Raw genomic sequence first — 288358 nt, 5'->3', positions numbered from 1 at the left:
CATTCTTCAGGTATCTTTTCGCTCACTTGTATTCTGTTGAATATGTTGGTCAAAAACTCCACAACCACCTCTCTGAATTTTCTTCCATACCTCCACATGTATGTCATCAGGACCAACTGCCTTTCCATTTTTGATCCTTTGTCGCGCCTTTCTAACTTCCCCCTCATGAATCATTGCCACTTCCTGGTCCTTCACAGTTGCCCCTTCTACGGTTCCTTCTGTCTCATTTTCTTCATTCATCAACTTGTCAAAATACGTTTTCCAGCTATTAGGGACACTACTGGCACCAGTCAACACATTTCCATCTCTATCCTTCTGTCTGGTCAACCTGTAGAGATCTTTTTCTTCCTCTTTTGTGTCCAACCTGGTGTACAGGTCGTCATATGCCTCTTGTTTAGCCTTCACCACCTCTTCCTTTGCGCTACGTTGAGTTGTGTATTCCTTTCGCCTCTCCTCAGTCCTCTCAGTGTGCAGAATGCATGCAGAATTTGTCTTTCATCTCGGTCACATCCTACCTGTGGGGGAAAGCCGCTAATTAAATTATACATAAGATCCTCAATTTTAAATTTTAGCCTCATCATTTGATCTGATAGGCTTTTCACCTCGAAGACAGTCTTTGCTCTTCCTTTAAAATCACCTCTACTCCATTTCACTTCCCATCTACTCCATGGTAAAGTAATTTAAATCCTGCTCCTAAACTACTAGCCTTGCTACCTTTCCATCTGCTCTCTTAGATGCAGAATATATCAACCTTTCTCCTCATCATCATGTCAACCAATTCCTTTTCCTGTCATAGTCCCAACATTCAAAGTCCCTCCACTCGGGTGTAGGTTCTGTGCATTTCTTTTCTCCTGGTGACGAAACCGTTTTCCTCCTTGTCAGGTTCACCAATCAGACATTCATTAAACAGGACAAAAAAGGAAGCAAAGACACCAGTTCAAGTCTCGCGAGGAGAGAGGAGAGGAACTGTCTCGTACAATTCACCACTGCACTCTCTGATTATCCTCTCCTCAGCACCTCTATTTATTTAGTTTTAAGACGCCCCTTATTTACATGGATGTTACAAAAAGGAGACAACAAGCAAAACAGTTTGAAACAAGGTGTACATGTTTGTTCATGTGCGTGTGCATTTCTTTAACAGGCAGCAGTTCTAACAGTTCTGATGATTAGATGTTTGTGCTCTTGCTATCTCCTGCTCGGAGGCTGCCACGTTATCTTGGGCAGAGCAAAGCATTTCTTTATTGGAAGCAAATGTATGATAATTATGATCACAATTATTCCTACATTTCCCCCCTGTTTATCCTACATTTGCTACCACGTTTTCTAGAGCAGAGCAAAGCATTCTTCATTGGAGCAGAGCAAAGCATTTCTTCATTGCAGGCAGAAACAGTAACTGAATTGGAGCAGAGCAAAGCATTTCTTCATTCCAGGCAGAAACAGTCAGTGAATTGGAGCAGAACAAGGCATTTCTTCATTGCAGGCAGAGCAGTAACTGAATACCATTTACAATTATTTCTACATTATCCTCCTGTTTATCCTACATTTGCTCAAATCCTTAAATCATCTAATAGATCACCCTTTCAGCTTACACTCGGAGGAAAATATAGGACTAATTACTTGTAATCTTCTGGATCAGAGAACAGGTCTGGAAGAGAAGTCATAACGTCATCATCATGGTCAACAATATCACTGTAATTACTCTCTTGTGCCAAAAGTGGATATATTTCTGCCAATTTTGTCGGGGCCATAGCAGTGGTTATAAGTTGGTTAAGTGATGCCTTTATGCAGGGAATACAACAACATCCACACAAGAATAGCTGCAAACAGCAATAGAAACTAGGACAGGGAACACCAAATTTTTAGATTTGCCAATTTTTTTTTTTTTTTCCCACCACTCAGACCAGGCTGATGTGTTTACACCAGAGTGCTCCTTCATCTTGTGGTTCAGGGTGCGGAGGCCTTGAATGGCCCTTGTGAGTGACCCATCAGGTGCTGTGATATTTGGAATAAACAACACTGGTCACCGAGCATTGACCAGTCGCCACCCTTCTCGGCCAGGAGCATGTCCACCGCTATGCGGTTCTGGAACGTCATGAGTGAGGTTGCAGCTGGTCGTTCCCTTATGGAAATAAAGCCTTCTTCCGTATAATTACCTAGTTTCTGTACATTGTAATGTATGTAGTTGATTCTGTCAACGTTTTTATTCAAAGTTATCCATAACAAGATGGATTCCCATCCTGCAGCAATCTTGTTAACCAACTTAGTGCAGTGATGCAGTGTAGTGCAGGGATGTCAAACTCATTTCTCTTGCGGGCCACGTTGTAGTTCGGGTTTCCCTCAGAGGGACATTTTGAGTAGTCTGGCGCTGCCCGAAGTTACCTGAGATTGGCTCCAGCTCTCTCTCCGAATAAATGCAGAAGGGTTGCATCAGGAAAGGCATCCAGCGTAAAAAAATCCAAAAGACAGTTACTGACGCACCACCATGACAATGGCACAAAAATGCCTTTACACATCAATGCTGATAAAATTCCCAATTTGTTTCTCGTCCTATCAAATTGATGCATGTGAAATTTCCTAGTGACACGCCATTAGAAAACAGTTTTTTTGTTTTTCAAGAGAAGTTCGTGGATACACAGAATCCCCCAACTTTTTTTTTTTTTTTTTTGCATTCGTTATCAATTAATAGCATTGGTATTATCTCTGAATCTGTGCTAACAACACAATCTTTTGGACAGGTTTTTTGTATGTAGTTATCCAATTTGTTTTTTTATTTTATTTTATCTATTTTTTTGGGGGTGGGACCTTGAGTGGTTCCCACACGTACCACTCGAACAAAAAAATGAAAATAACGGGTAGCGTTTTCATCCAACACCCAAGAGCAAAATTTAACTGATTAGTCACCATTATGACAGCAGTCTCACTCACATGTGTAACCGGACTACAGCGACCTTGGCAGTGGGAATGCGAACAGCTATCTTACAAGTGGCCAATAAAAACAAATTAGTTTTGTTTGTGTTAACAATGGCTTTCCTACAATCAACAAATGAACTCAAGTACCCCTTTTTGCAATTTTTAAGCTGTTTGGCGTTGTTAATAACTCCTGAAAGGGATCCACTTGTGTGGTTGTTTTTTTTTCCCTTCATCATTCATCTATTTGTCATTGTGTGGAAAATATTGGTAATTTTTACGGTCTCCCAAACTGTTTTGAATGGAATGAGACCCTTACATGCTTGTAATGTATGTATAGTTAGACTAAATCTATCATTGTGTCCAAATTGCCCCTACGTGTGATCGTGAGTGCAGCTGTTTGTCTCCATGTGACCTGCAATTGGCTGGCAACCAGGTCACGGTGTACCTTGCCTCCTGCCCGTTGACAGCTGGGATAGGCTCCAGCCCTCCCCGCGACCCTTGTGAGGATAAGCGGCTATGAAAATGGATGGAGGGATGAATGGATGTGTATCTTGAGGAAACTGACCACGTTTTGGATGCACATTCCCTTGTGGATTATGTCGCACGCAGATCAAACAAGCCCTACAAAAAAAGTTTTTTGCATCCAAATTAAATCCATGGATCATGTAATCCCTTTGCACCAGGGTTCCCATTCCCCCTGTTGAGACCTGATATTTCCCATGGCTCAAGATTGCCGCCCACTTAAAAAATGTTTTTGGTAGAATTTTTTTTTTGTATCTGTGCTGACATAATTCCCATTTTGTAATGTAGTACCTTATTTTTTCCACATTTTTAGTTCTACTGGTAAGCTTTGTTGTTGCATTTTGTTTAACACATCATTTCAAAGTATGTCTTCATTTGTTAGATGGTCATCTTATCCCATAAAGGTTTTGCTGCTTTATTTTGCGGTTTTATCTGTAAATCCATTTCCTAAGGATTCTTTGTCTGTCTTTGATGTGTGTACTGCACATTTACATATGGCTATTTCTTTTGGTAATTGAACTGCTATGAGCAAATTTTGTAGGAGCTCTGCATGTGTCACTGTGTTCCCTGGAGTTGTCGCTATTCCTCTATTTTTCCAGTATTGTCTGTGTAGATTGTGATACCACCGTGAATACAGCAGCATCTGGACTCAGATTGTTTAAGACTGTCCAATAAGATATTTTCTGTACAGTTCAGTCATCCCAATCCAAATCTGATTCTTTTTCTGTCCAATCAGGAACATTTTGTACTACCAAAACAAATTGTCCCAAACTCTTCCACTCCCGTTGTAATGACGTGTGTGGTGGTGTCCATTGCTTCTGTAGTGCATTTAGTTTGTCAGTCAGTCTTGTTCCTGCCACCACGACTGATATACCATCTGAGTGCAGATAATCATGATTTTGTCTGGTGGGGGCTGTTATAAGTTTACTGTATCTCATACTACATAGTCACGTGCAATGAGTCACTTCCTACGTCATTTTGTGGTTGTTCAATCACGTCTTGAGCTGTTTGCAGCAAGAAATCTCCTGTTCTTGTGGGAGGTTTGTTTGGAATATCTAAGATGTAATAATAATGTGCTGGATTCCTATTTTGTAAGATATTTAACTGTCCTCCCAGTAATTCCTTTTTTTTCTTTTTACTTCTATTTTTCCTGCCAGAGAGGGAATTAAGCCCAGTCCTAGTTTCAGCAAGCCATCTCTTCCCCAAAAACGTATGGGGCAAATTAAAATGTTGCATTTGGGAGCATTAGTTGTGACATTTTTGATGGGGAGATGGGTGCTCTCTTCCTCATCTGTGGCCACAATTATCAAATGTTTCGCATAAAGCTCCATAAATTTCTCTTTCCTCTGTCAGAAAGGTGTCATTTTTCTTTTTATTTTGTAGCACTCTTTCTGCGTGTTAGTGCTTGGTTAACGTAATGTTATAGGCTGCTAGTCGGTTTCTCAATCCATTGTTTTGTGGGATTATTTGAATTTGCATGAAGAGCATTTTTTAATTGCCCTTGATTCACACTCCCTGGAGTGTGATCTTCAGGAATGCCACTGTTTGCTTTAAAACATTCAGTCATTCCAATTCTATATTCTTCAAATAGTTCATTTATTTTATTTTGCTCTTCCAAAGGCAGAACAATTTGCTTTTTTTCTAAATCTAGCAGAGGTGCTAGAACTCCCTGCTGCTGTGAGACCGCAGTACGTGATGAACACTATCGAGCTGGGGCGCATTACTGCGCACACGCGGCTGAGTGACACATTCTCAGCTGGGTTCTTCAGAGCCGCCCCCGTCAACGAAGCCCGACGCACAGCCTTCGCAGAAGCTGTGACCGCTGTACATGGCGCCTCAGCCCGTGTGGTTGATTTTCAGCGCCGTGGTGGCATATAATGGAGCCGAGGCGTGCTGCTTTTAGAGGGTTGTTCACAGCCACTGCAGTACACGATGAACACTATCGAGCCGGGGCGGAATACTACACGCACGAGGCTGAGTGAGACCATGGCTTGGTTCTTCAGATTCACCGCCATCCGACGTGCGCATCGACATATTTCATACCCGGATCTTTTGTTACGTTATGAGAGACCGATTATGTGGGCCGGCCCAGACTATTATTTTCTTTAGTAGCTGAATACACGCCTACCGGTGATTTGGAACCCACGAAGCTCTCGTCCTCTACACCCGTGCAATCCATTTTTCACAACAAATCGGGTCCCTTTTAAACTCATGAAGGGTAATTCCATTCTACCGAGTGTTCAAGCAATGTCCAGCAATGCAATGAGCCGGCATTTTGGCTAACACGAACGAACAACGAGCTACCTTCCCGGAGGTAAAACTAATGGAAACAAACGAGTCCACTCGAGAGGATTTTCATGGCGGGAGTTACAAAAAGCTGTATACGTCAAAATCACATTTTATGGTGGGAAAAAAAAAACGCATGGCTGGCATATTGGCTGACGTTTTTTAATTAATAAACTAAAAATCATCCATTTCATGACACTTGACGTTGAAGATTTATTGCATTATATATTGAGATAGTATCTAACATTGCCATCCGTTTTGAATCCAAATTGAACATATACAAGCCAATACACTTTGTTAACAAAACAATTAGGAATGAAACTTATGTGATTTAAATCATCATGTTTTGAATAAACGATGACAGATTTATGTATTCAACATCAAAAAATCAATTTAAAACATAAATGAGTGTCTGTATTCACAATGAATTACCTGGACTCCAACATAAGTAATTAAAACACTTGGGAAGTTTGTGCAGATTATGCTATGACGTCCATAAAATATCAGTATTTGAAAACCATAAAAGCAATGTGTGTTAAATGAGTTATTTTCCCCTCCCTCAATTAACCTGTATGCACCATCTCATGTCCATATATGATCCAAAAGTCGTGTTAAGTAAGAAGAAGTGGTGCTTGAAGACATAACTCAATGACCGAACAAAGAAAATTTATATTGAAATGCTCAAGAGATGGCCGCACTAAACCGAGCACTAACTCAAATGAGGGTAGCGTCAAATGAGGCGCGACAAGTCAGTAAAACAAACACACACTACATTTGCACAGGGTGAAGTGCGAACATGAACTAACATTCACAATGAAACATGGAATGAGCTGTAACTGTCCAGGATTGTAGCTCGGCATGCCGGGAAAGCTTTTCTTCTCCTCTTCAATTTTCAAATGTTGTTGAGAAACATTTTGTATTACTGCGACTGCCACCTACTGGAAATGTGATCTCTTGGTGTAAAGTACTGTAAATAATAAAATGAAGAGCAGTTTCTCATTCTCAAACTTTTTTTCCTTTCGGCTTGTCCCATTAGGGGTCGCCACAGCGTGTCATCTTTTTCCATCTAAGCCTATCTCATGCATCCTCTCTAACACCCACTGTCCTTATGTCCTCCGTCACAACATCCATCAACCTTTTCTTTGGTCTTCCTCTCGCTCTCATACCTGGGAGCTCCATCCTCAGCCCCCTTCCACAAATATACTCACTCTCTTGCCTTTGAACATGTCCAAACCATCTAAGTCTCCGCTCTCTAACCATGTCTCCAAAAACATCCAACTTTGACTGTCCCTCTAATGAGCTCATTTCTAATCGTATCCAACCTGTTCACTCCAAGCGAGAACCTCAGCATCTTCGTTTCTGCTTCCTCCAACTCTGGTTCCTGTTGTTTCTTCAGTGCTACCATCTCTAATCCGCACATCATGGCCGGCCTCACCACTGTTTAATAAACTTTGTCCTTCATCCTAGGGGAGACTCTTCTGTCACGTAGAACACCAGACAGCTTCTGCAACTGTTCCATGCCACTTGGACCTGTTTCTTCACTTCCTTACCACACTCTCCATTGCTCTGTATTGTTGACCCCTAGTATTTGAAGTCGTCCACCCTCGCTCTCTTTTCTCCCTGGAACTTCACCCTTCCTCCTCCGCCCCTCACATTCATGCACATATATTCTGTTTTAGTTTGGCTAATGTTTATTCCTCTCCTTTCCAGTGCATGCCTCCATCTTTCTAATTGTTCCTCCGCCTGCTCCCTGCTTTCACTGCAGATCACAATATCATCTGCGAACATCATGGTCCAAGGGGATTCCAGTCTAACCTCGTATGTCAGCTTCTCCATTACGACCGCAATCAGGAAGGCGCTCAGCGTGGATCCCTGATGCAGTCCCTCCTCCACCTTAAATTCTTGTGACACACCAGTGGCCCATCTCACCGCTGTTCTGCTGCCCTCATACATGTCCTGTCCTATTCTAACATATTTCTCCGCCACACCAGACTTGCACATGCAGTACCATAGTTCCTCTCTTGGTACTCTGTCATAGGTTTTCTCTCGGTCTCCAAAGATACAATGGAGCTCCTTCTGACCTTCTCTTTACTTTTCCACGAGCATCCTCAAGGCAAATAGTGAGTACATCTGTGGTACTCTTTCTCGGCATGAAACCATACTGTTGCTCACAGATACTTACTTCTGTCCTGAGTCTAGCCTCCACGACTGTTTCCCATAACTTAATTGTGTGGCTCATCTTTATTCCTCTGTAGTTTCCACAGTTCTGAACATCGCCTTTGTTCTTAAAAATGGGGACTAGCACACTTTTCCTCCATTCTTCTGGCATCTTCTCTCCCGCTAATATTCTATTGAATGAGTTGGTCAAGAACTCCACAGCCACCTCACCAAATTGCTTCCATACCTCCACTGGGATGTCATCGGGACCAACTGTCTTTCCATTTTTCATTCTGTTCAGTGCCTTTCTAACTTCTCCCTTACTAATAGAAGCCACTTGCTGGTCATTCGCGCTTGTCTGTTCGACTCGACCTTCTCTCCCATTTTCTTCATTCATGAACTTCTCAAAGTACTCTTTCCATCTACTTAGTACACTACAGGCACCAGTCAACATATATTTCCATCGCTATCCTTAATCACCTTTACTAGCTGCACATCCTTCTCATCTCTATCCCTCTGTCTGGCCAACCTGTAGAAATCCTTTTCTCTTTCTTTCGTATCCAACCTGGAGTATGTGTCGTCACATGCCTCGTTTGCCTTCGCCACCTCTACCTTTGACCTACGACGCATCTCAATGTATTCTTTACGCCTCTCCTGAGTCCTCTCTGTGTCCCACTTCTTCTTCGCTAATCTCTTACCTTGGATGACTTCTTGTATTTTTGGGTTCCACCACCAAGTTTCCTCCCCTTTCCTATCAGAAGACACCCCTAGTACTCTCCTGCCTGCCTCTCTGAATACCTTGGCAATAGTATTCCAGTCTTCTGGGAGCTCTTCCTGTCCATCTTGAGCCTGTCTCACCTCTTTCTGGAAGGGCATACAACATTCTTCCTTTCTCAACTTCCACCACCTGATTCTCTGCTCTTCGTTTGCCTTCTTAGTCTTCCTCCCCACTACCAGAGTTATCCTACACACCACCATCCTATGCTGTCGAGCTACACTCTCCTCCACCACAACCTTACAGTCGGAAACTTCCTTCAGATTACACCGTCTGCACAAAATATAATTAGCTGCGTGCTTCTACCTCCGCTCTTTTAAGTCTCTCTGTGTTCCACTCTCTTCTGGAAATAAGTGTTCACCACTTCCAATTCCATCTTTTTTTTGCGTAGTCCATCACCATCGGACCCTCAAAGTTCCTTTGCTGAATGCCGTACTTACCCATCAGTTCTTTATCGCTCCTGTTTCCTTCACCCACATGTTGATTGAAATCTGCACCAATCACAACTCTCTCACTCTTTGTCTCTCCCTCTTTCTCTCTCTCTCTCTCTTTCTCTCTCTCTCTGGGATGCTCAAGACTACTTCTTCGTCTACTTCCAGAATTTCTCTTTCAACTCGAGGTCACATCCTACCTGTGGGGTATAGCCGCTAATCACATTATACACAATACCCTCAATTTCAAATTTCAGCTTCGTCACTCGATCTGATACTCTTTTCACCTCCAAGACATTCTTAGCCAGCTCTTCTTTTTAAATAACCCCTACTCCATTTCTCTTCCAATTTCCTCCATAATAAAATAATTTAAACCCTGCACCTAAACTCCCAGCCTTACTCCCTTTCCACTTGTTCGCTTGGATGCACAATATATCAATCTTACTCCTAATCATCATGTCAAGTAACTCCTGAGCTTTTCCTGTCATAGTCCCAACATTCAAAGTCCCTACATACAGCTGTAAGTTTTGTGCATTCCTTTTCTTCTTCTTCCGTCTAAGCTGCTTTCCTCCTCTTTTTTGTCTTCCACCACATTATCTGAATTTCTACCTACGACTTGTAGATCAACATTTCCGGGTGCCTGTGTAGGAAGCCTGGTCCACGATCTAACTGTTGTAGAATTCGTAAGATGAATGCTCATATATGTTTGGCACAGTTTTAGGCCAGATGCCCTTCCCAATGCAACCCTCTGCATTTATCCGGACTTGGGACCGGCTGACAGGTAGCACGATAATGTGCTGCCCAACTGGCTGCAGAAAATCAAAAAGAAGCAATCAAATAAAGTCAGCACAAAAGATACACAATTTACATACTACCTACTCTATGTTAAAGTTAAGGTCAAATGAAAGCAATCACAGTAAACAGTCAGCACATAAGGTACACAAATCACATACTACCTGTGTTAATATAAAGGATCTGGCGATATTTAGATTCCCATCAAAACATTTTTAAGAACAATTTTGTGTTTTTGCAATCTTACAATGAAAATGTCAACAAGCAAAAAAATACATTGCTAACAAAACCAACCCAACTATGAACTATAAATTTGAAAGGTGGCTTCCAAATTTGTTTCATTTTTTTTAATCCACAATGATGCCATTTCATTATCCAAGCCGCTTATTCTCACAAGGGTTACGGGAAAGCTAGAGCCTATCCCAGCCCGCTTAGGGCGGAAGGCGGACTACACCCTGAACTGGTCGCCAGTGAGGTCCAGGTTTCAATCCCGGGCTTGCCTGTGTGGAGTTTGCATGTTCCCCCCGTGCTGCGTGGGTTTTCTCCGGGCACTCCAGTTTCCTCCCACATCCAAAAACATGCAACATTAATTGGACACTCTAAATTGCCACTCGGTGTGATTGTGAGTGCCACTGTTTGTCTGTATGTGCCCTGCAATTGGCTGGTAATCAGTTCAGGGTGTACCCTGCCTCCTGCCCGTTGAGAGCTGGGAAAGGCTCCAGCACTCCTGCGACCCTTGTGAGGATAAACGGTGAAGAAAATGGATGGATGTCTGTACAACAATCAATAATAATAATCAAGTTCTCCCACTTAGACATCACAGAGGGATCTGAAATTTTCATCGTAGGTGCATGTCCACTGTGGGAGAGATAATCCAAACGGAAAAATCCAGGAATCACAATGGATGATTTATTTGTTTGATACAGCTGCAAATAAGTATTTAAGCACCTCAGAAAACCAATGTTATTATTTGGTACAGTACACTTTGTTTGCAATTACAGAGGTCAAATGCTTCCTGTAGTTGTTCACCACACTGCAGGAGGGATTTTGGCCTACTCCTCCACACAAATCTTTTCTAGATCTGACAGGTTTCTGAACTGTCGCGAAGAAACAGAGTTTTTGCTCCCTTCAAAGATTTTCTATTGGGTTTAGGTCTGAAGACTGGCTAGGCCACGCCAGAACCTTGATATGCTTCTTACGGAGCCACTCCTTGGTTTTCCTGGCTGTGTGCTTTGGGTTATTGTCATGTTGAAAGACCCAGCCACGACCCATCTTCAATGCTCTGACTGAGGGAAAGAGGTTGTTCCCCAAAATCTCACAATACATGGCCGCGGTCATCCTCTTCTTCATACAGTGCAGTCGTCCTATCCCACGTGCAGAAAAACACCCTGAAAGCATCATACTACCACCCCCATGATTCACAGTAGGGGTGGTGTTTTTGGGATTGAACTCATCATTCGCCTTCCTCCAAACACAGTTTGTGGAATGATGACCAAAAAGTTCCATTTTGGTCTCATCTGACCACAAAACCTTCTCCCATAAGTACTCTGCATCATCCAAATGGTCATTGGCAAACTTAAGACGGGCCTTGACATGTGCTGGTTTAAACAGGGAACCTTCCGTTGCATGCATGATTTCAAACCATGACGTCTGAGTGTATTACCAACAGTCACCTTGGAAACGGTGGTACCAGCTCTCTTCAGGTAATTGACCAATTCCAGTCGTGTAGTCCTGGGCTGATTCCTCACCTTTCTAATGATCATTGAGACCCCACGAGGTGATATCTCTCATGGGGCTCTCGTCTGATTGAGATTGACCGTCATGTTTAGCTTCTTCCATTTTCTTATGGTAGCGCCAACAGTGGACCTTTCTTCACCAAGCTGCTTGGCAATTTCTCTGTAGCCCTTTCCAGCCGTGTGGAGTTGTACAATTTTGTCTCTGGTGTGCTTGGACAGCTCTTGGACTTGGCCATGTTACAATTTTGAGTCTTCCTGATTGTATGCGGTGGACAGGTGTCTTTCTGCAGCTACGATCTCACACAGGTGCATCTGATTCAGGATAATACATGGAGTGGAGGGTGACTTTTAAAGGCGGGCTAAGAGGTCTTTGAAAGTCAGAATTCTAGCTGATAGACAGGTGTTCAAATACTTATTTGCGGCTGTATCACACAATATAAATCATCCAAAAATCATATATTGGGATTTCTGGATTTTTCTTTTTAGATTATCTCTCTCACAATGGACATGCAACTACGATAAAAATTTCTAACCCTTTCATGATTTCTAAGTGGGAGAATTTGCAATATAGCACGGTGTTCAAATACTTCTTTTCTTCACTGTAAAACTGTGGTCGTCCACCATATGGTGTCACACTGCCAGAGTCTGTTCCATCAAGAATCTGCCCAAAGCCTGCTGTCCATAATCACAGTCTATCCACCAGTCTGAAAGTTCAAATCCATATACCTGGGGCTCAGAACAGCTCCAAAATGCGTACTCCCAGAAAAAATAAATATATATATAATATATCTGTCAGTATCTTGCAGCAAACCAAACCTATCTAAACAATTTTCAAATGGATATTGAATAAAACAACACATGGGGACCAATCCTGTCCCCGGGTTTGGATCACACTGGTGGCAGAATTTTTTAACAGTTGTGGAGTTGCTAAAAAAAATATGTGAATTGGCCCATCCCCCCATGGAAAGCATCCCCTTCCCCATGTCCCAAATGGATGGAGAGATGACACCTGTGGATGTCACTGCTGTAGACCCACTCAATGAAGTAATTTAGTAAAGGCATCTGTGCATTGAAGAGGACTTGATGCAAACAATACACAAAATTCACACTGGGTAAATATCAAGTAAAATGGTCTCCGTTTCTATTGCCTCGCCCTTAAGTACCTCCCCCGTAATACTGGTAATTGAGCTTTGTCGACCATCGGTGCCGTGGCCCTTCCCCCTTCAGAAATGCATTTGGCTGACAGGTACATGGGCCCTCTGTAGAGGTTGGAGGAAATGTGGTTTGGCACAGGAATAGCAACCCAGGAAGCCATACATATACATATATACAGCAATCCCTTGTTTTTTGCAGTTAATTGGGACCAGAACCACCTGTGAAACATGAAAAACCGTGAAGTAGCAAGGGATTTAGTTTATGTAGGTACCAAAATGTTGAAAATATGTAAACAGTATCTGTAATTTGCATATTTGAGACAAAAAGAGGTATTTAGTTAAATCTTTCATCATAAAACCTTATAAATATAATATATACATACTACATACATTTTCTTTGTCCTGGAGCCTATCCCATCTGTCAACTGGCAGGAGGCAGGGTACACCCTGAACTGGTTGACAGCCAATCGCAGGGCACATCGAGACAAACAGCTGAACTCACAATCACACCTTGGGGCACTTTAGAGTCTCCAATTAATGTTGCGTGTTTTTGCGATGTGGGAGGAAATTGGAGTGCCCGGAGAAAACCCACCCAGGCATGGGGAAAACATGCTAACTCCTCAATGATTGGGCCGGATTGAACCACGGCCCTAAGCACTGTGAGGCCAACGCTTTACAGCTGTGCCACCATGTCACATAATATATACAGTATTATAAATTTATAATGTAAATTACATTTTAATTAAATTATTATATTAGTTTATGATATGGTTTGGTAAACCAGGGGTTGTGGGTTCGTATCCCACTGGGGCCTCCACTCCCTGAGAAGGGATGCGTCAGGAAGGGCATCCGGCGTAAAAAAATTGTGCCAAACATATAAGTGCGTTCATCTGAGATGACACGCTATGGCGACCCCGAAAGGGACAAGCCGAAAGTAACCTCCATTGTGACAAAACGCTCCCATTTAAGCTGGCAGATATGTGAAGCAGCCCCAGAGCACCACCGCCAGATAAGCGCATTGTGAATCCTATTCGTGACACCACATGAAGTCTATTTTGCCCAAAGTTTGGGCTAATTGTTTTATCAAGATGTCATGATCCTGCTGCTCCAACCCGGGCTGTGGGGGTGCCCGCGCGGTCGCGCTAATTGGGAGGCACACACCTGCGCCTCATGTGGGCTGATTATCACCTGTGTATATATATATATGACCCCGATGACGACTGGTCCTCCGCCAGATCGCTGAGCTTCATGCCCCGTTCGAGTACTCCCGTATCCCTGATCGTCAACCCGTGTGTACCAACCTCCGCCTGTTCTCCGACCGACCACGTAATCCTGACTCCTTTGATGCTCTTGCCTGCCTTGATCGATCTCCCGTGTACCGACTCCTGCATGCCCGCTGACCTGCTCTCTACGCCCGACGTCTCAACTACCGCTGCTGCACCTGACTGCCTGCCCGATCCCCGACCATTTAATACTAAACCTTTTTCCCCGAATTACCTTGCATTTTCTGTGTCCTCCTGCATTTGGGTCCTACCTCCATTCCGATGGGTCGTGACAGAACGATCTGGCCAAAACAGGACCCAGCGGGAAAGACGCCGGGACCGACGCAAGGTAGACCAACTGCCGGAAGACCAAGCCTGTCCAATCCGGGTAGGCTCCATGACGTCCTCCGCTTCTGTGTCATACGGTCCGCCGGCGAGCTTTGATTACGTCCCGACAACGACCCGTCCAGCACTGCATATTCTTTTGGACTCTGATTTTTCGGACTATGATGAGGACCTTCATTTGTATGACCAGCTGCCTGAGTACGACTCAGATTATTTCGATTACGAAACTCTTCGCCCAATCTTCAATCCCGGTCAGTTTGTTTCACCTCCCCACGTTTCCAGCACCTGAGCGTCTTTGCCCGGTAGGTCCGAGTACACCAACACGTTTGTGGGAACCCGCTTGGCCATCTACACAGGACCTCCGCATGGCGGCCAGAAGAGACGCCGTCCTCATCCTCCCACTCCTCGCCGGCAACGGTGAAACCGGCAGACCCGCAGCTGGTGGCGAAGCTTCCAGCCCAGAGGGTGTACCAGCCGCCAAATCACGAGGTGTTCTGCCATGAAGTGCGAGCAGAGATAGAGCACCAGAGCGGCGAATTGGTGGCTCTCACGGCCCAGGTTTCAGCAAGGATTGAAGAACCAGCCAAGCTACGCTGACGTCGCGACTACTACTGACTCGCTGCTGACGCAGATTCACGCTGCAGTGGGAACTGATCCGCCAGCTCGCCAAGCGCACGTTGCAGTGGGAACGGGTCCGCCACCTCGAAATGCCCACCTTGCAGTTTCAACGGAGTCGTTGCTGACTTTTGCTCACGCAGCAGGCAGGAGTCGGTACGCGGGAGATCGATCAAGGAAGGCAGAAGTGTCAAAGGAGTCAGGCTTATGGGGTCAGTCGGAGAACAGGCGGAGGTCGGTACACATGGGTTGACGATCAGGGATATGTAAATACTCGAACGGGGCATGAAGCTCAACGATCTGGCGGAGGACCAGTCGTCATCGGGGTCCTATATATACACTGTATAATCAGCCTGCATGAGGCGCAGGTGTGTGCCTCCGAATTAGTGCGACCGCGCGGGCACCTGTACAGCCCGGGCTGCAGCGGCAGGATCATGACAGATGTTGTCTTGCATGTGCCCATTCACATTTACCACCCTTTGCAGACTATCTTGGTGATGTTTTGTATCACTTTCAAGGGGAGCGATGGCAACACTAAAATCATCTTGAGGAGTGTGTCGGGGCAGGGGTCTAATGAGGGCATAATTACCCCGGCCATCAGTTGGGGCACCCCTCGCCTTCTCAATCAGACGGGTTAAAAGAGAACGAATACAAGGAGGTGTAGTTTTGGGGTATTTTTGAACGATTTCCGAGATCAAAATACCAAGAACAACTATCACACCAATAATAAGAATGCCATAGATTCCCTGCTCTCCCTCTCGTGGTCCGAAAAGCAATCGTACCATCTGTAGGAATCATGGTTAATAAAACAACAAACAAGTAAATAAAAGTGCAATTAAGAGTCTGTAGTAGGCCGAAGCATTGAATAATCAAACCACTTAGATCCTTTTCCCTCCAAGCGGATGGCTTTGGAGGTACGAGCAGTCATCTTGTGGGGGCCAGACCAACGGGTTCTGACCAATTACGAGAGAGTCGTTTAAGGTAGACAGATGACCACTCAGGAAGATCAAGTGCAGGAGGTGGTGTTGGAAGAGTGTCCTGGATCTGTGAAGGGAAATTAGAAGCAAAAGAATGCCGTTGTGTCCAAAACTGTTTATGAGAAAACTTGGGAAACACAGCCTTCCTCCAGCGGTTGGAGTGAGGAGGAAGGGCCAGGCATCAGACGACCTGTAAGAAGTTCATAAGGAGAGAAACCAGTAGGGCGAGACACAGTTTGTCTCACAGACGTTCGAGCAAGGGGAGAGCCTGAACCCAATTCATGCCGGAAGAAGTACATATTGTAGCCAGTTTTTCCTTCAACGTGCGATTCGTACGTTCAACTGAACCTTGACTGGCGAGGTGATAAACAAAACCAAACTTGTGAGCTCAGTGTGTTGGTGTGAAATGTGCACCATTGTCCGAGCGGATGAGAGCGGAGAAACCGTGCGTTGGAATCCAATGGTTCACCAAAGCTTCCATTACCGACATGGCGTCTTCGCCAGCGCAGGAGTAGGCTTCAGGCCATCCGGAAAAGGTGTAAACAAAAACAAGAAGGTAGCGTTTTCCTTGAACAGGAGTGATCATGTCTGTCAAAGCCATGACCAGTTCCGCACCGGGCCAGGTGGGTGCGTCAAATGAACCTGCCAACGGTCTAAGTGTGGGGCGAACATTTTGTAGCTGGCAAATATTCCAGTCACGAGGAGGCCCCGTAGCTCAGTGGTTAGAGCACTGGTTTGGTAAACCAGAGGTTGTGGGTTCGTATCCCACTGGGGCCTCCACTCACTGAGAAGGGTTGTGGCAGGAAGGGCATCCGGTGTAAAAATTGTGCCAAACATATAAATGCGTTCATCTGAGATGACACGCTGTGGCGACCCCGAAAGGGACAAGCCAAAAGAAACACACAAATATTCCAGTAACGACAGTGGGCATGACACAAGTCAGACATTTTAGGATGCCACCACATGCGGTTTGGTTAGCATGGCTCTGGGGCCAATATGAGCCTTGTTCAGGAGAGGCGTTGTGCTGTATTTTAACCAATTCACTATGAGACAGAGGTTCGGGCAGGTCAGGAGAGGATTTGTCAGATAATTGGACAAGCATCTGTGGGACATAGCCCGCAGCCTGCTTGGCAGCCAAGTCGGCAGCATTATTGCCGAGGCCTGTGGTTGAAGTAGATTTGGAGTGGCCAGGGACCTTGACGATAGCCACTGCCGAAGGTTTGGCCAAGACTTTGTCTAATCGTGCAATAGGGGTACCTTTAGCTGTTTTAAAATCACTCCGTTTCCATGCAGACAGGTCCAACACAGCAGCCGAGACAGCGTAAGATGAGTCAGAATAGACAGTGACAGATTGTCCGACCGTCAGTTCCAGTGCGAGACAGAGTGTGAGCACTTCCGCTGCCTGGGCTGAGGGAGCAGATATTAGTACGGAAGAGGAAACAGTTAACAATTCACCTGAGGGCTGCTGCTCCACTACACAGCCAAAGAGCCATTCGGGTTACGGTAACAGCAACAATCAGTGAACAGGGCCCTGCCGTTAGTCAAAGGTTGGACAGAGAGTTCAGCAGTTTAGTTAGCGACAAACACGACTCTGCTGTTGGGGCTGCCAACAGGAGGTCATCAACATACATCAGGGGTTTACATCCGTCTGGGAGTTCTAGATCCTAGAGCAATGATTTCAAACACTGATTAAAGATTCCAGGTGAATTTTTGAAGCCTTCTGGCAACCTGGTGTATTGCAAATTGTGTCCCTGATATTTTAGTGCAAACAAGTGTCTACACTCTGGTGCGAGTGGGACACAGAAGTGTGCATTTGCCAAATCAATCGCTGTGAAGTATTTCAAATCAGATGTGATGATAGACAACATTCTGTGGTGGTCTGGTACAGGTAACAATGGTATGGTTGTTACATCATTAACGGCTCTCAAATCACGTGCCAGACGATAAGTGTTACCATCTGCTTTTAAAACTGGCCTGAGTGGTGTACACCATGAGGAGGTGGATGTTTCCAAGACTCCAGAATTCCACAGGCCAGTGAGAGTGTCCTCCATCCCCTGGTTAGCAGCCGCCGGCCAAGAATATTGAGGTCTGTAAACATGAGATCCTGGAAAAACAGTGATTTTAATGTCTGGTGTCTTAGTACAATGTCCAGCATCAAAGGGTCCAGAGGACCAAACTGATTTAAGCAGTTTGTTTAACATTGACTCGCCGTTGTCATGGTCAGAGTAGTCACGTCCGTGTTCTCAAGTTAGGGTCTCGTGTTCTAGCGACCCCTTTCGGCTTGTCCCTTTCTTGTCGGAGGTGCGTCAGGAACAATGATGCAGTATGCATCTGTAGATTTGGAGATTTGTACGTTAGGGAGTGGTGTGTCCTCCCAGTCAGTCATTTGAGTCAGTTGTTTCACCATAGGTCCCAGCTGCCGTGCCGAGTGTCCCGGAGACAGAGCGAGTGAAATCTGGGGTACTGACTCTTCCTGCATTTTGAACCATGTCATTTGATCTGGTGTAAGAGAGCAGGATGTCGCTACACCCTCTCTTGCTGCGTATATATGTGTGGATGTAATGTCCCAACCATTACCTTGTATGCATGCAAAGTTTTCCATTTATACTAGATCGTGGTTGAGGTCGTAAAATTGTGTGCAATGGTATGGCTCTCGTGAAGGCAGGTAAGCCCTAAGAGTGTTTAATCAGGGCTGCCACAACAGAAATTGATGTATTAGACCAGGTGAGCAATGTGTGTGGTTCAAGTCGGGCCCAATAAATGTCCACAGTTGGAGTTGGTTCACTCTCAGATGTCATAAGCCATTGTCCAGAGTGGCAGACGTTGTCAGCTGCCGGCATTATAAACGAATGGTGGAAGGTCTGTCAAGATTGTCGGTCGGGGTTGAGTCCATTGCAGGGCCTGTTGAGTCCCTGAGAAGCCCATCAATTGGTCAGTGTGTTGTGACAATAAAGTGTCCGGGAGCGAGATGTTGAGTGAGGAGTGTGTTGCCCCTGTGTCAACGAGAGTGTTCAGATTCACCCCGCAACAGAGATGGGGATCATGGCACCTGCCTCGCCGGACCCTTGGCTCCTAGTGGTACTGTCCGACCTGCTGCTGTCCATCCTGTTGCCAGGGTGGGCCGCTGCCGTTTCTGCCTCTGCCTTGGCTACCTCGGTTGTTGGACCAGCCACCACGCCCTTGCTTAAGGTGGAGCAGCTGTAAGGCAATCTTTAATCCAGTGATCGGGAGAACCACAGCCAAAACATTCTTGATCATGTTGATGTTGTTGCACTCTCCCCCGGCCCCCTCCACGCCTTGCTGCGTATCCACCCCAGCTATTACCCTAGAACCCACCTGGATGTCTAGGTGGTTGTGCCTGCCAAAAAATTACATCTGGTGTCGTTTTGGGCCTTTAGGTCCTGTGCTACTTGTAATTTAATAAATTGTTATTGGAGTTTAGTAATTTCATTATTACCCTGTTGTTGGCTTGAATAAATTTAGAGGTGATGGACTAAGTGCCGTCTAAATCTAGGCTCATCTCCGGACAGGAGGTCAGGGTCAGCTTTAAGAGTGGTCTGTACTAGTTCCGGGAGACCTGCCAGGATCGCAGTCCTGAACATAGCCTCTTCCTAACCAGACTTTCCAGTTGTGATGTCCAGTCGATTCAGTCCAAACTTTAGTAAGCTTCGTCAAGTGCTCAAGTGGGTCGTTTAACATAGGGGAAAGAAGTGGGTGCGGCTGGAACAGGAGTGGGGAACCTCTCTCTGAGTGTGCTCTTAATATGGTTCCGTTGGGTACATTCAGCATACCTGCAGTTGTCTCAATTTCTTGTTGTTCAATACTAGTGCATGATCTAGATGCTGCTTGTCTCCAGTATCCCATGCAGAGTGTATACCCCTTTAAAGTTTCCACAAAACTAGACAGCAATGCATTACCACCAGAAGAGAGATGAGACAAGTTAGCAGTAAGTATATTGTATCAACATATCTTATGTCATATACATCTACAGTATCAACATCTTTAAGATTAAACAGCTTGTATATTGGGCCTGCAGGAGCTTCTCTCATAGGCGTCATTGTAAAGCAAAGCAAAGCAAATTTATTTGTATTCCGCATCTCATACACGTGTTTTTGGGATGTGGGAGAAAACGCATGCAAGCACAGGGAGAACAAGCAAACTCCACACAGGCAGGTCTGGGATTGAACCCGGGACCTCAGAACTGTGAGGCCAACGCTTTACCAGCTGCACCACCGTGCTGCCATAATATAATATATAATAATAATAATGATATAACAGTCATCGTGTTATTTCAGATGCAAGAGAGGACGCTTTACATCAAATCAACAACACTCTGTGTGTGTGTGTGTGTGTGTGTGTGTGTGTGTGTGTGTGTGGTGTGTGTGTGTGTGTGTGGTGTGTGTGTGGTGTACTTACGTGTGATCCAGGGCTCATGCGTGGGTGTTTGATGTGCCTCCTTCCTCATTTTTGCAGGCCTTCACTCGCATCCACATATCAAATACAACTTTTCTCAGCTCCATCTTCTTTTCCTCATGGGCTCCTTGATGCCCTCAACGTCACATGCCATCTTACCAGCTGTCTCGGGTTGTTTCCTGGTCACGTTCCAACGTCCATCTCCCCCGCATAGGGCGAAGAGAGTTGTGGATACAGGGGCGCGCTCGGCGCTGGTCCGGTAACTGTACCATCTTCTTTACTTACTTTGCCTTCATTCGACTTACCATTACCCTTTTTTCACTTACTTTACCTTCATGCAACTTACCGTTACCCTTTTTTCTTCAACGTTGCCGTCACTGTCACCGTCATTAAATGCGCAGTGCGCATTTATCTGTTCACCTCTTTAAATTCCATTAGCCCTTATTTAATCTGTCTCAAACATCCGTCTTTTACGTTTATATTGATATTTACATAGTCTCTGTCAATGTCCTCTAACTTCGTCAGTTTGTCTGAATTGCGAATTTTACCCGAGTTGTGCTTTTGCCATTATTTTAATGCGCGCTTCCTTTCTTTATCTTGTTTCTTTTTGTCAACATTAAGCATCATTTGCTGCTCAATTTCAATGTACATTTCATATTAAATTGGATTATATTTAGCACATTCATGATCAAATTTACCATCCATGATTATTTAATTTAGTGGTCACTCTTCTTCGACTAAACCCAACCCAATTCCTATCGCGCAACAAATTAGCCTTGTGACGTCCCAGGCTCAAACCGACGGCAAACCCTCTGTTTTTAAGGGATCACATCCTCCTTAGGTGTAACTGGTAAACCTCACAGTGCAATTGTACATCTACAATATACGTCATCTACGACGGGATTTACAACTTCTCTATCTCTTATTCTCTTTATCTCATATTCTCTTATTCTCAATAACTCATGTGAGGCATGAACAATCTGATACCAATGACTTCTCAAATTTAAGCAGTTCAATATGCAGAATTTGACAGTAAACAGGCTTCTGTTTATCTTTGGTTTTGGTCGCGACCTGGAGAAGTCAGAAGTACAGATGACCACCCTCGACTTGTCCGTATAACACTCCTGTGTTTCTCATATGTCTTAATCTCATCTGTCGACGGCCAACGCTCGTCTACCTCCCTCGATTTACGGTCGGGGTCACCAAATTGTAGGGATTTGCAAGTTTGGACCCTACGCGTGTTCATGAGTCGAGGAAGATATGACCAATCATTTGAAAAAAGTTAACAGTAAATGGATGTATTACAAAGGAATGTACAGTACAGACGTCCAGGTGTTATCGAGGTATCTGCCACACACAAGACGTGTGTCTTCTGGCAGGATAGCCAAAGAAGAAGACAAAAGCTGCTCGGTAACACAAGGTTTTTATATGTTTGGGTCCATGGTAAAAGTGGCTGCCCCCCCAACCACCGCAGTCTGGTCCTGGGCCGGGATGGTAACTTTCCGCTCCTTATCTGGTGTCGTTCGTCTCTACGGCAACGCCTGGGAGAGGAGGATGGCACCAGCCGGTTTTCTGCGTACAAAGATCAAGGACAACCACCGGCTCCACAACACATTCTTGTCTGATTAGCAAATGGACAACACTTTATCCATTGATTAAATGTATAATGTCATATTTAAGCAAATCATGAAAGTGCAATAAAAGTAAAAGTCTTCACTAGCGAGTGATTCTATTTAAGACCATGACATTTGTGAGCGTCATCATATGGTAGCTTTCAAGCACACCGAAACAACTACTAGAATACATGCTAACTGTAATGAGCATTAATTGGATTTGTTACACAATTTGTCGCTAAAGACCATTATCCGAATGAGAAAGTTTGAGCTATTTTCATTCAATGCGCATGCCAGTTTTGCAAAGATACCGTGTTAAACTTTCCTACGACTGTAATCTGACTGTGGTCGAGAGATGCAGGGGAGACGTCTTCTCCAGTCAGAGGGCATCCTCCTCAGGGTTAACTCCCTTGTTGCACAGCTGAGCCGGGTGGCGGGAACAATAATGCTACTCTTACCCAGTCGCCGTCGTGCTTTTTTTCCCCCCATTCTCTCCCTTCCGCTGCACACATGTGCGCAGTCTCATCTCACTCATCCATCGATGAACATGCACACTAACACACTGAGCTTGTTTTCACAATACCCAGAACAACCGTAATAAAGTTAAGCAAACCGCAGGTGCAAATACTGTAATAAATTCAAGCATTACATGCTCACAACTACTTCAATTAACTCAAGCAAAGCACGTGCGCATATATAAGAAGTAGACAAGTGCCACCGGGATTTGAATTTGAATAGAATTTGAAATGTTACGTGCATTTGAATTTGAAATTCTAAGTGGATTTGAATTTGAAATTCTAAGTGGATTTGAATTTGAAATACCAAGTGGATTTGAATTTGAAATAGGATTTGAATTTGAAATTTAAAATTCAATAATTCACTGTCTGAAATTCAGTTTCGTTGTTAAAATTCTGTTTTTTTTTTAAGAAGACGGGGTTACTTTAGGTTACAGATATTAGCAAAGGATTTCAGAACCCAGCAGCCAGCCAATCCTGTTACGCTTTCTAAGTCACGTGACATCTCTGTGACGGTCATGGGGGAGACAAAGCTTCACAGCACCCAGCCAATCAAGTTACGCTTTGTTAGTCAGGTGACACGACCCCAAGTGGCATCTCTGCCAAGCATCAGTTGTCCACCATATTGGGAGGTTCAACTAAGTCTAGGTGTAATGAATCTGTTTTTATATTGTTTTGTCACTGCTTCTTCCCTTCTGCCAAGTGTGAACATGTTGACACCCAGCTTGCTGTCAAAAGGAATCGTTACAAGGAGAAACTTGCTCTGGTTGATGGAGTTGACCCTTACGAGTTACCCAAACAGGAATGGGAAACAGATGCTACATACTGTAACTTACCTCGACATTGTGAACTATTTTATCTTCACTCCAATTGTTTATTCCATGGATGACCTGAAAGCTGACAAGAGCATGGATGCATACAATCAGTTTGTGTGTGGCTTGGTTCGCGACGTGGGAGCTGTTGTCAAAAATGGATACCAACTAGTTAGTAGAAAGGTCAGTGTTTACATTTCATATGATATATATTTCATGACATTGTGACTTTGCTCAGTTTAATGTAGACATTCCCACTACAGCTTTTTTAGCAAATCCAATTATTTAATTCATGTACATTTAAATGTATTTAATGTTTGTGAGGCCAGGAGTAATTTAATGATCATTTGCGACTTATAATTTGACAGTTAAGTAACGCCATGGAGGAAAGAGTTTTCTTTGTTTCCATCTCTTTGTACTACGTATATTTTCAAAATCATATTTGAAATAGACATTTTTCAATAAAATATAAATTTCTCCATCTTATATTCATTCATTTGCTACAATAATGACAGGTGAAAATATTCAGTAATATTAATTACAAGTGTGTGATACTTAATACATGTATACATGCATGTATGATAAAAACTCCATTATTGTCTTTACAGGTTCTGCATTCCCAACCGTTGTGAGAAAAGCCCCTTTGGCCTTGGGTGATCGCTGAACAAAGTGGCAAAATTGTTGCTGCACATCGGAACTCCAAGGCTGGCCTGGGAGAAGCTTGTTCACACGTTGCAGCGATTGTTTTGGGTTGAAACCAATATCAGGATACAGGACTCAAAGACTGTCACGCAAGAGAAAGCATACTGGAAGCTGCCACCACCTTTAAAGGATGTGGAGTATCGTCCAATTTGTGAAATTGACTTGATTTCAGCAAAGACAAAGACACCAACTGCATAGTGCCCTTGAAGCTGGTGCCAATTTGGATGCCATTCACCATTTTCAGACCCAGATCAATTCATTTCCAAGTTCTTGGCAACAATAGCATCCTATGTCTCACCAATCCGTAGTCCTCCTCAAAAATTGTCAATACAAAATTTAATTTAGTTTGCTCTCTCTGCCTTGTTATAACAGCTGGAATCCTGAAGAATGACTTGTTTACATCAGACCCTGCTCTGTTGGAGCACCCAACCACATCGCAGAAGTTAACCATACCTGGAGGTTGGTTGGTCTGTGCAAGTTTGAAAAAATAATGGAGTCACTGGTGCGTGGGGACACGGCCTCCGGTATACTTGTTTGTTTTCCAATATGGCGGACAATTAATGCGCATGCTCGGTGATGTTGGTCGCAAGCCCTCTATTTGCCCGCCACTTCACGTCACGTGACTAAGAAAGCGAAACAGGATTGGCTGGCTGCTTGGTGTTGGGTTCTGAAATCCTTTGCTAATGTCTCTAACCTAATGTAACACCGTCTTCTTCACAACGAAAATGAATTTTAACAACAAGTTGAATTTTAACAACGAAGTTGAATTTCAGACAGCGAATTATTGAATTTAACATTTCAAATTCAAATCCACATTACGTTTCAATATCATTTTAATTTCAAATCCTATTCAAATTCAAATCCCGGTGGCACTTGTCTACTTCCATAGCATGTACATTTAAAAAAACTCTGATATGCTTTTGTGCTTTCACGAGTGCCGCAAGTCCGCCGAGAGCTGCGGGTTGTTTAAGGGTAAAGATAGCTTAAGTGACAAAGGCAAAAAAAAGGAAGTCTAAGATCTATTTGTTTTCATGGAAATGTCATATTATATAAGTAATAGGAGAAAATAATATACGGTGAAGAAAATAAGGATTTGAACACCCTGCTATATGGCAATTTCTCCCACTTAGAAATCATGGAGGTGTCTGAAATTTTCAACGTGGGTGCATGTCCACTGTGAGAGAGATAATCTTAAAAATCCAGAAATCGCAACGTATGATTTTTTTTTTAACAATTTATGTGTGATCCAGCTGCAGATAAGTATTTGAACACCTGTCTATCAGCTAGAATTCTGATCCTCAAAGACCTGTTAGTCCGCCTTTAAAAGTCCACCTCCACTCCATGTATTATCCTGAATCAGATGCACCTGTGTGAGGTCAAGACACATATCCACCCCATACAATCAGTAAGACTCAAACTTGTAACATGGCCAAGACCAAAAAGCTGTCCAAAGACACCAGAGACAAAATTGTACAACTCCACATGGCTGGAAAGGGCTAGAGAGAAATTGCCAAGCAGCTTGGTGAAAAAAGATCCACTGTTGGTGCGATCATTAGAAAATGGAAGAAGCTAAACATGATTGAAAATGCATGGCAGGGAAGGTTGCCCTGCTTAAACCAGCACATGTTAAGGCCCATCTTAAGTTTGCCAATGACCATTTGGATGATGCAGAGGAGTCATGGGAGAATATTTTGTGGTCAGATGAGACCAAAATGGTACTTTTTGGTCATAATTCCACTAACCATGTTTGGAGGAAGATGAATGAAGAGTTCCATCCCAAGAACACCATCTCTACTGTGAAGCATGGGTGTGGTATCATCATCTTTTGGGGGTATTTTTCTGCACATGGGACAGTACGACTGCACTGTATTAAGGAGAGTATGACCACAGCCATGTATTGTGAGATTTTGGGGAACAACCTCTTTCCCTCAAAAATGTAATTTGCATCTTCCAAAAACTTTGAGAATCATGAAACTTGATTTTAGACTAATTCTTCTTTTCCTTTCAGCTTATCCCATCAGGGGTCACCACAGCGGGTCATCTTAGAAACACGCCTATTTGTTTGGCGCAGTTTTACGCCAGATGCCCTTCCTGACGCAACCCCTCCTCAGTTTGTCGGGAGAGAAGATTACAGCACCTGTGTCAGGTTCACCAATCAGACATTCATTAAACAGGACAAAAAATGAAGCAAAGACACCAGTTCAAGTCTCGAGAGGAGAGGAATTGTCTCGTACAATTCACCACTGCACTCTCTGATTATCCTCTCTTCAGCACCTCTATTTATTTAGTTTTAAGACGCCCCTTATTTGCATGGATGTTACAAAAAGGAGACAGCAAGCAAAACAGTTGGAAACAAAGTGTACATGTTTGTTCATGTTCATGTGTGTGTGCATGTGTGGAAGATTGCTGAATACATGTGTCGTCATCATTTCTTTAACAGGCAGCAGGTGCTCCTGGTTCTAACATTTCTGATGATTAGACGTTTTTGTTCTTGCTATCTCCTCCTAGGAGGCTGCCACGTTATCTAGAGCAGAGCAAAGAATTTCTTTATTGGAAGCAGATGTATGATAATTATGATCACAATTATTCCTACAACCTGGTATTCCCAGGCTGTCTCCCATCTAAGTACTCACCAGGACCAAACGCACTTAGCTTCCGAGATCTGACGAGATCGGGCGTTCTCAGGGTAGCATGGCCGTAAGCTTTCCATCTATTTAGCACACGACTCGCACCAGTAAACACATTTCTGTCTCTATCCTTAATCACCCTTACCTGGGACAATAATTAGCCAGAAGATTGGGGTCTTTACCTGGTTTTAGTAATAACTTAATTGAATTCTGTATTCATGTTGCTCTACTAATGTGACCTTTATCATTTATCTCCTTGACTGTTTTGCAAAAAAGAAGTGCAAGTCTTCTTCTTCTTCTTTTCCTTTCGGCTTGTCCCCTTAGGGCTCGCCACAGCGTGACATCTTTTTCCATGTAAGCCATCTTCCTGTATAACACCAACTGCCCTCATGTCTTCCCTCACAACATCCATCAACCTTCTCTTTGGTCTTCCTCTCCCTCTTTTGCCTGGCAGCTCCATCCTCAGCACCCTTCTTCCAATATACTCACGCTCTCGCCTCTGGACATGTCAAAACCATTGAAATCTGCTCTCTCGAACCTTGTCTCCAAAACATCCAACTTTGGCTGTCCCTCTAATGAGCTCATTTCTAATCCTGCTCACTCCTAGAGAGAACATCTTCATTTCTGCTATCTCCAGTTCTGCTTCCTATTGTCTCTTCATTGCGACTGTGCTAGTATTCTGTTGAACAAGTTGGCCAACCTGTAGAGATCCTTTTCTCCTTCTTTTGTGGCGAACCTGGTGTACATGTCGTCATATGCCTCTTGTTTAGCCTTCGCCACCTCTACCTTTACACTATGTCGGATAGAAATGTATTCCTTTCGCCTCTCCTCAGTCCTCTCAGTGTCCCACATCTTCACTAATCTCTTTCCTTGTATGGCTTCTTGTATTTGGGGTTCCATCACCAAGTCTCTTTCTCTTTCCTTCCAAAAGACATACCATATACTGTCCTGCCTGTCTCTCTGATCACCTTGCCTGGAGTCGTACAGTCTTCTGGGAGATCCTCCTGTCCATTGAGAACCTGTCTCACCTCTTTCCGAAAGGCCACACAACATTCTGCCTTTCTCAGCTTCCACCACATGATTCTCTGCTCTATCTTTGTCTTCTTAATCTTCCTACCCACCACCAGAGTCATCCTCCACACCAGCATCCGATGCTGTCGAGCTACACTCTCCCCTACCACTACCTTCAGTGACCTGCTTCAGATTACTTCGTTTGAACAAAATATAATCCACCTGTGTGCTTCTACCTCTGCTCTTGTAGGATACTCTATGTTCCTGCCTCTTCTGGATGTGTCCACTACAGCCATTTCCATCCTTTTTGCCAAGTCCACTACCGTCTGTCTCTCAAAGTTCCTCTTCCTGGATGCCATACTTAACCATCACTTCTTTGTCACCCCTGTTTCCTTCACCAACATGGCCATTACAATTTACACCAATCACAACTCTCTCTGTATGGGATGCTCAGAAGTACTCCATCTAGTTCCTTCCAGAATTTCTCTTTCAACTCTAAGTCACATCCGACTTGTGGGGCATATCCGCCAATCACATGATACATAACACACTCAATTGCAGATTTCAGACTCGTCACTCGATTTGATATTCTTTTCACTTCCAAGACATTCTGAGCCACCTCTTCCTTTAAAATAACCCCACCTCCATTTCTCTTCCCATGTACTCCATGGTAAAATCATTTAAACCCTGCTCCTAAACTTCTTGCCTTACTACCTTTTCACCTGGTCTCTTGGATGCACAATATATCAACCTTTCTCCTTATCATCATGTCAACCAATTCCTGACCTTTTCCTGTCTTTGTCCCAACATTCAAAGTCCCTACACCCAGTTGTAGGCTCTGTGCATTCCTCTTCTTCTTCTGCCGATGAATCTGGTTACTCCTCTTTGTCTTCGACCCACAGCCGCTGAATTTCCACCGATGCCCTGCAGGTTAACGGTGCCGGGGATGGGCGTTGTTAACCTGTGCCACGACCGATCTGGTATGGTATTCTTTAGATCAATGCTCATATTTGTTTGCCGCAGTTTTATGCTGGATACCCTTCTTGACGTAACCCTCTGCATTTATCCAGGCTTGGGACCGGACTATCGATTGCACTGGCTTGTCCTCCCATAGGGCTGTATTAATCAGCAGTACAAACATCCATCCATCCATCCATCCATCCATTTTCTTTGCTGCTTATCCTCACGAGGGTTGCGGGAAGTGCTGCAGCCTATCCCAGCGGCAATTTAGAGTGTCCAATTAATGTTGCATGTTTTTGGGATGTGGGAGGAAACCGGAGTGCCCGGAGGAAACCCACGCAGGCACGGGGAGAACATGCAAACTGATTGAACATCTAATCATGAGGCCAACGCTTTACCAGCTGATCCACCATGCCACCCGCACTACAATCAAAAACATAGTTTTCTTTAAACAAATAATAACTTATTAGTCACCTTTTCCACATGATAATAAATCAATTATAGGGTTACAACATATTGTTAATGGTTTTTTTTTTTAACTTTGTGACCACCATTAAAATCTGTAAAAATATTATCTTCTGGTCTTACAAAGTTGAGTCCGATCCAGTGCCGGCGTTCACGAAAAAACAATGGTATCCGATCGGATACAACTATTGAAGATAGTTATTCTGTAATTGAAGGTAAAAATTTTGAAAAATAAAATTCCACAAGGATATCCAGGCTGGGGAGTCAAGATCTATGATGATGGGATCGTCTTGTGGTGGCCATGCCACAAGGTCACAGCATCTTGTTCCTGTTAGGTACATCTGACCGTGTATTTGTTGATAGTTTGCATGACTTTTCTTGAGGATGAGGTTGTCATTTTGTACTTATGAAATTACACCAGAATAAGAACAAAAGACAATGTTAAATTAGCATTAAATTGCATATTTGTAAGTTTAACCACTCACCAAGCAAGAAGGTTTCAAGTGTCTTTGCTGCATCCATTATTTTCATCTGTACTGCTGAATATGCACACTTGACCTTGATCAATTTAGGCACTTGGTCCTGGGCCTCCGGTGCTTGCCAGAATATCTTGCCTTGATGGGGGCCGAGGACAATTCCACTTGGAGACACCACAAAAAACCCCGACTTGTGAAGCCAGATACCTTAATAATGAAAGGGAACTTGATATTTTTGATGCAAATATGGAAAAAATGTGACGCAGGAGTTTCACATCCAGCACCACCTAGTTGATCCTGGTAGAGTCGCAGGGCATCAGCTTCAGGGTGATCCCCCATGCCAATTCTTCGACTAATTCCAAATTGTACTGTGACATTAGTTTCTTCTTCAATAACACAGACAAACTACCGTTGGGAGAAAGCAAGAAATTGTACATTGTGATACACGATATGTTGTTCTTTTAGGATATGTTGATGACAATTTACCGGCTTTTTCGTGGTGCTGTTGGTACTCTGCCAAAATTGGAAGCTGTGATACATAGCCTTCTTATCACCAACCACATGGAATTTGTCCTCTATCCAGAAGTAGCTTCTGCAGTCTGTTGTATGACTGGAGGAGAGACAACCACTGCCATTGTCTGCTTTAAATAGACATGATGATGATGAGTAGATCCTCAACTATAGCAGCAGGAGCTTACTTCAGACCTGTAAATGAGGAAAAATATGCAAGTTTGATATTATAAATATCTACATGAAATTGTCAGTCAATATTACAGCTGGTGGATTTTTTTCAGATACATTTCTATTCATACTTATATATAATGAAATATGTGTACCAATAAATTTGAACAACTTAGATCATTTTTGATCTGGAAAGGCACGATCCGTGTCATCAAATTGTCTCCCAAGTGTTCTATTCATGCATGATTTATATTGTGTTAAAATATGTACACCAAAAAAAAGACTTTAATAATATATATGTAACATATCATTAAAGATCATTCAAAATTAGTTTTCTTTCCTCAGAGTAATTTGTTGCCTTTGTACCAGTAGTTAGGCATGCTTGGTGGGAGCAAGTCATCTATAGTTTGTATGTCTTTCTTCATTGGCTTTGAATGCTTCAGCCATGCACATTTTCACATCTGTTTTGCTCTTACATTTGTACCTATTAGCATGTTTCAAATCACAAAAGTACATTACATGTGTTTATATCACATATGTAGACACACGTTTTTAATGAAAAATATATATGTGGTGCAACTTTTATATTAGTAATTAATGATTGGTAATTTCTCAGTCATTGTTCGATTTATGAAAAATCTCACCCACCCATACAACAAAGCTGCTGCCTCATGTGAATTCTGCAAAACACATTCACAAGAGGTGGTTACGCTGTATCCATCACTAAAATTGATCTGAAAATAAAAACTCTTCTGTATTGTATGATTATGAGTGAGATATATGAAGCATTCAGTGACAACAATAAGGTTGTGTAGGATATGTGTGTGTGTCAGAGAGAGAAAAGGTGTGTAAATCCCCTTTTCCATGTGCATTGTTTGTGATGCTTTAAACTGGCATCAGAAATCAGCTTTTGTTTGGAATTATTTTTACACTATTACAATTTGGGGAGGGTAGATAGGTCCGAGGGGTGGTTGCAGCTTGCCGAGCACCTACCTTTACTTTGTCCGATTTATCACACATTGATGCCTGAACAACGGCTGAGACATCGTCCTCTTCACTTACAAAATGGAGAACATGCTCACTCTGCGACCGAATTCTCAGATTTTCATAGTAGTTTTGGTTGATCAGCCGTGTAGTTAGCCCAGTACTGTATGGAAATTGCCATTTCATCATTGTTCACAGCTGCAATGCTCGCGGATCCATGTGTTTATAACCGAAAGTGGATTTTTCAAAATGCCGGCAGTGAGAATTATGCTCCCTATTTTCCTACGCTCCTATCCTCAAACCTGTTATTCCCTTTCTTTGCCTCTTTTTCAGGACGGGAAGTGTGAAACTCCACCACGGGAAAGGATCCATAAGATACTAATCCACAATCACTCATGCCCCGTTACAGAGTGAACCTCAGTACTATGGTTTTCCTGTTTATCCTGCAGGGAGCAGCAGTGTTTCTCTTCTCTGGCTGGTACATCCAGCTAAATCCTTGTGACTCCACCCCCTCCAATGGGAAAGTCCATGTCCTGCTGCTGTCGTCATGGCGATCAGGATCATCATTTGTTGGTCAGGTTTTCAGTCAACATCCGTCTGTCTTCTATCTCATGGAGCCTGCCTGGCATATTTGGACCAAACTGAAAAACTCTGGGGCACATGCGCTGCGAATGGCTGTAAGGGATCTAATGCGCAGTGTGTTCCATTGTGATTTCTCAGTGACGGATGCCTACCTTCCAGAGCACAATAACATGTCCTCTTTGTTCATGTGGAGTCACAGTCGAGCTTTGTGCTCACCGCCAGCTTGTTCTCTCACACCACGTGGGGATTTCAGCAATCAAACTCAATGCTTGCAAATGTGTGATACCCTGGACCAACAGGGTGTGCAGGAGGCCTGCAGTTCTTACAGTCATGTACTGTTAAAATCAGTACGAATTTTTGAACTGGAATCCCTCTACCCTCTCTTTGAGGATCCAAGCCTTGACCTCCGTATCATTCATCTGGTTCGGGATCCACGGGCTGTGGTGCACTCAAGAGACCAGTCTGCCAAAGCTTTTGTTAGCGATAATGCTGTTGTATTGGAGCAGAGAAATATACCATCACCTGAGGTCCAAACCCAAGTCATGCAGGAGATATGCCGGAGCCATGTGCGCATTAGTGAAAGGGCCCTACAGAAACCCCCACCATTTCTAAAAGGCCGATATAAAATGGTCCGCTATGAGGATGTAGCCCTAAATCCACAACGGGAAATAAGTGCCATGTATGAATTTGTAGGTCTGAACATGACACATCAGCTAGAGGAATGGATTTATAAGCTCACGCATGGAAAAGGCAAAGCTTCCAGAAAAGAGGCCTTTAAAATCACTTCAAGAAATGCTGTGGATGTCTCCCAGGCTTGGCGAACCATGCTTCCACACAATAAGGTCAAGCACATTCAGGAAGTGTGTAAGGGGGCAATGTCACTGCTTGGGTACATGAACGTGAACAGTGATAAAGAACAGAAGACACTTGATATCAATCTACTGGTGCCACGTGAACCATACCAGTTCAGCTGGTTACCAACCAGAACAGACCGTCCCGGGAAAGGTTAAAAAAATGGAGAGTAAAAGAGACTATACTGGACTGTAGTTGTTCTATGCAGTCTTTATAAGATGTGTAGATATGCAAGTGAGGTAACACTGCTGTGATATCTAAGAGCACAACAGTAGATTGGGACAACTGTGACTTTGCTACAGGTTGTCAGTGGTCAGTGGATTAAATTATGCATTTTCTTTGATTTTTATCAAAAGAAATATTGATTAGCTGGATTCACCACTGTACATTTTTCCTGAAGAAATTTACAAAAGATCATTTCATAAATGTCTAGGTAAGCACAAAAGCTGTCATGATTTTATTTTTGATTTATGTGAACCGAATTGGTGACAAACGGCAGCCTTTGCGGAGTCCAACCCTCACTAGAAATGACTCTGACCTCCTGCCGGCAATGCGGACCAAACTCTTGACACCAGTCATAAAGGGACCGAATGGCCTGTAGCTTCATTCTGCTTGGCCAGCTGGCACCCATTAGCTGCCTCAGAAGTCCCACAGGCCAAAAATTCCCGATTGGACTCCTTACTCAGCTTGATGGCCTCCCTCACCATTGTAGTCCACCAAAAGGTCCAGAGATTGCCACCGCGAGATCCACAAACTACCTTACGGCGAGTGCTGTGGTCTGCTGCCTCAGCAATTGAGGCGCAGAACATGGTCCACTCGGACTCAATGTCCCCGCTTCCCCATAACATGAGCAAAGTAGAAACTCTGACGGGATTCTGAAATCTTGAGAAAAACAGTACCCACAGTGGATGGTAATCCAAAAAGTTAATCTGAAACCCTAGTGAAAATATATTCCAATGTTTAAATTTCACCTTTATCACATTTAATGTATTACAAAAAAACATTCAAACATATTCAAACATGATTTTATTTAAACTAATTGTGAATGTATGTGAACACACACGTACACACACACAAAACATGCTTGTGAGTTTCTTGGTGAGAGAACTGTGGCAACACTTGCTTCTTTGTGAGTGTGCTCACTTTGTTTTACTATTTTCGTGGTGTTTTAATAAATGGGTGAAAAGTGTGTTGGGAAATGTGGTATTCCTTTTCTATTCCAAAGTCATTATATAAATGCAGTGGAACCTTGGAATTCAAACATAATTTGAAGAGTTCAAGAGCAAAAGCCGACAAGTGCCATTCAGACATTCTGTATATTGAACGATGCATACTGGTACACACTTCGCAGTGCCACTTACCCACTCTACATATTTATTAATTTGCAAAAGCCGACAACTCCAAAGCAAATATAATCTGAAAAGTAGCTTTAGACTCTGAAAATAAACATTCCAAGACTTTAAAGTCAAGTCTGACATAAAATGCATGTGTGCATCATGATTTTAAATAGATTTGGAAAAATACATTATTTTTTTTCTTTATGACTGCTTGCAGAAATTCGTATTGACAAATTAAATTTAGATGAGGTATAAATGATGCTCTCTTAAAGTCCTGCTATACCAGGGTACATAAGAGAATAACGAACAAACACTGAAATTAGTGCTTGAGAGAGGCAGACCAAAGCACCAGATCTGCTCACAGGGTGGTAGTCGGAATCTCAGCTGGGAAGCAGAGCTTGATGTCCAGGTCTGCCAGCAGCTTCCAGTCTCGTGCACTGCCAAGCTGTCCGCTGTCTGGTTGCTTGTTGGTGTGGCTGGTTTGACTCTTCCCATCCTAAACAAACAACCCTGTTTGCCAGTTGGCTGACATGGGTGGAAGGGCATCCGCTGGTTCCCCAGAACACCAGCAAGACACTTCAGCACTTGGTTGGCAGTTATGGGGAGAACATGGAAACTCCAGACAGGCGGGGACCGGGATTTGAACCCAAGTCCGCAGAACTGCGAAGCAGACATTCTAACCAATCGGCCACCATTCCGCTTGTTCGAAATATTGAAGTTGTAAAGGTGAAGCTCTTTGTGTAATCACAAAACATATGTGAAGCTAAGGTTTCAGAAAAATGTGGTTATATGCTCGTTTTGATTCGAATGACAATGTATTCCTTCTCAATTTCAGCACTGAAATAAACCATTAATATGGAGACATAAATTTACAGTGGACTTAACTGTGCTTTTCATGGATAACTGAAGGGAATGAAACCCTTTAAAGATAAAGAAAAAACTGAAGTCTTTCTGATCATTCAGAGTTCATGAAATTGCTCTCAAAATTGAACAGCAGCTCTGTATCGCTGCCAATGTACTGAGATGGAGCTCTTGGGTCAGCTGCATCTCTTTAAGATATCAGTTGTCCATCAGTCATCGGGATGCTGTGTGTCAAACAACAATCCTTGTGGTCATTACAAGGAAGCCCACTGTTATCCCATTCAATGTCAGGAAAATTCATTCCCTGCAAAAAATACACAGAATTCTTGATTGCAGTATGTAACAGCAGGCACAATTTCGAATAGTACTTGTAGCTTCTAATGAAATTGCTATACATGAACTAAAGGATTCTTCAATATTTATCCATCTATCCATCTTCTGACCCGCTTATTCTCACAAGGGTGGCGGGGAGAACATGCAAAACTCCAGAGAGATGGGGGCCGGGATTTGAACCCCAGTCCTCAGAACTGTGAGGCCAAGGCACTACAGCTGCACCACAGTGCTACCCTTCAATATTTAATATGTATAAAATTGAAAATCTTTAGGCAGGTTAAATTTTGCGTGATATCACCCCAAGGTTTTCATTTTTAACTTAATTAAACATTGTTAAAATAACAACATATTGCCATCCAGCATTTACTTGTTCAAACAGTGTTCCAACTGTCTGTACAACAGTGGCCTCTTTCGAAATGAATTTCCATAGAGCTACCACCTGTTTTGTACCCTTACGTGTCAAGAGAATGTTACGAACATAGTCCTTTTGCCATTCTGGACCATTTATGTACCTTTTCTAACCAGAAACAGAATCTGGAGGTTAAATTTTAAACCCTGTAGGGTATCATTCCAAATTTTGTACCTTGGCTATCATAATCGGACCCTTATTTTTTACATCGTACCAGGTACCAGCTACGGCCACATCATGGGGTCAAACGCGATCAAACTAATAAAAAACATGTTCCTGAGGTGGGCAACGCTCACACTGGACCCACCCTGTCACATCTTCCAGCCAACTTCCTAAACTTTTAAGTGTGTAGCGATCCCTGGCATTACTGGATCACATGAACTGAACAAGTCTAGCCTTTCTGCTCATTCTTTATTTATCACTCGGGCCATTCTCACAAGACAAGTCAGCTTTTGTATCCTATTTCACCTACACTGCCCTTTTCTGGGTGGCACAGTGGCGCAAATAGTTTGAGCAATAGCCACACAGTTCTGAGGACTGGGATTCAAATCCCGGCCTAAACGTGCTTGGGTGGGTTTTCTCAGGACACTGCAGTTTCCTCCCACATCCCAAAAACATGCATTAATTGGAGGCTCTAAATTGCTCTTAGGTGTGATTGTGGGTGAGACTGTTGTCTGTCTCCATGTGCCCTGCAATTGGCTGGCAACCAGTTCCGGGTATACCCCGCCTCACTCAATGAAAAATGTTTCTCTGCTCGCATCAAGCCTTGTCACTGTCACACCGCTGAAAGCCACAACCCCACCGTGATTGGTGGGTTCGCCAGCTTCGCACACAACACTGTAAAGTGCCACTCATACAAAACTTCAGGGCCGCATTATCATTAAACTTTCATAGTAAAGCTGGGGCCGCAAAATATCATCGAGGGGGCCCCAAATAGACCGTGGACCGCCAGTTTGAGACCCCCGATGTATATTATCTTCTAATTCAGTTTTTTCTGTAAGCCATCACTGGGTTTCACATTGAGGAGCATGTTTTGTATGTCTTTTAGAACTGTTAAATCAGTAGGAGGGTTGTGTCAATATGTGTGTGCCATATTCTCCTGTTGCTGCTTCCTTGACGATTTTATCAACAAATGCCTTTCCCAGGGAGACAGCATCTTGTTTCTTTTTTTCTCCTTTTTCATTTTTTTTTTCAAGTTTTTTTCTTACGGCTCTCTTCCTACATCTCACTTTCTCTAGCCTGTTCTAACCTGTTGTAGCTGTAGTTTCTTCATCAGGTTTTAATATATCCACTGATTTCATTACGTCAGCTGTCTCTCCTGCCTTTCTCTTTCTTGCCTGTGCTAATCAAGCACTTGCCATCCCAAGATGTAAGTCTTCATCTTGGCTTTTCTTCTTTTGTTCCATGCAACACTTGCCGTCAAGCTGTCAACCAATCTGCTGCATCTTTCAACTATTAACTGGCCATTCAAGGCATGTTCTTCTTCTTATTATTTTCATTTTTTTTTTTAAGAAACATCGTGCTGCCCAGTAAACATTGTTCCATAATGTTTACATCCCCTCTAGGGCAGACTTACTGTTCCCTTTCTCCATTATGCTTTTCTACGTTTGTCCCGTACAGACTACTTGTCCTTTTTGGGTCCAAAGTCCTAATCCACTACCTTGTGGACTTCACCGGAACACAGACTTCTGTTAGCATTATTAGGTTTCCATCCATGACCTATGATTCCACAAGTACCTAATGGCATTCCCTCTCACATTCACTCACTCACACATTTATGGATCCTTATAAATACCCTCTTTAAAGGTGGAGTAACCTTAAACCTCCTTGTGGCGGAGTAACCTTGAAACCTCCTTCTGGTGTGTTTTATTGAAAGGATCGGTGCTGGTCGGCGCTCAGGAGACAAAGACGACACTCAACAAAAGACCAACGTTCCCAAATGCTATTTAGCCTAAATAACTGGCATATTTATTTCGACCTAATGCAAGTTCTCAAAATACAGTTGACATTGCGTGAGATCATCATATGAGCCTCTTACCTATGACGAGAAGGTGGAGAGCCAACACCCAGGCAGAGCTCCGCTCGTCAACCAGCTGGGCGTTTGTACGCAACCCGCAGCAGACTCTACCTGTTTGTACTCTGCATCTCTCTGTTATACTTTTCAGTTGCGTGCGAGAGGAAGGGCGGGTGGCCTACCCGTCCGCCCTGGCGCCGCAACGTTTGTTTCCTGATTTACTATTGACACTTAAGAGTGTCCTTCAGGCTCTGAAAAACATCTTACGCAGCCATAACTGTCAAGACATCCCACAACAATGTTCTTCTTTGGTATGCGAACAAGATAGTGAAACGGTCAAAACGTCTTGACCAAAAAACAAGTTAGTGAAAAACAACTTATATAACCATGGTTGCACAATACATTCGGGTATTCAACGGTTATGGGAAGCATCACTAATTAACACTCCTCTCATTCTACTCTTGAGGCTTCACATATTAGTTGATATACCCGTCAAACGTTGATGGTAACACTATTCCATTTCCTGTGTGATTCATGATGTCATGAAAGAACATGGACCATAATTCCCGCAACGTTAGGTTTCTGTAAATATATTGATGTGATAAACATCCTTGCCATCTAGCATAAATGTATACATGAGTGGGGTGAGGCACCAACTTAAAAGTGTAGTTCTCGACACCAAAGTGTCCATTACTTTTCTCAAGGCATACAATCATCTCATGCGTTGCATAATCACCCACTCCACTTCAGCTCGGATATGTCTTACGTAGATACACGTTAGCAGATTACATAGTGATATCAATACTATTACAATAACCAACAGAATCGAGGGGGCACCAAAGTCCTCCTAGCAGTGACTGACATCCCTGAAAAGATGTCCCACCAGTGATGGGCTGAGGACTGTTGTACTATTTTAGCAGCATGTTGTACCCGTCCGCTGGCTACTAATGTGGACACCATGAGCTCGGCGATGTTAGACGTATGTGACTGTATAATTTTCTGAACTTCAGTGGGTTGTTCCAATGCGCATTTGAAACGCTCCAGTGAGAGGTTCCAGGGATTCTTTAGTACATCCCATTGTACTTGTGTCAGCCGATTAGACAGAGTAATTCGTCAAACGATACGTCTGGTTTCCCCAATGCCATAGGTGCACATTATATAAGCAACCAACGAAAGGAACCGATGGTACTTGTGAATGATTTTGCATTGTTGCCACACATAGAGCATGTGGTCCGATTTGCCACAACATCTCCCTTCGTGGCTCCCTAGTCCAATCACAAAGTACAGCCTCTGAGTCGGTTAAACATGTAATGTACACGCCATTCCTCTGTCTGTTTCGTCACACATTTTCATCTCATAAGTCGTATTTGTTCCCACATCCATCCACTCTCCATCCAAATGTAGAAACCAAAATCCTGTGGTAGTAATCACTGGTAATACTTGATACTTACATATCGTTTTAACACTAGACACATTGTACTGAGTCCAATACCCAGCACAATATGTACTGTTGCATTTTGTTCGCTCCGAGTGTAACTGTAACCAAAGTTTGCTACTAATATTCCAAACCCGTCTCCATTCGTGATAATTTCCCGTTGTCATTATTCTCTGGAATCGCTTTTTGAGCTTCCGCATGTATCATTTGCAATGCATTGGTTGTCCAATTTCCTATATGTGATAGATTCTTTAACGCATCATACGTTTCATTCCATAATTTTAACTCCCATGTAAATGCCTTTTTCCAAACACCTGTGTTTTCCAATTGCCCTATCATAGCTTTTGGAAGCCATACCCCTACCTGATGTATAGCCTCTGATGCATGTTGCCCTGTGTTAGATAACATTGTTCTGGTTACTTCATCATCTGAAGCATTAGCTACACCATACAGTGTTCCCGTTCCCCCTAAGAGAGTATCATACCAAGCTCTACGTCTTCGTGTACACTGTGGTATATCGGGGAATTTTATTTCCCAGTACAGTCGGGTTTTAACCCTGGCTTGTGCCATGTGTGTACAGGTATCTAATACTGGTGCTATGTGTGTTCTTGTAGCATTAGGTTTCCCAGGTAACACCCATACTATATACAAAAATGTGTTCTGTCCCGAGATTTCAGTGCTGTTTAAAAAAAAACAGGGTTTCTTCTACGGTAATCGTCCACCTCGTCCCGTTGTGCTCATTGCAGGTCCTGGTCGTCCTGTTGTAGTGGCACATGGGGACTACTGAAGTGACGGTTAATTTGCATCCTTGTTCCACCACCGGGATGTCCTTTCCTGCAAGGCACCTTCTGCACTTCCACATCTGACAGTTGCTGGTGACGTTTACCAAGTCGCAAGCTTGGTAAGCTGGACAGGTGTAGTCTCCTTGAGTACGGTCCTGGGTACTGCTTTTCCATCTTATGTGGAACCGCTGGATCTGCTCGAATTTGTCACCCTCCGTCATTGCGCAGCAGAGTTGGACTATGGCACCAAGGACAAGGATACACGTGACCCAGCAGACGACATTGCCACCTCTTGGGCCCTCGGTCTTCCCTGGTCCGGCCATGGCGCCTCTCCGATGATGGTCTTACAATCAGCAAATACCACCACGGCATCTGTATTACGACAAATAGTGCATACTCCAAACATATGATTAGTTCTCTCTTGTATAACATTTTGACACCGGTACATTTACCCATTTTTCTTCTCCAGGATATAAGACGCTCACAGTAACATCTTGCCCTTGAGCTAAAATTTCTGCTGCTCGGGGAGGACCGTCTGGCTGTTTTACCCAAACTTTTGCCCCTGCCAAATCAGTGGAGCCAAATCCTCCCTCCCCTCAGGTGGTTATCACTACAGGTTTAGGTATTTCTTTTACCTTGGTTACAAGGCAAGGCTTCACTATTGAGCAATTTTGTCCCCTCTTTCCAATGTAAGGGGCTGTTCTGCTAATAATTTGCATTCCACTCCAATTTCTCCTTGATAGTCCGCATCAATTACTCCGGCTTGAATTGTTAACCCTTTTAGTGATAACCCACTTCGTGGTAGAATGTGTCCATATGTCCCTGGTGGACACTGGAGCCCCGTTCCTGTTTTTACTATTTGGATTTCGTTGGGAACCAGAGTGATGTTTGTCAGGATTTTCAAATCCAATCCCACTGAGCCTGGAGTAGCTCGTACAGGAATTTCAGCTTGAGGATCAATTTTCCACATTTTAATTTCCCCATTGGAATTTTGTACTGGTTCCCCCATTATCATTCGTATTAGGGGCGTTATTCCCACCCCAAGCGGTCTATTATTAATCTGATTCACCGCCTCGGGTATGCACCATTTGTCCAGCGTTCTGTTTCGAGATAGCTTTTTTCATGTTTCCTTAAGAATTCCGTTCATTCGCTCTATTAACCCAGCAGCCTGTGGATAATAGGGAATGTGATAGATCCATTCTACATGGTGAGTCTTTACCCACTCTTTCACCACATTTCCTGTGAAATGCGTTCCATTATCCGTCTGTATTTGAACTGGTGTTCCATAATACCTCTGTATTACTTCTAAACATCGTATTGTGCTTCGTTGTTTTGCTGTTTTACAGGGATGAACTACCAGAACCCCTGAGAATTTGTCTACTGCGGTGCAGGCCTGAGACTGTGGCAGTGGTCCAACAAAATCCATCTGACTGGTCTGTCCAGAGGTTTTACCCCTGTGTAGCTGTCCTGCCACATGCTGAGGAACACCTCGCCTCTGATGTTGACATTCTTCACATTCTGCAATAGCGGTTCTGACATCGTCGTACTTCAGATCTATGCCCCTGTCTCGAGCCCACTGGAGAGTTCCTTGTACTCCCCAATGTCCTGCTTTAACATGAGCCCATCTAGCTAACCCTGGGCTAGACTCTCTTACTTCCGTCATGATTTTTGTCCTAGTTGTGGGTTGAATGCACCGGCCTTTCCATCGCCGTTTACCAGCAATGTATTGGCACGACCCATCAGTGAACCAAGCACTCTCTTTTTCCTCCTTATCTAGGTCGTCCCATCGTTTTCCCGCCGTTACTGGAGACTCTTCGAGAGGATGTACCTCGAACGGCGTCTCTCCATCCTCCGGAGCATCTGCAACTTGTTCATGCAACATAGAGACTCCTTTTTCCCCTATTTTAATTCGCTCAGACATACCATTTCCATTTGATAATACTAGCTTCCTGTGCGGATCCTATTCTACGTGTCGTCGGGTTACCTTTAACCCATGTCAAAATCGGTATATGTGTTCTTATTAATACCTCATGGCCCACCGTTTGAGCCTCAGTTTCAACCAATGCCCAATAGCATGCTAATAGCTGCTTTTCAAAAGGTGTGTACCTTAGGCCTGCTTCTGGGAGCTTTCTCGACCAGAATCCCAAGGGTTTACGAATCCTATCTTGCTTTTGCCACAAACTCCAGTTAGCGTATTCATTTAACGCCAACACCTGCAATCCTACCGGTCCCGATTTCATTTTTCCCTGTGACTCTGCTTGCTGTATCGCTTCCTTCGCCATATCAAATGATCGCTGTTGTTCTTCTCCCCAACTAAAGTCCTCCTTTTTCCTAGTGCATTTGTAGAGAGGTTGAAGTATCTGTCCCAAATGAGGAATATGACCCGATATATTTCCTAGCATCTGCCTTGGTGTGTGGAACTGGAAAGTTAGCAATTTTAGCCTTAGCTTTTTCTGCCACTTCCCTTTCCGCTTTGTTCCAGATGATTCCTAGAAATTTCACCGTTTGCGAAGGTCCTTGGAACTTTGCAGGGTTAATTTCCCATCCGAACCCTTTCATGTGCTGTATTAGCTGTCCTAGAGCTTCCTTCACCTCTTCCTCACTCGTTCCTTGCACTAGTATGTCATCGATATAATGTGATATCATTATTTTCTTGGGAACTTTTAGCTTTTCCAGGTGCTCTGCTACCACCCGGTGGCAGATTGTGGGACGATGTAAATAACCCTGTGGTAGTCTGGTAAACGTGTATTGGCGCCCTTCCCAGGTAAACGCAAATTGATTCATCCTATCCTTAGGAATAGGAATAGTGAAAAATGCGTTAGCCAAATCTATGACCCCATACCACGTTCCAGGATGATGTTGCACTCGTTCTATAATTGTCACTGCGTCGGGCACCACGACAGTCAATGCAGGTGTGTGTTTATTCAATCCTCCGTTGTCTACTGTCATCCTCCAAGAGTTATCTGATAACGGATTGTTCCAGTTTGTCGTCACTGTTTTCAATACACCAGCTTCTAAATGTTCTTTAATGGTCGCCGAAATTTCTCCCTGTCCTCCAGGTATCCGGTATTGCTTTTGACTAACTACCTGTGTAACTTGTGGTATCGGAAAAGGTGGCATTTTTACTTTACACACCAATATTGTATGTATTTTCAGTGAATTTACTCCGAATTCAAATCTCCCGGCTGTCAAATAAAGTATCATTCCGGCTAATATGTCCATGCCCACTATTTACTCTGGGATAGGGGTTATGATCACCATATATGATTTATAGGCAAATATTTCCTATTTTCAACGGTAAGTTTACATGTTTTACATAAATCACTTTTCCTCCTAGACCTGTTAATGGTACTAGGGATTTCCATAAATTATTGAGGCCTCCGCCCCGGTATCTACTAACGCTGTTACTGTTTGAACTGATTTATCCCAATAAATTTCCATCCTCACATGAGGTCTAATATCACTGATAGACCATCGTTGAGCAGGTTGTTAACGAGCTACCAGGGCTTGGCCTTCATCCTATTCATCATCATGATGGCGTTGTTTATTTTTGCCTTTCTTCCCCTTCTTCCGTCGCTGCACTGCTGCTACCTGCCTCACTTCCTCCTCCTCGCTTGATGAAGTCCCCTGTGTGGGAGGTGCAATAGGAGTGGTAGGAGGGACAATGGGAGGGGGCGGTTCAAGCTACCTGTGGATGCTATGGAAAATTTATAAATCTTTAGGATTAGGGTTAGTGGTATAAGTGCAGCTTGTCAGCTGCCAACTTTGACGGATGCCCATTACGCGGGAAAGACGCCCAACACAAGTTTGTCAGCTGTTGGAAAATCTACTCCCCATGCAGGGCAGAGGCAAAAGATTAGCCAGGAATGGTTTTTAAATTCAAGTGGCTCAAATTGAGGGACTCATTTTTTTTCTGCCAATGGTGTATTGACAGTGGGAGAAAAAATGTTCTGACACGCTGAAAATCATCAGTGGCGCTGAAGTTGGATGACTTTGTGAAGCATCAGCAGACAATTGATCCAAGTTTGCTGCAACTGCAAAGACATAGTTGATGTAGAAAGTGGTTTCAGCAGGCATAGCATTGTAAAGACGTCCTTAAGAAACTCTCAAAACAGAAAGTGTAAATGAACTGTTAATCGTTAAAATTGAAGACCCTGAAGAATTGTTTGATTTTGATACAAGTTTTTGTAAATGGGTGAGCAGTAAAAAGAGGTGAAACTTTATGGTAGGAATCATGCAAAAACTTTGTGTTGAAAAGTGATGTATTTTCTACAGTCAGGAGTATAGAAGAGGATTGAGAAACTTTTTTTTATGACACATCTCGTCATTCTTAATGTTTATTAGATTCAGTTCCCAATAGAAATATAATTCCTTGTATCACATTTACGTCTGAAAGTTATTTGTATGCATGTAACCTGAAGAACAAGAAAAAGTATTAGTCATGTTAGTAGACCACAGTTTGACCGACATGTGATTGGCTATTTTTTGGCTATGATTATAGAAAAGTGGCTAATGAAAATTTATTTTGGTTAAAAAAAAAATGGCTAATGATGAAAAAAGGCTAGCCAGGGCCCTCAGTCATGCCAAAAACGCATGTTCAGAGCTTCTTTGCGTGCGGCGAGGGCATTTATGTTGAAAGTCATCAACATGAGCCATGTCAAAGGAATTTCAGTTACACTGAAAACATTTTTGGGATATAACACAGGTAATGTTTTAGTATCTAACTATCATAAGTATGAGATTGTGATTGACTTTACTTGATTTACTTTGACATGATCTAAGTTCTAACGTTAGACTAGTCTGTCCATATATGTAAATGCAAATGGTCAATTTCCCCATGGTACGTTATCATGAAATTGAAAACTTTTCTCCTCTACATGCTTTAGGAAGTTATAGATCATCTAGCCTAGCTTTCATCAATGGATTGACAACAGATGCCGCCATAAATTATGCTAGATTATAACAATACATCACGATTCCCGACAGGAATGTTTGTTACAATGTACCGCTAGCTTGTTGCCACTAATGCCGATTATGTTGAACTAAACTTTCATGTTTGTGTAAAGGAACTGATAACTGTGTATCTCCTCCTCTGATACTGTATCCGGGGTTGCCTGTGTAGAGCCTCTCTAGTATAAAATACTTCGACGAGGTACCCACCTGAGTTCTTTTCTTACTCCAAAGTACGAAACTAAGAAAGTAACTCAATGTTATTTACTGTAAATGTCTACATTTTTATATTATTATATTCATTACAATTTTACTCTTTACTTGTGCATTTAATTCTCTATCAAAAGACTCTGAAATAATATTTCCCCTTATGACTTAATATTATCCGAATTTAAATAATCAAGCTACCAAATAAACTCACCATTATTTTAACTATCTGGCAGATAGTCAAATAATAAACCAGGTTATGTAACAAAAAGTGTGAACCTTTAATAACAAAATAAAGGATGGAAAAATCAAACATGTATGCACAACAGTCAATTTAACAGGTACACAATGCACACATGCGCACGCCCCAAACAAATAAGAATATAGCCGGCAAGCAAACAAAATTCAAACCCCAATGTCACTGCGGTGCTTCCCAAGGCAGGAGTGAAGAAAGGTGAAGGTGGTTTTTCCTCTGTCCAGCGTCCTCACAGTCCTCGTCCCTTTTTCTTCCTTGAAATCCAAACAAAGCCTTGCTACCCGCATTAGCTCGACGCTAGCGCCCTTGTCCTCTCCTTCGTGGTCCAGTTCAGAGGCCTGGCTAGCTACCGTTAGCTCGTTGCTAGCACCCAAGCCAAGTCACATGCATGCACCTCGCCCCTGTGGTAGCAGCTAACTCCACCACATTACAGTGTGGTTTGAGTAGTCCACTCAAACGACACACTATCCCAGTTGAACTTTCCACAGTCCTTGTCAAACACGTCGATCAACTTTTGATCACTTTCTTTGTCCTTTCGTTGCCCTCCAACCACCACTCTTACCTTCCACTCCGTCTCCCTTTTTTTCTCTTTTTCGTGTCTCCTCAACACGTCACTTCCTGTCCTTCTTAAACAATGGTTTCAACAATAAAATGGGGAACAGACGTATTTCTTTTTCACAAATGAATCAAACACATTTAAATACAAATCCCTGCAAAAGAAAATACAGTCAGCCTACACACTAACAGATATTTCACCACATGGCATAAAGAAAACCTATAACGTAATTGCTACTCAATTATACTGAAATTTTACCTGTACCAACTTTTAACCGGGTTACACCTGGTTGTATACATTGGGATGACACCAGTGAATGGGTACCCCCTTATCCTCCACAAGTCAAACAGCAACCTGAGCAATCAAGTAACGATGAAGGGCTTTTTTTTTTTTTTTTTACAAAGACTTTTGTGCAGCGTGTGTCTCACACCAGCACGGCTGTCTGTCTTTTGATGTTGTCTGTTCAGCACCACCCATTTCTTTGGCAAAAAAAACCTGCGGCAAAATGGCAGGATGTAGGCCTGTTTGTTTGTGCACGCAGAAAGCTATTTAGTGCATGCACATGCACACGCACTTGGTGCTCCTTTAATCTCACACTAAAATCGACCTTGATCCAATCTCAGTTGTTTCACACACATACTTCTACGGACATTTCTCCTCTGCTCGAGCAAGTCCCATCAATACTGCGGGCTTCCAGTAAGTATGATGTTGGACTAACTAAGAACTCTACACTAGTTCAGATTGAGCCTAAATCTTCTTATCGCCCTGTACAGGATCAATATCCACTGCGCGCAGATGCTGTTGAGGGTGTTTGAAACATTGCTCAAAACTGGAATAATTGTACAATGTGATAATTCTCCAGTTCAAACACCAATATTTCCAGTGGAAGAAAATCAGACCTCAAGGTCAGCTGACTAAATTACTTTTTTTTTTTTTCAAGATTTGCAAGCTTTTGATGCTGCATTAAATGCTCTGGCTCCTTGTGTGCCAAACCCTGATACCATTTTGAGGTAAATTCTATAAATTTGGATGGACTACAATTCGGCAGAAAAACACATTGTAGTTAGCATTCGTAGTCCGGCGGTGCAGTAGAAAAATAAAATGGGATTCTAAAAGCTAAATTGAGTAAATGTTTTGAGGACATGAAATTAAATTGGATCAACTGTCTGCCAATTGTTTCGATGTATATGAGAATGTATCCATCCAAGCCACAATCTGCCCCCATTTGAGGTCCTGTTTGCAGGCCCTCAGAATGTTGGACCGCATCCTCCACAGTTGTGGATGGACACACAGCTTTGCGAGGACAACGTGATCAGGTATTACACATCTTTGACTAACCTGCTCTCTGTCAAGAAACAAGTTCATGCAGCATTACCGAAGGTGACAGGTGAACCCTTGCCTGAAATCAAACCCAGTGACTTCGTGCTGATAAGAAAATTCCGGCGGAAACCGTGGAGGCATCAGTGCTGGCTGGGCCCTTTTCAAGTTCCCCTTGTGACAACACAAGTTTGCTGAAAGGGCTATGTGAGTTCATGTGTATTGAATACAACAATCTTATGTCAGGGGCTTGGCCATGCCACTGCCCTGAGCGAGGCTGCCTCCAGCAGGAGCTCTCACCTGCACCTCATTGTCTTTAATTATTCGATGTATTTAAGGCTTGTGTGTTGTGTACTACTGGCCAGTTCAATGTATGGGACTGCATGAGTCTGCGTGAGTATATGAGCTTCTTGTATTATATTTGCCTTGCCCCAGCGTTCCTGTGCCACCATAGCCAAGTATAGTTAAGTCTTGTTTTTGCCTAGTAGTTATCGGACGCTGTTTTCATGTTTTTGGACCTTGCCTTTCGCCATGCCTTTGTTGGACTGCCTTCCAGTGTATGACCTCTGACTGGAAGAAAACCACCCTTGAAATCATGTCACTGCCTCGAAGTTCTGCATTTGGGACCCCCCACTCGTCCCATGATCATGAGAGAACAAACTGGCCAGCACAGGACCCAGCGGACTTTTTTCCAGTAAATGTTGCTCTTCGAGCGCAGTGGTACAGAGAACTTACTATCCTCTGTCTTCACCTTAGAGAGCAGCAGGGTGCTTTAGCTTCACAGTTTGCGGTTCTTCTTGACCTGGCCCAGTAGAGGGGATTAACCGACCGACCCCACCTCTTGTTTTTGTTCTGGGAACCCCTGGCATGTGGCATTTAACACTCGCTCATGTTTCGTTGGCACCCAATCCGTGGTCGCCAACCTTCGTTCTGCTCTCCAGTGACGGTGTTCAACCAATGGCCACTTCCTGCTCATGTCTCAGCGATGCTCAACCCTCCAGCAGCGGCACTGACATTACGTTTGCCGCCTCCCACTTCTATTTCGGCATTCACCATGTGCTGTTGTTCCGGTACGTGTCGTCCACAATGTGGTCATGTCTCATCACCCGTGGCGTCTACCACCACGTGCCACATCCAGCCAGTGCCATCCATTACACTCTCATGTCTCGTCAGTGCCTGACACCGAGTCACCTCTCGCTGTTCCTCTTTGGATCATGCTTTTTCGTTGGGACCCTCTTCACAGACCTCCACCTGAGTGGCTCCACAGGGAACCTGGTGCTTGAGGTCTTAGCCGATCTCCTGAACTCCTCAGCCAAGCTCCTTGATTTGGGTGGCCTCGACGGTCACTACACAGACTGGGGCGGGTGTTTGGCGGTGGAATGAGACAGCCCTTCGGGGTATCTTCTCCAACGGTCTCTCAGAAAGAAGCTAGCTTGCTGTCCAAACGAGCCTTCCTCTCTCAAGGCTCTAGTAGCCCTCACTATATGCTTGTAAAACAGGCAATGAGAGAGAGCCCATGAGAGGTGACTCATCTCGCGAAAAGACTCTCCAGTTCAGAGCATCACGCCGTCCGCTGCGCACCTGCCTTCTGCACAGCATTTCGAACTTTCTTCACTCTTCGTTGCATCCGATGAACTCGTGCAAATTGGTAAAACACGATTAGATCCACAATAACACCACCATCGTGTCAACCATTGTGCATCTTCTGTAGTCAATCCAGTCGTTTTATTACTTTGTGCCCTCTGACCTAAAAACAATTCCAGAAAATCAGGGTTAGCCAAACTTCCATTGGCCCAAGCTCTCCATCCCACATGACCGTTCCTGCTTGCATCATACCATCTTCTCGAAACACACCCATTCCTGGCCTAATTATTTCCCCTGTAACCCATCAAACAGTGCCCATCATGCTTGTCGCAAGCAATCAGCGCGAAACCATATTCCTCTTTGTCTTTCCCCTGACCTGAGAATTTTTTTATATTTTTATATATATATATATATATTTTATATTCCCTGGCTCCAAATTCACAACCCCGTCATAGAGTGGACTCATTTGTCTATCACTGGATGGACTCCTCATTGTCATTCCCAATAGATGCTCTCTGTTCTTACACCCTCCAAAGACGCACTATCTACTTCCGCCCCTTTAGAACGCTCACAAATTCCAGAAGAATATCTATCATGAACTCTCTTCATTGTTCATCAAGGATTTAGCAATCCCTACCCCCACACCCCCACCATCCATATGACTGTGCCATTGACCTGCTTGGAGCTCCACTTCCCACCAGCCAACTCTTCAATCTGCCCTCCCCAGGGATTACATCCATGATTTATACGTCCCTTCTCGTCTAAGACACCACTTTCCGCTGACACATTGACTACCATGGACTTAAATGATATGACTGTCAAAATAAATCTCCACTTTCCCTCATTTGAACCAATCGGTGACTCCCAAATCTTCACCAAACTGGACCTCTGTATCGCGTACCGCCTAATCCATATCCGAGAGGGTGACGAATGGAAGACCACTTTCAAGACTCCTCTCAGACAGTAACAGGTCGTTGCTCTTTGGGTTAACAAAAGCTCCCACTGTTTTCCAAACATTCATTAACAATATCCTCCAGGACGTACTCAACTGGTTTGTATTCATGTACCTCAAGGATATCCTCATTTTCTGCTGCTCCCCCGTAAAACACCGTGTTTTTGGACACCAAGTCCTCCAGCCTCCCTCCACCCTCCTCAAAAACTCTCTTTATGTTGAACCACACAAGTGTGAGTTCCACCTTTCCTCTGTAAATTTGCTCAGTTACATCATTCTGAAAGGACAATTACAACCAGACACCACAAAAATCCAAGCTGTAATGAAACAACCACAACTCTGAAAGAACTGTAACATTTCCTCGGATATTCAAATTTCTACTGTCAATTCATCATCTCAACTATACTATACTATACTCACTAGCCTCATGTCCACCAGATTCCTCTTTCAGTGGCCTCTTTCGTCAGCCTCTCAAACATTTGAAGCTCAAATCTTAGTTCTCCGATTATACCATTCTGCGGCACCCTGACGTCTCTCTCCAATTTGTGATGAAGGTTGACACTTCGAACACCAGAGCTGAACCTGCGCTCTCACAGCAAGATCCCACAACCTGGAATTTCAACCCCTTGTACTTCTTTTCCTGTTGCTTATCCCCAGCAAAAAGAAACTACATGGGAATCAGGAATTACTAGCCATAGTATGGGCTCTACAGAAGTGGAGGCACTGGCTGGAGGGAACTGTGCAGCTGTTCAAAAACCTTGTTTAAGCCCATTTCACCAAACACCTCAATCCATGACAAGTTTGATGGGCCTGCTTCCTCACCAGGTTCAATTTCATTCTCTCCTTCCCTGCCGGTTCTCATAACACTAAAGCTGATCCTCTTTCCCATATCCACTCACCACTCTCAAGTTCGTCAGAACCCAAACCCATTCTTCTACCCACCTGCTTCATAGAAACTGGCAAATAGAAGATCGAGCAGGTGGTAAAGGAGGCCCAAAAAAAAAAAATCCAACCTGATCCTGGGATTGGACCTTTTGACCACCTGTTTGTACCAGACTCGGCACGACCCAATGTCCTGCAATGAGCCCACAAATCGAAAATTAACCCTGGCAACATCCATATGACGCACTTCACCCAAAAGCACTTCTTTTAGCTCAGTCTCATCAAAGATATCAAAGATTTCATTAAAACCTGCTCAGTCTGCGCACCTAGCTATAGCTGACCTGCTATGAGCAGTGCCGATTTCAACACGCCCATGGTCTCACATCACCGTGGACTTCATCACCAGGCTTCCCTCCTCTGAAGGTATCACTGTAACAGTAATTGATCGCTTTTCTAAATGTGACCAATGTGTTCCCCTCCCAAACTCCCATTTGATTTCAGGCAGGAGGGGATAGTTGATTGTTGCAGGAAACAGAGATTTTTGTGAAAACACTGGTCAGCTGATCAGCACCTTCCCAGGCACTCCATCTGGGCCGGCAGCCTTCCTGATGTTTACAATCCTCAGCAAAATCTCACTTTGTCTTCCTGAAGCCTCAGTGACCTGCTGATGGGAGATGGTTGCAGTGAGTCTGAATCTGATCCATTAGTCTCAAACCGGGAAAAGAAACTGTTTAGTTTCTCTGCTGGCGAGGCGTCCATTTTGGCACACATCTGGTTATTTTTGTGGCAGTTTGTTATGTGTTGTAACCCCTCCCAGATTTTATTTTGAATTTGACACGGGAAAAATGAATATCTGTGTATTCCTGGTGGTTCTGATGTTCAAATAATTACCAAACAGTGCTTGAAAAACAGTGGCGCATATCAGAGAGCGGATTCTCATGCCTTGTTTGTCTTAGTAGGGGAATGTATGTGGGGATGAGAGAAAATAAAGATGGGGGGGTAGCCCTATATGCATGTTTAATGTTGGAGTATAAATGATCCCGGGTTTTATCCCCTCTGCAGGGACACTTCACATACTGGACGAATTTGGGGAGAACAGTCTTTAAACATGCTTGACTGAAGTCACCAGCAACAATCTTTCTGGGTGGGCAAGCTGCTGTTTTTTCACAGTTGCAAGCAGACAGCTAAGTAAAGTGCTAACTTTAGCATCCAGCGAGATGCAATGGCAAGTCTTGAAAGAATTTTGCAAGCCAGGATGCTTTGCGCCATTCCCAGCTTGCTTTGAGGCACTTAATGCCATAAAGCATGCTTGGAGGATGTAAATTGTGTTTAAAGTGCATGTTTTTTGTCAATTATTTCTTGTGTCATATTTTAATTTGTTTTATTTGCTAGTTATTCTGTTATGTTTGCTGTGGTGTGCATGTAAATGTAAAATTGTGATTGTTCCCCAACTGCCTTTGGAGCGCATCATATGGTAGCTGACATACATGATGAAACACGTGGTATCATATATGCTAAAAATGTAACTGGTGTGTTCAGATGTACTTCAGTGGTCTATTCCAGCAGTTGGTGACCTTTAACATTCAAAGAGCCATTTCAACCTGGTTTCCACTGAAAAGACAACACTGGGAGCCCCAGAAGTGTATTTTCCCCTTGGATCTAGGCAGCAATCAGAGGGAGGACTCTCAAAGACTGAAGTTTGGGCTAAATGAGGTGTTACAGCTGCAAGCTACAGGTCAGATCAAGCATTGCATTTTAGAGCGCCTCTCAACTCTTGCTCTCTACTGAAAAAAAAAATCCTCCTTCCCTCCGTGGGCGTTGACAGGAAGTCCCCCTCTCATTTTCCCCCCAGGAAACCCTCCCTTCTCCCCCTTACCTATGACCTGTCCCCCTCTTTTTGGCCCAGGAAAGTCTGTGTCCATTGAATAATTGGGTGCAATAAACCAATAAATGCAAAACATCAATAAATTATAACCAGGATCCCTGGTGATAATCCTGGTGGTCACCCGTGAGGTGGATCTTAGAGTAAATGTACATCAGTTATCCCATACTTACTCTTATACTCTTATAGTATTGCAAAGCATTATTTAGCGGTATAACATTGTTTGAATTATGTAATTTGAAGTTCTCTGTGAAGAGAGCTGTTACAGATGCTGGATAGGAACTGTGCCCTGATCACAAGAGAGCGGCTGGGGCATCACGCGGTTGTCTGTAAGGGGGCTTGGCACTAAGGAGGGATGCATCTGCATTGTTGTCTGTGTGCACCTCGATCCCTAAGAGAAGCAACAGCTGTGTGTAACTAGGGACCACCTTATGGAAGTAAAAAGAAAGACCTCATCAGAGTGTGCTTCAGAGTGGTAGTAGATTGTAACTGTCCATTCTCCTTGCGAGTAAAATGTCTCCTGTCATCTTTTCTTGTCTGTTCTTTATTAAATGTTCTAGGTAAAGTGAACCTGAGATTAACTTGCTCCTTCGATCCGGATGCCAAAGTAACAGGATTCCAGCAGATGTGGTGGATTCCAGAATGATTGTGGCCACGGCAGGCTCCCTAGAGTGAGCCTCAGATCCTTTTTCAGGGCTCAAGCTCGGCCCGCCAGCTGGGATCTGAAGGTTTGTGGCATTCTGAAGGAGGAAAGACAACAGTGGTGAGTTGAAATTTCCTTTGGGGAAAAGCGAATAATTGGAGATCATGGAAGATCATTGGGCATTTAAAGGGTATGTAAAGTCTTCAATGCACCTTTTGCTGATATTATACAGCGCTGAATTTGAATGCTGAATTTAAATCTGAAATCTCTTATGAAGGAAATATTTTTATTTTTCGATTAACGGCAAAAATTGATCGCACATTGCTGGATTCATTGGAAATACACGAGCATACAGCGGAAAATCCCGTGAAGGGATGTGACGTCAGAAGTTGAGATAAACATGGCTCCTGTTCGACTCCAACGTGAGAACGGTGATGAATTTTTCCGATAATTCGAGTGATGAACATGATTCTGTAGGGTCCCAACAAGACAGTGAATAATATGAGCGTTATAAAGGCGTTAAACTTTATCAATTTGAGCCAGTTAGAGAGAGCACACACTCAAATGCAAATGTTCAAATGCAGAAATGCAAATAGCTGGTGATGAAGACGTCAACCCAGCAGTCAGACCCAGCGAGGAGAACATGCTCGTTTTGGAAACACTGACTTGTAAGCGTTTGTGAAGTTTTTTTTTTTTTTTTTTTTTATTCAGCCATAAACTGATAAATAAAAATAGTTTCACTATTCTGAATTAATATATTAAGTTTTCAGTCTTGTTTTAAAATCATGCAAATGCCATGTATTTAGTCTAAGTTGCTAGATTTTCACAATTAAGAATGTAACTGAAAAAAAAATCAGTTTAAAATGTCACATTAATTTGAGAACCAATAACTGGTTATAACTTGCTTCACCATAAATATAATTTCACGTGTTAAACTGATGCCATAACCAGACAGTACCCAGACCCGTTCATCCCCATTTTAATTTAGAGTTTTTAATTTTCCCAAGATATCATGAGTAAAACCGCTAAACTTTATACTGAAAGATGTAAACCAGTATTTTGGGGTTTTGTTTGGGAACTAAATGGTTAAGAAATAGAAATGTAAATGGGGTGGATGGTTCTGTGTACTGGACTGATATGGGTCTTTGAGCTGTAGAAGTTTGTGAATGTGAACAGATTTTTTTTTATCAGATCCACAGGTGTGTAAATGCTGCACACCCATGGAAACAACAGAGTTGTTCCCATGAGAGTCAACATATTCACCAGAAAATGGCAGATTATGCAGACCATCTGCTGCAGTGCAACCAGGACTTATTGCCAGCTGTCTGAACCCATGAGTACTTGAGGTTGCCGATCTCCAGTTCAGGCAACAGTATCATCAGTGACTGGATTTTAGCTATTGTTAAAAATTATTAATATCAATATTTCTCCAGGTGGCACAGTGGATCAGCTACAAAGCGTTGGCCTCGCAGTTCTGAGGTCTTGGGTTCAATCCCGGACCCACCTGTGTGGAGTTTGGATGTTCTCCCTGTGCCTGGGTGGGTTTTCACCGGGCACTCTGGTTTCCTCCGACATCCCAAAAAAAACATGCAACAATAATTGGACACTTTAAATTGACCCTAGGAGTGATTGTGACTGTGGCTGTTTGTCTCTATGTACCCTGCGATTGGATGGCGACCAGTTCAGGGTGTACCTTGCCTCCTGCCCGTTGACAGCTGGGATAGGCTCTAGCACTCCCACGACCCGATTCTCGTGAGGATAAGCGGCTTGGAAAATGGGTGGGCATGGGTACTTTGTTTAAAAAAAAAACTAAAATACATTAAAGTAAAAAATATAGGATCCTTCACTTACTATGAGAGTAGGGAGGCTGGGATGTAGAAAATGAAGGGAGGCTGCAGTCAGTTATTGCTAAGTAAGCAAGTGCAGGGAGCCGATGCTAGTGGTAAATTCCTCCTCGGCTTCCTCTCCTTACTGCTCTTTCAAAGTTGGGAAAATATGCCATACCATCTTCCCTTAATGAACATGAGGCTGATATTTTGCCTACGTTGATTCGGATCCTTGATCCATAATGTAAGTAATCTTTCCATCTTGGCAACGATCGAACAACGTTGCATCAGTTTTTTTTTTTCTTCACAAAAAAAAAGCTGCTTAATGATCACTGTATCCCTCATTGGGGTGAAACCCTTCACGTGCGCTAAAATACAGGCTTTATCCTAAATGATAATCGCCACGGTCACCTGACTGAAGCCCAAGTCTTTATTTCCGTCATGTCCATTGGTATGAATCCTTTCTCCGATTTTATTTAATTTTTTTCAGTCATTACTTTTCTTCGTCTGGACCAGCATTGCTAAAAAAAAACAAACAAACCCAGCTTTCTTCTTTTGGGCCATAATGTGTAAAAAGGTGGGCAAAAAGGGTAAGTAAACTCCCAGTGCACAAACAATATGCATGAGCAAAGCAGAAACACAATGGTGCTGGGGCCATAATGACGGACACGACTCGGGCATTGTAAAATCGAAATGTTTTAGGTCGAGACCATCTTAACCCGAAAACTCCCTGTATTTTCTTATTTTCAGGTCGATATTGCTTATAGACAGCTTGTCAGATGGTGTTGGGGAATTGTAGGCAGAAAAAAATGTGCCACTTCCATCCTGTAGTCTGTCTAAGAGTTGTGGCCAATGGCCAAGATTAAAAATGTCATGATCCTGCCGCTTCAACACGAGCTGTGCGGGTGCCCGCGCGGCTGCGCGAATTGGAGGCACACACCTGCGCCTCATGCGGGCTGATCATCCCCCGTATATATAGGACCCGGTGACGACTGGTCCTCGGCCAGTTCGTTGAGCTTTATGTCCCGTTCCAGCACTCTCGTACCCCTGATTGAACCTGTGTGTACCGACCTTCGTCCGTTCTCCGACCAACCCCGTAAGCCTGACTCCTTCGATACTTCTGCCTGCGCTGATTGTTCTCCCGTGTACCGACTCCTGCCTGTCCGCTCATCTGCTCTCTCGCCCGACGTCACAACTACCGACTGCCGGCTCGATCCCCGACCTCTGCATACAATAAACGTGTCCCTTCTTGTACTACCTTGCGTCTTCCGAGTTCCTGCATTTGGGTCCTACTCTCGTTTCCGATGGGACGTGACAAAAAAGCATTTACATGGTCTGCGGCTCGATCCCCGACCTCTGCATACAATAAACGTGTCCCTTCTTGTACTACCTTGCGTCTTCCGAGTTCCTGCATTTGGGTCCTACTCTCGTTTCCGATGGGACGTGACAAAAAAGCATTTACATGGTCTGCATCGTGAATTTTTTTGTTTTGTCTTTGTATAAATGTTGATGTATATGTTTACAATGTAAACATACACCACAGAACTAAAATCACGTTTTTATTGAACTATATGCTTATATTGTGTATAAATATGTTTCTTTCATAACATTTTCACTGAATGCTTATTTGGTCTTTCAATATGAGCATCCTGAGATTGAAATACATGTTGCAGTATCCTCTCTGAGGCCCTGTAGCTCAGTGGTTTAGAGCACTGGTTTGGTAAACCAGGGGTTGTGGGTTCGTATCCCACTGGGGCCTCCACTCCCTGAGAAGGGTTGCGTCAGGAAGGGCATCCGGCGTAAAAATTGTGCCAAACATATATATGCGTTCATCTGAGATGACACGCTGTGGCGACCCCGAAAGGGACAAGCCGAAAGAAACTTACTTACTTACTTGCAGTATCCTCTCTGGTGTCCGAAAGAGATGTTCCTTTCTCATGAACAGGCACTACATCAGATGTCAACCTTTTGTGCAACATCTGTAATTAATATAGAAAATAAGGTTCAAAGTTTATAAAATGAGAAAAAAATTTATTGATAAAGCACAGGTTTATTTAAATTTATTTCATGGTGCACAAATGATTTTGATAAATTGATAACAGGTCTCCTGTGAGTGACTAGTATGTAATCCTGCTCATTTTAATGCTGTGTAGTATTTTATTAAAATTAAAAACCCTAATAAATGAATAAATAAGCAAATAAAAGGTTTGTGGGCGTCACGGGGGCGCAGCTAGAAAGTGTTGGCCTCACAGTTCTGAGGTCCCGGGTTCAATCCCAGACTCGCCTGTGTGGACTTTGCATGTTTTCCCCGTGCCTACATGGGGCTGTTTGTCTCTATGTGCCCTGCGATTGGCTGGCAACAGGCTCAGTACCCCGCCTCTTGCCTGTTAACAGCTGGGATAGGCATGGCACTCCCACGACCTTTGCGAAGATAACCAGAAAATGGATGGATTAATAGATGGCTGGATAAAAGGTTTGTATCCATCTATTTTCTTAGCCGCTTTTCGTTACAAGGATCGTGGGAGTCCTGGAGCCTATCCCAGCTGTCAACGGTACACCCTGAACTGGTTGCCAGCCAATCACAGGGCACATTGAGACAAACAGCTGCACTCACAATCGCACCTAGGAGAAATTTAGAGTGTCCAATTAATGTTGCATGTTTTCAGGATGTGGGAAGAAACCGAAGTGCCCGGAGAAGACCCATGTTGGCATGGGGGGAACATGCAAACTCCATACAGGTGGGCCTGTGAGGCCAACATTTTCCACCCTGCCTCCATTTGTACCCAATATTATTCTGTTTGTTTGCCAAGAACGACTTGTGCTGCTTTCATTTAATCATGTCAACAGTGTTAAAAGTTTTCAGGAAATAAAAGATGATCAACATACCTCCGTCTTTTAGCAAAAGCTCTTTGCAGCTTTTGTACTTTTGGTAGGGGGACTGAGCTTGATCGAACCACGACCAGGTTCAGCAGCTGATCCAAGTTCGCATTTGGTCCCTTTAGCAACACCAATCTGTTCAGTTGTCGGAATTGGCTGTATGGTAGGCACTGATCCAGGTTTAACATTTTTTTTTTACATTTAAAACCCATCTCAGACATGAGTCCACTAGTAAAATAGTGCGGGGTGAAATATTCACTACATAAGACAGACTCCGGACTGGGTTTGGAAAAATGATCTCTCTTAGTCTACACAAACCTGACCCACCATCTTCTGAGGCTTGAGACTTTGGGAAAATAATATAAATTCTGACCTGAATAATTCGACTTGCTGCAAAACTGAACCACACACATCTTCACCATTTTTACGGATTGTTTTTAGCTTACAATCACTGAGGAATTCTCAAAATGAATGTGGTTTTCTTCGGCGTCAACAAGCAATGCTATGACTAAAAGCAAACCCCACAACAGCAGGTTTCCTAGCTGTGATGTCAGAGGTAAGCCACAGAAAAGGTGTTTTTCAAACTTGGCCAAAGTTTGTGGACTTCATTCATAAATACTTATATTTTGGGGGGAAAACGAACAAGATATGCATTTTATGGTATAGTTGAACATATATTTTCGTCTAGATGAGATAACTTGCGGTTGAAAATTGACGTTAGATACACTTTTAAAACCCTGTGAATACTACTTTATGACAGCTAATTGAGGGTCGGCAGAGTCTTGTGTGCACTTCTTCTTTTCCTTTCAGCTTGTCCCATTAGGGGTCACCATAGCGTGTTGTCTTTTTCTAACTAAGTCTATCTTGTGTATCTTCCTTCCTTCCTCTCTCCCTCATAACATCCCTTAACCTTTTCTTTCATCTTCCTCTCGCTCTTTTGCCTGGCAGGTCCATCGTCAGCACCCTTTTACTAATATACTCACTCTCTCACCTCTGTACATGTCCAAACCATCAAAGTCTGTTCTCTCGAACCTTGTCTCCAAAACATCCAACGTAGGCTGTCCCTTTAATGAGCTAATTTCTAATCCTATCCAACCTGCTCACTCCGAGCAAGAGCCTCAACATCTTCATTTCTGCCACCTCCAGTTCTGCTTCCTCTAGTTTCTTCAGTGCCACTGTCTCTAATCCGTACATCATGGCCGGCCTCACCACTGTTTTATAAACATTGGCCTTCATCCTAGCAGAGACTCTTCTGTCACATAGTAACGCACCAGAGACCTTCCGCCACCTGTTCCAACCTGCTTGGACCCGTTTCTTCACTTCTTTACCAAACTCACCATTGCTCTGGATTGTTGACCCCAAATATTTGAAGTCGTCCACCCTCGCTATCTATTCTCTCTGTAGCCTCACACTTCCCCCTCCACTCCTCTCATTCACGCACATATATTCTATTTTATTTTGGCTAATCTTTATTCCTCTCCTTTCCAGTGCATTCCTCCATCTTAAGTTTCGTGAAAGGACGACGGAGTCTGAGAAATTCCGTAAACGAAAAGGATGGCGGAGTCCTGTGTACACTTAAATTCAGTGAAATTATGACGGAATCCTATATGTACTTAAGTTTCGTACCAAAACGCTGTTATAAAACAGATGTGTGAATGAAGGAGGAGTGAATGGGCTTGAAGACACTTGTATAATACAGCCATATAAAAGATCCAGAAGTGAGTGAATTTTCAGTGGATACTGTTGGAAGGAGGGCCTCTTGGGGTCCATCTATGTCCAATTCCAGGTTCAGTCAATAACTTGACTCCAGAGGCGTGAAATATGACAAACACTTCGTATGTGTATGTGTGTGTAAAATCAGATCAAATGTTTGCCAATGCCAATCAACCAATTGGGAAATACCAGTCAAAACCTGCTTCTTTATTGGGTATTGTGGAACATAAATTGGGTCGGGTGTCATTTGAAACGCGACTGGAGTCACATTGCAGAGGCCCATTTCAGTGGGATCGGTAGACCAAAAAGTATCAGGCGTATCCAGCCAATGCCAGTGGAGCCAAATCACTGTCAATTGTTTCTCAACCATGGTGTCTATCCAATAGGCAATGCTCTAAAATAGAAAATGGGTGAAATACGTTAGTTTGAATCCAATATGCATCGAGCAATCTGGCATCTGGCTGAATGTGCGGGAGACACCATCAAAGAAATATGCGGGTGGCATGATGGCATGATGGGGTCGGGGGGGTCAGCCATCATGTACCATTTTAATTGTTCATCACTCAATTAAGTTTTGAATGCCACTCCAGGTTTTCCCACAAATAAATTGCCTAACCCAAACATCGCCATCAATGTTTTGAAATTAATTTGCATAAACCGCGTCGCCCTGGCTCTCATAGTATAGAGTGCAGTGCATACAATCACAAACCATGTCATAAGCGTGAAGGTGTCGAATCCATGGCAACCATAATGTACAGAATTGTTCTGCCTCTTTCCATCCTTCAGATTCAATGTCCACATGTGTCCAATAGATGTCAGCAGAGGCGAGGGCAACAACGGCAGATGTCGGGTTTCTTGAATCGATTGTAGAAATTAGGTATCAGAATACTCATTTTTCGTAGAGCAGTGGAAGGTGTTTCCATCTGGAAACTAGAAAAAGTTCATCAGGGCTGCATTTGATAATTGAGACAGTCTTGATGAGGCGATCCCTCACCATTGAATTGACTGGGCAGCTGGGGGCATACACAAAAGAATGCATGAGAGTCTGCGAATAACATTGAGTGGTAATGGGCGTGGTGCGAGGCAGGATAATTTCTTGACCCTTGAATCCAATAAGTGGAATTCCATCAGCCGTGAGGGAACATCCAGGAGGCAGCGCTATGATGGTGGAGTGTCTCGCTACAGTGTCGACCATAAAAAGGTGTAGCAGTTCCTCCCACTGTTAGGCTGATCATTGGTTCCTGCAAGCCGTGGCCATTGGACTCATTGCGTGTATTGGCTGGCAGGTGGTGGCAAATACAGTTGGCTTAGTGGCTGCATGAATTGGCCAGCAGGGGGCGCCAGCTCCATGGGTCGGGGAGCGTGTGGTTGCTACGCGTGGAGCTCCAAGTGGAGCTTGCTGACGATGGCCACCATGGCCCCGCCCACCATACTGTCCCCTGGCCCTTCCTCTGTCAGTGTTGAGGGAGCTGCGGTGCACTGCAGTCACGAGCCCAATGTCCCCTTTTTCCACAGTTGAAGCACGCTCCCCTGGAGCGGGGTCGGTCTTCGCAAGTGGCTTGCCATTCAATGTAGCGCTGCTGTTCGTCAGTGGCGTTGCAAGAACAGAAATAGACACCCTGCGCAGTGACAGGGCCGGATTGATGCACATGACACTCGTCACTATTAGGTGTGTGAGGAGTTTGAAATTGGACCTCGGAATCATTTTTTTTTGTAAAGTTTGCAATTGTAATATTGATTCATGGGATTCAGCATTTTTACGTTATTCTACTTTTGTGTCAATTTCTTTGGAGTGTTTCCTCAAATAAAATTTCTAATGAGTCAGCCATCTATCATGTGTGGCGCTAGGGAGGTTGGCATTATTCTCCATCGCCTGAGTGATAGTTTTGTGTACCCCCTTTAAAAAAAATAAATAAATCGAGAAAATAGTGCGGTGTCAGTGGGCTGGTGCTCGGTTCACTGAGCTAACTCAACCAAAGCATGGTCAATAAGTGAATCAGCATTCTCATGAGATTGTGGAGCAAAGACCAGGTCGGACAGTACAATCTGAGGGTTAGGAAACAATACATCCAAAGCACCCACTATTTTATCAACGTCAGCGACCGTGAGTGCATTACCGTCAAGGAGGCTGCCGACAGTGGAGCGAGACATCAAGACGTCGAGCTCAGGAAGGGGAGTCGCTTGCGTCATCAGCATTTTCAAATCACCCGCAGTCAAAAAATTTGTATAACACTGAACAGCCCTCAGCCAATTTGCCCCTCCACTTTGCATCTGAGGGAGTTCCAGTAACAACATTCTTAAATCGGATGGAGTGAATGATTTGTGAGTAATAAATCATGAACAGTGTCTTGCATGTGATTAGTTGAGGTGGTGACACCAGCCCCGAGAGCCACAGCAACATTATTGTGTGATGAGTCTGTGGCTGCTCGCGATTGGGGAAGTGTGTCTCTTGTTTCGTCCCAATCACACAGCAGAGCCTGAACACGGTCATTACGGGACACTTCAAATTGGATGCATTTTGCAACATTTTGTTACATTTGGAATACAGCAATTCCGCTGCGGTAGAATAAGGTGGCAGAATGTGTGTGACGGGTGGCTTGGGTTCTCCCAACACAGACAGAGACATTTGCTTTCTTGCAACCTTCACTGAATTTCCTCTTCCAACATACTTGACACCTTTTTCAATTACTCTCTCCTCCCTCTCGGGGACAACCTGTTTTTGTTTTTTTTTTTCGTTTTAACATCACTCTTAAGTTTCTCCTTTTTCACCACACAACACTTTTCCTCTTCTTTCATCAACATGACCAATGACGCTGCAGACATCAAGGTCGAAAGCCAGTCATGCACACAACATTCCTTGACCCACTCATAGAACTCTTTTTTCTTACTTTCTCTCTCAAGCTCAGGAAGGCCTTGCACACATAATTTGCATGCATTTTTTTACTTAGTCACCAAGTGGAATTTTCTGATCATCATCTGGGATGACGCGTAAATCAAACCCTCCTTTTTCTTGGTCAAATTCCCCATCCATTCTGTAATTTCAGTGATCAATAGGTTGCGTAGAGTCGATTACTTTAATTGTTGTACTATTATTTTATTTATATTATTTATTAATATTATTTTATTATTGATATATCTTATTTATATTATTATTGTATAATGGATCCAAATCTCTTTTTTACAAAACACCGGTACTCGAACTTGTGCGTTTTTCGTAACTACTTCACACCATAACGTGAAGAATTTTAAGACATCTAAGATTCTTCTGAAGAACAATATTGCCTTTTACACTGCAAAATTAGGAATGACTATTTCTATCATTCTCTAATTGAACGAAACCAACCCTATTTGCAGTATAATGTATCCAGTGAGATTTGTCTCTGTCCCTGACAGTTAACTGTTTTGTTTCTCTCTGTCCCCGACAGGTTAGTGTTTCTTGTTTCTCTCTCTGTCCCCGACAGTTTACGCCTCACACATTAAGTAGTTGTTGGTTCGAGGAAATTGTGGTATCTCAGATTTCCTAAGGGAACGATACCGCTTCTTAACACAAAACAGGACTTATTGATTCTAAAACTTACTACACGAGCGAATCCGCCTTCTCTTTGTGCTAATTACAACACTTAATGTATTGGTTATTTCTGTTTCTCTTTGTCACCACAATTACTTATGCGCTTTTATTTTCTTTACTTTCTGGCCATAACATCACATTTCACAGCCTCTTATTCAATTTCAAACAATAGGAAGTGAAACCTTACCACACACTAGCCGACAGACAGAAATTAGATTGAGAAGATAAATGTCTTCACACCTTGTCAATTATGGCATGAATCACATCAGGGTCACCAAATGTTGGAAGGAGGGCCTTTTGGGGTCCTTCCACATGTTCGTCCAATTCCAGGTTCGGTCAATAACAGGATTCAAGAGGCGTGAAATATGACAACCACTTCTAAGTTTAATGAACAGAGCGTTTTGTGACACACAAAGTGACACAGACAAAGGCTATGGTCTGCCACCAAGTGTGTGTGTGTGTGTAAAAGCAGAACAAAGCTTATATATGCAATGTTGGAACGCTGCCATTGGCGGACAAGTCTCAAAACAGGATCTAACAGATTTCACTAGACACCCAAGGCTGTTGAGTCTGGTGAAAAACACCTCCGTTGTGGCTAGTCACTCAAGGCAGGTCCCTGCTAAAAAAACAACTCCGTTTGGCTAGTTACACAAAGACGGACCCTGCTGGAAAAATTTAAGGCAGTTAACCGGGTGTCAGCACAGGTTGCTGTCCTAACATAACCTTTTCAATACAAAAAGTAATTTTCGCCACCTTTCCTTGGAAAAGGAGTTAAAAGGAGAAATACCACTTGAAACATTTTCACTCTACCGGTGAAACATTGAAATCAGAAAGTGACTTGGATCATGGATGAATGAGATAAAATGAGCAAAGGAAATGGTAAAGAAACACCCAAAGACACATTGCAATGTAAGAATTGGCGGTTTGTTGAAAAAAAAGGATCGAAACAAAATTAAACATTTAAACAAATGGATAACTGAATATAATTATGGTAGTCACCTGAACAAACAAGAATAATTGTGTTACAAGAATCAAATATACATACAACTAAATGTGAGCCTAAAAATCTAAAAAGTCAAGGCCATGAAGACAGTTTTGGTTGAGATTATCTGAAAATAGAAAAAAGAGGAAAAAAGAAGAAGAAAAAAAAGAAAAAGAGGGGGTAGATTTGAAAGTACAATTGTAAGTGGTCCACGGTGCTTCTGAATTTGGCAATTTGATATATGTGACATATGTGACAGTGTAATTTAGAGCCCACGGTATAAACACAACGCACCACAGTTTTTTTACCCTTAAAGCCCAACGTCTCACATGTGTCCACCTGACAGTGACTGCTGGTGGTGATTCCCCTATCCACGTTCTAGGGGGGCCCTCTTCCAAAACTGGAAGTTAATCAGTAAATTATTCCAAATGTGATGTTTTTGTGTTCCTTTGATGTTTATTAATTAATTTCGTTAGTACAGCCATGAATCCATTTTCTTTGCTGCTTATCCTCACGAGGGTCAGAGAGAGTGCTGGAGCCTATCCCATCTCTCAACAGGCAGGAGGCGGGGTACACCCTGAACTGGTTGCCAGCCAATCACAGGGCACATGGAGACAACCAGCCGTACTTGCATTCACACCCAGGGTAATATAGAATGGAGAGAAGGAGAAAGAACTATTAATCTTTCATAGAAAGAGGATGATGAAACAGGACCAGTATCAAAAAGAAGAGAGAGAGTTGTGAAAAAAGTTCAGGAGAAGGTGCAACTGCCCCCCTCGATCCTGAATTACTACTGTCTCCACATTATGAGGCAACACCACCCATAATGACTAGATCAGATGGAACTCACTTGAAATTGTCAAAAAGACTGGGAGGACTACCATCTCCCCCACCAACTGCTCCACAAATGAACAACTCATCACTACCTCAAGGCGCCAACCCTGACAAACGAAATGGCACTGACCCAACTATTTTAGTCTACAAGGATCTAGACTATGGATGACACCAAAAAAGGGAGTAGAAGGACTAACATGACATAAAGCATACATGAACCGGTTTGTTGAGGAAATAGAGGATTTAAGGAAATCATTTAATTTTGAGGAAGACTCCCCAAAATTCACATGTACAATAAACCCTCGATTGTGAAGTAATTATTATTATTATTACATATATTTTGGACATTAATTGAAAATAAGAATTGAAAATAAAGAACATATTTGAAATCCAAGCAAAATCTGGATATGAGCCAGCTTTCAGAGCCAAACGTGGAAGAAACATCCTTGACCTGCCCCTTGCCCCTGACGTCTCTGGTGCTTAGCATTACAGACCATTCGTTCCAGACTTGTTCTGCACCAAAACTGAGAAAACGCACCCAAATTAGTCCTTCTTTAACCTCCCGTGGGGTCAACCTGACAGGATAAAGCTGTGGCTGTCACAATTGAGGCTTATTCATCAGCGGGGAAATTTGAGTTATAGCCTCTCGTGCTGGTACAGTAAAGCAACAACATACGTTATGAGGCCCAGCTGTTCAATCCCGGACTTCATTGTGTGGAGTTTGCATGTTCTACCCATGTCTGCGTGTGTGTAAACTTGCTTCCTGCCCGTTGACAGCTGGGATAGGCTCCAGCATTCCTGCGACTATTGTGCGGCTAAGAAAATGGTTGGATGGATATATACATGCAAGCAGACAACACTTCTCAGTTACTATTTTCGGCAATGCATGCATGCAAACCCCCTTCTCCCCCCATCCCCGCCGCTGGTCGAACGCGAGAAACGCAGTGGTTGAAAATTACAATTTGGGGAAGGAAAAAAAAAGTGTGGCCACGCCTGCTTGTATAATCTCTACATTGAAACCAACTCCTCACAAAGCATCAAATCTTCACGGTCCATATAATGGGACTGTTATTGTTCGTTGTCAGCACCACGCCCCACCCAACACGTCGACTTCCGCATGTGTGTATTCTGGCTCAAACGCTTGAACATTGTTATTTTTTTGTTTGCTTAATGGCGGGAGTAGTAATAGCTCGGAGCATTGACTCGCTGTTATACTTGCTTTGTTGGCTCTGAGAACAAAACACTTCCTGGTTACTGTTTACGGCGATCTGCGCGTGCACATCCCACCCCGCCACCAGTTGTTTGCGAGACGCTGACGGCTTGAAAAGTACAATTTGGGGGGAAAAAAGTCTGGCCAAGCTTGCTGTACAATCTCTATATCGAAACCAACTCCTCAGAAAAGCATCAATTCTCCGCGGTCCATATAATAGGACTGTTATTGTTCGTCGTTAGTGCCTAACCCTAACCCCCTCTATAACATGTAAAGGGTTGTATGTGTGTATTCAGGCTCAAGTGCACAAGCTTGAACATTGTACATCATGCTATTTTTGTTTTGTTTGTAATTATTTTTCACAAAAATTGTCCACAAAATGCCAGATAGTGGACGTTCTGTGTTTGGTGAAACGTATCAGTGAGCAATGGGGGGTCAGAACAGGAATCACTGCAGGCGTGGCAAATGCTGATTGTCTGTCAGTTTTCCAGCCTGGCTTATTGGAAATTCTGATCGAGAGAGGAATTTCGATAATACTTTTCCAATTTAGATGTTTCTCGGTGAACTCTGCGGATAACTTTGGCTTTAAACGAAACACTGAACCCTCATCTACTAACTTTTATTGTGTGATCCCATTCCTAATAGTCTCAACAAAGTCTTCCTTTAAATGGCGCATTCAGTCCAACAAGTGTGGATGGCTGCCAGGGGTCCAGATTGGCATAATATTAGAGGACCATGGAATCCAAGAGATGAAAATGGGATTCTGCCCCATGACAGTCTCAAATTGGGACACGGGTTTCAAGGATTAATTAACATCACAACCCAGCGTTTCAGACAGAGAGCAAATTACACTGAAATAGGAAGCAAAAAACAAAAGGATGACGGGCCTTTTGAGGAATACAGAGTGAGAATCTTTCCAATACCTGGACATGGGGGATAAGACTAAAAAATACACTTAATGGATTTTTAAAATGTATTTTTACGTTCTTTTACCAATAACTCTGCCTTGATTGTAAATATTTTTATCTGAGTTACTTTACCTCATATTTAAGATGTTCTTCTATTTTATTCCATTTATTCTATTTTATTCATGCAAACACCTTGAGGAGAAGCGTTCGTTATTTCGTTGTACATACAATAATATAATGACAATAAAGGCTTTTGATTTTGATTCAATTTTTATTTGATCTGATTTAATTTTGATTTAATTAGATTTTGATTTGTCATGCTGCTTCTCACACATGTCCATAGACGCTTTATCATTATATTGTTCTATTGGCGTCTTGTGTATAAAAATTGGTACAGCTGCACATAGATATTTTTTTGTTTTGTCTTTCTCTGTCTCTCTCACTAATATAATGGAGGGACTTTCCATTTGGACATCAGTGAGGGGTGACAAATGGTAAGACTTGTACCTTTTTCTCTCTTTACAAATACTTTTTTTTCTTTTTGTAATAAAAACCCACATAGACAAGATTGCTTCCTGACTTGTAGAAAAAAGATTTTGCCCAAACGCTGTAAAAAAAATACAGTGATGTCTGAGGAATAAACCTTGGAGTAAGACAGTAAAAAGAGAGTAAAAAGAAAACAAAGCAAGCTAGACTTTTTCCATCAATATTTATTCCGAATATAAAAAAACATACAAACAATTCCCAGGCTGTGAAGTACAATCACTGTCAAATATCCATTATAAAGAGCATATTGTATAAAGATTCAACTATATTGTTTAACTAAATTTTAAAAATCCAAAACTGTGTTTTAATTAAATTATCAATATTTCACTAGATGCCAAGTCGCCAATAACATGATAAAATTAATAATGTATTTTTTGCCAAATATGATTGTCAATGAAGCAAAACAATCTATGCTCTAAACAAAAGGAAATATGTGGTTCAATACAAACAGAAATCACATTATAAACATCCATCCGTTTTCTTACCCACTTATCCTCACAAGGGTCATGGGAGTGCTTGAGCCTATCCCAGCTGTCAACGGGCAGGAGGCAGGGTAAACCCTGAACTGGCTGCCAGCCAGTCACAGGGCACAAAGAGACAGTCCCACTCACAATCACACCTAGGGGCAATTTAGAGTGTCCAATTAATGTTACATGTTTTTGGGATGTGGGAGGAAACCGGAGTGTCTGGAGAAACCCCACGCAGGCGTGGGGAAAACATGCAAACTCCACACAGGGTGGGATGGGATTGAACCCGTGTCCTCAGAACTGTGAGGCAAACGCTTTCCAACTCCTCCACCGTACCACCACATTATAAACATCTTTCCATAATTTGTTAAGGAATGGGCAATACCAAAACACATGAAAATTTGTTTCTGTATAACCTGTTTGACTTATTGACAGATTCTCAATAAACTTCTATTATAATACTAAGAAACCACAATCAATTAAAAAATCCACTGTGACCAAATATAACTAAAAAAGGGATACAGATCCTCTATTCTGCTTGACCTAACAGCTGAATAGGACAAGAAAAAAAGCGGAAAAAACAATATGCACATTTATAAAGGCATAACCCATGCTGCAGAGAAGTCAAGGGCGTGAACCACAATGACTACATGTCACAGTGGCAGGTCATTTTCTTAACAGTTTTTTGCCAACAACAATGGGTAATGAAGAGGGCCTCCATTCTTTGATAGCATGAGCTACAGAGAACTTCGATGGGGAAGCATAGATATCTTCTTGTGATGGAGCAGTGATGAGGATGGCAGGTGGATGTGAGGAAGAGTCAGAATCTGAAGACTTACTTTGGGCCTGTGTGGTTGGCATCGCTGAAACCAAGAGACATATGGTGAACCCCTTACCAATATAAGAAAAATGCAGGACTTGTCAGTAAAATGTTATTGAATTCACTTTATTTCATCACTGAGCGTCAGTGCTCATCTTTTCACAGTATTGTTTTTTTTAAATATTAAGATTAGCTACTTGATTTAGATCTTTTCACTGTCTGTGGAGTGTAGCCTGTGTGCGTGTGTTGTACACGGAAGTCTGTGTTGCTATTCATAGCTTAGGATGAGCAGCAGCATATTTCAAATAGGATTGTGCTAATTTCTTAAGCGTGTTAAAACTGTACACCAAGTATTGATACTATGTGGGCCAAGATTGATGAATGTCATGATGAACACTTGTATTGATTTAAAATATTAATATCAAAAGATCTGTTTTTCGTTTAATTTTCGATATGTATTATACTGATTACAATCCATCCATCCATTTTCTGACCCGCTTATCTTCACGAGGGTCAGGGGAGTGCTAGAGCCAATCTCAGTTGTCTATGGGCAGGAGGCAGGGTAGACCCAGAACTGGTTGCCAGTCACTCGCAGGGCACATGGAGACAGACAACAGTCGCACTCACACGTACATCAAGCGGCAATTTATTGTCTCCAATTTATGCATGTTTTTGGGATGTGTTGGGAAACCAGATTGCCCAGAAAAAGCCACGCAGGCATTGGGAGAACATGCAAACTCCACACAGGTGGGCCTGGAATTTGAACACCGGTCCTCAGAACTGTGAGGCCAGCGCTCTTCAGCTGCCCCACCGTGCCGCCTGATTACAATCCCTTAAGGGGAACTTCGACTTACATGTTGCCGGATATTCTTCTATTATGTTGTGCACCACAAGCACAGAACCAAATCATCATACACAATTCGGTATTCAAGGAGAGATCTCAGTGAAAGAGTCATGCATGGACACAGTGCTCCAAAGGCGGTGCCTTGGTCAAGGCCACTTCGATAGTAGCCAAGAAGCTAAATAGGATCTCTCTAACAATTTGTTTTTTTCATTTCATTTATTTCACATGACTCAACTTTTTCAAAGCTCATGTCTGGATGAGGAGTACATCCAGCCTACTTATGTAAAATTCACACTCCAGCTAGATTCTTGTTAGTAAAATGTACGTTATGTGATAAAGTTGATCTGGAATTGACAATTTAAAATATTGCAGAATTTACAACTGCAAATATTGACTGTGTAACAGAATTGCAAAACCAATATATTTCTGGAATACAGTGTGCCAAGTCAAAGTAAAACAAAGTGAACATTTTATTCTTAATGTAACATCATTGAGTCATAAAAGTGTAATAATATTTTCTGACCTGAGTCATCACTCTGGCTTGGTCCAGACCCCATTAGGCTTCAGTCAGCTTGTACATGCGTGGTCCGTAGAGCTATGGACTCATTATGATACTGTATCAACCTATACCATATAACATTTAGATTTCCTTAAAAGCACCATTAAAGAGGAAATTGATGAGGCCATTCATGCTTTGCCTCATCTTCATGTCACTCACTGCCGGTTCTCATGAGCACTAATCCTGCGTTGTTCTACAAATTAGTTTGAGGGGCTGGACTCACTGGAATAGCTATTAAAGATGGCCAATGAATGCCTTCATTATTACATACATTCTAAAAATATTCATTATTGTCTGAATAGAAGCAGTATTAAATTCAGAAAAAAATACACTGCTTTACTGCCCTTCAAAGATACATTTTGTAATCAAAAAGACAATTGAAAAGTAAAAGGCATATTTTGGGCCATATTCTCCTCATATGTTTAAGTCAGAAAAGACGCACACCACCGGGTTTTTCTGACTGCACCCATTCTGCCGTCTACTTAGTTCTTTGTGCACCATCTGGCCATACGTGCGCTCTGTGTGGTGTAACCCTGAAAAGTGTGGGGATTCCTTCTTGTAACAAGCCTAGGTCATGTCATGTTTTGGCTACGGGTTATTGTTTGAACTTTTATCATGAAGGTCCTTTGACAAACAAACACTGTAACCAGAGTGGATTGAGGCACTTGTGCTGGAGTGAGGAAAAAGGAAAGAAGCCACACGTGAAACTCCAGAGCAAGTATCGTCCCATTATTCTTATATTTAACTGTAGTACTTCTTGTAGATGCGTGGCAGAGATTCAAGCAAAATGGTGAACTCGTGTTCATGAGACCACTTTAAAACAGAACTGAGGAGGAAAAATGCAGTTTCCTCCTGAAGTGGATCGGCATTAAAGGACGGGATGTCACAATACATGGACACTGACCGGAGATGAAGCTAAGTTGCTAAAAACTTATTGTGAAAAATTCTCTGATTGCCTCACTCCAAAAGCAAACCCCATATTTGCTCGATATAAGTTCCACGAGAAGGCGTAAGGTAACAGAGAATTATTTGAGCACTTTGTGACAGAACTCAAACTGTTGGTTAAAGACTGTAACTACACAAACAGCGATGAGATGGTCAGAGACTGCATAGTTTTTGCTCCTAACTCACTGAGTGTGCGCGAAAAGTTACTCAGCCAGGAGCCCGACCTAACACTCACACGAGTTATCAAAGTGCAGCGAAAGGCTATGGCTAGCGACAGCCATGAGGTTCAAGTTATCCACCCAAACCTGGAAAGCCAAGTTTCACAGCGGGTGCTAGAACTAGGGACAACTAAGGTTTTTTTGTTTGTTTGTTTGTTTTTTTTAAATGGTTCAAATAATCTATTTTAGGTACCAAATCATTCCTTAGAATATGGTTAATGAGATTTTTTAAATTATCTATTAATATTGTTCGTCTATCTCCTAAAAAAAAGAAAAGAAAACCTTGTGATAATTTTTTGCTTTTTATTTTGCAAACAATTGAAAAAATTGGTCCCAGCTTCTTTAATGCTATTAAATTACTATTTTGTCAGTTTCTGTGTTTTAACTTTTCATTATTCTTCTTTTCCTTTCAGCTTGTCACGTTAGGGGTCGCCACAGCGTGTCATCTTTTTCCCATCTAAGCCCATCTCGTGCATCGTTCTCTGTAACACAGACTGTCCTCATGACCTCCCTCATGTCATGCTCCTGGATTCCAGCCAGGGCTGGGCGTGGCCAGCTAATCAGAAGGTGCACACCTGCGCCTCATGACCACTGATTAGACCCAGTACATATAGGACCCGGGGGACGACAGATACTCCGCTAGATCGTTGCTCTTCATGCCTCGTTCCCGCACTCCTGCTTTCCCGACTTCTGATCTCCGTGCACCGACCCACGCCTGTCCACTGACCACCCTCGTAAGCCCATTCGTACTGGTACTACGGATTGTTTGGACTGTCTACTTGATCTCAGACCTCGGACCGAATAAAAGTTTCCTCTGTACTGTCTGCTGTCTCTGGAGTCGTGCATTTGGGTCTACCCTTGAGCCCCGCATCGTGACACCTCACTACATCCATCAACCTTTTCTTTGGTCTTCCTCTCGCTCTTACACCTGGCAGCTCCATCCTCAGCAACCTTCTACTAATATATTCACTCTCTCGTCTCTGAACATGTCCAAACCATTAAAGTCTGCTCTCTCTGGCCTTGTCTCCAAAATATCCAACTTTGGCTGTCCCTCTAATGAGCTCATTTCTAATACTATCCAACCTATTCACTCCAAGCGAGAACCTCAGCATCTTCATTTCTGCTACCTCCAGTTCTGCTTCCTGTTGTTTCTTCAGTGCCACCGTCTCTAATCCATACATCATGGCCGTCCTCACCACTGTTTTATAAACTTTACCCTATATCCTCTTCTGTCGCGTAGAACACCAGACACCATCCTCCAACTGCTCCACCCTGCTTGGACTCGTTTCTTCACTTCTTTAACACACTCTCCATTGCTCTGTATTGTTGACCCCAAATATTTGAAGTCATCCATTCTCGCTATCTCTTCTCCCTGGAGCTTCACTCCTGCTCCTCCGCCCCTCACATTAATCCACATATATTGTCTTTTACTTCGACTAATTTTCATTCCTCTCCTTTCTAGTACGTGCCTCCATCTTTCTAATTGTTCCTCCGCCTGCTCCCTGCTTTCACTGCAGATCACAATATCATCTGTGAACATCATAGTCCAAGGGGATTCCAGTCTCACCTCATCTGTCGGCCTATCCATTACTACCGCAAACAGGAAGGGGCTCAGCGCGGATCCCTGATGCACTCCCACCTCCACCTTAAATTCTTCTGACACACCAACGGCACGCTTCACCGCTGTTCTGCTGCCCTCATACCTTTCCTGTACTATTCTAACATATTTCTCCGCCACACCAGACTTGCGCATGCAATACCATAGTTCCTCTCTTGGTACTCTGTCATAGGGTTTCTCTAGGTCTACAAAGACACAAAGTAGCTCCTTTTGACCTTCTCTGTACTTTTCCACGAGCATCCTCAAGGCAAATAATGCATCTGTGGTACTCTTTCCAGGCATGAAACCATACTGTTGCTCGCAGATACTTCTGTCCTGAGTCGAGCCTCCACTTCTATTTCCTATAACTTCATTGTGTGGCTCATCATCTTTATTCCTCTATAATTGACCCCTCCGTACAGGGCACTTAACCACGCCTCCTGAAGTGACGTCACGCCACGTGCGCTCACGTAAGACCAACAGTAAAAATGGCAACTACAATACAATACATTCTGACCTGAGACAGACTCTATGCTTCTGATTTCATTGAAATCAACGATATATTATAGATTCTAAATACAATACATTCTTAACTGAGAGAGACGCCATGCTTCTGATTTCATTCTATCATTCACACGTAGCAATGTTATGCTAGCACAGAACGTCTCATTCATTTTTACGAGACGTGTATTAAAAATCAAATTTAGGGCATATCTTCGTGCAAACACAGTCTGGTTAAGCTTCGGCCGCGAGGCAGCAAGAAATCAATACGTTTGTGCAGTCCGATCATCGCTAAATATCGCTCAACAAAGAATAAGTGTGGCAATCGTTCACACGTAGCAGTGTTATGCCAGCGGAGAACGTCTCATTCATTTATACGAGACGTGTATTAAAAATCAAATTTAGGGCATATCTTCGTGCAAACACCGTCTGGTTAAGCTTCTGGCCGCGAGCCAGCAAGAAATCAATACGTTTGTGCAGTCCGATCATCGCTAAATATCGCTCAACAAAGAATAAGCGTGGCAATCGTTCGGACGTAGCAATGTTATGCTAGCGCAGAACGTCTCATTAATTTATATGAGACGTGTATTAAAAATCAAATTTAGGGCATATGTTCGTGCAAAAACAGTCTAGTTAAGCTTCGGCCGCGAGTCAGCAAGAAATCAATACGTTTGTGCAGTCCGATCATCGCTAAATATCGCTCAACAAAGAATAAGTGTGGCAATTGTTCACACGCAGCAGTGTTATGCTAGCGAAGAATTTCAAATTCATTTATACGAGACATCTATTGAAAATCAAATATAGGGCATACCTTCGTGCAAACATATGTGTTCCGGTTGATATTAGATGGATTTAGTTGATGATGCGGTCTTCCACAAAGTTTGATCCATCGAAGGCATTTTTCGTACTGGGTCTTCGGTTTTGGAAAGGGTACGAATCGAACTCCACCAACTAGCCTTTCAGGATACCTGTCGTCACTATTACGAAGTCCGTGACTACACCTCTTAACCATATTTTTTGTTAAATAACCCAAATACGCGATAAAACGCTAACTAAACCTATACTGGACCATTCAATGTTGTCAGAGAAAATGGCGGGAGCAAAAACGGGCTTTGGTCTATGCAGATCTCTGGCCTCTGATTGGTCAGTGACGCGGCTTGCGCAATATCCATGGAGGGGTCAATTCCCACAGCTCTGTACATCGCCATTGTTCTTAAAAAAGGGAACTAGTACACTTTTCCTCCATTCTTCAGACATCTTTTCGCCTGGCCGTCCACAGTTCCGAACATCGCCTTTGTTCTTAAAAATGGGGACTGTTAGGATTTCACTTCTTTAATCTGACTCCAAAGATTAAACTTTCACGACCACCCTCTACCTCCTAACCACGTACCTAACAATTTGGCGTGTCCGTTCTGTCAGAGAGAAGATCAGAGACCAATTGGATCAAATCACCCGAAGTTTTATTCCTAACAACAAAAGCTAATACAGACGTCTGGGTCCCAGGTCCCTCACACCAAAGCACGTGTGTCCTTGTGACCATCAAGAGACAACACACTCATCCGGGTTGCCCAGTTATATGGAAACACATCATGAATATTCATTTTCCTAAATCAAAATACATATTAATTGGCTGACTCCGTCCTCCTCCCATCTGGGTGTTGTTACTCAAGGTGCGGCGGCTATCGTCTGGTTCTTCGTACGAAGCCTGACCGCACTTGCAGATGTTGTCTGTCAGTTGATGCACTGCAGAGTTGTTTTGCACTTTTCACCCTCACAGTTCTCCCCAGCTGCTTGACTTGTGGTTTTTCTCTTTCTTGTTAAAAAACACTTTAACACATACAAGTTGGACGCCAACCTTTGCTTCATATGCAATGCTTTTTATTTTATTATATAGCAAAGCCCCGCGCAGCATCCGCATAATATATTTCAAGCAAAAAAGTCTTTACATAACACTTCATTCCCTCTCATGACCTCAATTTTGACGTGATCCACTAATACGCCATTACCACCACATTTTCATCCAATGGCTCTTCCCTGAGTTCTTGCTAAGCTCCCAAAACATACTGGCCACCTGGACCATGAGGAAGAGGCCCCACTGTCTTCTCAATCAACGAACCGTCAAGGACCTGATACAAGGAATACAACAACATCCACACAATACCATAATTGCTGCAAACATACCTATTGCGACTAAAATGGACATTATAAGTCCCTTGCAATTTGCAAATATTTTCATCTAGTTATCCCATATGCTGGTGTTTACACCAGAATGGTCCTTCATCTTTTTGTTCAGAGTTCTGAGACCCTCGAGTGCCTTGGTCAGTCTCTCCCCAGGCGCAGTATTATTCGGTATAAATGTGCAACATGCCTCCCCAAACATAGCGCGCACACCTTGGTTGTTGGTTAACAGCATATCCAGAGCAATCCTGTTCTGGAACGCCATGAGTGAGGTCGCCGACAACTCTTCATGTACCGCTGTAAGAGATTCTGAAGTGTAATTACCCAATCGTTGCACTTTATAGTGGACATAGTTAATTCGGTCCACATTTTTGTTTGGTGTAATCCATAGAAAAAGACTCTCAAACCCTGATGCCACTTGATCTACCAATTTGTATTCATCGGGGACCCCTTGAGGAACTCTGTTTGCGTCAATGTATGTGGGATCCTTCGCATCCAGCCATCGGGGAGTTGCTCCCCGCTTTACTCGTTTCAACAAATCCGCCACTGTCGGTTCTGAATTCCAGTCTATGTTCTGCTCATCCACAGGGAAGACCATGACCGGCATAATTAATGACATGAGGGCACAGATACCTGAGGCGTTCTTAGGCAGCCGATCATACAGTTTGTTACTCCCACACCAAATCCAGATGTCTGCATGAGAGAGAGGGGGGGTCACATTTAATGTAAGGTTAGATTGACACCAGCTTTGATCAAATCTCCCAATGTTGGGTCCCGTTCCCATCAGAGTTAAGCATGTCATATTTTGTTTTGTCCCTTCTTTATCAAAAATTGGCTCACCTGTTTCCTGTCCCACTTTTGGGAAGACCAGAACAGAACAGTTACCACTAGCTGTGTGTCGAGACAAAATTTGCAAGACAATCTGCTTCTACAGGTGCTGGGACAACTTTTAATATAGGCCTCGCTTGTAAACACATCAAATAGTCGCTTGTTGTGATGTTGACGGCCTGCTCAGCCATCAATAACCAATTATTATTTACTGCCGTCACTCCTGTTGTGACCCGGAACCAATCATTAACCTTTTTCACTGGCTGAACAGAGATTTCCCGCAAAGCCGCGGCATTAATTGTAGGTCCCTGAGTAACATTTTCCCCTTGACATAAAAAGATCAGAAAATATGGCTATCCCCGTGTGTAAATGTTTCACTGACAAGACCAGCATCCCACTGTCTTACTCCCTTGGTTCAAATCCCCTACTTGTTAACCCACAAATGTATCCCCGTTTTTGTTTTCTCTCCTACCACCAGCTTTTGGTGTTTACGTGCCTCTGGGGACGTCCCCCACGTCGTAAACCACCCCTTTGTGTCCCAAACCAAATCTTTCCATCCTCTATTGGCTTGTTGATTTATCAAGTACCAATCATACGCAGCATAGTCTTCCCCTTTTATGGGACCTTTGTGTAAACTTGTGAATTGGATGTGTATTTTAAGTCATGTTCTTTGGAATGCATATTTGTATCCCCCATTTACATGCCCCCTTTCCTCCACACTTTACCTGGTGGGTGATGTTCACTTGCACCTGCCTTGGTTTTCTCAATATGTGTCGCCGCCACCTGTGTCGCTGTGCTGATCCATGGAAATCATTCGGGGTCGTAAAATTCTTGTCCTGCTCTGTCCACCCTGCCAATTTGTCATGTAATGTTTTATTGCTTTGTATCATGTTCAAATTACTCACATGTCTTCCCCAGTCTAGTTTGTGGCATTTAAGTTGCAGAACAAAGCGTTCTTCTGTTGTCAGGATACTTTGCGACCTACAGCTCTGCCTCGTACACCACCCGCTCTCCACATCTGTGCTGTTCATATGTTGTTAGACTAGTCCCATTGCTTACATTCACACTCCCATTTTGTCCCTCATCCAACTGCAACATCATCCATACCATGCAAAACATTAGCATGGTTGCTGCTGCCGCTAAGATTAAATTTGTTGTGTCCCATTTAGGACTAAATCTGAAATTCTGGTAATACCCTTTCTTGGCCGGGTTAATAACCCGGCCAAACAACCACAATGCAGGCATCATTCAGGAGTGTAGTCCGGGGCTGGTCGAAGCTGTGAATAATGATACCATCTTTGTCCTTTAAAGTCTAGTAGTGCCGCATGCGATGTTCTAGCCAGCACACGAAATGGGCCTCTCCAACGGGGTTCTGACCACTTCCTGCAGATAACCCTCACATAGACGTATGGTGTCAACTCGTGGTCAGGACCTCCTGCAACAGTTGCTGTTTCCTTCGCCTTGGCGGCCACCTGAGCAGAGACACTGGACACCAAAGCATGAAGATATGACCAGTACACCGCATGTGAGATGTGTGGAACAGGATCATCCTGGGGAGGGACCAACGTGGTCACTGGTCCTGGCATCAGTCGACCTGTCGGGAGTTCAATCGGTGCAAAGCCCGTCCCCTTGTGTACCGTCTGTCGGACGGACAACAACGCTAACGGGAGGGCCTGCAACCAATCCATCTTCGTTTGGGCCATGATTTTGGCCAATTTTTCCTTCAATGTCCGATTCATTTGTTCCACCTTGCCTTGACTTTGAGGATAGTAGACGCAACCAAATCGGTGTTTCAATCCTAAAATAGACTCTACCTTGGACAAGGATTTGTTGTTGAAATGCGACCCATTGTCAGATCGGATCAAGGCAGGGAAACCATGTGTAGGAATGTATTGGGTAATCAAAGCCTTAATTACCGAAGCAACATCTTCATTTGAGCATGGGTATGCCTCGAGCCAGCCCGAAAAGGCATCAACCATGACCAACAAGAAGCTTTTCCCATTCACCCTCTCATTCATGTCAGTAAAATCAATCACAATCTCTGCACCAGGCCAAGGAGCAGGCTGGAACAACCCTGGCTTTGGTTTCAATGTTGGTCGCACATTTTATGTTTGGCACACTTCACACTCTACCACAAACTTCCACACCACGTCTGTGAGGCGTGAATGCCACCATGCTTTCAAATGAGCCAACATTGCCTGTGGGCCCACATGGGCTGGAGAGTGAACCTCCTTTAGCACATTGTCCATGATTTTTCCTTCCGGTAAGACTGGTTGCCCTTTTGGCTCTACCCACAGGTTGTCGGACCGCCTCATTGCCTGTGCGCTAATCCACATTGACTTCTGCTCGGGTGACGCCGCATTCTGCTGAGCACAGACTTCCTCATGAGTCAGTGACACAGGCAAACATGAATCTGGGTGTTCACTGTCAACAATGATTGCACCTCTTGCCAACATCATTCCCACTGCAACTCCAGATCCTGCCTCCTGCTTTGCGAGCACATCTGCTGCCTGGTTTCCTCTGGCCACCAAGGTGCCTGCCTTCGAGTGGCCATGCACTTCGACGACAGCCACCTCAATTTTGGTACCTTTAGCTGTGGTGTACCCATTCTTCAGCCATCCCGCCAAGTCAATGAGCGCTGTGGACACTGCATACGCTGAATCTGAATACACCGTCACGGCCTGGCCCTTGCATTCATTCGGGGCCAGAGTCAATGCTACTACCTCAGCCGCCTGTGCTGACGGATGGGTCACCAACGTCTGTACTTTTAATTGTTGGAATTCGACCACTGCTGCTGTCACGTGGAGAGACCCTTTTTTGTCTCTCCAACAACACCCATCTGTAAACAACACTCGACCATGATTTAACGGTGTGGCCTCCAGGTTGGGTCTCACTTTGGCCAATGTCTGAACTCTTTCTGCACACTCTTGAGGTCCCACCAATAGTTGATCAGCCATGTTGATTCCTGTATGTACATAATTAATGTTGGGTGCTGTCACCATTTTAGTCAATCTCGATTGTCTCAATGGTGTCAATGTGAATGCTGCAGATGGCGCAAAAGATGAGATGGCGTGGTCCGTCAGGACAAACACACGGTGTCTCATTACTGTGTGGGCAGTTTTAAGCAAGATCTTTGCTAATCCTGCCCCATACCTGGCACACTTTGGCTGTCGCTGCTCAATGTTGTCTAGTGGGACACTACAATACATTAGTACTGCACATTTGTGATGAATTTTCTGATACAGTGCACCGTTAACTATTTTACCGGAAATGGCCACAGGGAAGGGCAGGGAGTAGACAGGCGTGGCCAATGCAGCCGCAGAGGACAGGTCCTGGACCAGTTTCACAAACTGCTCTCCTACTTCTGGCGTCCACTCCAGGGTTGCTTTTGGGTTTCTAGCTCCCTGGGCTTTGATGAGGTCTCTCAGGACCCTGGTCCGATCTACAAAACAAGTAATATATTGTCGGATGTGTCCGCACAGCCCAAAAATGACAACATTTCCTGGACTGTGGTGGGTTGTGGGTGGTGAAGGATCGCGTTCCTGTGGTCAGGGGACATGCTCAAACCTCCTGGTGTTATCACTTGTCCTAGGAACACAACTCTCTGACGGCAGCGCCGCAACTTCTTCTTGGACACCTTGAATCCTTTCTCCCCCAACCATGTGAGCACCTTCCGTGTCCCTTCTAAACACACTTCATCGTTCATCGCTGCAATCAACAAATCATCAACATATTACACCAACACAGTTCCTTGTGGCATCTGGCACGGGCTTAGCAGATCTTTCAGGACTTGATTGAAAATGCCTGGCGAGTTTTTGAACCCTTGTGGCAACCAGGTATATTGCAATTTCACACCCTTGTACGTGAATGCAAACACATGCCTAACTGATGGATCTAATGGAAGACAAAATATGCGTTGGCAAAATCAATCATCGTGAACCACTGATACTGCGGGCTTAATGATGACAAAATTCTGTGTGGGTCAGGCACTAGCACAACAGGCGTAGTTGTCACCTCATTTACCGGCCGGAGGTCGTGTGCCATCCTCCATGTTACACCGTCAGATTTTCTCACCAGTCTCAACGGGGTGTTCCATGATGACGTTGATACCTCCAACACTCCTGCGTCCCAGAGGCCACACAGTGTGTCCTCCATCCCCTGGTCTGCTTCTGCTGGCCATCGATATTGAGGTCGCGAGATCACCTGTCTCTCATCAATTTGTAGAGTTACGGGTTCACTTAAATGACAGAGTCCCACATCAATGATAGGGTGCCAACGAGCAGATCCAGAGCTTCCACAAGAGAAAAGTCGAGAACACCCCGCCAGCTGCAGGTGTTTCTGGTTCCAGTCTGGCCCAGTAGATGATTGCCGATTCCTCCTCTGAGGTCAAAGGTGCCATAAGCCACTCACCATATTGTTTGACGTGCTGCTGGCATCAGATGCTCGTTCTATCTGTGAACTGGACAATCACACCCTCCGGCCCGCACAATATCTTTGCTTGCAGTGTCGACAACATATCTCTGCCCATTAGATTAATGGGAGTCTCTTGTGAATGTATGTATGCGTGCCAGAGGCGATGTCTCCCTTCGTTCACAACAGTCTCAAGTGGTTTAGTGAAGTGCGGAGTTCGGGGTGATACCAGGAATCTGATTAATGTCATTGTTCTCTTTGACAGGGATGATGCAGGCAACACTGAGTTGATTGATGAATATGTCGCCCCCGTGTCCACCAGCATCTGCAGCTGTTGTCCTGCCACTGTAACCTGGAGCATGGAACACTCTTTTTCTCTCATTGCCACTACTTCCTTTTGTAACTGTCTCGCCAGCCTTTCCATGTTCCAGCCTGTTGCAAAGCCTCTAAACAATTGGTCACTGTGTAACAGCAAAAACTTTTCTGTCTGTTGTTAATTTCCTTTTTCTCAATAGCACTCACAATTTGCGCTTCAAACTTCACATACATATCCTCAATCTCATGCCATTCATTCCTCTCACTCCCACCATTCATTCCTCTCACTCCCACCATTCATTTAATCATTCATCTTGACAATTTATCCTCTTTTCAACCCTGTTTGTCCAATCTGATCTCTCACAGAAGGGGCTATACACACCACTTTACACAAATAAAACTCCCCACAATAATTTTTCTCTTCACACTCTGTGTGTATCGACAGTCATCACGATAACTTTATTCACTGAGGTCCCAGACCTCTCTTATTCGGATCCCTGATCCTTTTCAAGTCCCAGACTTGTTTATCATTCAGCTCCCTTACCTCTCTTACTCAGATCCCTGATTCTTTTCAAGTCCCAGACTTGTTTATCATTAACGTCCCTGACCTCTCTTACTCGGATCCCTGATCCTTATCAAGTCCCAGACTTGTTTATCATGAAGGTTCCTGACCTGTCTGACTTATCAAGTCCCAGACTTATCTATTTTCTACCGTCAAACCACCGACTCCCAACTTTCACAACTTTCATCCTTCCAACAATATTTAACATGCAGAATTTCAACAAATAGTAATAGGTATTCTGCTTACCTTTTGTCGACCGGTCATGAGTGGAGGTGTTGTGTCCAGTCAGGTTTCTGTGTTGAAGGTGTCTTTGAGTTCCTTCCAAGAAACAGTGTCCCAACCACTGCCTGATGTGTTAAACATAAACCACAACTCCTGTCACTATCCTTCTCCTGACATCACGTCGGGGTCACCATGAAATGCTTAGGATTTCACTTCTTTAATCTGACTCCAAAGATTAAACTTTCACGACCTCTGTCTGCCTCCTATCCATGTACCTAACAATTTGGCGTGTCCGTTCTGTCAGAGAGAAGATCAGAGACCAATTGGATCAAATCACTTGAAGTTTTATTCCTAACAACAAAACCTAATACAGACCCAGGTCCCTCACACCAAAGCACGTGTGTCCTTGTGACCATCAAGAGACAACACACTCATCCGGGTTGCCCAGTTATATAGAAACACATCATGAATATTCATTTTCCTAACTCAAAATACATATTAATTGGCTGACTTCGTCCTCCTCCCATCTGGGTGTTGTGACTCAAGGTGCGGTGGCTATCGTCTGGTTCTTCGTACAAAGCCTGACTGCACTTGCAGATGTTGTCTGTCAGTTGATGCACTGCAGAGTTGTTTTGCACTTTTCACCCTCACAGTTCTCCCCAGCTGCTTGACTTGTGGTTTTTCTCTTTCCTGTTAAAAAACACTTTAACACATACAAGTTGGACGCCAACCTTTGCTTCATATGCAATGCTTTTTATTTTATTATATAGCAAAGCCCCACGCAGCTTCCGCATAATATATTTCAAGCAAAAAAGTCTTTACATAACCCTTTAAGACCAGCAGACTTTTCCTCCATTTTTCTGGCATATTCTCTCCCGCTAGTATTCTATTGAATAAGTTGGTCAAAAATTCCACAGCCACCTCTCCAACTTGCTTCCATACCTCCACCGTTATGTCATCAGGACTGACTGTCTTTCCATTTTTCATTCTGTTCAGTGCCTTTCTAACTTCCCTCTTACTAATCATTGCCACTTCCCGGTCATTCACGCTTGCTTCTTTGACTCGAGCTTCCCTCCCATTCCCTTCATTCATTAACTTCTCAAAGCACTCTTTCCGTGTACTTAGCACACTACTGGCACCAGTCAACACATTTCCATCTCTATCCTTAATCACCGTTACCTCTGTTACTACCATCTGTCTAGCCAATATGTGGAGATCCTTTTCTCCTTCTTTCGTGTCCAACCTGGTGTACATGTCATCATATGCCTCTTGTTTAGCCTTTGCCACCTCTACCTTTGCCCGTCGCATCTCAATGTACTCCTTTTGCGTCTCCTCAGTCTTCTCAGTGTCCCACTTCTTCTTCGCTAATCTCTTTCCTTGTATGACTTCCTGTATTTTGGGGTTCCACCACCAAGTCTCCTTCTCCCCTTTCCTAACAGAAGGCACCCAAGTACTCTCCTGCCTGCCTCTCTGAGTACCTTGGCTGTCGTATTCCAGTCTTCTGGGAGCTCTTCCTGTCCATCTAGAGTCTGTCTCACCTCTTTCCGAAAGGCCACACGACATTCTTCTTTCCTCAACTTCCACCACCTGATTCTCTGTTCTACCTTTGTCTTCATAATCTTCCTGCTCGCTACCAGAGTCATCCTACACACCACCATCCTATGCGGTCGAGCTACACTCTCTCCCACAACAACCTTACAATCAGTAACCCCCTTCAAATTACATTGTCTGCACAAAATATAATCCACCTGCGTGCTCCTACCTCTGCTCTTGTAGGTCTCTCTATGTTTCTATCTCTTCTGGAAATAAGTGTTCACCACTGCCAATTCCATCCTTTTTGCGAAGTCCACCACCATCTGACCCTCAAAGTTCCTTTGCTGAAAGCCCTACCTACCCATCACTTCTTCATCACTCCTGTTTCCTTCGCCAACATGTCCATTGAAATCTGCACCAATCACAACTCTCTCTTTCTCTGGGATGCTCAGGACAACTTCGTCTAGGTCCTTCCAAAATTTCTCTTTCAATTCAAGGTCACATCCTACTTGTGGAGCATTTCCGCCAATCACATGATACATAACACACTCAATTTCTAATTTCAGCCTCATCACTCCATCACATACTCTTTTCACCTCCAAGACATTCTTAGGCCGCTCTTCCTTTAAAATAACGCTTACTCCATTTCTCTTCCCCATCTACTCCATGGTAAAAGAATTTAAACCCTCCTCCTAACCTTCTAGTCTTAATCCTTTTCCACTTACTCTCTTGGATGCACAATACATCAACCTTTCTCCTCATCATCATGTCAAGTAACTCCTGAGCTTTTCCTGTCATGGTCCCAACATTCAAAGTCCCTACACACAGTTGTAGGGACTGTGCATGCCTCTTCTTCTTCTGCCGACTAAGTCACTTTCTTCCTCTTTTTTGTATTCGACTTACATTACCTGAATTTCTACCTATGCCTTGTAAATTAACAGTGGCGGGGGCGGGTGTACTTTGCCCGGGCCACGACCTATCAGTCATGGAAGTCATTTGATGAACGGCCATATATGTTTGGCACAGTTTTACGCCGATGCCCTTCTTGCTGCAACCCTCTGCATTTATCCGGGCTGGGACCAGCCTACAGGACGCAGAGGAATTGTGCACCCCTTCGGGCTGCAGATCGAATATCTCTATGGGAGAAACATCACTGTGGAATCTGATCCCAAACCACTAGAGACCATACTCAGAAAACCCCTCGCTCTTGCTCCACTGCGCTTACAGTGGAAGATGCTTGGATTGCAAAAGTATAGCATAACGGTAATCCACAGATCAGGCAGAGAGATCCCAGTGGCCGACACACTGTCGAGAAAATCCCCGGATGAAGAGGACGAGTCTCTAACTGAGGCTATGGAGACACAAGTCCACACTATCATCAGCACAGCCCCACGAAGTGCTGATAGGCCATATGACATCATGACACAGACAGCTTGGAATGAGTAGGTCTCCACTCTGAAGCAAGTTATTTCGTGAGGCTGGCCAGAGAACTGAAAACAATGCCACCCACTCATCAGTGAGTACTGGGACCACCGTGATGAGATCACAGAAGCTGATGGGATACAGCTAAAGGGTGAGAAAATAATCATTCCAAACATACTCAGGCCACACATGCTAAAATGCATTCACACAAGATATCTCAGTGTCGAGAAAAACAAACACTGGGCAAGGGACATGATGTTTTGGCCAGGCATGGGACAACAGATTGAAGAAACAGTGAAAAAGTGTGACATATGTCAATCACACAGCAGTTCTAGTATAACGGAAGCTATGCTCCCACATGGCATCCCAGAGACCCCATGGGATATTGTAGCAACTGATCTATTCACAAGGAACTCTGAAAACTACATAATCATCTGTGATTACCACAGCAGGTACTTTGAAATAGAGCGTCTGCACAACATCACCACAGCTGCGGTTATCCAGATGATGAAAGCAGTGTTAGCGAGGCATGGAATTGCTTGCCTGTTTGTCACCGACAATGGGTATTCGGATGGTTCTTTAGGCGGAATGACGCCAGAGTCTGACTACTCGATGGATTTCAGGGGTAGGCTTCAGGCCATCCGAAAAAGGTGTCAACAAAAACAAGATGGTAGCGTTTACCATGAACAGGCGTGATCATGTCCGTGAAATCCAGGACCAGTTCAGCACCGAGCCAGGTGGGTGGGTCAAAGAAACCTGCCAACGGTCGAAGTGTAGGGCGAATGTTGTGTAGCTGGCAAACATTACAGTCACGAAAGTGGGCATTACACAAGTCAGACATTTTAGGATGCCACCACATGCGAAGTTTGGTTAGCATGGCTCAGGGACAATATGAGCCATAGAGTGAGTATTGGTCAAACTATCTTTTGTTCAGGAGAGGCATTGTGCTGTATTTTAACCAATTCACGATGAGAAGGAGGTTCGGGCAGATCAGGAGAGGATTTGTCAGATAATTGGACAAACATCTGTGGGACATAGCCCACAGCCTGCTTGGCAGCCAAGTCGGCAGCAATTTTGCCGAGGGCTGTGGTTCAAGTGGATTCAGAGTGGCCAGAGACCTTGACGATAGCCACCGCCAAAGGTTTGGCCAGGGCTTTGTCTAATCGTTGGAAATCAGTGTCATATATGCAATAGGAGTACCTTTAGCAGTTTTAAAATCATTCCGTTTCCAGGCAGACAGGTCCAACACAGCAGCCGAAACTGCGTAAGCTGAGTCAGAATAGACAGTAACAGTGTCCGATCGCCAGTTCCAGTGCGAGACAGAGTGCAAGCACTTCCGCTGCCTGAGCTGAAGGAGCAGATGTTAGTATGGAAGAGGAAAGAGTTAAAAATTCACCTGAGGGCTGCTGCTCCACTATGGCAGCCGCCGCAGCTAAAGAGCCATTTGGCTTATGGTAACAGCAACGATCAGTGAACACGACTCTGCTGTTAGACAGAGGTTGGACGGAGAGATCAGCACGTCGACGAAGAGAATCTGTGGAATAGAAGAACGATGCTACGAGCACATAGTGAATCCTTCAGAAGACACCACTCTGCCGAAGAAGGTCACCGATTTGCGACAACACTGAAGCGTCTTTCTGGAAGCTTTGAATCCCAGCTCATGCAAACGAAGCAAAACAAGTTTAGAGACAAACATGACTCTGCTTTTGGGGCTGCCAACAGGTCATCAACATACATCAGGAGTTTACATACGTCTGGGAGTTCTAGATCCTGCAGCAATGATTTCAAACATTGATTAAAAATTCCAGGTGAATTTTTGAAACCTTATGGCAACCTGGTGTACTGCAAATTGTGTCCCTGATATGTGAATGCAAACAAGTGTCTACACTCTGGTGCGAGTGGGACACAGAAGTGTGCATTTGCCAAATCAGTCGCTGTGAAGTATTTCAAATCAGGTGTGATGGTAGACAACATTCTGTGGGGGTCTGGTAGAGGTAACAATGGTATGGTCGTTACATCATGAACGGCTCTCAAATCATGCGGCATATGATAAGTGTTACAATCTGCTTTTAAAACTGGCATGAGTGATGTACACCATGAGCCGTTGGATGTTTCCAAGACTCCAGAATTCCACAGGCCAGTGAGAGTGTCCTCCATCCCCTGGTTAGCAGCTGCGGGCCAACGATATTGAGGTCTGTAAACATGAGATCCTGGAAAAACAGTGATTTTAATGTCTGGTGTCTTAGTACAATGTCTGACATCAAAGAGTCCAGAGGACCAAACTAATTTAGGCAGTTCGTTGAAAATTGACTTGGCAAGGTCATGGTCAGAGTAGTCACATCTGCGTTCTCTTGTTACGGGCTCCTGTTCTAATATGGTCATGTTAGTTGTCGGAGGTGCGTCAGGAACAATGATGTGGTATGCATCTGCTTATTATGAGATCTGTACGTTAGGGAGTGGTGTCTCCTCCCAGTCAGTCATTCCAGTCAGTCGTTTCACCATAGGTCCCAGCGGTCGGGCCTCGTGTCCTGGAGATAGCGACTGACTCTTCCTGCATTTTGAACCATGTCATTTAATCTGGTGTAAGAGAGCAGGATGCCGTTACACCCTCTCTTGCTGCGTATATATGTGTGGATGTAATGTCCCAAGCATCACCTTGTATGCATGCAAAGTTTTCCATGTATACTAAATCGTGGTTGCGGTCGTAATATAGTGTGCAATGGTATGGATCTAGTGGAGGCGCGGTAAGCCCTAAGAGTGTTTCACCAGGGCTTCCACAACAGAAATTGAAGTATGAGACCAGGTTTGAGCGGTGTTTCAAGTTGGGCCCAATAAATGTCAACAGTTGGAGTTGGTTCACTCACAGGTGTCATAAGCCATTATCCAGAGTGGCAGACGGTGTCAGCTGCCAGCATTATAAACGAATGGTGCAAGGTCTGTCCAGCCAAGATTGTCGGTAGGGGTTGAGTCCATTACAGGGCCTGTTGAGTCCCTGAGAAGCCCATCAATTTCACAGTGTTGTGACAATAAAGTGTCCGGAAGCGAGATGTTGAGTGAGGAGTGTGTTGCCCCAGTGTCAACGAGTGTTCACTTTTCGCCCCCCAACAGAGATGGGGATCATGGCACCTGCATCGTTGGACCCCTGGCTTCCCGGGTACCCCTAGTGGTATTGTCCAACCTGCTGCTGTCCATTCTGCTGCCAGGGTGGGGCATCAAAGCCTCTGCCTTGGCCCCCTCGGTTGTTGCACCAGCCACCACTCCCTCGCTTTGGAGCTTGAGGTGGAGGAGCTGTAAGACAGTATTTCAACTAGTGATTGAGAGAACCACAACCAAAGCATCCTTGATCATGTTGATGTTGTTGCACTCTCCCCCGGCCTCCTCCACGCCTTCCTGCGTATCCACCCCGGCTATTACCCCGGAACCCACCTGCCCGTCTCGGTGGTTGTGCCTGCCAAAAAAATTACATGTAGTGTTGTTTTGGACCTTTACGTCTTGCTTGTGCTACTTTTAATTTAAGAAGTTGTTTTTGGATTTTCCTTGTTGTTGGCTTAAATAAAATTTGAGGTGATGCACTACGTCTTGTCTAAATCTTGGTTCATCTCCGGACATACAGGAGGTCAGGGTCGGCTTTAAGAGTGGTTTGAACTCGTTCTGGGAGATCTGCCAGGATTGCAGTTCTGAACATCGCCTCCCCCTGACAAGACTGTCCAGGGTGACATCAGGCGATTCAGTCCAAAGTTTAGTACAGTTAGTCAAGTGGTCAAGTGGGTCGTTTAACATGGGGGAAAGAACTGGATGCGGCTGTAAAAGGAGTTGGGAACCTTTCTCTGATAGCTGTGGCCAGACGCTCGCTTTTATCATGGACCCATACATATAAAAACCCTGTGTTTACCGGACAGCTCTTGTCTTCTTCTTTGGGTACTATCCTGCCAGAAGACACGCGTCTCGTACGCGGAAGATACCTAGATAAGACCCGGACGTCTGTATTGAACATTCCTTGGTAATAAATGCATTTATTCATCTAATCATTGGTCATATCTTCCTCGATTCTCGAATTCGCGTCGGGTCCAAACTCGCAAATCCCTACAGCATCCATGCTCTTGTAAGCTTTCAGGTCATCCACGATTTCAACACTTGGAGTGGAGATAAAATAGCACAATATCAGGTTGAGTTACAGCAGGATAGTATGTCACATCTGTTTTCTATTTCTGTTTGGGTAACTCATCGGGGTCAACTCTTATCTACCAGAGCAAGTTTCTACTTGTAACGATTCCTTTCGACAGCTGGCAAGGTGTCAACATGTTTACACTTGGCAGAAGGGCCTGCTATGCCTTGCTAGATCATGGAGATCAAATTCCAAACGACGAAACAATGACGAAACCATATAAAAACAGATTACACCTCCACGCACTCAAACTTCCCGGGAATTCGTTTGTTTTCCAATATGGCGGAAAATGAATGCGCATGCTCGGCAGTGACGTCATCGCAGCCCTCTATTTACGCATCGGAAATTTGTACGCGACCAAATCCTTCCCCCGGAAGCACATAATAAGATGCGTACTATGCCACCCTTACTCTTGTTCACGATCAGTGTGAAATAAAACTCTTTATTTTGTCGGAAAAGCCGGTGTTATTTTAGGATGGACCCTGCAAGAGAGGAAGAACTGGACCAAATAAGGCTCAAATCGATGAAGAAACGAGTTTTCACAGTCCCCACAAATGATAGGGTAAGGACAAGTGGATGTGTATGCTGATAAACTGTCGTTCACAGATCAAAACATATACATAGATGTACTTTGCATTTCAACATGTCAAAACTGTTTTTTATTCTTGACAGTCGAAAACCGATTTGCTTTGCTGTCAAAGGTAGTTAGTTATTCCGAGTTTGTTGTTCGGTGCAAAAAGATCTCAAGTTGCAGTTATCAGCCATAGACAGTAATGGTAGTGTTGATTTGCATTGGCTTCAAATATTTTTTGTTTCCCCCACCCACCAGTATATGACATTATTTTCTGAGCCAAATTATACAAGTAATTGGCTCAGAACTATCTCTTTTTCCAGTTTGGAAGGTGTAGGAGTGTTCGAAGGTTTGAAAAGCTCAACCGAATAGGAGAAGGAACTTATGGCATTGTTTGTAAGTCATACACTAATGTGGGTAAAATACAGTTGTCATTCAAAAGCCTGCTGTCGAATAACTTTTCTCCCCCCCCCCCCCCCCCACACACACACACAGACCGTGCCCGTGACACCAACTCTGATGAAATTGTTGCACTGAAGAAGGTTCGGATGGATAAAGAAAAAGATGGTGATTACATAATTTGTTCTTTGTCTTTGTTAGTTTTTTTTCAATTATAAATTAGGAGTATTATATTAGGAGTGTGTTCTCGTGTGTGTGTGTGTGTGTGTGTGTGGTGTGTGTGTGTGTGTTTGTGTCTGTGTGTCTGTGTCTGTCAGGAATTCCTATCAGCAGCCTCAGAGAGATAACCCTGTTGCTGCGGCTCCGACATCCCAACATAGTGGAGCTGAAGGAGGTGGTTGTGGGCAGTCACCTTGAAAGGTCAGCATTGCAGAACTCACAGATGGACTGTATGAGACGCAGAACTAGTACATCATTAAATTTTTAGCACCTCACCTCTGCAATTAAACAAGAGAACATTAACTGTTCTTTTTTTCCTTTCGGCTTGTCCCATTAGGGGTCGCCACAGTGTGTCATCCAAGCCAGGCATGTCAAACATACGGCCTGTGGGCCGGATTAAATTATACAACAGGCTGGCATAGATTTTTGAGTACCGTATTTTCCACACGATAAGGCACACCTTCAATGAATGGCCTATTTTAAAACATTTTTCCTATATAAGGCGCATACAAGATGCTACAGTAGAGGATATTAGATGGAGCTGCACTAAATACTCAATATTGATCCATATACAAGGCACACCGTCGGCTTTTGAGAAAATTAAAGGCTTTTAGGTGTGCCTCGTAGTGCGGAAAATACGGTATGTCAAAAAAGAAACAAGTCTCATTTCATCCTTTCTGCCAATAGCAGCGATTTATTAATTTTTTAAAAATAAATAAAAACCAAATGCTTCATCCCGCCGCTTGAGGGCAGTAAAAGTGCTCACGCTCGGCATGCGGCACCGAGTTAGTCAAAGGAGATAAAAATTCGGAACGTGATGTGTTAAAGTTAAAATAAACTGGCAATCGAGCTTCACTATTTACCACTACCAAGCAAGTTATCGGTAAACACAGGCTTCCTAAAATGGCAATATCCCAAAAAAAAAAAAAAGTGGACATGGAGTGCAGTTTTCCAGGAAAAATACACTTGAGAAGTATTTATTCACAGAAGTGAATGCAAAACCAGTGTGCTTGGTATATAATCAGCAAGTTGCAGTGTTCAAAGAGTTTATTTGACGCCACTATAAGACTCAATATAAAGACAAGTACTGTATGACCACTTGAAAGGACAAATGAGGAAAGATGAGATAAACAGATTGGTCGCTGTCTGAATAAAGGGTTAGGGCTAACCCTACTTTTACGCGCAGCTGTGATATTGCTGATGGGGCTGTAAGAGTTAGCTACATTATTGCTAAAGAGCTGGTGCAGGCATCCAAGCCAATTTCTTATGGGGAGTTTGTAAAAAATGCATGCTGAAGGCGGCAGAAGTCGTGTGCCCTGACAAGTGACCTGCCTTTGCCAATATTAGTCTAACGAGGAACACTGTTGCAGAACGGATGACAAAACTCTCACGTGACTTGAGAAAATCAAGCCATTCATCGCATTTTCAAGTGCAGGAGAATAGAGCACCAATGTCACAGATTGTTCAACTGGCCATATTCATTAAGAGGTGTTGATGAAACTTTGACGGACACCAAGGAGCTGCTTGAATTGGTGCCCATGAATGACACCACAACAGCAGATGACATTTTCAGTGCTCTCGTTGAAGTGCTGGACAAAGTGGGAGTGGACTGGTCCCGTGCCGTAAGCCTGGCTACCGACGGTGCGGCATCAATGGTTGGGAGAAAGGCAGGCATTGGCACAAAATTCTGTGACAAAGTATAGACCGCAAATGGATGACAAGAGTTTTGGGCATTTCAATGTATTTTGCACCAGCAGGCGTTATGTTGCAAAACACTGCAAATGGAGCAAGTTATGAGTGTGGTTGTGAAAACTGTCAATTTAATCAGAGCGTGCAGTCTAAATCACTGTCAGTTTCTAAGTGATAATGAAATTCATGCTGGGCTTCCATATCACACTGACGTGCGGTGGTTAAGAAGAGGCGCAGTACTCAAGCGAGAGAGAGAGAGAGAGAGATGATACGAAATTTATTTCCATTCATGAATACAGATCAATAAAAATAAGAATAATCTTGTCATTCTTCTTCTTCTTCTTTTCCTTTCGGCTTGTCCCGTTAGGGGTCGCCACAGCGTGTCATCTTTTGCCATCTTAGCCTATCTCCTGCATCTTCCTCTCTAACCCCAACTGCCCTCATGTCTTCCCTCACCACATCCATAAACCTTCTCTTTGGTCTTCCTCTCGCTCTTTTGCCTGGGAACTCCATCCTCAGCATCCTTCTACCAATATACTCACTCTCTCGCCTCTGAACATGTCTAAACCATCGAAGTCTGCTCTCTCGAATCTTGTCTCCAAAACATCCAGCTTTGGCTGTCCCTCGAATGAGCTCATTTCTAATCCTATCCAACCTGGTCACTCCGAGCGAGAACCTCAACATCTTCATTTCTGCCACCTCCAGTTCAGCTTCCTGTTGTTTCTTCAGTGCCACCGTCTCTAATCCGTACATCATGGCCGGCCTCACCACTGTTTTGTAAACTTTGCCCTTCATCCTAGCAGACACTCTTCTGTCACATAACACACCAGACACCTTTCGCCAGCTGTTCCAACCTGCTTGGACCCGTTTCTTCACTTCCTGACCACACTCTCCATTGCTCTGTATTGTTGACCCCAAGTATTTGAAGTCGTCCACCCTCGCTATCTCTTCTCCCTGTAGCCTCACTCTTCCCCCTCTACTTTTCTCATTCACGCACATATATTCTGTTTTACTTCGGCTAATCTTCATTCCTCTACTTTCCAGTGCATGTCTCCATCTTTCCAATTGTTCCTCTGCATGCTCCCTGCTTTCACTGCATATGACAATATCATCTGCGAACATCATGGTCCAAGGGGATTCCAGTCTAACCTCATCTGTCAGCCTATCCATTACCACTGCAAACAGGAAGGGGCTCAGAGCTGATCCCTGATGCAGTCCCACCTCCACCTTAAATTCCTCTGTCACACCTAAGGCACACCTCACCATTGTTCTGCTGCCATCATACATGTCCTGTACTATTTTAACATACTTCTCTGCCACACCAGACTTACGCATGCAGTACCACAGTTCCTCTCTTGGTACTCTGTCATAGGCTTTCTCTAGATCCACAAAGACACAATGTAGCTCCTGCTGACCTTCTCTGTACTTTTCCACGAGCATCCTCAAGGCAAATAATGCATCTGTGGTACTCTTTCTAGGCATGAAACCATACTGTTGCTCGCAGATACTTACTTCTGTCCTGAGTCTAGCCTCCACTACTCTTTCCCATAACTTCATTGTGTGGCTCATCAACTTTATTCCTCTATAGTTCCCACAGCTCTGAACATCCCCTTTCTTCTTAAAAATGGGAACTAGAACACTTTTCCTCCATTCTTCAGGCATCTTTTCGCCCGCTAGTATTCTGTTGAATAAGTTGGTCAAAAACTCCACAGCCATCTCTCCAAATTGGTTCCATACCTCTACCGGTATGTCATCAGGACCAACTGCCTTCCCATTTTTCATCCTTTGTAATGCCTTTCTGACTTCCCCCTTAGTAATCATTTCCACTTCCTGGTCCTTCACTCTTGCCTCTTCAACTCTTCCTTCTCTCTCATTTTCTTCATTCGTCAACTTCTCAAAGTATTCTTTCCATCTATTTAGCACACTACCGGCACCAGTCAACACATTTCCATCTCTATCCTTAATCACCCTAACCTTCTGCACATCCTTCCCATCTCTATCCCTCTGTCTGGCCAACCTGTAGAGATCCTTTTCTCCTTCTTTCGTGTCCAACCTGGTGTACATGTCTTCATATGCCTCTTGTTTAGCCTTTGCCACCTCTACCTTTGCCCTACGTCGCATCTCGATGTACTCCTTTCGCCTCTCCTCAGTCCTCTCAGTATCCCACTTCTTCTTCGCTAATCTCTTTCCTTGTATGACTCCCTGTATTATGGGGTTCCACCACCAAGTCTCCTTCTCCCCTTTCCTACCAGATGACACACCAAGTACTCTCCTGCCTGTCTCTTTGATCACCTTGGCTGTCGTCGTCCAGTCTTCCGGGAGCTTCGGTTGTCCATCGAGAGCCTGTCTCACCTCTTTCCGGAAGGCCGCACAACATTCTTCCTTTCTCAGCTTCCACCACCTTGTTCTCTGCTCTACCTTGGTCTTCTTAATCTTCCTACCCACCACCAGAATCATCCTACATACTACCATCCTATGCTGTCGAGCTACACTCTCCCCTACCACTACTTTACAGTCAGTAACCTCCTTCAGATTACATCGTCTGCACAAAATATAATCTACCTGCGTGGTTCTACCTCCGCTCTTGTAGGTCATTATATGTTCCTCCCTCTTCTGGAAATAAGTGTTCACTACAGCCATCTCCATCCTTTTTGCAAAGTCCACCACCATCTGCCCTTCAAAGTTCCTTTCCTGGATGCCGTACTTACCCATCACTTCTTCATCGCCCCTGTTTCCTTTACCAATATGTCCATTACAATCTGCACCAATCACAACTCTCTCGCTGTCTGGGATGCTCAGAACTACTTCATCTAGTTCCTTCCAGAATTTCTCTTTCAACTCTAGGTCACATCCTACCTGTGGTGCATAGCCGCTAACCACATTATACATAACACCCTCAATTTCAAATTTTAGTCTCATCACTCGATCTGATACTCTTTTCACCTCCAAGACATTCTTAGCCAGCTCTTCCTTTAAAATAACCCCTACTCCATTTCTCTTCCCATCTACTCCGTGGTAGAATAATTTAAACCCTGCTCCCAAACTTCTAGCCTTACTACCTTTCCACCTGCTCTCTTGGATGCACAGAATATCAACCTTTCTCCTAATCATCATGTCAACCAATTCCTGAGCTTTTCCTGTCATAGTCCCAACATTCAAAGTCCCTACACTCAGTTGTAGGCTCTGTGCATTCCTCTTTTTCTTCTGACGCTGGATCCGGTTTCCTCCTCTTCTTTGTCTTCGACCCACAGTAGCTGAATTTCCACCGACGCCCTGCAGGTTAGCAGTGCCGGGGGCGGGCGTTGTTAACCCGGGCCATGACCGATCCGGTATGGGATTCTTTAGATGAACGCTCATATTTGTTTGGCACAGTTTTTACGCCGGATGCCCTTCCTGACGCAACCCTCTGCATTTATCCGGGCTTGGGACCGGCCTACAGATTGCACTGGTTTGTGCCCCCATAGGGCTGCATTAAGAATAATCTTGTCATATTAAAGACTATTATTGTTCAGTATACTCTTGCTTCAGCAGGTCCAGCTTAGTAGTTTGCTTGTTTGTTGTAGATGATGTAGTCTAATCTTATTGCCTATGCACTGCTATTTATTTGATTTACTTTGTGTTTCTTTATGTATTTCAAAACACAGACAATTAAGGAGAATGTTTTTTTTCATAGCTCCCACTTGAGTTTAAGTGTGGTACGTTGGTTCAGGTGTAAAACTGCATTCACTCAACTGTTAAAATAGACTTGTTGTTAACACGTTCATAACCTAACATGAAAATCATTTTTTAGTTTTTTTTTTTTTGTGAATGTGTTGTGCTTAGAAAAGATCCCTGATCGTCCGTGATTATAATATGTAGGCTAGGCTACAAATGTAAGCATATTACTGAAAAGGTAAATATTTGGAGTTGACATTCTTTTACTCATCAGGCACACCTGAGAATAGAGTCTGGAACTGAGTTTGACATGCTTGATTCAAGCCAATCTCCTGCAGCTTTCTCTCTAACACCAACTGCCCTCATGTCTTCCCTCACAACATCCATCAACTTTCTCTTTGGTCTTCCTGTCGCTCTTTTAGCCGCGCCATCCTCAGCTCCCTTCCATCAATATACTCATTCTCTTACCTCTGGACAGGTCCAAACCATTGAAGTCTACTCTCTTGAACCTTGTCTTCAAAACATCTAACTTTGGTTTTCCCTCTCATGAGCTCATTTCTAATCCTATCCAACCTGCTCACTCCTAGTGAGAACCTCAACATCTTCATTTCTGTCACCTCCAGTTCTGTTTCCTGTTGTCTCTTCAGTGCCACGGTTTCTAATCCATACATCATGGCCGGCCTCACCACTGTTTTATAAACTTTGGCCTTCATCCTACCAGAGACTCTTCTGTCACATAACACGCCAGACACCTGCTGCCAGCTTTTCCAACCTGCTTGGACCAGTTTCTTCACTTCCTTACCACACTCACCATTGCTCTGGATTGTTGACCCCAAGTATTTGAAGTCATCCACCCTCGCTATTTCTTCTCCCTGGAACCTCACTCTTCCCCCTCCACCCATCTCATTCATGCACATATATTGTTTCACTTTGGGTAATCTTCATTCCTCTCCTTTCCAGTGCACGCCTCCATCTTTCTAATTGTTCCTCCACCTGCTCCCTGCTTTCACAGCAGGTCACAATATCATCTGCAAACATCATGGTCCAAGTGGATTCCAGTCAAACTTCATCTGTCACCTGATCCATTACCACAGCAAACAGGAAGGGGCTCAGAGCTGATCCCTGATGCAGTCCCACCTCCACCTTAAATTCTTCTGTCATACCTATGGGACACCTCACCACTGTTCTGTTGCAGTCATACATGCCCTGCACTATTCGAACATATTTCTGTGCCACACCAGACTTACGAATGGAGTACCACAGTTCCTGTCTCGATACTCTGTCATTGGCTTTCTCTAGGTCCGCAGAGACGCAATGTAGCACCTTCTGACCTTCTCTGTACTTTTCCACGAGCATCCTCAAGGCCAATAATGCATCTGTGGTACTCTTTTTAGGCATGAAACCATACTGTTCCTCGCAGATACTTAGTTCTGTCCTGAGTCTTGCCTCCACTATTCTTTTCCATAAATACATTGTGTGGCTCATCAACTTTATTCCTCGATAGTTCCTGCAGCTCTGCAAATCGCCTTTGTACTTAAAAATGGGAAATAGTACACTTTTCCTCCATTCTTGAGGCATCTTCTCTTCCGCTAGTATTCTGCTGAATAAGTTGGTCAAAAACTCCACAGCCACCTCTCCAAATTATTTCCATACCTCCATCCCACCTTACAAATCATTGGTACTACCTGGTCCTTCACACTTGCCTCTTCTACTCTTTTATCTCATTTTCTTCATTCATCAACTTCTCAAAGTATTCTTTCCATCTATTGAGGACACTACTGGCAGTAGCCAATGCATTTTCATCTCTATCACCCTTACCTGCTGAACATACTTCCCATCACTATCCCTCGGTCTGGCCAACCTGTAGAGATCTTTTTCTCCTTTTGTGTCCAACCAGGTGTACATGACATATGCCTCTTGTTTCGCCTTTGCCACTTCGACCTTTCCCCTACGTCACATCTCAATATATTCCTTTTGGCTCTCCTCAGTCCTCTCAGTGTCCCACTTCTTCACTAATTTCTTTCCTGTATGACTTCCTGTACTTTGGTGTTCCACCATCAAGTCTCCTCCCCTTTCCTTCCAGAAGACAACCAAAGTACTCTCCTGGCTGTCTCTCTGATCACCTTGGCTGTAGTCGTGCAGTCTTATGGGAGCTCCTCCTGTCCATCGAGAGCATGTTTCACCTCTTTCTGAAAGGCCGCACAACATTCTTCCTTTCTCATCTTCCACCACATGGTTCTCTGCTCTGTGTCTTCTTAATCTTCCTACTCGCCACCAGAGTCATCCATTAAGGTGATCAGAGGGACAGGCTGCTTAGTACCTGCGTCTTCTGGTAGGAAAGGGGAGAAGGAGATTTGGTGGTGTAACCCCAAATACAGGAAGTGATACAAGAACAGAGGTTAGTGACGAAGTGGGGCAATGAGAGGACTGAGGAAAGTCAAAAGAAATTCATTGAGATGCGATGAAGGGCAAAGGTAGAAGTGGCGAAGGCTAAACAAGATGCATCTGATGATGTGCACCAGGTTGGACACAAAAGAAGGAGAAAAGGATCACGACAAGTTGGCCAAACAGAGGGACAGAGGGAGGGATGTGCAGCAGGTAAAGGTGATCATCGATAGAGATGGAAATTTGTTGACTGGTGCCAGTAGTGTGCAAAATAGTTGGAAAGAATACTTTGAGAAGTTGATGAATTAAGAAAATGAAAGAAGGAAGAGTTGAAGAGGCAAGTGTGAAGCACCAGGAAGTGGCAATGATTACAATCAGAATCAGGTTTCATCTCCAAGTATGAAACAACATACAAGGAATTTGTCTCCGGCAGTTGGTGCCGACCTGGTACGACATTTACAACAAAGAACAAACAAAAACAAAGAAATAGAGACATTCAGTTAATGATGCAGAGGCAGGGTTCTTCTTCATTTATCATTCATTTAAAAGTGCATCAATGCTCCACATTATGTTAATCATGTACAGAGTGCCCGTTCCTGTTTGCGGTTTCCGCTATAGACCAGTGCAATGACACTTGTGCAAAGCGAGCAGTTTAAAGTGATGAATCGTGCAATAGTCTACAGTTTGTTACTTATACTCACACTGGTTGGACCAGCAGGATGTGAGGGTGTGTCCTAACATCGGTAGGTTCCCTGATCAAGAATTTAATGAGAGAAAAACTATATGCCTGCTAGTTTTGACTTTCATTGATCGGTACCACTTACCTGACATATGGAGTTGGAAGAGCTGATGGCCAGGATGTTGAGGGTCCGAAAGGATCCTGCTGACTCTGGACCTAATTTGAGTGGCGTGCAAGTCTTCAAGGGTGGGTAGGGTTGTACCGACAATTCACTTTGATTGTACGTTACAGTCAGTTTGTCCTTTTTTGTGGCAGCCCCAAACCAGACTGTGATGGAGGTACAGTTGACACAAGACACACAGTGTCAGGGGCAGCTGTGATGAAGGATACCTCCTGAAGTCCACAGTCATCACTCCAGTCTTTACAGTGTTCAATGCCAGGTTGTGATGGCCACACCAAAGCTCCAGTCTCATCACATCCTTTGCTGGGCTTTTTTGAGGATGGAGTTGATGTTCGTCTCCCACTTTAGGTCTTGTGAGACTCTAATTCCCAACAACTTGAAGGTCTCAACAGTTGACACAAGACACACAGTGTCAGGGGGAGCTGTGATGAAGGATACCTCCTGAAGTCCACAGTCATCTCTCCAGTCTTTACAGTGTTCAACGCCAGGTTGTGTTGGCCACACCAAAGCTCCAGTGTCGTCACTTCCTGTTGCTACACAGACTCGTTACCATCTTTAATGAGGCTGATGACTGTGGTGTCATCTGCGAACTTCAGGAGTTTGACCGTCGGGTGCCTCAAGGTGGAGTCGTTTGTGTGGAGCGGGAAGAGCAGAGGGGAGAGGACACAAGGTCGGGGTGCACGGTGCTGATTATGCGCATGGATGAGGTGGTTTCCACCCAGCCTCACTTGGTGTGTCCTGCCTGTCAGGAAGTTGTAGATCCACTGGGAGATGGCCGATGAGACGCTGAGCTGGAGAAGTTTAGAGAACAGGAGTTGAGGGATGATGGTGTTAAACACAGAGTTGAAGTCAACGAACAGGATCCTTGCATAGGTTGTTGACGGCATCTTCTCATCTGACGCGGACCTTTGCTGAACGTTTTTGGTTGACGGGGTCCAGAGACGGACGGAAGACAACAGGGTGAGTCCAATTTTGGTTTAAAAAGAGTGAAACCGGTTCAAAGAGCAAATAACGGGGAGCCATTAAAACGTGTAAGGAGACGCGATCAAGACTTGTCCTATACTAGTCAATGTCAAGCAGTTTGAGGGTGATGGAGCCCTGTCGCACACTTAAATTCCGTGTGTAAATAGTTTTTGCTCCTAAAATTCCCAAAACATCCAGAGGGTGACGCAGCCCTGTCGCGCACTTAAATTACGTGTGTAAATAGCTTTTGCTCCTTGTGAGGGTGACTGAACTCTGTCGCGCACTTGAATTGTGTGTAAATAGCTTTTGCTCCTAAAGTTCCCAAAACATCCTGAGGGTGACGGAGCCCTGTCGTGCACTTAAATTCCGTGTGTAAATAGCGTCGCAATAAATTCCATAAAATACCCTATTCCCGTGTGCAAGAGAAAATTGAGTGAAAGTAGTGGTATATTCTCAGGTGTAAACTGAACACACCTCTGTGGAAAATAAAGGCAATAATTCTCTTTAAAGTGACTAAAATCGGAAAAAAATAATAGTAAGGAAAAACGTAGAGACACACTGCAATGTAAAGATTGGAAATATGCCGAAAAAAATTAATCCAACACAAAAGTAATATTTATATAAATGGATAACAACACAATTTCACTGGTCATTTAAATAGCCAGAAAATAGCGACCTTGCAAGAGGATATCATAAAATAAGTAATAATAAGTAGTAATAAAGAGATATATAGAATATTGGAAGAAAATTGCATGAGAGAGAGAGATGAGAATGTTGAAAGAAAATTAAATGTTTCATAGAAGAGATGATGACGAAAAAGGACTGACATCAGGGCAATAAAGGAAAGTTGAAAATTAAGAACAGAGAGGTGAGTGCACGTGCTTCTCTACCCCCACTGCCTTTTTCACAATGTTACATAACATAAAATAATGACAAACTGAGACAGACTGGACTTGGACAAAACTTTTTAAGGGGAGTGTGTTGACTGCACCTCAGGACATACAAAATAAGACTACCTTGCGTGCCTGACTTTGACACTTTAATTCCCTCAGACCAGATGCAATAATATTAATCATAATAGATATAAGTAATGCATTTCTTTCAACCCCAGTGGGTAAAGAATGCCAAATTTGATTTGCATTTACATTTGGAGTCAAAATTTCAACTCCATGGTTTATTTAAATATGAAGCAATAGCGTCTCGTGATAAGGAAATGTGAAAGACAGTGGCTCTTTTAAAGCATCTGGCTAAAAACGGGCACAAAGAAAAAAGAAACTCCAAATTTGCCAATAACGGGTTAAACATTTTACAAACTCGAAAGCCACAAACAATTCAACAATTTGTTATTTTTGGGACTGACACATTAATGCTTCATTTGGGTATCAAATTAGCCAAATTAACAACTCCATTACACAAAATGATGCAATAAGCAAGACTTAAAAATGACATCATTGTTGAAATGGAGGGCGGAAGCGAAAAAAGCATTTTGCAACATAAAGCAAGCATTGGTGACAAGCGCGGTCTTGATTTTACCAAATTGTGATAAGATGATGACTTTCAAAGGTCACTTTATGACTTCATAGAAATAAGTGCATTAACTGTTTGGTTTCACCTTCTGCGAAACATGACTTTTCTATCAAAATGGAAAGATCTACAACTCTTAATCCAGCAAATGTTGCCATTTCCGGGAGATGGAAGAAAACATGACTGTCAAAAATTGGGAAAGATATAATCTTTTTTTAAATAAATAAAGCAGATGTGACATGAAAGACCAGCCATTACCAATAGGGAATGTTGTGTTCGTATTTGGGAAAACCAAATCAGAATATGCTGTAGCATTTTCTGCTAAAACAGTACAACTAACACTAACTGAGGCATGTAAACTAATGAAAGAAAAATGTAACGATTTATACAGACAACCAATATGCATTTGCAACGGTTTATATTTTTGCGCAATACTGGAAAAAAAAAACACAGTTAATTTCATCCACAGCCAATGCATGCAAAATTGTTAGTTCAATTACTAAATGAAAAACTGCAAAAAACTGTTGCTGTATCCAAATGTGTCACACAGACATCAAACAAAAAATATGAATTCATTGGGAAATGCTTTGCTGATAAAATAAGCAAGCAAGGAAGCTGCATGGAGGGGAAAAAAAACTCAAATTATGACGTTGATACAACTACAAATCTTAGAATTGAATACATTATGAGAAACTCAGCAAAATAGTCAAAAAATGGAACAGGATGTATGAAAATAAATAAATAAATAAATAAAACCTCCATGGCCAAACAAACCACTTACACCAAATTAACTTGTCTAAATTGAGTCATTAACTAACACATGTTTCAACAGCAGGAATAATGGCAGGACAGGTAACATTAATATTATACTCACAAAAATTGGAGGACAGGTAACATTAATATTATACCAACAAAAAAAAAACACAAATTAAAATAAACATTCTCCATATTGTCCACATGAACTTTATTGAATTAAACCAAAGTGAGATTTATTAATCAAAATGTATGTTTATCACACATTTACTGCAATGAAGACAATGCTTGTGCTTGCAAAGAACGCTTTGCTCAGCACATATGTTGTTTTCGTACATCTTTGTTAGTTTACATATCGTAACTTTCCAACAACATGCAGACACATAGTCACACAAACCCGTTTATGCTCGCCCCCCACCCTTTAAGATTTTTCACCGTTGGTAGGGAGCTCCTAAATCTAATAAAAAGAGAGGTTTCAAGGAAGACTGCTTTAGAACATTCAAGAATTGTACCTGACTCTTCTTCGTTCTCTTTGAACGCAAGTAACAGAAAACAGGTATTCTCTCCTTATTACTTGGTATTTAACAAATGTCAAATTGAATTTACTTGACACAATATGAAAAAAAGTGTTGCTTGGTCATAATAGATGCATTCTCAAAATGAGTAGAACTCTTTCCAACAGAGCATCCCGACTTATCGACATCAGCAGGATATCACATTGGTGGAACCAGGAGACTGCATCCTGGTGAGGAGCAAAAAGAAGTGCTCGAATTTTCCTAAGTGGGAATGTCAGGTTTTGTTGAACACTCACAGCTGTTGACTTGGATTCATTTGGCACATTCCAGAAAGGTAATTTCAGTCTAGGATCCGATTGGGGAGGTGAGCTAAAGACTGGTTAACAAGCTGGGTGGATATTTATAGTATCTCAAAATAGCTGACAGCCAATGAAAAAATTTAAAGACACCCAACCTATAGGGATACCTCGATGAAATACCTACCCTAAAGTGGTTAGGTCCCGAAATGGGATGCTGTGAAGTGGTCGTAACCATCGTAACGTTCTTCGCGCTTTTGAGATATCTGTGGGGTGTCGTAATATTGTCATGCCATGCACAAAAAACCTACGGCAATCCAAAACCTAAATGATTCACAATTGGGTTCTCATGCGTGCAATGATGATCCAAAATTTATTTTATAATAAGTTCATGGTCAAGTCCGACAGATAGGGGAACAAGGAGCAGTGTTTAGTTAAATTAAGTGGTATATGATGAATAATCTGAATGCACACGAGTTGGGACACTTTGGTGACGGATGAAAATAATGGAGCAAATCCATGTTGGGGCTTTTTTCTCTGGGTCTACATCTCTGCTAATCCACGTTTCACTTTGATGGTTTGTAAAAAGTACAGAGGTAACGGCGAGCACCCTTTCTCCTAGAGCAACATTAGAAAAGGTAAGGGTGATCCAAAAACTAAAAGTTGATGAGTGGTTTCATGTAACAACAGCCATTTTGGGACAGAATAATAATTGGCTTCTTATGGGGGAACAAGCAGCAACAGCTTTATCAAAAGATTGTCGTTTGCATGGGTCCCAGACCACTTTTACAGATTATACCAGCGCTATTACCAGATAATTGCACCTTGGAAGTTATGAGTAAAACAGTACCTGATAATGAATGCAAAAATTGGGATTCTGTATATCCATTGACTTTTTTTGAAAAATAAAAAACATTTTCTGATTCTCACTGGATATTTCACTTGCGTCCATTTGCTTGGAACCAAAAACAAATTGGGAAATTTATCAGCAATGATGTGTAAAATCATTTTGGTGATTGAGAATTCATTGAAGTCATTGTCACATAGTGACATCTGGTAGTGGTAAGGAGATAACGAGCTTTTTAATAAATTGCCCAAGAATGTATCATTATTGTACTTTAGTCATCCGATGTCTGTTATTGAATCAACTTCTACTGTACAGCCAATTTCATTTGAACAATGGCATAGAAGAGAGCAGCTGAATGCCAAGGATAAAACGATCCAACATCTGCGCATTGGTGTTCCCGTGGTGTTCCGAGTGTAAATTGGCTGACCAAGTGGCAACTGGATTTGAATCTTTCGTGTGCTGGTTGGTGTGCAACCAACAAGAGCGTGGAGAGAATAAACTACATCCACCACAATGTCAAAATTGGGTAATTGGACTCAAAAGTGTTTTTGAGGCTGTGCATGAACAACTTGGAGCCACTTAATACCATTTCAAAACCAAATAGCCATGGACATGCGCCTGGCTGAAAAAGGTGGTGTCTGCGCTCTCTTTGGGGAGCTATCCATCTTCATCCTGAATTGTATGGCTGCTGATGGTGGTCTGACCGAGGCTATAAAAGGCCTTAGGGTTCTCGACGGTAAGGTGAATGAGCACTCTGGTGTTGACACCTCCACATAAGGATGGCAAATAAAAAGCACTCGTCTCATCTATTTCAATTCCATTGCGGTTTTCGCAGCTATTTTGACTTTGTGTGGTTGTTGCTGTATTCTGTCTGCGATCTTGCTGAAACTGAATTATTGCCACAGCAATCTCACCCATGGAAAACAAAATGGCGTAGATGTATCCTTTGCTGGGGACAAATCATGACGTCGTATTCTGGCTGACTTGCCTGATCTCTTTCCAGGTCCCAGCTCTTATGATGATGCATAAACAATCATTTTCCTCTGAGTGTATCAAAGTAGTTGAAGATCTGGCAAAGTGTCTATTTTGGGTGATGTGAGAATTTAAGCAAATTTTCGATAAACAGGAGGGAAATGTTGGATTAATTGGATATAAAGTTATCTCATATTTGCTTTCTTGGGTTTTTAATGCTTATGTGATGCAATGCAATCGAGAGGCAAATTCGGTGCCATGGAAACTTTGCTATGATGTACTTTAACAATGTGATGCAATCAATTTACATTGGGTGCCGTGGAAACACCAGACAGTGATGCAGAAGACAACAAAGACTGACGATATCCAGAGGATGGTGAAGACATCGCTAAGACTCACATGGACTATTTTTGACGGTTGCTTGGTTTGTCACCATTTGCTTGTGATGCGGACCACGCTAAGGAATAAAAAAGTGGAGATGTGATTAGAACGGGTTGGAGATTGTGAAAGAGACCTATCCCACGTTCTCCTCACGAGCCAGAAGTTCCTCTTGTCTTCCTTCCTTGATAATTTTACTTTGTATGTCCTAGGCTGTTTAAACCTGACAAAAGCTATTGAGGTCGTCAGCGAGCCTGTGTTTGTTTTTTTACTGGGGTGGGGGGGTTGCTTGTAACTAAGTGAGTGATTGTGATCCATGCCAGGTGATTTGTAGTCATTTGTGCCAAGGTGTTTTTCCAGTTTAACAGCATAATCCCTCTTTGGAATGTTAGTTTCTTTTAGTCAGATGGTTTCTTGTGCGATTGAAGAGGGCCCTATCCCTACTACGACATTGAACCCCTTTAGGCTGGCGGAGTTGGCGAAGTCTAGCTGTAAACCATGGCTTATTGTTATTAAACGTGTGAAAAGTTGGTCCACACACCTCCTCACAGGAACTGACACATGCAGTGACGTGATCTGTAAAAGAGTTGGCTTCCGGTCCCCGAACTGGTGACAACTAATTGAGGAGGGTCCAACCTGCTAGACCGTACAATAAATAAATCCGAATGAATTTGGACCGAATGCTGTGAATACTTGACGTGAGACGCCTTTGGTGACGACTCCTGTGGACTAAAACCATCATCTGTGTAATCTTAGTACCCAAATTGCAGCCGTATTCGTTCGAGTTGAAGCTGCGTGGCCTAGCCAAGCCTAAACAAGCTTGTACTGAAATATTTGCTGAGGAGGTAATCATCAAATGTTAGTATTTACACGAACGGCAAACACCTACGTTTCATTTACAAGGACCGTGACTACATACTAGAAAGTTGGGCAAGTAGAAACGTAAACTTAAACTTGCTTTTTGCCCAGACAACCTTAGATTAGCTGGGTAACAACGAGACATGTTTGTGATTAAAAAAAGACGATGAAAGCGGCAAGAGGACTGAACAAATCCTACAGCTGTGTGTAGGGACTTTGAATGTTGGGACTATTTCAGGAAAAGCTCAGGAGTTACTTGACATGATGATTAGGAGAAAGGTTGATTATATTGTGCATCCAAGGGAGTAAGGTGAGAAATTTAGGTGCAGGGTTTATTTTATCATGGAGGAGATGGGAAGAGAAATGCAGTAGGGGTTATTTTAAAAGAAAGAAGAGCTGGCTAAGATTGTCTTGGAGGTGAAAAGAGTATCAGATGGAGTGATGAGGCTGAAATTTGAAATTGAGGGTATGATGTACAGTGAAAAAAATAAGTATGTGAACACCTTGCTATATTGCAAGTTGTCCCACTGTGACAGAGATAATCTAAAAAGAAAAATTAAAAAAAACCTTAGAGATAATCTAAAAAGAAAAATCAAGAAATCAAAATGGTTTTTTTTTTTACCGATTTGTGTGATACGGCTGCAAATAAGTATTTCAACACCTGTCTATAAGCTAGAATTCTGACCCTCAAAGACCTGTTAGTCCCCTTTTAAAAGTCCACCTCAACTCCATGTATTATCCTGAATCAGATGCACCTCAGTGAGGTCATTAGCTGCATAAAGACACCTGTCCACCCCATACAATCAGCAAGAAACTTGTAACATGGCCAAGACCAAAGAGTGTCCAAAGACACCAGAGACAAAATTGTACAACTCCCCACGGCTGGAAAGGGCTACGGAGAAATTGCCAAGCAGCTTGGTGGAAAAAAAGCTCCACTGTTGGAGCAATCATTAGAAAATGGAAGAAGGTAAACATGGTCAATCTCAATTGGAGTGGAGCCCCATGCAAGTTATCACTTCGTAGGGTCTCAGTGATCCTTAGAAAGGTGGGGAATCTGCCCAGGACTACACAACAGGACATGGTTAATGACCTGAAAAGAGCTGGGAGCACTGTTTCCAAGGTGACTGTCATGGTTTAAAATCATGCATGGCACGGAAGGTTCCCTGCTTAAACCAGCACATTTCAAGGCCCATCTTAAGTTTGCCAATGACTATTTGGATGATACAGAGGAGTCATGGGAGAAAGTTTTGTGGTCAGAGGAGCCCAAAATGGTAGTTTTCGGTCATAATTCCACTAACCATGTTTGGAGGAAGATGAATGATGAGTTCCATCCCAAGAACACCATCTCTACTGTGAAGCATGGGTGTGGTATCATCATCTTTTGGGGGTATTTTTCTGCACATGGGACAGTACGACTGCACTGTATTAAGGAGAGTATGACCACAGCCATGTATTGTGAGATTTTGGGGAACAACCTCTTTCCCTCAGAGAATTGAAGATGCATCGTGGCTAGGTCTTTCAACATGACAATGACCCGAAGCACACATCCAGGAAAACCAAAGAGTGGCTCCGTAAAAAGCAGATCAAGGTTCTGGTGTGGCCGAGCCAGTCACCAGACATAAACCCAGTAAAAAAATTTTGGAGGGAGCTAAAACTCCGTGTTTCTCACAGACAGCCCAGAAACCTGTTTGATCTAGAGAAGATCTGTGTGGAGGAGTAGGCCAAAATCCCTCCTGCAGTGTGTGCAAACCTGGTGAACAATTACAGGAAACGTTTGACCTAATAATGTAATGTAATTGCAAACAAACACTACTGTACCAAATATTAACATTGGTTTTCGCAGGTGTTAAAATACTCATTTGCACCTGTATTACAACAATAAATCATTAAAAAAAATCATACTTTGTAATTTCTGTATTTTTTTTTAGATTATCTCTCTCACAGTGGACATGCACCTATGCTGAAAATTTCAGACCCCCCCCATTATTTCTAAGTGGGGGATCTTGTGATATAGCAGGGTGTTCAAATACTCATTTTCTTCACTGCATAATGTGATTAGTGGCTATGCCCTACTGGTAGGATGTGACCTCGAGTTGGAAGAGAAATATCTGGAAGGAACTCGACGAAATAGTCCTGAGCATCCCAGACAGAGATAGTTGTGGTTGGTGCAAATTTCAATGGACATATTGGCGAAGGAAACGGGCGATGAAGAAGTGATGGTTAAGTACAGCATCAGCAAAGGAACTTTGAGGGGCAGATTTTTTGTGGACTTTGCAAAAAGGGTGGAACTGGCATTGGTTATTTTCAGAAGAGACAGGAACATAGAGTGGCCTACAAGAGCGGAGGTAGAAGCACGCAGATGGATTATATTTTGTACCGACTGTGTTATATGAAGGAGGTGGGGGAGAGTGGAGCTTGACAGCATAGGATGGTGGTGTGTAGCATGACTCTGGTAGCGGGTAAGAAGACAAAGGTAGAGCAGAGAATCAGGTGGTGGAACTTGAGAAAGGAAGAATGTTGTGTGGCCTTTTGGAAAGAGGTGAGGCAGGATCTCAATGGACAGGAAGACCTCCCAGAAGACTGGAATACTACTGCCAAGGTATTCAGAGAGGGAGGCAGGAGAGTACTTGGGGTGTCTTCTGGGAGGAAAGAGGAGAAGGAGACTTGGTGGTGGAACCCCAAAATACAGGAAGTCATCCAAGGAAAGAGACACGGAGATGACTGAGGAGAGGTGAAAGGTATACATTGAGATGCGTCGTAGCGGAACGGTAGAAGTGGCGAAGGCTAAACAAGAGGCATATGACGACATGTACACCAGGTTAGACGTGAAAGGAGGAGAAAATGATCTCTACAGGTTGGCCAGACAGAGGGATAGCGATGGGAAGGATGTGCAGCAAGTAAAGGTGATTAAGGATAGCGATGGAAATATGTTGACTGGTGCCAGTAGTGTGCTAAGTAGATGGAAAGTGTTCTTTGAGAAGCTCATGAATGAAGAAAATGGGAGAGAAGGTAAAGTCCAAGAGGCAAGGGTGAATGACTGGGAAGTGGCATTGATCAGTCAGGGAGAAGTTAGAAAAGCACTGAACAAAATGAAAAATGGAAAGACAGTTGGTCCTCATGACATACCAGTGGAGGTATGGAAGCAATGTGGAGAGGTGGCTGTGGAATTTTTGACCAACTTATTCAATAGAATGCTAGCGGGAGAGAAGAAGCCAGAAGAATGGAGGAAAGATGTGCTCGTCCCAATATTTTACAACAAAGGCGATATTCAGAACTGCGGAAACTACAGAGGAATAAAGATGATGAGCCACACAAAAGTTATGGGAAAGAGTAATGGAGGCTAGACTCAGGACAGAAGTAAGTATCTGCGAGCAACAGTATGGTTTCATGCCAAGAAAGAGTATCACAGATGCATTATTTGCCTTGAGGATGCTCGTGCACAAAAACAGAGAAGGTCAGAGGGAGCTGAATTCTGTATTTATAGACCTATAGGAAGCCTATGACAGGGTACCAAGAGAGGAACTGTGGTACTGCATGCGCAAGTCTGGTGTGGCGGAGAAATATGTTCGAATAGTACAGGGCATGTATGAGGGTAGCGGAACAGCGGTGAGATGTGCCGTAAGTGTGTCAGAAGAATTTAAGGTGGAGGTGGGACTGCATCAGGGATCTGCACTGAGCCCCTTCCTGTTTGCGGTAGTAATGGATAGGCTGACAGACTAGGTTAGACTGGAATTCCCCTTGGATCATGATGTTCGCAGGTGATATTGTGATCTGCAGTAAAAGCAGGGAGCCGGCGGAGGAACAATTAGAAAGATGGAAGTACGCACTGGAAAGGAGAGGAATGAAGATTAGTTCAAACAGAATATATGTGTGTGAATGAGAGGGGCTGAGGAAGAAGAGTGAAGCCCCAGGGAGAAGGGATAGCGAGGGTGGATGACTTCAAATACTTGGGGTCAACAATACAGAGCAATGGTGAGTGTGGTAAGGAAGTGAAGACACTGGTACAAGTGGAATGGAACAGTTGGCGGAAGGTGTCTGGTGTTCCCTGTGACAGAAGAGTCTCCGCTAGGAAGAAGGGCAAAGTTAATAAAACAGCGGTGAGGCCACCCATTATGTATGGATTAGAGATGGTGGCACAGAAGAAACAACAGGAAGCAGAACTGGAGGTAGCAGAAATGAAGATTTTGAGGTTCTCGCTCGGAGTGAGCAGGTTGGATAGGATTAGAAATGAGCTCATTAGAGAGACAGCTAAAGTTGGATGTTTTGGAGACAAGGTTAGAGAGAGCAGACTTCGATGTTCAGAGGCAAGAGAGTGAGTATATTGGTAGAAGGGTGCTGAGGATGGAGATGCCAGGCAAAAGAGGGAGAGGAAGACCAAAGAAAAGGTTAATGGATGTTGTGAGGGAGGAGATGATGACAGTGGGTGTTTGAGAAGAGGATGCACGAGATCGGCTTGGGTGGAAAAAGATGACACGCTGTGGCGACCCCTACCGAGATAAGCCGAAAGAAAGAAGAAAAAGACTGTCTGTAAACGTGAAAAGTTTTTGTTGGTCCACACACCTCCTCACAGGAACTGACATACCCAGTGACACTATCTGTAAATCCATCAAGGCTGCTCGCTGAATTTTCAAAGACACTCCTGTCTGTGCAGTCAAAGCAGCTTTGAAGTTCAAAATTTTCCTTGTTGGTCCACTTTTCAACTGATTTTACCAAAGGCTTCACACACTTAAGTGCTTGCCCTTATGGAGATATTAGGTATAGTACCGTATCTTTTGGACTATAAGTCGGAGTTTTTTTTTCATAGTTTAACCGGAGGTGCGGTTATTCTCCAGAGAGACTTATATGTAAAATTATTAACACTTTCTTACATCTGACCGTCATGTTTAGCTTCTTTCATTTTCTAATATTGCTCTAGCAGTGGACCTTTTTTTCATCAAGCTCCTTGGTAACTTCTCCGTAGCCTTTCCAGCCGAGTGGAGTTGTACAATTTTGTCTCTGGTGTCTTTGGACAGCTCTTTGGTCTTGGCCATGTTACAAGTTTTAGTCTTACTGATTGTATGGGGTGGACAGGTGTCTTTATGCAGCGACCGTCCTCACACATGTGCATTTGATTCAGGATAACACATGGAGTAGAGGTGGACTTTTAAAGGTAGACTAACGACCTCACACATGTGCATCTGATTCAGGATAATACATGGTTTAGAGGTGGACTTTTAAAGGCAGACTAACAGGTCTTTCAGGGTCAGAATTCTAGCTGATAGACAGGTGTTCAAATACTTCCCCAAAATCTCACAATACATGGCTGCGCTCATCCTCTTTAATACAGTGCAGTCGTCCTGTCCAATGTGCAGAAAAACACCCCCAAAGCATGATGCAACTACCCCCATGCTTCACAGTAGGGATGGTGTTCTTGGATGGAACTCATCATTCGTCTTCCTCCAAACACGTTCAGTGGAATTATGACCAAAAAGTTCCGTTTTGGTTTCATCTGACCACAAAACCATTTCCCATGACTCCTCTGTATCATCCAAATGGTCATTGGCAAGCTTAAGACGGGCCTTGACATATGCTGGTTTAAGCAGGGGAACCTTCCGTGCCATGCATGATTTCAAACCATAACGTTTTAGTCTATTACCAACAGTCACCATAGAAACAGTGGTCCCACCTTTCAGTGACCAAGTCCTGTTGTGTCGTCCTGGGCTTATTCATCACCTTTCTAAGGATCATTAAGACCCCACGAGGTGATATCTTGCATGGGGCTCCGCTCCGATTAAGATTGAGCGTCATTTTTAGCTTCTGACAATTTCTAATATTGCTCTAACAGTGGGCCTTTTTTCACCAACCTGCTTGGCAATTTCTCCGTAGCCCTTTCCAGCCGTGAGAATTTGTACAATTTTGTCTCTGTCTTTGGACAGCTCTTTGGTCTTGGCCATGTTGCAAGTTTGAGTCTTACTGATTTTATGGGGTGGACAGGTGTCTTTATGCAGCTAACGATTTCACACGTGCATATGATTCAGGATAATACATGGAGTAGAGGTGGACTTTTAAAAGCGGACTAACAGGTCTTTCTGGGTCAGAATTCTCGCTAATAGGTGTTGAAATACTTATTTGCAGCTGTATCACACAAACAAATCATTAAAAAAGTATACATTATGATTTCTGGATTTTTCTTTTTAGATTATCTCTCTCACAGTGGACATGAACCTACGATGAAAATTTCAGACCCCTCCATGATTTCTTACTGGGAGAACTTGCAATATAGCAGGGTGTTCAAATGCTCATTTTCTTCACTGTAAGCGACATAGAAGAGGAAGCGGCGCGTCGTTTCCCTCTGAAATTGGCGGACTTGTTTCGAAGTGACACCGAGGATGAAGACTTCATTGGATTTTAGTTACCGGATATTTGGAGTTTCAGATGGTTTTGGTAAACTTCTTAGCATGTTATTTTTGCTATAGTTATCGGAATAACTCCGTTCAGCCTGTTGTTGCTTCTTTTCTATTTTTATTTTAAATTGTTCGTCATTCAAGTTTTAAATGACATGGCATTGGATTTTTATCAAATAAATTAACCCCCAAAAATGTGACTAATATTCCAGTGCGACTTGTAGATGTTTTTTTTTCTTCGTTTTTATGGGTTTTATGGCGGGTGCAACTTGTATAGTCCGACAAATACGGTAAGCATTGATCAGAGGAGCCTAGGGAAGCACAGGGAATTGCGCCATGTTTGTTTATTGGAAGTATAACAGTGGACTATTTTCCCTTGTTGGACATTTTATGTTATGCTCTAAATTCTTGGCAGGTCTTGATTAGAAGCTGAAGTTGATCCATTTTGTTGGCTAGGGAGCGTAGATTCGTGAGATGAATCGACGGAAGCGCCAGTAGGTGTCCCTGTTTCTTGTATTGTTGTTTTCTGTTAAGCAGTTGTTCAGGCTCGTCATGAGAAATAAGTGTTGCAACAACAACATGACTGTTTGTTCTGAAAACTGAATTGTGTTGTTGACTGCTACTTTTGTAGAGATTTAACTACCGTTCCCTCATATTTTGTTATGAAATATATTTAATTTTACACAATATTTTACTTTTCGTATAACACAAAACTTGAATGAACTTGGGAAGCAAACTCCACGACTGACACATGGGTTTACCAAGCATTAAATGAACTCGTCATGACTGGTTAGGTTGGTATTCATTTGCATACATATACTGGTTAAGGGCAAACATTTGTTTAGGGCACTCAGTGAAGATTAATCAATAAAATGAAATGCTTTAAAATATATATAATCTATTGGAAAGAGGGCTTTTTGGGGTCCTTCCACATGTTTGTCCAATTCCAGTTTCGGTGAATAACTGAACTCCAGAGGGTGAAATGTGACAAATACTTCGAAGTTTAATGAACAGAGCGCTCTGTGACACACAATGTGACACAAACAAAGGCTGTGGTCTGACACCGGGTGTGTTGGTGTGTGTGTGTGTGTTGTGTGTGTGTGTGTGTGTGTGTGTGTGTGTGTGTTTGTGAAAGCAGCACAAAGATTACATATGGAATGTTGGAATGCGTTGGAGGACAAGTTTCAAAACAGGTTCTCGCTGATTTGACTAGACACCTGTTAGATTTATTTTTTTATCATGCATTTGTTTTAATCAATTTTTACCCGAATCATTCTCTTTGCGAGTGGCTGTGTGACCTGAGTATGACCCAACCACATCTGGGTGGATGATGCACCCCCTTGCTGACTTCAAAGCAAATACTCCTCAAACACCATTGTTGTAAATGTTTATCTTAGTATTCGTCTTTGTGTTGGTATTGCTATCTCTTCCTCCATTTTTTTATTGATCTTGTGGCCCTTTGTTTTGAGAAAGTAATAAAAAGGGGGACACTGGTAAGACTGACTCAGAGCGGGTGTTGGCATTGCAGCTGGTCAGTCAAACCCGTTTTTCCTCTAGAGCCAAATTGAAGACCTCTCTTGTCCTATCATTTGCGTAATTCATCCAGCGGTTGGGTTTAAACCTAACAGCACCCAAGGCCGTTGTGTCTGCTGCAAAACACCTCTGTTTTGGCTAGTCACACAAGGCCGAAGCCTGCTAAAAACAACTCCATTTAAGACAGTTCCTTGAACCGGGTATTAGTGCAGGTTGCTGTCCAAACATAACCTTTCAGATCAAACTGGCAATATGAAAATTTTGATATTTTAATTATACCATGTTTTTACCATTGATGTTTCTTTGTTTGTTATTTTTAGTCTGTTTCTGGTGATGAGCTACTGTGAGCAAGACCTGGCTAGTCTGCTGGAGAACATACAGACACCATTCTCAGAAGCTCAGGTAGGACAGACCCTCATATCAAACTCGAGGATCAGACTATTTTGCACAGCTTTATTGCAATCATATAGTATAAATATATGTGCAGTTTTCTTCAACTTGGGATGACCAAAAGAGCTTCTCGGTTTTTTTATTGTGAAATTTGAGGTCTTGTAATTTTTCTCATTATGAAGCCAGTTTAATTCCAATTATATAAAGCATTGGTATTGATCAAGGTTTTGGCTACATTCTAAAAAATCTTCATTCCAAAAATCTAAATTTAAGGTAAGATAGAGAGTATATTAGTAGAAGGATGATGAGGATGGAGCTGCCAGGAACGCAAGGAAAAGGAAGACCAAAGAGAAGGTTGAGGGGTGTTGTGGGGGAAGACATGAAGGTAGTTGATGTAAGAGAGGAGGATACAGGAGACAGTCTAACATGGAAAAGAATGACACAGTATAGCAACACCTAACAAGAGTCTGAAAAGAAGAAAAAAAATCTTGAATTCACTTCGCATTGTTTTTTTATGTCCCAAAAATGCAAAAGACACCTCGTCGCTTGATTCAAGTGTGGCCAGTACGTCGAGTGCACACACACAAAGGTACGTTCTAGCAAGCCAGGCTCCTATTTACGGCAGTCCCGTGATACTACTTTGATTGATTATTAATTTTATTTATACGTTAAAATGAGCACATTTACAGAAGCTGGTCAGAGTGTGTGTTGTTGAAAGATAATGAGTGAGTGAGTGAGTGAGGTTGTTTTACAAAAAACTCAATTTATTCAATGAAAGTGTGCAAAACATTGGTGAGTGGGCAGGCAACATTTGTAACTTTTTCAGTCACAGACACCATAATGTTTTGTTTTAAACTTAGTTTCTATTAAGATACTGGATTGTCATCATATTCAAAGAATAATTTAACATAACTAACAGGAAAAAAAGCCAAAGTAAACAAGCATCAGTTATTTTTTTTCTAGTTCAGTGAGAGAAATCTAGCTTCTGTTGAGCTTTAAGTCCTTCAAAATCAGGTTCAATGTTTGAGGTAGAGATGTGAAGCACATTTGACAGATGATCATGAGTAAGAGAGGATCTGTATGTGGATTTGGTAACTTTATTCTTGAGAATGTAGGGTTAGGATATATGTATATGTGAATCCAAAAACAACTACCAGCACATTTCCTCATGTTTGGAAAATTCTCCTCCTTGAGAGATGAATACAACTCCAGCAGTTATGCTGACTTAAAGCGCTCTGCTCGTACTGTATCTGACTGCAAGTCTATGAGCTCCAGGTGGACATCAATGGGCGCATTATCCACATTGCATGCAAAGAGAGAGGAAATCGGGAGCATTTCATTCTCAATTCTTTTTAAAATCTTCAAATCATCTTGAAAACTCACTGTGCGCTCACTTACAAAGACAAGTACCTGCAGAGTTGAGTAGCTGATCATTTGACTTCTTTCAGGGCATATGAATGAGAATTTTCTTTTCTAATTGATTTGAAGGAAGCTGCAACTTTCTCATGAAAGCCTTGACCAGGTTATGCAGTTTATGAACAAAAAGGCCCTTGCCTTGCAGTTTAGTGTTCAGTTCATTAATTAGTGCTGTCACATAAACATTAAATGCAATATATGCAATCCAGTCTACATCTCAAAGCTCAGAGATCTTTTTGCCTTTATTCCATCAAAACTATTTAATCTCTGCTTTTAGGTTCCAAACTCTTTTAAACACTTTGGCCAGGCTGACCCAGCTGACAGCTGTCAGTACCTGGTATGGTACCTGAAGTCAACATGTTCGTTATCCTGCTCTTCTAAAAGTGCAACAAACTGCTTGTGATTCAATGCTCGTACCCAGATAAAGTTAACTGTTTTCTTAACATCGACAACATTGTTTTAACACTGACTTGCACAATGCATGTTGATGAATAATGCAATGAATAAATACAAATTTGTGCTCTGTGTCAAGTTCAGTCACTTTATCTTGCATCTGTTTAAAAAGTCCCACATCTTTCCCTGTCAGTTTCAGACACCCATCAGTAGACTCCTACCAGTCGCTCCCATTTCAGTTCAAGCGTGTCCATGCATGCGTTTGCCTTGTTGAACAAATCACTCCCAGTGGTTGTTCCTTTCATTGATCTCACTGCTGCCAGCTCCTCCATATTCTTGAACTCCTGCATTATCCCTCGAAGAAACACGACCAACTGTGCCATGTCGTGGGCGTCAGAACTCTCATCCAAAGGGGAGGAAAAAGTCAAAACTTCCCACTCCACTTTTGAACTGAAGTTTGAGATTCTCCACCGGACATATTAGCACTGCAAAGTCCACCAAGCACTCTTTCACAAACTCCCCCTATTTTGTGGGATATCATAAACCTGGTCTTGTTTCCTGCATCCTGTGCTGCTCGTAGCTTGGTAAAATAGCCTTGCTGTTCTCTTGGTTTCGCTACCAAATCTTTCGTTATCTGCACTCTCTGTCTCAGTCATATGTCCGTATTTTTCAGCATGTTTTGTCCCATAATGCCAACTCACGTTTTACTCCTTAAACACAGCGACCTGCTCACCACTAGACATACAGGTTTACGCCCGACCTCAGAAACTAAATATTTAGTAGTCCATATTTTCTTGAAACCACGGCCTTTAGCGTCCACCTTTCTTTTTCTTTTTTTTTTTTTTTGCCATTAGCGAATATTTTGAAGGGTTACCATTACAATGACTAATCACATGCACTTGCACTAGTCTCAGGGTACCCGGATGTAAACGAAGCGTGCACAATGTAAATAAGTTTCAAACTAAAAGCCCTGTCAATTTAGTTGATACATTTAACAACATTTTGAAAGTAGGTTTATTTTCTTCAAAGTCAAAGTACAGCCCGCAGGCAGTAAAATGTCCAGGTCTGCTCTCTACTGTTGACCCGAAGGATTTTCATCGTAGGTGCATGTCCACTGAGAGAGAGATAATCTAAAAAGAAGAATCCAGAAAACACTGTGTGATTTTTTTTTTTTTTTTAACGATTTATTTGTGTGATACAACTGCAAATAAGTATTTAAACACCTGTCTATAAGCTAGAATTCTGACCCTCAAAGACCTGTTAGTCCGCCTTTAATAGTCCACCTCTACTCTAGTCCAGCTCCACTCAATGTATTATCCTGAATCAGATGCACCTGTGTGAGGTCGTTAGCTGCATAAAGACACCTGTCCACCCAATACAATCAGTAAGACTCAAACTTATGTCATGGCCAAGACCAGACCTGTCCAAAGACACCAGACACAAAATTGTACAACTCCACACGGATGGAAAGGGCTACGGAGAAATTGCCAAGCAGCTTGGCGAAGAAAGGTCCACTGTTGGAGCAATCATTAGAAAATGGAAGAAGCTAAACATGACGCTCAATCTTAATCGGAGTGGAGCCCCATGCAAGATATCACCTTGTGGGTCTCAATGATCCTGAGAAAGGTGAGGAATCAGTCCAGGACTACACGACAGAACTTGGTCAATCACCCGAAAAGAGCTGGGACCACCGTTTCCAAGGTGACTGTTGGTAATACACTCAAACGTCATGGTTTGAAATAATTCATGGCGCGGGAGGTACGAATGCTTAAACCAGCACATGTCATAGGGGAAGGTTTTGTGGTCAGATGAGACCAAAATGGAACTTTTTGGTCATAATTCCACTAATCGTATTTGGAGGAAGATGAATGATGAGTTCCATCCCAAGAACACCATCCCTACTGTGATGCATGGGGATGGTAGCATCATGCTTTGGGGGTGTTTTTCTGCACATGGGACGGGACAACTGCACTGTATTAAAGAGAGGATGACCACGGCCATGTATTGTGAGATTTTGAGGAACATACTCTTTCCCTTTGTCAGAGCATTGAAGATGGTTCGTGACTGGGTTTTTCAACATGACAATGAGCCAAAGCACACAGCCAGGAAAACCAAGGAGTGGCTCCGTTAGACTCATATCAAGGTTCTGGTGTGGCCTAGATGTTGGAATTTATAATGCATAATCTGCCCATTATGTTCGTTTACGCGTTTGAGCTATCATTGTTTTGATAGCGACCTGACACGATATAAGAACTGCTTTAGATTGTAGCCGAGCAGTGGGAAAGAGGCTGCGCTATTAGCACTGTGGAGCTTTGCATCAAAGTGGTGACAATAATGAAGAATAACGGGAAGCAAGACTCTTAGGATTCAAGAAATGTTTCCTCACAAACAGCATGGATAGCACAGAGGATAACATGCTGTGGGAACATGATGGAATCACTGTTCATGATGCAGGAAGCACTGGAACTGGACCAAGTCATCAATGATGAGTTCCACAGCGATGCACCAAAGGTAGCTACTACAGCTCTTTTTCAGATTGGAGATGAGTCAGATGCTTCTTTTGATGGCTTGACCAAGGATGTGTAATGTAATTTTTGGACCAAGGTAGTGTTAAATTGTTTGTACTTTATTATAATACATGTTATCAACAGTATTAATAAAAGGTTATGCCATCATTGAGCATTTGTTTTAGCTGCTTGAGGGATTGTGTTCTGACAATTATAGGGATCAGAACAAGCATGTCCTGAAGCCTGTCCCAAGATATACAGTCATACCGCTACTTACGAACGTCTCTGCTAACGAAAAATTCAGGTTACGAAAAGCCTCGCTGGAATTTTTTTTTAATCTCGTCATACGCTAGAGCACACTTGTAATGTACAACTTCTTCACGGATTTATTCATCTTTTTTCACCATGGCCCTCAAAGATTCTGTTAAACCCTTAAACTGGGTTTGTCTACGATGACGGGATCAAGACGTGTGAAAAATAATGTTTGAGTGGTCCGTGAAAGCAATAGGAGCACACCGACCTGACCAATTTGGAACAAGCCTAGCGTAGACACTGTCCACAAAGCCAGTACACAGCTTCAAAAGGCAATGTGCCCAAATAACAGGCTGCCCAAGCAGAGTTTAGTCCGTAACAAAACAGCAGAATGTTACTCCGGGAATAATGTGACTTGAGCTCAGTAAAGGTACCCTACCTGAATCATTAGTGGGTTTAAAACTATTGAAATTTAGTGTCACATTGATATAGGGAAAAAGAAGAACCTGTTTCAACTAAGACAGTATGTATGATTAAGTTTGACCAAATCTCTGTGATTGTGTCGCAAAAGAAGCCTAGACGTGAAGTAAAAGTGATGATGCCTGGGGGGTGTGGAGCAGGCACAACATGCAACTCCAGTTGCAATTGCATGCAGCATGGAGGAACAATCATAGCAGTTTGAACGATTTTGCAACATGGAAGGCCTATTGAAACCAAAGATTCATGCTGGAGGAGATAAAGTATCAGAAGTAGAGGAAATTGTATGTAACCAAGAAAGCTTGTCATGGCTGTCACGTCTTTTGTGGTACCGCAGTGGTCCCCAACCGGTACCGCGCCTTGAGGAATTTATCGGGCCGGAGGGAAAGAATGGCCAATCTATACAATGTGTGTTGTATTGCAATTTGCGTGCCAGTGTCTTTTGTTTTGAAAATTGACCGTCTCTTCCATGCCACAACAGCTGCATGTTGTAATTGACATGTCAACACTACACAGAACGCTACCATTCCCAGTGGGTTGGCTAATGGCAGCTGAGCTAAAATCAAATCATAAATTAATTCAATTCATTTCATTTACTGAAAAGATGTTCTTTTGAACAAAATGTTTGCGAACGAAACAAAATAATATTAGGAGTCCTTCTTAAAGTTTGGGTTTATTGCAGTCGTTATCTCTCACGCACCAAGTCTGCTCTGATACAGATAGAGTTTTAGGTTTCTGCTCGACAAAGGTAGATGTAGTTTTACAGAGTTAAAAGTCTACTCTCATTGGGGAGCTAAAGATGGTCTGGTCTGGCTGCATACAACTCCATCCCTCACTTCTGCATCGCACCGAGTGCACGCACCACGAACAGTGAAGGAGGAAGCAGAAGCACACAAGTAAGCATGTGTGCGTGTGTGTGTCAGTTCAGGGAGAGGATTAGTCGTTGCTTGTCTTTATGACCTGTTTTCTGCTCCTCTGTGACCTATCAACACACAATAAGTTTCTAGCACTGATTGTAGCTATAAATGTATGCTAAAAGTGAACCCTCTTTCTTAGAGGTTAGCCTTTTGGCTGACCTTTATGATCTTGACCTTTATGGTCAATCACCTTAGAAGATGAGGAGAGTATAAAATTCAGGACCATTGGAGGTCTTGGGACCTTCACACAGCATGATGCATGAACCCACATAGCCCTTTCAGCAACCTTCACCGCAGTGTTTGTCACAAGGAGAACTTGAAAAGGACCCAGGCAGCGCCGATTCTTCCGTTTTCCGCCAGAAGTTCTTTGTCAGCACGAAGTCATCGAGTTTGTCGTCCTGCAAGGGTCCATCTGCTGCCCTCGGTTGTGCTGCATGAACTTGTTTCTTGACATCAGAAAGCAGGTTATACAAAAATGTGCAATTCCTGATCATGTGGTTCTCGCAAAAGTGTGTGTCCATCGGCAAGCCAGGAGCATGCAGCCCAACATTCAGAGGGCCTGCAAACAGGATCTCTCACGGGAACAGATTGTGCCTCGGACGCATGGGTATCCTCATATACATCATGACAATTGGCAGACACTTGAGGCAATTTAATTTCATGTCTTTATAACATATATTCAATTTAGCGTTTAGAGTCCCATTTTCTTTTTCTCCTGCACTGCCAGAGTGGGAATGGTAACTACAATGTTAGATGTCAAATTGTCCTCTATCTGAAAGCTGAGTCATTACTTTATTGACAAAGTGCTTCCTGTTGTCAAGAGAGAGTTTTTCAGGAATTCCCCATCTGTATAATTACCAGTCAACAACGCTTTTGCCACTGTAGACGCCGACATATGCTTTACTGGAAATACTTCAATCCATTTTAAAAACATAACTAGACAAGATTAGATTTCTTGGCTTGACAGGGTGTTAAATCTATAAAGTCCATTACATGTTCGAATGGTCATGTAGGTGGTGGATGTGTCCCCTGTTGTGTAAGCGGGTGCAGTTTACCAGAATTGAAGCAAGAAAATGTGAAGAAAAATTACCCAAAAACGGTTGTGAAATCGGAAAACCCTTTTGTAAACCAATGATATTGCACTGCAGAAACTATACTCCTTTTAAAACATGGTTCAACCCATGCGTCATTTTAGTATAACAAAAGATGTCAGTACCAGGCTTACCATGAGGGCCGATCCAAATGCCATTCTCGACAGTCGCCCTGCACTGTTACGACACAGCATATTCAGTGGGAATAGATAGCAAGTAAAAGTCAGTGAGAGGGGCAGCGAGCGGGCAGTGGAGAGGGAAGCTTTTGGCTTGATCACTAACTTTGGCGTCCTCAGGCGCCACCGAAATTTTTTTTAATCTGATGGCAAACCAATTCTTCACCATGACATGTGGTGGAAGTTGATAAAGGAAGAATGTTGTGCGGCCTTTGGAAAGAGGTGAGTCGATGGACAGCAGAAGCTCCCAGAAGACTGGAATACGACAGCCAAGGTGATCAGAGAGACAGGCAGGAGAGTACTTGGTGTGTCTTCTGGTAGGAAAGGGGAGAAGGAGACGTGGTGGTGGAACCCCAAAATACAGGAAGTCATACAAGGAAAGAGATTAGCGAAGAAGAAGTGGGACACTGAGAAGACTGAGGAGACGCAAAAGGAGTACATTGAGATGCGACGGGCAAAGGTAGAGGTGGCAAAGGCTAAACAAGAGGCATATGATGACATGAACACAAGGTTGGACACGAAAGGAGGAGAAAAGGATCTCCACATATTGGCTAGACAGATGGTAGTAACAGAGGTAACGGTGATTAAGGATAGAGATGGAAATGTGTTGACTGGTGCCAGTATGTGCTAAATAGATGCAGAGAATACTTCGAGAAGTTGATGAATGAAGAAAATAAGAGAGAAGGAAGAGTAGAAGAGGCAAGTGTGAAGGACCAAGAAGTGGCAATGGTTAGTAAGGGGGAAGTTAGAAAGGCACTACAAAGGATGAAAAATGGAAAGGCAGTTGGTCCTGATGACATACCGGTAGCCGTATGGAAGCAATTTGTAGAGATGGCTTGGTTTTTGACCAACTTATTCAGCAGAATACTAGCGGGCGAAAAGATGTCTGAAGAATGGAGGAAAAGTGTACTAGTTCCCTTTTTTAAGAACAATGGCGATGTACAGAGCTGTGGGAATTATAGAGGAATAAAGTTGATGAGCCACACAATGAAGTTATGGGAAAGAGTAGTGGAGGCTAGACTCAGGACAGAAGTATGTATCTGCGAGCAACAGTATGATTTCATGCCTAGAAAGAGTACCACAGATGCATTATTTGCCTTGAGGATGCTAGTGTAAAAGTACCCAGAATTTCAGAAGGAGCTACATTGTGTCTTTGTGGATCTAGAGAAAGCCTATGACAGAGTACCAAGAGAGGAACTGTGGTACTGCATGCGTAGGTCTGGTGTGGCAGCGAAATATGTTAGAATAGTAGAGGACAGGGCAGCAGAACAATGGTGAGGTGTGCCGTTGGTGTGTCAGAAGAAGTTAAGGTGGAGGTGGGACTGCATCAGGGATCAGCTCTGAGCCCTTTCCTGTTTGCTGTTTAACCAAAGTAAAACAGAATTTATGTGCGTGAATGAGAAGGGTGGAAAGGGAAGAGTGAGGCTACAGGGAGAAGAGATAGGGTGGACAACGTCAAATATTTGGGGTCAACAATCCAGAGCAATGGTGAATGTGGTAAGGAAGTGAAGAAACGGGTCCAAGCAGGTTGGAATAGCTGGCGAAATGTGTCTGGTGTGTTATGTGACAGAAGAGTCTCTGCTAGGATGAAGGGCAGAGTTTATAAAACAGTGGTGAGGCCCGCCATTATGTACGGATTAGAGACGGTGGCACTGAAGAAACAACAGGAAGCAGAACTCGAGGTAGCAGAAATGAAGATGTTGAGGTTCTTGCTCAGATAGGATTAGGAATGAGCTCATTAGATGGACAGCCAAAGTTGAATGTTTCGGAGACAAGGTTCGAGAGAGCAGACATTGATGGTTTTGAGATGTTCAGAGGCGAGAGAGTGAGTATATTGGTAGAAGGGTGCTGAGGATGGAGCTGCCAGGGAGAAGAGCGAGAGGAAGACCAAAGAGAAGGTTGATGGATGTTGTGAGAGAAGACATGATAGCAGTTGGGGTTAGAGAGGAAGATGCAGGAGATAGGCTACGATGGAAAAAGATGACACGCTGTGGCGAGCCCTAACGGGACAAGCCGAAAGGAAAACAAGAAGAAGAAGAAGGTACCATCCAATGCCCAATCTTAGTCAGCCTTCTTCTTGTGTCAACCAATCACCTCTCTTTACCAACTTGTCTCTCTTCCAGGTGTTTCACATCTGTTTTATCAGTTTATTTTTATTTAATTCCCTTATTTCTTTAAGTCCTTGTCAGAATATTGTCATTTGTAGTCTGTTGCTGTTAGTCATGTCATGTTTTGTTTAATGCCATGGTCCATTTACGCCTTCTTTTTTTGTTTTGCTTTATTCTTTAGACTTTTATTAATTTCGTATTAAGTTTCCCATCAGCCTTTTTACCCTTTTAAAAAAAAAATAATAAATTTTAGGGGGTTGATTGGTTGTACTTTGCCTCCCTGCTTTCCCTGCACTGGGGTTCTCCACCTTTTTGTCTTTCCACCAAAACCCTGTACTCTGACATGAATCTGATAGTTTTTAAGTAGGTTTAATTGGTTTAGTTTATGAGATAATGGTCTTAAAAAAGGCTTAAATTTCGTTTGGTGAATTTTATGGAAACCATGTAAATGTAATTTTCAAAGAAACTGTCCGAACAGTACAAATATGTATGTTGATGGATGGCATGACATCATTGCATTCTGCAGTTGTAATTCATTTCTTTCCATTTTTTTTTCAGGTGAAATGTATCATATTGCAGGTGTTGAGAGGGTTGCGCTATCTCCATCACAATTTCATCATCCACAGGTCAATATCAAAGTTTCCCTTTCACTCTTAAAAAAAAGAAAAAAAGCCCCTTTTTATTTTAATTTAGAATCAAAGTCAAATATATTTTGTTTCTCTCTTTGTACACTAACAACAAACATAATCCTCATTAAAGGGAACCTAGTTTAGCATTCGGTGAAAGAAAGTGTCCTGTAATTATTTTATGTCAACTAAGAGCTTAGGATGTATAACCGACATACTTTCTACAACACACTTGTCGTCTTTGCACGACACACACTTTTTTTGTCGCACTACAGTTCACAAATTGACATTTTCTTGTAAAATTCAAAGTTTTAATAGTGAATCATTTATACATTCAGTGTGTTTGCTTACACTGTTCTGTGTTATTTGAGTAACTGAGTATCTGTTTTGAAACATGCTAGGTCATATTCAGGCAGTAATATAGAAAAAGAATTCAGCAACTAGCTTTTCTTTCTTGCATTTGTAAGCCTTCAGAAAACTAAGTACGCCATTAAGTTCCTCTCAAAACATGTTCTCAATAAGAATTTGCTTTTAAGTGGCTTGATTATTGATCTAGGGCAGGTGTCGGGAACCTTTTCAAATGAGAGAGCCATGAATGCAAAATATTTTAAAATGTGATTTCAAAAGAGCGATACAATATTTTACCAAGTAAATACTGGTGTATTTGTGGATTTATGAAAGACCAACACCTTTAGAGTACAATAAGTCTGAATTCTTTTAAGTTTCTGAATTCTTTTAACATTGCTACGCTGTTGCTAACCAATGATGACAAAAGTACTTCTGACCATTAATGCGACTTCTGGTGCTGCATGGTTTTGCTAATGGCTTTATAGCCCATTTCATACGTCGTTAGATTAAGCTTCATGCAGGTGTTGATACTTAATACCGTTGCTGTTGATACCGTTAATCCTGAACGTAATTCACTTTGATTTTCCATCATGATGGTACAATGGTGAACAGTGCCGCTGTTGCTGACGAAGGCATGGATTTATGCGAAGTTGTCAAAATGTTAATTGGCAACATCAAGTACAAATGCTTTAGCATACTCTCCATCTGTGAATGGCTTTCCATTTCGCACAATTGCAAAAGCACCAGCAAAGCTATTCCATTCCACCTTGTTGGGTCCAAATATGGATTTGTTGGTGACTAACTTGGAGTCTGGAAAGTAGCTCTTGACATGCCTTCTTTCTGCAGTACCCCGCAGGATATTTTCATGCAAACACAGTAAGGCATGTCGAAGGAGCACTTCATATTTGAGCATTTAATTGTTGCAATTTGAACACCTCTCTCGCCACAAAGGCTGTCCATTCTTGTTGAAAACTTCAGTACTCATCTTTTTTTTTTTTTTTGAGCAACCTTGGTCAATAGCATTTCCATAATTAGTTGTTCCGACCCTTTGGCGCTTGCACACATCGACTGCCACAGCAAACTACGGCAACCCCACGAGGACAAACTGTCTCTGCCTCATTTGTGTTGCCCTCACGACAGAAATAACATGCAGTATGTAGTTATGGTTCCCGACCCCTGATCTAGGGCTAATGGTTAGCTAGACTCTCAGGAGTTGGTGGTAGTAGTTCACACACATGCTTAGACCAAGAAAAGTGATGGAGCTATACAAGTACGTGTCATTGAATGTGTCATACTGTGCCTCTCCATTAACAGGGATTTAAAGGTGTCTAATCTACTGATGACAGACAAAGGCTGTGTAAAAATAGGTGAGTAATCATTCTTCTCATCACTCACAATTAGCCCAAAGACCTGTTTCCATCCTTTTTACCACCGCTTATCCAAGTTCAGGTCGTGGGGGCAGTAGTTTTAGCAGGGACACCCAGTCTTCTCTCTCCCTAGGCACTTCATCCAGGACTTCCAAGGGGTATCCTGAGGTGTTCCCAGGCCAGATGAGAGACAAAATACATTAATCATATCCTGGGTCATCCCCTGAATCTCTTTTCCGGTGGGACGTTACCGGAACAGCTCACCACTTGTTTTGTTTTGACATAGAAATATAGAATAGAAAGAATAATCAACAATATAGCTGAAGTATGCTTTAAAAAATTGGAAAAGTCATCAGCTAATCTGCTAATCAGATAAGGGGAAAAAAAACAGTACATTTTGGTCAGGATTTGGATCAAGGCATTAATACCGCTATCAATTAGAATGGTGACCCCACCCCAACCCCCTTTCTCTCTTCATTTTCACTTTTAACTGCCACATGATGAATATTAATCAGTTTAAGACTGCTAATATTCTTCATTTTATCCATTATCTACCGCATGTCCGGGTCGGGTCGCAGGGGAAGTAGTTTCAGCAGGGATCCTGGGACATGTGAACACCCTCATGCCTGAACATTGTGTTTGTTATAGACAATCTGGGTTGAGCACAGAAGTCCAGTAACAGAACACCACTCGAGTTCTGATCGGTGGGGCCGTTCTTCCCAATCACACCCTTCCAGGTCTCACTGTCATTGCCCACGTGGGCATTGAAGTCCCCCAGCAGAGTGATGGAGTCACCAGAGGGGGCGCTCTCCATCACTCCCTCTAAGGACTCCTTAAAAGGGTGGCTACTATGCACTGCTGCTTGGTGTATAAGCACAAACAACAGTCAGGACCCGTCTCCCTACCTGCAGGCAGAGGGAGGATACCCTCTCATCCTCCGGGGTAAACCCCAACGTACAGGCCCCGAGCCAGGGGGGCAACAAGTATACCCACACCTGCTCAGCGTCTCTCCCCGTGGGAAACTCCAGAGTGGAACAGAGTCCAACCCCTCTCAAGAGGCGTGGTGACAGAGTACGACCATATCTAGTCGAAACTTCTCGACCTCACACACCAACTCGGGCTCCTTCCCTGGCAAAGAGGTGAGATTCCATGTGCCGAGAGCTAGTTTCTGTAGCTGGGGATCGGGTCGGTCCCCGTCTTTGGCCACCGCCCAGCTCACATTGCACCCTACCCCTATGGCACCTCTTACAGGTTGTGAGTCCATGGGAAAGGGGACCCATGTTACCCTTTTGGGCTGTGGCCAGCCCAGCCCCATGGGTGCAGGCCCAGCCACCAAGCGCTCGGCTTAGAGCCCTACCTCCAGGCCTGCCTCCGGAGGGGGGCCCTGGTCACCTGCGTGCGGGCAAGGGAAACCAAGATCCAATTTTTGTAGTCATCATCGGCGTCTTGGAGTCATACTTTGTCTGGTCCCTCACCTAGGACCTGTTTGCCATAGGTGACCCTACCAGGGGCATGAAGCCCAGACCACTTAGCTCCTAGGATCATCGGGACACACAAACCCCACCATCACAATAGGTTGACGGCTGGAGGAGGGGATTCTTAATTTTATTTTATTTAAAATAACCTTTTTGGTGGACGGCACGTTGCAATGCCTGTAGAGCGTTGGCCTCACAGTTTTGAGGACCGGGGTTCAAATCCTGGCCCTGCCTGTGTGTAGATTGCATGTTCTCCCCGTGCCTGCGTGGCTTTTCTCCAGGCACTCCGGTTTCCTCCCACATCCAACAAACAGGGACTCGTTGCAGAATCTAAAATGCCCTTTGGTGTGATTGTGATGTGCGACTGTGGTCTTTCTCCATGTGCCTTGCGATTAGCTGGCAACCACTTCAGGGTATACCCTGCCTACTGCCTGATGACAGCTAAGATTGGCTTCAGCACTCCCGCGCCCCTCGTGTGATAAGCAGCTAAAATAATCTTTATGGCATTGCTTAAAATACTCATGATGGTCAATGACTTTTACTTATGCTTTTGTGTATGTTATCTAATTTCCCTGATGGGATGAATCAAGTGATCATTGTAGCTATCCAGCTAGTTAGTTATCCCTCTGTATCAGTCTTTAAGTTTTCTGCTTTTAAAGGAATACTCCACTGCACATTGAAAAGCCTTAATCCGATAGCTCATGTCAAATTTGAAGTTAATCTGATATTATTTAGGAGGAATACGTCCATGTAGATTTGAACCTGTGACTGTAAATAATGGTGAATATTTGGATGGATTTTCAGACGGGAATGATGCAGAGTCTGACTCGGTAATGTTGTGTGTGTGTGTGTGTGTGTGTGTGTGTGTGTGTGTGTGTGTGTGTGTGTATTTTTATTCTTTGTTCTCTTTATTTTCCTTTTATGCTTTTAAGTTGTTACAATGCGGAACTATCTGACACTGTTTCCTTTCATACTTTTAAGTCCTTATGATGTGACACAGTTTCCTCTAATGCTCTTCGGTCCATGTGACACGAACTCTTTGTGTTCTTTGTGACTCGGAAATCTAAAATGTTTCAAGGATTACCTGTATAAGGATGAGAGACGGACAGTAAGGGTTCTTCTCATGACCTCACTGCTGCTCTGAGGAATTACGCTGCTGGGAACGCTAACTACATGGACACCTGCCGCCTTTCGTTCTTGGACCGGCTGGAACTTTTGCTAACTTGGAATACCCGCTGGGATGAACATTTGCTTGTTTGGGAACACTTGTTCAAGATGGGTGACTATTCGCTGTTGTGGCTTAACTACTAACCTGCCTAACCTTCTTGAAAACCTATTTTGTGTTAGCTCTTTTATCCTGTTTGTGTTATGTTGATGTGTGTGAGATTAAATTGTCAGAAACGCAATACAACTGCCTTTTCGCATTTTGTTGGTTTGAACAAAGGGGACGTTAGTCTAAATTCAAACGTAACACTAACTAACCACAGGCACAGAAGGGTCAAACGTTGATTGTGTCAGAACAATAATAATGGAAACTTTTGACAGAGGAAAGAAAAAAAATATGAGTACCGAAGTTTTCAACAAGAATGGACAGCCTTTGTGGAAAGGGAGGATTCTGCTGTGATCAGATGGGGAGTATGCCAAAGCATTCATACTCGATGTTGCCAATCAAAATTTTGCCAACTTTGCATAAAGACAAGATAATCAAACGAATAAAAGACATGCCTTTGTTGGCAAGAACTGTTCACCATCGCACCATCATGATGGGAAATCAAATTGGATTGCGTTCACCATTAACAGATGGGAGTCTCAACACTTGCATGACTTATGAAAGCACAAGAAGTTGCATTAATGGTAAGAAGTACTTTTGTCATCATTGGTTCGCAACATTATAGCAATGTTATTTAGAGAATTATTGTACTCTAAAAGCGTTGGTCTTAAAAAAAAAAACGTGCAAATACACCTGTACAGATGTCGTATGACTCAGGGCGACCACACTTCGCTAGCCACTGGGTCCTTAAACGTTTCTTTTTCTTACTGGTCAGAATAAGCCACTGAGCCTTCGTCGGATTATTTCTATGCAAATTATGGCAAAATTTCGCGATATAGTAGGGCATATTCACGTGTCCGATAGTGGTGGTACTGCATGTAATTAAACTACAAATCGGGCATGATTTATTTGGTTACGCATAAAATACGTCACATCCGCGCAAGTAGGTCATGTGGCTCGCCAAAATGGCGGCATCCATGAACATTCATAATTGCCGATTAAAAACATTAAATGATAGCAGTTTAACTTCAAATTTTCAAAGTACAGTACATATGACATGACCTATCGGATTAAGGCTTTTCATTGTTCAGTAGAGTATTCCTTTAAACAATCACTCACCTACTACTGAAGTGAAACTGTTCCTTCATATTATATGCTTGCTTATTTATTCCTCAAATTACAAAGTAACACATTGCAGTAAAATGCATCAAAGACACCTTTCTCTCCTTTTGTGCTCAGCTGATTTTGGATTGGCTCGCATGTATGGCATCCCCCAGCTACCAATGACACCCAGGGTGGTTACACTATGGTGAGTGTCGTCTGGGTGAATCACTAATGTTTTGGATAAGATAAGACTTGTGCTGGTTATTTTATTTGCCTGTTTTTCATCGTGCAATTGTTCTGCTAGATAAAATACTTTCAGGATAAGGAGAAAAATGAGAGCGAAAAAAGAGAAGTGTGGTGGACCAAGATGTAGCAATTATTAGTAAGGGTAGTGTTGGAAAGGCACTAAAGAGGTTGAAAAATATCAAGGCAGTTGGTCCTGATGACATACTTGTGGAGGTATCGAATTATGTAAAAAAAAAAAAAAAAGTGGTTGCGGAGTTTTTTACTGTTCAGCAGAATTCATACGCGTGAGAAGATGGGTGAGGAAAGGAGGAAAAGGGCGCTGGTACCCATTTTTAACAACAAGGGTGATGTGCAGAGCTGTGCGATCCATAGAGGAATAAATGTTGAGACACACAAAGAGGTTATGGAGAGGCGTCTTGGAGGCTAGACTCAGGTTCTGAAGTGATTTTTTTTTTTTTTTCTTTTCCGAGCAACTACGATTTTCGTGCTAAGGAAGAGAACTACGGCTGCATTGTTTGCAATTACTGTGGATGGAGAAGTAAAGCGAAGGTCGTAAGGAGCTACATTTTTATCTTGATAGATCTAGAGAAAAGAGGCGAGAGAGGAACTAAGTATGTTCGATAAGTACAGGACATGTATGAGGGCAGCAGAACAGTAAAGAGGTGTGCTATAGGTGTCACAGGAGTTTAAGGTGGAGGTGGGACTGCATCAGGGATCAGCTCTGAGCTCCTTCCTGTTTGCTGTGGTAATGGACAGGCTGACAGATGAGGTTGGAAAGGAATCCCAATTGACCATGATGTTCGCAGATGACATTGTGATCTGCAGAGAAAGTAGGGAGCAGGAGGAAGAACATTAAAAAGGTGGAGGGATGCACTGAAAGGGAATGAAGATTAACTAAAGACATGTACAGTGATCCCTTATTTGTGGTCTTAACCCCGCAAATAATGGATGCAGTATTAAAATACATATGTACGATATGTGCCATATTTTTGCAACGATAAGGTGCAGTTAAGTCTCCAAAATGGACAGTGTCCCTGAAGTGCACTGTTGCCGATGTCATTTACATTACTGCCAGCATTCTCCCAGCATGTTTTGCGGCACTAAGGAAGTCCCTAGTGCCGCAAAGTATCCTGGGAGGATGTAAATACACTTCAAACATTATTTACATCCTCCCAACATGCTACTCCTTAGTGCCTCAAAGTATACTGGGAGTGCCGGAAAGCAGCTTTTGAGAGCAATATCCGTGAATATGCGGGCCAGTGAATGGTGAACAAATGGGCAAGGGCACAGTGTACAGTGGAACTTCAAAGTTTGAACATAATTCATTCTTGGGAAGTGTTCAAAGTCGGGTTTTCAACCTCCAAAACATGTTTTTCCATAGAAAATAAAGTAAATGAATTCAATCCGTTCCCAGCCTCCAAATAGTAAATTCCCATTTTAATTCCTATTCATGTAAAAACATACATACTACTACTATGCTCTATTTACACAATAAAAAAATACATTAAACTCATTCATTTACCTTTTTGGTGGTGGTGCGATGTCATCGAGGGACTCTAGAGGTAATTTGGAAGTGTTATGCCAAAGTCACCCTCCATGATTTGACTGCGTAATTTTCTAGTAGTGTTTTCCATTCCTTTGAGTCTTTGCGTTATAACCCTAGTCACTACTTTGGCAACACTAGCTGCCTTCAGGATAGTTGAATATGTTAGCAAGAGCCGTAACAAATACGCATCCATTTTCATACTTGGTGTACTAAATTCCGCTGTGGTTTGCTCAAATTTCCTTTTCTTTCACTGATGGTAGCACCACTGTCTTTCTCTGGGACAATTGCAAAGAAAATACTGGAAAAATAGCAAAAAAACAATCTTGAGACACAGCCGTAAATGTGTCTTGAGCATGAGTGTCTGCTTCACTCGAACTGGGTTACGGCTCATCTTGCATGGCCCAAAGTGCTTTTGGCATTGCTCAGCTCGAGTCAGCATGGGACCATCGAGAATTGGGTTGAAAACCGAGACATTTTTTACGCAGATGTTTTTGGTCGAAAACTGATTTGTACAACCACCGAGACAATTGATTTCTGAGGTTCCACTGGAAATGAATGAGAGGAGCAATAGTAACCACAATGGTATAATGATCATGAGGATGGAACTGCCAGGCAAGAGAACTATAGGAAGACCAAAGAGTAGGTTGATTGATGTAGTGAGGGAAGACGAGGGTAGTTGGTGTTTCCTGGGCAGGATGGAGGAGATAGGCTTACATGGTAAAGGATGACCCGCCTACCGGGACAAGCTTGCAGGGAAAAAAAGGAAGGAAGAAATTATTACTGGATGGACACTCATTCTTTTAATCCTCCACACTAATTTTCCTTTATTCGCACTCAGTGGTCTGACTCAATGTGCTCTCACACACTGCGTTATTTGTCCCTCCCCAGGTACAGAGCTCCAGAGCTCCTCTTAGGAAGCAAAACCCAGACTACAGCTCTGGATATGTGGTGAGAATCTATCATCAATGATACTAGTCTTACTTCCAAGCACATTGTTCTCCTATGTCTTTCCAGTTCCAAATCAGAATACAATTGAACACGTTCAATGTAATTTGGTGTTGTCGTTGTATCACAGGGCTGTAGGCTGTATCCAGGCTGAGCTGCTGGCACACAAACCTCTACTGCCCGGAACATCTGAGATCCAGCAGCTCGATCTGATAGTTCAGTTATTGGGGACACCAAATGAAAACATCTGGCCAGTGAGAACATGTATTTTTGTCTGATCATTAAGGGATATAAACCGGTCTGGCTTTGGAGTGAGATTGTTGAGTCTTATTATTCTGTTGCTGTATATTATGTTTGTGAATGAGTAATCTGCTTTCCTGATTCATTTAAAGTTGAGTTAGCTGTAAACACGGACCTGACCATATTTCCTCATGCTCCACTTTAACAAAATCATTCTTTATTTAGTTGCCCACTACAAAAAACTTGTGGTGCCAATTGGTGGTTGGAATTGGAAGTGGTCATTCTGGACAAAAATATATATCCTGATACACGTGGTTTTATAGCCCAATAAAGATACATTTTAAATCACAATATACTATTTTTCCAGAAAATTACATTAAATGAATAGCAATTTTTTGTATTTTTTTCATTTTTTTAAAATAAAACATGGACCACCCATTAAAGGAGAAAAAAAAATAATAAACACAAATATCCAGTGGCCAAATAAATACAAATATCTGGTAGTATAAGCACCAACTGTGTTTCTTGTAATGTTTTGAGGAAAGCATGCTGAGCATATCAAAAGTGAAATAAATTACTCGTAGCTGTCAGAGGTTGCGTTTCCGAAACCACAAGTACTGTATTTTCTCAACCATAAGGCACACTGTATTAAAAGGCGGAGTCTCAGATACGGGTGCTATTTTTGTATTTAACAAAAAAATGCGGACCATATTATTGGGCGCATACACAGCAAAACCTAGGTTAACTTGAAACATACTGTGGTGTCTATGGGGAAATGAGGAATAATTGCACTTTTACTTTTGTAAGCAGAAGAACAAAATTAACTTCTTATTCAATGACAGGTGGAGGCAATCATTAGTCTACGTCATTCACACTCATTCTTCTTTTCCTTTCGGCTTGTCCTGTTAGGGTTTGCCACAGCGTCTCATCTTTTTCCATGTAAGCCTATTTCCTGTATCATCTTCTCATACAGCCACATCACTCATGTCTTCCCTTGCAAAATCTGTCAACCTCCTCTTTGGTCTTTTGCCTGGAAGCTCCATCCTCAGCACCTTTCTACCAATATCGAGCTTGTGCATCTACGTCACCGACTGACTGGCCATATTGCCGGTAAAGCAAAGCATTGTTCAATGCTAAGTCGGTTGAAAACAACACGAAAATGTCTTATAGCAGATGCAAAGAGTATTGTCCGATACTGTTAGACATTTAGAAGGTGAAAATAAACGAAGGTACTTGGAAAAATTAGAGACACTCACCCATAGAGGACCCGTATTTAATGCAAGTAGATATTTTCGCCGATAAGAAATTAGATTCTCTTCTGCTTGTCTTGGGCAACTGGACATACACATACCTGGTGAGAAAGTCGTCGAGATTTACATAGAAAAGTTTGAAAGTGTATAAAAGTCTGGACGCATACAAATACTTTGTTGCTCGATCTGTTCTCAATCAGGAATTAATCCCACATAGTGACGGGTTGACTGCTGGTGAACACGGAAGCGTTCGGCCACACGTTAACCTTTGCCGGAATCCATCGATCTTTTCGGCTACTATTCAATACAAATACCAATAATTAAATAAATGACTCCTAACAGGTCTCGGGTATTGTAAATATTCTCCTCCAGTTCAATGTCTCCCACAATGTTGTTAGCTCTGTTTGACCGGCAATTTGGCGCGGTGGAAATGATGTCACGTGCACAAGCTCTATACTCACTCTCTTGCCTCTGGACATGTCCAATCGATCAAAGTCTGCTCTCTCGAACCTTCTCTTCAAAACATCTAACGTTGTTGTCCCTTCAATGAGCTAATTTCTAATCCTATCCAACCTGCTCATTCCTAGAGAGAACCTCAACATTTTCATTTCTGCCACCTCCAGCTCAGATTCTTGTTGTCTTCGGTGCCATTGCCTCTAATCCGTACATCATGGCTTGCCTCACCACTGTTTTATAAACTTTTCCCTTCAGCCGATTAGAGACTCTTCTGTCACAAAACACACCAGACACATGTCCTGAGTCTAGCCTCCACTCATCTTTCCCATAACTTCATTGTGTGGCTCATCAACTCTATTCCTCTATAGTTCCCATAACTCTGCAAATCGCAATTGTTTTTAAAAATGGGAACTTGGACACTTTTCCTCAATTCTTCAGGCATCTTTTCACCCTCTAGTATTCTGTTGAATAAGTTGGTCAAAACCTCCACAGCCAGCTCCCCAAATTGCTCCCATACAGCCACAGGTGCAGTGAGGGTCTGAAATTTTCATCGTAGGTGCATGTCCACTGTGAGAGAGAGACAATCTAAAAAGAAAAATCCAGAAATCACAATGTATTTTTTTTTAAATGATTTATTTGTATGATACAGCTGCAAATAAGTATATGAACCTGAGGAAACCAATGTTAATACTTGGTTCAGTAGTCTATGTTTGCAATTACAGAGGTCAAACGTAGTTGTTCACCAGGTTTGCACACACTGCAGGGGGGATTTTGGCCCACTCCTCCACACAGATCTTCTTTAGATCAGACAGGTTTCTGGGATGTCACTGAGAAACACGGAGTGTCAGCTCTCCTCCATCCATCTATTATCTACCGCTTTTCCGGGTCGCGGGGTAAGTAGCTTCAGCAGGGATACCCAGACTTCCCTTTCCCCAGCCACTTCTTCCAGCTCTTCTGGAGGGATCCTGAGGCGTCCTAAGCCAGCCGAGAGACATACTCTCCAGTGTGTCCTGGGTCGTCCTCGGGATCTCTTTCCGGTGAGACATGCCTGGAACACCTCACCAGCAACGTTCCCTCTAATTTTTTACGTGTCTGAGCAAACACACTATGAGCGCTCCTTTTGGCCACTGCGAGCAAAATCAGACATATGCACTGTGGTCAGATCAGTGTCGTCCATGGAAGTTACATGGCTCATTCAAGGGTTCAGATTACATTCCCATCAGAACATTTTTAAGAACAATTTTGTGTTTTTGCAAACAAACTGAAAATGTCCACAAAAAAATATCGTACAATACAAATACATATGAAGCGATCGATTAACTATAAATTTTAAATGTTGCTTCCAACTTTGTTTCTTTTTTTTTTTTTAACCCACAATGAATATGTTTGGCAATGCATGTTTAAAGCTGAATGATGCTCCCAAACAGTTTTCGGGTTAATGTTATGTTGCCTCCTATATTTAAAATCCAGAATTAGCTTTTCTGGGCAATGTCTCCTCTGTGCTTTCATCCTCAGTCAGGCTTTGCCAAGGTGGAATTTCAACTTTATACACCATCTCATCCTGTACTTTCTACTTTGGCTTCAGACCAGACCTTTTTCACTCAAAAAAGAGAAAATCTCATCCAATTTCACCACTTTTTCTTCAATTATTCACATACCCCGGTGTTTGTAATTATGAGTGTATCCCTTTAAAATGGAAGGGGCGGTGTCAGGTGTACGAGAGAGTGTGTTGGCTGAACTTCCATGCACACTCGAGGACTCTGCCGAGGGTGTAGAGCTGGTCCACTGTTCCACGGCCAGGATGAAAATCACATATCTTCTCCCGAATCAGAGATTCGACTTCCCGATGGACGCTCCTCTCCAGTAACCAGTAGACGTTACCAGGGAGACTCAGGAGTGTGATCCCTCTATAGTTGGAACACGGTCACCCTTCTTGAAAAGGGGGACCACTACCCCCCAATCCAAATGCACTGTCCCCGATGTCCACGGGATTTTGGAGAGGCGTGTCATCCAGGACAGCCCCACAACATCCAGAGCCTTTAGGAACTGCTGGATAATCTCATCCACCCCGGTGGCCTTGCCACCAAGGAGCTTTTTAACCACCTCGGTGACCTCAACACCAGAGATAGAAGAGCCCGCCTAAGAGCACCGAGACTCAGCTTCCTTGTGGGAAGGCGTGTTGGTGGAATTGAGGAGGTCTTTGAAAGTATTCTCCCCACCGACTCAAAACATCCTGAGTTGAGGTCAGCAGCAGCCAGTCTCCACTATGGCTGGGTTGCACGTGACATCATGCTTGTTATCCGGGTACTTGACCACCATTGTTGCAGACAAGCAGTCAGCTATCCATCATCATCATGCCAGATTTTTGTTGCGTGTACGGATGTGGAAATCGCAGACATTGGCAAGCGATTTTTTTTCTGTGTTCCAAAAATTAGATTGCATGAAGAAGATACAATGGAGTTACTGAAAAAACGGCAACAAAAGTGGCTTGCAAATATATGACGTGCAGATCTGAACAAAGCTCGAGTACACAAGGCAAATGGCTATTTGAAAGTCTGTTCTGATCATTTTGTAAGCGATAAGCATGTGTATTTCTAGTGTCCGGATATTCTACTTCAGGGAAGTCTTTCATATCCTTTAAAAGTACGTCGTGGTGGAGCGTATATGGATCGTTATCTTCACAGAGTTTCATCTTCTGTACATATCTAGCTTTGGTGACATTGAGTGAAATAAAGTAGGCAGAGAACATCCGCCGTTTGCCGCTTACACATGGGTCTGTGGACGTTGCCACGGTAATGTCTTCTGCAACTCAATGTTGTCTGTAAAAATGGCGCCAATTCGATTGAGGGTGCATTTTTATCACGTGATTGCAACCCAAGGATACACAGTGTTGACAGTGCACTGCTTCCCCCTCCTGAGACGCCGCATGGTGGACCAGAATTTCCTTGAAGCCGTCCTTAAGTCCTTCTCCATGGCCTCACCGAACTCTTCTGACGCCGGGTTTTGGCCTCAGCGACTGCCGAAGCTGCATTCCGCTTGGCCAGCCGGTACCTATCAGCTGCCTCGGGAGTCCCATAGGCCAGGAATGCCCGATAGGACTCCTTCTACAGCTTGACACCATCCCTCACTCTTACTCTTGGTGTCCACCAACGTGTTCGTGGGTTGCCACCATGACAGGCACTGACCACCTTACGGCCACAGCTCCAGTCGGCCGCATCAGCAATGGAGGCGCGGATCATCGTCCATTGGACTCAATGTTCCCCGCCTCCTCCGGGACGTGAATGAAGTTCTTTCGGAGGTGGGAGTTGAAATTCCTTCTGAGGAGAATCTATCAGCTGTTTCCAGCAGACCCTGAAAATACGTTTGGGCCTGCCACGTCGGACTGGCATCTTCCTCCACCATCGGAGCCAACTCACCACCAGGTGGTGATCAGTTGACAGCTCCACCCTTCTCTTCAATCGAGTGTCCAAGACATGCGGTCGCAAGTCCAATGACACGACGACAAAGTCGATCATCGAACAGTGACCTATGGTGTCCTGGTGCCAGCTGGACATGTGAACACCCTTATGCTAGAAAATTGTGTTTGTTATGGACAATCCGTGATGAGCACAGAAGTCCAGTAACAGAACACCACTCAAGTTCTGATCGGAGGGGGCATTCTTCCCAGTCACACCCTTCCAGATCTCACTGTCATTGGCCATGTGGGCATTGAAGTCCCCCAGCACAATGATGGGGTCGCCAGAGGAGGTGCTCTCCAGCACTCCCTCTCAGGACTCCAAAAAGGGTTGGTATTCTGAACTGTTTGTTTGCTGTTTTTAACTGCTGTACCTGCAGGTGGAGGGAGGCTACCCTCTCATCCACCTGGGAAAACCCCAACATACAGGCCCCTCGCCGGGGGTCAATGAGTATACCCACACCCGCTCATTGTCTCTCCCCATGGGCAACTCCAGAGTGGAACAGAGTCCAACCCTTGTCAAGAGGAGTGGTGCCAGAGCCTCAGAAAGACTCAGCCACGACCCATCTTCAATGCTCTGACTGAGGGAAAGCGTTTGGACATGAACAAAATCTAATTCATCTGCATGCTTCTACTTCCGCTCTTGTAGGACCACCTATGTTCCTGCCTCTTATGGGGAAAAAAATGGTCACCACAGCCATTTCCATCCTTTTTGCAAAGTCCACCACCATCTGTCACCACCTCAAATTCCTTTCCTGGATGCCGTACTTTCCCATCACTTCTTCATCACCCATATGTCCTTATCTAATAAGCCAATTACGATCTGCACCAATCAAAACTCTCTTTGTGTCTGGGGTGCTCCGAACTTGTTCTAGTTCCTTCCAGAATTTATTTTTCAACTCTCGGTCACACCCCCTAATCACATGATACATAGTACCTTCAATTTCAAGTTTCAGCCTCATCACTCGATCTAATTCTCTTTTTGACCTCCAAAACGTTCTTAGCCAGCTCTTCCTTTTAAGATAACCCCTACTCTATTTCCCTTCCCACCTACTCCATTGTAAAATAATTTAAACTCTGCTCCTAAACTTCTAGCCTTACTCCCATTCCACCTGCTCTTTTGGATTCACAATATATCAACCTTTCTCCTAATCATCATGTCAACCAACTCCTGAGCTAATCCTGTCATAGTCCCAACATTTAAAGTCTACACTAGTTGTAGGCTCTGTGCAGTCCTCTTCTTCTGGCATTGAATTCGCTTTCTTCCTCTTCTTTGTCTTTGAGCCACAATAGCTGAATTTCCACCAACGCCTTCTTGGGTAACGGTGCTGTGGATGGGCATTGTTAGCCCGGGCCACCATCGATCCGGTATGGGATTCTTGAGATGAATACTCATCACTGTTTAGCCAGGTTTTATGCCGGATGCTCTTCCTGATGCAACCCTTTGGATTTTTTCCAGGCTTGGGACTGGCCTACAAAGTGCACTGGCTTGTGTGCCCATGTGGCTGCATTCCCTCAGTCACGGTGTCATATAATAACTAAAATTATCATACCATAGCAAACAGAATAGCGTGTCTAAAATAATAAAACAAAACAAAGACTGAATAAATGACTGATAAAACATGCCTTTAAAGACTATTAACATCCTGAGTGCTCCAAATTATGCTTGTAGTCTGCCAATGTCTTTACAAACTCAAAACTATTTTGTACAAACTTTTTTTTCCATCTCCTCTTCAGCATAAAAAAATGTGACTAAGTATTTTGGAAACCCTAACCCTAACCCCTAACCCTATCCTTGATCCTCGTTATGTGATAAATAGGCCCAACACCATAGTAGGAGAAACATGCCCTTATCTTGATGCCTGCACCACCATATTTCACTCTCTTCACATTGTACTGTGGCATGAATTCAGAGTTTAGGATTCGTCTCACAAACTGTGGCCCCTGGACCCAAAAAGAGCAATATTACTCTCATCAGTCCAGAAAATGTTCCTCCATTTCTCTTTTGGCCACATAATGTGTTCTTTGGCAAATTGTAGTCTCTTCTGCACGTTTTTTTTTTTTTTTTTTTTAAACAGGGAGTTTGCAGGGAATTCTTGTAAATACAGTGAAGAAAATAAGTATTTGAACACCCTGCTATATTCCAAGTTCTCCTAGTTAGAAATCATGGAGGGGTCTGACATTTTCATTGTAGGTGCATGTCTTTTTTTTTATGATTTATTTGTGTGATACAGCTGCAAATAAGTACTTGAACACCCTGCTATATTCCAAGTTCTCCTACTTAGAAATAATGGCGAGGTCTGACATTTTCATTGTAGGTTCATGTCTGTATGATTTTTTTTTTTTTTTTTTTTTTTTTTTTAATGATTTATTTATGTGATACAGCTGCAAATAAGTATTTGAACACCTGAGGAAAAACAATATTATCTGGTACAGTCGTCTTTGTTTGCAATTACAGAGGTGAAACGTTTCCTGTAGTTTTTCACCAGGTTTGCACACATTGCAGGAGGGATTTTGAGACACTCCTCCACACATATCTTCTCTAGATCAGACAGGTTTCTGGGCTGTCCCTGAGAAACACAAAGTTTTAGCTCCCACAAATAAGTATTTGAACACCCTGCTATATTCCAAGTTCTCCTACTTAGAAATCATGGCGGGGTCTGACATTTTCATTGTAGGTGCATGTCTGTATGATTTTTTTTTTTTTTTTTCTTTTTTTTTTATGATTTATTTCTGCGATACAGCTGCAAATAAGTATTTGAACACCTGAGGAAAAACAATATTATCTGGTACAGTCGTCTTTGTTTGCAATTACAGAGGTCAAACGTTTCCTGTAGTTTTTCATGAGGTTTGCACACATTGCAGGAGGGATTTTGGGACACTCCTCCACACATATCTTCTCTAGATCAGACAGGTTTCTGGGCTGCCCTTGAGAAACACAAAGTTTCAGCTCCCTCCAAAGATTTCCTATCAGGTTTTGGTCTGGAGACTGGCTAGGCCACGCCTGAACCTTGATATGTTTCTTACGGGTCCACTCCTTAGTTTTCCTGGCTGTGTGCTTCGTGTCATTGTCATGTTGAAAGACCCAACCAGAACCCATCTTCAATGCTCTGACGGAGGGAAAGAGGTTGTTCCCCAAAATCTCACACTACGTGGACATGATCATCCTCTCCTTAATACAGTCCTGTCCCATGTGCAGAAAACACCCCCAAAGCATGATGCTACCACACCCATGCTTCACAGTAGGGATGGTGTTCTTGGGATGGAACTCATCATTTGTCTTCCTCCAAATACGGTTAGTGGAATTATGACCAAAAAGTTCCATTTTGGTCTCATCTGACCACAAACCTTTCTCACATGACGCACCTGTATCATCCAAATGGTCATTGGCAAACTTATGACCGGCCTTGACATGTGCTGGTTTAAGCAGGGGAACCTTCCGTGCCATTCATGATTTCAAATCATGATGTCTTAGTGTATTACACAGCTCGCAAACAGTGGTCCCAGCTCTTTTCAGGTCATTGACCAAGTCCTGTCGTGTAGTCTTGGGCTGATTCCTCACCTTTCTAAGGATAATTGAGACCCCACGAGGGGATATCTTGCCATGGGGCTCCACTCCAATAGAGATTGACAGTCATGTTTAGCTTCTTCCAGTTTCTAATAATTGTTCCAGCAGTGGACCTTTTTTCACCAAGGTGCTTGGCAATTTCTCCGTAGCCCTTTCCAGTTGTGTGGAGTTGTTCAATTTTGTCTCTGGTGTCTTTGAACAGCTCTTTGGTATTGGCCATGTTACAAGTTTGAGTCTTACTGATTGTATGGGGTGGACAGGTGTCTTTATGTAGCTAACGGCCTCACACAGGTGCATCTGATTCAGGATAATACATGAAGTGGAGGTGGACTTTTAAAGGCGGACTCACAGGTCTTTGAGGGTCAGAATTCTAGCCGATAGACAGGTGTTCAAATACTTATTTGCAGCTGTATCACAAAAATAAATGATTAAAAAAATCATACATTGTGATTCCTGATTTTTCTTTTTAGATTCTCTCTCTCACAGTGGACATGCACCCACGTTGAAAATTTCAGACCCTTCCATGATTTTTAAGTGAGATGACTTGCAATATAGTGGGGTGTTCAAATACTTTTCTTCACTGTAGATTAGCTTCACACAATTTCTCAGTCACAGTACTTCCAGGTAACTCCATCCTAGACCTGATCATTGGCTGAGTCTTTTCCATTCAGTTTTTTCTATAATACATTGTGATAGTTGTATGCAGTTTTGTGCCACGTGTCTGTTTTTGTTTCTCAATTTTAAGGCTTTAGAGATCATTTTAGCTGAACAGCCTACAGTTTTTTCACATCTCTTTATGAGGTTTCCCCTCTCCAATCATACTTTGAATCTAATCAATATCAGCTTTCTTGGCCAAGTGTGTAAAAACACGGAATTTTTCTCCAGCAGTCCGTGCTGCCCTGGTACAACATACAGAACAAAGAACAACAAGCCAAAAAGAACGAAGAACAGGAGACATTTCTATTGATAAGTGTAATTCCTTATAAGAACAATGTGTTGAACCACCCATTTTCCTCAGGCTTTTAAGGAGAAATGCATGTTTACAGGTGCTGGCTTCATTCTTACATAGGGGCCACCTGATTCACCCCTGTTTTTCACAAAATAGACCTCACTGATTGAATGCCACAGTGCTATTTTTTCAACACACCCCTTTCAACAAATTTCCCAATTGCACAGTCTTTTAAACAGTGAGTAAATCATGAATGCTGGGTCTTGTGGGTTTTCTGAGAATCTACTGCACCTACCGGTAACTTGTCATATGGCAAGAAAAAATATACTGAAGATGTGGATTAATCGGTCTAGTCACATTGCACTGCTATTATTTTGAGCTCTGTTGTATTAGTGGTGTTGTGATACCATAGTTGTGACTTTGACACTACATCTGCAAAAATTTTTCTTGATACTGATCATGAAATTAAGTCTCACACATTAGTAAAAGCAGTGTAATGAAAACTGACAACTTCAAATGCAATTATAGTTTTTGTAATTCAAGAAGTATTGATAAACCTGACAATATATATATACATACAGTTGACGCCAGAAGTTTTTGTACATTGTGCAGAGAAAAATATTTCATTTTTTGTCTCACTCTCTGAAGTCAAATCAGACTAAACCTCTCCTGTTTCAGGTGACTCCGTAACACCAAAATTATTTAATTTTGTTAAATCCCACAATAATGAGAATTTCATTGAGAATTTTACGTTATTTTCTTCTAAATCTGAAGCTGACATGAATTTCCTTAGTGTCAAGTATAATTTCCTTTGAACTGCATGACTTGGTTCAAACCCCATTTGGGTAAACTTCAAAAAGCTTTTGACAGTACTCTGCTGGAATCTTGGCCCATTCATCCCAGTTGCCGTAACTGAGTCAGGTTTGTCGGTTGCCTTGCTCGCACATGCCTTTTCAAATCTTCGATGAGAATCAGATGAGGTATTTGTGATGCCCACTCCAAGTCATTGACTTTATCATCCTCAAGACACTTTTTAACCCTTTTGGCAGTATTTTGAGGGCCATTGTCCATTTGCGCCCAATTTCTTGCTTCCTGCCTGATGTCTTGAGATGTTGCCTTAATAGCTCCATGAAGTGTTCTTTCTTCAGGATTCAGTCTATTTTTATGAAGCGCTCCACTTCCTGCTCCAACAAAACAGCCTCACAACATGATGCTGCCACCTCAATGCTTCACAGTTAAGGTGTTCTCAGGTCGACAAGCTTCCCCCTTTTTCCTCCAGATGTAACGTTAAGATTAAGATTTGGATTAATTAAATCATTAATTAACCATTAATATCCATTAAGATTAAAATCAAACAGCTCCATTTACATTTCGCTAGACCACAGGACATGTCTCCAAAAATAAAGAGTGTTTTCTTGTTTCTTTTTTTTTTGTAAACTGTAACCTGTTTTTTTATGTTCAGGAGTAATGGCTCCATTATTGGTGAAGTAGCCTTACAGCCCATGTCAGTGCATGACTTGTTTCACTGTGGATAATGACACTTTACCATCTTCATCGAGCATCTTCACAAGGTCTTAAGCTTTTGTTCTGGGGTTCTGGGGTACATCTTGGCACTAATGACTTCAAATCAGTCTGGCACAGATTACAATCGCTCACAAATTGCAAGTGACACTCCCCTCCTGTAGAAAACACGAGCGGGCTAGCCGACGACCTAAATAGCATTTTCTGCAGATTCAAAATAGACACTCCCACACCACGCACCCACCAAGTTGCACCACCTTCCACTCCACCGTTTAACATCCATGAAAGGGACGTGAGACACATCTTCAAACAACAAAAGGTCAGCAATGCGCCAGGCCCAGACCTTGTGTCCCCATCCTATGTCAAAGTGTGCACAGAACAACTTGTAACTGTTGCCTTGACATCTGTGGTCATGACGTCCTTTGAACGCCTTGTGCTGGACCACCTCAAGAGCGTCACAGGTTCCCAGCTGTACCCAGTGCAGTTTGCCTATCGAGCTAACAGGTCTGCGGATGATGCCGCCAAGACGGGTCTGCACTTCATCCTTGAACATCTCGACAGCGAGGGTACCGATGCGAGGATCCTGTTCGTGGACTTCAGCTCTGTGTTTAACACCATCATCCCTGAACTCCTCTCCTCCAAACTTCTAAAGCTACAACTTCCTGACAGGCAGGACACAGGAGGTGAGTCTGGGGGACCTCAACCACACGTACAAGCAGCACCGGGCCTCCTCAAGATTGTGTCCTCTCCCCTCTGCTCTTCTCGCTCTATCCAAACAACTGCATCTTGAAGCATCCGACTGTCAAACTCATGAAGTTCACATATGACATTACAGTCATCGGTCTCATCAAAGACAGCAACGAGTCTGCGTATCGACAGGAAGTGGCGAGACTGGAGCTTTGGTGTCAGTGAACACAACCTGGGATTGAACACTAAAAACTGTAGTGATGATTGTGGACTTCAGGAGGCATCCTTCACCACAGCTGCCCCTGACGCTGTCCAACTGTCTTCTCGGGAATTACAGTCTTACAGGACCTGAAGTGGGAGACAAATATCAACCCCATCCTCAAAAAAGCCCAGCGAACAATGTACTTCTTGTGGCTTCTGAGGAAGCACGACCTGTCACAAGAGCTGCTGAGACAATTGTACACAGCGGTCATCCACTCAGTAGTGTACCTCCATCACAGTCTGGTTTGGGACCGACACAAAAAAGGACAAACTCAGACTACAATGGACAATCAAAACCGCTAAAAGGGTTGTTGGCACCATCCTTCCCACCCTTGAAGACTTGCACGCCAGTCAAACTAGGTCCTGAGCGGGCAGGATCCTTTCAGACCCTCCAACTCCTGGCCACCACCTCTTCCAGCTCCTTCTGTCGGGTAAGTGCTACCGATCAATGCAAGTCAAACCTAGCAGGCATTAGAACACTTTTTTCCCCCTCTGGCAATTAAGTCCTTAAATTCTTGATCACCGAACCTACTATTTTGTGCCTTGTGCCATTGTTGGGAGCCACCCTCACATCCTGCTGGTCCAATCAGTATTAGTAATATATTTTGTAGACTATCGCACAGTTCATCACTTTAAACTGCTTCCTTTGCACAATTGTCATTGCACTGGTCTATGACAGGAACCACGAACGGGAAAAGGCAGTTTGTACAAGCTTAACACAATGTGGGGCATTGGCACTCTTATCTCTTCCATGTTCTAAATGAAGGAGACTTTGCATCTTGTACATCTGTGACTCTTGTAAGGAATAGTTTTTATAAACAGAATATCTCTTGTTCTTGTTACCTTGTTGTACTTTGTGTTGAATGTCGTACCAGGGAAGCACCGACCGCTGGAGAAAAATTCCTTGTGTGTTTTTACACACTTGGCCAATAAAGCTGATTCTGACATTTCGGACCAAAACACATTCATCCCTGGGACACAAAGCTAGTCTCCTTCCTGAGTGGTGTGATGGCTGGGCATTCCCATGATGTTTACACTTGCGTAATATTGTTCAAACAGACTAACGTTGTAAATTCAAGCATATGGAACTTGCACCCAAGGATAAGTCAGTCTTTTGGAGGTCCACGATTCTTTCTCAAATGTCTTGGCCAATGTGTTTTGATTTTCCTATGATTTAAAAGAAAGAAGCAGAGTGTTTAAGGTGTGACCTTAAATACATCCCCTGGTAAAAGTTTTATTTCGGCTTGTCCGGTTAGGGGTCATCACAGTGAAAGGCTCATATTCATTTGGCACAGTTTTTACGCCGGATGCCCTTCCTCACGCAACCCCTCTCGGGGAGTGGAGGGCCCAGTGGGATACTAATCTACGACCCATGGTTTACCAAACCATCGCTCTAAGTACGGAGCTATGGGCGTACCTGATGTACCGTCATTATTAGTTAACCTACTTGGAAGGGTTCTGATCTTGCCCATGTTATTTAAAGACAGTACATTTTGTCCGTGTAAACTTTTGACCAAGAAGAAAATAATATAACATTCTCTTAAGAAATTAAATAATTTTGGTTACCCTGATTGTCCTGTAACAAGAGAGGTTTAGTCTGATTTGACTTCAAACAGGGACATAAAAAAATGAAATGTTTTTGGATCAGTGTATGTAAACTTCTGGCTTCAACTGTGTGTGCGCCTGCCTTGAGTGACCAGCCACAACGGAGGTGTTTTTCAGCAGACTCAACGGCCTTGGCTTTCTAGTCAATTCAGTTAGATCCTGTTTTGATACTTATCCGCCAATGGCAGCGTTCCAACATTGCCTATGTAATCTTTGTTCTGCTTTCACACACACACACACACACACACACACACACACACACACACCCTCAGTGTTGGACCAAAGCCTTTATCTGTTTCACACTTTGTGTCACAGAGTGCTCTGTTCATTAAACTTCAAAGTGTCTGTCACATTTCACGCCTCTGGAGTCCAGTTCTTGACCGAACCTGGAATTGGATGAACACGCGGAAGGACCCCAAAAGGCCCTCCTTCCAACAATCTATACAAATATTATATTGTCGTATCTCTACTTACGAACATCTATACCAACGAAGAATTCAGGTTACGAAAAGCCTCCTCAGAAATATGTTGTCTAGTTACAAAGGAAATTCCAGATATGAAAGGGAAAAAAACGGCACTGAATTCCAATTAATGTAAATGTCCTCTATCTTGGTTTGAAAGTGGCAAGCTAGAGCTGCTCACCCATTGGCTATCGTTGGAGCATCTTCCTGGCATCACATTGGTTGGGAGGGACATCAATATTTAGCCTGATGCACTTTCTGTATATTGGTTTGTGTGCCGTGATACAGCCATTCTCCCATTGGCTATCACGTAGCATCTTCCTGGCATCACATCCCTCCATTGGCAAGGAGGGACGTCAGTCTTTACCCGTGATGTCCTTTATCTTCATCATCGAATCAGTTGTCACACGCTAGCGAACACTCGTACTATACAACCTGTTCCCAAATTCGTTCACCTTTTTTCACCATGGGACCCAAGAAATTGATGGCCAGTGCCAGAAGATGAGAGTTTTGTACCTCAAAACAAGAAATCAAAAAACATGAAAAAGGCATGCGTACATGTGGCCTCATGCTGTTGCGCCACTGGGTTTTGAGAGGATTGAAGTGGAGGTTGAACCTGAAGTTGACGAAATTTTTTCGCTGAGAAAGACTGGGCTTGAGGTCGATGAGGTGGACATCAGTGAGTTGTTTCAGGAGTACCACGAGGATCTTTCGATGGAGGAGCTGAAATAGCTGGAGGCAATGCAGGAGCTATTTAGTGAGGATGGCAGAGATGAGGAGGCAACCACTATTCCGTCAGACAGATTAAAAGAAGTGTTGATGATATTCCATGACATTTCTGAATTTTTTTCTACAAGAATCAGGAAAATGTGTTAACTAGTCACGCTATCGCTCACTTTGACGTTTGCCTTGCACATTTTGCAAGATTATTAAAAGCCGTCGAAGGCAAGCATCCTTGAATTGGTGCTGCACGAAATCTTGAAAGTTAAAAAAGTTATGTTGTTTTTTTTGAATTCATAGTTTGTGGAATTTATTTATTTTAGTGGAATTAAGTTGTGTGCATGCCTCCTCCTTTGATTATTCTTTACATGATGTACACTTTGTTTTTGTTTTGTTTTTTTGGCGGCGGGGTGGGGTGGAGCTTGGGGCTCGGAATGGATTAGGCTATTTACATGTAAAATGCATTAAAGTGTTTCATCCAATTACGAAGTGACTTCCGGAACGGATTAATTTTGTTAGGTGCCAATCCAAGAGGCACTGTCCCGGATGTCCATGCAATGTTACAGGGGCTTTGGCAACCAGGATATCCAGAGCCTTGAGGAACTCCGGGCGCATCTCATCCACTGCTGGGGCCCAGCCACTGAAAAGCCTTCTAACCACCTCGGTGACCTCAACCCCAGAGATAGAAGAGCCCACTTCGAAAGAACCCAGAATCTGCTTCCTCATGAAGGCGTGTCGGTGGAATTGAAGAGGTCTTCAAATTAGTCTCCCCACTGACTCACAATGTCCTAAATTGAGGTCAGCAGTGCACCTTACTATTCACAGTGTTAACAGTGCACTGTTTCCCTCTCCCGGGATGCTGAATAGTGGACCAGAATTTCCTCGAAGCCGTCTTGAAGTTGTTCTCCATGGCCCCACGAAACTCCTCCCATGACCAGGTTTTTGCCTCAGCGACCACTAAACTGCATTGCGCTTGGCCAGCCGGTACCTGTCAGCTGCCTTGGGAGTTCCATAGGCCAGAAGTGCCCGGTAGGACTCCTTCTTCAGCTTGACAGCATGTCACTGTTGGTGTCCACCAATGTGTTTGAAGGTTGCCGCCACGACAGCCACCGACCACCTTACGGCCACAGCATCAGGTCGGCCACCTCAGCAATAGAGGCGCAGAACATCGTCCACTCGAACTCAATGTCCCCCGACTCCCCTGGAAATTGGGCAAGGTTCTTTTGGTAGTGGGAGTTGAACTCAAGAGTGGAACAGAGTCCAACCTCTCTCAAGAGGACTGGTACCAGAGCCCAAGTGATGCGTAGAGGCGAGTCCGACAATATCTACTCGGAACTTCTCGACCTCACACACGAGATCGGCCTCCTTCTCTGCCAGATACGTAAATTCCATGACCCTAGACTTATTCTGCAGCCGGGAATCGGATCCCCTTCTGCTACTGCCCATCTCACATTGCACCCGAACATGATGGCCCCTCTCACAAATGACAATGTCACTGTGACTAACCACATATTTGGGAAAGGTGAGTCTGGAAAAGGTTACAAAGTAATCGCCAAGGCTTTAGGGCTCAAGCAAAGAACTGTCAGAGCAATTGTCCACAAATGAAGAAAACTGGGAACAGTTAAAAATGTTCCCAGATGTGGAAAACCAACTAAAATTATTCCAAGAGTGGAACAACTGATCCAGGAGGTCACAAAATTACTTCAAACGACAGCTGAAGACCTGCAAGCCTCGCTGGCCTCAGCTAAGGTCAGTGTCCATGACACTACCATAAGAAAGACATTGGCCAAAAGTGGCATCCATGGGAATGTTTCTTGTTCCTAGGGGTCCTGACATTATGCCCTCAAACTCAAGTGGTTTTGTATCATCTAGCAGGACAGCAATCCCAAACACACCAGCAAATCCACCTCTGAATGACTCTTGGGGGGGATAATTTCTGAATTTCTTTGGATCATTGGTTCTTGAGATCTTGGATCCTACTTCATGTTCTCTGACAGATTCTATAAAAGGGATTTCTTGATTCAACAAGTATGGTGGTAATCATGTTTGGTTGTGGCTTGAGAAATTGAACTCACCTTTCCCAAATTTGTGGTTCGTCACAGTGACTTAATTAAACGTTGAAATTACTCTTCCACACAGCGTTGGAAAGGTTTGATTTTTTTTTTTTTTTTTTGTGCCTTAATAAATTATTTGAAAACTGCATTTTGTATTTTCTTGGGTTTTCTCTGAGTGACATTAAAATTGGTTTGATGATTTGAAACGTTTGTGTGTGTGATCAAAAAAAAAAAAAACGAAATCAGGAGGGGGAAAATACTTTCTCATGGCATTATATATTCAAATATAAGCACTCAGATGATCAATTTAGAATTTGCCAGTTTAATGCTAAAAGTCAGTAAACATCCTAGACAAGCTAGCTATCACGGGTGGGATTTGAGGTTATATGACTAATCAACGTGTAACTGTACATCCAGCCATCCATTTTCCATTCTGTTTCTCCTCACTAGGGTGAAGCGCTTAACCGAGCTGACTCTGGGAAAGAGGCAACGTACAACCTGAACTGTTCACGAGGGACAGACCATGCACATGCTTTTTGTTGCTTTGTTTTTAACTGCAATGGACTGTCCTAGAAAATAAATACATGGACTATCTTTAAAAACCAAGGCCCAAGTCCAAAAACTGATAGATTCCGACCGATTTTCAAGTCATATCAAATCAATTACTAAAAAATTGCCTTTTGCCATCTGTGGAAGATATCTAGAGTGAAGGCTTGCATGTTTCAAGCAGACCATGAGAAGCTAATACATGCCTTTATCTCAAGTAGACTTGACTATTGTAATTGTCTTCTGACTGAACTCTCCAAAAAGACCATGAAATAGCTCCAGCTCATTCTGAATGCTGCGGCTTGGGTTCTGACCAGAACAAAAAGGTTAGAGCATATTCCTACATTTCTAAAGACTGGGCTTCTAGTCATCTTTAGAATAGATTTTCAAGTTCTGCTACTGGTCTATAAATCGCTAAATGGTTTATGTCCCAAATACATGAAAGAAATGCAAATGGGCGATAAACCCAGTTGGGCTCTGAGATCAACAATTAGTGGAGCACAGAGTCCAAAGCAAACATGGTGAAGCAGCATGTATCTATTATGATCCACACAAATCGAAAAAAACTCCCAACAGAAGTGAAATCAGACCCAAGTGTGAATGTTTTTAAATTTCAGATTAACTTTTTTTTCTTCCCTCAGGCTTTTCAGATGTCCACTTTAAAATATTTCTGAACAGTATGCTATTTTAAGCATAGAGTACTTTTTTTCCCTCTTTTCAATGTTTATGAATTTTTTTTTGTTTAAATGCTTTTAATTATGTAAAGCACATTGCTTTAACTTATGTATGAAATCACCTATTTAAAAAAACAAAATTGCTTTGCCTTCGAAATGTTAAACAAGCATTTATTATTGTCCCACAAAGGGTTTTTCTGAGCTCCCTCTCACTGGGCAGTACACCTTGAGGAAGCAGCCCTACAATAACCTGAAGAATAAATTCACATGGTTGTCTGAAGCTGGACACAGGCTGCTCAATCTGCTCTTCATGTATAATCCACAGCACAGGTACACACAAACACGCACACTGATTTGGAATGTGGAAGGAAACAGGAGTATGTGGTCTGAACACAAGAGTAGGAAAAACACGAAACGTGACAAGCTTTATGACTGTGAATCAACGTGAATGTCATACCAGGGCAGCATTGACTGCCGGAGGAAAAATTCCTTGTGTGTTGTTATATATTTGGCCATTAAAGGTGATTCTGATTCTGAATAAACAATGACATTTTTAACGAAGTATCAGAGCTTGCGACTGTGACCAGATTGGTTGCATGTGCCACCTTTGTTTCACCTTGTGCAATTAAAAAAAATCATTGCATTTGGCTGAGTGCACGTTTTAATGGTTGTAAGTCGCCTTCGGGGGGGGGGATTTGAGAGAGAGAGAGAGAGAGAGAGAGAGAGCGCTGTGATACCGTGTTAATTATGAATTCCATGTGAGTTAAAAGATATCTTTTTTTCCCCCCCTCGAGCCATCACCTTAACTTGGTGGAGGGGTTTGTGTGTGATGATCCGAGGAGCTAAGTTGTCTGGGGCTTCATACCCCTGGTAGGGTCCCCATGGCAAACCGGTCCGAGGTGAGGGACCAGACAAAGTACAACTCCAAAACCCGCTATGATGACTACAAAAATTGGATCTTGGTTTCCCTTGCCCGGACGCGGGTCACCAGGGCCCCCCTCTGGAGCCAGGCCTGGGGTTGGGCCTCGAAGGCGAGCGCTTGGTGGCTGGGCCTGCACCCATGGGGCTCGGCCGGCCACAGCCCGAAAGGGTAACATGGGTCCCCCTTCCCATGGGCTGACCCCCTGTGAGAGGGGCCATAGGGGTTGGGTGCAATGTGAACTGGGTGGTGGCCAAATGCGGGGACCTGGGCGATCTGATCCCCGGCTACAGAAACTAGCTCTAGGGACATGGAATCTCACCTCTTTGGCAGGGAAAGAGTCCGAGTTGGTGCGTGAGGTCCAGAGGTTCCGACTAGATATAGTCGGACTCACCGCTACGCACCACTTGGGCTCTGACACCACTCCTCTTGAAAGGTTTTGGACTCTGTTCCACTCTGGAGTTGGCCACGGGGACTTCTGTGCTCACACGGATTGTCCATAACAAACACAATGTTCAAGCACAAGGGTGTTCACATGTCCACTTGGCACCAGGACACCCAAGGTCGCAGTTCGATGATCGACTTTGTGGTCGTGTCATTGGACTTGCGACCGCATGTCTTGGACACTCGGGTAAAGAGAGGGGCGGAGCTGTCAACTGATCACCACCTGGTGGTGAGTTGGCTCCGATGGTGGGGGGAAGATGGCAGTCCGACGTGGCAGGCCCAAACGTATTGTAGGGGTCTGCTGGGAACGGCTGGCAGATTCCCCTGTCAGAAGGAATTTCAACTCCCACCTCCGAAAGAATTTTGCTCACGTCCCAGAGGAGGTGGGGGAAATTGAATCCGAGTGGACAAAGTTCCGCACGTCCATTGCTGAGGCAGCCGACCAGAGCTGTGGCCGTAAGGTGGTCTGTGCCTGTCGTGGCGGCAACCGACGAACAGGTTGGTGGACACCAAGAGTGAGGGATGCTGTCAAGCTGAAGAAGGAGTCCTATCGGGCATTTCTGGCCTGCGGGACTCCCGAGGCAGCTGATACGTATTGGCTGGCCAAGTGGAATGCGGCTTCGGCTGTCGCTGAGGCAGAAACCTGGGTGCGGGAGGAGTTCGGTGAGGCCATGGAGAACGACTTCAGGACAGCTTCAAGGAAATTCTGGTCCACCATGCGGCGTCTCAGGAGGGGGAAGCAGTGCACCGTCAGCACTGTGTATAGAGGGGATGCTAACTTCAGCTCGGGATGTTGTGAGTCGGTGGGGAGAATACTTTGACGATCTCCTCAATTCGACCAACACGCCTTCCCATGAGGAAACTAAGTCTTATATCTCTGGGGTTGAGGTCACCAAGGTGATTAAAAAGCTCCTTGGTGGCAGGGCCCCGGGGGTGGATGATATTCGCTCGGACTTCCTAAAGGCTCTGGATGTTGTAGGGCTGTCCTGGTTGACACGCCTCTGCAACATCACGTGGATATCGGGGACAGTGCCTCTGGATTGGCAGACTGGGGTGGTGGTCCCCCTTTTCAAGAAGGGTGACCGGAGGGTGTTTTCCAATTATAGAGGGATCACACTCCTCAGCCTCCCTGGTAAGGTCTACTCGACCCCGAGGATAACCCAGGACACGTTGGAGAGACTGTCTCTCGGCTGGTTTGGGAACACCTTGGGATCCCTCTGGAAGAGCTGGAAGAAATGGCTGGGGAAAGGGAAGTCTGGGTATCCCTGCTGAAGCTACTTCCCCTGCGAGCCGACACGGAAAAGCACTAGATAATGGATGCATGGATATCTTTTTTTTCTTTTTTGACTATTAGGTCAAGGAGAATGGACTATCTGTACCCCTTTTATACTGTAACAGTTTCACAGTGTCAGTGGAGTGTTTAAGTTTCCACTGTGGTTTCTTTTTCTTTTAATTGATGTTTATTGAGAATCGGAATCAATCAGTCGAACAGAACAAATTTTCTAGAGTGGAGAGAGAAACAAAGACAAAGCACAAATTATAAACAAGATGAGAAAAGTAAATTACATATCTACAATAGTGAAACAGATATAAGTGTTCCATGTGAGGGAAGGATAGGACAAGGTAGATTACGACAAGGGTCGTGAACCAGGGCGTACAACTTAAGTCTGGTGAGATTGACCATGTCACTGAGGTGAAACACAAGCAGTTTGAATATTCACAAGTTATGTCACAGTCAGTGAGTGGCCCCACTCCCAGCAAAAGAATTCCAAGGATGTGTACCTGCAGACACTTGAAGTGAATTGACACCATTTTGCAAACATAGACTGACTGAAGTGTCCTATAATTGCTGTGCCTCCACCACAGAGGATTAGGACCCCATCCTATCAATTGACGTGTGGAATTGAGCTTCGGGGTTCACCTGTAAGCAGTCTGGTGGATGGAAGACACCCTGCACCAATGGATCCAGAGTGGTCTGCTGGCTACACCGAGGTGCCAGACCAGCAGAACCTCATCCGTGCTTTTATCTCAAGTAGACTTGGCTATTGTATTGGTCTTCTGACTGGACTTCCCCAAAAGAGCATTAAGGTCATTCAGAATGCTGCAGATGAGGTTCTGACCAGTTCCAAGCCCAGCCCGCCGCCATATACAGGGATGAGAATTTTCCACCGATCGGCGGATTTACGACTTTTTCAGACCAAAATGACTATTCTTGAGATAAGCGCAAATCCTCAGCACCCTTCTACCAATATAGTCACTCTCTCGCCTCTGGACATGTCCAAACCATCGAAGTCTGATCTCTCGAACCTTGTTTCCAAAACATCCAACTTTGGCGGTCCCTCAAATGAGCTCATTTCTAATCTTATCCAACCTGCTCACTCCTAGTGAGAACCTCAACATCTTCATTTCTGCCACCTCCAGTTCTGCTTCCTGTTGTCTCTTCATTGCCACACACTCCAACCCGTACCTCATGGCCATCCTTACCACTGTTTTATAGACTTTGCCCTTCATCCCAGCAGAAACTCTTCTGTCACAGAACATAACAGACACCTTCTGCCACCTCCTTCAACCTGCTTGGACCCGTTTCTTCCTGACCACACTCAACATTGCTCTGGATTGTTGACCCCAAGTATTTGAAGTCATGCACCCTGGTTATCTCTTCTCCATGTAGCCTCACTCTTCCCCCTCCACCCCTCTCGTTCACGCTGTTAGGTCCAAAGCACGGACTTCTCGCTCAATGTGGACCCAGAGGCTCACGGCACCAGGATAAAATGATGAGACAGAGGCAGAGTTGTTTTTTTTACCAAACTGCAGTTTAGGGAGAGCTTCGGGGGAGAAGAACATATCCTCCACGCCCGCCCATAAGACTCTCTCCGAGCCCCTCCAAAACCACACATTTTATTGAGCTTCACACATAGGGTGGGGGAGAGCAGGTTTCACAAGACAAGTAAGGTTGTTTTGCAGAGACAGTTAATCTTCTCAAGGCCGGGTGTCCTCTGATTAGACACAGTTCTTCCTGTTACAAAAACCCACAAGAATGCAGCTATCATAAATTTGCAGTCACCTTGAGCTCTTAAACTTCCCATAGACAAACAGTACACACACGCATCTTTACACAGTAACAGAGTTATTAAGAGATTTATGACACATGAGGTGATACATTTCACAGGCCTCTGTGAAATGTGTAAGCTTATCTTACACACGCACATATTCTGCTTTACTTGGGATAATCTTCGTTCCTCTCCTTTCCGGTGCATGGGTCTAATTGTTCCTCCACCTGCTCCTTGCTTTCACTGCAGATCACAATGTCATCTACGAACATCATGGTCCAAGGGGATTCAATTCTAACCTCATCTGTCAGCCTATCCATTACCACAGGAAGGGGCTCAGACCTGATCCCTGATGCAGTCCCACCGCCACCTTAAATTCTTTTTTCACACCTACGACCCATCTCACCACTGTTCTGCAGCTCTCAAACATGTCCTGTATTATTCTAACATATTTCTCTGCCACACCAGACTTACGCATGCAGTAAAACAGTTCATCTCTTGGTACTGTCATTGCCTTTCACTGGATACACAAAGACACAATGTAGCTCCTTCTGACCTTCTCTGTACGTTTCCACTCGCATCTTCTTATTATTTTCCTTTCGGCTTGTCCCATTAGGGGTCGCCACAGCGTGTCATCTTTTTCCATCTTAGCCTATCTCCAGCATCTTCCTCTCAAACCCCAACTGCCCTCATGTCTTCCCTCGCCACATCCATAAACCTTCTCTTTGGTCTTCCTCTCGCTCTTTTGCCTGGCAGCTCCATCCTCAGCACCCTTCCACCAATATACTCACTCTCTTGTCTCTGAACATGTCTAAACCATTGAAGTCTGCTCTCTCGAATCTTATCTCCAAAACATCCAACTTTGGCTGTCCCTCTAATGAGCTCATTTCTAATCCTATCCAACCTGCTCACTCCGAGCGAGAACCTCAACATCTTCATTTCTCGTTTCCACTAGCATCCTCAAGGCAAATAATGCATCTGTGGTACTCTTTCTTGGCATGAAACCATACTGTTGCTCGCAGATACTTCTGTCCTGAGTGGAGCCTCCACTTCTCTTTACCATAACATCACTGTGTGGCTCATCAACTTTATTCCTCTATAAATCCCACAGCTCTGCACATCGCCTTTGTTAAAAATGGGAACTCTGGTTTCCTCCATTCGTCAGGCATATTCCTGGTAGTATTGTGTTGAAAAAGTTGCTCAAAAACTCCACAGCCACCTCTCCAAATTGCTTTAATACCTCCCCAGGTATGTCATTAGAACCAACTGCCTTTACATTTTTCTAACTTCACCCTTGCTAATCATTGCCACGTCCTGGTCCTTCACACTTGCCTCTTCAACTCTTCCTTCTCTCTCATTTTCTTCATTCATCAACTTCTCAAAGTATTCTTTCCATCTATTTAGCACACTACTGACACCAGTCAACACATTTCCATCTCAATCCTTAATCACCCTTACCTGCTGCACATCTTTCCCATCTCTATCCCTCTGTCTGGCCAACCTGTAGAGATCCTTTTCTCCTTATTTCGTGTCTCACCTGGTGTACATGTCGCCATATGTGTGTTGTATAGCCTTCGCCCCCTCTACCTTTGCCCTATGTCACATCTAAATGTTTTCTTTTCGCCTCTCCTTAGTCTGCTCACTGTCCCACTATTTCTTCGCTAATCTCTTTCCTTGTATGACTTCCTGTATTTTGGGGTTCCACCACCACGTCTCCTTCCCTTTCCTACTAGCAGACACACCAAGTACTCTCCTGCCTGTCTCTCTGATCACCTCAGCTGTTGTAGTCCAGTCTTCCGGGAGCTCTTCCTGTCCATCGAGAGCCCATCTCACCTCTTTCCAAAAGACCACACATAATTCTTCCTTTCTCAGCTTCCACCACATGGATTTCTGCTCTATCTTTGTCTTCTTAATCTTCCTACCCACCATCCTATGCTGTTGAGCTACACTCTCCCCTACCACTACCTTGCAGTCAGTAACCTCCTTCTTATGACGTCTGCACAAAATATAATCCACATGCGTGTTTTTACCTCTGCTCTTGTAGGTCACTCTATGTTCTTGACTCTTCTGGGAAAAAAAAAGTCTTCAGTACTGCCATTTCCTTCCTTTGTGCAAAGTCCATCACCATCTGTCCCTCAAAGTTCCTTTCCTGGATCCTGTACTTACCCATCACTTCTTCATTGGCCAGGTTTCCTTCATCAACATGTCCATTACAATCTCCACCTATCACAACTCTCTGTGTCTGGAATGCTCATAACTACTTCATCTAGTTCCTTCTAGAATGTCTTTCATCCTACCTGTGGGGCATAGCCTCTTATCACATTATACATAACACCCTCAATTTCTAACTTCAGCCTCATTACTCAACCTGATACTCTTTTTACCTCCAAGACATTCTTTGTCAGCTCTTCCTTTAAAATAACGCCTAACCTATTTTTCTTCCCATCTACTCCATGGTAAAATAATTTGAACCCTGCTCCTAAACTTCAATGTTACTACCTTTTCACCTGCTCTCTTGGATGCACAATATATCAATGATTCTCCGAATCATCATGCTAACCAACTCCTGAGCTTTTACTGTCATAGTCCCGACATTCATAGTCCCTCCACTCAGTTGTAGGCTCTGTGTAGTCCTCTTCTTCTTCTACCAACGAATCTGCTTTCCTCCTCTACTTTGTCTTCGACCCACAATAGCTCAATTTACACCGACGCCCTGCAGGTTAACGCTGCCTGGGGCGGGCCTTTTTAACCTGGGCCACGACCGATCCGGTATAGTATTCCTTAGACGAACGCTCATATTTGTTTGGCACAGTTTTAAGCCAGATGCTCTTCCTGACGAAACCCTCTATATTTATCCGGGCTTGGGACCAGCCTGCAGATTCTACTGGCTTATGCCCCCATTGGGCTGCATTTAAAATGTGAAATGATACAGGGAAAAATTATTGAACACATGAAGAAAGGCATGGAAACCCAAGACAAAACCTAGAATCTATCATTTAACGAAACATCAATCCAGCCCCCTGTCAGTGCAAATTAAGACAATCATACTGGTATAAATTTGAGCAGGTGCTTCTCGCAAGATTTCTGGCAGAAGAATGCAAAGAATCAGAACAGTTGTCCAAGAACCAAGGACCACCTGTGGAGAGTTTCAAAAAGACCTGGAATTATCAGGTCATGCTCTCCACCGCCATGGCCTGTACCCACGTTCATCTCGCAAGACTTCATTGCTCAAAAAAAAAAATTTAAAAACATGTCAAATCTCGTTTAAAGTTTGTTTAACATTTAGACCAGCCACTTGAATCTTAAAAAAAATATAGTCTTGACGAATGACATCAAATTTTGATATCATGGAGGTGAAATGGCACTGCACATAGCCCTAAAAACACTAAACAAACAGTAAAGTTTGGAGGTGTATCATGATGGTGTAGGGCTGCTTTTTAGCAAATGGTACCGGTCAACTACATATTACCAAAGGTCTGCTGCCATCTACATGGATGATGATAATACAAGTTGACACTTCAGCAGGATAATGACCCAAAACATTGCCAGTGAAACTTTCAATTGGTTTCAAAGACAAAAACTAAAGCTGCTAGATTGATCCATGCAATCAAAGAACGTTATGGAAAGATCTGAAACTCGTGGTCCATAAAAGAAGCCTATAGAACCTTCAAAGTTCAAAGACTGCTCTTGTGAAGTAGCGGGCCGAAATCACACCATAGCAACACATGTGACGAGTTTCTCCATACAGGAGGCGTCTTGAAGTTGTCATTGCAAACAAAGGCTTTTGTACAAAGTATCACATAAATACCAGTGTGTGAAGTCAATATTTTTTGTTTTATCATTCATAAGCACAACCCAATTTATGATCTTATTCATCATACTTTGTTCGTATGAATTACTTGGGTTGTTCCCAACAACCAGTGAGCGTTTCATGTCAATAGCACCTTTGGAAATTCTGTACCTTGAATGGGGAAGATGGTGACTTTACTTATTTCAGCCACTGTGTTATGTGGTGTTTTTCCAGAGCTACCGCCAAAGATTGTTTGGAGAGTTCCTACTTCAAGGAGAAACCTCTACGTGAGTAAACTATTGTATTTACTGTAACTGTTTTTTGAAATTCATGTCTTTTCATCGTTCTCTTATTTTCAAGTTTTCTTTTTTGCTCTGTGCAGCTTGCGAACCTGAGCTGATGCCGACTTTCCCTCACCATCGTAACAAACTGGCCTCTTTTCATCCAGAGAGCCACTTAAAATGCAGTAAAGTGTGATCAAGCTCAAGACCTGAAACAAAGGGCATGGCTTTCTGATATAACACTCAAATGGTGATGTTTTGCTCACATTGCATAGACCTCACAGAAATGTCTCAGTTCTTCTAACGAAAATGAGGCAGAAATGGAATGTAAATATTTGGGTGGGAAAAAAAACAGTGCAACATAATCTTGGTTGGGCGGCACGGAGACGCAGCTGTGGAGCGTTGGCCTCATTGTTCTAAGGACCAGGGTTCAAATCACAGCCCACCTGTGTGGCGTTTGTATATTCTCCCTGTTCCAACGTGGGTTTTCTCCGGGCACTCTGGTTTCCTCCCATATCCCAAGAGCATGCATTGGAGACTCTAAATTGCCCCTAGATGTGATTGTGAGTGCGACTGTTGTCTGTCTCCATGTGCCCTGCGATTGGCTGGGAAGCAGGTCAGGGTGTATCCTGCCTCCTGCCCGATGACAACTGAGATTGGCTCCAGCACTCCCGTGACCCTTGTGAATATAAGTGGCTCAGAAAATGGATTGATGGATAATATTGGTTGTAACAACAAGATGTAATCCAAAAATGATTTTTTTAGTTACTGTACATTCCTCAGTCCATTCACCATACTCTTCTTGCACACACTATTCATACTGCTATCAAACAAACCACAGCAGATGCATTTCTAGCCACACCAGTATTATGTTGAATGAAATAGCTTGATTACAATTACTGTAAAATTAAATGTCATCTGATAAAATCTGATTAAATTTTTTTTGTTTTTGTTTTTTCCCACTAACTCTATTTGAATGTTGCCTTCCAGGTCATTTCATCCTCAGGGCATTGAATCAATCTTAACTAGACTGTTGTGGTTGTCTAAAGTTTGAAGATGTTTCACAACTCATCTTCATCAGTTCTTGACAGAAATTGCCTGCGTTGGTGTGGAAAAACGTTTGATGATTCAAGTTGAGGGCATGGCCCAAACCACCATTCAGTTATCAAAACAACAGTTATGATCACTTCACTTCTCTGAGAATATCTGAAAAGTGTACTCTTCAATTTAATCCCGCTGATGTAGTGAGTACAATAAGAATTGTCTTCAAAAGGTCTCCGTGGGTGTCTCTCAATTTATGGTTTATGTGTTCTTTGTTTATGTTCTACTGGGTCTCAGCACTGCCTTTGATCCAGCGTAGCGTGATCCAAGGGTCTATTGTAGGTCGAATTCTCTCTTACTTTACACATGCTTTGGGGCATCATCAGAAAACATCAGCTTCCACACTTAGGCAGATGATACGCAACTGTGTATCCTGGTCTCCATTGATGACACAGGGCCGATTAATACCCTTCTTATATTTTCTAGATCCGGGGTGCCCAGATATTTTTACCCCAAGATCTACTTTTGAAGCAGCCAGCCTCTCACCATCTACCGATGTTGGGGGAGGGCTCAACATCAATAAGTAAAATTTTAACATTAAAAAAAATTAGACAGAACGTTGACATCCCCCGCTCGAATTTTTTACGTTACAATTTATTTACAAACCAAACCAACAATGAACTATAAATTTGAAATGTCGCTTCCAACTTTGTTTTATTTTTTAAAAATCCTTTTTTTTATATTATGTTGCCTCCTATATTTAAAATACAGAATTAGCTTTTTGTGCACTGTATTGTCTGTGCTTTCATCCTCGATCAGGCTGTCATGGTGGAATTTTAACATCACACACCAGCTCATCCTGCATTTTGTACTTTGGCTTGAGACCAGACCTTTCTCACTTGAAAAAGAGAAAATCTCGTCCATTTTCACCACTTTTTGTTCTATTATTCACATACTCTGACATTCATGGCATCTTAAAGCAACAGTATTTCTTTATTTACTTTTGCTATTATTATGGTGAGTAAACATAAGCTGCATGTATCGTTTGTCTTTGCTCTACGTTGCCTAGTAATTATGAGCGTATCCCTTTAAGAGTGGAGGTGGACGGTATCAAGTAAATGAGGCAGTGTGTGGCGGATGGAGCACCAGGTCGTTGGTAGAGAAAGTTGTGTGCACTGCTGAAATGTTCATTAAACATCACCTGAAAGAACCCAGTGACTTCTTTCCATTTTTTACAGTACGTATGTGAATTGTGCCATTAGATGGAGCAGCCAGTCATCCCTCACTCATTGAATGACATTGCAAAATGCCACAAACTGAATAGCTGTAGGTTATACTTTCAATTTGCGTTGAATTTATTTTTTGCGCGCAACGCAGAATATCTGTAAGCAGAGACCACATCAGCAGTGCGCAATTGCGTACGCATGCAGTTTAGTGGGAACATTGGCTTTTTTTTTTTTTTTTTTTGGCAGACCGTCACACGATTGACAAAAACTGCCTTGCGATCTACACTTTGAGCACCCCTGCTTTAGACATTAATTTATGAATGGCAGTGAATTTCCTACAGCTCAAAGAGAACAAAAACAGGTATTAGCCCTCTATTCAGACACCAGGAGAGAGAAACTTTGACCATAACTACAAGAGTTTAGACCCTCAGAATGTGGGTTAACTCTTGTTTCATTTATGAGTGAGTGCCACATCAGAATCATCTTTTTCCAAGTATGTAAAAAAAAAAAAAAAAACAAGGAATTGGTCCCTGCTTCTTGGAGCCGGTCGAGTACCACAACAGAAAGTAAAACATAATTTCTAAAATAGTCCATTAAGGTTTGTTAAATGGCGGCATGGTGTACGATTGGTTAGAGCATCTCCCTCACAATTCTGAGGGCTCAAGTTCAAATCCTCGCCCCGCCTGTGTGGCGTTTGCATCTTCTTCTCGTCACTGTGTGGGTTTTCTCCACATTTCAAAAACATGCATTAATTGAAGACTCCAAATTACCCATAGGTGTGAATGAGTGCTTAAATGGTTGTTTCTATGTACCTGGTGATTGGGTAGTAAACAGCTCAGGGTGTACCCTACCTCTTGCCGGAAGATCGCTAGGATAGGCTCCAGCACTCCGACGACCCTTGTGAAGGTATGTGGCTCGGAAAATAGATGGATGGATCGTTTATACATTAAGATATGGATATTTGTTTGAGACTTTCATTTAGTGTCAAAATTTCAAAAAGAGAAGTGGACCCTATTTTCTTAAATTCGGCACTTTATTTGAACACGTAACCTTATCCTAATATTTAGCTATTGTTATCTTCGTTTTCTTCTGTAAGTCATTCGAGGTGCCTGAGGATGATCCTCAGAAGCTCTAGACTCGCATGTAGGAGGCTGCGTAGTTTTCCGAAGGAGAATCCCAGTTTGCGGTGGTATCAGGCAGACTGGAGCACAGGGCACCAAAACCAGAGGTGCTTGGCCAATTCAACTTCCTCCCTGCAGAGACGGCAACGATCATCATTGCACCGTCAAATGTTGCCAGGGAGGGATGGTGGTACCGGAACCGGATAAGATCGATGAGGTCTTTCTTGAACAACTGGGACTCTTCCTCCAAATTAGGTCGGGAGGAGGTGAGGGAAAGGATACTACAGGGGTGCATGGATGGAGAGGGTTTGCAACTCCTGTGGATGATCGCTAAGCGTGCTTGGGCATCGAGTGGAGTGATTGGTTGGGGAAGGGATGAACCGAGTTTGGCCTGCTCGTCTGCAAGGTCATTGCCCGGGAGGTTGCAATGGCCTAGGACCCATATTAATCTTTTTGGTGGGAGGGAAGGCCACAGGATTGTGAGTTGATGGAAAGGTCTAAGGCATTGGTGTTGTCGAGGGACTGAAGGAGGGACTTGCAGTCTGTGATGATGGAGGCTGAGGACCAGTTGTCATTCTGTCTGAGCCAGGTGATGGCCACGTTCAGTGCAGCCTTTTTGGCCTGAAAAGAGGGGCCAAAGGTCCTGGTGGGTGTGTGCCAGCAGTGGATCAAGGAGTCGTCTCTGAAGACTGTCTCTGTTCTCCGCACCGTTAAGGGTGGAGCCATCAGTGAAAACAAACAGGTCTGTTGGGCTGTGTGCCGCAAGCGTTTCCATAGCTGCAGCCAGTTGTTGGGAGGGGGATTCAAATTCCAGGATGGGCATGAAATGGATGGGAGGAGGAGGAGGCAGGGGCCATGGAATATTGGAGTTATTTGCAGTTTCCACGTTCGCCGGGGTGAGGTTGGATAGGATAGGGGTGGTGAAACTTCTCCAGTCGTTTTAGACGTTTTGGCAGGTGCGTCTGGTATGGTACCCTTTTGTCATCGTCATGGGGAAGGTTGGACCAGTCAGGTACGTTAATTACAAATGTTGCATGAAGCATCTTCTGCACAAGAGGTTGACATAGAACCAGCAGATGCTGAATCTTCATCTTTAGTACATTCCAAAAACTGCCAGAATGATGAAGTGCCTGCTCATGAGAAAAGAACACATATCTTTCCAACAGCAGAGAGGATACTGCAACATGTATTTCAACCTCAGGTGGACTCAAGATGCTCATATTGAAAGACCAAATAAGCATTCAGTGCAAATGTTATGATGGAAACATACAGTATTTATACACAATGTAAGCATAGAGTTTAATAAAAACACTATGATTTTAGTTCTCCTGGTGCCAGGTGCACCCTCGGTCAAAGTGCAATGAACAACTTTGTGGTCATCTCGTCGGACTTAAGACCGCATGTCTTGGATACTCGGGTGAAGAGAAGGCCGGAGCTGTAAACTGATCACCACCTGGAGGTCAGTGGGCTCAAATGGTGTTAGCCCAAACTTATTGTGAGGGTCTGTTTGCGACGGCTGGTAGATTCCCCTGTCAGAAGGAATTTCAACTCTCACCGCCGGAAGAACTTTGCTCACATTCCAGGGGAGGCGGGGGACAATGACGATGTTCCATGCCTCCATTGCTGAGGCGGCCGACCACAGTTGTGGCCGTAAAGTGGTCAGTGTTTGTCGTGGCGGCAACCCCCGAACACGTTGGTTGACACCAACAGTGAGGGATGCTGTAAAGCTGAAGCTATTGGGCATTTTTGGCCTGAGGGACTCTCGAGGCAGCTGATACAGTGCCTTGCAAAAGTATTTGGCCCCTTGAACTTTTCAAACGTTCGCCACAATTCAGGCTTCAAACATAAAGATATATATATATATATATATATATATATATTTTTTTTTTTTGGGTGTGTGTCAAGAATCAACAATAAGTGGGACACAATCGTGAAGTGGAATGAAATTTATTGGATTTTTTTCTGCTCTTTTAACAAATAAAAACCTGGGGCGTGCAATGTTATTTGCCCCCTTGCATTAATACTTTGTAGCGCCACCTTTTGCTGCAATTAGAGCTGCAAGTCGCTTGGGGTATGTCTCTATCAGTTTTGCACATCGAGAGAGACTGAAATTATTGCCCATTTTTCCTTGCAAAACAGCTCGAGTTCAGTGAGGTTGGATGCAGAGCATTTGTGAACAGCAGTTTTCAGCTCTGTCCACAGATTCTTGATTGGATTCATGCCTGGACTTTGACTTGGCCCTTTTAACACCTGGCTCCGTTTATTTGTGAACCATTCCATTGTAGATTTCCTTTAGGTTTTGGATCATTGTCCTGTTGGAAGATAAATCCCCGTCCGTGTCTCAGGTCTTTTGCAAACTCCAACAGGTTTTCTTCCAGTATGGTCCTGTATTTAGTTCCATTCATCTTCCAATCAATTTTAACCATCTTCCCTGTCCCTGCTGAAGAAAAGCAGGCCCAACCCATGAGGCTGCCACCACCATGTTTGACAGTGGGGATGGTGTGTTCAGGGTGATGAGCTGTGTTGTTTTTACGCCAAACATATCGTTTTGCATTGTGGCCAAAAAGTTCGATTTTGGTTTCATCTGACCAGAGCACCTTCTTCTACATGTTTGGTGTGTCTATCAGGTGGGTTGTGGCAAACTTTAAACGAGACTTTTTATGGATATGATTGAGAAATGACTTTCTTCTTGCCGCTCTTCCTTCAAGGACATATTTGTGCAGTGTATGAATGGTCTTCATGATGTTCTCTCCACTTTAAACACTGAGACTACCAAAGAGCAGATGCATTTATACAGAGACTTGATTACACACAGGTAGATTCTATTTATCATCATCAGTCAACAATGGACCATTCAGAGATCCTCATTGAACTTCTGGAGTGAGTTTTTCAGTTTTTTATTTGTCAAAAAAAGCATAAAATATCCAATAAATTTCATTCCACTTTACAATTGTGTCCCACTTCTTGTTGATTCTTGACAAAAAAATAAAAATTTTATATCTTTATGTGTGATGTATGAAAAAGTTCAAGGCGGACGAATACTTTCACAAGGCACTGTAGGTACCGGCTGGTCAAACGAAATGCTGCAGCATACAGTATTGCGGGAAGACACATTAATACACATGATTAGTCCCTGGTGCGACATCGACCAATGAGAACACATGTGGATTTATCTTGTGAACGCCGCTTCATTGAACTCCCACCCAGCAACTTCCGTTCCACCCTTTCCCTTGACTCTTCCTTTCCGTCATTTTCTATGCTGTTGACTGTCTGTGCGATAACTTCTCATGTTCACAATGCTGCCAAAGCACTGTGCTGATCCGAAAGCCTCATCCAGAGCATCCAAGAAGAGGAAGATAATGACGATCAGTAAAAAAATAAAACTTTTGGATATGATCAAAAATGGCTGAAGTTACATTTTTGTGGCATGCCTATATGGCATGAATGAATCCACAGTCTGCTACATAAAATCTGTAAAACCATTTTAATAACTTTTAATAAGGGAGCGAAATGTCTGGTCACTGCGGAATATGTTTGAATGGAAGATGTGTTATTAGCTTTGTGAACAGCGGATTGCGGAAAAACAGCCCGGTGACGATGATGAAGTGGATGTAATAATGTAAAGAATAATACAAAATTATGTTCATTTACCTTAAAAATAAGCATTCAAAATGTACATAATGTAAAGAATAATACATAAGTATATTCATTTAACATTGGCGTTGTGGCAGAGGCAAGCACACAATTCCACAAAAATGATTAAATTCCACAAACTATAAATTCAAAACAAATAGTATTAATTTTCAATGTTTCGTGAAGTACCAATCCAAGGATGTTTGCCTTTGACGGCTTTTAAGAATCATGCGTAAATGTGCAAGGCAAACGTTATCAAAGTGAGCGATCGCCTGACTAGTTAACACATTTCCCGGATGATTTTTTTGAATAAATTCGGAAATGTCATGGAATTTCGTCACACTTTAATTCTGGCTGACAGAATAGTGGCTGCCTCCTCCTCAACGCCGCAAACTGCTCCTGCATTGTTGTGTGATGCATCACCTCCAGCTCCTTTTCATCGAAAGATCCTTGTGGTGCTCCTGAACCAACACTTCGATGTCGTCAGCCTTTCTCAGCGAATCAATTTCCTCAACTTGAGGTTCAACCTCCATTTTGAACCTCTCAAGTCGAGCAGCAGCAGAATGAAGCCACATGCATGCATGTATTTCATATTTCTTGACGATTTCTTGTTTTGATAAACAAAACAACAACTTATCATTTGCCATCAATTTCTTGGGGGCCATGGTGAAAAAAGATGAATAAATCGACAAAAAAAATTGTACACTACGTGTGAATGAGCGTCTGACAATAGATTCGGTGACGAAGATACAGGAAGTGTATAACGATTGACATGGCTCCTAGCCAATGTGATGCCAGGAAGATGCTCCGGCGGTAGCCAATTGGATAGCAGCTCTATCATCCTGCTTTCAAACCAAGATACAGTTCAGGATGTTGACATTCGGTGGAATCCAGCGCAATTTTTTCCTAACGTATCCTGAATTTTTCATAACGAGACAACAATTTTCTGGGGAGGCTTTTTGTAACGTGAATGTTTTGTTAGTCGATACTTGTAAGTAGAGCAGTATTTATAAGGTTTTGTAATTAAAGATTTAATTAAATACGGTAATTCCTCAAAATAATGCACAAATTTTACCAAAAATATTTTCCAAAAGTTAAAAGCGCATTATATTTAGGTTATGGATGAAAAATAAAAAAATACAATCACATTGTATAGTCGTATACAGGTACAGAGAGTGGTAAAAATATATATACATATACATTTCAATATGATATTCGATGTCTTTTGTTACACATTTATATTTTTTCGGTAATGTGCACCCCCAACCTGAGCTCTCAGCTCTCCTAAAGGGCACTTGCATTTTACGATCGTTAGCAGAGCATTTTTGTTGCGACTTCACCAGAGATCAAAAATGACTCCCTGTGAGTTTGTTTTAAATTAAACTAAGACATAAAATGTCGAATACAACGGATAGTTGTGGAGCTGCCTTTAAAAGAAATGTGTCATCACTCGTCCTGATGATGCTGCAAACCCGGAAGTTGCGGGGCAGTCCGAAACAACGATAGGTCAATGACTTCAAGTGGGTATCAAAACAACGTGAGCTCAAACTACGTAGTACGACCGTCATGGGCACATAAGAAAAAAATTGGAGATCGCACACTATTAAAATGCTCGCTTTTTAAAAAATTTGCCAATTACACTCCTTTCTACGTAGTTTGAGCTCACATTTAGATACCCACCTGACGCCATAATGAAACTGATACAGATTGGAGCCGTGGAGGGCGAGAGGCTACGCTGCGCAACCCAAAACCTTGGGATTAAAAAAATGTTTCCTCACAAACACCATGGATGGCACAAAGGATGACATGCGTTGGGAGCAAGATGGGATGTTCATGATCTAATGCAAGAGGCACTGGAACTGGACCAAGTCATCAATGATGAGTTCCACAGCAATACATCAAAGGAAGCTACTATGGCTCATTTTCAGATTGGAGATGAGTCAGATGCTTCTTTTGAAGGCTTGGCCATTAATGTGTAATACAGTGGATAAACTGCATTATGCACAAATATTTAATGCAAAAAATGTTTAAGTTAAACAGTGTAAAGTAGTTTATATTATTAAGACTTTAGTATGTGTTATCAACAGTATTAAGTGTCAATCTCCATGTGCCCTTTGATTGGCTGGCAACCAGTTCAGGGTGTACCCTGCCTCATGCCTGTTGATAGCTGGGATAGGGTCCAGCCCTCCTGCGACTCTCGTGAGGATAAGCGGCTCAGAAAATTAATGAATAAAGTATTATATAATGGGGAATAAAGCTTATAGCCCTCCCTTTTCACTTAAATGTGACTAAAATGAAGTTTGTGTCTTGTTCCAGACAACATTGAACAGACAACTGAAATGTTATTTTTTATTGATGCACCTTAAAATAATAGTAATGTTCACAACGACTTGTTTAATGGGACCCTACAATGACAATTAATGAAAACAATTCACGGTTACTCTCATTGCAAACATAGTTTATCACTTCAACCTTGAGATATCTAAGTTCTAGTTCATGTGAGGGCTCACTCTCCAGTCAATTTATAATAGCTAACAAAGGGATACAAAGTTGAAATAGACCATCAATCTTTTAGAGCTTATGTGACTCTAAGCCTTCTCCAAGAGGAGAAACTTGAGGATCCACTATGACTCATCAATTAAACTATTCTGTAGTAATAATTGAGAGCTTAAATACTGTTATGTTGAAGGAGGTGTATGTAATGTGTGGACCAAATGATCAGCAGAAACTGCTACAATAACTTTTTGTTTGTGCAGCTCCTTTGAAAAAAAAAGAAAAAACATTTATGAGAAAAATGTCAGTGCAACAACATCAACAAATAGGCCGTGAGAAGAAAAGATGTAATCAATGCATTAACAAAGTACTGCTTGAATAGTATGTGACATGAAATGTGCAATGTAAAGTTTTTGAATGGTTAGTAACAGGTTTTACACACGTGGGCAAAATTGTTGGCGTTCATCAGTTAATGAAAAAAAAAAATACAGCGGTCACAGAAATAACTTAATCTAATAGTCAATGAAAAGAAACTGATGAAAAACGGAATTTCTTTTTGAATTGTAGTTAATTATTTAAAAAAAACACTCATGAAAAAGCCCTGGGCAAAAATGATGTTACCGGGAGAAAGAATTATTCCATAAGGACATGTTCAAACAAGGTATGTCCTCTCACGACCATTACAGGTGTCTTCAAACTTGTCAATCAGCTGGTCTATTTTAAAGCGTGACAACTGACAATCACTAGTGACACGGTGTGCACCACACTAAACATGGATCAGAGGAGGCAAAGTACTGCATTGTCTCAGGAGAAAATGAAGAAAATTATAGACAAATGCGTTAAAGGGAAATTCCAGTGGTTTGCATTAACAATGTATCCAATAGGTCATGTCATATGTACTGTACCTTGACAATGTGATGTTAATCCTCTCCCATTTAATGGTGTTTTGAGAAGATTTTTATCAGCAACTACGAATTTTCATGGGCGCCGTCATTTTGGTGAGCCACATGAGCTACGTGCGCGGATGTGACGCAATAGCCGCGGCAACAAAGGCTCGCTTATGTTGGGAAACAATTGTGGCCAGCGCTGATTTCTCGGATTTATCCTCATCTGATGAAGAAATAGCAGTATTGGTTGATCAGGAAGACAGAGGAATACGTCCATACAGATTTGAACCTCTGGCTGTAAATAATGTTGAATATTGGAATGGTTCTTTGGACGAGAATGACGCGGAGTCTGAGTAGCAAGCTCTGGCAAGCGACCGGCCGCTGTGAATGCTTGCCAAAGGTCGCGAGTGGCCCCGCCGCCGACGCTTGGTCGTCAGACGCTGCGTCGTTCCGTCCGAAGAACTATCAACCAAATATGCATACTTATGGCCCACCCCAGCCCCCGGTTCAGCACCTGTACATTGGGGTTCACCGTGGAGGATGAGAGGGTACTTTCCCTCCACCTTCGGGTGGGTGGACGGGTCTGGACTGCTGCTTATGCCTATACACCAAACAGGCGTTCAGAGTTTCCAACCTTTTTGTCCTTAGAGGGGGTGCAAGAGAGTGTTCTCATTGGGGATTCCATAATTTCACTTGGAAACTGGGCAAAAACAGTGAGACCTGGAAGGGCGTTTTTGGGAGGAACGGCCACCCTGATCAGAACCTTAGTGGCGGTCTGTTATTGAACTTCTGTGCTCATCACACATTGTCCATAATGAACACTATTTCAAGAACGAGTGTGTCAATTTGTGCACTTGGCACCAGGACATCCAGGCCAAAGTTGGATTATCGACTTTGTGGTTGTTTAATCAGATTTGCAGTCACGTTTTAGACACTCGGTTGAAGAGAGGGGCGTCAGTGTCAACTGATTACCATGTGGTGGTGTTTTGGCTTCAATGGTGGGGAAGAAAATGGCCTGACCTGGCAGGCCCAAACGTTTTGTGATGATCTGCTGTGAATGTCTTGGAGAATTCCCCATCAAAAAGAGTCCCTCCTACGGCAAAAGAAGAAGCTGAAGTAGGAGTTCCTCAGGCATCTGATGGGTATCACTTGGTCAAGCGGAACACATTTGTGGAGGTCACTGAGGCTAAAACTTGGACGTGGGAAGAATTTTCTGAAGTTGTGGAGAAAGATTTCCAGACGGCTTTGAGGAAATTCTGGTCCTTCATACAACGTTTCAGGGAGGGGGAAGCAGTACATCAATAACACTGTGTAGTGGAGATCGGACACTGCTGACCTCGACTTAGGCTGTTACGAGTAAGTGGGGAAAATACGTTGAAGCCCTCCTCAATTGTACCAACATGCCTTCCCATTAGGAAGCAGAGTCTGGGATCTGTGAGGCATGCTCTCCTGTCTTTGGGGTTGAGGTCCCCGAGGCAGTCAAAAAGCTCCCTGGTTCCATGGGCCTGAGGGTGGATGAGATTCGCCTGGATTTCTGAAAGGCTATGGATATTGTGGGGCTGCCTTGGTTAACATGCCTCTGCAACATTGCATGGACATCGGTTACAGTGTCTTTGCATTGGCAGATTGGGGTGAAGGTCCCCCTATGTGTGTTCCAACTACAGGGGAATCACACTTCTAAGCCTCTCTGGTAAGGTCTATTCAGGGGTACTCGAGAGGAAGGTCTCTCGGGAAGTCGAATCTCAGATTCAGGAGGAGAAATGTGGAAAATGTGAAAAAAAGAAGATTGACCACTGTGGGCTTTTCTTTCATTAACAGAGGTATTTTCAAAAAATTTCTTCCACATGTACATTTTACCATCAGAGGCGGACTTTGCTGTATAGGCTTTTTCGTATCAATTAGTATTTAAAGTATCAACCAGTAACAGTAAAACACCTGATGCACATAGCAATAATCAAGGCAGCATTGATATATAAATGTCCTTCATCAAATAGCGAAATAATATGACGTACACTAAGACAGGCATTAAATAAAATTTTTTGAGTGTTTGTCATTCTTCAATGCAAATTGAACCAAAATAGCAACTGAATGTACAATCTTTCACTTAAAGGAGGAGTTTGTCCAAAATTTCTATGTACAATAAACATTATTAGTATTACCATATTTTCACGGCTACAAGGCGCACTTACATCTCTTGAATTTCCTCCAAAACGGACAGGCCGCCTTATAATCGGGAGCGCCTTATACTTGATCTGTTGTCCAAAATTTGTAACCGACTGGAAGAATTCCTGCTGACATGTTAGTTATATAAAGGAAAAGCAGACCTGTGAGAGGACAGCATGTGGAAGTTACAGTAGAAAGTGTGGTTGCGACGAGGACGCTAAAGGCTCGCCCCCCAGAAGATACACAATCCAGTATGTGTTTTGTGCTAAACAACATAGCTTTGGCTAAGGTCCTCCAAAAATGGAACCAACAAAGAGCTAAGCTTACAAAGAGCAAACAATCACCGTGAATAAACAAGCCCAGCTAATGAATGAGCTTGCTGTTATACTGGGAGATTACAAGGCAAGGTGGCCCAAGTTGGAAGAACACGAGCAATGGATTAATGACAAATGGCGAACACAACGTCATTAAGAGGCAGCCGGTAAGTGCTGTTACAATTTTGAAAGGATTGTGGATGTTTGTGCTCACGTGTGTTTCCACTTGAGGAAGTAGGAAAATGAGCTTTTCCAAGTCGCAAAGACCAAGCTGAACTTCCGTGGAAACAAGATGAGGTGGCCCAAGTTGGAAGAACAAGACGAGCAATGGATTAATTAACAAAGAACAAACAATCGCCATGAAAGAAAAACAACAAAGCAACTTCATTCGCTGGACATTGACGTGAACAGGGTAAGCAAAGTGAAGTTGCGAGTGGTGTGGGATATACCATATATGCAGTGAGTTCGGTTGTACTTAATTAGCATATTTAATAATGTAGCTATACTATAAAGCGATACTATCTTAAAGCATCCGGTAGCATGTATGCACGCTATTTAAAAAGGCACCCGGAGGAAAATTTGAGTTCGGTTGTACTTTAATGAAGTATTTAACATTGTTAACAGTGAACTTTGTTTTACTTTAAGTATTTAAAAAGCGTGCATACACACTACCGTATGGTTTCAGCTAGTATCTCTATACAGCTATACTGTATAGCTAGATAGTTAGATACTTAAATAAAGTACAACTGAACTCCCGATTTACACTGTTAAGTATGTCAGTAAAGTACGTACCACTGAACTCCTATCCGGTACCTTTTTAAATAGCGTGCATGGATCCTCCCATGTGCTCTAAACTAATGTTGCTATATAGCTATATCCTTTGCGGTGCTAAACGTGGATGTAAATAACATTTGAAGTGATTGTTTTGTGTCAATTATTTTTTCGCTTATCATTTTCTTGTCTGTCTGTTGTCTGTTGTCTGCTCACAAAAATAAAGGTGCAATTGTGCCTCACTGTCTCGCGAGCGCCACCTTGCCTGCGCCTAATAATACGGTGCACCTTGTATGTGTGTTAAATACTGGAATTGCACCTGCATCTGAGGATGCGCCTTTTAATACGGTGTGCCTTATAGCCGTGAAAATACAGCGCATATGTTTTGGACATTAATTGAAAAAAAAAATGAAAATAAAGAGCATTTTTGAAAGCCACGCAATATCTGGATATGTGCCAGCTTTCACAACCAGATCTGGAAGAAAGATCCTTGACCATGCCCCGTGACATCACCGGGGCTAAGCATTCCAGACCATTCTTTCGAGCTCGACCAAGATGCCAGCATGTTGTGCCCCAGACTGTAACAACAATGAGAAAACGCACGAAAATTTGTCGTTCTTTAAACTCCTATGGGGAAATTTAATTATTATTATTATTAATATAAGTATGAATAGCATTTTTGTTTTGTTTGTTTGCAATTTTTTTTTACAAAAAATCGGCCACAAAATGCCAGATGTTGGACGTTCTCTGTTCAGGAAACCCGTATCCACAAGCAATGGGGTCAGAACAGGAAGCACTGTAGACGTGGCAAACGCTGATTGTTTTCCAGCCGGGGGTCAATGGAATGTCCGAGCGAAAGAAGAATTTCGATAATAGTTTCCAATTTAGAGATGTTTCTAGGCAAAATCTGTGGATAACTTTTCCATTAAAAGAAACAGTGAACCCTCATCTACAAACTTTAATGTGTGCTCCCATTCCCATTTTTTTCAACAAAGTCCTCCTTTAAATCATATCTCGACAAATCAGAGTGTGTTGTTTGCAGAGGCCGCTTTTTAAGGGGTGCATTATCTAAAATAGATAGTTTGACCAAATTTTCTGTTGCAGCATTTGGTCAGTACTCTCCAAGGATTAAAAACAAGTAGACTGGATGATTCTATGGGTTGAAAAGCCTTGTCACTGTTCTTTCTCTTTTGAAATCCACGAGGGGCAATTGACCAAGTGCAGGAAGGAGATTAAAGGCTATTGAGGATTGTATGGAGGGGTTCGGTAGGGGGTGGGGCTGCAGTGGATCATTCACTCAGCCCTCCATCCCAAAGTCCTCTGTGAACTTCTGGACCTTTAGCAGATCTTCACTGTTGACGGTTGGACGAGTTGTGGAAAGGGAACGCAGCATGTCTGACTGCAAGTGGAAAAAAAAAAGGAAAACATCACTTGTGACAAATTCTTCCGATTCAGAAACCCATCATGAGCCCATGTGGCAGCCCGTGAGGTGTTAAAAGGAAAGGTGATGAAACTCAATGGCAAACATTCCCCGTGAAAGTGTACATTGCAATTTCAATGGTTTTAATGTGATAGGTCTATATTTATTGCCCACCAAAACCTCGTGAACCCGGGGGGGAGAAAATCATAAATAAGCATGTCCATATGAGACACAGGGATCAAAACCTGGGAAAAAAAGTTGCATCTTATAGCCTGGAAATCACAATATATTCTGACAATAGATGAAAAAATATATCATTTGCATAATGAATAGAATAAGGTGTAGGTGGCGTAAGGAGCCAATAAGGTGGCTCTTGCACTGATTGCTGATGTGTGTGCAAAGCTTGCTTCTGGTACAGTGCAGATAGTTTTTTTCCCCTGCCCTACTTGCTTTGCCTCTGTTGACATTTTTTTTTAGCTGAAAAGTCCGTTTTTCATAAATACAAATATTAAAAGCAGCAATTCCTGGATACTTTTAAACCTGTGGGACTGTATTTTTCTTTATAGTGGCTAATCAGTTGTTTCATCATTACATGAACAAGGACCCCAAACATTAATAGTTGGTGATGGAGCCGTCAAGGATGTGGAACACTTTTAAAGTAAGAGGAACACAAAAGTACTATGTTTTACTCATGACACGTTTACCTCTGAAAAAATCCTGGAGATCACTGATCAGTATCCAACTGTAAAATCTGTCATTATACACAGAGGGGGCCTGTATTTTCTTAAGGAGCAATCAGAGGTACTGAAGTGACATTTCATTGATCTAACAAAAGTTCAATGTTTGGATGCTGAGGTTTTTATAAGTGGACCGCTCCTATTTGTATGATTAGGAAATGAAGGTTTCTCGAGGCTCCAGCAATTGAATGGTTAGGGTTAGGGTTGTTGTTGTTTGTTGTTGTTAAGCAAAGTCTGTACTGCACTACCCATGACATTGGTTGAAATTTCTGCAATTTTAGTGAGCGTAGACATCTTAACAAAGAAGACGGTTTCTGTCTAGAGAGACAAGGAGTTAAGTTGTTGGCTGCCAACATTTTTTACTGAATACGTCATTCATCGCCCTGAAAAGAAAATGTTTCCAAAAATCAAGGACAAAACAATGCAGCTATTTCCAAACATTTGGAGGAACAGGAGACAAGGTCAGACAAGGTGCAGACATTTATTTGTGACATCCAAACAATTGGAGGAGCAAATGACAAATGGAATGAGCCACCACTTTAAATCTCCCACACCGCTACCTGCCTCATTGGAGCCATTAACACCTCAGATTTGCCCTTCTACAACGAAGACAACCAAACAATCTGCAGTAGTTGGTTCCCCCTCGCCAAGCCTGAAAGGAATGTTAGATCTGATGGATAGATTGAAGACTATTATCAATGTTGGAGTCCAGGCCATACCACGCGAAGATCTTCCTCCCATCCCCCCTCACCTCAAACCACCATCCACTAAGACCCATGTAATTCTAACTGATATTTTCCCTTGTCTTTTCCAGAATAACTCAGAGCCCTATCGAGATCAGGCATTTTTCATCCCTGTAATTACAAGGGACAAAGTTCGTCAAATGGATATGGCACAGAAATGTAGAACTACAAACTTAATGAGGATAACATTTAAATCTATCAAACCATTGTCTCCAGTTATCACTGAGAGACTAGCTTGTTTTAATATCAGGTTAGTGGGCAACAATCAATGTTGATAAATGACATCATTCCCTGGTAATTTTTTATAGAACATCTGTGAAGAATTTCTAAAGAACTATAGAACTTTAGGACCCAAGTCCTATAGAATTTCTATAGAAAACATTCTGTTTTGTAGAAATTCTATACAAAATCACAGCCAGAGTTCCATAGAACAAGTTGTTCTGTAGAAATTGTATAGAATTCGATAGATTTCTATAGAATTTCTAAAGAGAATTTTTAGCAGGGTTAGAACCTATGATCTGGATTTTTTTTTTAATCAAATGAGACGTGGTTCACAGAAAGTAGCTGTAATATTTTAAATGAGGCAACATCAGCAAAATGTAATTTATGTGTCCAACTGGGACAATTTTCAAGTCATTTTTTCAGTGTAAAGAAATTATACAGAGTGATTTTATTTTTATTTATTTTTGTTAAAGGTGACAAAAAAGTTATTGTATTAAAACATCTTCTTTTCCTTTCGGCATGTCAGGTTAGGGGTCGCCACAGCGTGTCATCTTTTTCTATCTTACCCTAACTTCTGCATCTTCCTCTCTAACCCCAACTGCCCTCATGTCTTCCCTCAACCACATCCATCAACCTTCTCTTTGGTCTTCCTCTCGCTCTTTTGCCTGGGAGCTCCATCCTCAGCATCCTTCGACCAATATACTCACTCTCTCGTCTCTGAACATGTCCAAACCATCGAAGTCTGCTCTCTCGAATCCTGTCTCCAAAACATCCAACTTTGGCTGTCCCTCTAATGAGCTCATTCCTAATCCTATCTGAGTGAGAACCTCAACATCTTCATTTCTGCTACCTCCAGTTCTGCTTCCTGTTGTTTCTTCAGTGCCACCGTCTCTAATCTGTACATCATGGCCACTGTTTTGTAAACTTTGCCCTTCATCCTAGCAGAGACTCTTCTGTCATATAACACACCAGACACCTTCCGCCAGCTGTTCCCATCTGCTTGGACCCGTTTTTCCTTACCACACTCACCGTTGCTCATGATTGTTGACCCTAAATATTTGAAGTCCTCCACCCTCGCTATCTCTTCTCCCTGTAGCCTCACTCTTCCCCCTCCACCTTTCTCATTCACGCACATATATTTTTTTTTACTAATCTTCATTCCTCTCCTTTCCAGTGCATGTCTCCATCTTTCTAATTGTTCCTCTGCATGGTCCCTGCTTTCACTGCATATCACAATATCATCTGCGAACATCATGGTCCAAGGGGATTCCAGTCTAACCTCATCTGTTAGCCTATCCATTACCACTGACAACAGGAAGGGGCTCAGAGCTGATCCCTGATGCAGTCCCACCTCCACCTTAAATTCTTTTGTCACACCTCAGGCACACCTCACCATTTTTCTGCTGCCATCATACATGTCCTGTACTATTTTAACATACTTCTCTGCCACACCAGACTTACGCATGCAGTACCACAGTTCCTCTCTTGGTACTCTGTCATAGGCTTTCTCTAGATCCACAAAGACACAATGTAGCTCCTTCTGACCTTCTCTGTACTTTTCCACTAGGATCCTCAAGGCAAATAATGCATCTGTGGTACTCTTTCGAGGCATGAAACCATACTGTTGCTCACAGATACATACTTCTGTCCTGAGTCTAGCCTCCACTACTCTTTCCCATAACTTCATTGTGTGGCTCATCAACTTTATTCCTTGATAATTCCCACAGCTCTGAACATCGCCTTTGTTCTTAAAAATGGGAACGAGAACACTTTTCCTCCATTCTTCAGGCATCTTTTTGCCCGCTAGTATTCTGTTGAATAAGTTGGTCAAAAACTCCACAGCCATCCAAATTGCTTCCATACCTCAACCGGTATGTCATCAGCACCAACTGCTTTTCCATTTTTCATCCTTTGTAGTGCCTTTCTGACTTCCGCCTTACTAATCATTGCAACTTCCTGGTCCTTCACACTTGACTCTTCAACTCTTCCTTCTCTCTCATTTTTTTCATTCATCAACTTTTCAAAGTATTCTTTCCAACTATTTAGCACACTACTGGCACCAGTCAACACATTTCCATCTCTATCCTTAATCACCCTTACTTGCTGCACATCCTTCCCATCTCTATCCCTCTGTCTGGCCAACCTGTAGAGATCCTTTTCTCCTTCTTTCGTGTCCAACCTGGTGTACATGTCTTCATATGCCTCTTGTTTAGCCTTTGCCACCTCTACCTTTGCCCTACGTTGCATCTCGATGTACTCCTTTCGTCTCTCCTCAGTGTCCCACTTACTCTTCGCTAATCTCTTTCCTTGTATGACTTCCTGTATTTGGGGGATCCACCACCAAGTCTCCTTCTCCCCTTTCCTACCAAAAGACACACCAAGTACTCTCCTGCCAGTCTCTCTGATTACCTTGGCTGTCGTAGTCCAGTCTTCCGGAAGCTTCTGCTGTCCATCGAGAGCCTCTCACCTCTTTCCGAAAGGCCGCACAACATTGTTCCTTTCTCAGCTTCCACCACATGGTTCTCTGCTCTACTTTTGTCTTCTTAATCTTCCTACGCACCACCAGAGTCATCCTACACACCACCATCCTATACTGTTGAGCTACACTCTCCCCTCCCACTACTTTACAGTCAGTAATCTCCTTCAAATTACATTGTCTGCATAAAATATAATCCACCTGCGTGCTTCTTCTTCCGCTCTTGTAGGTCACTATATGTTCCTCCCTCTTCTGGAAATAAGTGTTCACTACAGCCATCTCCATCCTTTTTGCAAAGTCCACCACCATCTGTCCCTCAAAGTTCCTTTCCTGATGCCGTACTTACCCATCACTTCTTCATCGCCCCTGTTTCCTTTACCAATATGTCCATTACAATCTGCACCAATCACAACTCTCTCGCTGTCTGGGATACTGAGAACTACTTCATCTAATTCCTTCCAGAATTTCTCTTTCAACTCTAGGTCACATCCTACCTGTGGGGCATAGCCGCTAACCACATTATACATAACACCCTCAATTTAAAATTTTAGTGTCATCACTCTATCTGATACTCTTTTCACCTCTAAGACATTCTTAGCCAGCGCTTCCTTTAAAATAACCCCTACTCCATTTCTCTTCCCATCTCCTCTGTGGTAGAATAATTTAAACCCTGCTCCTAAACTTTTAGCCTTACTACCTTTCCACCTGCTCTCTTGGATGCACAGAACCTTTATCCTTATCATCATGTCAACCAACTCCTGAGCTTTTCCTGTCATAGTCCCAACATTCAAAGTCCCTACACTCATCTAAGTTTCAAAATTATTGTGAAGTCAGTGCTAGTTGATTTTCAGCAAATAATCAATTGCTCACTTCAGCCTGGCAAGTTTCCCAAAACTCTTTAAAATTGGTGGTGCTCAGCCTCTTCTAAAAAAAAACAGAGCACTGGACGATTCCATGTTAGCAACCTATAGACCATCTCAAATCTTCTTTTCATAGTCAAGATTGTTGAGAATTTTTTTTTCTATCAACTCGGTAATTCTTTTCATTTAAATTGACTTTTTACAAAATTCCATCAGGTTTCCGGACTCATCACAGTGCAAAATCTGCTCTTATCAAAGTGCTAAATGATATATAATTGAATTTTGACTCAGGAAAGATGTCAATTTTGGTCTTGTTAGATCTGAGTGTGGCTTTTGATACGGTAGATCATAACATTAGGGGGAGGCCATAAATGCCTTTTTGGAGGAAAAACACCCAGGAATGAATTTAAATAAAGCTTTATTGTACATGTACAAGAAGATATCTAAATGTTATTTCTCTCTATGATTTTGCTTTTTGCGGCTACTTTCATTTTATGAAGTACATTATCTTATATCAAATATTAATATATAATGTATTAATATAATATTAAATTAATACCTTAAAATCGTTATTTTGCAGAAATATTCAGTATGCATCCTTGTATGTCTGACACATGTCAGGCTATTCACATTCAGCTATTGGATATAGTGTCAGGGAAGTTGCGATTTTCACATTTTTCACATATATGCCAGTAGCCAAGAGAACCCAACTCTAAATGAAAAATTATGTTGAAAAATGTAGTTTTTATGGGTATGTGGTTAATTTGAATTTATTCCCAGCATTTTGTAGATTTATAGCCCCCCTCTAATAACGTGCTGCTGAACAGGTTGGAAAAAGGGGTAGGACAAAATGGTTCAGGTCCTTTCAGGAGGAAAGAAACTACTTTGTGACCATTGGAAGTGCTCAATCACAAACAAATGGCAATGACCCGTGCAGTCCCTCAGGGGTCAGTTCTTGGACCCCACCTGTTGAGCCTTTAAATGCTACGCTTCGGTGAAATTTGTAAAAATTGTAATTTTCACGATCATAGCTATGCAGATGACAATTATACTTCGCACTGTCAGTTACAGTTAAATTGAGGTGTGGTGTCACTGTATAAAGCAGATAGCTGGAGGAGCCAAGATTTTATTCAAATAAACCACAACAAAACTGAAATTGTTTTTGGAAATAAAGAAAGAAGACGGTTAGGGTTTTGATTATGTAGTTCCAATACCGCCTCAACCTTGTGCCACAGTGGAAGCTTCCTCTGCGGCGCCCGAGAGTTAGTGACTATGCATGCACGTTTATCTTTTTTGGGATCCAGCGGGAAAAATCAACCATTTTGTACAACAAATTGCATGGGCACTGTGGTACCAACTGGGATGTCCTCCAGGATTCCCGACAGGGTGCTTTTCTCCTTGTTGGACCCTGCATTGTGATTCTCCCCCTTGAGGACGAGGCTTTTTGGCCAGCAAAGGTTGCTTCGAAAAATAAAAAAATATATACACCCTCAGAAACGTCCCTCTGTCTGGTGTTGCTCATCTTTACCTGGAGAAAGAAATTCATAGATGTCGGGCGCACGTTTTCAACATGCATGAAAAAGGCCTTTTTGGGAAGAGGACAGATACGCGTAAGTCTTGAAGGATGGTGTTTCCGATCATCATGTTGCAATGCTGCAGGTGAGTGAACGAAAAGCGTCTATGAGTCTCTCGTTCGCCGTGTGTATGTGTGCGCAAGAGAGAGAGAGAGACAGAGAGAGAGATGGGACTCGGCAGTCTTGTGGAAACACAGCAGGAGCAGTTACTAGTGTGTACAATTTGCAAAGTTCAGCAATGGCGACCAGGGAGTACTGTTTAAGAGAAGACACAATGCTGTGTGCCTAAAGGGCATGGAAAGTCTTCAAATTGCCTTTTACTTATACAGTTTTTTATTTGAATTCGAATCTAAAATCAGATGTGACAGAAACATTTGCATTTGTTGATTATCGGGAAAAACTTATTGCACAGCTACAAATTCCCCCCAAAAACCCAAGCACGCAGTTAAGATTCCTGAGAGGATGCATGGCGTCACACCGAGAACAACAAACTGACTGCCGTACAGGAACATACAAGTACAACGAGAACGACGATGAATTTTCCGATAATTCAAGTGACGAATATGATTCTGAAGGGTCTCATGAAGATGGGAAACAATTAGAAGTATATAAAGCAGGCATGTGATTTGACTGAATGAAAAAAGACTGAAAAATAGCTGGGAGTCTGGGGGCTGCAAGCATGATCAAACGTTTTCATCCATGTTACAAACGTGCGCGCGGCATGTAAGAAACTTTTTCCACGTACTGACAAGCACCACCATACAGAGGCACGTTTCTGAGTGTATATTGTTTGAAATTATTCAAAACAGCGTTTTCTGGTCAAAAATCCTTGTCCTCGAGTGTGAGAAACACAATCCAGGGTCCAAATGGTGAAAAGTGCCCTGGAGGACATCCCAGTAGGTCCCAGCGGTCCCCGCGGCATTTGCTGCACAAAGAGGTTGATTCCCCCCGGTGCGTCCTAAAAATAAAAAGAGTGCATGCAGTGTTATCACCTCTCAGGTGCCGCGGAGGAAGCTTTCGCTGGGCTACAATGCTGAAGTGCTACAGTATTACAGTGCAGTACATAATCAAAAAAATGCTATCGCTTAAAAAAATAAGTTATCACAAACACAGGACTAAGATACAGTACATATGCAGCCAGTCAACAGGATGGATGAGACGTCAACAACAAGGAAACGGGTGGGACAAGGGAAGTTGCCTTACGTGCTCTCATTGGTTGATGTTGTGCCACTAACCAATAAATGTTTTTTTTTGTTTTATGCTTTATTGTTCCACTTGTTGCGCTGGGGACGTGCCTTGTATCACTCCGCGTTGTATCAATCCGCCTCACATAAACGTAGTACCTAATCTAAGCCGATCTGGCTTTTTTTCGGGGGTGTGAAAAAAAAAATGTGGTGCACTGAATCGGCGAAGTAGAGAGGGATTATTGTTCCTTCTAAAAGCAGCATGAGTCCAATCAATACTTGTTCAAACAAACTCCCTTTCAGGAAAATTGTCATATGAGTATATATTTTTATTTTCAAGTTATTGAGACATACTGCCTTTAGACAGCTTGTGAGATGGTATTGAGGAATTGTAGGCAGAAATAACCTTGTGCCTCTTCCCTTCTGCTGTGCATCAAAGATTCGTGACACCTTGTCATGGCCAAGACCACGTTCCCTCTAATTTTTGACGTGTCTGAGCAAACATGCTAAGCCCGTGAGCGCTCCCTTTGCCCACTGTGAGCCACATCAGACAGATGCACTGTGGTCAGATCAGTGGTATCCATTGACGTAACATGCCTCATTAAAAGATTCAGATTACAGCAATTACATTACCATCAGAAAATTTTAAGAACAATTTTACTTGTGTTTTTGCAAACTTGCAATGAAATTGTCAGCAAACAAAAAAATACATTGCGAACCAAACCAAGCCAACTATGAACTGTACATTTGAAATGTCGCCTCCAACTTTGTTTCATTTCATTTCATTTATTTTCAACCCACAATGATATCCCCATTTATTTTTCTTGGTTTTTATGTTGAAAGCTGAATGATGCTACCTAACAGTTTTAAAGTTAATGTTATGAAGGAAAGCTGTAAACTGTTATCTCGTGGTATTATTTGGGCACTAATTGCTCAAAGTAGAAATGTAAAATGTAAATCATCCTGCACTTTCTACTTTGGCTTCAGACCAGACCTTTTTTGCTTAAAAGAAAATCTCATCCACTTTCACCAATTTTTCCTCTATTATTGACATACCCAGAGGCCCCATGGCTCAGTGGTTAGAGCATTGGTTTTGTAAACCAGGGGTTGTGAGTTTGTATCTCACTGGGTTCTCTACTCCCCAAGTGGGCTTGCGTCAGGAATGGCATCTGGCGTAAAAACTGTGCCAAACAAATATGAGTGTTCATCTGAGATGTTACACTGTGGTGACCCCTAAAGGGACAAGCCAAAAGAAACATACTTTGTTTTTTTTACATACCCTGACATTCATTAAAGCAACAGCACTTCTTTTTTTTTTTTTTACTTTTACCATTATTATCGAGATATTAACTCTCTTTGGTCTACATTGCCCAGGCTCTGTTTCTAACTAAAGCACCGGTGCTGGGCGGCGTTTGTAATTATGCGTGTACCGCTTTAAGAGCGGGAGGTGGGCGGTGTCAGGTAAGCAAGGAAGTAAAAAAAAAAAAAAAAAGACATCAGGCTGTTGTTCACTGTGCGGGATCCATTTTCATGTGCGCTGGGAATGTGCGACAAATGCCTACACTACACAAAATAAGCGATATCTTTCAATATCTATGTATTTCTTCTCGTAACAAATTTTACTTGCGTGATTTTTCGTGGTCAATTGTGCATATTTGCGAGTGCGATGGCACGCCCATCAAATAACTGACTGCAAATGGCCCCATAAACTGCCTCGCATAAAACAAGCATTTTCATTCGTCGAATGTGGAAAACATCCAATAAATAGACGCGTATCAGTTATCAGTAGTGTGTGGCATGGCGTGGCCGAGCAGGAGCTTGTTAAGAGTACGCATGCAGCTGTGTTTAAAAAAAAAAAAAAGTCTGGCTGTGCTTCACTGCGCTGGATCGGTTTTCATGAGCGCTGAGTGTGCGCTACACGTGTGCAATTGTGCAGATGCGTAGCTGAGAGGGAACATTGGCAAAGAGTACACAGGATTTAAATGGTGCCCATCCTGAATATTTTTGTATTTAAATCTTTGTGTTAATGTTGATGTGTATGTTTGTACATGAAATCAACATCCATCCATCCACTTTCTACCACTTTTCCGGGTCGGTCGCGGGGGAAGTACCTACAGCAGGGATACCCAGACTTCCCTATCCCCAGCCACTTCTTACAGCTCTTCCGGAGGGATCCTGAGGCGTTCTCAAACCAGCTGAGAGACAGTCTCTCCAGCGTTTTCTGGGTCATCCCCAGGGTCTCTTTCCGGTGGGACATACCCGTAAAATTTCACCAGGGAGGCGACTGGGAGGCATCCGAACCAGATGCCCCAGCCACCGCATCTGGGTCCTCTCAATGCGGAGGAGCAGCGGCTCGTCAATGAGCCCCTCCCAGATGACCAAGCTTCTCACCCTATCTCTAAGGAGTTGGAAACTCATTTCGACCGGTTGTATCCGAGATCTTGTTCTTTCGGTCACGACCAACAGCTCGTGCGCATAGGTAAGGGTAGGAACGTATATCGACTGGTAAATTGAGAGCTTCGCCTTTCGACTTAGCTCCCGCTTTACCACAACAGACCGATACAAAGTCCGCATCACTGCAGACGCTGCACCAATCTGTCTGTTGATCTCCTGCTCCATTCTTCCCTCACTCATGAACAAGACCCCAAGAACTCCTCTACTTGGGGCAGGAGGAAGCCACCCTTTTCTAACTGAGGACCATCGTTTCATATTTGGAGCTGCTGATTCTCATCTCATCCGCTTCATACTCGACTGTTAACCCCTCCAGAAAGAGTTGGAGATCACGGCTTGATGAAGCCAACAGAATCACATCATATGCAAAAAGCAGTGATGCAATGCTGAGGCCACCAAACCGGACCCACTCCATGCCTTGGCTGGAGCTAGAGATTCTGTCCATAAAAGTTATGAACAAAATCGGTGACAAGAGGCAGCCTTGGCGGAGTACAACTCTCACAGGGAACGAGTCCGACTTATTGCCGGAAATGCAGACCAAACTGTAACTACAGTCGTACAGGGATGAAATAGACATACACCACAAAACTAAAATAATTTCATTTTTATTGAACAGTATGCTTACATTGCGTATAAATATGTTTCTCTCAGAACATTTGCAATGAATGCTTGTTTGGGATTTCAATATGAGTATCTTAAGACCACCCTGAGGTTGAAATACATGTTTTCGCTATCTGCTATCGGAAAGATATATGTATCTTTCTCATGACTTGGACTCATTGTCCCCCGCCTCCCCTGGAACGTGAGCAAAGTTCTTTCGGCGGTGGGAGTTGAAATTCCTTCTTACAGGAGACTCTGCCAGCTGTTCCCAGCAGACCCTCACAATACGTTTGGGCCTGCCATGTCAGACCGGCATCTTCCCCCAGCATTGGGGCCAACTCACCTCCAGGTGGTGATCAGTTGACAGCTCTGCCCCTCTCTTCACCCAAGTGTCCAAGACATGCGGTTGCAAGTCCAATGACACGACCACAAAGTCGATCATCGAACTATGACCAAGGGTGCACCTGACACCAGGAGAACTAAAATCATGGAATTTTTATTAAACTGTATGCTTACATTGTGTCTAAATATGTTTCTATCATAACAATTTCATTGAATGCTTATTTGGTCTTGCAATATGAGCATCTTGAGGCCACCTGAGGTTGAAATACATGTTCCAGTATCCTCTCTGCTGTCGGAAAGCTATGTGTTCCTTTCTCATAAGCAGGCACTTTATCAGTCTGGCAATTTTTGCAATGTACCAAAGATGGAGGTTCATCATCTGCAGGTTAGATATCAACCTCTTCTGCAGAAGATGCTTCCTTCAATATCTGTAATAAAGTAGAAAAGTAAGGTTCGATGTTTAGAAAATCTGAAAAAATATATAGATAAAGCACAGGTTTATTTCAATCAATTTCATGGTGAACAAATAATTTTTGATCAGGTGAAACTAGGTCTCCTGGAGAGCACAAATAAATTTCAATAAGTCCTTGCATCGTCCTTTGGATGAGGTTTTAAAGCAGCATATATAGATAAAATCTCCATATGGGAATATGATAACAAAAGAAAGAGTTTATTTCACTGATCTTATACAAAGTATTACAAATAATGTTTCTCCCACATAAATCGACAAGGTGCTGGTAACTTGCAGCTTACTTGACAACTGAGCTTCCCAAGGGAGTATACAATCAAATTTGCGAGTAAGTGAATTTAAATTAGTTAACAGTTTGAAACTATTCTGGGAGTGACTAGTATGTAATATGTCTTGTTTTAATACTAGAAATATTTTATGAAAATTAAAAACCCTGCACACATCAGAACATAAGCCTGCTTGCACTTGTCAATAACCAGATATACTTCCTTTTGATACTGTTTGTTTGGGGTGGAGTCACAGGCATTGTTTACATTTTGCATAACTGTCATTAAATTGTTAAATAATAAAGGTTTGTTTTTAATATTTTCCTGTTTTTCTAGTAGAGAATCCTCAAACCATTTGCTCTAATAAAACATTTTTTTGCAAAGAATGACATGCTCTACTTTCATTCAACCTTGTCAACAGTGTTCAAAGTTTTCAGGAAATAAAAGATTACCAACATACCTGTGCAAGTTGTCTTTTAATAAAAGCTCTTCTCGGTTTTGGTACTTTCTGTGGGGGGGCCTTTGAGCTTGTTACACCTTGTCCAGGTTCAGCGGCTGAACCAAGTTCACTTTTGGTCCCTTGAGCAACACTGATCACTTCAGGTGTCGGAACTGGATATATGGTGGGCACTAATCCAGGTTTTAATATTTTTTTTACATTTAAAACCCATCTCAGACATGAGTATACCAGTAAAAGAGTCCAGGGCAAAATGTTCACTGCGTATGAGAGACTGCTGACTGGGTTTGGAAAAAATTCTCTTCATTTGCACAAACCTGAACCATTGTCTTCTGAGGCTTGGGTCTTTGAGAGAATAATGTAAACTGACTGGAATAATTTTAATTACTTCACCATTGTTACAGCTTGATTTTAGCTTACAATCACTGAGGAATTCTTGAGTGTCAACAAACAATGCTGCGTGCAACATTGAATCCACAAACACAAGTCGCCAAGGTATGACGTCAGAGGTAAAACAACACGGAATGGGGCGTTTGCCATGTTCGGGAAACTCGGTCAAAGTTCGGATATTGTTATTCATAAATACTTGTAGTTTTAGGTAAAAACATCGAACAAGGTGTGCTCTTATGGGATAGTTCAACATACACTTTCATCAAAACAAGATAACTTGTGCTCGAAAATGGACGTTCCATACACTTTAAAGCAGGGGCGCCCAGACTTGTTTACCCAAAGAGCTCTTTTTTAAGCAGCCACCCTCTCGTGAGCTCCTGAGCCACCATTGCCATGGAGAAAGCAAAAGAGATTGTAAATAGGAGGCCAGCTTGCTACAATATGTCTTTATGTGCATGCGATCGACAAGATGGATGATAGGATGATATATGTATATATCTTCTTTTTTTTTGGCACCCAGTCACGCGATTGACCAGGAAAAAAACCACACACATCAAGCACCCATACTTCAAAGGATCTAATAAAGCCTTTCAAGCAGCAAACCGGTGTGCCATACCATTATTGTTCCTGCCCCTTAGGCGTCTCCCATGCGTTTCCCAACCACGGTCAGGCGACTGTTGCAGGTAAGATTAACAAAGGTTTTATAATTAAAGATTTAAGTAAATATGTGTACTGTTATAATCTTAGTCTCAAATATGTAAAGTAATAACACTGCTTACATATTTTAATCATTCCCCATTAACTGTGAAAAATGAGGGATTACTGTTTAAACTGCTCCCTTTGGACAATTGACATTGTTAACACAATTATCTATATAGATTTTACACCTTGCATGTCGTATAGGGAATAGGACCTATTAGTAGAAATGTCTCTTGTTCTTTGTTCTTGTTGCTGTTGTTCCTTGTTCTTTGTTCTGAATGTCGTACCAGGGCAGCACCGACTGCCGGAGAAAAATTCCTTGTGTGTTTTTACACACTTGGCCATTAAAGGTGATTATGATTCTGGTATATATAGTTGTAATTTTTATTTTTTTTCTGTTTTAAATGTTTTATTTCTTTTTAGTCAAATGCTTTAATCAGGTAAAGCAGACAGAGTTACCTTGTGTACGAAATGTCCTATTTAAAGTGATTTGCTTTGCTTGCTTTGCTTTACCAGGCAGACGATTGGCTCGAGTAGCTTATCACTTGGTACATCCATCCAGGTCATCTCTAGGGCAGCAGGGTCACCAGGGGAACAAGGCGTCAGTAGGTCATCCACCATGACCTGGTTGTTGCTGCGGGACAGGCCACGAATCTGCAAGAGTGGGAAAAGTATAAATGGATATAGTTATGATATACAGACAGATGTACAAGTCCGTAGTATGTTTGATATTAAAGAAAGAGACACCTTTAAGTCAGCAGCCTGTTATTAGAGCTCCTCTCAAGATTATCCTTTACTTTACAACGCATTTTCTAAAAATTCGTTAGTGTTTATTTTGCATCGTGCTAATCCATTTGAAACTACAGTGAAACCTCGCTTCCACGGCTTGTATGTGACAACCAATTATCCCTTGTATTGAAGCACTTTTTTTCCGGAATATGCGGCGATAAGGCGTAGGACAACATTGTTCTTTTTTTCATGGCCTAAAATGCCCAGTACGGTACAAAGTTATTGAAAATATAAAATATCCAAAATTACCATGGTACTGTCAACCATGACAGTCAGTTGTCATTGTAACATGCTGCTTTCATGAGCTGAGGGGAATAATTCTGGTTCCAACACCGTATCTGTTACCATGTACAGTTGAAGCCAGAAGTTGAGATACATGATGCAAAAAAAGACAAAATTTTTTATCTTGCTGTCTGAAGTCAAATTAGACTAAAGCGCTTCTGTTTCAGGTTAGCCAGAATAACCAAGATTATTTAATTTTGTTAATTGCCACAATAATGAGAGAAATTTCTAAGAGATGTTAGATTATTTTCTTCATGGTCAAAAGTTTACATAAGTACTTTGTCTTTAGAGAACTGGGGAAAGCCAGATAATGAGGGCCTGGCATTGGAATCTCCCGATTTGACAACACACCTGAGGATGTATTTAAGGCCACGCCTCAAATACCTCTGCTCCCTTGTTTGAAACCAAGGGAAAGTCAAAAGAAAACATCCAGGATATCAGAGAAAAAATCCACAAGTCTGGCTGATCCTTGGGTGTAATTTCCAGGTGCTTGAAGTTGCCACGTTCATGCAAACAACATGGGAATGTTCAGCCTTCAGAACGCCCAGGAAGGAGATGGGCTTTGTGTCCCAAAGATGAATGTGTTTTGGTCCAAAATGTGCAAATCAACCTAAGAACAAAAGCTAAAGACCTAGTGAAGATGGTGGATGAAGCAGGTAAGAAAGTGTCACTATCCAGAGTGAAACGAGTCCTGCATCGACCTGAAAGGCCACTCACCGAAGATTGAACCTATTACTCCTATAGAAAAGAAATGACAGATTACAGTTTGCAAAAAGACATCATGACAAACATCTCAACATCTGGAGACATGTCCTATGGTCCGATGAAACTAAAGTGCTCAGCTGCCCCTGACACTGTCCAACTGTCTTGTGTCAACTGTCGAGAAATTCAAGTTTTTGGGAAATAGTCTCACAGGACCTGATGTGGGAGATGAACGTCTACTCTATCTTAAAAAAGCCCCACCAAAGAATGTACTTCTTGCAGCTTCTGAAGAAGCATGGCCTGTCACAAGAGCTGCTGAGACAGTGCTACACAGTGGACATCCAATCAGTACTGTGTACCTCCATCACAGTCTGTTTTGGGGGCTGCCACAAAAAAGGACAAACTCCGACTGCAACGGACAATCAAAAATAGCTGAATTGATTGTCGGCACCACCCTACCCACCCTTGAAAACATGCACGCCACTTGAACTAGGACAAGAGTGAGCAGGATCCTATTGGACCCTTGCACCATTTGTCACTTTAACCTGTTCCCTTTGCACAATTTTCATTGCACAGGTTTATAAAGTGTACCGCTAACAGGTAAGGGCACTCTGTACAAGCTTAACATAATGTGGGGCATTGACGCACACTTAAACTGTCCTAAATGAACACTGCATCTTGCACATCTGTAGCTCTTTCAAGGAAGAGTTCTGATGAACTGAATGTCTTGTGTTCTTTGTTCTCGTTAGTCTGTTTATTCTATATGAACAGATATCTTTATATATGAACAACGTTCCATCTGGATGAAAAAAGGGGAAGCTTGTAGATCCTGGGAACACCATATAGAGCATGGTGGTGACAGCATCATGCTGTGGTGCTGTTTTGCTGCAGCAGAAAGTGGAGCTCTTCATAAAATAAACAGCATCATGGAGAAAGAACATTACGTGGAAATATGCAGTACTGGCAACATCTCAAGACATCACCTAAAACTTGGACTCTTTTCAGGTATTTCATACAATGGCTGATGTTACAAGCTTGTACTATGCTGTGTCAGACCACCAAGATTCTTCAGACACTGGCCAGTGGAAATTTAATAAGTGATTTTCATGAAAATCAATGTAAAAATGATTGCCTATGGAGGCACAAGCCAGTGCAAACTGTAGGCCGGTCACAAGCCCGGATAAGAGGAGGAAAGTGGATTCGTCACAGCAGAAGAAGAAGAGGAATGAACGCAGCCTACAGCTGAGTGTAGAGACTTTGAATAATGGTAATATGACAGGAAAAGCTCAAGAGTTGCTTGACATGGTGATTAGGTGAAAGGTTGATATATTGTGCATCCAAGAGAGTAGGTGAAAAGGGAGTAAGGCTAGAAGTTTAGGAACAGGGTTTAAATTATTTTACCATGGAGTAGATGGGAAGAGAAATGGAGTAAGCAACGCAAAGCAGGAGAGAGAGCTGGCTAAGAATGTCTTGGAGGTGAAAAGAGTATCAGATCGAGTGATAAGCCTGAAACTCGAAATTGAGGCTGTTGTGTGTAATGTGATTAGCAGCTATGCCCCACAAGTAGGATGTGACCTAGAGGTGAAAGATAAATTCAGGTAGGAACTAGAAGAAGTAGTTCTGAGCACCCCAGACAGAGAGAGAGTTGTGATTGGTGCAGATTGGTATGAACATGTTGATGAAGGAAACGGGGTTGATGAAGAAGTGATGGGTATTCCATCCAGGAAAGGAACTTAGATGGACAGATGGTGGTGGACTTTGCAAAAGTGATCAATTATTTTTGCAAAGTCCACCACCATCTGGCAGTGAACACTGTTTTCCGGAAGAGGCAAGAACATGGGGTGAGCTACAAAAGCAGAGGTAGAAGCACGCAGGTAGATTACATTTTGTGCAGACGATGTAATCTGAAGGTTACTGACTGCAAGGTAGAGGTAGGGGAGAGTGTAGCTCGACTGCATAGGATGGTGGTGTGAAGGATGACTATGGTGGTTTTGCGCCCTTTCGGAATGCAGTGAGACAGGCTCTTGATGGATAGGAGGAGCTCCCGGAAAACTGCACTTCTACAGCCAAGGTGAGGCACGAGAATATGTGTGTCTTCTGGTAGGAAAGGGGAGAAGGAGTCTTGGTGGAGGAACCCCAAAATAGAGGAAAGAGGAAGTCATACAAGGAAAGAGGTTTGCAAAGAAGAAGTGGGACACAGAGGACTGAGGAGAGGCAAAAAGAATACATTGAGATGCGACGTAGTGCAAAGGTAGAGGTGGCAAAGGCAAAACAAGAGGCATATGACAACATGTGCACCAGGGTGGGCACGAAAGAAGGAGATAAGGATCTCTACGGGTTGGCCAGACAGAGGGATAGAGATGGGAAAGATGTGCAGCAGGTCAGGCTAATTAAGGATAGAGATGGAAATATATAAATGGGTGCCAGTAGTGTGGTAAATAGATACTCTGAGAAGTTGAAGAAAATGAGAGAAGGAAGAGTAGAAGAGGCAAGTGTGATGGACTAGGAAGTGGCAATTATTAGTAAGGGGGAAGTTAGAAAGGAGGATAAAAATGCAAAGGCAGCTGGTTCTGATGACATACCAGTGAAGATAGGGAAGCCATTTAGAGAGGTGGCTGTGGAGTTTCTGACAAACCTGTTCAACAGAATACTCACGGCTGAGAAGATTCCAGAACAATGGAGGAAAACATTGGAAGTTCCCATTTTTAAGAACAAACGTGGTTTGTGGGAACTTTAAAAGTATAAAGATGATGAGACACACAATTAAGTTATGGGAAAGAGTCGTAGAAGCTAGACAAGTATCTGTGAGGAACAGTATGGTCTCATGCCATGAAAGAGTACCACAGATGCATAATTGGCCTCGTGGAAAAGTACTGAAAAGGTCAAAAGGAGCTACATTGTGTCTTTGTGGATCTAGACAAAGCCTATGACAGAGTACCAAAAGAGGAACTGTGGTACTGCATGCGTAAGTCTGGTGTGGCAGAGAAATATATTAGAATAGTACAGAACATGTATGAGGGCACCAGAACAGTGGTGAGGTGTACCATAGATGTGACACAAGAATTTAAAGTGGAGGTGGGGACTGCATCAGGGATCAGCTCTAAACCCCTTCCTGTTTGCAGTGGTAATGGATAGGTTGACAGATGATGTTAAACTTGAATCCCCTTGGACCGTGATGTTTGCAAATGATATTGCGCTATGCAGTGAAAGCAGGGAGGAGGTGGAGGAAAAATTTGAAAGATGGAGAGATGCACTGGAAAGGAGAGGAATGATGATTAGCCAAAGTAAAACAGAATATATGCGCATGAATATGAGGGGTGGAGGGGGAAGAGTGATGTTCCAGGGAAAAGAGATCGATGGAAGAGGTGGATGACTTCAAATACTTGGGGTTAACAATCCAGAGCACTGGTGGGTGTGGTAAGGAAGTGAAGAATTGGGTCCAAGCATGTTGGAACAGCTGCCGGAAGGTGTCTGGTATGTGACAGAAGAGTCTCTGCTCGAATGAAGCACAAAGTTTATAAAACAGTGGTGAGGCCAGACATTATGTACAGATTAGAGACGGTGGCACAGAAGAGACAACAGGAAGCAGAGCTGGAGGTGGCAGAAATGAAGATATTGAGGTTCTCGCTCAGAGTGAACAGGTTGGATAGGATTAGAAATTAGCGAGTGAGAGGGACAGCAAAGTTGGATGTTTTGCAGACAAGATTCAAAGAGGAGACTTCAATGGTTTGGGCATGTCCAGAGGCGAAAGAGTGAGTATATTGGTAGAAGGGTGCTGAGGAATGGAGCTGTCAGGGAAGAGAGCGAGAAGAAGACCAAACAGAAAGTTGTTGAATGTTAAGAGAGAAAACATGAGGTCAGTTGGTGTTCATGAGGAAGATGCAGAAGATAGGCTTGGATCCAAAAAGATGACACACTGTGGCGACTCCAAGCGGGACAAGTTGAAAGGAAAGGAAGAAGAAGCCTCGTACGCCACTCACTACTCATACTGTCTGGCTCAGTGATGCTTAGCCACTCCTACGTGAAGCAAACGATTTTGTGTCTGGTATTAAAGCATTTTAAGCCACGAATGACTACTGCCTTCGTGGTCGCAAATAAACTTTACTACTGATAAGTATTGCTATCACAAAGGGAGGATGAGCAGTGATTAATTAGAAAAAGATAGCTCAGTCACATTGATTGCTGAGCATCATCACATGGAGTCACAAACCGAAATAAAGTGATTGTTACTTGTTGTGTAGGCCCGGCTAGATGGACTATGAACAGCAAAATAGCTAATAAGTTATTCCGCAAAAAAATTAAGCATCAACTTTTTTGCCAGCTTCAATTAGCTCTCACTTTTAATCAACCGGCAGCGATACTCTAATCCTTGTGGTGCAATCACATTACCACAGTCCCGTCATCAATAGGTGACAACCATCTTTGAGTTACCAAACATTACTACAAATAGCAGTGAAAATAATCTACAATAAATGCCAAACGGTAAAATACTGCAATAACCTGTGCTAATGTCCATTTTCATCACCTCATTAAGGTCACGGAGTGCTAGAGCCACACCAGCTAACTGCGGGCAGTAATTGGGGTACACCCTGAACTGATTTCCATCTTATCACATTGCACATTATGAATGACCACATTCATATCTACGGGCAAATAATAAGATGAAGAAACTACTTAGGTGGTCGTCTCGGTACAAGAGATGGTTTCCTAACCATCAAAGTCTTCCCCGGATGGTTTTTCAACAACCCTCGCAAATTTTTTCCGGAGTTACTCACGGGAGCAGCGATGGCAACAGCATCTGCACTCTACGGAGCGTGGAGGCGAAGACGCTTCAGGTGAGGACCCAAGGCAAAATCCAAGTGAAACACTGTAGGAGAGGACACAGATCGGGGCGTCCGTTGACTCACCTCGCGAATCTAAGTTCCCTTCCTAACAAAGTAGACGAGTGACTGATAAGGAAAGGAAAGACTTCTGACGTTCTGTCCCCCTGTCCTTCTTCGAGACTTGGCTGTGCAAGCGCATTCCCGATGGAGCTATACAGCTACCCGGCTTCCATATTCACCGGGCGGATCGCATTGTGGAGCTAGGGGGAAAAACAAAAGGCGGTGGGATACGCAGTATCAGATCCCTCCAAAGATTTTCTATTGGGTTTAGGTCTGGAGACTGGCTCGGCCACGCCAGAACCTTGATATGCTTCTTACGGAGCCACTCCTTGGTTTTCCTAGCTGTGTGCTTCGGATCATTGTCATGTTGAAAGACCCAGCCACGACCCATCTTCAATGCTCTGACTGAGGGAAAGATGTTGTTCCCCAAAATCTCACAATACATGGCTGTAGTCATCCTCTCCTTAATACAGTCCAGTCGTCCTGTCCCATGTACAGAAAAACACCCCCAAAGCATGATGCTACCACGCCATGCTTCACAGTAGGAATGGTGTTCTTGGGATGGAACTCATCATTTGTCTTCCTCCAAACACGTTGAGTGGAATTATGACCAAAAAGTTCCATTTTGGTCTCATCTGACCACAAACCGTTCTCCCATTACTCCTCTATATCATCCAAATGGTCATTGGCAAACTTAAGACGGGCCTAGACATGTGCTGGTTTAACCAGGGGAACCTTCCGTGCCATGCATGATTTCAAACCATGACGTCTTAGTGTATTACCAACAGTCACTTTGGAAACGGTGGTCACAGCTCTTTTCAGGTCATTGACCAAGTCCTGTCATGTAATCCTGGGCTGATTCCTCACCTTTTTAGAACGTGATGGTTAAACATAGCCATTCCATATAGTGCACTCGCGTTTGGCCATGCGCAGATGACTCCAATTTGTAGAAGACTTTACCTCAAGTGCGCGTAGAAGAATGTGCCCGAGCGCACATAGAAGAAGAATCTACCTCAATTCCCCGTAGAAGACGAAGCTACCTCGACCGTGAGTGGAAGACTGCGCGTGGATTTAGTGCAATCCACTGTGAGTGGATTTACTGCAATGATTTCAAAATGCAGCATGACATGCACAAATGCAAATATATTTTTTTTCACCAAGCTGCTTGGCAATTTCTTCGTAGCCCTTTCCAGCCGTGTGGAGTTGTAGAATTTTGTCTATGGGGTCTTTGGGCAGCTCTTCGGTCTCGGCCATGTTACAAGTTTGAGTCTTACTGATTGTATGGGGTGGACAGGTGTCTTTATGTAGCTAACGGCCTCACACAGGTGCATCTGATTCAGGAGTGGAGTGGAGGTGGACTTTTAAAGGCAGACTAACAGGTCTTTGAGGGTCAGAATTCTAGCTGATAGACAGGTGTTCAAATACTTGGAAGAAGATTACACATCATACATTGTGATTTCTGCATTTTTCTTTTTAGGTTCTCTCTCCCACTGTGGACATGCACCTACGATGAAAATTGCAGACCCCTCCATGATTTCTAAGTGAGAGAAGTTGCGATATAGCAGGGCGTTCTAATACTTATTTTCTTCACTGTATGGCCGATTTACCGAAATGCAGGGTTTTCCCTGATGATCCTCCATTCACAAGAGTTAAGAGTTGACTATTTTGGTCCATTCGTAATAAAAAGAGGAAGAGCTCAAATCAAGAGGTATGGTGTGATCTTTACATGCCTAGCAATACAAGATGTGCACTTAAGAGGTTGGATCTTCACTCGACAATGATGCTTGCTTGAATGCAGTCAGGAAGTTTATTGCCAGAAGAGGACAAGTCAAAGAAATGTATTTGGATAATGGGACTAACTTCTAGTCGGCTGACAATGAATTGAAGAAAGTAATCGAAGAATGGAACATCAGCAAGCTCAAAAAGGATTTGCAACAAAGGGACATTCAGTCCAATTTGAATCCTCCTGCAGGTCCACACCATGGATGAAGTTGGGAGCGACTCATCTGCTCGATTAGGAGTATTCTAAATGTACCAGCGAGAGAACAGTTGTTGGAAGATGAAGGAATTCACACCTTGTTCTGTGAGGCTGAAGCTAAAATAAAAAGCAGACCCATCACATGGGCATCTTCCGATCTCAAAAATTTGGAGGCCTCGACACCTAATCATTTGCTGTTGCTCAAGGTCAAGGCAGGGTTTCCACCAGGAGTATTCCGTAAAGGACGATCAGTATGGTAACCGCAGATTGAATCAAGTATAGTATCTTGCTGACGTCTTCTGGAAACATTGGTGTAAAGAATACCTCACACAGCTTCAAGAACGTCAACGAAGGTCTACGTCTACAAGAAATCCTTGTGTTGGTGATGTGGTATTTGTTGGGCATGACACATCACTCAGAAATTCCTGGCCACTTGGAAGAATTGTGGCAACTTACCGTGACAAGAATGGGTCTGTTCGTCAAGTGAAAATCAAGACTAATAAGCTTTGTCGCAGTCACAAAGATATGTCTTCTTCAAGAGACTAAAAATAATTGTACATAGTTTAAAGCCTGTTTTTTTGTCTTTTTCTTGTCCACAAGGCTAAGAGACATTTTTAATATCTGAACTCTGATGTATATGTATATACTTATCGAGTTGAGTAGATAATTGTATCAAGAACATTGATAACAATTAGGGGTCAGTAATGTAAGAGCCTAAATATAATTGCTGTTCTTCAAATATTTTCAGTCAAAATAATGAGTGTCTAGTTTCAGTGAAATAATTTCAGCTAAATTTTAATTATGTTGTATCAAGTATTCACAAATTGTTTATTATATGAATGCTGTGGATGATGACAATCAAAACCACTGAACGGATTGTCGGCACCACGCTACCCACACTTGAGAACTTGCACGCAACGCGAACTAGGTCCAGAGCAGGCAGGATCCTTCCAGATCCTCCACATCCTGGCCACCAGCTCTTCCAGCGCCTTCCGTCGGGAAAGTGCTACAAGTCAATGAAAGTCAAAACTAGCAGGCATTCAAACACTTTTTTTCCTCTTGCAATTAAGTAATTAAATTCTTGATCAGCGAACATACTATTTTCTGCCTTGTGCTACGTTAAGACACACGTCCTGCTGGTCCAATCAGTATTAGTATAAGTATTGTATTTTGTAGACTATCACACGATTTGTCACTTTAAACTGCTCCCTTTGCACAATTGTCATTGCACTGGTTTATAATAAGAACCGCGAATGAGTAAAGTATGGATGTAAATATGTGCCACCAGGATTTGAATTAAAAATGCCACTGAAGATTTTATCTTGTAAAATTCAAAAAAGTGATCACATTTTCAATAGCTGTATTTCAGTTTAACTTTTCAATGTTAAATTCATCATGTAAAAAAATTTGAGCTTTAAAATTCAAACTCAATAGTTTCAGTCTCGTGAGATTCAACTGGCTACAATTTGCTGTCTGAAATTCAATGTCTGAGTTCAGTGTTATGTCTGAAATTCAACGTCTGAGTTCAGTGTTAAGTGTCCAGTGTTACGCTGAGTGTAACTGGATTGGCAGGGTGTTGGGTTCTGACCTGAAGTAACCCTGCCTTCTTAACACAAAATGTGATCACTTTGGAATAACAATGTGAATTTTACAACGTCAATTTTCAGTGGCATTTTCATTTCAAATCCCGTTGGCACATATTTACTTCCATAGTAAAGGCACTCTGTACAGGTTTAACACAATGTGGGACATTACTACACTTATCTCTTACCTATTCTAAATGAGGAATTTGTTACATCTTGGACGACTCTTACAGTATAAGGAATAGTTCCTATAAACAGTAATGACTTGTTTTTTCTTCTTGTTGTTCTTTCTTCTGAATGTCGTACCAGGGCAGCACCGACTGCTGCAGAAAAAGTCCTTGTGTGTTCTTACACACTTGGCCAATAAAGCTGATTCTGATAGTCTCCCTTTTTCATAATACCAGTGATTCCTTCTGCTCGTCAAAGTTAGTTACTAACTCATATATGAAAAAACGCCATGCGTTCTGTGTAGAAAAAATAAATGAGTTTGTGTTAGTCGCTACTTGAAGCAGTTTTACCATCTTTATGAGAAAAAAAAAGTTACATTGGAAATTATAGGTATGCGTGTGAGACCAGTAATAGGATGCAAGAATTTTACTTGAGCGTTTTAATCAAAATCATTACACATTATTTAAGGAACAATCTATGTGATATTTGTGAAGACTAGCTTCTTCTGGGCTCACCTTCTTAAAGTGTGTTGCAGATTGGACCTTCCTGACAGGCTGCATTAGTGCATCTCGTACGATGATGCTGATGTCAGCACCAGAGTAGCCGTTTGTTTTGTGAGCAAGCTGCCGCAAGTCAGCCTCGCTCAGACTGTGAGGCGTGTTGCCCAGATGCAGGCGAAACATCTGAGCCCGGGCCGGCTCCTCTGGCAGGGGGATGTAGATACGCTTTTCAAATCTGATCAACAACAGACAAGCTCAACTCTCAATTTTCAGAAGTGCCCATAAAATAGTTAAATACAATAAATTTAAATGGTTGTTTCATTTCCCACTTAATGGGTAGGAAGGCACTATTCTATTTATACAGACAATACTGTGTTTCTTTTGTCAAAAAAAAGTTGCCACACAACTCACTCACCATAAGTCCATAGAACGCTGTGCTCAAGTACAGAAAACAAAAACGGTTTTGTTTAGAAAGGTATTCAAGTGACATCTGACCTTCGGCGAATTGCAGCATCAAGCACCCAGGGAATGTTGGTAGCTCCCAACACCAAAATGCCATCGTTGTTGTTTCCCACCCCTGTAAAATCACATAGATTAAAAAAAATCTAAACTTTAACCTTTCATATTATATACAGTTTCAAGAAAAATTATGTTAACCCTTTGGAATTACCTGTATTTCTGCATACAGTGGTACCTCTACTTACAAATGTCTCTAGTAACGAAAAATTCAGGTTCTGAAACGCCTACTCAAAAACATATTGTCTCAAGTTATAAAGGAAATTCAGAATACGAAAGGAAAAACTGGGATTCCCTAAATTCACGAAACGTAAACATCCTGTATCTGGATTTGTGTGGCTGCTCTCCGAGTGCTTATCGCTGTAGCATCTTCCTGGCATCCCATTGGCGAGTAAGGAGCTCAATCTTTACCCATAATGCATTTCCTGTATCTTGGTTTGTGTGGAACGATAGAGCTGCTAGAATCACGATGGCGCTGTCACAAGCTAACGCACATTGTCAAAGTACTTTTTTTCATGTTTTTTGCAAGTTTATTTATCTTTCTTCACCATGGGCCCCAAAGAACGAGTGGAATTAAGTTGTGCGTATGTTTTCTTTTGTCTGTCAAATTTGCCTCCTCCTCTGTTCCCCACGATGTCTTTTCCTTGTCACTCACCCTTCTAGTTGCATACATGCCCATTGCCAAAGGTAAATAAACAGAACATTTTTATTATTATTTACATTATGTACTTTCAATGCTTATTTTTGGTGTAGTTGGGGGGCTGGAGGGTGAGGATTGGAACAGATTATGCTATTTACATGTAAAATGCACTTCTACTTACAAAAAAATTCACGTTACAAAACGACTTTCAGAACAGATGAATGTCGTGGGTACGAACGACCACCACTGTACAGTGGTTCATAATGTGATTTGATCGCCATTAATGTGTGCTTAAATCTGGGGTACCAAAGTCATTTTAGTTCAGGCACACTTTCATAATAAATTCATTATATTCATGGCCTAAAAAATAGCAATAATATCGATAACTATTTCCAAATGTTTTACATTTTGGGTGCAAATAATTACAAATTCAAAATAGTCACACTGATGGAACTTGTTGCAAATCAAATGACAAATTGAAATTTCTTAAAAATTAATGCAATTTCAACATGATGACATTTATTTACACTACAGTGGCTCGATACTATAGGAGGACAAAATTGTTTGGACCTCTCTGTTAATGAAAGAATACCCACGATGGTCAGAGAAAGGAATTGAAACTGAGAAAACTAAAAAAATTAAAATGTAATCAAAGTTAACATCATCCTATATTGAATTGTGGTTAAATAAAAGAATTACAAATCTCATTAAACAGCCCTGTACATAAATTATGGTATTCTTCATATTTTGCTGTGCAACCTCTTGCGCCAATTGCTGCAAACTCTTTGAACCTTCCAATGAGAACTCTTTGCTTGTCAGCGGTTACAATGTTACCATGCATGCTAGCATTTTTTTGGGCAAAAGCAAACCAAAGAAAATTTATTTGTAGAGCGCATTTCATACACGAGGTAATTAAATGCCCTTTACAGGATTTTAAAGCATTCAAAAACATATTTGGAAAAAGTAACATTAAAACAGCTTTTAGTGGAAGAAATATCACTGAAAAGTCTGGACTTAAAAACACTCACACTTGGGCCTGACATCACCGCTCTTCTTTTCCGTGTCATCTTTTTCGATCTAAGCCTATTTCCTGCAACTTCCTCTCTAACACCAATGACTCTCCCTCACATCATCCATCAAACGTCTTGTTAGTCTTCCTCTCGCTCTTTTGCCTGGCAGCTCCATCCTCAGCGATCTTCTACCAATCTGCTCACTCTCTCGGTTCTGGACATGTTCAAACCATAAAAGTCTTCTCTCTTGAACCTTGTCTCCAAAACATCCAACTTTGGCTGTCCCTTAAATGAACTCATTTCTAATCCTATCCAACCTGCTCAAGCCTAGTGAGAACCTCAACATCTTCATTTCTGCTACCCCCAGCTCTACTTCCTGTCTCTCTTCAGTGCCGCTCTTTCTAACCCACACATCATGGCCAGCCTCACCACCGTTGTATAAACTTTCCGCTTTATTCTCGCAGAGACTCTTTTGTCACATAACACACCAAACAATTTACACTAGCTGTTCCTATTTGGACCCGTTTCTTCACTTCGTTACCACCACACCAATGCTCTGGATTGTTGACCCCAAGTATTTGAAGTTGTCGACCCTTGCTATCTCTTCTCCGAGGAGCCTCACTTTTCCCCCTTCCCCTTTCACATTCACACACACATACTCTGTCTTGCTTCAGCTAATCTTCATTCATCTCCTTTCCAGTGGATGCGTCCATCTTTCTAATTGTTCCTCCATCTGCTCCCTGCTTTCAGTGCACACCACAATATAATCTGCAAACATCATGGTCCAAGGGCCAGTCTAACCTCAACTGTCAGCCTATCCATTACCACAGCAAACAGGAAGAGGCTCAGAGCTGATCCCTGATGCAGTCACACCTCCACCTTAAATTATTCTGTCACACCAAGGGCACACCTCACCACTGTTCTGCTGCTCTCATACATGGCCTGTGGTATTCTAACATATTTCTCCACCACACCAGACCTACGAATGCAGTACCACAGTTCCTCTCTTGGTACTCTGTCATAGGCTTTATCTAGATCCACAAAAACACAATGTAGCGCCTTCTGACCTTTTCTGTACTTTTCCGCATTTTCTCACCTGCAACTATTCTGTTGAATAAGTTGGTCAAAAACTCCACAGCCATCTCTCCAAATTGCTTCCATACTCCACAGCTATGTATATCATCAGGACCAAATGCCTTTTTCCATGATTCCTCCTCTTCAGTGCCTTTCTAACTTTTCCCCATACTAATCATTGCCACTTCCTGGTCCTTCACACTTGCCTCTTCTACTCTTCCTTCTCTCTCCTTTTCTTCATTCATCAACTTCTCAAAGGTTCTTAGTAGTGTACTAAACAGATGGAAAACTACAATTTAGTGTACTAAATAGATGGAAAACATCCATCTATTTAGGACACTACTGGTCCTCTCAACACATTTCCATCTCCATCCATAATCACCCTTACCTTCTGCACATCCTTCCCATTTCTATCCCTTTGTCTGGCCAACCTGTAGAGATCCTTTTCTCCTTCTTTTGTGTCCCGGTGTACATGTCGTCATATGCCCCTGGTTTAGCCTTGGCCACCTCTACCTTTGCCCGATATCGCATCTCAATGTATTCCTTTCACGTCTCCTGAGTCTTCTGTGTCCCACTTCTTCTTCAGTCATCTCTTTCCTTGTATGAAATCCTGTATTTTGGGGTTACACCACCAAGTCTCCTTCTCCCCTTTCCTACCAGAAGACACAACGGGTACTCTCTTCCCTGTCTCTCTGATCACCTTGGCTGTAGTAGTCCAGTCTTCAGGGAGATTCTCCTGTCCATCGAGAGCTTGTCTCACCTCTCAGCTTCCATAACATTATTTTCTACTCTACCTTTGACTTCTTAATCTTCCTATCCACCACCAGAGTCATCCTACACACCACCATCCTAGGCTGTCGAGCTACACTCTCCCCAACCATACCTTACAGTCAGTAACCTTCAAATTACATCATCAGAACAAAATATAATCCACCTGCATGATTCTACCTCCGCTCTTGTAGGTCACTCTATGTTCCAGTCTCTTCTGGGAAAAAAGGTTCCACTACTGCCATTTCCTTCCTTACTGCAAAGTCCACCACAATCTGTACCTCAAAGTTCCTTTCCTGGATGCCGTACTTACCCATCACTTCTTCATTGCCCCTGTTTTCTTCACCAACATGTCCATTACAATTTCCACCAATCAGAACCCTCTCTCTGTCTGGGATACTCATAACCACCTCATCTAGTTCTTTCCAGAATTTCTCTTTTGACTCAAGGTCACATCCTACCTGTGGGGCATAGTCGCTTATCACATAATACATAACACCCTCAATTTCAAATTTCAGCCTCGACACTCCATCTGATACTCTTCCTTGAAAATAACCCCGACTCAGAAAGGATGGTCAAGAGGTCTAAGTTAGAGTGATTATGATCAATGATCATGATTTTTGAACTATTTATTTGTGCGATACAGCTGCAAATAAGCATTTGAACATCTGTCTATCAGCTAGAATTCTGACCCTCAAAGACCTGTTCCTCCGCCTTTAAAAGTCCACCTCCACTTCATGTATTATCCTGAATCATAACGTGGCAAGCCGAAAGAAGATGCACCTGTGTGAGGTTGTGAGCTGCATAAAGACACATGTCAACCCCATACAATCAGTAAGACTCAAACTTGGACTACATGACAGGACTTGGTCAATGACCTGAAAAGAGCTGGGACCAAGGTTTCCAAGGGGACTCATGGTTTGAAATCATGCATGCCACGGAAGGTTCCCTTGCTTAAATCAGCACATGTCAAGGCCCGTCTTAAGTTTGCCAATGACTATTTGGATGATACAGAGGAGCCAAGCGAGAAAGTTTTGTGGTCAGATGAGACCAAAATGGAACTTTTTGGTCATAATTTCACAAACTGTGTTTGGAGGAAGACGAATGATGAGTTCCATCCCAAGAACACCATCCCTAATGTGAAGCACGGGGGTGGTAGCATTATGCTTTGTGGGTGTTTTTCTGCACATGGGACAGGACGACTGCACTGTATTAATGAGAGGATGACCGCGGCCATGTATTGTGAGATTTTGGAGAACAACCTCTTTCCCTCAGTCAGAGCATTGAAGATGGGTCGTGGCTGGGTCTTTCAACATGACAATGACCCGGAAGCACACAGCCAGGAAAATCAAGGAATGGCTCCGTAAGAATCATATCAAGGTTCTGGTATGGCCTAGCCAGTCTCCAGACCTAAACCAAATGATAAAATCTTTGGAGGGAGCTGAAACTCCGTGTTTCTCAGTGACAACCCAGAAACCTGTCTGATCTAGAGAAGATCTGTGTGGAGGAGTGGGCCAAAATCCCTCCTGCAGTGTGTGCAAACCTGGTGAACAACTACAGGAAACATTTGATCTCTGTAATTGCAAACAAAGGCTACTGTACAAAATATTACCATTGTTTTTCTCAGGTGTTCAAATACTTAATTGCAGCTGTATTACACAAATAAATCCTTAAAAAAAAATCATACATTGTTTTTTCTGGATTTTTCTTTTTAGATTCTCTCCCTCACAGTGGACATGCACCTACGATTTTTCAGAAATTTCAGACCCCTCCATGATTTCTGAGTGGGAGAACTTGCAATATAGCAGGGAGTTCAAATACTTATTTTCTTCACTGTATATATTATGTGAGAGAGAGCGAGAGCAAGAGAGATCATGAAATATAAAAGTGAATGATAAGGTGCGTGATCTACAGGGTCAGTGCTACAGATAGGCATAATGGTATTTACAGCTGTCAATTATATCATATTTAAGAAATTTATGTCCAACTAACCTTTGTGTTTCCAGGTTTGGGTATGCTCCTGGATATTTTTTGCTCCTCGGTTTCCATAATTGATATCGGAACACAGAATGCACAGCACTCTGCCGGGAACGTCCACTTTTTGTATGTGTTCGGTTAGACATGTTGATACAGTTTTTGTTCTTTTCTGCACGGTTACAGTTTTTTTAAGCCATTCCCATCTGTAACAGTTTTTTACCCTGTGGTTTTTATCGATTTCCCAGGCACGATCTTCATTCTTTTGCTCCAAGACTTTCGCCATACTGGTAAATGTGCAGACCGCTCGATAACATATTAGTTAAAAGTTATAACTATGCCGTAGTAAACAGAATGCTTCTCTATGAAATGTTAACAGAGCAGTGTGTGCAAACCTGGTGAACAATTACAGGAAATAAAACAATAACTTATTTCCAGGTGTATCACGCAAATAAATCGTTAAAAAAAACATTCATTGTGATTTCTGGATTTTTCTTTTTAGATTATCTCTCTCACAGTGGACATGCATCTACGATGAAAATGTCAGACCGCTTCATGATTTCTAAGTGGGAGAACTTGCAATATAGCAGGGTGTTCAAATATTTATTTTCTTCACTGTAACTTCAATCCTAAAGTCCTTGCACTGGCTTCCAGTAAGCTTTAGAATAGAGTTTAAAGTTCTGCTACTGCTTTATAAATCACTAAATGATTTAGGTCCTGAATACATGAAAGAAATGCTTACGGAATACAAACCCAGTAGAGCTCTGATATCGACTGACTCAGGTCAAATAGTGGTGCGCAGAGTCCAAAGCAAACGTGGTGAAGCAGCATTTAACTATTATGCTGCACACAAATGGAATAAGTTGCCAACAGAGGTGAGGTCAGCCCCAAGTCTGAATATTTTTAAATCCAGGTTGAAAACTCTTTTTTCTCGTGCTTTTTAGAGTATTTCTACTTCTTGATTATATTACTTGCACTGTATGTGGTTTTAATTATTTTTCTTTTCACAGATATATTTTTTGTTATTTCATTGTTTTTATTGTATTTTAAATGTTTAATCTCGTTGTTTTCAAATGCTTTTAATCACGTAAATCACATTGTGTTACCACATGTATAATGTGCGTAATACAAATACATTTTTGCGTTGCTTACTCCATTTCTATTCCAATCTACTCCGTGGTACAATAATCAATACCCTGCCCCTAAACTTCCAGCCTTACTCCCTTTCCCCCTGGGCTCTTGGATGCACACTATATCAACCTTTCTTCAAATCATGTCAACAATCTCCTGAGCTTTTTCCTGTTAGAGTTCCAACATTCAAAATCCCTACACTCAATTGTATGCTCTGTGCATTCCTCTTCTTCTGCCGATGAATCTGCGTTCCTCTTCTTCTTTGTCTTCAACCCACAGTAGCTGAATTCCCACCAACGCCCTGCAGTTTAACGGTTCCGGGGGCGGCGTTGTTAACCCGGGCCACGACCGATTCAGAATGGTATTCTTTAGATGAACCCTCATATTTGTTTGATACTGTTTTACGCCAGCTGCCCTTCGTGACGCATCCCTCTGCATTTATCCGGGCTTGGGACCAGCCTACAGATTGCACTGGCTTGTGCACCCATGGGGCTGTATTGGCCTGACATCACCTCTGTTGGCAACTAATTCAATTTTTTGCAGGATAATAGCTAAATGCTGCTTCACCATGTTTGCTTTGTCCTTTGCACTCCATCATTTGATCTGAGTTAGTTGATCTCAAAGCCCTACTGGATTTGCATTCCAGACGAATTTCTTTCATGTATTCAGGAACTAAATCACGGGTCGGAAACCCAAAATTTTGAGAGCCATGTTGGACCATAAAACAAAACAAATGTGTCTGGCGCCGCAAAAAAATTAAAATCCTTATATAAGCCTTATAATGAAGGCAACACATGCTGTTTGTATCAATATTAGCTATATTAGCCTCCTATCAAAATGACCAGGTTGGCTACAAATACATAATGAGCATTCATGATTAATTTTTTCCCCTGCAGTGTATTCTTTAGAGAACGACGCATCACGTGACTGCTCTGTTGTACAATGCTGCCTAAAGTTTAACTTCATTACAATATTGAATTATGTTTCATTGCTTTGATGAAATTAAAAAAATGCAATAAAGAAATTAATTTTTTATGTCATTTTTATTTGAGGATTCGAAAAAACAACAAAATGGAACATCCATAACATCCCTCTTATCTGGGCACTAAACAGAGTGCAATAAAAAACAGCCTGCATTTATAAAAATAAAACAGCAGCCTTTTGAGCAGCTATTTTGTTTCTGAATATGTCTATGACAGTGTTGTGTTCTTACCCGTTTGTGACTTCTGTTTTAGGACATCACTGGTCAGCTCCTTCCATCTGTGAATGGTTTTCCACACTTTATTATCTCCTGGGTTGCAACAAAACTTGCAGCAGTAGTAGAGTTTGGAGATGCAATCCACTTCTTTAATTTATTTTTGCGCTCCTCTAATTTTTTCAGAAGTAATGCAATTGCACTTTTTCTCTGTTTCCCAACTGGGTACTCAGCTGCAGTAGCATGCCTTCCTTGAAAATGTCTTTCCACATGACTCTTTTTGTTATTTGACAACTTCTCACTGCAAAGCAAACACTGAGGCAATCCCTAGGCATTGGCAATGAATGCAAATCATTCGGTCCAAGAAACATTGAATCCTCTGTTCTCCTCAGTTATTTTTCTCTTTTTCCTCTTGGGATCCATGGCCCATCACACAGCCGCTGGTTTGTTTACAACAGCCTAGCATCCCGCCCTGCTGATAGAAAAGTGTCGCAGGCTATGAGGTTAAAAGAAATGTTGAATTTTAATATTTATTCAACACATTCTTACAGCATTGGAAAATGTTAAGAATGTTTGTTAGACCAGTAGCAGAACTTTAAAATTGTCTGAAAGCCCGTGTAAATATTTTACAATTGGAGTTATATGCCCTGACCACTTTGTTCTGGTCACACAACCTGTGCTGCAGCATTCTGAATGAGCTACAGCTGTTTAATGCTCTTTTTGAGAGCCCAGTCAGTAGACCAGTACAATAGTCAAGTCGACTTGGGATAAAACCATGGATGAGTGTCGTCTCCTCTGGTCTGCTCGACCCTGCCCTCTAGATATCTTCTTCCGATGGTAAAAGGCAGTTTTAGTAATTGATTTGATATGACTGTTGAAGGTCAGGTTGGAATCTATCAGAACACCAAGGTTTTGGACTTGGTCTTTGCTTTTTAAGGACAGTGAGTCCAAGTATTTACGAAGAGCAATCCTTATTTATTGCCAAAAACAATTTTCTTAGTTTTGTTGTGGTTTAGTTGATTGAAATGTTGGCTCATCCAGTTATTTTTCTGCTTTAGGCAGTGGCACAATACCTCAGTTGAACTATAGTCGTCTGAAGATACAACTCCATATAACTGTGTGTCATCTGCATAGCATGACAGTCTAAATTAAAGTTCTGGAAAATTTGACTCAAGGGTAGGATATAGAGCCTGAACAGGAGGGGTCCAGGAATTGGGCCTTTCATATGTCATTGTCATTTGTTGAGATTGAGGGCTCAACACACTGCTTGGATCCCCCCAGAAGAGCTGGATGAAGTGGCTGGGGAAAGGGAAATCTGGGGATCTCTGCTGAAGCTACTAACCCCCTGACCTGACCCGGAAAACGGTACAATATAGATGGATGGATCAATGATTTCTGCCATAGTAACTTAGGACTTGCAAGACGTGAGACTAATTTGACTGTATACAACAACTATAAAGTATGTACAATACACCTCTACTTCCAAAATTAATTTGTTCCTGAAGCTGTTTGGTAACATCAAACTTTCGTAAGCAGAAATGCATGTTACATGGAAATAGCCTGATCCATTCCAAGCCCCCTCCCCCAAAAAAGCATAAGCATTGTAAGTGTAAAGAATTGTAAAAAATAATGATCATTTACCTTTGGTGTTGAGTGCATGGCGAGCAAAACGTTATCACATACAACTTAATTCCACTAAAATTAATAAATTCCACAAACTATGAATTTCAAACAAACATTAACATTAACTTTCAATGTTTCCTGAACTACCAATCCAAGGATGTTTGCCTTTGACAGCTTTTAATAATCATGCAGAAATGTGCAAGGCAAACGTCATCGAAGTGAGTGATAGCCCAATAGTTAACACATTTTAAAGATGATTCTTTTGAATAAATTCAGAAATATCATGGAATTTCGTTAACACTTTTTTTAATCTGGCTGATGGAGTAGTGGCTGCCTTCTCCTCAACGCCGCAAACTGCTCCTGCATTGTTGTGTGATGCATCGCCTCCAGCTCCTTTTCATCGGAAGATCCTTGTGGTGCTCCTGAACCAACACTTCGATGTCGTCAGCCTTTCTCAGCGAATCAATTTCCTCAACTTGAGGTTCAACCTCTACTTCGAACATCTCAAATTCCCGTGGAGGAGCAGCAGCAGCAGCATAAAGCCACATGCATGCTTGTCTTTTTCATATTCCTCAATGATTTCTTGTTTTGTTTTGATGGACAAAACAGCTCTCGTCTTCTTCTCACTGACAATGGCCATCAATTTCTTAGGGCCGATGGTGAAAAACAATGAATATGAATAAAAAAATAAATATATATAACCCCCCTTCATATCCTGGATTTCTTTCGTAACTAGAGACAAAAAATTTAATGTTTTATGTAACCTAAATGTTTCGTTAGTAGAGACATTTGTCAGGAGATATAGCACTGTATGGTGTTCCCTTCTCTATATAAAGTTTCACCTATAGTCGAGTCAGTGCATTGCAGATTTTTTTTCATATTCATACGGCTGATAATTTGCCACATCACAGGAGTTTAAATGTTTTTTTGTTGTAAAATAAATGTTTCATAGCATAAAACAGAATGCTGTACATCTGTAAAATCTGCCATTCAAAAATATTGCAAGCTTGAAACTTTGCTGTCATAATCACTGTTTGTCAGTAAACTGGATGTTAACACAGCTTCTGCTCACCCTGCATCTGAACAAGGAACTCTGTCTTAATGCGGCGAGCAGCTTCACTCTCGTTCTCATTCCTGGACCCACACAGGGAGTCCACCTCATCAATAAAGATGATGGAGGGCTTGTGCTGGCGGGCCAGATCAAACAGGTTCTTGACAAGTCTTAAAGAAAAGAAAAGACAAGGATAGATAGGCTAGAGCACCATTCAAAATACAAATTCAAATACAATTCAAAACACTCTCACAGTCACTTCATTCGCAGACAATAGATAATGCAGCACCAGGAACAGGGATAAACAACTTGAAGGTGCCATACTTGTGAAATTTAGATGTAGGTTTAGATCTAAATTTAGATTTAGAGAGATTCTTTAACATGGTAGAATATATATAGTATATAGTATAAACCGCAGTTTAAAAATTGCCATCCAGGTGTCCTGAAAAGGCTCCTTTGATAGCTACTTCTTTTTGACCCACTTTTGTCGATGTTTTGGCCGTATTTGGGTCAGACCATCTACTCCCTTTCCTCTTGTTTTTTGCCTCCATGTAGAAGACGGTCTTGTGTGAGCACCATATTTGTTATTTTGACAGCGCTGGCTCAGGAGTGGAGAAATAGGTGGAGATCTATGCTAATAGATAAGCGATAAGTGACATATAAGCTGGAGAAATCAGCAGAAAAAAAACACATGAATGCAGGGACAATTTTTATTTATAGTTGACATTTTTACAGAGCCACAAATGCCTGAAAGCCCCAAATACTAGAAAAAGTGGTAAAATATGGGACCTTTAAATGACGGTGGTGGCCACAGTTTTTGTCAGCGTTACCAAAAGGCCCAATGGGAGTTCCTTGACATGTTTTCTCTTACCACAGTTTTTTACCATGACGTCATTCTTACGGATATGCATTGGTAGATGTGACAGGCCCAGTTTGAGCTCTCTGCTGATGTTGATGGTAAGCTAGGGAAGTCAAAATCATCAGCTAAATTTATGTGTGAGGCCGATAGATTGTGCTACCGTACAGGTGTGTAAACGTTAAACGGCACACAATTACGACAATGAAACTGCAAGTCAATGCCATGGAGGGGAAAATAAAAGTTTGTCACTTTTGGCATTGACAAAATAGTAACCCTGAGAAATGAGCAAGTATTGACTACATTTTAGTGTCCATATATTCCCTTCTATGGGAACATTAATCATAATTTTTCTTTTTTTTTTCATTAGGGGTGGATGATAGCCATGTTTCTTCTCTCACATATTTTTTTCTCACAAAAAACAAAAAAATTACCAAAGCAAAGGATTATTATTTCTCGCGAAAATTATTTGAGTGTCCCAGTTGTTAGGATTTGAAGCAACTACTGTGATTCGTATCTTGCACGAGGACATTTTGTCACGTGGTCACCATGGGATTTACAGTGAAACTGAAACCATCAGGTTGTTAAACTATATGACTTCTTAGCAGGCTAGGGAAAGGTAATGCTTCAATTAATGTGACTGTGACTGAAGGGACCCAGGTTTGACTCCTTTGAGTATTATAGGTACCCACAGTTCCAAAACTGATTCAGAGTGCTGAAAAGAAAAAACATATTGTTTTTTGTGTAAGTGATTTATTGTATGCTTTCTGCCTTTACTAAAAGGAGTGCAATGCTTATAAAAATTTGTTTATGATTAGTAACAGACTTAAGACAGATAACACGTGAAAACTGGTGACAAAAATTTTCTTTAACTTAAATTATAGTTTCAGTCTTTATTCACATTTCTTAAAACATTAAAATGCTTAATATATTATCATTTGATGTTACCCTTTGGTTCTCATCCAACGGACTGCTCCATTATGCGGCATCTATGCATACATCTTTCAGGAAGAGAACAAAAAAACTCCCATACACACTCAAGGAACATGCCGAGGGTATAAACCTAGTCCAATGCACCACAGCCAGGATGAAAACCACACTGTTCTTCTTGAATCTGAGATGGACCCGATGCACCCTCATACATCCCTGAATAGACCTTACCCATGAGACTGAGGAGTGTGATTCGCCTAAAACACCCTGTGATTCCTTTTTAAAAAAGGAGACCACCACCCAGTTTGCCATTCCAGAGGCACTGGTCCAGATGTCCATTTGACATTGCAGAGGCATGTCAGCCAGGACAGCCCCACAACATCCATCACCTCTAGAAACTCAGCGCGAATCTCATCTCTCCCTCAGTGCCCTGCCACCAAGAAGCTTTTTCACCATCTTGGTCACCATGACTACAGAGATAGAAGAGCCTGCCTGAGAGACGCCAGACTCTTCATTGTCATGGAAAGGCATTTCAGGCATTTTCCCTCCACAGACTTACAAAGTCCCGAGTCAAGGTCAGCACCAACCCATCCTAACGATACACAGTGTAGTAAAGATGGAGACTAATGGAGTCCCCATTGAAAGCACTCTCAGGATACTTATATACAGATATGGGGCTGGGGTGCAACAGCCAAACCTGCTTGATGCTCCCAAATAGCTCCTATCCCATTCCTCCCGCTGGATCCGTAAAAGGATAAAATTCCTGGCTTGCGAATGCCTCGGGATCCCTCCAGAAGAGTTGGCTGGGGAAAGGGAAGTCTGGGTATCCCTGCTGAAGCTTATTCCCTTACGACCCAACCCGGAAAAGCGGTAGAAACTGGATGGAAGTTACCCCTTCTTGGGTCTCGCGGAGGAAGCATTCGCTGGGGCACAATGGTGAGGTGGTACAGTAATCCCGCTCTACTTTGCGCTTCACCTATTGCGGCTTCAATGCATCGCAGGTTTTTTCACCACTCCCCTAAAAAAAAAATCCAGATCGGTTTACAGTACATACTATATTACTTTAAAAAGCAAAAAAAAAGTCAGATGGGCTCTTTGGACTTTGGATTGGCTGCACATCATCAAAGCCCCATCCAACAACTCTCAGTCTTCCTCCCTCCCTCTCTGCCATTTTCTACACTGTTAGTGTGTGTGTGTGTGTGTGTGCGTGTGAGAGAGAGACAACCTCTCTAGTTCAAAAAACCTCCAAAGCGCTGTGGTTGATCTGAAAGCTGCCCTCGAAGTACCAAAGCTTAAGAGGAAGATGCAAAATAAGAGGGTTAAAATAAGGGAGCTGCGTTCGCTGAGACTGAGGAAGTGGAAGGAGCTGCATACGCTTTCTCAGATTGCAGAAAACGGCCCGGTGACTGAGGAAGAAGAGGGAGATGCGTTCGCTTTCGCGGATTGCAGAAAAACAGAACAGCCCGGTGACTGAAGAAGAGGAAGCTAATGGATTGGCGAAAAAGTGAAACTTTGAATATGATCAAAGACAGCAAAGTTACGCTTTTGTGGCGCCATTATGGCGTGAATGAATCAACGGCGTGTTTTATAAAGAATGATGTAGTAAACAACCGTAAAACCGTTTCAATAACTTTTAAGAATGAAGTGAAATGTGTGATGATGAACCTCAAGCTGCAATGAGGGATTCAACCCCTTGAGGATGAGGGTTTTCGGCAAGCCAAGTTTGATTAGAAAAATTTCAAAAGCATGTGACAATATGGTCCAAGCTGTCGAGTTTAGCAATTGTGTTGACGGGGTTATGTCCATGTTCAGAGTGTTGGATTAAATGGATTAATACATACATAAAGTTATCTAGTATTTGCCATCTTGTTTTGCTTTTAATGCTCTTTTGGTAGGCTTATTATGCGTACATTGGCCCGCGTTTGCTTTGTTTGCTTACACTTGCTTTGTTTATCGACTCATGGTTGCTGTCACGAACGAGGCTCGGGAGCGGACCGAAAAGCACGACTCAGGTTGTGAAGAAACGGTGTGGAATATGCCTTTATTCGTTCCAGTATCAGAGATCAGTGAGTCAGTCCAAACAAGTAACAGGGTCAGAATCGGCAGGCTTACGGGGAGGGTCGGTAGACAGGCGTAGGTCACTAATCAGGAGGTCAGGAGTTCAGAAGTGCGGGAACGAGGCATCAGTGTCAACGATCTGGCGAAGGACCAGGGTCCAATTTATACACCGGAGTTCATCAGTATCACACTCACCATTGCTCTGGATTGTTGACCCCAAGTATTTGAAGTCATACACCCACGCTATCTCTTCTCCCTATAGCCTCACTCTTCCCCCTCCACCCCTCTCATTCACGCACATATATTCTGTTTTACTTCGGCTAATCTTCATTCCTCTCCTTTCCAGTGCATGTCTCCATCTTTCTAATTGTTCCTCCACCTGCTCCCTGCTTTCACTGCATATCGCAATATCATCTGCAAACATCACGGTCCAAGGGGATTCAAGTCTAACATCATCTTTCAACCTATGCATTCCCAGTGCAAACAGGAAGGGGCTCGGAGCTGATCCCTGATGCAGTCCCAACTCCACCTTAAATTCTTCTGCCACACCTACGGCACACATCCCCATTGTTCTGCTGCCCTCATACATGTCCTGTACTATTCTAATATACTTCTCTGCGACACCAGACTTACACATGCAGTACCACAGTTCCTCTCTTGGTATCTGTCATAGGCTTTCTCTAGATCCACAAAGACACAGTGTAGCTCCTTCTGATCTTCTCTGTACTTTTCGACTCGCATCCTCAAGGCAAATAATGCATCTGTGGTACTCTTTATAGGCATGAAACCATACTGTTGCTCGCAGATATTGACTTCCGTCCTGAGTCTACCCTCCACTACTCTTTCGCATAATGTCATTGTGTAGCTCATCAACTTTATTCCTCTACAGTTTCTACAGCTCTGCAAGTCATCTTTGCTCTTAGAAATGGGAACTCGCACACCTTTCCTCCATTCTTCAGGCATCTTCTCACCTGCTAGTATTCTGTTGAATAAGTTGGTCAGAAACTTCACAGCCACCTCTCCAAATTGCTTCCACCGGTATTTCATCAGGATCAACTGCCTTTCCATTTTTCATCCTTTGTAGTGCCTTTCGAACTTCCCCCTTGCTAATCATCGCCACTTCCTGGTCCTTCAGACTTGCCTCTTCTACTCATTCATTGCTTTCATTTTCTTCATTCATTAAATTCTCAAAGTATGGAAATTTCTCGAAAACAATGCACAATTTTTTCCAAAAACTTTTTCAAAAAGTCAATGGAGCGCATTATATTTCAGTTTGGATGAAAAATGAAAAATACAATCACATTGTATAGTCGTATACAGGTACATAGAGTGGTAAAAAAAAAAGGTATACATATATATTGCGAAATCATATTCAATGTCTCATCTTACACATTAATACAGTGAAGAAAATAAGTATTTGAACACCCTCCTCCATTGCAGACTCTCCAACTTGGAAATCATGCAGGGGTTTAAAATTTTCATCAGAGGTGCATGTCCTACAGTAAGAGATAATCTAAATAGAAAAATCTAGAAATCACAATGTATGATTTTTTTTAAGTATTTATTTGTGTGATACAGCTCCAAATAAGTATTTGAATTCCTGTCTATGAGCTGGAATTCGGACCCTCAAAGACCTGTTAATCAGCTTTTTAAAGTCCACCTCCACTCCTTGTATTATCCTGAATCACATGCACCTGTGTGAGGTCGTTAGCTCCATCAAGACACCTGTCCACCCCATACAAACACTGAGACTCAAACTTGTAACATGGCCAAGACCAAAGAGCTGTCTAAAGACACCAGAAACAAAATTGTACAACTCCACACAGCTGGAAAGGGCTACAGAGAAATTGCCAAGCATCTTGGTGAAAAAAGGTCTACTGTTGGAGCAATTTTAGAAAATGGAAGAAGCAAAATATGATGGTCAATCTCAATCTGAGTGGAGCCCCATTCATGATATTACCTTGTGGGGACGGTTGGATGGATGGATGGATGGATGGATGGATGGATGGATGGATGGATGGATGGACATTCTAAATTACAGTCTTACAGATAAACTTGGAACCTGTGCTCAAGATTCTTTGATAAATGATACTCTCGGAGTTTGGAAAAGTTACCCTTGTCAGAGAACGTTTTTGTTTTCTGCTTAGGCTCCTCGAAAGTCCTCTGGTTTCCCTGGGGCCTCACATTTTTAAGACCTTCAGTATTTATAATGGGCTTTTGATTCAATTCAATCATAATTTTTTTTAAAGCATTCATGGTTCAAAAGACTGCTAAACAGGTCCACTGAACAACTTCAATCATGGACAAGATGTCACGTCCCATCGGAACGGGAGTAGGACCCAAATGCAGGACTCGGACGATGCAAGGTAGGGGGGAAATGTTTATTATTTCTTTGTCAGGGGATCGGGCAGGCAGTCAGATGCAGCAGCGGTAGTTGGGACGTCGGGCGAAGAGAACAGATGAGCGGGTAGGCAGGAGTCGGTACACAGGAGAACGATCAAAGCCGGCAGAAGTATCAAAGGAGTCAGGCTTACAAGGTTGGTCGGAGAACAGGCATAAGTCGGTACACACGGGTTGTCGATCAGGGATACCGGAGCACTCGAACGGGACATGAAGCTCAACGAACTGGCGCAGACCAGTTGTCATCGGGGTCATATAAATACACAGGCAAATCAGCCTGCATGAGGCGCAGGTGTGTGCCTCCCAATCAGCGCAACCGGGCGGGCACCTGGTTTATTTATATGGGTTTAGCTGCTGATTAGGGCATCTGGTTAGCACTTCTGTCTCACAGGTATGAAGTGTTGGGTTCAAGTCTGGCCTCGTCTTTGTGAACTCTGCATGTTATTCCCATGCCTGTGTGCATTTTCCCCATGTAATCTGGTTTTCTCCCAAATTCCAAATACATGCATGCTTGGTTTATTGAAGGCTAAATTGCCCTGCCAGTGGCTGACAACCAGTTCCGGGTGTACCCAGTCATTTCATGCAGTCAGCTGGGATAGGTTGCAGCACACCCACGACCCCAGAGGGTTAAGCGGCACAGAAAATGGATGGATGGATGGATGGATGGATGGATGGATGGATGGATGAATGGATGAGCTGGTGATGAGTTCAGACTGTACTCTTCTTCTCACCAAGGATCTCACCTGAGACCCTAATGGAGTGAAGCGGAATCGAAAATGGATGGATAGGAGAAGAGTAGGTAATACTGGGTCATATAAACATCTTTAAAAGCTCAGGTCAAATTTCACACCAATCATGCTAACAAAAAGAATATACGTTAATTTCTCATGTACAATGCGCAAAATTTCCCCAAAATATTTTCTAAAAGTCAATAGAGCGCATTATATTTGATTAAAACAAACTCACGTTGTATAGTCATATACAGGTAGAAAGGGTGGTTTTTAAAAAAAGGATACATTTATATTTCAAGGTGATATTCAATGGCTTACAGTGAAGAAAATAAGTATTTGAACACCTGGCTACATTGCAAGTTCTCCCACTTAGAAATCATGGAGGGATCTGAAATTTTCATCGTGGGTGCATGTCCACTGTGAGACAGAGAATCTAAAAAGAAAAGTCCAGAAATCACAATGTATGACTTTTTTCTCAATGTATTTGTGTGATACAGCTGTGAATAAGTATTTGAACACCCATCAGCTACAATTGTGACCCTCAAAGACCTGTTAGTCCGCCTTTAAAAGTCAACCTCCACTCCATGTATTATCCTGAATCAGATGCACCTGTGTGAGGTCCTGAGCTGCATAAAGACACCTGTCCACCCCATACAACCAGTAAGACTCAAACTTGTTACATGGCCAAACCAAAGAGCTGTCCAAAGACACCAGAGACAAAACTGTACAACTCCACAGAGCTGGAAAGGGCTACGGAGAAATTGCTAAGTAGCTTGGTGAAAAAAGGTCCGCTGTTTGAGCAATCATTAGAAAATGGAAGAAGCTAAACGTGACGGTCAATCTCAATCGGAGTGAAGCCCCATGCAAGATATCACCTCGTGGGGTCTCAATGATCAGAACTAGACGAGAGGACTTGGTCAATGACCTGAAAAGAGCTGGGACTACCGTTTCCAAGGTGACTGTTGTAATACACTAAGACGTCATGGTTTGAAATCATGCATGGCACAGAAGGTTCCCCTGTTTAAACCAGCACATGTCAAGGTCTGTCTTAAATTTGCCAATGACCATTTGGATGATAGAGAGGAATCATCAAAGTTTTGTGGTCAGATGAGACCAAAATTTAACTTTTTGGTCATAATTCCACTCAACGTGTTTGGAGGAAGACAAATGATGAGTTCCATCCCAAGAACACCATTTCTACTGTGAAGCATGGGGGTGGTAGCATCAAGCTTTGGGGGTGTTTTTGTGAAATACTCCAATGAATTACAGGCTTTGTAATTAGTTAATCTCAAATATTTAAATTTTAATGATGAAGTATTTATTCTTAAAAGACTTTTTCAATTTAAATGTATTTTAATGGGTGACAGATGGTAATACTCACTGTAAAAATGCATTTACGGAGGAACCTCGGAGTTTGAACATAATTCGTTATTGTAAAATGTTCAAAGTCAGATTTCTTCAACCCCCGAAACATTTTTTTCAATTGGAAAAAATGTAAATGAGTTTAATCGATTCCTAACATCCAAATAGTAAATTCCCATTTTAAGTCCTATTCATGTAAAAATATGTCATATTAATTGTAAATATTTAAATACAGGGTGTATTTAAATGAGAACAAACGCATAAATTTAAAGCAATACACGTATATCATTTACTTTTTTGGTTGTGGTGTCATGAGGTTGGAGTGAGTTGAGAGGGAAGGTGGAAGTGAAGTCACCATCTATGATTTGACTGGCTAATTCTCCCATGGATTCTCCTTTTCTTCAATCTGTAACCTTTGCTTTGTAATGCTGGTCACTCCTTTGGCAACAGCAGTTGCCTTTTATTATATTTCTATTCATTAGGATAGTCAAAATAGTCGACTTAGCCATACAATACCGGTTAGCGAGATCCATAACACGCACCCCATTTTCATACTTAGCAATTATCTCTTTCCTTAAATCAGGGGTCTCAAACTTGCGGCCCAGGGACCGTTTGTGGCTGCCACCTTAATATGAAGTTTAATGTTCGTGCAGCCCTTGAGGTTTTATTTTTTTTTAATGAATGGCAGTTTCACATTGTAATGTGCGGAGTTGACAAACCTACGAATCACAGAGGGTATATGGCTCTCGGGGGCGTAACATTGAAAAAAGCAGAAAAACATTTTTCATTGAATTAAATTTACTGCAGTGTTGCTATGGAGTTTTATTAGTAGTTTTGCACACAATTAATTTTTGCCAGCGTCCTTGTTTATCTAATTTTGTGTTAAAAAAAAAAAAGAAATACGTTTGAGAAGACTGGATTTTTTTTTTTTTTACATTGCACACGTTCATGTGCCTCTGCAGCTTAAAGGTCCAGTGTCATCCCTATAAACATTCTAAAATAGATATTGAAATGAAAAATACATATAAAATTATTCACTTCAATGTCTACACGAAAAAATAAATATGAGCGGAAAGCGCGTCATCCATGCGCAAAGTTGCGGAAGTCTCATTTGACATCCAGGTGGTCGCCATATTGGCTGAATCTACTGTCCGTGACGTCACTCCAGACATTCACCATTGAAAACACACTGTGGCCCCTACTGTAGGACACGCCCCTTCAGACACAGAAGCTCTTTTCGAAGAAAACATCTCACAAACGAGTGAAGTGCCCAGGGCAATATTCCCTATTGTTTTTTAAAACTAATAGAAACAAACGAATCCACTTGAGGGCGGTCCTGCCATGTATGTTACTTCCTGCTTCTTCTCGAAAACAAATCCCTCGAGAGGATTGTCATGGCGGGAGTTACAAAAACCTGTATAGGTCAAAATCATGTTTTGTGGTGAAAAAATGCATGGGTCCATGTCGGCTGCCGTTTTTTCATTAATAACATACTAAAAATCATGCATTTCATGACAGTAGCACTTTAAATCCACTATGGTTCGCGCAACTTTCCTTTTTCCTTTGCTTGCGGGTAGAACCACTGTCTTTCTTTACCCCCATGGCAAAAAAATACTGGAAAAAAAAAAAAAAAAAAAAAATCGTGAGAAGCACCCTCGAATGTGCGTGCTCAAACTATGACTGCCTGCTTGGGTCAAAGTGGGTAATGGCTTGTCTCGGCACCGCCCCGTGTGCATTTAGCATCGCACGGCTTGACTCGACTACACGTTCTGCCTTGCTCGGGTGTTCAGACGCCAAAACTTGTGTCAGAGTCATTTTTATGCCCATTTTTTTGGGGAGGTCGAAAGATGATTTGTACGACCCCTGAGTCGTTATGAACGCTGAGGTTCTACTGTAGCTGAATTTCAATACAAAACGGTCGGAAAAACCAGAGCAAAATATATCGGGCCAAAAATGAGACTTACCTAAAGTTAAATTGCCATTTTATGATTTTTTTTCCCAAAACAGTACAAGTATTGTCTTTAAATGCTTTCTGGATGACAACTGAAACATGTATCAAGTCACTGCTTTAGTGGCATCTTTTCCAACCCTTTATTTTAAAGTCCAGAGCAATCCACTTTGAGAGTGAAATTGCCTCCATCAATTCTAGCGTAAAACTGCCTTCTATCAGTGATAGCAATGCCGTTGCATTAAATTTTTCCATGGTGGTAGCTGGGCTTTGATATGCGCATCAGTGTAATAAGTGTACCAGGAAATCGTGCACTGACAAAGGTCCCACATTGTTCGGATCAAAAAATTTGATTGAAGTGTATTTTTTTTTTATTAATTTGTTTATAATTCATCAGAATTCATGCATTTAAGTACTATACCCATTCTTTTACATGCTCAGAGACACAGATCCTGTCAATAAAAAAATAAGGAAACATACTTCTCACTCTCTCCCAGCCACTTAGACATGAGGTCTGAGGAGGAAACAGAGAAGAAGGTGGAGTTGTTCGCCTCAGTGGCCACAGCCTTGGCCAGGTATGACTTTCCTGTTCCTGGTGGACCAAACAGCAGGATACCCCTCCAAGGTGTCCTCTTACCTGAAAACAAACAGCTCTTGATGTTATGTAAGAAAATAATGAGGCTACCACACGAGGTTTCTCCTATTAGATAGACTAAATTGCTAAAAGTATTTGCTCATCTGCTTTGACTCACACATGATATTAACGGCTATCCAATTCCGTCCACATGGTTTAATATATTGGTCTACCCCTCTCGGCAGTCAGAGCCTTAACTCTGGAAAGGCTTTTAACAGGTTTGACAGTGAGTTTGTGGGATTTTTTGCCTATTCTTCCAGGAACCTATTTGTGAGGTCACACATTAAGAATCAGGTTGATTGGCCAAATGTATAAAAATACACAACGAATTTTTCCAGCAGTCGGTGCTGCCCTAGTACGACATTCAGAACAAAGAAGACGAATGATGAGTCCCACATTGTGTTAAGCTTGTACAGAGTGCCTCTACCCGTTCGCGGTTCCCGTTATAGACCAGTGCAATGACAATTGTGCAAAGGGAGCAGTTTAAAATGACGAATCATACGATAGTCTACAAAATATATTACTACTAATACTGATTAGACCAGCGGGGTGTGAGTGAGTGTCCTAATAATGGCACAAGGCAGAAAATAGTAGGTTCGCTGATGAAGAATTGCATGCCTAAAATGCCAGAGGGAAAAAAACTGTTCAAATGGGTGTTAGTTTTGACTTGCATTGATCTGTAGGGCTTCCCCGATGGAAGGAGCTGGAAGAGCTGGTGGCCAGGATGTGGAGGATCTGAAAGGATTCTGCCTGCCTTGAACCTAGCTCGCATTCCGTGTAAGTCTTCAATACTGGGTAGAATGGTGCTGACAATCCGTTCAGCGGTTTTGATTGTCCGTTGCAGATGCCTTTTTTGTGGCAGCCCCAAACGAGACTGTGATAAAGGTACACTGTACTGATTGGATGACATGACAAGGCCTGTCCTCACTGTCTACTCGAAATCAACCCAAAAGTGTTATATCAGTTTCACAGCAGGACCGTTGAAAGCCAGTGAACTTCATACATAAACTCTCTCATCTATGGATCTTGCGTTGTGCACTGGTGCACAGCCACCAAGTGGAACAGGGAGGGTTAATCCCCAAACCACTTGTCCAAAACCTCTTGGACTACTGAAGCATTCAGAGTAGCTTTCATCACAACTCAAGGGCTAATATTTTGGACATTTCCAACTTTGTGGGAACATTGACAGGAGATGGCCCATCCTGATATCACACGACTGTACATCAGTGCGGACATAAAGGTTCATAAAGACGTATGTATAGTTTGATTATGGAGGAACTTCACTGGCCTGACCTCAACAGTATATATTTACTGTATAAATTAAGAGAGGAGACAGAGACCCAGGGTTTCTAGTCTGGCATCATTGTTTAACCTCACAAATGTGCTTTTGGAAAAATAGTCATAAAGTCCCATAAACGCAATCCTAAACCTTGTGGATCTTCCAAGAATAGTTTCAGTTGCTACAACTGCAGAGGGTTGAACCAATGTCATATTAAGCACGTTGGCTGAAGAATGTCACTTAAATTTATATTTTGGTCAAGGCAGGTCAGCGAAACCAGGGAGCTGAATGAACGTAACGTACTGCATGTAATGTAATGTACTGCATGTAAATTCTTATGTCCACTGCTGTGAAAGTGTTTTTAATTACACACAAAGGTCTCAATTCATCAAACCAGTTTTAATATCACAGAGACAACCCAAGTAAATACAAAATACAGTTTTCAAATGACATTCAATTAATTAAGTCACAAAAAAAAAATCAAAACTATTGAGACCCTCTGTGAAAATGTAAATGCTCCCCTTGTTAAGTCACAAAATCACTGTGACTAACCACAAATTTGGACAAGGTATTTAATTTCTCAACCCACACCCAAACCTGATTACCACCAGGAGTGGCTCTGTAATTAGCATATCAAGGTTCTGGTGTGGCCTAGCCAGTCTCCAGACCTAAACCCAGTAGAAAATCTTTGGATGGAGTTGAAACTCTGTGTTTGTCAGCGACAGTCCAGAAACCTGTCTGATCGAGACAAGGCTGCTGTACCAAATATTATCATTGTGAGTGTGAATGGTTGTTTGTATCTATGTGTGGTTGGTTGGCAACCAGTATATAGTGTGTACCCTGCCTCCTGCCCGGAGGTAGCTAGGAAAGGCTCACATCACTCTCACGACCCTTATGAGGATAAGTCGCTCAGAAAATGGATGGATGGGTAGTCTTGGCTCTGAGTGCAACAGTTCCTGGGAATGTTAGCGTTGATAGGGAAGAGCACACTAACCATGTGTGACTCAAGAGACGCTAGGTGAAACAAAGAAAAGTTCCAGTCTGTGGAAAAGTGACCTGACAGTCCATGTTTGCATCCATTTAATTGACCAAGTTCTTGGGACACCTATCCCACGTTGTCTCTGTCTGCCCACTTTTAAAATCCATCCATTTTCTGAGACGTTTATCTTTACAAGGGTCATGAGAGTGCTGGAGCCTATACCAGCTATCTTCGGGCAGGAGGCAGGGTACACCCCCAACTGGTTGCCAGCCGATCGCAGGGCACAGAGAGACAAATAACCACCTGCCCTCACAACCAAATCTAAGGGCAATTTGGAGTCTCTAATTAAAGCATGTTTTGGGGATTGCCAGCCAATCACAGCACACATAGCAACAAATAACCATTCACAATCACAATAACACCTACAGGCAATTTATTTCATCGCCATTAATTTATTGTGTATGTTGTTGTTCAGTCTTCTCTCGCTGAGGATGCACAAAAGGACATTACTACCACAGTCATGAGGATTAACACTATCCGAATGAATGGACATGAGGAACCAGAACGTGTGGGAATGGTGATTAAGGACATGACAGACCTCAATGTTGCAAATGTCATTATGGGGTTGGTTCATCATGATGTTTTACCTTTGATTTAGCCTTTCGAGAAAAACTAAACTACACTTTTGAGTTTTTCCAGAAAATTAACTTGGATGGACACCAACTAAGTGCAAAGATTCAGCAGCTAAAAATAAAACTTTTTTCATAAGGGACAGGCACGGTGTGTGCTCAGAGTCTGAGATAGTCATCAAAGATGGTTTCCTAACTCTTAAAATGTGTACGTTTGAAAATGTGAGCTTGTTAGAAGTTGAAAAATATCTTAAAAGTTCAAAATGCATTTTCTGGGAAATGTAGTTTTATATTGTTGCTATGAGTGAATGAACTCTTAAGTTTTTAATAAAAACAAACTTTTAAAAACATAAGTATGTAAAAATGGAAGCTTATTAACTAAAATGTTTGAGTGTTATAGCGAACAAACAGGAGAAACCGTGATGAGGGGAGAATATGGTGTGTGACTTGCCTGTTTACTGTGCGTGGAAACAAGCAGACAGCATTATTAATCCATGCTGGTGAATCCATGATTTTTTTTTTTTTTTTTGGCTGAGCAAAAGTAGAAAGAATGAAACAAAAAATACACTTTTGAAAATAATAGATCAAATGAAGTACTTATCTAGAAGAGTCTGGGTGTGACGGCATTACGAAACAATTGCCAGTCGACATAACTTGTCGACAACTAACCATGCTTGTCTAACTTTGTCAGTGATTCTTCATCATTGGGGATAAGTTTGTATCCCTCTCCATGATTTTCTTGGGGAAATAGTCGTTCATTCCAAAAGAAGTCCCTTTGAGCTCATGACCTTTTGATTTCACAAACACGTTTTGCTGAAATTTTTCAAATGGGATGTGGTCGTTTTCTGGAAAAGGTGAGCGTGGACATAATGAATTTTTTTTTTTTCTTTTGGATAATTTTTTGGAATGACTGAGAAAATGAGATTGTCGCGGATGCTTTATGATTGAATGTCAAGCAGTGTTCCTTTCTTGATTTTATGTTTCAGTCTAAAAGTTTGTGGTTCCGCTGGCATTGAAATGTCTGAGCGAAGTGCAGTATTATACAATCTTAGCTCTTTCACCTGTGATTGTGTGAATTTCAAGCTCTTTCTGAGATCCGTGATCTCCTGGAAAAGTAAGTCAAATGTATTTGACTTTTTGTTTTCGATTGTGAGGAGGACACTAGTCTACGTCTCAGTCAAATAAAATTAATCCTTAGTAGAAGTGGAAGAATCTGCTTTTTTCCCCCCTCTCTCCAGCCGAAGCAGAGGATGGGTGTCTATGGCATTGACATAGCTGTGCAAATCTCTAGTGGCTCTGTACATGTTACTGCTACTAGCGAAGCTGACAAAGGAAAATTGAAAAAAGTGACCATTCGCTGATGAAAAAGGAAACAAAGACGTCGAAAGAGAAATGTTGCCTTGCAATAGCTGCTTTTCCAAGTCTACACATGGAGCAACGCAATGTTTTTCATCTTTGGAAATCTCGAAATCCCTTGCATTGTCACAGCATGCTCATCTCACGCCTCTTGCACGATCTCCAAATGTGTTTATGATCTGGAAGCACTTTACTATAACTTTGCAAAAAGTCTCAGGTACATGAGCATTGCTTTTCAGCACCATCTGCATAGGGAAGTGCACCTATTTTTTTCAGTGTAAATCCATAGGGGAAATGTTTATAAGCTTTCAATGGATTAAAAGAACATAACACATGCGCAACAATCTTACCTTTGCCTAGCAGCTCAGTCCAGATTGTTCAGTTTCACACTTTTCTGTTAAAAATGCAAGGTCAAGTTCCATTCAGTGTCCTCCAACAATGAGATTTCTTCACATTTTGGATTGTATGGACTCTAATTTCGCCCAAGATGAAAGGGGGAAAATAAACACAAACCAAAAACAAAAACATAAAGCTGCCTTCAACCGATGGACTTCTTCAGCTAGTAGTGTGCTGCCTTGTGTTTGGGTGGCATGGAAGCTTGTGTGGCATGTTCTTGAGGTATCTCTACAAATTTGACCGCTTTGTCGTCGCCACAGTTGCTTTACAAATGGGACACAGAATCTATTCACTGGTTAAAAATATGTATAAATGAATTATATTCCAATTCCTTGGTAAAGTTATGTTTTCTTCGTTTTTGTCTGCAAGATTTTTTTGTCGGGTTAAATCATCTGTGTCGATATTCCAGCTCGGGTTTCTCCAGCAACATTACGGATTATTCACATGCAACAAAAAGATCTTTGAATTATTATATTTTTTCATTTGTATTTACTGTTACTTCCAAATTTACACCAATTTCAAAAGAATAGCAACAAAAATGGTAGATAAAGCACAGTGTTTTTTTTAAATAGCAACAAAAAATTAAACAACAACCACGAGCAACATTTAATTATTTTTACGTAACTGGATGCATGCGGGTGACATGGTACTCCACAGGCACTGTTTGTGACTCCTGATATATATTTTATGCACTCATATTTGACTCTTCAATAATTTATTCTGTTTTAAAGGACAGCTCACGGGGGGGAAAAATACAAAAGAAAACGAGACAATTGGAAATCATAATATTACAGCATGAATACTGTAAAATATGATGATCAAGGAGTTGAAAACTCTAACTGCTTTGTGTCTTCTCCTCGACAGTGGCTTAGGTCGATGCATAATTTGTTATCCAATATTTAGCAATGTTTTCAGTTTCATTTCATTTTAAGCTCATTGCCATCGACAACAGGCAAAAGATGGACTATACCCTAAATTGGTCACCTGTTGGACACAGGCCACATATAGACATCACTGAGCAGGAACTGAACTCACATTGCATCCACCAAAGTCAAGCGAATGTACCACCAAATCAATGCATAGCTATTTAGCAATGTCAACAAAGAATGCCCATCACATATTGGGACGTATTTTTAAGATATTCATTGAACAATACCTGTAAAGAGGTGAGGGAATTTGATGGGAAGGATAACAGCCTCTTTTAGAGCTTCTTTGGCTCCCTCCAACCCAGCCACATCATTCCATCTCACATTGGGCTTCTCCATTACTATCGCACCTAGACACAGACAGAGGTCACACTTAACTAACCTGTAGGCTTGAAACGACAAATAATTTTGGTCATGTTCATAAATGGGGAAACAGGACCAACTTGTGATGGTGGTAACATATATATATATTTTTAATTAAATAGGGATGACACAATCGTAATGGAGCCTTTTGGGGTCACAAGCCAGTGCAATCTGTAAGACGGTCGGCGTAGGCAGAGTGTTGTGTCAGGTCAGTTAAAACTTTACCAAACAAATATGAGCGTAAACAAATATGAGCGTTCATCTAAAGAATTCCATAGGGGATCAGTCGTGGCCCGGATTATCAACGTCCCGACCCGGCACATTTAACCTGCACGGCATCGGTGGGAATTCAGCTACTGTGGGTCGAAGACAAATAAGAGGAAGAAGCAGAATCTAAATCATAATCAGCTTTATTGGGCAAGTGTGTAAAAACACACAATTCGTCTCTGGCAGTCGGTGCCACCCTGGTACGACATTCAGAACAAAGAACAAAGTAACAAGAACAGAGAACAAGAGACTAAAGGAACTATTCCTTATAAGACTCACAGATGTGCAAGATGTAGTCTTCTTCATTAAGAACAGACGAGATAAGAGAGTGTCAACACCCCACAGTGGCCTTACCTGTTCACAGTTCCCATTATAGACCAGTACAAGGATAATTGTGCAAAGAGACCAGTTTAAGGTGACGAATTGTGTGATAGTCGACAAACTATATTACAAATACTAAAACTGGACCAGCGGGATGTGAGGGTGTATCCCAACAATGGCACAAGGCAGAAAATAGTAGGTTCGCTGATCAAGAATTTAATGACTTGATTGCCAGAAGGAAAAAACTCGCCAAAAGCCTGCTAGTTTTGCTAGGAAAGCGAATTTGTTGGCAGAAGAAGAGGAACGGACAGAATCGACAACTAAGTGTAGGGATTAGAGCTTGATTATCTTAGATTTGAACTTCAAAGATGCTTTGACTGCAGACTGGAGTGTCTTTGAAAATTCAACAAGCAGTTTTAATGAATTCATGGATATTGTTACTGCGTATGTCAGCTTCTTTGAGGAGGTGTGTACCAAAATAACTTAACACACGTTCAATAACAACAACCCGTGGTTCACAGCCAGACTGCGGGAACTCCACCAGGCAAAAGAGGTTGCATATCATAGTTTCGAAAGGGCCCTCCACAATTGCACGAGAAACCATCGGATGAAATTAATTCACACTGCAAAGAGGGATAACATCTAGACGCTGATGACTCCAAATCAGTCTGGCACAGTTCACAATTGCTCCCCCCCCCAGGAGAAAATGATAGCGGACTAGCCCACAATAGCTTTTACTGTAGATTAGAAAAGGACACTTTGACTCAACACACCCACAACACCAAGCCGCACCTTCGTCCACTCCACAGTTTAACTTCCATGAAAGGGACGTGAGGCAGATCTTCAAACAACAATAGATCAACAAATTGCCCGGCCCAGACCTTCTGTTCCAATCCTGCCTGAAAGTCTGCACAGACCAACTTGGTCCTGTCTTCACAAAGATCTTCAATAGATCTCTAAAACAAAGTACCAGTGAAGTACCAATCTGATTCAAATGCTCCACTATCATACTGTCCCCCAAAAAAGGAGCAGTGTCAGATCTTAATGACGACAGGCCTGTTGTCTTAATATTTTTGGTCATGAAGTCTTGAATGTCTTGTGCTGGACCTACTGCATTTTGACCATCGAGCTAATAGGTCTTGATGCCGTCAACATGGGACTGCACTTCATCCTTGAACGTCCCAAATGTGAGGGAATCTATGAAAGGATCCTGTTCGTGGACTTCAGCTCTGCGTTTAACACCATCATCCCTGAACTCCTCTCCTCCAAACCTCTCCAGCTCAGCGTCTCGCCTGCTGTCTGCGGGACACCACCTCGTCCACGCACACTACAGTGCTGAAAATAAGTATTTGAACACCCTGCTGTATTGCAATTTTCTCCCACTTAAAAATCATGAAGGGGTCGGAAATTTTTATCGTAGGTGCATGTCCACTGTGAGAGAGATAATCTAAAAAGAAGAATCCAGAAATCACAAGGTATGATTTTTTTCAACAATTTATTTGTGTGATACAGATGCAAATAAGTACACCTAAGAAAACCAATGTCAATATTTGGTATAGTAGCGTTTGTATGCAATTACAGAGGTCAAACGTTTCCTGTAGTTGTTCACCGGGTTTGCACATTCTGCAGGAGGGATTTTGGCCCACTCCTCCACACAGAAATTCTCTAGATCAGACAGGTTTCTGGGCTGTCGCTGAGAAACACGGAGTTTTAGACCCCTCCAAAGATTTACTATTGGGTTTAGGTCTGGAGACTGGCTAGGCCACGGCAGAACCTTGATATGCTTCTTACGGAGCCACTCCTTGATTTTCCTGGCTGTGTGGTTCGGGTCATTGCCATGTTGAAAGACCCAGCCAGGACCTATCTTCAACGCTCTGACTGAGGGAAAGAGGTTGTTCCTCAAAATCTCACAATACATGGCAGCGGTCATGCTCTCCTTAATAGAGTACAGTCGTCCTGTCCCATGGGCAGAAAAACACCCCCAAAGCATGATGCTACCACCCCCATGCTTCACAGTTGGGATGGTGTTCTTGGGATGGAACTCATCATTCATCTTCCTCCAATTACGGTTGGGGAATTATGACCAAAACGTTCCATTTTGGTCTCATCTGACCATAAAACTTTCTCCCATGACTCCGCTCTATCATCCAAATGGTCATTGGCAAACTTAAGACAGGCCTTGATATGTGCTGGTTTAAGCAGGGGTACCTTCCGTGCCATGCATGATTTCAAACCATGATGTCTTAGTGTAATACGGACAGTAACCTTGGATATGGTGGTCCCAGCTCTTTTCAAGTCATTGACCAAGTCCTGTTGTGTGGTCCTGGGCTATTCCTCACCTTTCTCAGGATCATTGAGACCCCACGAGGTGATATCTTGCATGGGGCTCCACTCCGATTGAGATTGACCGTCATGTTTAGAGACCGTCATGATTGCTCCAACAGTGGACCTTTTTTCACCAAGCTGTTTGGCAATTTCTCCGTAGCCCTTTCCAGCTGTGTGGAGTTGTACAATTTTATCTTTGGTGTCTTTGGACAGCTCTTTGGTTTGGCCTTGTAACAAGTTTGAGTCTTACAATTGATTGTATGGGGTGGACAGGTGTCTTTATGCAACTAACGACCTCCCACAGGTGCATCTAATTCAGGATGATACATTGAGTGGAGGTGGACTTTTAAAGGCGGACTAACAGGTCTTTGAGGGTCAGAATTCTAGCTGATACACAGGTGTTCAATTACTTATTTGCAGCTGTATCACACAGTTAAAAAAAATAATACAATGTGATTTCTGGATTTTTCTTTTTTGATTATCTCTCAACGTGGACATGCATCTACGATGAAAATTTCATACCCCTTCATGATTTCTAAGAGGGAGAACTTGCAATACAGCAGGGTGTTCAAATACTTATTATTGTCACTGTATATATATATATATAGAGAGAGAGAGATATATGTATTATCTGCAAAAATTTAAACATTTCATTGTTTTCTTATGTATGGGGTCTTTGGTCTTGGCCGTGTTCCAAGTTTGAGTCTTACTGATTGTATAGGGTGGACAGGTGTCTTTATGCACCAAAACGACCTCACACAGGTGCATCTCATTCAGGATAATACATGGAGCGGAGGTGGACTTTTAAAGGTGGACTAACTATTCGAGCTGATAGACAGGTGTTCAAATACCTATTTGCAGCTTTATCACACAAATCATACATTGTGATTTCTGGATTTTTCTTTTAAGATTATCTCTCTCACAGTGGACATGCAGCTACGATGAAAATTTCAGACGCCTCCATGATTTATAAGTAGGAGAACTTGCAATGTAGCAGGCTGTTCAAATATTTATTTTCTTCACTGAATCAGCATCGGGGCCTCCACTCTTCTCACTCTACACAAACGACTGCACCTTGAAGCACCCGGCTCTCAAACTCCTGAAGTTCACAGATGACACCACATTCATTGGCCTCATCAAAGACGACGACGAGTCTGTATAACGATAGGAAGTGGTGAAACTGGAGCTTCAATGTGGCCAACACAACCTGGCATTGAACACTCAAAAGACTGTAGAAATGATTGCGGACTCCAAAAGGCATCCTTCACCTCAGCTTCCCTCACACTGTCCAACTGTCTTATGTCAACCGTCGAGACCTTCAAATTCTTGGGAATTACAGTCTCACCAGACCTGAAGTGGGAGACGAACATCAACTCCATCCTCAAAAAAGGATGTACTTCTTAGGGCTTCTGAGAAAGCACGGCTTGTCGCAAGACCTGCTGAGAATTCTACACACCGCTCATCCAATCAATACTGCGTACCTCCATCACAGTCTGGTTTGGGGATGCCACAAAAAAGGACAAACTCCAACGGCAACGGGCAAGAAAAACTGCTGAATGGATTCTCGGCACCACCCTAACCACTCTTGAAGACTTTCACGTCACTTGAACTAGGTCCAAAGCGGGCAGGATCCCTTCGGACCTCCACATACAGGTCACCAGCTCTCCAAGCTCCTACCGTCGGGAGTTATGCACATCTGATCAATGCAAATCAAAACTAGCAAGCATTTAAACCGTTTTTTCCCTCTTGCAATTAAGCAATCAAATTCTTGATTAGCAAATCTATTCTGTACCTTGCGCGGTTGTTGGGACACACCCTCACATCCTGGTGGTCCAAATCAGTATTAGTAATATCGTATTAGTAATTTATACTGTACACTATCGCAAGATTCATCACTTTAAACTGCTCTCTTTGTACAATTGTCATTGCACTGGTCTATAACGAACTGCGAACGGGTAAGGGGATTCTGTGTAAGCTTAAAGGACTACTGTCATAAAATGGATGATTTTTAGTATGTTATTAATGAAAAAAGGGCAGCCAATATGGGCCCATGCGTTTTTTCACCACAAAACAGGATTTTGACTTATACAGCTTTTTGTAACTCCCGCCATGAAAATCCTCTCGAGGGATTTGTTTTCGGGAAGAAGCAGGAAGTGATGTAAAGGACAGTGGCACCCCGTCGTGGACTCATTTGTTTCCATTAGTTTTACCTCCGGGAAGGTAGCTCGTTGTTGCTTCGTGTTAGCCAAAATGCTGGCTCATTGCATTGCTGGACATTGCTTGAACACTCGGGAAAATGGATTACCCTTCATAAGTTTGCAAGAGACCCGTTCGTTGTGAAAAATGGATTGCACAGGTGCAGAGAACGAGAGCTTCGTGGGTTCCAAATAACAGGTAGGTGTGTATACAGCTATTAAAAAATTAATAGTTTGGGGCGGACCACGTAATCAGTCTCTCATAACGTAACAAAAGATCCCCGTACAAAATATGTCGATGTGTGCGTCGGACGGCGTTGGGCTGCTGCATGGACGGCGGTGATTCTGAAGAACCCAGCCAAGAATGTCTCATTCAGCCGCGTGCGTGGATTAAAGCGCCCCGGCTCAATGGTGTTCATCGCGTACTGCGACGGCTATGAACAACCCCCAAAAAGCAGCACGGCTCGGCTCAATTATATCCCACCACGGCCACGAAAATCAACCACACAGGCTGAGGCGCCGCGTTCGGCAGTCACGGCTTCTGCGAAGGCCGCACATCGGGCTTTGCAGACAGGGGCGGCTCTCAAGAACCCAGCCGAGAATGCCTCACTCAGCCGTGTGCGCGCAGTAAAGCGCCCCGGCTCTACTGTGTTGTTCATCGCGTACTGCGGCGTCTATGAATAATCCCCTAAAGCAGCACCACTCGACTCCGTCAGAATCCACACCAGCCGGCTGCGATGAGCCACGATTGCTCATATCCGCCACGGAAGTGGATCAGACTGGGATGCAGTTTGGCCATGATTGCATATCATCTGAATATGACTCGAAACGATAGTATAATGTTGCCCTGAGTGTTCGAAACAATAGTGAAATAGTGAAAAATGGATTGCACAGCTGCAAACGACAAGAGCTTTGTTGATTCCAAATGGCACGTATGTATAGAGCTTTAAAAAAAATAATAATAATAGTTGGGGGGGACTTATTTGTCTCAGTTTATAGCATAGCTCTAGATTAATTTCGATAACTTCAATATTTACTTCACCCGGAAACTCATTTTATAAATCCCAAAATCTGTCTTGAGCTTCCCACTTTGATGAGTCATGCCTTGACTCATGTTCTGTTCTGAAGGTAAGTTTGAGCATTGCAGTCCACTGCCCGAGGGTTCTGCTTGATACGGCTGTACCGACTATCTTCCCTCGACCTGAACAAGGACAGCGTGCTTCTTGTAAGAAAGATGGCCCACCAAGAAAAAGGTGTGGGTACAAGGCTATCGAGAAGCAAGAGACGTTACGAGTAAGCTGTCAAATACCTGTAATAAATTGTCATCACATCGTTCACATTCGGACTAAAATTCAAAACCTCCTTTATGTTCATTTCAAAGTGTTAACCGAACCACTGGGCAGTGACTTTGTTATCACAGCTGCCACCGAGGCAGAGGGTTCATTCCCGATAATCAAATATGCTGGCCTTAGTATTTGCTAGTGTAGAGAATTTGGTTTAACATGCACATGACCCAGGATTTAATTAATTACTTCTAGCTTCATACCTTTTCAAAATTTAAATATAAAATTTTGAATTCAGAAAATTGCATTTCGAAAACAAACCACAATGAAGCCATGCATTCTGCTTCATTTCAAGCTTTGTTTTTCATTTAGGGTATGTAGCTGAGCTGATAACCGCTGTGGAGGCACAGTGTTGGAGAGTGCAAGTTGAAGAAGATGTGGACTTCCTGTCTTGAGATGATCGACAGAGGACCTCTGAGTGCAGCCCGTGACGAACCTGACAAGGAAGAGGCTGTTCGTGCTCATGTCACTTGTTTTCGTAACAACTGAATTATAAAGTGTAACGTCTCTGTACACTTAACAAAAATATAAACACATGAATGTATCTTGGGATCTTGTTTTTTTTATTAAGATGGAAAATTATTTCATCCAAAACACTTAATTTATTCATCATTCAACAGTTACATTTTTGCCAGAGATGTGGTGACAACACAGCATTTCCAGCACCAGGTAAGTGTTACACAAAATTAATGGAAACTAATGTTCAACAAATGTTTTTTACAAGAATTTTGTAATCCAGTGATTCCTGTGAAACAGAAAAAAAAAAAAAAAACTGGCTTAGTTTCCATAGGGTCTCCCAAAGTCCCACATTGTCTGGTGAGAAAAACCTCCCTCTAATCTTATGAACAGCACATGAAGGAAGTGGGACACGCAAATGTCGGCCTAAAAATCCATAGCACCATCTCACAAATTGTCTGTATGCTGTGTACCATTTGCATCTGAAAATAAGAAGTAATAGGAAGTCACATATTGTGTCCATTTTGGACAAAATATACGTGGATTTCATCTAAGCTTTCTGTTTCTTTGAGCAGTTAAAATAAACTTTATACAGGTGTGATATTGAGATATTTTTCACTTTTTCATTGAAATTCAAAAAAAAAAAGTCTTACTCATTGCCGACGTCATATTGGTACAGTTACTTGTAGGCTGTCTCCAGGATGTCCTCGTTTAGGCAAACAGCCTTGAAGTAATGGTGCTGGGTGATGCAGGTGGGTGTTGGATCGTGTTCCCTTTTGCTGCACACCTTTTCCTGTTCCCGTTAGCACAGAGACTCAGCCACTGTCAACATGGGCTGGCACATGCCACAAGAACACCTTAAAAAAAAAAAAAAAATCCACAAATCTTGTGACTGAATTACTGAAATATAAAATAAATAATCATTTTAAAATAAATCCCCATTAAATCATATTTTAAAATTCAGAAACAGTAATTAAATTTACCATTCCTTGTTCTGCAATCTCCCGATATCGACCAGGAAGGATTCATCGGGTCCTTGTCCTCCTCGTTGTTCGATGAGGAGACTGGTGCCAGTGAACACGTCACATAAATATGGGTTGAAACGATAGGGTAAAATGGCCCCAGTCACTTCATTCGCTTCTGAGAAATTCTCTTCCTCAAAAAGAGCTTCAGTCTCAGAAGGGGTGTCAGAAAAATCTATTGACGTAGAATAAAAACTACACCGCGCACTCTGCATCCAACAATGTTTCCACCATGGTCAACAGGCTCTGACTTCCGGTCAGGGCAAAAAGCATGGTAAACATACACGTTATGGAAAACAATGCGATAAATCTAAACACCTGGGATGTTTTGGATCCCTAGAGACATCAATATAATCTAAACATTTGCAGTATGCCCAGGAAGGTTTAGAAGACACATTAACACATACCTATGTAATAGGAGGTACACAACTTAATAATATTCCCCATGCCAAACATCTCAACTACCACGCCCTCCTCTCGTCTTAATGTAGCACGCATTTCAATTAATATATTCCACAAATGACAAGAAATTTTTAGGACACTTTGTGTTCAAGAGACTGGGAGGCCCCGTAGCTCAGTGGTTAAAGCACTGGTTTGGTAAACCAGGGGTTGTGTGTTCGTATCCCACTGGGGCCTCCACTCCCTGAGAAGGGTTGCGTCAGGAAGGGCATCCGGCGTAAAAATTGTGCCAAACATATGTATGCGTTCATCTGAGATGATACGCTGTGGCGACCCCGAAAGGGACAAGCCGAAAGGAAAACAACAACAATGTGTTCAGGAGAATGAACAATCTCGGAAATGACATTAAATCTACAATATCGCTCTCAGGTTTATAAATCAATCATCTGAGGCAATTCCGTTCATTTTGTTTATCCAAACAGGCCAACTAAACATTACAGTCATTATCCTTTTCTTCATAACTTGTGATTTTCTTTCACTTTTATTATTTTCTAGTAATAAAATACAAGAGGAAATTTTTATTGGACACCAAAATCTCTTATTTCTTTCAGTGAAATAATGTATCTGAAAGTGAAAATAAAAATACGCATTCTGAATACCATTATTTAGCAATGTAAAATTTCCAGCATTAAGCACCTCGATATCATCCATTTTAAGGACATATAAATCACTACACATTTACAACCACAAACGCTTAAAGTTAAGCAACACGTGTAATATTACATCGTATAAATGACCAGAAGCAACAGGATACATTTTTTTATTGATTACAGATAGACACAATAAGACACCAGTTACATACATGCTTGTATTGTTCCAAGAAAAAACAGATGGCATTGCAGTCTTGTTGAGCAGCCTGTGCTTGGAGAGATAGAAGCCCTCTTCTCTGAAGTGTTTAGAACAAACAACAACATATCCTGATGGCACCCATTGCTTCTTCGTCACTGCATCAATGTGGTTGATGGCATGCACCCATAATTGGCTACGATGCTTATCTGATGGTATTCTGGAATAATATAAAAAGTTCTCAAGATATCATTTCTGTAGCAATGTTGCATACATCAATCTATTAGCCCTATCCAATACCTGTTACTAGTTGCACTGGGGCTAAAAATAACACTGTGGCTGATAATAAAAAGTAGTCATTCATAAATTTCAGGATAAGTAATGTTACCTAAGTTTCAACCTCAAGCCCACGGCCTAATGAAGGTTAAACTGAAAGACACTTACCAGTGAAAAGTGACTTCCTTGCGACCACCTGCAAGGTTTTGACAGCAAACAACGCCAAAAAAGCTAAAGCTAATTCCAAAAAAATTTGATGTTATGCTTCACAATGTACAATTGTAAGGATGTCAAAGGACGTCAACTCCACAGTGAAATCATACTCAAAGCAATGTTTTGCCCTGACCGGAAGTTGAAGCCGAATTACCACGTGAAAGGGGCCTGTTCGCAGTCTAGTCTTTATTCTACATCATTGGAAATATCTGAAAATCACTCTTGTTCATCTACCATTGTATTTGGCAGAGCATGTTTTCAATAGCGACTGCCCTAGTGTGATGCCTGCACATGATGTCACAAACAATATAGCCGCCACTGAGATGTCAAGTCATAGTTTCGCAACTTTGTGCTTTTATAAAACGCTCCAAGTTAACTTTTTACAACTCGTTTGACCATCAAAGTGATTAATATTATATGTAGTTTGGAAAACTATACCTATTTTAAAATAAGTACAATGTGATAAGTGCCTATGCCCTAGAGGTTGGATGTGACATCGAGTTGAAAGAGGAATTGTGGAAGGATTTGTATGAAGTAGTTCTGAGCGTCCTAGATACAGAAAGAGTTGTGATTGGTGCAGATTATAACAGATATTGTGGTGGAGGAAACAGGGGATGAAGTGATTGGTAAGTATGGCACCCAGGAAAGGAACTTTGAGGTACAGATGGTGGTGGACTTCGGAAAAAGGATGGAAATTGCAGTAGTGAACATTTTTTTCCAGAATAGGCAAGAAGATAGGGTGACCTACAAGAAAGGAGGTAGAAGCACCCAGGTGGATTCCATTTTGTGCAGACGATTTCATCTGAAGGAGGTTACTGACTTTAAGATCGTGGTAGGGGAGAGTGAAGCTCGACAGCATAGGATGGTGGTGTGTAGGATGACTCTTGTAGTGGGGAGGTTAAGAAGACAAAGGTAGAAAAGAGACCCATGTGGTAGAAACTGAGAAAGGAAGAATGTTGTGCAGGCATTCGGAAAGAGATGAGACAGGCTCTCGATAGATAGAAGGAGCTCCCAGAAGACTGAACTAATACAGCAACCTGGACCAAGCCACGTACAACCAACCGCAGAGAGGAAGATCCAGGCGCGTAGACCATTGATCAAATGGCCAAAGGCCTGCACTTTTTGTGGAAGAAGGTCAACATAGATCTCTGCAGCATTTTGGAAGGGATCAGAGGCACCAGAACAAAGAAGCTGTACGCATGGGGTGGAACAATTTGAAGTAGTGGAAAGCAAACAGGCTGTCCCAGCTAAACCTCCAATAGTCCAGAAGGCAGAAAGAGATAGATCACCTGATCAAGAAGAGGAGGCAACTGAAGAAGTTGTGGAGGAAGACCAAAGAGGAGAAGAGGGAGAGCATAAACCTGTTGCAGAAGGAAATCCAGGATAGGCTTGTAGCACGGAGGAGAACTGAAAACCTTCGGAATAAAACCTAGAAGGAAAGAGCATGCAAGATCACGCTTCGATAAAGATCCCTTCAGATTTGCGAAGAGTCTCTTTGCAAAAGGAGAAAAGCGGAAGTCTCTCTGTGACAAAAGCCATCCTGGAAGAACACCTGAAAAATTCCTGCACAGATTACCACTGTTATGACGAAGTTATGCTCTGTAGGAATAATTGCGATCATAATTATCATACATCTGCTTCCAATAAAGAAATGCTTTGCTCTGCTCTAGATAACGTCGCAGCCTCCTAGCAGGAGATAGCAAGAACAAAAACGTGTAATCATCAGAACTGTTAGAACTGCTGCCTGTTAAAGAAATGATGACCACACATGTATTCAGCAATCTTCCACACATGCACACTTTGTTTCCAACTGTTTTGCTTGCCGTCTGCTTTTTGGAACATCCATGTAAATAAGAGGCGTCTTAAAACTAAATAAATAGAGGTGCTGAGGAGAGGATAATCAGAGAGTGCATTGGTGAATTGTATGAGACAGTTCCTCTCCTCTCTCCTTGCGAGACCTGAACTGGTGTCTTTGCTTCCTTTTTTGTTCTGTTTAATGAATGTCTGATTGGTAAACCTGACATGCTCCCACCAGATATGCCTCCAAACGATCCACCACAGCACGAGCTGGACATCAGTCCGCCCAGGTGGGGTGAGGTAATCCATATTCTGCGCAGAGCAACGGCTGCATCATCTCCTGGTCCCAATGGAGTTCCACATAGGGTCAACAAAAACACAAGATGTCCTTCAATTCCTCTGGAAGCTGATGAGGGTCATGTGGCAGAAGAGGGCGACCCCAACTGCCTGGCGTAGAGCTGGAGGAATTCTTATCCCAAAGGAGAAGTACTCATTAAAGATTGGGCAGTTCAAACAGATCAGCCTCCTAAATGTCAAAGTGAAACGTTTCTTCAGCGTGCTTGCTCATAGACTAGCAGAATACCTGCGAGGTAACAACCTGATTGACATCAATCCAGAAAGCAGGAATACCTGGCTTCTCCGGATGCATAGAACACACGAGCATCATCTGGCATCAGATCCAAGTCACCAAAAAAAAGGGTTAAGATCTTCATGTGGTGTTCCTGGACTGAGCAAACGCTTTTGGCCCAGTCCCTCATAATGTTCTGTGGACAGCGCTTGACTATTTCAAGATCCCAGCGGCACTAACAACCTTGGTTAGGGCCTACTTCAAGGATATCCAGCTCTGTGTTACAACAGCAGGGTACAACACTGCATGGCAGCACCTGGACGTGGGAATCATGGCTGGGTGTGGCATCTCCCTGCTACTATTCACCCTAGCCATGGAGATCATCCTGCGAGCCTCTGTGTGGTTGGTGGGCAAGGAATAAGACCTGGGGTAAGGCTGCCTATAATCAGAGTTTACATGGATGACCTCGCCATACTTACCACAACCAAGGCCTGTACTGCATAATTGTTAAAAAAGCTCCAGAAAAACATCGAGCTGGCTCGCATGAAGATCAAGCCGAGTAAATCTAGAAGCATTTCCATCGTCAAGAGAAAACTGTCAAACCACTGCTTACACTTTGGTGAGGAACCAATTCCAACTGTCTCTGACAAGCCTGTGAAGAGCTTGGGCCGGTGGTACGATGCCTCTCTTAAGGACAAAGACCAAGAAGAGCAGCTCAGAAAGGAGGTGGCCAGTGGCATGGAAAGAATAGACAGAACCCTGCTTCCTGGGAAGTTGAAGCTCTGGTGCTCGCAGTATGGGTGACTTCCTCAACTCTTTTTGCCACTAACCCTCACTGAGATCCCACTCTCAAAGGGTAGAAAAGCTGGAGAAACCGATCACCTTATTTGTGAGGAAGTGGCTTGGCCTTCCCAGATGCCTCAGCAGCATTGGGCTCTATGGTAAATGGATTTTACACTTGCTCATATCGAGCCTAGCAGAGGAGTACGCCAAACTAAGACTGGAAATGATGCTATTGGATTCCAACGATCTCTTGGTAGCCCAGACTGCCCCAATTCTGTTGACTGGGAGGAAGTGGACACTGCTGGCCCCAACTGAACAGGCAAAGGCAGCACTCAGACACAAAGATATCGTTGCCGACTGCAGGAGGGGAGGAGTGGCTTTGTGCTCGGGGCCAGTAGACCAGTGTGGAGCAAGGCCACTACTGCTGACGGGCGCACGCTGGTGGTCGAGCAGGTACATCGAGAAGAGGAAGCACAAAGGTGCACCCAAGCTGTGTCGCAGGAGAAGCAAGGGCAGTGGTTGGCCTGGGAAGGAGTGGAGACAAGGTAGATCACCTGAAAAGAGCTTTGGGGGATGGAGGCATTCAGGGCAAGCTTTACCGTGAGAGCTATGTATGATGTGTCTTCCCCTCCCTAAACCAGTGGTATGCCAAAGATCCCAAGTGCTTGTTATGCCCAAGTCCTGCAACTATGAAGCACATCCTGGTTGGTTGCAAGACCAGCCTTCCTCAAGGCCGTTACACCTGGCGGCACAACCAAGTGCTGAAGTGATTTACTCCTGCTCTGGAGAACCAGCGGATGAGGGTGAATGCCCTCCCACCCTTGTCAGCCAACTGGCAACCAAGGCTGATTGTTCGGGAGGGGGAGAGCCATACCAGCCACACCAACAAGCTACCAGACAATGGACAGCTGCGCAGTGCACGAGACTGGAAGCTGCTGGCAGACCTGGACAAGAAGTTCTGCTTTCCATCTGAGATTGCAACGACCACCCTACGACCAGATCTAGTGCTTTGGTCTGCCTCTCTCAAGTTTGTCTACATCATCGAGCTCATAGTGCCCTGGGAGGGGGCAGTCGAGCAGGCATATCAGCAGAAGAAGCTGAGGTATGCTGGACTTGCGGCCGAAATGCAACAGCAAGGCTGGAGAGCAGAGGAACGCGCAGTGGAAGTTGGGTGCAGAGGGTTTATAGCCTCCTCAGAGAGTTGAGAGTCCAAGGGAAGGCCCATCGGCAGGCGATCAGAGATCTCTCCAGGGTGATGGAAAAGGCAAGCCATTGGCTGTGGATAAAGAGGAAAGACACCAATTGGGCATTCAGGACAATTGATGGCACATAGGGGGGAACCAGGGACGCTGGGATTCACTGCTGAACCCTCTCGAGAGTGTCGTGGGCGTACCAGCGAAACACTTGATGACGGAAGGAAGCCCACTTGATAACCCGTAGGGTGCCATCACTTTGAACATCCCACATAGCCTCATCAGAGCCGAAATATGCATGAATAGAGGGATATTAACATCTATTCCTACATAATACATCAGCCATGGTGATCAGGGAGACAGGCAAGCGAGTACTTGGTGTGTCTTCTGGTAGGAAAACGGAGAAGGAGACTTGGTGGTGGAACCCCAAAATACAGGAACTCATACAAAGAAAGAGGTTAGCAAAGAAGTGGGACATTGAGAAAACTGAGCAGAGGAGAAAGGAATACATTGAGATGCGAAATAGAGCAAAGGTAGAGGTGGCGAAGACTACACAAGAGGCATATGACGACACGTACACCATATTGGTCACGAAAGAAGGCGAAAAGGATCTCTTCAGGTTGGCCGGACAGATGGATAGGGCTTGGAAGGATGTGCCGCAGGTAAGGGTGATTCAGGATGGAGATGGAAAAGTGTTGACTGGTGCCAGTAGCATGCTAAATCAATGGTAAGAATAATTTGAGAAGTCGATGAATGATGAAAATGAGAGACAAGGACGAGTAGAAGAGGCAAGCGTGGTGGACCAGGATTTGGCAATAATTAGTCAGGGGGTAGTTGGGCACAAAAGAGGTCGAAAAAATGGAAAGGCAATTGGTCCTGATGACAAACATGAGGAGGTATGGAAGCAATTTGGAGAGGTGGCAGTGGAGTTTCTGACCAACTTATTCAACTGAATACCAGTAGGCGAGGAGATACCTGAAGAACGGAGGTAAAGTGTACTAGTTCCCATCTTTAAGAACAAAGGTGCTTTGCAGAGCAAATGCTGAGGTGGCCGACTGGAGCTGTGGCCGTAAGGTGGTCGGTGCCTGTTGTGGCGGCAACCTACGAACACGGTGGACACCAACAATGAGGGATGCTGTCAAGCTGAAGAAGGGCATTTCTGGCCTGTGGGACTCCCGAGGCAGCTGATAGGTATCGGCTGGCCAAGTGGAATGCAGCTTTGGTAAAAAGTAAGTAAGTAAGTTTCTTTCGGCTTGTCCCTTTCGGGGTCGCCACAGCGTGTCATCTCAGATGAACGCACATATGTTTGGCACAATTTTTACGCCGGATGCCCTTCCTGACGCAACCCTTCTCAGGGAGTGGAGGCCCCAGTGGGATACGAACCCACAACCCCTGGTTTATCAAACCAGTGCTCTAACCACTGAGCTACAGGGCCTCCTAGGAATGCAGCTTTGGTGGTCGAGGCAATTGGTCCTGATGACAAACATGAGGAGGTATGGAAGCAATTTGGAGAGGTGGCAGTGGAGTTTCTGACCAACTTATTCAACTGAATACCAGTAGGCGAGGAGATACCTGAAGAACGGAGGTAAAGTGTACTAGTTCCCATCTTTAAGAACAAAGGTGCTTTGCAGAGCAAATGCTGAAGTGGCCGACTGGAGCTGTGGCCGTAAGGTGGTCGGTGCCTGTTGTGGCGGCAACCTACGAACACGGTGGACACCAACAGTGAGGGATGCTGTCAAGCTGAACAAGGGCATTTCTGGCCTGTGGGACTCCCGAGGCAGCTGATAGGTATCGGCTGGCCAAGTGGAATGCAGCTTTGGTGGTCGCTGAGGCAAAAACCCGGGCGTGGAAGGAGTTCGGTGAGGCCATGGAGAACGACTTCAGGACGGATTCGAGGAAATTCTGGTCCACCGTCCGGCGTCCCAGTAGGGGGAAGTAATGCAGCGCCAACACTGTGTATAGTGGGGACAGGGTGGTGCTGACCTCAACTTGGGATGTTGTGAGTTGGTGGGGAGAATACTACGAAGACCTCAATTCGACCAACACGCCTTCCCACGAGGAAGCTGAGTGTGGGTGCTCTGAGGCGGGCTCTTCGATCTCTGGTTGACACACCTCTGCAACGTCCTGTGGACATCTGAGACAGTGCCTCTGGATTGGCAGACTGGGGTGGTCGTCCCCCTTTTCAAAAAGGGTGACCAGAGGGTGTGTTCCAACTATAGAGGGAACATACTCCTCAGCCTCCCTGGTAAGGTCTACTCAGGGGTACTGGAGAGGATGGTCTGTCGGGGAGTTGAGTTTCGGATTCAGAAGGAGCATTGTGGTTTTCCTCCTGGCCGTGGAACAGTGGACCAGCTCTACACACTCGGGAAGATCCTCGAGGGTGCATGGGAGTTCACCCAAGCAGTTTACATGTGTTTTGTGGACCTGGAGAAGTCCCTCGGGGAGTCCTGTGAGGGGTTCTTCAGGAGTATGTGGTACGGGACCCCCTGATACGAGCTGTTCGGTCCCTGTATGACCACTGTCGGAGTTTAGTCTGCATTGCCAGCAATAAGTCTGACTCGTGTCCGGTAAGAGTTGGACTCCGCCAAGGCAGCCCTTTGTCACCGATTTTGTTTTATGGATAGAGTTTCTAGGTGCAGCCGAGGCATAGAGGGTGTCGGGTTTGGTGGCCTCAGCATCACATCTCTGCTCTTTGCAGATGATGTGGTTCTGTTGGCTTGATCAAGGCATAATCTCCAGCTCTCACTGGAGTGATTTGTAGCAGAGTGTGCAGTGGCTGGGATGAAAATCACCACCTCTAAATCCGAGACTATGGTCCTCAGTCGGAAAAGGGTCGCGTCCCCTCTCCAGGTCAGGGATGAAATCCTTCCCCAAGTGAAGAAGTTCAAGTATCTTAGGGTCTTGTTCACGAGTGAGGGAAGCATGGAGCGGGAGATCGACAGACGGATCGGTGAAGCATCTGCAGTGATGCAGACTTTGTATCGGTCCGTTGTGGTAAAGAGGGTGCTAAGTCAAAAGGTGATGCTCTCAGTTTACCAGTCAATCTACGTTCCTACCCTCACCTATGGGCACGAGCTGTGGGTCGTGCCCAAAAGAACAAGATCGCGGACACAAACGGCTGAAATGAGTTTCCTTCGCAGGGTGTCCGGGATCTCCCTTAGAAATAGGGTGGGAAAGCGTGGTTATCTGGGAAAGGCTCAGTGTTGAACCACTACACTTCCACAATGAGAGGAGCCAGATCAGTTGGCTGGGGCATCTGATTCGGATGCCTCCTGGACGCCTTCCTGGTGAGGTGTTCCAGGCATGTCCTACCGGAAAGAGGCCCCGAGGGCGATCCAGGACACGCTGGAGAGACTGTGTCTTTCGGCTTGCTTGGGAATGCCTCAGGATCCCTCCGGAAGAGCTGGAAGAAGTGGCTGGGGAAACGGAAGTTTGGGTATCCCTGCTGAACCTACTTCCCCCGCGACTTGACCCGGAAAAGCGGTAGATAATTGATGGATGATTTTCAGAGCTGTGGGAACTCCAGAGGAATAAAGTTGATGAACAACACAATCAATTTATGGGAAAGAGTAGTTGAGGCAAGAGTCAGGACAGAAGTAGGTATCTGCGAGTAACAGTATGTTTTCATGCCTAGAAAGAGTACCACAAAAACATTATTTGTCTGGAGGATATTCTTGGGAAAGTACAGAAAAGCTCTGAAGGAGCTACATTGTGCCTTTGTGGATCAAGAGAAAGCCCATGACAAGGTACCAAAGAAAGGAACTGCGCTTAGTCTGGGGTGGTGGAGAAATATGTCCGAATAGTACAGGACATGTATGAGGGCAGCGGAACAGTGGTAATGGGTGGTGTAGGTGTGAGAGAAGAATTTGAGGTGGAGCTGGGACTGCATCAGGGATCATCTCTGAGCCCACTTCTTGTTTGCTGTGGTAATGGTCTGACAGATGAGGTTAGACTGGAATCCCCTTGGACCATAATGTTCGCAGATGACATTGTAATCTCCAGTGAAAACAGGGATAAGGCACTGGAAAAGAGAGGAATGAAGATTCACCAAAGTCAAACAGAATATATCTGCCTGAGTGAGAGGGGTGGAGGGGGAAGAGTGAGGCTCCAGAGAGAAGAGATAGCAAGAGTGGATGACTTCAAATACTTGGGGTCAACAATCAAGAGCAATGGTGAGTGTCCAAGCAGGATGGAAAAGCTGGCGGAAGGTGTCTGGTGTACTGTGTGGCAAAAGAGTCTCTGCTAGGATGAAGGGCAAAGTTCAGAAACCAGTGGTGAGACCAGCCATGATGTCCGGATTTGAGATCGTGGCACTAAAGAGACAACAGGAAGCATACCTGGAGATGGCAGAAATGAAGATGTTAAGGTTCTCTCTCGGCATGCGCAGGTTGGATAGGATTAGAAATGAGCTCATTAGAGGGACAGCAGAAGTTAGATGTCTTGGAGACGAGGTTCGAGAGAGCAGACTTTGATGGTTTGGATATGTCCAGAGGCGTGAGAGAGAGTATATTGGCAGAAGGGTCCTGAGGATGGAGCTGCCAGGCAAGAGTGAGAGGAAGACCAAAGAAAAGCTTGATGGAAGTTGTGAGGGAAGACACGAGGGCAGTTGGTGTTAGAGAGGAAGATGCAGCAGATAAGCTTACATGGAAAAAGATGACGTGCTGTGGCGTCCCCTAACGGGACAAGCCAATAGGAAAAGAAGAAGAGGGATAAAACATGTATCACGATTGATCATGACCTAAATTATGATTACTGACATGTTTATAAAATGTAAATGAAGAAAATCACATTTTCAATACAAAAAAATGTATGAACAACAATAAACACTCTGTGCCTTGAATAAGTATTTAGATCCCTTCAATTTTTTTTCATATTTTGGCACCTTACAACTACAATTTTTTTAGGGATATTATGTTCTCAATCAATGCAAAGTAGCACATGCAGACTGTCCAGAAAGTATGCAACCCCTTTAAAATTTTCATTTTTCTATATTGCAGCCATTTGCTGAAACCATAAATCCCCCCATGGCCCGTTAATGTGTATACAGCACCGCAGATTGACTTTTTTTTTTTTACAGATTAAAAAAAATAATAAAAATCTCACACCCAGTAAGTACTCAGACCCTTTGCTCAGTATACAGTAGAAACACTCTTTTGAGCTAATACAGCAGTGGTTCCCAAAGTCAACCTGTGCCCTCAACCTCAACTTTCGCCAATAATGTAGTGCTGGACACAGCTATGCCATTCTGGTACAAAGAAATACACTTCAAAACAATACGTGCAGTGCAAATCACAATAAAAGTCAAGTCCACTCCCGCCTCTTGTCACGCGTCTTCTCTCTCCTTTCTCTCTCTCTCTCTCTCTCTCCGCTAAGCTTCCGGCACTGTAGGGCTGGTGCGTGGCGCTGCCTGAATCACTTATCTGGGCTGGACTCAAAATAGGATAGATGGGATGTGAGACATTGCGAGACAGAAGAAATAACATTTTTTTTTTAAATATTTTATTATTATTGTGTCTCAGAAATCATATCGTGGACCCCCTGGAAAGACGTTTTTCACCCCCTGGGGGTCAGTGGACCCCACTTTGGGAACCAGTGTAATACGGCCATAAGTCTTTTTGGGAATGATGTAACGAGTTTTTCACACCTGGATTTGAGAATCCTCTGGCATTCCTCCAAGCCATTTTCAGGTCTCTCCAGAGATGTATAGTGGTACATGTACTTGTGAAATTATTTCGTTCCTGAAGTCGTTTCGTAACTTGAATCTTTAGTAAGTGGAAATTAACTTTAAATGTATGACGTTGCATATTCCAAAATAGGCTTGTTTTGTCACAAATGAAAACCTGCTGTGGAATGTAAGCCTTCTTCCAATGCCAATTGTTTGAATTTCCGAACAAATTTGTTCGCCACCTTCCACTTTGCACTCGATGCCTTGCCATACCAAACAACGGAGTGAATTCCAGTACTCCTCTTGAAGTATCCACGTGATCCCCTCGACTCCAGGTGTGGCTCCTGTTCTGAAGTTCCCTCGCTGCCAACCTTCTACCACTATCTTACAGTCAGTAACCTCCTTCACATTACATCGTCTGCACAAAATATAATCCACCTGAGTGCTTCTACTTCCACTCTTATAGGTCACTATATGTTCCTGCCTCTTCTGGGAAAAAAAAATGTTCACTCCTGCCATTTCCATCCTTTTTGCAAAGTCCACCAGCATCTGTACCTCAAAGTTCCTTTCCTGGATGCTGTACTTGCCCATCACTTCTTCGTCGCCCCTGTTTCCTTCACCAACATGTGCATTACAATCTGCACCAATCAAAATCCTCTCTGTCTGGGATGCTCAAAACTACTTCATCTAGTTCCTTCCAGAATTTCTCTTTCAACTCTCTTCTCTTTCAACTCTCAGTCACAACCTACCTGTGGGGCATAACCGCTCATCACATTATACATGAGCACCCTCAATTTCAAATTTCAGCCTCATTACTCGATCTGATACTCTTTTCACCTCCAAGACTTTCTGAGCTAGCTCTTCCTTTAAAATAGGGGTCAGGAACCTTTTCGACAGAGAGCCATAAATGCCAAATATTTTAAAACGTAATTTCAAAAGAGCCATGCAATATTTAAAAAAAACTAAATACATGTGTATTTGTGCATTTATGTAGACCTAACGATTTTAGAGTACAAAAAAAGTCTGAATTCTTTTAAATAACATTATGATGTTACTAACCAATCATGACAAAAGCACTTCTTACCGTTAATGCGACTTCAGGTGCTTCCTGGTTTTGCTAATGGCTTGGTAGTCTGTTTTATACATTGTCAGATTAAGCTTCACGCAGGTGTTGAGATTTCCATCTGTTAAGCGTGAACGTAATTCAATTAGATTTTCCATCAGTTCTAGCTGACAAAGACATGTCTTTTATGTTTGATTATCTTATCTTTATGCGAAGTTGGCAAAATGTTGATTGGCAACGTTGAGTATGAATGCTTTGGCATACTCCCCATCTGTGAAATTTAAACACATTGCAGAACCCTCCATCTCCACAAAGGCTGTCCAGTCTTGATGAAAACTTCGGGACTACTCATATTTTTTTCTTTGAGCGACCTTTGTCAAAAGCGTTTCCATAATTAGTTGTTCTGACACGATAAACGTTAGACCCTTGTGCAACTCTGGACATCGACTACCACGAAAAAACTTGGCCAACCCACTAGGCCAAACTGTACGTTATTTGCGTTGCCTCCCACACCGAACGATGGAAACCCCACTAGGACAAACCTTCTCTGTACGACAGAAATCACATGTACAGTATGTCATTATGAGGGCTCCGCGAGCCATATGGAACCACCAAAAGAGCCAGGTATGGCTCGCGAGCCATAGGTTCCCGAGCTCAGCTTTAAAATAACCCCTACTCTATTTCGCTTCCCACCTACTCCATGGTAAAATAATTTAAACCCTGCTCCCAAACTTTGAGCTTTACTACCTTTTCACCTGCTTTTTTGGATGTACAATAAACAAATAAATAAATAAACTTCTCCTAATCATCATGTCAACCAACTCCTGAGCTTTTCCTGTCATAGTCCCAACATTCAAAGTCCCTACACTTGGTTGCAGCATCTGTGCATTCCTCTTCTTCTCCCAACGAATCCACTTTCCTCCTCTTCTTTGTCTTCGAAAGTAGATGAATTTCTACCTATGCCCTCCAGGTTAAAGGTGTCAGGGGTAGGCATTGTTAACCCGGGCCACGACCGATCCGGTATGATATTCTCTAGATGAATGCTCACATTTGGTTGGCACAGTTTTATGCCAAATCCCTTTCCTGACACATTTTCCCGGGCTTGGTACCGGCCTACAGATTGCACTGGCTTGTACCCCTATAGGGCTGCATTGATCACCAAAAGTATTTGATATTGTTAAATACCACTCTAATGAGAGAATTTCTTAAAGAATTTTCGTCTTTTCTTGGAGGTGAAAAGTTTGCATACATAAATTTCCTTTGTATCGAGTAACAATTTCTTTGAGCTGCATGACTTGGGTCAACACCTTCCATAAGCTTTTGACAGTACCCTGCTGGAATCCTGGCCCATTCCTCCTTTGTTCTGGGGTTGATTACCACATCTTGGACAAAATCCCATTCCTCTCTGGGACCCAGATCCAGTCTCATTCCTGAACGGTGTCATGTTTAGACATTCCCATGTTTATACTTGTGTATAATTGTTTGAACCAATATACTTTCAAGTATCTAAATCGCACCCAAGGATGAGCCAGACTTGTGTGCCAAGATTCTCTGATTTCCTGGCCTGATTTATTTTGATTTTTTTCATGATTTCAAAGAAGGAAGCAGATAGTTTGTGGTGTGGCCTGAAATACATTCTCGTGTTGTCAGTTAACCTATCAGAAGTTTCCAAATCCATGACTTTATCATCTGGGCTTCCCCATGCTCTTTAAAGACAGTACATTTTGTTTATGTAGATTTTTGATGGCAAAGAAAATAAATTCTCTCAGAAATTAACTCATTATTGTGGTGTTTAACAAAATTATTTTGGCGATCCTGACTACCTGAAACAGGTGAGGTTTAGTCTAATTTGACTTCAGACAGTGAGACAAAATGAAATGTGCATTTTGGCACAGGTAGGGAAACTTCTGGTTTCAACTGTAAACTTTCTTTCAGCTTGTCCCATTAAGGTAGTGGACTTAATTGCTTCAAAATTATATTGGGAACAAAATTTTTTTCCTCATTGCGACAGAGAACTAATGGTATTCTATTAGATGCCAGTCAGTACCTACACTAATTAACGTATCTACTTTTTGTGATGTTTTTGTTTGCTGGTGTGCCGTGAGATTTTTACCTGTGAAATACGTGCCTTTTCTAACTAAAGGTTGGAAATCACTGCTCTGGTCAGATTGTGTATTTTAATCAGTCAAGTCAAATAATTGGTTCTAACTTACTGTAATTAAATTAACTTATTATAATTAATAACTTCATGAACACCAAAAATTGACAGCATGATTCGACTTCATGGCAGCATGTTTTTTCACACAACTGCGAGCACAAGGTTGCTCGGCTACATAACAGCCGTATATTAAAAGTATGTTAAGCAAGCCTTGAATTAAAATCCTCTCCCAAGCACCGGTAACCACCAACACACGTTTTTCCTCATTTTGTCCTCATAATACACTTACCAGAACCACTCGTTGTCATCGCCACAGTAACGAGTGTACCCAGTGGCATTCAAGTTAAGATAAACACCAATGATCGTAAAAAAATGGAATACAGTGGTATCAGAATAAAAGATTTTATTGCCGTGGTCTAACATTGTGCAACCGTGAAAGAGAAGATTTGTCTTGTAGTCTGATCCGGGCAATACATGTTGTCTGTCTCAGACGTCCTGTCTGTCCCATGGCCCTGACATGTTTTTTCAATTACTGTATTGGCTGTCAGATATTTACAGTATTACATCAAAAGACAGGGGAAAAAAACATTACTACAGCAACAAAATAGGTTTTGGGCTCAGATATACTGTGTGCAACTTGGACTAAATGTCTTTTGTGAAGCCGATCAATGGCGTCATTCATCAGATCGGCTAATTATAACCTCTTACTGTAGCTATTCGTCAGAGTAAGAATATTAAAAGGTATTTCCTCACTATTGACAGACAAAATCAATCCAAATGATGATAAAATTCTTTTCTTATTAACAGGAACCCAAGCATTCTCTCAAAGCAGTCTTCATCCTTAAGATATTTTCACAAATATCAGACTCTATTAACTGTACAAAAGCAACAATACTCCCAAGCAAACTCATGAACTCCTGCAGATCAAATCCCAGATTACCCTATTCCTGTAGGAACTATCAAATATTTAGGTATCAATATTTCAGCAAATCTCTCAGAGTTAGTCAATCTAAATAAAGTACCACTTCTGGGAAAAAATCTTCACTGACATAAAATGCTGGTATAACTTGCCTTTATCATTACTGGGAATAATAGCTACAATATAAATTAAAATTTTCCTTGAAATAAACTATTCCCAATGATTCCATTAAAGACCACAATTAAATGGTTTCAAACCTTAGACTCAGCTGTATTCATCCATCCATCCATTTTCTTAACCGCTTATCCTCACAAGGGCTGTGGGGAGTGCTGGAGCCTATCCCAGCTATCAATGGGCAAGAGGCAGAATACACACCGAACTGGTTGCTAGCCAATTGAGACAAACAGCCGCACTTTACGATCACACCTTGGGGCAATTTAGAGTGTCCAATTAATGTTGCATGTTATTGGGATGTGAGACAGACGCCTATCAAATTTTCCATCTTGCTTCAAAAGTCGGATTGGAAAATGAACGTGTGTGGATTCTGGCACGGGTTACGGTCGGAATTTGGGAACATGGAATTCCGCCACTAAACGGAAAAATCACGTCTGGACCGCCATGCCTGTTTTACGGGGTAGGGCTAATAGTGCCAGTCGGGGACCTAATCTTAACCCTAACCTTTACACTTCGCTACATGGCAACGCTTTTCAGGGTGTGCCCCCTGAGCTGGATGGCTGCTTGGCATGGGGGCTCCCCTCTCATGGCCTGTGGCTTCTCCCTGGGTTCCTGCCCTCATCATTCTCTTCTTGGGTGCCCCTATTTGCCACCCACACCCTTTCCAACAAATAAGGAACTTCCTCCCATCCTAGGGCTGGGCTAGGACTGGCCGCATCTGGGGCTCTGTGAGCTGTGGAGAGCTTCCTGTTCTCCTGGGGGGGTGGGGAGGACCCAGGAGGGGGAGCGTGTCCCAGGTTCCATCCTCGATTGATTGGGTGAGATCCTTTACCTCCGCGTTGTGGACATAGCAATTATAGGACATTTCTGTCAGTCTTTTTACATGCAAAATTTTGTGCACTTGATGGCATGTGTCCAGAGGCACACACCCCTGGGCTTCTTTCCCTGGATGTGGGATGACTCACTTTTTGCAACAAACAACAAGTATACAAGAAGAGCTGATGTATGAATACACTTATCCCCTCGTTCTATAGAATTCTATAATTCATTTAGTCCTACCACGCTTTGTCTTTTGTCTTTTTTTTTGTCTCTCTCCCCTGTCTAGAAATTCTGTTCTGTTCGACTGATTGACTATGATTCTCAACAAAGCTTCAATGAAACTCTATAGAAATCACAGAAGAAGCTAAAAAAAAAAAAAAAAAAAAAAAAAATCCACTGTGACACAGTAAAACTGTTCGGCCATAAAGGGGATGCAGATTCTTCATTCGGGTTGATATAACAGCCGAACAGGACACACACAAAAAAGGATTGGCGAATAATTACATTTAAGCTAATCATCATCATAAAATGCTAAATGCAGCCCTATGGGGGCACAAACCAGTGCAATCTGCAGGCCAATCCCAAGCCCGGATAAATGCAGGGGGTTGCGTCAGGAAGGGCATCCGGCGTAAAAACTGAGCCAAACAAATATGAGCGTTCATCAAAAGAATTCCATACCGGATCGGTCGTGGCCCGGGTTAACAACGCCCGCCCACGGTACTGCTAACCTGCAGGGTGTCGGTGGAAATTCAGCTACTGTGGGTCGAAGACAAAGAAGAGAAGGAAACCGGATTCATCGTCAGAAGAAAAAAAGAGGAATGCACAGAGCCTACAACTGAGTGTAGGGACTTTGATATGTTGGGACTATGAAAGGAAAAGGTCAGGAGTTGTTTGACATGATGATTAGGAGAAAGGTTGATTTAGCGAAGAAGAAGTGGGATACTGAGAGGACTGAGGAGAGGCGAAAGGAGTACATCGAGATGCGACGTAGGGCAAAGGTAGAGGTGGCAAAGGCTAAACAAGAGGCATATGAAGACATGTACACCAGGTTGGACATGAAAGAAGGAGAAAAGGATCTCTACAGGTTGGCCAGACAGAGGGATAGAGATGGGAAGGATGTGCAGCAGGTCAGGGTGATTAAGGATAGAGATGGAAATGTGTTGACTGGTGCCGGTAGTGTACTAAATAGATGGAAAGAATACTTTGAGAAGTTGATGAATGAAGAAAATGAGAGAGAAGGAAGAGTTGAAGAGGCAAGACTGAAGGACCAGGAAGTGGAAATGATTACTAAGGGGGAAGTCAGAAAGGCACTACAAAGGATGAAAACTGGAAAGGCAGTTGGTCCTGATGACATACCGGTAGAGGTATGGAAGCAATTTGGAGAGATGGCTGTGGAGTTTTTGACCAACTTATTCAACAGAATACTAGCGGGCGAAAAGATGCCTGAAGAATGGAGGAAAAGTGTTCTAGTTCCCATTTTTAAGAACAAAGGGGATGTTCAGAGCTGTGGGAACTATAGAGGAATAAAGTTGATGAGCCACACAATGAAGTTATGGGAAAGAGTAGTGGAGGCTAGACTCAGGACAGAAGTAAGTATCTGCGAGCAACAGTATGGTTTCATGCCTAGAAAGAGTACCACAGATGCATTATTTGCCTTGAGGATGCTCGTGGAAAAGTACAGAGAAGGTCAGCAGGAGCTACATTGTGTCTTTGTGGATCTAGAGAAAGCCTATGACAGAGTACCAAGAGAGGAACTGTGGTACTGCATGCGTAAGTCTGGTGTGGCAGAGAAGTATGTTAAAATAGTACAGGACATGTATGATGGCAGCAGAACAATGGTGAGGTGTGCCTTAGGTGTGACAGAGGAATTTAAGGTGGAGGTGGGACTGCATCAGGGATCAGCTCTGAGCCCCTTCCTGTTTGCAGTGGTAATGGATAGGCTGACAGATGAGGTTAGACTGGAATCCCCTTGGACCATGATGTTCGCAGATGATATTGTCATATGCAGTGAAAGCAGGGAGCACGCAGAGGAACAATTGGAAAGATGGAGACATGCACTGGAAAGGAGAGGAATGAAGATTAGCCGAAGTAAAACAGAATATATGTGCGTGAATGAGAAAAGTGGAGGGGGAAGAGTGAGGCTACAGGGAGAAGAGATAGCGAGGGTCGACGACTTCAAATACTTGGGGTCAACAATACAGAGCAATGGAGAGTGTGGTCAGGAAGTGAAGAAACGGGTCCAACCAGGTTGGAACAGCTGGCGAAAGGTGTCTGGTGTGTTATGTGACAGAAGAGTGTCTGCTAGGATGAAGGGCAAAGTTTACAAAACAGTGGTGAGGCCGGCCATGATGTACGGATTAGAGACAGTGGCACTGAATAAACAACAGGAATCTGAACTGGAGGTGGCAGAAATGAAGATGTTGAGGTTCTCGCTCGGAGTGACCAGGTTGGATAGGATTAGAAATGAGCTCATTAGAGGGACAGCCAAAGCTGGATGTTTTGGAGACAAGATTCGAGAGACCAGACTTCGATGGTTTGGACATGTTCAGAGGCGAGAGAGTGAGTATATTGGTAGAAGGATGCTGAGGATGGAGCTCCCAGGCAAAAGAGCGAGAGGAAGACCAAAGAGAAGGTTTATGGATGTGGTGAGGGAAGACATGAGGGCAGTTGGGGTTAGAGAGGAAGATGCAGGAGATAGGCTAAGATGGCAAAAGATGACACGCTGTGGCGACCCCTAACGGGACAAGCCGAAAGGAAAAGAAGAAGAAGAAGAAGATTAGGAGAAAGGTTGATATATTTTGCATCCAAGAGAGCAGGTGGAACGGTAGTAAGACTAGAAGTTTAGGAGCAGGGTTTAAATTATTCTACCACGGAGTAGATGGGAAGAGAAATGGAGTAGGGGTTATTTTATAGGAAGAGCTGGCTAAGAATGTCTTGGAGGTGAAAAGAGTGTCAGATCGAGTGATGAGACTAAAATTTGAAATTGAGGGTGTTATGTATAATGTGGTTAGCGGCTATGCCCCACAGATAGGATGTGACATTGAGTTAAAAGAGAAATTCTGGAAGGAACTAGATGAAGTAGTTCTGAGCATCCCAGACAGAGAGAGAGTTGTGATTGGTGCAGATTGTAATGGACATATTGGTGAAGGAAACGGGGATGATGAAGAAGTGATGGGTAAGTACAGGATCCAGGAAAGACACTTTGAGGGACAGATGGTGGTTATTATTATTACTATTATTACTTATTTCCAGAAGAGGGAGGAACATATAGTGACCTACAAGAGCGGGGGTAGAAGCACACAGGTGGATTATATTTTGTGCAGACGATGTAATCTGAGGGAGGTTACAAACTGTAAAGTAGTGGTACAGGAGAGTGTAGCTCAACAGCAGAGGACGGTGGTGTGTAGGATGACTCTGGTGGTGGGTAGGAAGATTACGTAGACAAAGGTAGAGCAGAGAATCATGTGGTGGAAGCTGAGAAAGGTAGAATGTTGTGCGACCTTTCGGAAAGAGGTGAGACGGGCTCTCGATGGACACCAAAGCCCCCAGAAGACTGGACTACAACAGCCAAGGTGATCACAGAGACAGGCAGAAGAGTAGTTGGTGTGTCTTCTGGTAGGAAATGGGAGAAGGAGACTTGTTGGTGAAACCCCAAGATACAGGAAGTCATACAGGGAAACAGATTAGCGAAGAGGAAGTGGGACGCAGAGGACTGAGGAGAGGCAAAAGGAGTACATTGAGATGCGACATAGGTCAAAGGTAGAGGTGGCCAAGGCTAAACAAGAGGCATATGACGACATGAACACCAGGATGGACACAAAAGAAGGAGAAAATGATCTCTACAGTTTGGCCAGACAGAGGGATAGAAATGGGAGGGATGTGCAGCAGGTAAGGGTGATTAAGGGAAGAGATGGAAATGTGTTGACTGGTGCCAGTAGTGGGCTAAATAGATGGAAAGAATACTTTGATAAGTTGATGAATGAAGAAAATGCGAGAAGGAAGAGAAGAAGAAGCAAGTGTGAAGGACCAAGAAGTGGCAATAATTAGTAAGGAGGAAGTTAGAAAGGCACTACAAAGGATGAAAAATGAAAAGGCAGTTGGTCCTGATGACATACCGGTGAAGGTATGGAAACAATTTGGAGAGATGCCTTCGGAGTTTTTGACCAACTTATTCAACATTCAACACTAGTAGGCAAAAAGATGCCTGAAGAATGGAGGAAAAGTGTACTATTTCCCATTTTTAAGAACAAAGGTGATGTTCAGAGCTGTGGGAATTGTGGGAAAGAGCTACACTGTCTCTTTGTGGATCTCGAGAAAGTCTATGACAGATACCCCGAGAGGAACTGTGGTACTGCATGCATAAGTCTGGTGTGGCAGAGAAATATGTTAAAATACTACAAGACATGTATGAGGGCAGCAGAACAATGGTGAGGTGTGCCTTAGGTGTGACAGAAGAATTTAAGGTAGAGGTGGGACTGCATCAGGGATCAGCTCTGAGCCCCTTCCTGTTTGCAGTGGTAATGGATAGGTTGACAGATGATGTTAGACTTGAATCCCCTTGAACCGTGATGTTTGCAGATATTGCGATATGCAGTGAAAGCAGGGAGCAGGTGGAGGAACAATTAGAAAGATGGAGACATGAACTGGAAAGGAGAGGAATGAAGATTAGCCTAAGTAAAACAGAATATATGTGCGTGAATGAGAGGGGTGGAGGGGGAAGAGTGAGGCTACAGGGAGAAGAGATACCACGGGTGGACAACTTCAAGTATTTAGGATCAACAATCCAGAGCAATGGTGAGTGTAGTAAGGAAGTGATGAAACGGGTCCAAGCAGGTTGGAACAGCTGGCGGAAGGTGTCTGTTGTATTATGTGATAGAAGACTCTCTGCGAGGATGAAGGGCAAAGTTTATAAAACAGTGGTGAGGCCGGCCATGATGTACGGTTTAGAGACGGTGGCACTGAAGAAACAATAGGAAGCAGAACTCGAGGTAGCAGAAATGAAGATGTTGAGGCCAACCCAGAAAATCGGTGTAAAGTCATTTGTCTATATACATAGTGTAATTACATGGCAAATAGTTGAGGGTGTACCTCGCCTCTCACCCAAAGTCAGCCAGGCCATATCTGGTTCTTTTGATGGCTGCATATGGCTCACAGAGCCCTAATAACAGCATACGCCACATAATTTCTGTCACGAAGGCAACGCAAATGAGGCAGAGACAGTTTGTCCTAGTGGGGCTGCCGTAGTTTGCTGTTGCAGTCGATGTGGGCAGGCGCAGAAGGGTCAAGCGCAGATCAGGTCGGAACAACTAATTGTGGTAACGCTTTGACAGAGTTCTCATGACAAAATTGCAAAGATTAAATGCTCAAATATAAAGCGCCACTTCGACACACACCATTCTGCGTTTGCATCAAAATATCCTGTGGAGGACATTAGGAAGAAAGCACGTCAAGAGCAACTGTTCAAAGTCCAAGTTAGTCAGCAGCAAATCCGTGTTTGGACCTAACAAGGTGAATGGAATTCAGATAGCGTTGCTGGTGCTTTCGCAATTGTGAGTAACGGAAAGCCATTCACAGATGGGAGTGTACCAAAACATTTGTACTTAATGTTGCCAATAAACTTTTTGACAACTTTTCACATCAAGACAAGATTATCAAACGAATAAAAGATGTGCCTTTGTCTGCAAGAACTGTTCACCATCGTACCATCGTGACGGTAAATCAAATTGAATTACGGATTACGATTAACGGATGGAAGTCTCAATGTCTGGATGAAGCTTAATCCAACAACGTGTGTAACAGATGCCAAAGCCATCAGCAAAACCATGCAGCACCAGAAGTTGCATTACTGGTAAGAAGTACTTTGGTCATCATTGGTTAGCAACAGCGTAACAATGTTATTTAAAAGAGATCACAGACTCTAAAACTCTAAAAGTGTTGGTTTTACATAAATGCACAAATAAACCTGTATTTAAATAAATAATGCACACCTCTTTTGAACTATTTGACATTTATGACTCTCTCAGCCTAAAAGGTTCCCGACCCCTGGGTTAAAACATTCCCATAAACCAAGGTAGTGTAAGTGGTGTAGAAATAGATTGTTGGCAAAAACTGACCATTTTGCTACAGTATTGTCAATCAAAACACAACTAATTTTTTTCTGTAAAAGCAAAATTTAGCTGACTTCTAGTTTCAGATCTCACTTGAATATGCAAACATGCCCAAGCATCCTGATGGATCCAACTGAAGGCCATATCAAATTCACTTCTATTATTACAACAATTAATATAACTATTATTATTAGCAATACCAAAACGTGATCTATTTTGGGACCTGTGAATTGGGACTAATTTTCTGTGTCCATATTGTTCACGCACCCATAAGTTGCTCCTGAAGCTTCTTCTTTTCCGGGTTTTCCCCCTCACTGTCACTATCACTCCTGCACAGAACATACAAAAATACACATAAAAATCTAATTCAGAGTTTGACTTTTGAACTTGATAAAACCACATGATTAACCACTTACTTGTCATTGATATGTGACTCTTTCACAGGATTTCTGGTCTGTTTGTCTTTATTCTTCAAGTAATCCTTCAGTTTCTCTGCTCTGTCCAAATACTGCATACACTTTGTTCTAATGCTTTCCTTCGCCTTGTCACTGTGGGCCTCATCTGCATGAGCAACACGTGGGGCAATAATATGAAAATAAGTGTTTGTTCCAGAGGAATGCAAACTTTTGTTCAACTCCGACGGCTCACATTTGATGGCATGAAGAAAATATTCCACAGCATGTTGGTAAAGACGCAATGCCTCCTCATAATTCTTCGCTTTGTCTTCTTCTGTGGCTTTGGTCACTAGATCAATTGCTTTCTGACAGTAATAAAAGTAAATGAGAAATGTAAAAGGAACAGAAATATATATATATATATATATATATATATATATATATATATATATATATATATAAATACACACGCACACGCTACTTCGCGCGCGCGCACACACACGAACTGATCCCAGTTTGCATCCATTTATGTCATATACATCTATAATTCATCTGTATGACATCTAAGTGCTAATTCAAGACAACACATTGTCGCGCAAGCTGTCATCTGCATTACAGCGTTCCGGCTGTTGGCGAGCCGTCACTAGTTTAGCAAAAACCTAAATAACGGTATGCTAGAGTGTCTTAAAAAACAAAATCAGTCTACCTGTAATGTTGAGGTTGTCATTTCATTTCACACTGCCGCTCTCCTTTCAGATTTACAATACTTTCCAATATGAATACGTGACAAAATACACGCTTAGATTAACTGTGAGGTATTTTCAACAGATACATATACATAATCTACAAATCCAATGCAGTTAGCAAGTAAAGATGACAAGATAAATCCACGACCCAGGAAGAAATTAGGAGTCTACATCCGGTTTAAAAAAAAAGACTGGAAAGCGCATAACACATCGACCGGTATGTCGATTGGTTGAAGCCAGTCGGCCGCCATCTTGGTACTCCCCAAAACCCTTGGAGTAAATGGTTTACAGGTCGGATTATGTTTTTCTCAAAGTTTGGCATGTAGAATGTGCGTGAGATTGACGTTTTTTAAGTTCTCGTAACATGAAGGATTTTTAATTTGACTTGGTAAGCCAAAAAAGGCTAAGTGCAAAGCAAAGACATATAACACCGTGACAACCAAGAAATCTTGCATAAAGAGAGCTGCGACTGTCGTCTTTGCCGAGCATGCGCATTAATTTTCCGCCATATTGAAAGACAAATGAACCCCGGAAAGCTTGAGTTCGTGGAGGTGTAATCGGTTTTATACAGTTTCGTCAGTGTTTCTTCGCTTGAAATTTGATCGATATGATCTAGCAAGGCATGGCAGGCCGTCCTGCCAAGTGTAAACATGTTGACACCCAGCCAGCTGTCGAAAGGAATCGTTTCAAGGATAAACTTGCTCTGGTTGATGGAGTTGACCCTTACGAGTTACCCAAACAGGAATGGAAAACAGATGTGACATAATATCCTGCTGTAACTTACCCTGACATTGTGAACTATTTTATCTTCACTCCAAGTGTTTATACCATGGATATCCTGAAAGCTGACAAGAGCATGGATGCATGCAATCAGTTTGTGTGTGGCTGGGTTCGTGATGTGGGAGTTGTTGTTAGAAATGGATACCACCTAGTCAGTGGAAAGGTCAGTGTTAACATTTCATATCATCTATACGTCATTACACTGTGAGTTTTCTCAGTTCAATGAAGACATTCCCACTATCGCGTTTTACCAAATCCAATTATTTAATTCACGCAAATTTAAATGTATGTAATGTTTGTGAGGCCAGGAGTGATGTAATGATCATTTGCAACTTTTAATTTGATGGTTAAGTAACGCCATCCAGGAAAGTATAATTAATTTATTTTTATGTTTTTGTACTACATATATTTTCAAAATCATAATATTTGAAATGGACATTTTTCAATAAAATATAAATTTCTCTAGCCTACATCCTTTTGTGAAATTTTCATTTTCTACAATAATGATAGATGAAAATATTCAGTAATATTAATGAAATGTGGATGATACTTAATACATGTATACATGCATGTATCTTAAAAACTCCAATATTAACTTTACAGGTTCTCCATTCCCAAGCATTGTGAGAAAAGCCCCTTTGGCCTTGCGTGATTGCTGAACAAAGTGGGGAAATTGTTGCTGCACATTGCACAGCAAGGTTGGCCTGGGAGAAGCTTGTTCACATGTTCCAGAACTGTTGTTTTGGGTTGAAGACAACATCAGGATAAGGGACTCAAAAACTGTCACACAAGAGAAAGGATACTAAAAGCTGTTAACACCTCCTCAAAAGTAGTGAATACAAAAAAAAAATCCCAACTAAAAATAAATCCCTGCCTACCTATTGACCCTACCTTTCTAGTCTATGTTAACACTATGTAACAACCTTATTTTTGTTTGGCCTGATGACAAAGTTTTGACCATATAAATGTGCCGTATCCAATGTTATGTAACTGCAAAGACAAACAAACCAATTGTACTTCAAAATTTTATTGTCTTATTCTCCATCTAACGTCAGGCTGTTCTGTACCCTGGAAATTGTGTTTAGTTCTACTTGTAACAGTTACCCATTGTATTTGAAACAAAAACCTGTGTATATCTTCTTCTTCTTTTCCTTTCGGCTTGTCCCGTTAGGGTTCGCCACAGTGTGTCATCTTAGATGAATGCAAATTTGTTTGGCACAATTGCAATAAATGCCTTCCAAATGTAACATTTCTTTGTTTTCAATTTAGAGCTGTTGATACTATCTTTGAATAACAAAATGTCACTCCCAATGTTCAAGACAGAATGCAAAGTCCATTATCTTGATCTTATAAAGCATGCTTGGGCAACTACAGTCATGCCAATATAATTCCACAAAGACATGCACTTAAGAATGCTCTTCAGATCATTTTATGAATAAAGGGACACATTTTATTTAAATTTGGTGTACAGAGGTGTTTTATTGAAAGGATCGGTGCTGGTCGGCGCTCAGGAGACAAAGACGACACTCAACAAAAGACCAATGTTCCCAAATGCTATTAAGCCTAAAAACTGGCATATTTATTTCGACCAAATGCAAGTTCTCAAAACACAGTTGACATTGCGTGAAATCAATCATATGAGCCCCTTACCTATGCCGAGAAGGTGGAGAGCCGTTCACCCAGGTAGAGGTCCGCTTGTCAACCAGCTGGGCGTCCGTACGAAACCCGCAGCAGACTCTACCTGTTTGTACTCTGCATCTCCCTATTATACTTTTCAGTTGCGTGCGAGAGAAAGGACGGGTGGCCTACCCGTCCCACCTGGCGCGATTTACTATTGACACCTAAGTGTGTCCTTCAGGCTCTGAGAAACATCTTACGCAGCCATAACTGTCAAGACATCCCACAACAATATTCGTCTTTGGTATGCATGTGAACAAGATAGTGAAACGGTCCAGACGTCTTGACCAGAAATGCGAAAAACAAGTGAGTGCATGCATGCAAACACGATAGTGGAACGGTCAAGACGTCTTGACCAGAAAAACAAGTGAGTGAAAACCATGGTTGCACAATACATTCGGGTATTCAACGATTATGGGAAGCATCACTAATTAACACTCCTTTCAAGAGGTAGTATTCCATTGATTTCCATATGATTGTTTGTTGTATGGAACCCAGTCCGGGTAAGTGGAGTCATACAGCTGTGCTGGCCTGCCTGAAACAATAACCATAACAAAATGTTAATAGTTATTTCTTGTTTGTCCAACTTACTTAATAAAACTTACTTACTTAATAGAAAACATCATATTCAAATTTCAATAAGTTGTTGAAAGGAGGCTGATGTTAAAACAAGTCCTCAGTCATAATTTAATTCATGTAACACAGTACAGTATCAAACGATAACCATATTATTCAGAGCACACCAGAAAAAAAACGTTTAAAAACAGTTTCCAAACTTTCAAGAGTTTCAAACTCCAAACAGACGGATCTGGGATCGAACTGCCACCATGCCATGTGTGTGCGTGTGTGTAGGCTCCGTACTTACAAGACTTCTGTGCTCATCACGGATTGTCCATAATGAACACCATGTTCAGGGATAAGGGTATCCACATATGCACCTGGCACCAGGACACCCTAGGTCGCAGTTCGATGATCGACTTCGTGGTCATGTCAGCAGACTTGCGAGTGCATGTCTTGGACACTTAGATGAAGAGAGGGCTGAGCTGTCAATTGATCACCACCTGGTGGTGAGTTGGCTCCGACGATAGGGAAGATGCTGGTCCGACGTGGCAGACCCAAACGTATTATGAGAGTTTACTGGGCATGGCTGGCAGATTCCCGTCAGAAGGAATTTCAACTCCCACCGCCGAAAGAACTTTGCTCACGTTCGAGGGGAGGCAGGGGACATTGAGTCCAGGCGGATGATGTTCCGCGCCTCCATTGCTGAGGTGGCCGACCGGAGCTCTGGCTGTCAGGTGGTCGGTGCCTGTTTTGGCAGTATCCCCTGAACAGATTGGTGGACACCAACAGTGAGGGATGCTGTCAAGATGAAGAAGGAGTCCTATCTAGCAGTTTTGGCCTGTGGTACTCCTGAGACAGCTGATAGGTACTGGCTGGCCAAGCGTAATCCAGCTTCGGTGTTCACAAAGGCAAAAACCCGAGTGTAAGAGAAGTTCAGTGAGGCCATGGAGAATGACTTCAGGATGGCTTCGGGGAAATTCTGGTCCACCGTCCGGCGTCTCAGGAGGGGGAAGCAGTGCATCCTCAACACTGTGTATAGAGGGGGTGTAGCATTGCTGACCTCAACTCGGGATGTTGTGAGTCAGTGGGGAGAATACTTCGAAGACCTCACACAATTCCAACAACACGCCTTCCCGTGAGGAAGCTGACTCTGGGTTCTCTGAGGCGGGCTCTTGTATCATTGTTAGGTCACCGAGGCAGTTAAAATGCTCCTTGGTGGCAGTGCCCCAGGGGTGGATGAGATTCGACGGAGTTCCTAAAGGCTCTGGATGTTGTGGGGCTGTCCTGGTTGACACGCCTCTGCAACATCGCATGGGCATCGGCGACAATACCTCTGGATTGGCAGACTGGGGTGATGGTCCCCCTTTTTAAGAAGGGGAACCGGAGGGTGTGTTCCAACTATAGGGGGATTACAATCCTCAGCCTCCCTGGTAAGGTCTATTCAGAGGTGCTGGAAAGGAAGCTCCATCAGGAAGTCGAATCTCAGATTCAGGAGGAGCAGTTTTCGTCCTGGCTGTGGGACAGTGGACCAGTTCTAAATACTTGGCAGGATCCTTGAATCAACCAGTCTACATGTGTTTTGTCGACTTAAAGAAGGCGTTCGACCGTGTCCCTCAGGGAGTCGTGTGAGGAGTCCTTCCAGAGTGTGGTGTACCGAACCCCCTGATATGGACTGATTGGTCCCTGTATGACCACTGTAAGTGTTTGGTCCACATTGCCGGCAATAAGTTGCACTCGTTTCCGGTGAGAGTTGGACTCCGCCAAGGCTGCCGTTTTTCACCAATTTTGTTCAGAACTTTTATGGATATAATCTCTAGGCACAGCTGTGGCATAGACGAGGTCCAGTTTGGTGGCCTCAGTATCACATCTTTGCTCTTTGCATATGATGTGGTTCTGTTGGCTTTATCAAGCCATGATCTCCATGCTCACTGGAGCGGTGGGCAGCCAAGTGTGAAGCGGCTGGAATGAGAATCCCCACCTCTAAATCTGAGACCACAGTCCTCAGTTGGAAAAGGATGGCGTGCCCTCTCCAGGTCGGCGATGAAATCCTGCGCCAAGTGGAGGAGTTCAAGTATTTTGGGTTCTTGTTCACGAGTGAGGGAAGAATGGAGCAGAAGATTGACAAAGTGCCCGCAGAAAACCCACGCAGGCATGGGAAGAACATGCAAACGTGACACAGGTGGAGCTGGGATTTGAAACCCAGTCCTCAGAACTGTGATTACAAACAACACTATATGACAAATAATTACAGCAGTGCTGGATGAAATTAATTCCTTGTAGATGCAATTATCACAAAAAACATCACAAACAAGCTGAAATGAAATAAGGGCTTGAAAACAATAGTTGGATCCATAGATCAAAACAAATAATCTGTGATGCACATTGCCAAGAGCAGTGGTCCACAACCGCCGGGACCCAAACCGGTACCGGTCCGTAGACTATTTTTTTACTGGGCCCCAAAGAATGAATAATAAGTTATTTAATTGTTTTTTCTTCCGGTTGTCTTATTTTGAGAGACCACAACTTCCACCCTCACCTCATTTCTGCGTTTGTCTCTTTGCTGTGTCTTTTTTTTGCATCAGCAATACAAGCTAGCCGTCAAGAAATGAACCAGAAACAGTTCACTAGAATTTTGTTGGAAAGGGTAAACAAGACAACAATGACACAACTGGGTGGCTACCAGACTGGGATTGGGGGCTTTGTTTTTCGAAGGAAAATCTGTATTGGAACACCCCGACCAGCTGACCCACGACGATTTGCTTTCAAACGCAGTCCCGAAAAAAAATGGAAAAGACGTAACGCATGCGACTGCGCACTCACACACTCCTCTGCTCGACGACGTTTCCCAGTACTGTAGTGACATTTTTTTCTTCAAATTGAGCAACATTAACCCCCGATCATGGCTCCAAAGAAGGCAAATGGAACTGCTGGTGCTGAAAAAAGGAATGTGGGGCGTAAAACTGTCGATTTCAAGAAGTATTTGATAGCCGAGCATGAATCTTGTATGCGTGTTTCTGAGCTATCAAAGAAGTATGGCACGGCGAAAACAACGATCAGCACCATTCTGAAACGCAAGGATGCCCTCAAAGCAAGTGATGTTGCTAAAGGAGCAACCGTGTTAACCAAGCAGAGGCCACAGATCTTGGAGAAAGTCGAAAAGTTGCTTCTTATTTTCGTGAACGAGCAGCAGTTCGCTGGGGATCGTGTTGGCGAGGAAGTGAGGAGATGTCGTCTGATGAGGCTGAAGGCAGGAAGTCTCAAGTGCCGATATTAAAGCTATCTGCAGTAAATGGAACGACATCCATAATTTTGTAGAACTTCATCACCTGAATAAAGCTGAATGTTGGAGAGGACTACAAAATTTTAATGATGTTGTTATGAGCCACTTTAGAAAAGTGCTTAAAAGACGGTAGAAACAAACATTAGATTCGTTCTTTGTTAAAAAAGAAGGGCGAGTCACCCACACCGGAGACATCTAAAATTGTTGCCTTGCATTGCTTTTTTCTTTTGTTCCATTAACCCTACACTAGTTGCAAGTTAATTTTTTTTACGTTATGTACTTTCTGTGCAAATAAAAACAACCCCCCCCCCCTATTATTGCTTGTTTAAAGTTATTCTGCACTATTGTTAAAAAAAAAAAAAAAAGGTTTACAAAGCTAGGGGCCGAGTCGCTACAGATACAGCAATGCACTCCAAGCCTAGCATACTCAACTAGGCTAAAGCATTGTCAGGTTCACCAATCAGACATTCATTAAACAGGACAAAAAAGGCAGCAAAGACACCAGTTCAAGTCTTGCGAGGAGAGAGGAGAGGAACTGTCTCGTACAATTCACCACTGCACTCTCTGATTATTTTCTCCTTAGCACCTCTATTTATTTAGTTTTAAGACGCCCCTTATTTACACGGATGTTACAAAAACGAGACGACAAGCAAAACAGTTTGAAACAAGGTGTACATGTTTTTTCATGTGCGTGTGCATGTGTGGAAGATTGCTGAATACATGTGTGGTCATCATTTTTTTTAACAGGCAGCAGTTCGAACAGTTCTGATGATTATGTTTTTGTTTTTGCTGTCTCTTGCTAGGAGGCTGCCACGTTATCTAGAGCAGAGCAAAGCATTTCTTTATTGGAAGCAGATGTATGATAATCATGATCACAATTATTCCTACATTCCTCCCCTGTTTAGCCTACATTTGCTACCACATTTTCTAGAGCAGAGCAAAGCATTCTTCATTGCAGGCAGAGCAAAGCATTCTTCATTGCACGCAGAGCAGTAACTGAATTGGAGCAGAGCAAAGCATTTCTTCATTGCAGTCAGAAGCAGTTACTTAATACTATTTACAATTATTTCTACATTATCCTCCTGTTATCCTACATTTGCTCAAATCCTGAAATCATCTAATAGATCACCCTTTCGGCTTACACTCGGAGGAAAATATAGCACTAATTACTAATCTAATGGATCAGAGAACAGGTCTGGAAGAGAAGTCATAACGTCATCATCGTGTTCAACAATATCACTGTCATTACTCTGTTGTGCCAAGAGTGAATATATTTCTGCCAATTTTGAATTTGTCGGGGCAATAGCAGTGGTTATAAGTTGGTTAAGTGATGCCTTTATGCAGGGAATACAACAACATCCACACAATGCAAGAATAGCTGCAAACAGCTATAGAAACTAGGACAGACAACACCAAATTTTTAGATTTGCCAAACTTTTTTTTTTTTTTCCCCCACCACTCAGACCTGGCTCATGTGTTTACACCAGAGTGCTCCTTCATATTGTGGTTCATGGTGTGGAGGCCTTGAATGGCCCTTGTGCGTGACCCATCAGGTGCTCTGATATTTGGAATAAACAACACTGGTCACCGAACATTGAGCAGTCGCCACCCTTCTCGGCCAGGAGCATGTCGACCGCTATGCGGTGCTGGAACGTCATGAGCGAGGTTGCAGCTGGTTGTTCCTTCATGGAAATAAACCCTGCTTCCGTATAATTACCTAGTTTCTGTACATTGTAATGTATGTAGTTGATTCTCTCAACATTTTTATTCAAAGTTATCCATAACAAGATGGATTCCCATCCTGCAGCAATCTCGTTAACCAACTTATATTCATCTGGTATGCCGTTGGGATGCCATTTGCATCAATGTATGTCAGATCTCCATCTTTCCAAGAGCACCTTCGGGAGAACCCAAGGGGAGATCCAAAGATGGATGCGGCCAATTGTATATCCTCTGCTTTGGATGGAAACACAGTCACAGATAAGAGCAGTGATACCAGTGTACACGTTCCTGCTGCATTTATCAGTGTGTCATACAACATTTGACCAACACACCACCACAACAAAAAACAGTTTGCAGATGGATATCATGACACCATGTTTTGTTGAGACTTCCTACCTTAAAATCTGTCCCTGTAAAGCTAACACAGGAGAAATTAGCCAATGCAACATTAGTAGAAAATATCAGTTTATCATTTACTGCCTTAGTTGTTGGATAAACACTTTTCCATTTCTGACAAGTGGTGTTGGGAGTTGTTTTAGTCATTACCTCCAGTTAAATCCATGGATAATGTAATGCCTTTGTACCAGGGCTACCATTCCCCCTGTTGAGACCTGAGACTTCCCATGGCTCAAGATTCCCACCCACTTAAAAAATGTTTTTGGTAGAATTTTTTTTGTATCTGTGCTGATATAATTCCCATTTTGTAATGTAGTACCTTATTTTGTTATTATTCTTTGTTGTTGGATTTTGTTTAACACATCATCTCAAAGTATGTCTTCATTTGTTACATGGTCAGCTAATCCCATAAAGGTTTTGGCTGCTGCTTCTTTTGCTGTTTTATCTGTCAGTCCATTTCCTAATGATTCTTTGTCTGTATTTGATGTGTGTACTGCACATTTACATATGGCTATTTCTTTTGGTAATTGAACTGCTATGAGCAAATTTTGTAGTAGCTCTGCATGTGTCACTGTGTTCCCTGTAGTTGTCGCTATTCCTCTACTTTTCCAGTATTGTCTGTGTAGATTGTGATACCACCGTGAATACAGCAGCATCTGGTCTCAGATTGTTTAAGACTGTCCAATAAGATATTGTCTGTACTGTTCAGTCGCCCCAATCCAAATCTGGTTCTTTTTCTGTCCAATCAGGAACATTTCGTACTACCAAAACAAATTGTCCCAAACTCTTCCACTCCCGTTGTAATGAGTGTGTAGTGCATTTAGTTTGTCAGTCAGTCTTGTTCCTGCCACCACGACTGATATACCATCTGAGTGCAGATAATCATGATTTTGTCTGGTGGGGGCTGTTATAAGTTTACTGTATCTCATACTACATAGTCACGTGCAATAAGTCACTTCCTACGTCATTTTGTGGTTGTTCAATCATGTCTTGAGCTGTTTGTAGCAAGAAATCTCCTGTTCTTGTGGGAGGTTTGTTTGGAATATCTAAGGTGTAATAATAGAGTGCTGGATTCCTATTTTGTAAGATATTTAACTGTCCTCCCAGTAATTCCTTTTTTTTCTTTTTACTTCTTTTTTTCCCATCAGGGAGGGAATTAAACCCAGTCCTAGTTTCAGCAAGCCATCTCTTCCCAACAAACGTACGGGGCAAATTAAAAAGTTGCATTTTGGGAGCATTAGTTTTGACATTTTTGATGGGGAGATGGCGTCTCTCTTCCTCATCTGCGGCCACAATTATGAAATGTTTCGCATAAAGCTCCATAAATTTCTCCTTCCTCTGTCAGAAAGGTGTTAACTTTCTTTTTCTTATTTTGTAGCACTCTTTCTGCGTGTAATGCTTGGTTAACGTAATGTTACAGGCTGCCAGTCGGTTTGTCAACCCAATGTTTTTGAATCCATTGTTTTGTAGGATTATGTGAATTTCCATGAAGAGCATTTTTTAATTGCCCTTGATACACACTCCCTGGAGTGTGATCTTCAGGAATGCCACTGTTTGCTTTAAAACATGCAGTAATTCCAATTCATTGTTATTTTATTTTGCTCTTCCAATGGCAGAACAATTTGCTTTTTTTCTAAATCTCGCAGAGGTGCGCAATATTAACCCTCAAACTCCCTGCTGCTGTGAGAAAGTACTTTGCTGTCATCCAAATTTATTGTACTTCCACACCATTTAAGTGGTAAGATTTTCTCAAGTCTTGCATTCCCTGGACGAATTATGTTACATCAACTTTATGAGATGTGATACCTTTTATGGCCATTTTCACATCATCTTGAGTCCAGCCTTTTTGTGTGTGTGTGTGTGTGTGTGTGTGTGTTTCTCTTATTTTATCCTGCAGGTTAACTATATATATTTTTTGTGTGTATGTTGAGCTGGCCAGCAAAGTCATATTGTGTTATCCACAAATTTAGATGTTTTATTTTAGTAGGACATTTGCTTTCTACAAACTTCTAATCCTTACACATCATTTTTTTTCTTTCAGATGTTCTGTTTCAACTATTTTGCTATTTATCAACTATTTTGCTGTTTGTTTTTCCCCTGTTGGAGTCAGTGGTTCACCTAGGGTGACTATACTGACTTCCCCCTAAAGGAAATTAAATGTATAAAAGTTAATCAACAAGGCGATGTATTTGCAATACTGCTAAATGTGTGAAAGTCTGTGGATGAAAAGTTGCAGTGTGAGAATGTGGCAAGAAAGTGATTACAGCAGATAGCGTGCTAGAACGGAGTGTTCTCGACGGTTGGGTGGTGATGACCACAATCAGCAGGTGTGACGCGACGCAACGCTTGACCCAGGCGACGCGACACTTGACCTAGAGGGAGACAGGAGCAACAAAACGTCAACGACCGCAGGCGGGAGGAGTCGGCCCACCATCCTGCGGAGCAAGGAAGACCAATGAGAGAGCACTAAGGATAACTGCAGGAGACACATAACCAATAGTGAATTAGTAGATTGTACTTTTAAATTGTCCTGGACAACTCTGATGTGGAGTACGTCGGCTGGAGGGAACAGAGACGTACAGGGTTGTATTGAGAGGGACCCGAGACCCAGGTGTTTGTTGAAGGAATAAATCCACTCGCGTGTGAAAACGCCGGCTTCCTGGTCCTTTCTTTGCAGAACGAGCGCGCAAATTGTTGGATGAGTGGTGGTCGGGTAAGGTCACAATTTGGAGTCAGATGATTAACGGACTTTTGTATTGATCTAAAAATAATATCCAACAATTCTTGGTGACCCCGACGTGATGCAAGAAAGGTAAAGAAGTCTGGGACTTAGCGAAAACCACAGAGTCTGGGACTCAGGGTCTGGGACCCACGTCCACACCAGGTGACGACCTGATAAAAAAGCCCCAAATCCGACCTTCCTTCCTCGAGTGGCTACATCGAAAAGGTAAGGAGAATACCTGTTACTAAAACGTCTAAATTCTGCATATTGGAGTGTGTAAATTGTAAGAGGAAGAATTATCGGAGGGGGCAATATTGTAAAAGTGTGGACGTTAGTAGGGTATAAAATCTGGGATATACCTACTAGAATAGTTTGTAACTATTCGTGTTTAAGATACGGTGTAAAATCTGGGATTTACGTATCAGTGTGGAAGCGGTGTGAATGGAATACCAAACTGTTGTTCTGTGTGAAAAGTGTCCGGGACGCGCGCGGGTGGATTGTGAAATGGTGAGTGAAACTAAGTGTGTTAGTGGTCTCGGGTGTGAGAAGCCATATGAAGGGAACGATGTGTGGTCGGAGATAAACGGTCATTATGTGAAATTGGAGACTCAGTTAATGAGTGGAATTGAAGGAAAGAAAATAAAGAAAGAACGGGAGCGTAGCCAGAAGGTGTTTTTTAAGTTAAAGAAAGATGAGCTGTTTCAAGGAGAGCCCGAAACGTGAGATATGTGAAAGTTGGCGAGGCAGTTGCAGAAAAAGGAAAGTAGAATGTTGGCGAATATTCAAGGGTTGAAGGAAGATGAAGATCAAGCAACTTGGAGACAGCGTGTTAAGTTGGAGAAGGAAGTGAAAGAGTTGGAGAAAGATAGACGTGGCATACACCAGTTGGCAAAGATTGCAACTGCGTTAGCGGCGATAAGTATGGAGTGTGAGGAAGTTGTGAAGAAAGTGCCTGCGTTGGTTGATAAAGTGGATGAGAGAAGAAAGACGATAGAGGGGGTAAGAGGAATCTATCCCCAGTTGCCAGAGAGCGGAGAGGCTCAGCAATATGTGTTTGAGCCACCGTCGTACCCGACGGCACCAGTGATGGCCCCAGTGGTCACATTGGGTGGCCGCATGGTATTGGACGTAGAGGATGACGGGTCAAGAATGACCCCAGGCACGGTTCAGTTGATTGAGCAGGCGGTGAATAAGGAGGGAAACAGAATGCGGGGAGAGCAGCATGGTCAAGTGATATCGCCCACAAGGACACCAGAAGCGGTGATAGCAGAAAGGAGCAGCTGAGTGGAGCAAAGGCGCGCCAGAGCAGATGAAGAAAGAAGCATCATGGAAGTTGTTTGAAGGATATAGAGTGCAATGGGAAGAAAGAGGAATGTTGGATGAAGTGATGACGGGGATGACAAATTATGAGCAGGCAACGCTGGGCGATTTAAAACGCGGGGAGGTTGCACCTGAGAGTGAGGAGGAAGAAGGTGTGGTAATGCGAGAACAGCAACACATGCTCAAGGCGCTGAGGGAAGGGGAACGACAAAAGGAAATGGATGACGAGTCGCCGGGGGCGGGGCGAGGTTATAATACTCGCAGTAAGAGCAAGATGATGGCACAGCAGGAACAGGGCCAAATTATGGCACCCCTAGTGGTAACACACGCGGGTCGCCACTATGAGCCCCTGGTGCTTTGGGATGTGGCTGCGTTGGTGGAGAAAATTCCACCCCTGCATAAAGGGGCACGAGCCTGGATTACTAAATTTTTGGCGGCGATGTCAGGACAGGGAGTAGCATTGGGGGATTTTAGGCAAGCTATCTTGGGATCATGTTCGCTAATTCAATTCCAGAATATTGAGGTGGCATCCGGCACCCGCCATTTGGGAAGTGAAACGCCACTGGCAGAGGTGTCAGATGTCATGTTTAGAGAATTGAGAGCAGCCTTTCCATCTCCAGTGGATGTGGCTCCTACAATATTTAATTACAGAAAGGATGTGACTCCGGAGCAACATTATGCTCAAGCGATGGAGCTTGGAATTGACACCACAGGCAAACATCCAGCCAGCTGTCCGGAGGCCGAGATGATGTTTAGGATGGCAATGTTGAATGGGCTCCCAAACGAGGTGCAGACGATTTTGAGGACAGATCCAGATATTCTGGTCTGCCCGGAACCACGGTTTAAGAGGCATTTGATACATCACTGCCAGATTTATGCGGAAAAAGCAAACAAAGACCAGAAGGAGACTGATGCTCTGGCGACGAGTTTGGTTAAAATTACAGCTTGCAAAGTTGCATGGTGAAGCAAAGCAGGAGAAGGCAAAACAAAAGCAAATGTATCAGACTCCAGTGGGGGCTGGACGGGGCCGAGGACAAGGATTCCGTGGTGGGTACAGAGGGCGTGGTCGTGGTACCTTTCCAGGTCGAGGACGGAATGGATTTGCCCCGGTCACCTGTTTCAATTGTGGATCCCCGGATCATTAGGCTCGGGACTGTTATGGCAACCCACCACCGCCGGGGCCAGAGCAAAGAAATCAGCAAGCGGGGACACAGAACCATTGAGGGCCACAACAGCCGCAGCCAAACCCACAGGGTCAGTATTACCAGGCTGACCCATGGTACGGCCTGGACGAATAGGGGAGCCTGGGAAGCTCGGGAAGCACTGGCCAGGCAGAGCCAATGCTTCAGTTGACAGTGGCGGGTACTCCAATCCAGATGTTGGTGGACACGGGAGCAACACACTCTTCGATCAACATGCCACTACCAAGCACAGCGTTGTCGAAACGAGTTACAACGTTGGTCGTCTTCTCGGGACGTCCTCAGACTCTGCCTTTCACCCGGCCTTTGAAAACGGAAATCACAAATACTGGACAGAAATTGTATCATTCCTATGTCCATGCAATGGATACTCCCATTAATTTGATGGGTCGAGACATGTTAACAGCACTGAGAGCCCAAATTCTTTGTGGCAAACAGGGACTCACAGTGACATTTCCTGACGGACAGGTCTTGGAATGTACCCAACCAGAGACAAGAGGCCAGTGGTTGATGGCCCCACTCTCCACAGTACCAGAGACTGCACGAATATACTGGGCTCGGCTGAGTCCAGAGACCCCATTCGGAGGAGGTGTCCACTCTATGTATCTACTGTGGAAACCATGGATCCAGGCTTTGGCACCGTACCACCCCCCAGTGGACCCATTGCATTGCACTCTATATTACGATAGGGATTCGGATGAAGTATATAGAGATGCGTTTGAAGAAATCGAGGGAGATGATTGGACACTACAGTCACCATACATCTTTGTAGGCCCAGAGGGAGTGGCAGCTAATCTGCAGTTGTCGCCAGAGCAAGAACAATGGTTCAAAATGGGTGAGGAAGGTCTGCCCCATGTAACACTGGCAGTGTCACCAGGCCATGAGCCCCGTCAACTGGGGCCGATGGTGAAAAGATTAACACAACAGCATGATTGGATGATAACGGAAATTCCAGATGTGTGGCATTCTGCCTCAGCTTACAGTTTTAGGCTTATGGCAAAAATGGTGGACAAGGCAGACCTCGAGTTGTTTATTCTGGACCGCCATCATGGGCGGGAGCAGACTGATCATGAGTCCGCACAGGCTATGTTGGATCAAATGCCGCAGGCCCTGTGGTCGCAGGGTCCATTTGATGTTGATTTGTGTCATACAGTTCAGCCGATCCATTTGGAGGTTGATTGTTCCATTCCGGTCCGCGGTCCTCAATATCGATGGCCTCAGGAAGCAGATAAAGGTTTGGAAGACACAGTGGCCGGATTGTGGGATGCGGGGGTGTTGGAAACATCAGCATCCTCATGGAACACACCCCTACGGCCAGTTCAAAAAGCGGATGGGTGACGTGGAGGATGGCCCATGATTTGAGGCCTGTCAATGACATCACCGTAACTCCTGTTCTGCCAGTTCCAGATCCTCACCGCATCCTATCATCCTTGGACCCACAAAAACAGTGGTACACAGTGATTTGACTTGGCAAATGCATATTTCTGCTTACCACTGGCAGAATCAATACGACACGTGTTCGCATTTACCTATAAGGGAGTGAAATTGCAGTACAAAAGACTTCCACAAGGGTTCAAAAACTCACCGGGAATTTTCAATCAGGTCCTGAAGGACTTGCTGTCCTCATGTGAGTTGCCCCAAGGCTCAGTGCTCCTGCAGTATGTGGATGATCTCCTCTTTGCAGCTGAGACATCTCAACAGTGCATTGAAGCCACACGAGCAGTGCTGGTCAAGCTCGCTGACCTGGGCTTTAAGGTGTCGAGGAAAAAGTTGCAGTGTTGTGGCAGGTCTGTGGTTTTCTTGGGACGCGTAATCACACCAGCCGGTTTGGCCATGTCCCCAGATCACCGCAGTTCCATATTGCGGAACCCACGTCCGGAAACAGTGCAGGACATGCTGTCATTTTTGGGGCTGTGTGGCTATAGCAGAGCCTACATCCCATGTTATGTGGACAAAACAGCAGGCCTGCGGGCTCTGGTTAAACAACAGGGGGTCCGGACTTTGAAAGCCACCCTGCAGTGGACCCCGGAGGATGATGCATTGTTTGTACAATTAATTCAGGAATTGGCGTTTGCAGCAGCCCTGGCCACACCAGATTACAGCAAGGTCTTCCATCTAGATGTAGCCATCAGCGATAAAACAGTGAACGCAGCACTGTATCAACGACATGGGCCAGATAGGGCAGTGTTGATGTATTGTAGTGTGCCACTAGACGGGATTGAACAGAAGCAGGCAGACTGCGTCAGGTACACTGCGGGCCTGGCCAAAGTCTTGCAGAAAACGTCACACGTGGTTATGGGATATCCAGTCCAGGTATTGACGGACCACGCGGTATCGGCATTTGTGGCATCGGCAGCTTTTACGTTGACACCCATACTCCAAACACGGATGATGAAGACTTTGACGGCACCGAACGTGACATACGTGCATGACGGTGTGAACATGGCCAACCACCTCCTGGAGGGAGCACATGAGTGTGCTCGGAAGGTACAGAGGGATCCAAAGGTCCGTGAGGACCTGTATGCGGAACCATTGGATGGTGGACGGATTATGTTCACAGATGGGTGCTGTTGGCGTGCAAAGGATGGCACACTGCATGCGGGAGCAGCAGTGGTGGAGTGGAAAGGATAATTTTTCCTCCCGGTAACGGCTCAGAAGTTGACAATAAAACTCTCCGCCCAGGTGGCGGAGGTGTTGGCTCTGGTGTTGGCTTTGGAGCAATGCCTAGGACAACAATTGACTGTGTATACAGATTCGGCATATGCAGCCTCAGCGGCCCTGATTGATCTTACAGGGTGGCTGCATAATGGCTGGTTGAAACCGAAGGGCAAAGAAGTTGCCCATAAGGCTCTCATGGAGCGGTTGTATGAAGCAATTAAGGGTCCTTACGAATTGGCCATTGTAAAAGTCCCGGGACATTCGAAGGCCAACACCATGGTGGCGAAAGGTAATGAGAGGGCGGATGCACTTGCAAAAGAAGCGGCGGGCTACACGCCCCAGGGCGAAATGATGCTGGCGACCTCGGCTAATGTTTGGGATGGGGAACCCCCAGGCCTGCCGGTGGCGCCAAAAATCGCGCTGGATGACATCATGAAGGCGCAGGGGCAGTCATCGCCGGAACATAAATCAATGTGGGTCGGCTCAGGGGCGGTCAGGCAATCGGACGGTCTTTGGGTGGGTCCCAAGGGCCAACCTGTGTTACCTGAGGGACAACTCATGACCCCGGTGTTGTCAGAGGCCCATATGGTGGCACACGTGGGGCCTCAGGCAATGCTTCCAAAACTTCGTCAGTGGTGGCACCCAAGGTTGCAGGAGGTGGTCTGGCAGTTTGTGGTGGCCTGTAACCAATGTCAAACATTTAATGCGAGGCCAACTTTAAAACCCAAGCCGGGGGCATTCTCTCCGGTGCGTTGGCCTGGAGCGGAAATTGTACTTGACTTTATGGACATGATTGACAGGGTCAATGGGAAGAGGTTCCTCTTGGTCATTGTGGATTCTTATTCACGTTGGCCAGAGGCATATCCTTATGCAAAAGAAGATGCCACGTCAGTAATTAAAGCCTTGGTAACCCATTACATTCCGACTCATGGTTTCCCTGCTTTGATCAGGTCTGACAATGGTACACATTTAAACAACAGGGCGCTGGCGAAGGTGGAGACTCTCTTAGGCCTCAAGCATCGTTTTTGGGTGTGTGTACCACCCTCAGAGCCAAGGCAAAGTAGAGAGGGTTAACAGGAATCTAAAGGAAAAATTGGCTAAAATCATGGCCCAGACAAAGATGACGTGCCTACAAGCTTTGCCCCTGGCTCTGTTGGTGGTCCGCCAAATTGTTCACAAAATTACTGGGTTCGCACCGTTCGAACTGTTAACAGGTCGCCTAATGCCAGGTCCTAGCTCCACCTTGGTTCCGCCGGCTGACTTGCCGACTCCGGATTTAACACATGCTGCGTACTGGAAGTATCTTCATGCACTTGTATCCAGTGTGTCTGCACAGGTCATGGAAAAGGCGGCTGTCAACACTTCGTCAACACCACGGGATCCCAACATTACTCCATATGTCTACCTCCGAGTGCTGTCCCAGGACTGACCCTTGCTGGAAAGGACCATTTAGGGTTCTGGCTAGAACCTCACACGCCGTCCAATTGGAGACCAAGGGTCATAAGTGGTATCATTACTTGCAATTGAGACCGGCACCTGACTTTGTACCTGACAATGGTGAGCGTGAAAGTTGACTGCCCGGACGGGCAGGTCAAGAGAGGGAGGGTGAAGATGATCAGAATTGAGTCTAAATCAAAGACGTCAACAATGTCAACAATGTCTGTGTCTGAAAAACAATTAGGACGCGAATGTCCGAGTTCTTTTACGATTACGATTTTATTGCTTTGGCTCGCATCAATATGCTTTGTGTGGACCATGCTGGCACTCGAATTTGTTATACAGGATGAAAGAAGTGAAGGAGTGACTGTGGACATCAATGGAACGGTGTGGTATGAGGCACGGCAAGGTGGTGGTGCTGAGCTGACACAGACACAACAAACACTGATGAGTTTAAAATGTAATCAACCGACACAGGTGAGCACGTGGGGAAGCCTAAATCTGGAAAAGAAAGGGGACACAGGTCGACCCCAGGAGGTGTATTGGAACAGAGGTAAGAGGAGCATGGGTGAGAAGGTGGTCGGGATGAGGGAAGTTGCCCGACTCGGACGGGACCTATGCGGACAGGAACGAGACGTGGTTACAAACCAATTGTATTTTTGTTATGGACCAGGTGTAAACGAGACAGTGATCATGTTAGACTTGAGTACTTTTTCAATTGGGGGGTAGGCAGCAACCACATGGCTGCCCTATGTATGGTATTTGGATTTGAGAGGATCTGAGAGATGGCCGACATGGAAGATGGTCTCTCATATCATCGGTAAGAGGTTTGACAGAGCAAGTTATGGGGGCAGTGAAAAAGCACGAATCTGTCAGGATAGACTTAGGAATGTAAGAGTGACTGGGCAGGGAAACACCAAGTTTTTATCAATGACTCTGAATCAAACAAATTACCCCCTTCCAGGGAACGTGCTAAGGGGAGGAAGTGAGTGGGCACCGGGATGTACGACGATAAGTGTTTGTGTTTCCAAGGTGGGATGGGATCCCTGTACACGTGTTTATTTGTGCCCCAACAAGACGGCATTTGAGGAGTACGGTAGGAAGAATCAAACAGAGAGCAAAACCATCCTGACTAGATGAGGAAAGTCGGTAAGTAGCGTTCAGGTTAAGGTGCTCCCCGGACACAGGAAGGTAGATGATTGGTTCCTAATTCACACAGGCATTTCAATGGTAACGAACAATTGGTTACTAATGGCTGAACAGGCAGCCAACACGATCAATGGCAATTGTTTAGTGTGCCTTGAGGCACGCCCTATTCTCCGCATAATTGCAGCGGGAGTAATTGCCCCCAACTGCATTGTGCAGTTTTTGTATGAGAACATTCTAACTGGTGAATGCACTGAATTGGATAAAGTTTTCCCACTGACCGGGATGGAAAAGAAAAAGCCAATGTTTAACACCCAGGTCGCGAAACAACATTTTACGTGTCTGAAATTACATGGAACTGGCGCAGGGATCGGTCGAATCCCAGAGCCATGGTGTATTGAGAATGTGTCTCTGCCAGCAGGTACACCCCTTGCACGTGCAGATGTATGGCTGTGGTGTGGAGGAAAAGTGTTGTACGATAGATTGCCACCCAATGCCTCAGGTAAGTGCGCCCTGGTTACTCTGATCATGCCAGTTGGCGTGACAGCAGTGGATCTGGAACATACGCAGTGGGACCAGATTAATAGATTAGGGAAAGCCCCATTTCTAAATAGAAGGAAAAGAAATATGGCCGAATGGCTTAAACAAGGGGATCCGACATATATTGATCCAATTGGGGTGCCTAGAGGGGTACCTGATGAATATAAATTGGTAAATCAAGTGTCAGCAGGATTCGAGAGTATCTTTATATCGGTAACAATTAATAAAAATGTGGACAGGATTAACTACGTCCATTACAATGTTCAGAGATTGAAAAATTTCACCACTGAGGCACTGACAGCAGTGCACGAACAGCTGGCAGCCTCATCATTAATGACATTCTAAAATAGGATAGCTATTGACAAGCTATTGGCAGAGAAAGGGGGTGTGTGCAGCATTTTCGGGGACCAGTGTTGTACATTGATCCCCAATAACACAGCTCCAGATGGGCGACTCACCAGGGCATTGGATGGACTTCGGACACTGAGTAAGAAAATGAAAGAACACTCAGGAGTGGATACCAATTGGTACACTGAATGGCTGAGTATGTTTGCAAGCTACAAAGGTTTGAGCGGCTCTGTGCTCGTTTCTATTGCTGTGTTTGCCGCTATCATGGTGCTATGCGGATGTTGTTGTATACCATATATTAGGTCTCTCAACTGTCCGGACAATCGAGCGGACCCTGGGACCGCTCCCACCAGGTGGACAGTACATGATGCTTCCACAAAAGGACCCCCGGGAGTTTGGAGTGTGAATTGTCGGAGGTATGGCCTCAGTAGGCTGAGGCCATGAGAGGGAATAAAGGAAATGAAATGTATAAAAGTTAATCAACAAGGCGATGTATTTGTAATACTGCTTAATGTGTGAAAGTCTGTGGATGAAAAGTTGCAGTGTGAGAATGTGGCAAAAAAGTGATTACAGCAGATAGCGTGCTAGAACGGAATGTTCTCGACGGTGGGCTACACATAACATAACACATAACCAATAGTGAATTAGTAGATTGTACTTTGAAATTGTCCTGGGCAACTCGGATGTGGAGAACGTCGGCTGGAGGGAACAGAGACGTACAGGGTTGTATTGAGAGGGACCCGAGACCCAGGTGTTTGTTGAAGGAATAAATCCACTCACGTGTGAAAACGGCGGCTTCCTGGTCCTTTTTTTGCAGAACGAGCGCGCAAATTGTTGGATGAGTGGTGGTCGGGTAAGGTCACAATTTGAAGTCAGATGATTAACGGACTTTTGTATTGATCTAAAAATAATATCCAACACACCTGAACAGGGTGACAATTACGTTCTGTTTGAGGTAATTCTCAAGCTTCTACCACAGGTGGCGGAGAATTCTTACCTCTGCATCCTCAAACAGTTGTCACTCAATTTCCTGTTAAAATGAGGTAGCGAGCCTCCACTCAAACTTTTACACATGCACACGTTTGACGGAGCTCACGTACAGGACACACCTTGCCCTTTTCTCAGTTTTATAGACTAATTAGTCTACTCGATACGGACTAGTATTCTCGAGGTTTGGTTCTGCTGCAGTCACTCAGACGCGTATTCACTCATTCCTCATGGGTGTGGGAGTTTCCTACTCACCAGAGATGCCTTTACTTCCTTCGGCTTCTCGTCAACCCTCAGCCTCCAGATACAAAGTCGAGGCCCAGTCCCGGAAAGGGTCTCAAGTGCCGCGGCCACGGTCTTTGCCTGGACGTCAACTCAGCCCCTGGAAACCTCAGGTATCTTGAGATCCGGCTCGAAGGACCAAGTAAATGTCAGGTTCACCAATCAGACATTCATTAAACAGGACAAAAAAGGAAGCAAAGACACCAGTTCAAGTCTTGCGAGGAGAGAGGAGAGGAACTGTCTTGTACAATTCACCACTGCACTCTCTGATTATCTTCTCCTCAGCACCTCTATTTATTTAGTTTTAAGACGCCCCTTATTTACACGGATGTTACAAAAACGAGACGACAAGCAAAACAGTTTGAAACAAGGTGTACATGTTTTTTCATGTGCGTGTGCACGTGTGGAAGATTGCTGAATACATGTGTGGTCATCATTTCTTTAACAGGCAGCAGTTCTAACAGTTCTGATGATTAGATGTTTTTGTTTTTGCTATCTCCTGCTTGGAGGCTGCCACGTTATCGAGAGCAGAGCAAAGCATTTCTTTATTGGAAGCAGATGGATGATAATTATGATCACAATTATTCCTGCATTCCTCCCCTGGACAATTTTTTGAAAAACAATACAAGTACAAACAATAAAAGTACAAACATAGCAAAAAAAAAAAATAGAAATACAGATGGTTTCCAATATTTTGAGCATATGAATAGCAGCAAATTCGTGGTGCGCATTGTACATTGGTCGAAGGGCTTTCCTTTGGGGGTGCGCATTATACTTCAGGACGCATTATGCACAAGAAATTACGGTAGATGCCACAAGTGTGGTACGGTTGGAACAAGATTTAAAGCATAAAAACTTCTATTATTTGTAAAACAAAAAAGTGACTTAATTAAATGATAAAACACTTGGAAAAAGGATGGATGGATGGAAGGAGTGTTTGCCAGGCAGCAGGTACACAAGCAAGCAACAGCAAGCATGAGAAAGACAAACCCTTATAGACACAGTCACTCACATGAAGAGATGATGACGAGACAGGACTGACATCAGGACAACAAAGGAAAGTTGAAAATTAAGAACAGAGAGGTGAGTGCACGCTCCTTTGTACCCCCAACTGGCCTTTTTCACAATATGACATGACATCATGAAACAATAACCAACTGAGACAGACTGAACTTGTCACGGCCCATCGGACCCAAATGCAGGGCTCGGACGATGCAAGGTAGTTCAGGGAGAAACGTTTATTATTCCGTGGTCGGGGATCGAGTAGGCAGTCAGGTGCAGCAGCAGTAGTTGGGACGTCGGGCGAAGAGAGCAGGTCAGTGGGCAGGCAGGAGTCAGAACACGAGAGAACAATCAAAGCAGGCAGAAGTGTCAAAGGAGTCAGGCTTACGGGGTCGGTCGGAGTAAAGGTGGAGGTCGGTACACACGAGTTGACGATCAGGGATGCGGAAGTACTCGAACGGGGCATGAAGCTCAACGATCTGGCGCCGACCAGTCGTCATCAGGGTCATATAAATACACAGGATAATCAGCCCGCATGACGCGCGGGTGTGTGCTTCCCAATCACCGCAACCGCGCGGGCACCCGCACAGCCCGGGCTGGAGCGGCAGGATCATGACAGTACCCCCCCTCAATGGCACGGCTCCCAGACGTGCCTAAACGAAAGAAACAGACAATAATTAACACAGGCAGGAGTGGGCGGAAGGGGGGTCCGGAGGAGGGCACGCCCCACCCGAACCCCAGTCTGGTGGCCATCCAGGCCACCAAACGCAAGGCGTCCGGGCGGACCGGTCGCCGACAGAGCAGGAACAGGGGGCGACCGCGGACCGCTCGCCGACAGAGCAGTAACAGGGGGGCAACCGCGGACCGGTCTCCGACAAAGCAGGAACTGGGAGCGAACGCGGACCGGTCGCTGACAAAGCAGGAACTGGGAGCAACCGTGGGCCGGTCGCCACTGGTACTCCAGGGCACGGACGAGAAGCGGCTGCGGACACATTGCCACCTCCTGGACAGCAACGTGAGGCGGCATCGGGTCGGTCCCCACTGCCATGTGAGCTTGCAGTGCATTCGTTGAAACAGCAACGTGGGCGTGGCGCGGTGGCGGGTCCGTTTCCAGGGCGACGTGAACGAGAGTCGGCAGAGAGTCAGTCGAAACTGACACGTGGGCGTGTCTCGGGAGCGGGTCAGTTCCAACTGCCGCGTGAGCATGAGTCCGTAACGAGTCCGTCAAAACTGACACGTGGGTGTGTTTCGGGAGCGGGTCAGTTCCAACTGCTGCGTGAGCTCTGCTCGGAACAGCCAAAACCTCGACGTGGGAATGGCGAGGAGTCAGATCCGTTTCCACAGCTACGTGCGCTTGGCGAGGTGGCGAGTCCGTTCCCACTGCAGCGTGAATCTGCGTCACCAGCGAGTCCTTTCACCGTTGCGACGTCAGCGTAGCTCGGCTGGTTCGCCAGTCCTTGCCGGACCTGGGCCGTGAGAGCCGCCAATTTGGCGCTCTGCCGCTCTATCTGCGCCCGCATTTCGCGGCAGAACACCTCGTGATTTGCCGGCTCCTCCTCCCTCTGGGCTGGAAGCTTCGCCACCAGCTGCGGGACAGCCGGTTTCGCCGTTGCCGGCGAGGAGTGGGAGGACGGTGTCTTAGTCGCCGCGCAGCAGGAGGCACAAGGGAATGCCTGGCCGGGGCGTCTCCTCTGGCCGCCACACGGAGGTCCTGGGTAGATGGACAAGCGGGTTCCCACAAACAGGTTAGTGTACTCGGACCTATCGGGCGAAGATGCTCGGGTGCAGGAAACGCGGGGAGGTGAAACAAACTGACTGGGATGAAAGACCGGGCAAAGAGATTCATAATCAAAATCATCGGAGTCGTACTCAGGCAGCTGGTCATACAAATCACGGTCCTCCCCATATTCCGAAAAGTCAGAGTCCAGAAGAATATGCAGAGCCGGACAGGTAGTGGTCGGGACGTATTCGTAGCTCGGAATGGGAGTATGACCCAAATGCAGGGCTCGGACGATGCAAGGTAGTTCGGAGAGAAACGTTTATTATTCCGTGGTCGGGGATCGAGCAGGCAGTCAGGTCCAGCAGCAGTAGTTGGGACGTCGGGCGAAGAGAGCAGGTCAGCGGGCAGGCAGGAGTCGGTACACGGGAGAATGATCAAAGCAGGCAGAAGTGTCAAAGGAGTCAGGCTTACGGGGTCGGTCGGAGAACAGACGAAGGTCGGTACACACGGGTTGACGATCAGGGATATGGAAGTACTCGAACGGGGCACGAAGCTCAACGATCTGGCCCCGACCAGTCGTCATCGGGGTCATATAAATACACAGGATAATCAGCCCGCATGAGGCGCAGGTGTGCGCCTCCCAATCAGCGCAACCGCGCGGGCACCCGCACAGCCCGGGCTGGAGCGGCAGGATCATGACAGAACTTGGACAAAACTTTAAGGGGAGTGTGCCGACTGAACCTAAAGACATACAAAATAAGACTACCTTGCGTGCCTGACCCTGACACTTTAATTTCCTCAAACTAGATGCAATTTTATTCACTATAATAAATATAAGTAATGCATTTTTCTCAACCCCAGTGGGTAAAGAATGCCAAATTTGGTTTGCATTTACATTTGGAGTCAAAATTTCAACTCCATGGCTTATTTAAATTATGTACCAATAGCTTCCCCTGATAAGGAAATGAGAAAGACAGTGGCTCTTTTAAAGCATCTGGTTGAGGATGGGCAGAAAGCAAAAGAAACTCCAAATTTGCCAATAACAGGTTAATTATTTTACAAACTCTAAAGCAGTGATTTCCAACCTTTATAGAGCCAAGGGACATATTTTACAATTGAAAAATCCCACGGCACACCGACAAAAGTAAATGTCACCAAAAATGTATTGATTAAATACGGTATGTACCTCCTGCTATCTTATAGAAGAGGATTTTTTTGTTCTGTCTGTCATTGTGCCTCACTGGCATAAATAGATGAATAAAGATACATTCTTTCTTGGAAATAAATGGGTTTTTTTTAGCAATTACATAAAATTGGAAAAGTTCCCATGGCACGCCTGAAGAGCGCTCGCGGCACACTAATGTATCCCGGCACACTGTTTGGGAATCACTGCTCTTAATCCACAAACTAACAATTTGTCATTTTTGAGACTGACAAATTAATGTTGAATTTGGGTACCAAATTAGCCAAATTAACAGCTCCGTTACATAAAATGATGCAATGAGGAAGAGTTAAAAAGACATCATTGTTGAAATGGATGGCCAAAGTAAAAAAAACATTTTGTAACATAAAGCAAGCATTCGTGACAAGCACAGTTTTGGTTTTGCCAAATTGTGATAAGATTTTTTTTGTCAAACGTTCAATTTCTAAGGTCACTTTGTGACTTCATAGAAATAAATGCATTAACTGTTTTGTCCACCTTCTGCAAACACGACATTTCTTTCCCAATAGAAAGATGTACAACTCATAATCCAGCAAATGTTGCCATTTCCGGGAGATGGAACAAAATATGATTGTCGAAAATTGGGAAATGAAAATAAATAAATAAATAAACAAATAAATAAATAAAGTAGATGTAACATGAAAGACCAGCCTGTCATGATCCTGCCGCTTCAGCACGAGCTGTGCGGCTGCGCTGATTGAGAGGCACACACCTGTGCCTCATGCGGCCTGATCATCCCCTGTATATATAGGACCCGGTGACGACTGGTCCTCCGCCAGTTCGTTGAGCTTTATGTCCCGTTCCAGCACTCTCGTATTCCTGATTGAACCTGTGTGTACCGACCTTCGTCCGTTCTCCGACCAACCCTGTAAGCCTGACTCCTTGACACTTCTGCCTGCGTTGATTGTTTCCCCGTGTACCGACTCCTGCCTGTCCGCTCATCTGTTCTCGTCGCTCGACGTCACAACTACTGCTGCTGCACCGGACTGCCTGTTCGATCCCCGACCTCTGCACACAATAAACGTCTCTTCTTGAACTACCTTGCGTCTTCCGAGTTCCTGCATTTGGGTCCTACTCTCGTTTCCGATGGGACGTGACACAGCCATTACCAATAGGGAATGTTGTCTTCGTATTTGGGGAAACAGAATCAGAATATGATGTAGCCTTTTCTGCAAAAGCAGTAGAACTCGTAGCACGAACTGAGGCATGTAAACTAATGCAAGAAAAATGTAACGATTTATACAGACAACCAATATGCATTTGCAACGGTTCATATTTTTGGCCAAAACTAAAAAAACAAAAAAATGATTTCATCTATAGCCAATGAATGCAAAATTGTTAGTTCAATGACTAAATGAAACACAACTGCAAAAGCTGTTGCTGTATAGAAATGTGTCACAAAGACATCAAACAAAAAATATGATTTCGTGGGAAATGCTTTGCTGATAAAATAATAAAGGAAGCTGCATTAGAAAAAAAACTCAAATTATGATGTTGATACAACTACAAATCTAGAATTTAATACATTACTGTCATGCTCCTGGATTCCAGCCCGGGCTAGGCATGGCCAGCTAATCAGAAGGCGCACACCTGCGCCTCATGACCACTGATTAGCTCCAGTACATATAGGACCCGGGGACGACTAGTCCTTCGCCATATTGTTGCCTCTCATGCCTCGTTCCCACACTACCGTATGCCTGACGTCTCCCTTCCGTGTACCAACCCACGCCTGTTACCCGACCAACCTCGTAAGCCTGCCGCTACTGCTACTTCCGCTTGTTTGGACTGACTCACTGATTACAGACCTTTGAACAAATAAAGGCTTCCTCTGTACTGCCTGCTTGCCTCTGGAGACGTGCATTTGGGTCCGCCCTTGAGTCTTGTTTGTGACAATTATGAGAAATTCAGCAAAAGAGTCCAAAAATGGAACAGGATGTATAGAAAAATTAAAAAAGAAAAAAAAAGAGGCAATACTAAAAAACGTCGATGTATGACCAAAAAATAAACAAGTTGTACCAAATGAACTTGTCTAAATTGAGCCATGAGCTAACGCATGTCTTAACAGGAGGGATAATGGGAGGACAGGTAACAACATTATACTCACCAAAATAAATAAATACATTTAAATAAACATTCTCCACATGAACTTTATTGAATTACACCAAAGTGAGATTTATTAAACAAAATGTATGTTTATCACATATTTGTTGCAATGAAGAGAATGCTTCTGCTTGAAAAGAATGCTTTGTTCAGCACATATGTCGTTATCGTACAAATTTGTTAGTTTACATATCGTAAACTTTCCAACAACATGCAGACACATCGTCATACAAACATGTTGTTGCTCTCCCCCACCCTTTAGATTTGTCACCGTTGGTACGGACCTCCTAAATCTAATAAAAAGAGAGGTTTCAAGGAAGACTGCTTTAGAACATTCAAGAATTGTACCTGACTCTTCTTCGTTGTCTTTGAGCTCAAGCATCAGAAAACACATTTTCTCTCCTGATTACTTGGTATTTAACAAATGTCAAATTGAATTTACCTGACACAATATGAAAAAAAGTATTGCTTGGTCATAATAGACGCATTCTCAAAATGGATAGAACTCTTTCCAACAGACCATCCCGACGTATTGACGTCAGCAGGACACCACGTTGGTGGAACCAGGAGACTGGATCCTGGTGAGAAGCATAAAGAAGTACTGGTTTTTGCCTAATTGGGATTGTCCATTTCAGGTTTTCTTGAACACTCACAGCTGTAAAAATTAGGCTGACTGAGATTAATTTAGCACACTCCAACAAAGGTAATTTCAGTCTAGGATCCGATTGGGGAGGTGAGCTAAAGACTGGTTAACAAGCTGGGTGGATATTTATAGTATTTCAAAATAGCTGATGGCTAGTGAAGAAATTTAAAGACACCGAACCTATAGGGATACCTAGATGAAGTACCTACCCTAAAGTGGTTAGGTCCCGAAATGGGATGTTGTGGAGTGGTCGTAACCATCGTAACATTCTTCCTGCTTTTGAGATATCTGTGGGGTGTCGTAATGTTGTCATGCCATGCACGAAAATCCTACGGCAATCCAAAACCTAAATGATCCGCAATTGGCTTGTCATGCGTGCGATGGTGATCCAAATTTTAATTTATAATAATCCCATGGTCAAGTCTGTCAGATAGGGGAACAAGGAGTAGTTCTTAGACAAATTAAGTGGTCTATGATGAATAATCCATGTTGGGGGGGTTTTCCTCTGGGTCTACATCTCCGGTAATCCACGCTTCACTTTGATGCTTTGCGAACAGTACAGAGGTAACAGAGGCACTTTCTTCTAGAGCAACATTGGAAAAGGTAAGGGTGAGCCAAAAACTAAAGGTTGATGAGTGCTTTCATTTAACAACAGTCATTTCGGGACAGAATAATAAATGGCTTCTAATAGTGGAACAAGCAGCAACAGTTTTATCAAAATATTACATCATTTGCATGGGTTGCAGACCACTTTCACAGATTATACCAGCGCTATTAACAGATAATTGCACCTTGGAAGTAATGAGTAAAACAGTTCCTGATAATGAATGCAAAAATTGGGATTCTGTATATCCATTGACTTTTTTTGGAAAAATGAAAACCATTGTTTTCTGATTCTCACCGGGTGTTTCACTTGCGTCCATTTGCCAGGAACCGGAAACAAATTAGGAAATTTATCAGCTATGATGTGTAAGCGAATTTTGGTGAATGAGAATTCATTGAAACCACTGTCACATAGTGACATCTTGTTGTGGTGTGGAGATAACAGGCTTTTTAATAAATTTCCCAAGAATGTAATATTATTGTACTTTATTCATCCTGTCTTGTTATTGAATCCATTTCTACTGTACAGGCAATTTCATTTGAACAACATCATCGAAGAAAGCAGCTGAATGACAAGGATAAAACGATTCAACATACATTTGCGCATTGGTGTTCCCGTGGTGTTCCAAGTGAGTGTAAATTGGCTGACCAAGTGGCAGCTGAATTTGAGTCCTTCCTGTGTTGTTGGTGTGCTACCAACAAGAACATGGAGAATAAACTACAGCCACTACAATGTCCAAAATTGGGAATTGGACTCAAAAGTGTTTTCAACGTTGTGCATGAACAACTCGCAGCCACTTATTTAATGCCATTTCAAAAGCAAATAGCCCCCCCTGTTCCTTCTCTGACGGCGACGGGCACGCCGATACGTTCCCATCCAGGAGGTGGCGATGGTGCCGCCGCCTTCTCATGTTGCTGTCCAGGAAGAGGTGGCGATAGTGGCGCTGCCGCTGCCTTCTCACGTTGCTGTCCAGGAGGAGGTGGCGCCGCCGCCTCCTCCTCACGTTCCCGTCCAGGAGGAGGTGGTGATGCCGCTGCTGCCGCCTTCTCACGTTCACGTCCAGGAGGAGGTGGCGATGCCGATGCCACCGCCTTCTCACATTCCCGTCCAGGGGGAGGTGGTGAGGACGCCGCCGCCTTCTCACGTTCCCGTCCAGGAGGTGGTGGTGAGGACGACGGCGCCGCCGCCTTCTCATGTTCTGGTCCAGGAGGAGGTGGGGGA

General features: G+C 43.1%; 3 protein-coding genes, 1 long non-coding RNA gene and 1 other non-coding gene across 24 annotated transcripts in view; 3 read left to right on the top strand and 2 right to left on the bottom strand.

Annotated features, from left to right (window-relative positions):
• chst6 (carbohydrate sulfotransferase 6) overlaps window positions 1-56741 on the top strand; it is a 66536-nt gene extending 9795 nt beyond the window's left edge. For 2 of the 12 annotated variants that reach the window (XM_061821570.1, XM_061821569.1), the window contains exon 2: window positions 31555-35128. In XM_061821570.1, coding sequence (XP_061677554.1) covers window positions 31617-32813 — 1197 coding nt within the window. In that variant the 5' untranslated portion in view covers window positions 31555-31616 and the 3' untranslated portion in view covers window positions 32814-35128. Of the gene's footprint in view, window positions 1-31554; window positions 35129-39790; window positions 53724-54246 lie in introns of those variants that run through there. The other 10 variants (XR_009795251.1, XR_009795252.1, XR_009795250.1 and 7 more) reach the window with 10 other exon arrangements.
• Window positions 16667-16739, top strand: trnat-ggu (transfer RNA threonine (anticodon GGU)). Its single transcript has one exon. It is a non-coding gene; the product is annotated as a tRNA-Thr (tRNA).
• LOC133501704 (uncharacterized) lies at window positions 21810-63468 on the bottom strand. Its single transcript, XR_009795254.1, has 5 exons — window positions 63280-63468; window positions 56776-56860; window positions 37634-53152; window positions 29566-30261; window positions 21810-21947 (listed from the first exon to the last, which is right to left on the bottom strand). It is a non-coding gene; the product is annotated as an uncharacterized LOC133501704 (long non-coding RNA).
• Window positions 63469-89447: 25979 nt separating this feature from the next.
• Window positions 89448-161740, top strand: cdk10 (cyclin dependent kinase 10). Of its 3 annotated transcripts, XM_061822392.1 has the most exons (14): window positions 89448-89667; window positions 90000-90072; window positions 90172-90243; window positions 90393-90495; window positions 102805-102867; window positions 114225-114306; window positions 124190-124257; window positions 125920-125972; window positions 129957-130026; window positions 132502-132561; window positions 132689-132812; window positions 151195-151334; window positions 159442-159494; window positions 159590-161739. In XM_061822392.1, the coding sequence occupies exons 1-14, from the start codon at window positions 89581-89583 to the stop codon at window positions 159682-159684; spliced, it is 1143 nt and encodes a 380-aa protein (XP_061678376.1). In that variant the 5' UTR covers window positions 89448-89580; the 3' UTR covers window positions 159685-161739. The 3 variants fall into 3 exon arrangements, with proteins under 3 accessions (XP_061678376.1, XP_061678378.1, XP_061678377.1); XM_061822394.1 differs by lacking the exon at window positions 151195-151334 and having other exon boundaries at window positions 159590-161740; XM_061822393.1 differs by lacking the exon at window positions 102805-102867 and having other exon boundaries at window positions 89449-89667; window positions 159590-161736.
• Window positions 98845-258956, bottom strand: vps4a (vacuolar protein sorting 4 homolog A). Of its 7 annotated transcripts, none has more exons than XM_061822390.1 (11): window positions 258067-258145; window positions 257918-257979; window positions 234632-236135; window positions 234302-234505; window positions 226609-226728; window positions 220660-220816; window positions 209916-210064; window positions 199408-199489; window positions 198928-199147; window positions 188541-188681; window positions 98845-99673 (listed from the first exon to the last, which is right to left on the bottom strand). In XM_061822390.1, exons 4-11 carry the CDS (start codon window positions 234315-234317, stop codon window positions 99416-99418), a joined length of 1143 nt encoding a protein of 380 aa, XP_061678374.1. In that variant the 5' UTR covers window positions 234318-234505; window positions 234632-236135; window positions 257918-257979; window positions 258067-258145; the 3' UTR covers window positions 98845-99415. The 7 variants fall into 7 exon arrangements, with proteins under 7 accessions (XP_061678374.1, XP_061678375.1, XP_061678373.1 ...); XM_061822384.1 differs by lacking the exons at window positions 234302-234505; window positions 234632-236135 and adding exons at window positions 258299-258410; window positions 258752-258956 and having other exon boundaries at window positions 99401-99673; window positions 258067-258211; XM_061822387.1 differs by lacking the exons at window positions 98845-99673; window positions 234302-234505; window positions 234632-236135 and adding exons at window positions 168845-174536; window positions 258299-258410; window positions 258752-258955 and having other exon boundaries at window positions 258067-258211.
• Between the last annotated feature and the right edge of the window lie 29402 nt (window positions 258957-288358).

The sequence above is a fragment of the Syngnathoides biaculeatus genome, chromosome 6 (assembly GCF_019802595.1).
Source record: "Syngnathoides biaculeatus isolate LvHL_M chromosome 6, ASM1980259v1, whole genome shotgun sequence".
In the NCBI taxonomy this organism is placed as follows: Eukaryota; Metazoa; Chordata; class Actinopteri; order Syngnathiformes; family Syngnathidae; genus Syngnathoides; species Syngnathoides biaculeatus.
This window is presented reverse-complemented; position numbering and strand designations above follow the sequence as displayed.

Excerpts from the sequence above, each read along its gene's own strand:
- cdk10 (XM_061822392.1), top strand. The coding sequence starts at position 89,581 with ATGGACCCTGCAAGAGAGGAAGAACTGGACCAAATAAGGCTCAAATCG. Across the intron at positions 102,868-114,224 it reads AACCAGGAGACTGCATCCTG|TCTGTTTCTGGTGATGAGCT; the intron begins GTGAGGAGCAAA and ends TGTTATTTTTAG. Across the intron at positions 114,307-124,189 it reads CACCATTCTCAGAAGCTCAG|GTGAAATGTATCATATTGCA; the intron begins GTAGGACAGACC and ends TTTTTTTTTCAG.
- vps4a (XM_061822384.1), bottom strand. The coding sequence starts at position 258,772 with ATGACAACCTCAACATTACAG. Across the intron at positions 258,212-258,298 it reads TTTTCTTCATGCCATCAAAT|ATGAGGCCCACAGTGACAAG; the intron begins GTGAGCCGTCGG and ends TTGCTCATGCAG. Across the intron at positions 99,674-188,540 it reads TCGAGCCAATCGTCTGCCTG|CTCAGCGTCTCATCGGCCAT; the intron begins GTAAAGCAAAGC and ends AAACTTCTCCAG.